The 243,655-nt window shown below is 39.5% G+C and overlaps 29 protein-coding genes, 1 long non-coding RNA gene and 3 other non-coding genes across 47 annotated transcripts; 20 read left to right on the top strand and 13 right to left on the bottom strand.

The window, feature by feature from the left end:
- Positions 1-2,976: 2,976 nt before the first annotated feature.
- Positions 2,977-31,426, bottom strand: LOC119547259. The gene is made up of 13 exons (XM_037854038.1): positions 31,104-31,426; positions 13,068-13,725; positions 12,288-12,914; positions 11,526-11,698; positions 10,971-11,112; positions 9,760-9,933; positions 8,925-9,226; positions 8,709-8,864; positions 8,200-8,361; positions 7,970-8,141; positions 7,433-7,905; positions 6,794-6,957; positions 2,977-5,958 (listed from the first exon to the last, which is right to left on the bottom strand). The coding sequence occupies exons 2-13, from the start codon at positions 13,432-13,434 to the stop codon at positions 5,559-5,561; spliced, it is 3,312 nt and encodes a 1,103-aa protein (XP_037709966.1). The 5' UTR covers positions 13,435-13,725; positions 31,104-31,426; the 3' UTR covers positions 2,977-5,558.
- A 3,920-nt stretch (positions 31,427-35,346) lies between these two features.
- On the bottom strand, positions 35,347-46,946 carry LOC119547235 (potassium voltage-gated channel protein Shaw). 11 transcript variants are annotated; one of them, XR_005219215.1, is made up of 12 exons: positions 46,656-46,946; positions 43,984-44,013; positions 43,779-43,919; positions 43,205-43,415; positions 42,889-43,006; positions 42,633-42,827; positions 42,018-42,236; positions 41,316-41,919; positions 40,625-40,753; positions 39,200-39,517; positions 38,470-38,710; positions 37,564-37,697 (listed from the first exon to the last, which is right to left on the bottom strand). XR_005219215.1 is itself a non-coding variant. In XM_037854009.1 (10 exons), exons 4-10 carry the CDS (start codon positions 43,411-43,413, stop codon positions 37,366-37,368), a joined length of 1,824 nt encoding a protein of 607 aa, XP_037709937.1. In that variant the 5' UTR covers positions 43,414-43,415; positions 43,779-43,919; positions 43,984-44,013; positions 46,656-46,946; the 3' UTR covers positions 35,348-37,365. The 11 variants fall into 11 exon arrangements, 6 of the variants coding, with proteins under 6 accessions (XP_037709936.1, XP_037709937.1, XP_037709939.1 ...); XR_005219214.1 differs by having other exon boundaries at positions 37,578-37,715; XR_005219217.1 differs by lacking the exon at positions 38,470-38,710 and having other exon boundaries at positions 37,569-37,697.
- Positions 46,947-47,619: 673 nt separating this feature from the next.
- Positions 47,620-48,753, top strand: LOC119547561. The gene has a single exon (XM_037854462.1). It carries the CDS (start codon positions 47,620-47,622, stop codon positions 48,751-48,753), a length of 1,134 nt encoding a protein of 377 aa, XP_037710390.1.
- A 281-nt stretch (positions 48,754-49,034) lies between these two features.
- LOC119547234 (glycerophosphocholine phosphodiesterase GPCPD1) lies at positions 49,035-52,873 on the bottom strand. Of its 3 annotated transcripts, XM_037854006.1 has the most exons (6): positions 52,740-52,873; positions 52,470-52,602; positions 51,507-51,906; positions 49,899-51,356; positions 49,700-49,846; positions 49,035-49,444 (listed from the first exon to the last, which is right to left on the bottom strand). In XM_037854006.1, the coding sequence occupies exons 3-6, from the start codon at positions 51,903-51,905 to the stop codon at positions 49,325-49,327; spliced, it is 2,124 nt and encodes a 707-aa protein (XP_037709934.1). In that variant the 5' UTR covers position 51,906; positions 52,470-52,602; positions 52,740-52,873; the 3' UTR covers positions 49,035-49,324. The 3 variants fall into 3 exon arrangements, with proteins under 3 accessions (XP_037709934.1, XP_037709933.1, XP_037709935.1); XM_037854005.1 differs by having other exon boundaries at positions 52,470-52,859; XM_037854007.1 differs by lacking the exons at positions 52,470-52,602; positions 52,740-52,873 and having other exon boundaries at positions 51,419-51,553.
- Positions 52,874-53,315: 442 nt separating this feature from the next.
- LOC119547232 (chromosome transmission fidelity protein 18 homolog) lies at positions 53,316-58,054 on the top strand. Its single transcript, XM_037853998.1, has 12 exons — positions 53,316-54,260; positions 54,315-54,897; positions 54,951-55,179; positions 55,240-55,356; positions 55,418-55,520; positions 55,583-55,722; positions 56,070-56,304; positions 56,625-56,800; positions 56,859-56,992; positions 57,056-57,279; positions 57,723-57,786; positions 57,845-58,054. Exons 1-12 carry the CDS (start codon positions 53,400-53,402, stop codon positions 57,943-57,945), a joined length of 2,967 nt encoding a protein of 988 aa, XP_037709926.1. The 5' UTR covers positions 53,316-53,399; the 3' UTR covers positions 57,946-58,054.
- Positions 58,055-58,511: 457 nt separating this feature from the next.
- Positions 58,512-59,276, top strand: LOC119547242. Its single transcript, XM_037854020.1, has 2 exons — positions 58,512-58,656; positions 59,027-59,276. Exons 1-2 carry the CDS (start codon positions 58,533-58,535, stop codon positions 59,236-59,238), a joined length of 336 nt encoding a protein of 111 aa, XP_037709948.1. The 5' UTR covers positions 58,512-58,532; the 3' UTR covers positions 59,239-59,276.
- Positions 59,277-60,156: 880 nt separating this feature from the next.
- LOC119547247 (chymotrypsin inhibitor SCI-III) lies at positions 60,157-62,832 on the bottom strand. The gene is made up of 2 exons (XM_037854026.1): positions 62,641-62,832; positions 60,157-62,587 (listed from the first exon to the last, which is right to left on the bottom strand). The coding sequence occupies exons 1-2, from the start codon at positions 62,720-62,722 to the stop codon at positions 62,415-62,417; spliced, it is 255 nt and encodes an 84-aa protein (XP_037709954.1). The 5' UTR covers positions 62,723-62,832; the 3' UTR covers positions 60,157-62,414.
- On the top strand, positions 60,876-62,354 carry LOC119547243. The gene is made up of 2 exons (XM_037854021.1): positions 60,876-61,007; positions 61,686-62,354. Exons 1-2 carry the CDS (start codon positions 60,914-60,916, stop codon positions 61,895-61,897), a joined length of 306 nt encoding a protein of 101 aa, XP_037709949.1. The 5' UTR covers positions 60,876-60,913; the 3' UTR covers positions 61,898-62,354.
- A 654-nt stretch (positions 62,833-63,486) lies between the features above and the next one.
- Positions 63,487-63,907, bottom strand: LOC119547255. Its single transcript, XM_037854035.1, has 2 exons — positions 63,753-63,907; positions 63,487-63,689 (listed from the first exon to the last, which is right to left on the bottom strand). Exons 1-2 carry the CDS (start codon positions 63,814-63,816, stop codon positions 63,520-63,522), a joined length of 234 nt encoding a protein of 77 aa, XP_037709963.1. The 5' UTR covers positions 63,817-63,907; the 3' UTR covers positions 63,487-63,519.
- Positions 63,908-64,783: 876 nt separating this feature from the next.
- On the bottom strand, positions 64,784-65,118 carry LOC119547258. The gene is made up of 2 exons (XM_037854037.1): positions 65,030-65,118; positions 64,784-64,978 (listed from the first exon to the last, which is right to left on the bottom strand). Exons 1-2 carry the CDS (start codon positions 65,100-65,102, stop codon positions 64,824-64,826), a joined length of 228 nt encoding a protein of 75 aa, XP_037709965.1. The 5' UTR covers positions 65,103-65,118; the 3' UTR covers positions 64,784-64,823.
- Positions 65,119-66,573: 1,455 nt separating this feature from the next.
- Positions 66,574-67,039, bottom strand: LOC119547256 (inter-alpha-trypsin inhibitor). Its single transcript, XM_037854036.1, has 2 exons — positions 66,928-67,039; positions 66,574-66,872 (listed from the first exon to the last, which is right to left on the bottom strand). Exons 1-2 carry the CDS (start codon positions 66,989-66,991, stop codon positions 66,703-66,705), a joined length of 234 nt encoding a protein of 77 aa, XP_037709964.1. The 5' UTR covers positions 66,992-67,039; the 3' UTR covers positions 66,574-66,702.
- A 171-nt stretch (positions 67,040-67,210) lies between these two features.
- Positions 67,211-67,739, bottom strand: LOC119547245 (male accessory gland serine protease inhibitor). The gene is made up of 2 exons (XM_037854024.1): positions 67,637-67,739; positions 67,211-67,569 (listed from the first exon to the last, which is right to left on the bottom strand). The coding sequence occupies exons 1-2, from the start codon at positions 67,701-67,703 to the stop codon at positions 67,370-67,372; spliced, it is 267 nt and encodes an 88-aa protein (XP_037709952.1). The 5' UTR covers positions 67,704-67,739; the 3' UTR covers positions 67,211-67,369.
- A 503-nt stretch (positions 67,740-68,242) lies between these two features.
- On the top strand, positions 68,243-69,015 carry LOC119547241 (kunitz-type protease inhibitor 3). The gene is made up of 2 exons (XM_037854019.1): positions 68,243-68,508; positions 68,734-69,015. The coding sequence occupies exons 1-2, from the start codon at positions 68,304-68,306 to the stop codon at positions 68,907-68,909; spliced, it is 381 nt and encodes a 126-aa protein (XP_037709947.1). The 5' UTR covers positions 68,243-68,303; the 3' UTR covers positions 68,910-69,015.
- A 931-nt stretch (positions 69,016-69,946) lies between these two features.
- LOC119547239 (early lactation protein) lies at positions 69,947-70,502 on the top strand. The gene has a single exon (XM_037854018.1). The coding sequence runs from the start codon at positions 69,985-69,987 to the stop codon at positions 70,372-70,374; it is 390 nt and encodes a 129-aa protein (XP_037709946.1). The 5' UTR covers positions 69,947-69,984; the 3' UTR covers positions 70,375-70,502.
- A 654-nt stretch (positions 70,503-71,156) lies between these two features.
- LOC119547248 (male accessory gland serine protease inhibitor) lies at positions 71,157-71,597 on the top strand. The gene is made up of 2 exons (XM_037854027.1): positions 71,157-71,310; positions 71,369-71,597. The coding sequence occupies exons 1-2, from the start codon at positions 71,244-71,246 to the stop codon at positions 71,548-71,550; spliced, it is 249 nt and encodes an 82-aa protein (XP_037709955.1). The 5' UTR covers positions 71,157-71,243; the 3' UTR covers positions 71,551-71,597.
- An 881-nt stretch (positions 71,598-72,478) lies between these two features.
- Positions 72,479-72,889, top strand: LOC119547249 (male accessory gland serine protease inhibitor). The gene is made up of 2 exons (XM_037854028.1): positions 72,479-72,629; positions 72,683-72,889. Exons 1-2 carry the CDS (start codon positions 72,563-72,565, stop codon positions 72,862-72,864), a joined length of 249 nt encoding a protein of 82 aa, XP_037709956.1. The 5' UTR covers positions 72,479-72,562; the 3' UTR covers positions 72,865-72,889.
- A 346-nt stretch (positions 72,890-73,235) lies between these two features.
- LOC119547246 (male accessory gland serine protease inhibitor-like) lies at positions 73,236-73,680 on the top strand. The gene is made up of 2 exons (XM_037854025.1): positions 73,236-73,396; positions 73,458-73,680. Exons 1-2 carry the CDS (start codon positions 73,330-73,332, stop codon positions 73,643-73,645), a joined length of 255 nt encoding a protein of 84 aa, XP_037709953.1. The 5' UTR covers positions 73,236-73,329; the 3' UTR covers positions 73,646-73,680.
- A 181-nt stretch (positions 73,681-73,861) lies between these two features.
- Positions 73,862-74,265, top strand: LOC119547250 (male accessory gland serine protease inhibitor-like). Its single transcript, XM_037854030.1, has 2 exons — positions 73,862-73,991; positions 74,052-74,265. The coding sequence occupies exons 1-2, from the start codon at positions 73,925-73,927 to the stop codon at positions 74,231-74,233; spliced, it is 249 nt and encodes an 82-aa protein (XP_037709958.1). The 5' UTR covers positions 73,862-73,924; the 3' UTR covers positions 74,234-74,265.
- Positions 74,266-74,480: 215 nt separating this feature from the next.
- Positions 74,481-74,823, top strand: LOC119547260. The gene is made up of 2 exons (XR_005219218.1): positions 74,481-74,562; positions 74,624-74,823. It is a non-coding gene; the product is annotated as an uncharacterized LOC119547260 (long non-coding RNA).
- A 579-nt stretch (positions 74,824-75,402) lies between these two features.
- On the top strand, positions 75,403-75,885 carry LOC119547244 (male accessory gland serine protease inhibitor). The gene is made up of 2 exons (XM_037854023.1): positions 75,403-75,521; positions 75,582-75,885. The coding sequence occupies exons 1-2, from the start codon at positions 75,443-75,445 to the stop codon at positions 75,767-75,769; spliced, it is 267 nt and encodes an 88-aa protein (XP_037709951.1). The 5' UTR covers positions 75,403-75,442; the 3' UTR covers positions 75,770-75,885.
- A 91-nt stretch (positions 75,886-75,976) lies between these two features.
- Positions 75,977-76,869, top strand: LOC119547252 (male accessory gland serine protease inhibitor-like). Its single transcript, XM_037854032.1, has 2 exons — positions 75,977-76,133; positions 76,633-76,869. Exons 1-2 carry the CDS (start codon positions 76,064-76,066, stop codon positions 76,800-76,802), a joined length of 240 nt encoding a protein of 79 aa, XP_037709960.1. The 5' UTR covers positions 75,977-76,063; the 3' UTR covers positions 76,803-76,869.
- A 91-nt stretch (positions 76,870-76,960) lies between these two features.
- LOC119547236 (homeobox protein aristaless) lies at positions 76,961-113,831 on the bottom strand. Its single transcript, XM_037854015.1, has 8 exons — positions 113,279-113,831; positions 103,561-103,684; positions 97,267-97,358; positions 97,112-97,213; positions 90,356-90,457; positions 89,396-89,967; positions 78,681-78,838; positions 76,961-78,153 (listed from the first exon to the last, which is right to left on the bottom strand). Exons 2-8 carry the CDS (start codon positions 103,655-103,657, stop codon positions 77,507-77,509), a joined length of 1,770 nt encoding a protein of 589 aa, XP_037709943.1. The 5' UTR covers positions 103,658-103,684; positions 113,279-113,831; the 3' UTR covers positions 76,961-77,506.
- On the top strand, positions 79,083-79,611 carry LOC119547254 (chymotrypsin inhibitor SCI-III-like). Its single transcript, XM_037854034.1, has 2 exons — positions 79,083-79,223; positions 79,364-79,611. Exons 1-2 carry the CDS (start codon positions 79,154-79,156, stop codon positions 79,531-79,533), a joined length of 240 nt encoding a protein of 79 aa, XP_037709962.1. The 5' UTR covers positions 79,083-79,153; the 3' UTR covers positions 79,534-79,611.
- Positions 80,047-80,544, top strand: LOC119547253 (chymotrypsin inhibitor SCI-II-like). The gene is made up of 2 exons (XM_037854033.1): positions 80,047-80,179; positions 80,262-80,544. The coding sequence occupies exons 1-2, from the start codon at positions 80,110-80,112 to the stop codon at positions 80,429-80,431; spliced, it is 240 nt and encodes a 79-aa protein (XP_037709961.1). The 5' UTR covers positions 80,047-80,109; the 3' UTR covers positions 80,432-80,544.
- LOC119547238 (probable nuclear transport factor 2) lies at positions 91,918-92,858 on the bottom strand. The gene is made up of 2 exons (XM_037854017.1): positions 92,312-92,858; positions 91,918-92,248 (listed from the first exon to the last, which is right to left on the bottom strand). The coding sequence occupies exon 1, from the start codon at positions 92,785-92,787 to the stop codon at positions 92,395-92,397; it is 393 nt and encodes a 130-aa protein (XP_037709945.1). The 5' UTR covers positions 92,788-92,858; the 3' UTR covers positions 91,918-92,248; positions 92,312-92,394.
- On the top strand, positions 106,630-108,509 carry LOC119547560. The gene is made up of 4 exons (XM_037854460.1): positions 106,630-106,761; positions 106,817-107,078; positions 108,258-108,333; positions 108,396-108,509. The coding sequence occupies exons 1-4, from the start codon at positions 106,689-106,691 to the stop codon at positions 108,507-108,509; spliced, it is 525 nt and encodes a 174-aa protein (XP_037710388.1). The 5' UTR covers positions 106,630-106,688.
- A 7,212-nt stretch (positions 113,832-121,043) lies between the features above and the next one.
- On the bottom strand, positions 121,044-121,844 carry LOC119547559 (accessory gland protein Acp29AB-like). Its single transcript, XM_037854459.1, has one exon. It carries the CDS (start codon positions 121,842-121,844, stop codon positions 121,044-121,046), a length of 801 nt encoding a protein of 266 aa, XP_037710387.1.
- A 10,943-nt stretch (positions 121,845-132,787) lies between these two features.
- On the top strand, positions 132,788-132,859 carry Trnap-agg. Its single transcript has one exon. It is a non-coding gene; the product is annotated as a tRNA-Pro (tRNA).
- Positions 132,860-133,440: 581 nt separating this feature from the next.
- Positions 133,441-133,512, bottom strand: Trnap-agg. The gene has a single exon. It is a non-coding gene; the product is annotated as a tRNA-Pro (tRNA).
- A 104-nt stretch (positions 133,513-133,616) lies between these two features.
- On the top strand, positions 133,617-133,688 carry Trnap-agg. The gene has a single exon. It is a non-coding gene; the product is annotated as a tRNA-Pro (tRNA).
- Positions 133,689-133,870: 182 nt separating this feature from the next.
- On the bottom strand, positions 133,871-222,436 carry LOC119548605 (protein outspread). 3 transcript variants are annotated; one of them, XM_037855961.1, is made up of 12 exons: positions 221,603-222,436; positions 176,375-176,401; positions 172,381-172,461; positions 145,932-145,997; positions 144,867-145,443; positions 136,522-139,187; positions 136,281-136,415; positions 136,067-136,206; positions 135,781-135,930; positions 135,610-135,721; positions 135,049-135,403; positions 133,871-134,811 (listed from the first exon to the last, which is right to left on the bottom strand). In XM_037855961.1, exons 1-12 carry the CDS (start codon positions 221,792-221,794, stop codon positions 134,621-134,623), a joined length of 4,692 nt encoding a protein of 1,563 aa, XP_037711889.1. In that variant the 5' UTR covers positions 221,795-222,436; the 3' UTR covers positions 133,871-134,620. The 3 variants fall into 3 exon arrangements, with proteins under 3 accessions (XP_037711889.1, XP_037711890.1, XP_037711891.1); XM_037855962.1 differs by lacking the exon at positions 176,375-176,401; XM_037855963.1 differs by lacking the exon at positions 135,049-135,403 and having other exon boundaries at positions 134,669-134,811.
- On the top strand, positions 150,105-152,000 carry LOC119548607 (alcohol dehydrogenase). The gene is made up of 4 exons (XM_037855965.1): positions 150,105-150,258; positions 150,907-151,039; positions 151,114-151,518; positions 151,578-152,000. The coding sequence occupies exons 2-4, from the start codon at positions 150,941-150,943 to the stop codon at positions 151,842-151,844; spliced, it is 771 nt and encodes a 256-aa protein (XP_037711893.1). The 5' UTR covers positions 150,105-150,258; positions 150,907-150,940; the 3' UTR covers positions 151,845-152,000.
- LOC119548606 (alcohol dehydrogenase-related 31 kDa protein) lies at positions 152,108-153,569 on the top strand. Its single transcript, XM_037855964.1, has 3 exons — positions 152,108-152,245; positions 152,773-153,177; positions 153,240-153,569. The coding sequence occupies exons 1-3, from the start codon at positions 152,150-152,152 to the stop codon at positions 153,555-153,557; spliced, it is 819 nt and encodes a 272-aa protein (XP_037711892.1). The 5' UTR covers positions 152,108-152,149; the 3' UTR covers positions 153,558-153,569.
- Positions 222,437-243,655: the final 21,219 nt, after the last annotated feature.

The raw sequence follows: 243,655 nt of genomic DNA, 5'->3' as shown, positions 1-243,655 counted from the left end.
TAAATTACTCTGAAATTTCCTTTGGCACACTTTTGGGGATGGGAATTAGGGGGCAGAGGTCATAACAAAATTACAACAGCTACGGCAAACCACGAATTTAGGTCTGCTTTATGGCATTAGGACACATATAAAACGTTTGAAGATTCATTTTGCGGAAGGGGAAATGTCCCAGCCGAAATTGTGGTTCTTTAGGGCAGTGATAATCTTTAAGATGTCTTATGAATCTCCCTTACATTAAAGCTTACTTTCGCACTTTATAGTAATTTCCTTTCAATTTGAAATTATCTTTTCCTTTTTGGATTAAATATTTTAAATTTAGATAAATATTAATATATTATATTAATATATTATAAATATATAATAAATATATTCTGTATATTGACATACTTGTATTTGTTTCCAACGAAATAAACGGGTATTTTATTATCATTTGGCATACATGTTAAATATTTATATAATTTCTATTGTCAGCAACTTTCCTGTTTGGAGTTCCAAAAAGATAAGTAATAAAATTTTCACTTGTATTATTTACCTTATCTTACAAAGAATTTTCGAACAGCAAAACCCTTAGCCACATACGTCTCACACCAGGGTTATCTGGTGTCACCCGGACATAGATCTTGGTCTGGATTCCGAATATGATTATAATGTAAATGACTAGACGTCACTGCCACCTATAAAAGCAGACGGGCAGAGCTATATTTTCGCAGTTGTCATTCCAATCCGAATTTATTTCCAAGTAAATAAATATTAATTGTTGAAGCTCGTGTTACAGTATAGCTGCGGATTGTGATGAGTTAAATGAGAATATCGGGAGACTGAGGGCAGCTCTAGAGGAGCTACGCAATTATTTCAGGGAACAGAAAACCTCCGAGACCAAATTGGGAATCTGGAAAATGGCTTCAGCAACATCAAGGCCACCTAAAGCCCTGTGCAGTAGTAATAACAAATAAAATAAATATTTGAAAATTGTGACTGTATGGTATTGGATTTTTTATATCATGTTGACTTATTGCAGGCCTTTTAGGGTAGGAAAGATATACACATCGCAGATTAATAGAATATTTGATAATGATAGATAGTCACAATGACCTACGTAATATTTTTTTTGGCAACATTATATGAATACGAGGCGGTGAAAGGCAATTCCCCCTCATCATTGTTTTCCCTGCTTAAGAGCTGAGTAAATCATAACTCATATGGGGCTGGCTGACTTTGCTTAGTCAACAAGTTGACACGAGAGGTTACACACTGGTCCAATCTCGCCACATCTGTACGAGTATATCCCCATAAGCTAGGCCAAGCTTTAATCAGTTATGTAACCCGAAATGCCCAGACCGAAAAGCCCCAACCATTTCCTCAATATAGACGACGATAGTTTCCGTTCCACGGTGTTTGCTCAGAGTCCACACTTTCGAAAGCAACGAAATCATCCCCAGCTTGAGCCTATATCCCCGAAACCAAAATGCGAGCATGTGTATCAAGGCGTGCATATGTATGAGTTGGCCTACACCGGAAGAAAAACTTTGCAATTATCGAATCAGCAATTTTTTTTAGATTATTTTAAAACATTTTTTAATAAAATAATTTAAAACATTTTCTTATATAACAACGCAAAATGAATTTAATGTCCTAAGAGGTAATAAATCAAAAATAAATCGTTTTGTAAGAAATGTTTTAAATCAACTTAATCTTTTTTTACAATACACCAACGTGCTTACAGATTTTTAAATGTTTTTGGCATGCTGAAAAATATTTATATTTGAAAAGTGTTAGCAGTAGATTAATATTTTCAACACATTGTGACATAGTTTATTTTAATAGATGGTTATCAAAAAGAATGAGATGTTTTGTCTAAGGCAAAAGAACCCAAAATTAACGAATTCACGAATTTTTAAATTTTTTTGCCAAAATTATTCGTATAATTTTCAGGGAGACACCTAAACATAAATAAAAATTCCATTTTAAACATACAATAATATCTTATTACTTAAAAAAATAATACAATAGAGCTAATATTGATCACAGTGATCTACAATTTGTTTGATGATGATTAACAATGCATAATATATTTATCCTGGTTTTTAAAACCTTGTGGCTTTTTTCATTAAGATAAATATTAATAAAAATTATAAATGCACATGAAAATGAAGAAATAAGAACTAAATGAAATATCAGAAGAATCTGAACCTTATGTTAAAGATTTTATTTACCGTAGACAGGAGACATTTTTCTTCTCAGTGCACCTCAGTTAGCTAGCTGCAAATTGTCTGATGGGCCCTGTGAAGATTCTCGTCCTCGCAGCGCTTACCACGCAAATATTCCGGCTTTCCTGCTCGGCGACTTAAATGTGCTTTCGGCCTGATATTGAGGCAAATATCAAGCATACGCACTGTGGCCCCGACGCCACGGCATAATGCATGAAAAATTGAGCATGTCATTGACGCTCAGCTGTGTGCTGTATGCCGAATGCCGCATGCCATGTGCTATATGCTATATGTGCCATCATATATGTGCCGAGTGTGTCTGCGATTCCCCCGGTCGACTGTTTACAGTCTAGGCACGTTCCGTAATGGGGACCCCGGGGCTATGTGCCCACAATATATGCAACATTAAGGGCCGGTCTTGACTTTGGCTAGGGTAAACTTTTTAATCGCCCCGGCTTTAGAGTGCTGCCTCTTTTAAGGGCGGAATGGGATACGGAATGGGATCCGGATCCCAGACCCGATCCCGATGCCGCACAAATTGACGCTTTATGTTAATGCCATTAATTAATAAGTGAAATATGACATTCACACTGTGGCGCTGTTGAACCTGTTTATTAAATTTTAGCACGTAATAAATGAAAAGTTTATTATGGCCACCGCACAAATCCTGTCTGATTTTGGGGTTAAAACGTTCAACTTTTCCGACATTTTCGGTCGCCAGGCTGCAAAGTCAAGACACAAATTGAATAGAATTGGCTGGGTTTCCGTTTATGCTTTCTTTATTAACATTTATCACACTAAACTACTAATGATAAAGAGTTACAAATATGAGTTTCTGCGCTTAGGTTTTTCTCTGAAAAATTTCACGTATCTAAATTCCATCAGATAAAAATTGTTTTAGCTACAAGTTGTACCTTAAGTTGGTTAGTTCCTTTTGTGTTATTTCGGCAAAATTGCAAATAGTTTATGGTTTTATTTTATGATTTCTTTTTTGGCACATAGATATGCTTGAGGGTGTAATATTATTTTATGCTAAGTGTTTCGTTTTCGCTGAACACAATTGGCGAAAAAGAGTTGGAGTCGAAAGTTATATATATATCTAATTTATTTTAATGACCGTAAGGGAGCGAAGAATTTCTCCAAGACTTTTATGGATTCATTTAAGCATATGCAAACGTTTCTTTATTGCGTTTCTTGGCAGTTGGTTTTGACTTAAGTCCTTTTGTTCGTGCATTATAAAGATTTTCAATGGAAATTTATACACAAAGGAGGTGAGATGCGGAAAATTCATTTTACTTCTTTTGTGGTCTTTAGTAAATGTATTTTTATTCGATTCATTCGTAAATTTTTATAAATTGGCTGTCCGTTTGGTTAGCCATTTGTATTGGGTTTTCCTTTAACATATTGTTTAAATTTGTTTGGCATTTTGCCGGTTTTGTTTATTTTTCGATTGCCATTTTACTAATTTATTTTAATATTCACTTTATGAAAGTTTTCCCCCGCTGACAATCACTCCTGCATTATTATGCTGTCCTTTCTTCTTTATTTGCCTTTTTAAGCTTTTCAAATATTTAATTTATTCTGTTTATTTGCAGCTGGCCTTTTCTTTATTTTGTTTGCTGTATCATGGCTTCATCGAACTGTTTTTGTATTATTTTTTTAATTGGTTGTAATGTGACCTGTTACTTAGCTGATTATGCACCTGGCTCTTTTACAAATTCAGATCTTTATTGGAATGAATTACTAATGCTATACAAATTGGCTTTGTGTATTTTCTTTTATTTTTTATAGGCCATATATTTGGAATTTACTGGGGATTACTTTAGATGCCTTGCAATCAAAATGAAAATAAATGTGAGAACTGATAGTCATAAATAAAACATATTTATAACCTTGAACACCCAAAAATCTCAGCCCAATAAAATTCGTTGGGAGTGCATTCTTCCATTACAAAATGTTTGTAATGTCCGAAATGAAGTTCTCAATTAATTCAGGCTATCATAATGGCAATAATTATTTTTTCATATGCCTCATTTCGATTGGAAAATAAGGCCAATGTAATTTTCATTTTCATTTCCATCGACATTTCGCTCGCCTCTTTCTGTTGTCCGCCATTAAACGCCTCTTAATTATGCAATATATAATTGTTATTGAAAAATAAAGTACTCGGCCGACACGAAAAACTCGGCACTCAGGACAGCTCAGCCTTGTCCCCGGGGTAAAGAGTCGTTTAATTGGATCGACTTCATGTCCATATACGCATTCTCCTCTGCCTATATGTACGAGTATATATCGGTAATCGGTTTTCGGTTTTCGGTGGTTAAATTGTATGCACGTTTATAAAATGGACCATTTAAGAAGTTTGTTTGTTTTCAGTTTGCGTCTGTTCTCTGCCCCATTGAATTATCTCATAAATATTTATGCACTGGCCACAAGTTGAATACTTTTTGCTTGAGACAAAGATAAAGCTTTTTCGTCTGTCTGTAATCTCTATAATATGTTAATATGCTAATGAGTAAAATTTTCATCCTAGCTTAGTGCATGCGTGTGTGTAAAAGTTTAATGTGGATTTCCTGTGAAAAATTCATCGAGTTTCGTTTTTCGTTTGGGTGTTGTGGGACTTCAGTTACACTTTCGACTTCATTCGGTTGGTGTTTTTAAGTTTACATTTCTAATAGAGCTACGACAAAAGACTAGAAGAGATCTGGCAAATTGTGCATGCGGTTCACGTAGTCGTGTGTGTGGGTGGGAGCAACATACCAAAATATAAGTTTTATAGGACCCAATTGTTGCGGGGCCTCTTCGATTTTCTGCTCTGTTTTTGTGTTACGTATTACACTCGGAAAAAATGGTAACGAAATTTGGGAACTCACTAGAGTAATACAAATTATAAATTATATATAAACATTATAATTGAATAAAATTAATTATGTATAAATAGAATGAGTTGGGAAAGCAGCTATAAGGTTTGAAATAATTTTAAGAAGGTGTCTTGAAGTATGCTACGATTTATTTTCACTCTCGAACTTCCATATAAAATAATGACCTTCTGAAGCATATAATTTTCAAATCTAGAGATTTTCAGTTAGGGACTGAGTTGGGAAATGAGTTGGGAAATGAATGAGTTGGGAAAGCAGCTATAAGGTTTGAAATAATTTTAAGAAGGTGTCTTGAAGTATGCTACGATTTATTTTGACTCTCGAACTTCCATATAAAATAATGACCTTCTGAAGCATATAATTTTCAAATCTAGAGATTTTCAGTTAGGGACTTGACCCAAAATTCTGTTTAACATGTTTCTGCCTTTCGTTACACTTTTTTCCGAGTGCCCTTGTCACACCCACGACTTTCTTATACGGACGTGGTGATTTGCTCCACAAACTGAACGGCAGTGGGTCGGCAGAGGGACTGGGATCGCTTCAGGCGGCATTGTGGATTGTTTCGCAATGCCGACCCCGAACTCGCACCCCCTCCCGCCCCCTGGCTGTGGCGATGGGGGGTTCTTTGCAGGGAGGCATAGGCGTGCGGCACGTAGATGAACTCCCGCGTGGGGGCCGGAAAAGTGGCAGCAGCCTGACGACAGTTACACTGCTGCGACATCGTGGATAAACCCTCCGGAACACTGCGACTGCGGGTGGAGCTGGGTGGTCCATGGGGTCCAGGTGGGCCGTGTGTTCCATAGGTGACTGGGTTCCTGTTCGGACTGCTGCAGGTGCATATCAATGGCTGCTGGTCCGCCGATCCAGGGTTCCTGCAAAAAGACAAGTCAATTTCCAGGGTTTAGGCGGAGTGTCAACACAGTTTTCGGCATGCGGTAAAATGGCTGGAGTATGGGGGTATCTCAGTATCCCAGCATCGTAAATGCCAATGTGGCAAACTGGCAAAATGGCAAATTTGCGGCCAGCATGAGCAGCGAAGGATGCCGCCAAATTGATTGTCTTCCTAGGGCTTCTAGCCTGATTGCCAATGATTGTTGGGTTCGGCGGGAAATCTCTTAATTGGTTTTCGATTCAATTCAGATGTGGGCTTCCGTTTTGGCTACTTCACTTTTGAAACGATAAGCCGTAGTATTTTTGGGTAAGAATAAAATCCAACCATTTTTAAAAACGAAAATATTCAGTAATTTAAATTCTTAACAATACTTGTAACGCGTGGTATGGTATCCTTTGGTCTTCTCATATAAATTACAAAATGTAAAGCCCTGATAATTCTGATAACGGGTTGTTTAATGGCTTCTCGTTAAACTCGCAAAAATGAGAAAGAGTATAAACTACTGTAACAAATGCTTTTTGAGGTCTTAAAAATGCATCAAATGAAATTGTGTCATCATGATAGCCCATGCGATATTCCTGTGCCAACTGTGTATCGCTACCTTCGATTTAATATTTTCCCTGCGCATTTGTAATCCCTTTGACTTTTACCCATTTATTCAATGTAAGCTGTCGATAGCTACTTAACTTGTAAAATTGTCAGACAATTTCCAACTGAACTTTGATTTGCCATTCAATTGCATATAAAGGGAGCCGGTTCACTGCACACACCGGTGTGATTAGGAGTGGGAGTCCCTTTCCATCTATTTTACTCACTTGTTGCTCTTGTGACAGCCCAGTTCGTAGGTGCTGTGCCAGCTGCAGTACATTTGGCCATCGCAGCAGTTGCTGTGCTGCTGGATGAAGGACAGACTCCGCTGCAGTCGCTTGCCCATCTTGGCCCCGATGCTCCCTTGGCCCAGTTGGTAGGCTCCACGTCCCTAAACGGTGAAAAAATATTAGAAATCAAATATTTGTAGGACCTTAAAAGGGATAGGATATGGCAAGTAAAATAATCATACATATTTAATGAATCGATGACAAGAAAAAACGAAAGTAACTTGTAAAAGTGTGTAAAAGTATGCAATACAATGTTTTTTTAGTACATAAGTCCGTAGGATTCATTTTAAAAGATGGCTTTTATGTTTTATCACATACTTTTAGACTAGTGCTTAGTTAAGTGAATCAATTTTACAATAGAAATAATATTAATTTTAAAACTGTCTAAAAGTATGCAACAAAATATTTTAAATGCACAAGTTCGATTAGGTCAAAATAGACTTTCATTCTTATTGCATACTTTTAGACACCTTTTTAAGTGATTTTAACATCCTAGAGAATTTTCTTTTTAGATATTTGTTAAATATAAATATATTGTAAGTCTTGTTACGATTATTTCTCCCAGTGAGACATTACCTGGTGCTGCTGCTGCAAATCGAGATTGTGACAGGCCAACTGCTGCAGGTGGGAGTGTTGCTGCTGCTGCTGTTGCTGCTGCTGCAACATGTGCCTTTGGCAGAAGTTGGTCTGCAGATAGGGCTCCATTTGATTGAGGCTAATGCAGCTCCGGCTGAGGAGATCGGGCGGGGCGGGGTACTCCCCATATCCGTAGTCCATCGGCAAATGGGGGCGGGGCTGGCGGGCGGAGGAGTGGCGCATCAGCATGGGAGTCGGCAAATGGCCATTTCGCTGCTGATAATGATGTTGCAACTGCTGCTGCTGCTGCTGCTGCGGCTCACTTATGAAAAATATTATAATTCCCGAGATGGCAGCCGCCGCCGAGCATATGTAATAGCCCGCTCGACCGTATTTAAGGGAGTAATCGTTCAGAAACGAGGTGAGTGGAACGCTTATCAGCACAGGAACTGACTCGACTCCCCGAATAAAGCCTGCGGAAGTTCAGGACCCAAAGTTTAATCCACATTTTAAATATTCAAAATGCCCCGGACTCACCCCAAGCCTTTGAGAAGTGTTTCAGCTTAATGCGTTCGAGTGCTAAAATCTTCAGGGAGTACTGAAAACCGCCCAGGCCAATGCCATACAACCAGCTTAGTATACAAAGGCCGGTATAACCCATGACAAAGGAAAGAAATAGGATGGCCAGGGCCACAATTGATAGGAACAGCTGGGGGTAAAATTCAATTAAGTACTGTTCAGGGATTTCTTTTCAATATTTGACCCACCTGTGTGACAATTTTCGTATTGATCACAAAGTGCCTGATCACAAAGCAACGTCTAAGCAAAGCTCCAGCTATGACCACACCCAGGGCCATGGAAATTCCTAGAAATGTTTGCAAAAGAACCAACTCCTGCACATCAGAGCCCTGCTCGGCGGCATTGAGAGCCTGTGAAAAAGAATATTATAAATGGTGTAAATAAAATATGTAAATATTAGCGGATGCACACAGATAACACTAGGGATCTAAATCACAAAAAAAGGTGTCCAAATGTGTGCTATTCTTTAAAACGATGGTTTCATTCCGAATGACAACATTTTTAATAGCATACTGTTAGACACCTTTATAAATTATATCACTGCAAATTACTGACATTTTTAAAATAATATAAAAACCCAGATTATAATATTGAAAAATTAGGTAACAGTTCATAAAATGCTTTTAACCTAATGCAATTAGGTAAGATAAAGCAAATCCCAAAAAGATAAATAAGATAAATGGGGAAAAGCACTTACCATTAGGAACATGGGTGTATAAATGCCAAAGGAGGCCACGCTGGAGGTCATGAGTAAAATTTTAACAGTCACCGACTTCAGTGATGATATGTCCAGGAATAAGTATCTCGGCTTGCTCTCCACCTCCTGGCTGAGAATCGGCTTCTTCTCCCTCATCTGGAAAATGGGGTCGGGTCGGAAATTAAAACCAAAACTTTGCACAACACGGTTTCCCACCTTTTTGCGCTGATTTTTGAGATGCTGGATGGCCCGGCGCTGGGGGTGATACAGGGAGGCGGGTCGGTACATTAGGCCCATGAAAAAGCTGAGTGCCGTCAGGGCAGCGACAATCTGGAGGCCCAGGCGCCAGCCCGCCTTGCCCACGCCCTCCTTCAGGATGACGGAGAACAAAGCGATGCCAACTCCCTCGCCGGACATGGCCACCATTTCGACGAATTGACGGCGCCGCTTAAAGTAATTGCCCAGCATCACGGTGGAGGCCTCCCGCACCATGGCGACCCCCACTCCGAAGACGATGCCTGGGGAAGTGTTTCGAATGGTGTTTTGAGTACATTGCGAGAAAGTTATACGGGTGTATTAAAGTTATTTCATACGATTTTATCACTTAAGGTGTCTAAAAGTAGGCAGTAAAAATGGGAGTGTACACACAATATATTGTTGCATACTTTTATACTTTCGGCAAATTAATTTAGTTTAATTATATTTGAGATCATTTCACTCTTGAAATGAGTTTCTTCAAGCTATATATATTTTTATTACTTAATTTTAAAGTGCCAAATGATTGATTTTCTAGTATCAAAGTAATCAACTCTAAAATTCGAAGCTTGGCTTATACAGTTCTTAAAATGGTATATAAACAGCTTCTAAATACAGATTCATTGTTATATGAAAGGAGACCAAAAATATGTTATTGCCGACTTAAGAATTTCATTTCGAATTAGAGAAGTTAGTTTTCTTCCAGTGTTCGGGTGCAAATGATAAGCAACTTCCGGTGCCGGCCGACTGGCATCTGGCAGGTTATTTATTTATATAAACACCATACTGTACGCACCATAACTGAAAACAACCTGGCCAAATTCCGTGGCAAATGAGGTGAACAGTATGCCCAGGGGCATCACCAGGCCGCCCACGATGGAAAGGAGGCGGATGGAGCGCTTGCGACAGAGGGACACCACAAACGATGTGGCCACCATGGAAACTGACCAGCTCAAAGCACCCAGCAGTTCTGTAAGGAGAAATTAAGCTCTTGAGTGATAATATTATAATATTCCAAAAGCGGCAAAGTCAACTTGACGAAGGTCATAAGGCCTATGCGAGAAGGCTGTTAATATTTCAAAATGTCTTAAAGCAAGAATTTTAGGGCACCTCATTTAAAGGGAATGCTGTCCCAGACTAAAATGTGTATAAATCAATTAAATGCATTAATGGTTTTCCGATCTATGTACATGCATTGCCACAAGTAACTATTAATTGAAATTTTAAACAAATTGTAGTCCTAATAACAGAATGTCGTTTGCTGAATTAATGGCCACAATAAAACACGTGTAAAGAGTTTTAAACATGACAACTGAAGTGAGTACAAATTGTGTAAATTGTCATCTAAATATTTATTGCGTTATCAGATCTACCGGAGAAACCTATACGTAAGCTTAAAGTTTAGCGAATCAATAAATATCCCAAATAAAGCAATATGTAATTTATCTTCCGATGACACCAAAAACCCATTTATATTATATATATCCAAGCAATATCTAACCTTCGCTGCTAGATATACAGATATAAACACAAGGCCAATTAATTGGAAACAGAATATTGTTATAATCTTAAAATATGCAAACATACAAAGGAATCGCAATGAAATACGAACTCCACATGCTGGCACAATATTAACACTTTATTTTTACGATTTACGGTCGGCTCTAAACTGGTAAACACTTTTGGCAATACACAATATTCACACTATTCTTAAATTATGTCCGCACTGTCAAGTGCAAATTAAATTTATGCAAAAGTCCACACCTACAAACATGTATTATTCACAAACATTTGCATTTTCAGCACAAACAGAGTGGCAAACATTTTGATTACTCGATGGGGGGTCTCGAAACAGAAAACTGAAAACACCACAAATGTGCAGGGAAAACAAGAAAATGACCGAGAGATAACAACAGGCTGCGATGACTGTGATTACACATTCCTATTAAGGACCTTGCCTTGCCAAACGACTCTACCTGTCCAGGCCCCCTTTTTTCCATGACTTACCTATGCCACTGGTATTATGCAAATACTGGACGGCATAGAACCACAAAAGACCGTAGCTCAGCTGCAGCCCGGTGGTCAGGATGTGGACCAGAAAGGACACGCCACAGATGATCCAGCCCCAGCCGCCGTCGGGGTAAAAGTACTGCAAGTGAACAGGAAAAAGTATAAGTGGAGGGTATTTATGATGATTAATTTATATTAAAATAAAATAAATAAACATAAAAAAGGTTTTAATTAAAATTAATTAATAAATTAAAAAAATAAAAAATTAATTAAAATAACATAACATATAAAAATATCACCAGGATTTTTAAATCACTTATAAGGAGGCTCAGAAGTATACATCAATAAAATACTAAGATTTTTAAAGATTTGTATAAGGGATATCAAAACACAAGTTATTTCGTCACCGCACAGGATTGTGTATACGTGTTTATATATATCTTGTAATATTTATTAATATTTTTTTTCAGTGTATAAGTATCAGGACAAAGGCTGGCAATTACTGCCTGACAGGTCCTGTGAGATAGGCATTCTTTCTGATATACTCCTCACCTGTCTAATGCGTGTGGTATCCACTCCGGTTCGTCGCAGTGCCGGAATATTCCGGTGCAGCAGGTGGAACTCTCGATCGGCCAATCCGGGAAACGCCGAGTCCTCCTCGTCAGTAATATGGCTGGGATGGGGTGGCGTGGCATGCAGATTGGGATGATGACTCGCCTCGTAGCCTGGACATTGAAAAAAAATTGACAGGTGATTTAATGATGGACAAATTGGCTGGTTTACCGCGGTAATCGAAAACAAAATTGTCCAAAGAATTGGTTTCTATGACAAATCAGTGACCTTAAAACATATATATATTGTGAGAGACACACAAATCACTGGATTTTTAGAATCACTTTAAAAGGTTATTTTTGATGTCTAAAAGTATGCAACATTATATTTTGAGCTCAGAATGGCATAGAAGTTATTCATAAAGGCGACTATCCTTTATATGCTGCATACTTTTAGACACCTGACATTTAAAAGTGATTTTAAGACCCTAGTAATATCTTAGTGATATGCTTATACCCTAGATTGATTTTATACAAAAAAAAAGTTATATTTAGATTATTTCCCTAAGATTCTTTTAAAATTGTTGTCCCTTTCCCAAAAATTAAAAATCTTTAAGCCCATGCAGAACCTTTAAGAGTTCCTAAGAACTGGCTTTTGGTCCCCCCTTACCAAATAAATTTCCACCGAAGAGAGTGTTCTTCCTTTTTCAATTAGAACCTAATTTATGGCTTCTTGCTTTACATTTTCCATGAGAGTACTTACCAAAATAGCAGCCGCCGTTGGCCATCGGATTCTTGGTCCTTTGTTGGTGGTGCTGTTGCTGCGGCGGCGCTGGCTGATGGTACCAATTATCGCAGAGGCAATATTGCGGGGCGTACTGGTGGGGGTGGTGCTGGTTCTGGTGGTGGTGCTGGTGCTGATGGTGGGGCAGCTGGGGGTGGTGCTGGCCATGCTGGCCATGCTGACCATGCTGGCCGTGCTGAAGGTGATGGCTCTGATGGGCGGCGGGCATGGGGTTGTACATGTAGCAGCAGCCATTCAAATTGGGATTCGCATAGCGGGGCGGTGGTGGGGCGGGCATTACACCGGGACCCGCCCCCCCAGCACCACCCACTACCGCAGCAGCACCACCACCGTGTCGACTGCAGTGGGGCATCATGGGCATGGTCAACTGCTGCTCAATGGTGGGCAATGTGGCATAGCTGCCGAAATTGTCACAATGCCGTTTGCTGGGAAATCGGGGCAGAGTGGGTGGTGTGCCGGTGGTTTGGGGGGCACCACCTACTCCCACTCCCCCACCGTGGCAGTGGCGGGTGGGCGTGGCAGTGGACTGCATTTTCGTTTGCTCAGCGGGTAAATAAGAGAGCCGTGGACATGAGACCCACCAGGCCAGCGGCTGATTATTGAAACGACACTCGTGGCACAAGTAACGCTGGTTCGACGACGACTCTTTGTCCGGTTTTTGTTGGGCGGTGTTGCCCGGTTTCCCGGTGGCTTCCTTGGGATGCTCACAGCTCAGATTGTATCTTCGTCACAGGGCACATTTGTTGCACAGCACGGGACTGCGTTGCTTGGGCCTCACCAGACTCGAGTACTGCCGTGGGTTCTCTTGGGGATTCTCCGAGGGATTCTCCTGGGTATTCTCCTGGGGATTCTTGGGGATCCTCAGCCAGGAATGATGGTTGGTGGTGCTACTGCTACTGGGCAACAACTGGGGACAGCTGCCATAGAGCGCCGATGAGGTATTCGATAGGCGGCGGTAGTACGGTATCCTCTGCTCCATATCATCGCCACCGAACGAGGCTCCGAACTTGTACGGCTGACTGCGACCCGGGAGCAGGCAGGATATTATGCTCCGGTTATCTCTACTATCACTGCAGTTGCAATCACATGTGCACTGGATGACCATTGTTCTCCTCCGGCTGCCCCAAGAGAGATTGCTTTTAACCCTGTGCTTTCAGCCCGGTCTGCCGAAGTGTTGTCAACTTCAATAATGCCCACTCCTGCAGCACATTATTTTCCGAGTTTGGGGTCTCGGTTTCGGTTTCGGTTTTGGTTTTAGGTTGGGGGTTTCAGTTTCGGTGTCGATGGAGTAGGGCACTCCAGGATTTCTAGGCAGCTGCCGCCGCCTGTGTCCCGCTGAATCCATTTGGGTCCATCTCGAACATTTGCTAGCCAAGCGCAAAATTGTGTTCCGCCACTGAGAAAAATGAAAGCATACAAATATAGAAATATTAAAATTTGTATGCTATATTTTGGGAGAAATATGAAAGCATACAAATATAGAAATATTAAAATTTGTATGCTATATTTTGGGAGAACATTAACAACAATATAATATGGAATTTTAAATTACTTGAGAAGGTGTTTAAAAGTATGCAAGAAAATTTTTAGGAATAGGGAATAAAAATATTTTGTAGCATACTTTTAGACATCCTTTAAGCTTTGTTTCAAAAGTTGTATTTTCAATTATTAGTTATTATTATTATTGTTATACCCGTTACTCGTAGAGTAAAAGGGTATACTAGATTCGTCGGAAAGTATGTAACAGGCAGAAGGAAGCGTTTCCGACCCCATAAAGTATATATATTCTTGATCAGGATCACTAGCCGAGTCGATCTAGCCATGTCCGTCTGTCCGTCTGTCCGTCTGTCCGTCTGTCCGTCTGTCCGTCTGTCCGTCTGTCCGTCTGTCCGGATGAACGCTGAGATCTCGGAAACTATGAGAGCTAGGCTATTGAGATTTGGCGAGCAGATTCCTGAGCTTCTTACGCAGCGCAAGTTTGTTTCAGTAGAGTGCCACGCCCATTCTAACGCCCACAAACCGCCCAAAACTGTGGCTCCTACAGTTTTGATGTTAGATAGAAAATTTTAACTGAAATGTATTAGTCTTGTCCATACCTATCGATTGACCCAAAAAAAATTTTTCTACGCCCACTCTAACGCCCACAAACCTCCCAAGAAAAAAAGCTATGACGTCAGAGCCAGACAGTGCGAAATGTTTTTACGCGTGTATGTGTGTGTGTATGTAAATAGTTGCCGGCCGAACTTAGCGGCAAAGAGAAAAGCACTGCCGGCGCTCAGAGAGAGCAAAGTGCGCGGCTAACTTATTCTATTGAACAATGAATTTGTCACGCCTACCCTAACGCACACAACGCTTAAATCTGTCTTCCGCCGGTAGGTGGCGCATTTAAATCTCGCTTTGCTGCTTGCATATCTCCATTTCCCTTTGGTCGCTTAAGCTGAGTAACGGGTATCTGATAGTCGAGGTACTCGACTATAGCGTTCTCCCTTGTTTTATTATGAATAGCAACTTATGCTACAGTGAGAAATACTATATGCTTAAACTCAAAACACTTGGGATTTCTCAGATACCATTTATTGATTAAGTAAAATAATGTAATTTCAAAACCCCCGGAATTTACCATATATTTTTTTCAGTTTTTCTAAAACCCAAAAACAAGCACATGGCGATACCGAGATAGAAGTAGAGTATGTGGGAGCGAATAAAAAAAGAGAACCAACGGGAGTAGATAAATAAATCAAATCAAAATCAATTTGTTTACTCTACACCAGCACACAAAACAAGAAGCATATGCAATGCATAATTCAATTTGTTGTTCAATTGCGTGTATTTCAATTGCCTGCCAGCCATGTTAGTCGAGTGGGCGGCGGTGGGCCAAAAGGGGGCGTGGCACACAGAAACTTTGATGGGCGAAAACTTTGCGGTCACTGTGGCAGAAGAATTAGGGCAAATTGCGACTGGCACTTCGTATAACACATTTATCCCATCATATTTTATTAGCATTTTCTAAATTATTTAATATCCTCGATGGAAATGAACTGTAAATTGCTCGAAGAATGTGTCCCTTTTTGCGAGGAATTTTAGCTTGATGTGTTCAAATTTGGCCTGGAAAAATGTTCTACATTTTAATGTTCGTTTACTGAACTTGGAATGTGTGTGTGTGCAAAGCGAATTTTTCTGTAAAATATTTGAAATAAATATATTTAGTAGCTCGTGGCTGAAGTGCTATATTACTCTTTGTAAGGGAAACGATATTAGTATTTGGTCAGCTTTGCTCATCGAGGACCCTTATCAATGTCAGCCAATATGGAATATGAATGTCGAAATATGTAGTAAATTTATTATTAATGTTTTTATTGCCTTACTTAAAAAGTGATTATTAAGTGGTGGGGAAATAGGCGATGAGCTTTGGAAAATTAGATAGAGATTAATGTAATTCGCAGATTTAAATTATAACGTTCTTAACTTTTTGACAAGATAATTTCCTGTGACAATTTCCGACCTGATTAGGTCGAAAAAGTAACTTTAAAAGGACCTTCATCAAGAATGTCAAATATGATATTTGAATGTACAAAGCTTAAAGTACGGAGGCTCTTTGGGAAAAATAAACTTCAGTTTATACCTTTTAAAGCTAGAGCTATGTTTCACCTTAGAAGTAATGATTTTTTGCCAAATTACAAAATGACTTTGACTTATTTTTGTAGCCTGGCCAAAAGCTGCAGTGGAACATCAAGTCCGCACGTCTCTCGATTTTCCCAAGAACTTGATTGATTTATGTCTTTATCGTTTGACTATTTCTCCATTAAGGAGCGATGGTATCATTTAGATTAGTCCAATGTCCCATTGAGGGGCTATAAAAATGATAAATGATCTGGTGGAAAACAAGGAAACGTGGGGGTGCTTGGGAAAACAAAAGCACAGAAAGCGAAACTTGCATCATTTTGCATCGGGAAAAGTTTGTGCAGCAGCATATGGCCCAGTTATCCAGTTTTATGGCTGCATCGCACACAGCGATTTTGCCAACGAGTATTTTCGCATTTCGCATTTAGCCTCACAATGCACAGAGGCGCATTTAAATTGATTGTGGGGAAAGCGGAAGCATTTCCGAGGAAAGGAAGTCTAGGAAAAGGAGCAACATCAATCAAAAACCCGCTGCAAGGAGCTCAGCAGGTGGGCTGTGGGTTGTGGGTGGTGAATGGAGTTTCCCTGGAAAGACTGCACGACTATTACCTGTGGAAACATAAAATTTAACAACATTGTTGCAAAGAGCAAACAGGCTATACATAACGATATCCTATGTTATCCGCCGTAACACTTCTTGGGTGCACAGGAAAAAAAGAGTGGGTGAATTTTAGGAGCAATAATATTAGTTTTAGTTGTTATTAAACGTTTCAGGTACTTTATAAATCCCATTTTGTCCCACATTATAAGTGTAATAATAATTTGTACCGTTCTCCTAATGATATAATATTTACTATTTAAAAATTAAGCCCTTTTTTTCAGTATATGAAACTACAAAAAATAAATTTTTTTCCCCACTTTTCTTTTCTTTGTGCGGTGTCGGACTTTTCACAGCTTTTTGGGCTTTCCTTTGTTGCTGCACTGGTGCGTTGCAATAAAATCCTTAAATATGCTTCTGCCACATGGACGCAAATATGACTCGGTCGTGTCAGCAGTTTTATGTTCTTTAAAATGCAATATTAAAATGTGAGAGCCCGGCGATGATGGCCGGCTTTTCAATATAGACCATCTCATCTCCCCAGAATTTTTACCCCGGCAGGCAGGCAAAGTGTTGACTTAACTGGTCATTGACTTTACCAACTTTATGCTGCAGTCAAAATTATGCAGTCCGTTTCGGAATTGTATGACATCGACATCCGACAGCCGGCAGTGAGGATTAACTTTTAATAAGGCCAAAGTGGACTGATTAATTTAATGTAATAGTTTATTGCCTAAGTTGATTGATTAACACATAATTGGGCTTGCCTCAAAAGGATTAGCAAATTAACTGTGTTTATATAGGTAAATTGAAGTGATACTAAATTTCATATTTATGTATTTCATATAAAGAAAGATACAGCAAATGAGTGCAATCAACTGAAAATTGAAGCCTACTAGTTTGAATTAAAATGGGAAATGATTTTATACGATCCAATTAGCATATATGAGCAAAGCCTTTGTAAGTTCTGCAATGGATATCGAAATTCATTTGTATATTATTTTGGTAATTATATTTATTAATGAATGTATTTCGGTTAGAGATGATACGAGCCTTGTAATATTCGATATTAATTTGTAGATTTTTATTTACTTACAAATAATAATAATGTAACAGAAAATATCTCCTGAGAATGGTGCCCAAAAGTATGCAGTAAAAATAAGAACATTAAATATTTTAACATTTTGTGGCATACTTTTGAACACCATAACAGGTGATTTCAATAAACTCCCGATTAAGTTCGCACGATTATCCTTAAAGTAGTATTACACCATTTAAACGCACTGTAACCCCCGCATGAGACCAAAAACTGCCGCTGTGTGTCTGTGCGGTTGTGTCAAAAAAGGCCAACTTTTATTTGCTGGGGGCGTGGCGCAGTGGGCGGCGAGAAGGTGAGATTTAACTGGATGCCGGGTCATTCTGGGGTCGGTTTACTTTGCTGATTAAACATATGCGCCAGCATCAGCGAGCCGCAACAAAAAGGCGAAAATAAAAAAGGGAGAGGAGCGATGGCCCAGCCACATAAAATTTATTTAAACTTTTCCCGCTAACGTTTTTCACCGCGGTTCGAGTTTGTCGCCCCCAACTGGCAGATAATGGGTATCATATTGCCTTGGGGTTTCACATTTTAGTTTGCTTTTTTTCTGCACTTTGCATTGTAATAAACACACGACAATATGCGAACAGCGGCGGCAACATCCAGTGGCAACAACATAAACACCATCAGCACCCTTGCATAAAAGTAAAAATAAAAGTAAATAAAATGCGCGGACCGAGAAGCGAAGATAATAAAACGGAGGCAGCTTTGTGGTGGCCATGTTCCAATTACAGTTTTCTTCTTGTGGCCAAAACAGCAGGAGTTCCGTCAAGAGCTTTTGCGGTGGCTAAAGTTTGGTATTTAAAATGAAATGCTTTTCAACTGGGATTAAAAGTTATTTATCGGTGCAGGTGAAGTTCAATGGTTTTCCTCATAATCCACAATCCTTTTCAATTAACAGGTTTTATCAGGGAAGAGTATTTTTATTATTTTACCATTTAGTAGACTTGTCTTGAAAATATAACCGAGAAAACAATAGTTGTTTATTTTTAGAAATGTTACCCTAACTGCTTGAATTTTCAAAATACCTTACAATGATGGATAACTTTTCTTGACCTCTCGTTTTTCCGATTGAACAATTCAAACTTTTGCAAACAACAAAGGAGATCGAGTTGTTTACCAGGAGATAAGTTCAATTTTCAGTTCGAACAAGTTTGTGAACTGTATCGAAACTGTTTGCCAGAACACGCCGACTTCTTTCTATTTCCTTTGCCATATGCATTTACAACTTTTATTTGGCCGCCTTTCCCGAAAAGGGTACGAATTTTGATGTCTTTTTGTTGGCTCCTTTCGGAATTACAAGCTGTATACACACGTAAATATGTAAGTGGCTGTGGGTATGCGAAATGCTAAGAAATTTGGGAAACCCCCAGGGCAAAATCATTTGCCATGCATCCAGCGGCAAAGGGATATATTAATACTTTTTCATTTAGTTTGCAGACTGCCCAAAAAAAGGAGGGAAAAGTTTTCAACTTGACCATTTCTTGCTCTGTCTGCAAGTTTTCGCATATTTTATACCCAAGTGCTCTGCAGTGTCGGCTAATGGATTTATGTTTTCAGCCAAATTAGGAATTGAACCGTACACGGCATTAAAATGTGTCCCCAATAAGCCAATTTTAAAGGGTGGCCGTAAATAATCTGGTTAGGAAGGGTTCATCCTTATCGGAGGAGCAAGTGCCCAACGAGCTGTGAACCCAACTCAAAAATCCTATCACGGGCATAATTAGGTTCGCCGTTAGCGGCAGCCAGACATTAAAATTAATATTATTCCCGATATACATTTTTAATGCCAGCCGCGCTGAGACCTCAGAAATTAACCACACCAAAAATCGGAAATTGTGGCTCGGTGGCTTGTGATATTCTGTCCGTTTTTTTTTTGGTTGGCAGGCGTGAGCCGCATCATAAAGGGAAAAGTTAAGCCCTTCTTAGCTGAAAAACGACACTTCCTTCCAGCTCACATGCAAAGGAAAAGGGATGACCTCAAGGCGGAAGTCAAGCATCGTCTCATCTCAAAACAATGAAAATTACAAGGCATTCCGGCGAGCGGAGAGAAATTCGCTACAAATTTCCTGTGTCGTGCGCCTTGCTTTATCAACATCAGCGCTTAGGCTAAGATTGCACTGAAAAAAAACTTGGATCCTTGTGTCGATTCCTAAAATATTATAAAATTTTTTTATCAAATTGGATAGCTTAAAGTCTGGAAACTAAAGAAACGTCAATGACTAGTTTTCAAATTATTTATGGAGGTGTCTAAAAGTATGCAATAAAATCCGGAGGTCCTGCTTATCCAATCTTAGAAGTGGTTTCAAGACCCTAGTGGTTTATATAAAATTAAAGGAGGTTTAGAGAGTAGCATTAAAATGTAACTAACAAAAAGTCGACTTGAATAGAGTCAATATATGTTTAACATCTCTTAAATTGAAAAAAGTAAGTAAATAGTCTTTTTTCTTTAAACCTTTAAATTCTTAGCTAAAGTTTGTTCCTAATACAACACCAATTGATATTCCCTCTGTATATAAAGGCGACACCGCCCGAGCCCAGAGACCCACATAAACATTTTTATTATTGGCTTCTGGGCTTCCCAAAAATAAAAGGGAAGAGAAAATAAAATATAAAAAAATGGGGTCTTAGCCCAAATGTGTGTTTGTGTTAGTCCGGGGAATCGAATTAGCATGCGAAATCTTTTGTTTGACTAACAATGTGTCAACGTGTGTGACGAGCGAGCGTTAGTCTCTGTCAGCTCATCGATGGTATGGAGTATGGGGTCTGGATCCGAGCCAGACATCTCGCCATTAGGGCCTTGATAGAGCTGCCAGCGAGTTTCAGATTCGGTTTCTCCCCGGGGCACAATGGCAGCCACAAAAATGGGAACACCACCACCCTCCCCAAAACCCACAGAAACCTCATCAATCTTGTCGAGAGAATTTTTGCAAAAATTTTGCAAATTGATTTCGCTTCGACTAAAAATACTAAGCGACAAAAGCTTAAAAATAACTACACCGATAAAAAATGATATGAACTTATAACTGATGTTCGATGACGATTTACAAAGAAAAATTACATTTTTCACTATCAAGTTAACATTTATATAAATGTTACGTTTATTTAAATATCAATTAAATTTGAAGTTTTTATATTGAACCTAATATTTTTTTACCTGTGTAGATGCAACACATAAAAGTGGAAAATCCATTAAGCACAAGAGCTTTGGAATTATGAATGGATTTTTTTTTTGTTATTATTCGGCTGGACGGCATTGTGCCATGTGTGACATCCTTTTAGCCGTTTGCCATCCATCGCTGGCCTGCTTAATTAATGTTCGTCTGCAATGGATGAGGATGAGGATGAGGATGTGGATCTGGATGTGTGTCCGAGATGTGTCCCCTCCAATCTTTGTTGACCTTTTGGCAAATGCAAGTTGAACCAGTGTGGCTAGGCCAAGTAGACTCAAACAGTTTGTGCTAAATTAGCAAATGACATAGTCAACATGGCCAACTTAGAGCGATGGCAGAAAGCGGAGCAGCCAGGATGAAAGGCCTGCTAACCCACAAAAGTACGTGCCGTCCCCGGAACAACCCCTTCCGCCCCCTTTTACCCACTTTCACCCCCTTTTCCCGCCGCCCCCGTCTTTTAGTGCTGACACAAAACATAATGCCGGCGGGCAATGCTCTTTTAAGCACGCAGCTTGAATGGCGCCCACTGGGTAACGAAATGCGGCTGACAAGGCACAGTGGCTCCAATTTATTGGAAATTTAAGATGGGCAACAATAGGCTTTATTCCAGCAAAGCTGAAGAAGTTAATAGAGTAAGGCTCAGATAGTTTTAAGTTAAGATTTTATAAGACTAAGTAAGATCTTGTTTGTATCCTATATTATATAACCTTGGAACAGAGCTTACATTTTTTCTATTTTCCCTTTCACTTTAATTTGAAAACATTTGAAAACCTTTTAAAGCTAAATGTTTCGATTTATTTCCTAATTGTTTTTCTCAATTTAAGTTTTGTGATTTAAAGAGATAGACAAAAGTGATGCCCCACATAACGATTTGAAGAGCAAATCTGTGTCCCCCGAATTTCTAATCCAATGGCCCAACTTTCTTAATTTGAGACTCTGCACTTTCGTATTTTATTAATATTGCAAATCAAATCACCCAACTTTCTTGGCTCTCCGTTGATTTCATTTCGGGAATTTTCGCAGACCCAAATCCAAGCGCCCAGATCGTTTCCACTGTCCGCCAAAAGTTGTTAGTTGTTAGTGTCTAGCGAAAGTGCCTGAAATGCGCATAACAATGATGATTATATACAAACGTACGCATATATATATATAACTCTTCAAGCTTTTATACGCAGAGGAGACCACCCAGTTTTGTGTAGGTGATGGGCTTATCAAAATTGTGACAAAAAAACAAACAGACACCCAGGCAAACGGGCTAACAAAAAGTTAAACAAAGTGACTGACAGTCGTTCGGCTAATGAAAGGCATCGGGGAAAACTCACTCTCTGACTGACAGGCGGCTTAGAAGGGGGTGAGGAGGGGTAAATCCACCCCCCGGGGAAACTCCGTCACCCCCCTCGAAGCTAAAACCATAAACGCCATGCTGATAACTTCTTTATGTCTGGGGCAAAGTGAAGACATTGCCTCCCAAGAATGAAGAAAATTATGCCGAGCCAGCAGAACCACCGGAGAAATTGCCAGGGAAAATATATAAAATTATTTTAAATTGAAATTCTGTTTATCTGTCGTTGTCCTGCGGACAGGGCCAAAAACCAACGGAAAATCCAGCACACATCCTGCCCCCATATTTACCGCTTTTTGGGGGTAATTCAATAAAGTGGAAAATGATGCTCGTCGTCAACGTAATTTGCTTTCGTGGTTTCCACAAATCTGCCAGCAGCAGTTAGCAGTTAGCCAAGGGCGGAGGAGTCGGTAGAGTCGGAGTAGTCGGCTAAAGGACTTCGTTCTGAGGCCCTTGAATGCCGTTAATCGGTCCTTCAGATCACATCAAACAGAGGCAAGTACCGCCATGCCTCCACACCAAAACCAAACCATCCATCCATCCATCCAGCCAACCAACCGAGCAGACTTGACTCCGAGTTGGCATCATCATCAAGTGATAAGTGCGGACAGTTCGCGGGGGAAAAGGAAGGGAGCCGTAAGTCTTGCGCCACCTAGTCCTAAAGTCCACTGGGCGGAAATGGGGGAAATTGTCTTGACTATAAAAATTTAGGAGCATTTATAAGAGTGCGGTGCCACAAAAATCAGAACGGTTTGAAATTTCTTAAAAGGGAGCCTAAAAGTGTTTATCAATAAATGTTGCAACCGTATGAAAATGAGTTCTTTCCGAAAGACAACGTTCTTTTTCTCACTGCATACACCTTTTTGAGTGATTTTAAAATAATAGTGATTTTTGCTGCACCCCATGTTCTAAACTTTTGTAAGATACATCTACGGTGCATTTTTTATTACTGTTTTGATGAAAAATACATTAGTATTTCAGCTTTATGAAAACTTCTTACCTATCACAACGTGATGAGTAATTTAATTTTCTGAAGCCAACTTTTATGAAGCACTAAGAATACACTCATAAAAAAATAAAAAAAACTTTAAGAGGCACTAGCATATCAGAACTTTTAAGAAATCGGACTATAAAACAAAAAAAAAATATATATATATATATTAATATTTTATTACCCTGTTTTATTAATAAATGACAAAAGTAAAAACAAAATTTGCTTTGTATAAGTGATCACATTTTTGCCTCAATTAAACATCAACATTCTTTTTGCCACACACAAATATGGTTTATCCAAATAAAAAACTATTATCTTTGCGGATTTATTATTGCTTTAGGTCTTAACATTTAAGGATATTATCTCTCTGTTTTCGTTGGTTTCCTGTTTTTTTAAGTGTTTTTCCAGCCCATGCATATCAGTTAGTTTGGGGAGCTGGGCTCGTGGCTCAGCCCCTGCTAAACTCAACTCAACTTGGCGCTCATCTCATCATCGTCATATGGCACACAAGTGGCAAGCGATGAGTTTTTGGAGGAGTCCCAAAGAAAACCAGGCGGCATGCAAACAACAACAACGACAACAACGGGCGCCACACAAAAGGCGATTGTGGGTAAAAGGGGGGCGTGGCATGCCGACAGGGGGGGCGGCCGAAGGACGGGCTTGTGGAACGACCCCATTACGTGCCAAAGCACTAAAAACAAGCCACACGAGGAAGCGTCACCAAAGTTGTCGGCGGGAAGTGGAGCGGGTGTTAGGCGATACACAGATGAGGTCAAAAAAGTAGAAAGCAGTTTTTGAAAATACCGTATTGGAGTTGCAATCGCTTACATCATAAATTTCTATCGAAAACCACTCAGGGTGTCTAAAAGTATGCAGTGAAAAATGAAGGTTGTCACTTGGATGGAATCCCCCGGATCGGAGACTACAGAATATACTGTTGCATACTTTCAGGCACCATTAAATATGCCTCATATTTATAATATCCACAGAAATGTAGTTTGAGGATCAAAAAATGTACTCCAAATAAAATATTATAAAAATAAAATATATATAAATGCATTTAAATAAAAACAACTTAAGGTTTTCACTCCCTTTTTCTAAACTTATGCTAATATTTTGGCAGATATTGTTTCGGATCTCGAGGGAGTGGGGGTGCCTATACAAGGCTTATAGCGAGAGTCTGGTATGTACAAATATGAGGAACGATGCTCGTAAATTTTGTCATATTTTTTCGCTTTTCTTCTCATCTGTTATTTTCTTTCTTTTTTGTTTTCTGCACTTAAATTTTTTTTTTGCTTTTCATTTGGGTTTTCCTGCTCGTGGTTGTTGTTGCTGCTGCTGTTTCATCGCACATTTTCATGTTAATGCGCCCGAGCTTATTTTTCATCCTTGTTGTTGTATTTTATTATTTCCTCCGCCCTGGTGTTTTGTTGTTTTTAGCAGCCCATTAAAAAAATGCGAGCACACGCACAGTTTGACATGCACTTTTAATCGATTACAAAAAAAAATGCTGCAACAACTTTGGCACGAACAACGAAAAATCAGAGAGGAAAACTAAAAAGCAGCATGAAAAAGCAACGAAAAGCTGGCTGCAATTTTCTTGGCACACGATTTTCCATATTTATTTTTATTATTTTGTTCTTTTGTCTGTGTGGGTTCCTGTACGTAAGTGTCTTTTGGGGTCTTTTTGCTGATGACTGCTCTGCGATTAAAGTTTACTTTTTGCAGCTTTAATTGAATAATAAATTAGGCGAATGGCACCGAGGCTCAAGGAAAAATAATCACGGAAATTTGTTGAAAAGTGAAAAAGTTTAAAATATCGCAACGAAGTTGGTTTTACTCTGCAGCTGAATATGGCACTTGGGAAAAAGGCGTGACATTTTCCTAGAGAAATTTTTGTAGAGAATAAATAATATTTATGTTGCAAGAAATTTGCAGACTCACAATAAAATGTTGTATTTTCTGAAAACATTAATAATTTTTTTGTTTCTTTACAAAAAGAAATGTTTGCTATAAGATTCCAAAACACCATATATTTATTTCTCAATTTTCATTCAAAGACAAATTAAGTTATTCAAATACCTACCTCGAAATAAGTTTCACTGAGGTAAGATCACTTGCCAGCGCTTTCCTGTTTCCACCCATTCAATTTAATAATTTTCAATTAGAAGATAAGCCCTTTGTCTCTACACAAGTACTAGTATATTCGAGCAAAAACATTCCAAGGGCTGTTATCCACACTGAAGTTCCATCTAAGACCCAACATTAGCAAACTTCTTTGAATTCCTTACAGCTGTTCCACTTTCTTCTCTGTTTCTCACGGCTTTTGTTCCCTTTTCAAACTGTACAATAAATGTGTAATACCCATTATTTTATTATTCTACTTTAAAATTATTCTGCTCCTTGAACAGCAAGAACGGCAAAGAAGACGAGTTGAATTGACTTGCTTCAAAGAGCACTGAGAAATAATAAACAAATCGCTGGGAAAAGTTGTGCATGTTTATTTGCGGTCCTGCGAGGCGGAAGAGTAAAATTCTACAAAAATACCAAGCAAAGGAAGCCATCAAGGCAGGGATAATTGCAAAAATATTAAGCAAGAGAATCTGAAACGAGTGTCAATCGAAACGATCGAAAACTTAGCAACCAATTTGCTTACATTTATAGAGGAAAATATTGGGTTTCCATGACATAGAGATGGCAAATATTGCAATACTCAAGGACAGCATTAAAAAATGAAAATTTAAATCTATACACATTTAAAAATTAATGTTTTTTGGGAAAGCTCGGAGTATTTAGGACTTACGTCCGAGAATGATGCAACAGTTCCAGGGCTTTTGTTCTGGATAGCTTTAAATGGGTACACTTTATACCGATAGTGCTCATATTTTGCCAGCTCTAATTTGCAGTTTATGGTCAACGATGTGTGTTTATACGTATGATTTTGGGGGATCCGAGAGGAGCTGTCGGCGGAGCCTGCTTAGAGCTGCACATTTGCCAGATACGAGATAGCTGACAGATACAAAATGCATAAGCTGCTCAAAGTTTAATCGGTTTATGTGACAGCTGAGAGGGATTTCCAGGGGGTGACACTCTACTAAATCACAAAGGATTTGCAAGCCATAAACTGCCATGACCAAAAACGGAGAAACGGAAAATAACGCAGCATCAAGTGGCTGTCAATGCGTTTTGGCCAGTGCTTAAGATAGGATGCACTTCCCAGTAGTCCCAGGGCCCCAAAAGTCTCCTCGGGATTAAGCCCCATCCAATTCTGGAGGGGTGTATCAAAAAAGAGAGAGGCAGAGCGAAGAAAACGCACCCAGGGACAATTAAGCAATGCTATGGAAAACCATGGGAAATGAAAATAAAGTCGGGGGAAACCAAGGAAAACCAGGGGAAACCCTTGTGTGGTTTGTGCGGCTTGATTAAGAAGTTTTCGGGTTATAAATGATACAAGCGCCAGCAAATTATTCAAACTAATTGGTTTAAACACTGCAGGGAATCCGCTCCTTCGAGCACTTTAAGGAAAGTTGAGAATTAATACTTGAGGAAAGCCAAAGAATTTTTCGGAACTTGTTATAAAAAGAGCAAATAGGAAAGTTTTAAGAGGTTTAGGCTAAAAGGCAAGCCAAGAAAGTGTCAATTTGTCTTCTTGTAATGAATGAGCTGGCTTGAAAAGCCCAACCGAAAATTGAAAAAGCCATATTGTTTTTACTTTAAAATTTCAAAAGTCATTTTAATTATAAATAACTTTAACTCCCCATCCCAAGTCACTGAATCGGTATTTATTTATCAATTTTATGCCAAAATATGCAAAGCACACTCCATTATTCTAAACCCTTCTCGTTTAATTAGCCCAACGATTTGCGTTTAATGAATCAGTCAATAATAAAGCTCTCCATTATGCAGTGTGAAATTGAACACCAAAACGATTTTTACAATCTTTAAAATTAATCATAATCAAGCCGAAGATGGAAAATCAAAAGTTAATCCTCTGAAAGCAGGGAAATTCTGCTGAATTGAGCAAAAAACTTGAGCCAGTGTCTTCATTAGCATACACTGAACAATTTAAAACTTTTAAAGTCACTAAATTAGCCGAGAGTTGTTCAATGTTTCGTGAATTTTCCCGAAATATGCAAATTATCCACACTTTATGCCGATTACTTCTCATCTAATTAAAAACTTTTCCCAGGCAAGGCGACTTGCAAATTGCTTCCGATTCGAAATTGTTGCTGAAAGGTCAGGGCCCTCAACTTGATGGCTTTCGGAGGGTCTAAAAACAATGTTTCAATGCTCGGGCATCAGGTCAGTCCTTGGATATTGATATGCTTTTGTCCCCTCTGTTTTTTTTGGCAGCCCTTTTGAAAGATAAATCTTAATGTCTATCTAATCAATAAATAATTGCCATGTCCTGTTGATGCAGCCTCGCAAAATATCCATTTCACTGTAATCGAAATCCATAGACAAATCTGAGATAAGCCAATTGTAAACAAACGGGAAAAGGTTTCCCACACAAAACCCAAAATTGTTTGAAACAATTTTTGAGGAGAATCAGCAGGACAAAAATGAAACGAAATACTTTGGATTGACATATACGAATTTTGTTGTGATGGAATCCATTGTTTACAGGACTCGAAATGAACTTGTTATTCGAGTGGAGGAAAAACAAAGGGAAAAACAAAAATAATGCATTTGTCTGCGGGCGGGGTGGTGTGGAAAATTTTGTGCGGAGTTCAGCAGGAAAAGGGTCGAGACAGGACGAGTCCTTTCCTGTCACGACTTCTTCGACACAAATGTAATATTGTAAATGGAAATGAAATGCTCACTCCGCAAAAAAAACGAATGGTTTGACGGTTCAAAAAGCTTAGAAAAACTTTAAAAGAGAGTTATACTAGAAAATATATATTTACTTTATTATTCTTAGTTAAAAATTCTCCATTCATAATGTATAAAACATACAAGTTCCTAAAAAGAAATCCCTACGGTTTGTAAGATCCCCTCAGAAGCTCTCTAAAAGTATGCCGTAAAATAAATATTCTTTTGGAACGAATCCATAAGTCTTTCCAAACACATATTTATTGTTGCCTACTTTTAAAAAGCCTTAGAGGAGTTTTCCAAGTTTGAAAATGTTATCCTAATGGCCCTTTTAGGAGAAATACATTTAATTTGTAAAAATTTTTCAAAGAACAGCCTTATAATTTTAATGTAAGGATGCTTTTTAAAAAATATTTGCTTTGAAGTGTAGAGCACGGGCGAGTGGAAACTTTCGCGTGAAGTGTCCTGGCACTTAAGCGTTCAATTGATTTTCGACAAACACCTCACCTTTCGCTTGTTTTCGCAGCTGACGTCCAGTGTCAACACTCAACGCCGGAATGCCGAATGCCAATCGCGGAATCAAACTATGCAAATGAAGGCTGGCTGGGTGGATGGCTCGTGACCCGCGAACCGCTTTAATCAAAACCGAAAAGGTGGCCTGTCACTAAATGAAATAAATGTAAATTTCATAAATGAAGTGAACACACATCCATCCATTTGGCAACTCGCGGCATCAATATATCATCAATATTAAAATGCAATTACAGGCTGCCGCCTGCCAGCTGCCTGCTGGGTAATCACATAAAAAATTAACCAAAGAATTGCGCTAAACGCTGGGCTCGACCCGCTGGATACCTTGATTTCCCGTCATTCATGGCCGCAATTTTACCAGCACTTTTCGCCGCAGTTTTTCCCCTGGGCCAGCCCAGAAAAGCTAGCCTGAAAGTATGCCACGGAAAACTCAAGAAACTCCGTCGGGCTTTTCACCGCCACTTTGGCTGGGCCAAAGTTTTCCTCACCATTTATTCGGTATCAGCGGTTCTAGTTGGGTTTTTCGCGTAATTGTCATGTTGTCACTCTTCGTGCCGGGTAAACTTTGATGTTAATTCTCTTTGGGTATTCCGTGGAAAAGCTGGCAAATCTCTGGCTTTTCAACAATTTTCGGTTTTTATTGTTGACCGAAATTGGAAAACTGTGGGGCCGAGACCATCTAGCGCTGTTTGATCGAAACATAACAAAAACAATCGTTATTGTTCGCTAAATATTTTTGCAGCCACTAACAATCGAACGAACACCCTTTGAAAAAATACAATGAATTTCTGTTGTAAGCCTTTTATATTAAATTAAAAAATATTTTTGAGCCATTTCTTTAAAAGAAGAAATATAATTGTAGCAACCTCTAACTAAAAAAGACTTCATAATATCCAACTTTAAAAAAACTGTACCATTTTGTACGTTTATTAAATATTACAGGAATATACGCTTCTTTGAATTTCCTTTTACCACATTAATGAATAAATAAAAATGCACAAAATTTTTCGTGCTGAAAGTGTGCAACATTGTGTATGCATTTGACTGTTAAAGTTTGGTTTGGATTAGTTGCCAAAGAAAGTTAAATTTAAACACCTGCCAACTAACTTTTCATTCTCGAGTGCCTCCGACATAATTCAAGCGTACTGCTGAATTTCAAATCAATTTCAGGAGCATAACAAGAGCTCCAGAATTTCTCATCTATTCTGGGATTATTCTAAAAATATCTTGTTCTCATAGAATATGCGAATAAATTAAGCGAAGATAGAATTTTTCCTCCATCTGCACACTATCTCAATCAATTCAGGCTAATCCGAATACGACCTGTTTCACATTTCCGCTTGATCAACATCAACCGGTAAACCAAAGCCCACCGCAATTATTCAGATACCCCTTAACTAACCGCATCGAGTTACAATTACCATTGCCAGAAACCATTACAATCGATTCAATATTTGTCAGGGAAAATGTCATTAATATATAACGAGTGCGTGTGCTGCAGAAGTGTCCAATTTCCAGGGAGGCGAGACTCGGGCTCTGATTGCCCGGCTAATAATAAAGACTCAAAAAATAAAAGCTCGGCTCACAGTTAATCTAGTTGGAGACCAGCAGCCACTAGCACTTTACTCTTTTCTCGCTTGGTTTCGCCACTCTAACCATTTCTTCGCCCCTTCAACCACCTTTCTCATATTTCTCCCCACACGTTAAAAAAAAAAACCTGAAAACTGCAAATACACTTTATAGTTGTTAACACACTACACTTAGTTATCAAAAATATTTTAGATATTTTTAGTAATCCCCTTTTGTCCATTTAGAAGGCAAGCTAAAAGTAAAAAGATTTGGATTCTTTAGGAAAAGGCTGCTTATATAGGGTAAGGTTATAAATAATATGAAGTGAATTATCAGATCTTGGAATTTACTTACGGCAGAAGAGAAAAGAAAAACTTTTTTAGGATATGACAAGAGAATATGATTTTTAAAGGGTCCCAACAAAAAATACTACGACTTCTTATTTATTACAATATCTTTGACAGTCTCCAGCTCTAATTTAAATGGTTACGTTACGGATACTTATTAGACGTTTATTTCCACATAAATATTAAGATAGGGCTTCTTAATATATTTTCTATTCTTTGCAAACCAGGAAGAGTATGTGCCAAGGTTGTAATAACCCATACCGTTTTTATGACACACACCATTAAGCCATTAAATTACTGAACAGCCCAAATACTACTGCTCGAATGCTTGATTTGACACTTTTGACGACCAAACTACCATGCTTGCCAGCTTTTGTGGCTCGAAAACCCGCCAATGAGATGCCACACATTTTTGGTGATATTTTTCCCGGTGCAAACCTCTCACCAGAGCTTATGTATAATGCATGGCATCTCCCGACTCTTGGCTTGTAAACGTAGCCAGGCAACGGCCAGCAACTTTGCCTGGTCTTAATCGCTGGCAAAGGAAAAGCCGAGGAAAAGCGGCGGGTCCGGGGTCGGGAAAACTGTCAGCGTCATTGCTATTGATGTCCGTCCTCGCACTTGGCTTTTAATATTCAAAATAGCAAACTGGCAATGCCAAGAGGCACCCAAAAAAAGAAGGAAAACGAACCTAAAATCGCCGAATGCCCAGGAACAACATTGTGCTGGAAAATGCCACTGTCGCTGACAGTTGACGCCAGGAATTTATATTTATATTTTCACGGTTGGCTTTTCTTGGCTTGTTTTTATTTATTACATGTATTGCCTTCTTTTTTCCCGTATTTTGTATTATTTTGACAATTTTTTTTGGACGTCGGCGGAAAACTGTCGGCACTGGAGGCACTGAGACACTGAGATACCGAGATACTGGGAAAATGCGGAGATGCGGAGACGACAAAGAAAAGACCGACGCAAGCGGGCGAGAAAAGCGGGAGAGACTGGCTGGTCGGGCAGTCGAAATTCAACTGAATCCGCTTTTAGGCAGCCAAAGAGACCGGACCGGCAGAGCCACCCGCGCCTCCAGCACCACCTGCACCACCACCACCACCACCCCCAAAGCCGCACCACTCTCTCTTCGGTCTTTCAAGAGATGCAGCTTTCTTCGGCGGAGCAACAGCCATGCAAAATAGCCAAATAGGTGAGCGGCACCAGCGTTACAGCGCTCCAAAGAGCGCAGGTTTCTCTGAGGAGACTCCGAAACAGGGAGAGAGTCCCCCAAAGAGAGAGCTTTTTCCAGGCCCGCTCCCCCCCTTCCAAAGAAAAGGAAAACCCCCAACGAAACTGGAAAACTCTGCAAATTGTCGGCAAAACTATATAGTAACCGAGTTTTTCCCGCACAACAAGAAAGCTCCCAATGATTACAACTTACACCAGAGAGAGAGAGATGGCTAGAGAGGAGAGAAAGAGAGGCGGCGGTGCTATAAAGATAGAGCGAGGGGTATAATTTTTGACTTGTAATTGAAATTTCATGGATTATTAGTTCACCCCAGACAGAATGTGGGTGGATAGTAAAAAATTGTTTGAGCGAAAATCTCTGCTCTTCTTCCGCAAAAGCCACCGACCACCCGATTTTGGCCACCCAAAGAACCAACTGTTGATTGGGGCCAGTCCAAAATAGCTTTGGTTTTGGGATGAGGGGATTCCCCCCGTTTGGGCTTTGGAATTTTTGCTCTTTTCTTCGGGGGTACTGGGGGCTAAGCCCACCCACCTTAACCCGTTCGTAACACTCCCCAGCCCCGAAAAGTCTCTGGTTAATGAAGCGCTTTATTGGACCATCGCCAAGGGCCGGAAAAGAGGTGAACGGAGAAGGGCTCTCGACCCGATTTACACTTGGTTGGCTGAGGCTCTTTCCCGCTTTATACGGGTCTTTTGTGCCAAGTGTTGAAGGTCAGGCCTTCGGGGGCCAAAGCGTTACTTCTCTTTTCGTTTCGCCTTTGTTGGTTCGGGTGTCTGAGCTGTTATTGCAATAGCAAATTTCGGTAATGAAATCGAAACAAATGCCGAAAGTGGCAATGAAGTGGTTCCCAAAGCGTCGAAGTGTTGCGAAAGTCTTTGATAAATACAAAGGTGAGGGAAGAGGTATTACACCTTTTAAAATGTTTTCGCTTGATTCTCAAATGAAATAGGGCAATTACTATTCAAGTACCCTAAAATATCAGAAATTAAAATTATTTTGATAGTGTTTAAGGCCCTCTGACAATTGCTCGATTTAGGAAACATGTCTTTGAAAAATAAATCCAATCAGTCGGTAAAATATCAAACATGTGTCATAGGGCCTTGAATATTTAAGTTAAGTGTTTGCCTTTAAGTGGAAGTTCCCTGTAATCAGAAGTTCCAAACATTAAACAAAGCATTAAGGGTCAAAAATACACAAATACGTACAAAAAGTTTCTAGTGACCTAGGGACCGTATGAATCCAAATCTTTTGTCTGACTGATAAGCCCAGAAACTCACGTATAAAAATTAGAAACTAAACGAAAATGTCTTTACTTACTTTTTAATTCCGAACTTGTTCTTTTATGCTGCTCAAAAAATAACATTATACACACATAAAATGCTTCTTTATTATTTGGGAGCACTTTTGTACTACTTTTTGTTCTTTGATCAAAAGATAGAGCCCAATCTGGTGGAATACGATAAAATCGGCTCTAGATTTTTCATTATTGAACACGCTGAAGAGAAAACTTGGAGTCTCGCTGAGGAGTACTGTAAACAAAAAGGCGGACACCTAGCGGCCATAAAAGACAAGCAGGAGCTCAACGCCATCCGTGAAAAAATCAGGAGAAATACCTACTATTGGTTAGGAATCAACGATTGGCAAGAAAAGGGAGATTTTGTATCAGTGGCTTCAGGAAAAAAGGCTCGTTTTTTGAATTGGAAAGCTTATGAACCCAGTTACGATTACGACGCGTCCCACTGTGTTGCTTTAGATAACTGGGGAATGAGAAATTACCTCTGCGATGCAAGTAACAATTTCATTTGCCAGGCAGATGAAGTGATTTGATGTCAATGCTCTCTGAAAAGGCTTACATTCATTAAAAAAAAAATTAACTAAGTCTTTATAATTTTGTCCCCAACAGAAAATCAAATTAAAGCAAAATAAAAAAATATTTTTAAACTTTTTCTTGCGTTTTTTTGGGTTGATATTTCCGTCTAAAAATTGAAGACATCAGGGATAGCACATACAAATGTTTAACCTTAAAGGTTTTATTCTCATGAAAACTACGAAACACATATTAATGTGTTGTATCCATAATTAAAAAAAATTATAGAGGGATGCATCCATAAAGGGTAAGCATATTTAAATAAAATTTATACAATACAATTTATATTTTATATTATTTTGTATTACTGATAAGCATTTGAGCGCACATATAAATGTGATCGGTACGATTGCGAAATGGTAAAATGCAAGACCATAACTGCTATACATTTACAAGTTTCATTTGCCAGGCAGAGAATGATTTATTTAAAAATAAAATAAAAACAATTATATGTAACAACAATAAATTAGTATTATAAAATTAAATTTTATGGTTATGTATACAATTTGTTTCTTTTAATACAAAGATGCTTTTAATGATTTTAATCAAGTTTAAGTTCTAAGCTCAAACTACACAGTCTATTCCAACGAAAAGATCTTTGTGTTTGACCCTATGGGTCCAAATCTATTGGCTGACTGATAAGCGAGAAACTCGCGTATAAAAGTAGGAAACTAGCCAAAAATTGTTCAGTTACTTTGCCAATCGGAACTTCTTCGCTTATAGTGCTCACAAAATAAAATAGCTCAAAGTTAAAATGCTGCTCTATTTCTTGGGAGCACTTTTTTACTACTTTTTGTTCTTTGAACACAAGATCGAGCCCAATCTGGTCGAATACGATCCTATCGGCTCTAGACATTTCATCATCGAACACAATGAAAAGAAAAGTTGGTTTCTTGCTGAGGAATACTGCAAACAGAAAGGCGGACACTTAGCGGCCATTAAAGACGAAAAGGAAGGCATCGCCATTAATTCAATACTCAAAGGAAACACTTTATATTGGTTAGGGATCAACGATTTGGAAGAAAAAGGAGATTTTGTATCAGTGGCATCAGGAAAAAAGGCTCGTTTTTTGAATTGGAAAGCTTATGAACCCAGTTATGATTACCAAGAGTCACACTGTGTTTCTTTAGATATCTGGGGAATGAGAAATGACCTTTGCATAGCCGACCGTAATTTTATTTGCCAAGCAGATGAAGTGATTTGATGTCAATACTCTTCAAAAATTGTTGACGTTCATTTTAATTGGAACAAAATGTATTTTCGTTTGAATATTATAAATAAATGTTCATACTTTTGTTCCCACCTACTAATCTAATAAAACTACAAAAAATTAATATATGTTCGTCGTTATTCTTTTTGGCGAATGTTTTCGATAACAATAATTTACTTTAAGGATTTAAATCTACCGAGATGTCGAAATCACCACATTTCCTTTGTATCCATAATAGCAAGTCACACCCGTTTGGAACACAACCAAATAAAATCCCAGTTGGCAGCCCTGCGAGAAGCCCTGACCACAGCAAAGGACACCCATGAGTCCAGGATAGAGTCCAATGAAGATAGGATCTTCCCGCAAAAGGAGAGCCAGCACAAAAGCCTTGAGGAAAGGTTTGACAGGATAGAGGGGAAGTTGAGTTCCATGGGACATTAGCTATCAGCTTTGCAGGAAACATTATCCCAATTTTTGACATCGCTGGAGCCAAGGACATTGAAAATAATAGTTTTGGGTTGTTAAATTAAATTTGTTAACTATTTCCCCAAATATCCCCAGAAAAATTCATCATGTACCTTTTTGGTGTTCAATAGATTTCTTTATTGCATTTCTTTATTTTTTTAAATTCATATATATGTTTTTGTTCAATTATATATATAAATGTATATATAATTAGTTTAATTTTCTTTGTTCATGAATTATTGAGAGAACAATTTGTTTTGTTTAGTTCAAATAGTATACAATTTGCTTAACTATACAATTAAAAAACAGTTTCGAAATCATAGCGAGAGAACGAAAACGATATAAACAATTGTTTTTATCAATTTCCTATAGCTTGCAATATTTAATTTTAATTTAGTTCTTATTAATGCTTTGTTCATTGTAAAAACTTAACAAATGTTTTGCAAACTTCGTTTATTTGTTGCCCATCTTCGATCTTAATGTTGCTTAAGTTTTGCATCCTTTTATTTCGCTATCTTTGTTGATCCACTGTTTGTTTTCAGTAATTATCATGTTTATTCTTACAAATATGTAGGCAAAATGCTTGCTGAGAGTTATATATGTATATCCAAAATGTACAAGAGAATTAGCTAATGACTTGCGCAAGTAAAATCAAATGAAAATCGGAGAAAACAATTTGCAAACCTGTTTGTTTTTAAAACCACGCCAGTGAGTTTTCTGGGCTAAATCCACCCACTTAACCCCATAGCCATTTGTAAACTTTTTCAACAAACTCAAGTTAACTGAACGGAACTGTAAGGAATTCCCTGCCGCTTCTGGATTCTTTGTTTGTTTTTCATTTGTTGAGGGGAGGTTGGCGGAGTACCTAACAGAATTTAATGGAAATAATTTGCATTTTAACTGGCTGAAATTTGAAATTTTCCTTAAGGTCTCCCTAGCTTGTTGATATGTGAGCCAACTTCTCAGGTTGGAAAAATATAAGAAGCGATTCTTTCCCAGCTTACCGAGTAATCCCAGTATGTAAGTGAGTGATGAGCGAAAAGTGCCAACAGTTGGAAAATTTCGTTTGTTTTTCTTTGGCTTCAACTTTTCCCCTGAAAACTTTTGCGTTTCTCGTTCGAAGAAAATCAACACCTCTCCTATTTTTAGTTCGGAAAAAAAGTTGAAGTCAACACGTGTCTGGCCTGGATGAATTTTTAAACAGTATGTGTTCTTTTTGATTGGTTTCTGTTTAATTAAGCTTCTCAAACCGCGCTTGAGTTGGAGTCTTCCGTTTATAAATATATCAAATTAAAGCTTTCAAGCCGAACTGCCCCACGAGAACTGGGGCACTCGAGTCTTTACACAACGCATAAGGAACTGGCAAACCGAGTTATAAAGCATCTAGGTTTATATACACTCCTCGTCGATTTAATATCTATGGCTTATGTAGAACATGGATCGTTAGTAAGCTTGCATTCGGTAAAAACACTTTGTATGGTTAAAAACGTATGGTTTTCGCTCTGTCTTGGCTAGCTCTCGATGGTAAAATGTTGTGGCCAAGCAATTGGATTATCTATATTTAGCTAAGGTTATGTTTAGGTTCGATATTGATAGGTATGTCGTGATATGGTCAACACAAATTGCGAGTCTAGGTATTTGCAATCGATCAGAGATGGCTGGATCGTTATGTAATATAAATTAGTTTTATATTTAATAATAAATGTTATTGCTTTAATTTTTTTTATCACCTCTGAAGTGACATAAGTATATATACAATTCGAGATTTCAAAATAATAAACTAGTTTATAACTGTCAAATAAGCGTAAACCCGTTGGTATTTAATTGAGTAAAAGCTTAAAACTCTGCTGAAAATCAAAGAATACTTTATATAATTTATAGCATCACAATTGATATTTGATTTGCTGATTCCCAGTTAATTCTTATCCATGGCCATGGTGAATATATGATATTCATTTCGATATTTCGTGTATTACATTCGGCCAAACAAAGACGGTCTATGATCAGTGATAAGATATGATCCATTTGCCATCTCTGAAACTCTCCTTCTTTGTTCCTAGCAAGTACGTATGCGAAGGCTATGTATGATATCGAATAGATATTGCTTATATGGGGGGATATGGGAAACGCGGATAGATAGATATCAGGTGGCTTGAGTCTCTCGGCTGCCCTTCCTAGAGGAAGGCCTTCTTGCTGGTCTCCTGTGCCTGTGTGGTTGTGGTGGTCGAGATGCCCGAGTCCTTGCCCACAATCGCTGTGGTGGACACCGCGATGGTGGGTGGTGCTGGTTGAAGTGGGGCTGCAGTGGTTCCACTTGCTCCAGTCGTTACAGATGTCGTCAGCCCACCGGAACCGGAACCAGAACCGGAACTGGGCGGGGGAGGGGGCGTGGCTGCCAGGGGGGTGGGTATACGGGGCTGAAACGACGGCTTGCCCATCGCCAGGGCAGGATTCAGGTCCAACATTGTCCTGGGACTCATGGCCACAATACTTGCGCCCAGCGGACCTGCGAAAAGTTGAGCAACTTTTTGTTTTAACCCCGCCACAGAAAGGATTATCAGTTTCGGTTTCGGATAGGAAGTAGGTGGAGTAGGTGGAGTTATATAGCCGGAAACAATAGATAGATATAGTAGTGGGAGGTCCAGGAAGAGTAAGAGAAAAACAGAGAAAGAAAAAGAGAGAGAGAAGTAAATATATTATTTTCATTAAGTCGGTTAGTCAAGCTGGAGATTCCGAATTCGGTAAACTTTGAATTTTATTATGACAGGTGGGAGGCAACTTTTTCAAAATTGCTGATGGTAATTACTGGGTGCACTTGGTTACTACGATATACGAGGGGTGGTGGGGTGGTTTTCTGGGGGTGGGTAGTGTAACACGAACACGATTACAAACATCACACACAACTATGGAAACACTAATCACACTCCAAGACTCGGGTCAAAATTCGGGTCACATGCAGCATGCTCGGCAAATAAACACACACATATAAGGCTAGATACAGTATCTGCAAACTACATTTGGCAAAGATTTTCGCTCGGGTGGATATTTTGGACTCAGGCAACAGAGGGGGGCGGGGGGAAACTTTGTAGAATCAAATGCTGGGAAATCGGATTCGTGAAGGTGGCTCTAAACTCTAGAGTTTCTGCTTGCTACGAACTAGTTTCAAAGTTTTTCAACTATTTGACACTTTTAGTTGGGAATTTTTTCGGGTTGGAAGAGAGCGAGAAAGTTGGAGGTTGTTAGGGGTAGATAATAAAGGTTTCTTAACCAACACACACCCGCCCAGCAGAGTCCGAGTTTTGGTTAGCTGATAAGTAGTTAGATGATAGATGAACGAACCGGGGACTTATTAGTTCTTTACGGTTTGTATATAACTGAGGTTTCGTTTTGATTTCGTTTCGATTTCGATTTTGTTGCTGAGTTTTTTCTTGTTTTGTGTCTTGAGCGGGCTTAACAAATTACAAAATATCTTTCTGGTTCTGTTCTGTTATCTGTCTTAGTCGAAACTGAAGGCCATATCTGAAATACAAGAGTTCGAGATAATACAAACGTTTTTTTCCATGTTTTTCGATCAATTTTACATAGCTAAGGGATTTCTGATTCGGGGGCATTGGGACTAAAAACAAAATATCACAAAGTTACACACGCACACACAGAGAGAGAGAGAAGATACGGTTACAGATCTGAATATAGGTATAGTATCTTATATCTTATACACTGGTAACGAAGTAACGAACGAGCCAGAACTGAAGAACAACACGTACACGATATATAATATATGTAATATTATTTATGTAAAGATAGGTGGAGAAATATAGAGAGAGAGGAAAACACGTAGAAAATTACATATTGTATAGTATATAGTATATATACGATTATATAGCAGGTTGGAGTGGTAGTAGTAACATTAGCAGACGTCGCCGACACGAGTAAACGATAAACCATATACGACTATATGCATATCTATGGCTATGTGGCGTCCAGAACTTTTCTTTCGATCCAACGTACCACGATCTTTATCCGTTATTTGATCTTAATCCAGTCCTCGGGGTTGCATTTTTGGTTTTCTCTCTAGTTTTCCTTCGTTTACTCATAGATCAGTTTGCCAAATTCTTATATAGAAAAGATCTTCATCATCATCATCTCTCATTGCAAGTCTTAGCTTGGAAGTAATGGTATGGGGGATTATTGGTTCTTCAGCTGGTTCTGTTGTGGTTGTTGTTGTTTCGTGGTTCATGTTGATGTTGCTGTTGTTGTGTTCTTTGGCTTAGAGCAGCCTGCTCTTTTTGCCATCGCGCGGTTTGCCAATCATTGTTGTATATTCATCTATTTACACAAGATTTTTGGGGTTTGGATTGGATCGTTTATCAATAAAAGTAAATTATATCAAAGTAAACAAAAGTAATTGGAGCAAAGATGTCAAAAAATCGAATTATGGAAATAGATAAATATAATATAGAGTCATGTATCTGGGTATCATAATCATTGAAGAAAGGGTATAAATATGTTCATATATTGGTACCATACATATTCTTGTATTTTGCTGACTCAATGGAAAAAATTACATCCTTAACTGGTTGGAGGACGATGACTTTGAATATACAAGTATGCCTTCGATGGATGGAGCGAAATTAAGGGTCTGCATATGTGTTATATGGTGTGGACATGACTTGAAAATTGGGCTTTATATTTGGAGTTTGGAGTTTACTCAATAGTTAAAATATTATTTCGAGTGTTTCAAAAATATTTATATTATTTTGAATTTGTAGTTTTATTCCCTTTACATTCCCATCAATTTCCCATTTCAACTCCATAATTCGCCATTTTAAATCCCTTTCAATGATTAGCGTGAAATGAAAGCTAAGCTCGAATAAATGAATAAATTGGAATATGAATAAAGAAGCCTTTAATGCATGGTAATTACATAGAGTACATATATACACGTACACGACGAATGGTATGTTATATAATGGATACAGTATAGCCGAAAAGGGAAAGCGCACCCCAGATATGGAGTCGTTGTGGGTCAAAGAATCGTATATCTTGGCAGCATTTACTAGGCACTTAATATGTTATCAATAACTATTTGTATTCATTTGCCAGGAGAAACTGCGAAACGGCACAAAGGATAACGAGTATTTATTACTGGGTTGTGTTTTGCAAGTTAATCCATTGAACTCGATTACTTTCGAACTGAGGGTGCAGCTGTGCGAGCTTTTAGGTACGGGTTAAGAACTTGGTTGGCTTGGTTTAGCTGGTTTACTCGTTTCTTGTACTTTTGTGTTATATTTTTGGTTTTGGCGGTGCCTGTTTTGAAGCGCAGCTCGATTTAAATTGTTTTTCTTTTTTTGTGGCTTTAGCTTGAGGCTTGCATTTTGCTGGTTTGTGGGAATCGGTGTGGTGTTACTCGTTTAAGGACACGCAAGGACTCACCTGACTTGGGGCTGACCAGGTCCTTCGTTTTATTGTTCATGCGACGTGGTCCAGTTCCACCGGATCCCATGGGACCGGAATGGGGACCCGAGCCCGGGGTGCCACAGCCACTGACACCACCAGGGGCACCTAAAAAAAATGTAATAAAAAGATTGAGTTTTTATTGAGAAAAATCTTAAAAATGTAGCGTTCTAGGTCGATGCTCTTAAAAATAATGGATAATATCTATAAGCATTTGGTTCTACAACTTGTTGAGTTTAAGTAATTGACTAGTCTTTCTGATTTTCACTTTATATTCCCCATCATTTAAATACCTTGCATTCTTTTATCATCATTTTCATATATCCACACAATTTACAACTGCTCATTAATTGTAAATATAATTATATATGATTCCATTGGTTTTGTATACATAGCAAACGTAATTTGCGATACATTTAGACGTTTCTGGGAAGCAATGTAAATTTTAATCATCCTATAAATTCGAAATGCCTTTGAAATTGACTGAAATTACTCTGAAACCATGATCAATAAAAACAAAATAGTTATTATCTGAAATACATGTAATTCATTGGGATATTCCTTTTAAGGACCATTTGAAATGATTTTAAAACCCAAATACATTTTACTGGCAAGGGTAGTTTGGTGGTTAACCCGCATTTTCCTACTACGGTGTGATGGATGGACTCACCTGGTATTCTGGGCTGTCTCGGCTGTTCGACGGGAAGCACTCGTCTCCGCTTCTTTGGCAGTTTGGCCCTGGCCTGCGTGTGCGAGTAGTACATGGCGAAGTTGCTGACGATGACGGGCACTGGCAGTGCGATGGTTAGTACGCCGGCTAAGGCGCACAGGGCGCCCACGAACATACCGATGTAGGTTTTGGGGGCCATGTCCCCGTAGCCCACGGTGGTCATGGTGACCAGGGCCCACCACAGACCCAACGGGATGCTGTTGAAGTCGTTGTGCGGATTCGGCTGGATGCGCTCCGCGTAGTAGACGAGGCTGGCGAAGATCACGATGCCCAGGACGAGGAAGAACACCAGCAGGGTCAGCTCCTTGGCCGAGGCCCGGAACGTCTGGATGAGGATCTTCAGGCCGGACGAGTGGCGCGTCAGCTTGAACAACCGCATGATGCGGATGATCGAGAAGAACTCGAGGATGTCAGCGTTCTCCAGGTGCGATGCGAACCGCTGAAGCACTAGATCGATATAAAAACTAAGCGTCGCTATGTAATCTATGATGTTAACAGATGACTTGATGAACTCCCACTTGTTCGGCGATGATATAAAGCGCACCTGGAAAAGTTTATGGAGTTATTTTGAAGACCTTTAGTAGACTTAAGGCTTTTTAACCAGTCGGCGACTGGTCACAACCTTATTATTTAGTCTCTTACCAATATTTCAAAGGTGAACCAAGCATTGCAAACGCATTCGATATAGAAGAAGGCTATGTGCGCATTGGTCTGGGTTTTGTCCAAGTACCAGCCGTTACTTCCATTCGCTGTTTTCACTGTAATATTCCGGACGATGGGCACTCGCATGTCGGGATGGGTCTTCAGGCAAAACGACAGGATCGAAATGCAGATGAAGAACACCGAAACCACGCCAATAGTCTGGAATTTAAAAATAATATTTAAAAAATCGTCCAATTTAAAATTCAAGGCCTCTATAAAAACGTCAACAATACATGAAATGATTAATGTCTTAATATGCTTTGATATGCATTCACTTAAAATAAAAATACATGCCTCTAGATATATGTATTCTCAAAGCACTTTTGTAATTACATAGTACATAGCTTTTAAAATGGAATTTGTGAGTGGGTGCTCTCTACTCATTCGTGATATTGTTGAAATTATTTATAGCTTAATTGAAAAGTGTTTTTAAATGATGCAAATGCAAATGTACTTTTAATTGAAATTGTTTAAAGAATTATGAAAACGTATGTATTATTGCTTAATTGTTACTTTCATTATCAAGCCTAAGATATATTCGAAAAGATGACTCACCTTGGCGGCATTGGAACTGTACGGCTCATCGAACAAGGACCAAATGCGCGGCTTCATCTCCTGCCACCAGGATATGGTGCCTTTGTAGTAGTCCTCTTCGAAGCCGAATTTGCGAGCCAATTCCTCTTCGGACGGTTTTTCCGTATCCAGATCGAGTCGATCCAATACGGCAAGGGTTTCCTGGGTGTCGCGATGCTACAAACAGTGCACCATAAGTTAGGTTTATTCAAAAGTGGTATTTAATAGTGTGACTTACCTGTGTATATGTCATCCAACAGCAGGGCTCCACTTGGTTCGAGTCTAGGCCCCAGAACTCCAATTCCTCCTCGAACAGCGGTCCGCACACATCTGTGGGATAATGCAGCTTACCGGTTCTGGAATATCAATCATTTATAATAAAATTAAATAATCGAGGAGAAATCCCTAGTGTTTCCAAATCACTTTTAAAGGTCTCCGGAGCTATGCAACATTATATTTTAACATTGTAACATTCAAGTACTTTTAAAAACCTTTATTAGAGATTTTTGAATCCTACTGATTTGTTTTATATATCTTATATACTACACACCCACCTGTAATAGTTGAGCACTTGTGCGAAGACTCCCGGATGCCGATCAAAGAAGTACTCATTCAGTATCGGATCATAATTGGCCAGGGCCTCTGTCAGTCGCGATAGTCGCGTTGCCGGAATCTTTTTCAGCGTGGCCTTGTAGGTTTCGTGCCTAATGCCACCCACATTGAGCACCACCCGGTTCTCCGAATCCATATTGATCAGATTCATGGCTGCATGCGCATAGTGTTGCATTTTTTTAGGTATATAAGTCATTGTCTCAATCAAGAACTCAAAAGTCAATCATTTACAAACAAAGTGGATAATCAATTGAACTGAATATCAATGGTTTTGGTTGGAGATATTAAGGTATTTCAGTGTTATAGAAATTTAAGTAAACTAAATAAAGTATTTAATGGCTAAACTCAAAGCTTATGTTTGGGTTTATTTTTCTTCTTGGGTTTTTCACTGAGGTGCTTCCCCAACTCAAGTACTTCTTTACTTTTGGTTTTTTGTGGGTTTTTTGTGTGGGTTTAATAAATATTTTCGTGTGTTTTTTCTTGGGACTTCATTGTTTTCTGTTTTTATTCTCCAACCTGAATGCCTTTCGTTGTCCTTGCCCACGATTTTTGCAGTTAGTCGTGCCCCTCGTCCCAGGCACCACTCTTTCCTGTCAGTTCCTGCGATCCACTCTTCGGCACCCACAAAGGATCAGGTCTCAAGACCTCGGACCACCACTTGAAAATATTGAACCAGATGTTAGGAACACCCCCTACTGATTCTTGGTAATGAGCTACTCACTAGGTTGGGGCTGGATTGGACAACATGGCGCTGAAAAAAAACGATGTTTATATAAGAAAAGAATATTACACTTTAGTTACTACAAAATTGTTTATATTTGAGTTGCGAAACGTTGGCCACAATATATTAAAAAAACAAGACCCATAAACAGCAACCAAAATAGAAGCTAGTTTTTTGTTATTCTTGAAATAAATACGTATTTAAATCACAGAGACTAAAGAATGTTAGAACCACTTATGTGATTCCTTTATTTTAATGGTTCATAATTATGAGTTTATGACCTAGACACATGTGCTGAGTAAAAGTAACAGAGTCAATTCATACGCACGCACAACTATTTTAAGAACAAAGCAATTACAGGGTGTACATGAAAAATGTAATATATTTTTAGGGAATTTTTTGTTTCTTACTAAATAATTTACCAATATAAACAAAATTGATTACAACAAATATGACCATGCAGGATTTCCGCAAGTCACCCCATAAACAAAGTAATCTGACCTCGCCTCCGAATGTTAAGCATACAGATCATCGATTCTAAATCAATATTGGCTGTACACAAATCATTGAGTAGTTCATATTCTTTATCTCATTTCACGAGAGTGGCAAACTTTCGCACGTCAGCTTATGGCAGAAAATCGAAAAATTTGTTTACTTCTAAGATAAAGAATATGGATCCGCGATGCCAAATCCAAATGATTCAGTTATGTGTTGAAGTGTGCCGGATGAAATCGGTTAAAGTAAGTTTTTACCCGTTCTTTTAATTGATGTATGCATCCGATGATTCAATGCCTGGATTCACTTTATTTAGCGGGTACTTCTACGCCGCATAAATATTTAAAATCAACAAACTCAACGCCCGAACTAAGGTCATTTATTTGGAAAATGGGCAATAATATTTGCTTCGATTGAATTGACCCATTAGCAGCTCGTGAAGCGCATCCCACTTGGGATTATTTTCCTTTTCTCCCAGATCTAACTAAATATAGTCCAACCATATCATCGATAGCGTCATCAATTTTTGGAGAGCGGCACGGAAAAAGACTATATTGTAGTAAATGGAAAAAAATACTAAAAAGGAGCTGAACGGAATAATGAAATTGCCGTTCGTGATTTGCACCAAAGGCAAATATTTGTTCTTAAACAATATTTAGTTTTGGCGCTGCATTGTTTACACTCTCGCACGCACAGATACAAATGTATCTGAATACTAGCAGACACAGCTGCGGTCATAAAAGTAGTAAGGAAAAAATTATTTGTATGGTCTTAAGAAGACCTAGTCGATGAGATTGACAATCGTACACTGCATGTAATTGGTTAAAATAGCCAAATACTATATCCAATCTTGTAGGTTTTTAATGAGACTGGACATCCTAATAAAAATTCGTTAAAGGAAACCAATTGGGGTGATACAAAAATCTCATTGGTTTCAATATCCAATATTTTGTAGCTGCATACTTTTAGACACCTTTATGAATTTGTGGGTATTTCGGATATTTTGTTGCATACTTTTTGACACCATTTAAACTGATTTAAAAAGAAGCGTTTTCTTTAAGTAATGTTAACTAATATTTTTTATTTTCTTCTTACTAATTTTCAGGCTAATCCTTTTGATGAGTTAACTCTGTCTTGAAATATCTGTAACTCCAATGAGACCTACTGATGCAAGCAGCTCTACAATTTTGACCACTAATGTCTGTACATCATGTACACAAAGTGAGCAACAGCGTCTTGTCCGCCTGCCTTTTTGGACCAACTGCCTGCCTGTCCCTGTGCGTCCGGGCTGTTCTTTTTCTGTTGTCGATTCTCATCGTTGTCCATTGGTTGTTTACTCGCAGCCGGCTGCCCCTCAATTTCGATTCTAGATTTTCGAATCAGCGCCATAAAAATACAAAACAACTCACACACAATTTTCATGAGGCTTTATAAACAAAACAAACAAGCCAAACACACGCTGAGGGCAGTTTTCCCGTCCGGAAAAGTGGTGGAATTCAGTTGCAATTAATGCTAATGATTATGTTATACACACAGTGTTGCCGTTTCGGGATTGCCGAAACTCTAGCTTCATATTCACGGGTTTAAAGTGTACATAGGTACGTGTATGCACATTTAACCGCATTATTTATTCACTTCTAATAAGCGGGGGAGAGCTGGAAAGGCCTAGCCCTACAAAACACACACTTCTTGGCCGCAACCAGAAGTATTTAAAATGAGTTTCGGCTCCTTTCTTCCCCTCCGCATATTTTTTTACACCGAACTTCCTTCCCTCCGAGAGAACATTACACGCAAGTAGAGTAGTTAGAAGGTGGCAGTTACTTTTGGGGCGGGGAAAATGGAAAATGGGGGTGCACACACAGTAGGTCAGGAGTGTTTTGTAAGTAGCGTGTTTTTGTTGTGGTATGAAGTTGCCTGCCTCGGTTAACTTGGCGTATACTTGATATACACACACATAGCAGCAGGACCTACACGTGTGTGTTGTCGTCGCGCACGCATCGATTTTTCCGTTTTCGGTGTATCACAAACTTCCTTATTGTCCGCCGAAGGATATGGATTGACTTTAAAAAGGTAGAGCTAAGTAAAACTCCTGCCCAGATGTATACCATATCCGTACCCCATTTCCTATCCGTATCATACCTATCCCTATTACAATCCCGCCTTCTCCGACTTCTCACCTATTCTCTCATCCTGCGGCCTCGTTGCGCTCTGCCCGTAAACATAGTTCCGATTTGCTGGGATCTTTGGGACTCTGCTCGCAGGAAAACTCGGGGAAACGCAGGCAACCAATGTTTAGGGCCTGTTGAAAATTGTGGAACCAAGGGGAGAACTAAACTGTGGACTAATGCACTACTAAACTACACTCGTTTTCTGTTGGGGGGTGTGCGCCTCCTTCCTCTGTTTTTCTTCCTTTCCGGGGAGTTGGCCGTCCGTTCTCTTCGCGCGCGCTTTCGATCCGAACCGTTCGAGGCGATTTTACAAACTGAAAGGGAATCCGAACAAACCGATGGCATTTCACGCTCCTCTCCCTCTGGAGGGATGTTGATATTGTTCTTCGGCTCGTCGCATTTCGCTCTATATGAGGTGCATGCGCAGTGCCTTTCCCCGCTTTTGATTTGCTTTTGCCCTGACATTCGCTTGATTGTTGCGCCAAAATGCAACACTGCGTATGCGTGATGGAGAAAGTATTTTTAAAATTTTAATATCCGTTTTATAGCGATTTTATTAGTTTTAAAAACTGAGAAATGTGCTATTTCATAATAAAATCAATACAAATTAATATGGATTGTTGGAATACCCTATTTTTTCTCGTTTCCCCAAATGACTGTACTTTGACCGCCTGCTACTCGTGTTTAGCATAAATCTTAAATAATAATCTTAATAATACCGTAAATATATTTAAGAATGAATTATTTATACTAATTAAAAATACCTAATTAATATTTTCTTGGAATTATTTACTTATTGGTTATCTGGTTTTAAAAATATATAATATAACAAGAGTCAGAACGCGTAAACAAAGCTATTAAGTAATTGATAAGCTCCTGCGAGCACGTATAACTTTATGGAAATGAGTCGATTTCTCTTTGTAGCCTACCAATGGTGATCTTAATCGCGTGTGCTCCCTCAAAAATAATAAAAATGTACAGATTGGCTTCAGTTCTTTTCTACTTCCTTATTGTTGGTAATTATAATGGATCTTTGGCAGTACCCACTAATAGTGCGAGTCCTGGAATTAAAGCGGAGGACTTGGAGACCCGCTGTACCGAGCATTGCTTCTCTAAGATGAGTTCAGTGATGGATTACGTTGCTGCCAACCAGGAGAGATGGAATACCTGTCAGGAAGTCACAGAGAATGCCACCCGTGCGGATCAGAACCTGATTCTTATCCAGATGGCATCCCTGCAAGAGGCTGTAACCAACGTAAAGACTTCCCAGGAGTCCCAGGACGAAAAGTTGGACAGGATGGATAGGCAGCAAATCGCCATGCAGGAATCTTTACCGAAGGTAGTCTCCCAAGACCTTGAGGGAAAACTAGGCAGTATGGAGACCCAACTTACAGACCTACAAAATGAACTGGCATCTATGCAAATCAATATAAACACCCATCACTTAGTAAGTAAGGAAACACAGACATCCCAAGCATCAATTCAAGAAGTTTTAAGCAGCCTAAAGGATTCTTTGGAGTCCAAGTATATAAAGCTGGAGAGGCAGCAGATCGCCATGCAGGAATCTTTAAAGCTGATAGTCGCTCAGGACTTTGAAAAAAAACTTTCCAGGTCGGAGGCTCATCTGACAAGTCTTGAAAATAATCTGCAGTCTATGCAGTCCAAGATGGACAACCATCTCGCAGCAATAAGCGAAACCCTTTCTAAACTCAATACAAAATATATACCACCTGGATTCAAGCTGATTGGATCAAGGTACTTTCACATCCAAGAAGATATTAAGCTGAATTGGGCTGATGCTCAGGACAGCTGCCGTCGAATGGGAGGACACTTGGGCTCAATTCAAAATAGTGAGGAATTCGATGCCATCGTTGCGGAGCTCAAGGATACGGAGAAATACTTTCTAGGCATCAACGATCGGGCCAGTAAGGGAGACTTTGTGTCGGTGGCCTCGGGAAGACCAGCTTCCTTTTTCAAGTGGTTTCCTGATGAACCCGAATACAATAACGACCGAGAGCGCTGTATTGCCATCAAAGGCGGGTACATGTTTGTGAACAATTGTACATATAAAAAAAGATTTATTTGCCAGACCGATGACAAAATCTAATAAGAATAAATGACAACAAAAATTGCAAGCAATAAATTGGATTCCATTTTGTTACTTTTAAAATCTAACTGCTGAGATCATACAAATTTTTGAAAAACAACCATATATTATATTATTATTTGATAATATAAAAAGCAGTATTTCAAATTTAAAATATTTAAAAAATGTAATATCCCATATCGGCTTTATTTTTTCAATTTTTTAAGTTTATTAAATTATTCTACCAAATGCATTCCAACTTATAGCATTAGACATCCTTGTGCCCACAAAAAAACAGAATATATTTGTTGTTTAAATTTATAATTTTAAGAGCTTTGGGAACGTAAAAACTGAAGTACAGAGCAGTTGTATTTAGTTAGGAAGCGAAGAAGAGGTTCCTTATTTGGTTGGACAGATTTTAAGTACATTTTTAATTAACTATTTATAAAAATCAAATGCAATTTGCTAAGTGACGAAATGGAGGCATGGAGATGAAAGATGTAGAAATCAGATGAGTTTTGGTCCTAGTAGAGCGGTATTTGCGTACATAAAGATGAGTATAAAATAGTCTTGCAGATATAATATCCAGTGCCTATGCCTGCTGCTCCTCGTTTCCATCCGCGGAGGTGTGCCAAACATGTCCCATTTCCAGGGCCTGCAATTTCAGCAGCTCCTTCTGGCTGTCCTTGGCCTGAAGGTGGAAGACACTTTGCTGCGGAGAGATGGTAATGGATTCATTAAAAAATCAGTATTAAAATTCTAAATTCGCTTAATGGAGGGGGTATCTACAAGGTCAAATATTTAGTTATTGAAATTTTTTTAAAAATTTAACTAATGAATTTATGAAAATATAATATTTCATTTTATTTTCATATTCATATTCAAAAAGTTTAAAAATAACTATTATTTCGAACGCAGCTGTACATATTCCCTTTCTTCAGCGAACTATGGCCTGACATGGACTCACCTTGACCTCCTTGGTGGTCAGGACATCCATTTTATCGTAGATGATGGCGTGCAGGCCCAGCTCCTTGAGCAGCTTGATGGTGTCCTTGGAGTTGTTGTCGTCGCCCCAGCAGAACAGCACCAAACCGCGCTCCTTGGCCAGATTCACCTAAAAGCGTCCGTAGCTGAGTGATTCACGACTCGAGAGTGGATCATGTTACCTGACTGGGATCTCGCAGCAGGTCCTCCGTGTGCGCCACAACGCCCAGGAACTCCATGGCCACCGCGTGCCAGACGGCCAGCTCCATGGAGTTGCCCCTGGGGTCCAAATACTTCTGGTATTTCGTGGTCCTGCCGAGGGTGAGAAACATGACGGGATATCGATTTTGCTTGAATCTCAATATGGTACAGATGTCAGGGTCGAAACAACTCAGGACTATCCGGCGGTTACCCGCCTTTCGTAGGATCACATCCAATATGCAGTCGATGTACAGATTTCTATCCACCACGTGTTCGAACTCCTCCTCCATTTTGCCATCCTCCAGCCTCTGTGACCACTTGATTTCGATATTGAATCCCACATGGACATCCAGGGCATCGAGGACGTCGGACAGCTGGGGAAAGGGCTGGTGCTCCAGCAGGTCGTCGTTGTGAAAGGAGCGCGTCTCCCTGGACAGCCCCTCGGCTATGTGATAGACCTTCAGCTTCCTCAGCTGCTCCAGGGACAGCTCCCTCATCGGCAGGGCCAGGAAGTCGTGCTCCTGCATACTGCACTTGGACTTCAGCGAGACGTAGATCATGAAATCGTGATAGACCACCGGCACCAGATCCTTGCTGAGCTGGACATCAAACTCCACCATGTCGGCACCGTGATCGGCGGCATTCTTCAGGGAGGTGATGGTGTTCTCCCGGATCACCGCATCCTTGGCCTTGAAACTGGTGCCCGAACCACGATGGCCCACGTCCAGGCCCGTCCACTTGTTGTTCCAATACCGGGCATAGCTGACACTCATATCCATGAGGGCGCACTGCGATGAGGGCTTCACGATAAGATAGCCCAGACGCATCATTCCCAGGGGTCGATGGCCCTTGGCGCAGGTGATTGGTAGCTCTAGATTGCCTTCGGATCGCTTGAAGAGATTCGGGAGCACATAGTGATAGCCCAGGTGGTTCGGAGGACCGTCCTCCCTGGCCACCCGCGAGCTGTAGCTATACAAGTCGATCAGGTAGGCCGTGTTCTCAAAGTCCCCGACGGTCAGGTGGAATATGACCAGGTCACTGGGTCCGCATCCAGTGCCGAATTGCTCTTGACGCCGGATTTCACACTCATCCGCACTCAGGGTGACCACCTCGCTGAAAGCGAAGGCTGTGGAGGATTCTCCACCATTTTCCTTCGTATCATGGGTGTCGTTCGACAGGGAGTCCTCCAGGGGTGAAACGGGCGCCATGGACTCACAACTGGCACTCGGAATACTCAGGTTCATGGGCGTTACTTTCACCTGGATGTGCCTCCTCTTCATGCGCTGCTTGAAGGTAAAGGGGGCGTAGAAAAACTTTAACTGAACCAGGGTCTCCTTGGTCAGCCATCCGCGATCCACCTTCTCCTGCCCATTTATCGAGCCGAATATATCCATGTGACTCTTGGCAGGCTGCTCATCCAGTTCCTTGATAACTCTAGGCTGTGGAAAAAGATTCTTTTTAGCTTTACCCTTCTTAAAACTCTGCTCTTTGAGTCCCATACGAGTGCATAAAAATCAAATCCGATCCCAAGGCCAGCTGGATTTACGGACTCCACTCGTATAGGGTCATTACATAATGAATTTGTAAACCTGTAATTGGGTCTCCCAACGGCGAACCATCAGCTGCTCAGCACTGGGGTCGAGGGCGCAGACCATATAGCGGTACTCCGTGTCACAGTGACGCGGAATGTAGACCTCCCCGGTCCACAGATTGCTATCCTCATCATCTTCATCATCCTTGGACAAAAGAGCCGCTCCCGAGTGCTTCCAGTTACCCAGGGCCTCGCAATTTCCCACAATGGCCAACTGCTCGTTGGCGGCCAGTTCCTGGTTCATCAGCACCCTAAAGGTCCAAAGTCTGTTCGTGGTTATGTCGCCAAAGATCCTACGGGATCCCAGGCGACCTCCGTTCTCGGAGGACGAGGGACAGCACGAAGGAGCAGCCATCGCATCCTCTTCGCCATCGTGGGAGGCCAACCAGTTCTGCATTCTAAAGGGGACGAGATTTTATATTAGTAAATTTATTATTATGGGCTGTATACAGAAAAAAGTATAGCCTCGAGTTTAAGCTTTTCTAGCTTCGACTGATGAATACTATTTTATATATTTTGATTTTCCAATATTCAATAAAACATTTCGCGAAATAATGTAGTTCATTGCATGATATTTTAAAATTTTTTAAATATGCCTTGCCTGAAAGATTTTCGAGTATATATTTTATTATTCCTTCAAAATTATTGATTTTTTGGTATACAAAAGTGAACAATATTAAGTTTAATCGTAAAATATTTATATGATTTTAAATTTTATTCCTGAAGTGGCAACGGTAATGCTCAAGCTCAAGTTTTGTTTTTACCCCAACCCACTTTTTAGGAATACACCGTAACGTGAACTCACTGTACTTGTTCATTTTCAATGAGGGTCACAAGTTGATGGTTTTATCGAGTGCATGTAATTTCATGGATAATAAGACAGACGATTATTTTTTATTCCCAGTGCGTTTGTTGTTATTGACCTTATCAGTGGGTGACGTAAATAAATTTTATCACTTACTTTGTGTGGGTGTGTGTTATAATCAGGGAAAACGAAAGCTAAATCGCTTTGTTTTGTTTTGCTCTTCTGTTGTACTCTTCTTCCTCTTGCTAGTTTTTCTCGCTTTTCCTTGGTTTTCTTAGGGGTGTGGAAACTATAACAAGAGAAAAATGCAATCTGAAGAACCGAGCGATATTTTGGTCATAGCAGCTGTTTTCGTTCGTGGATATTCGCTAGCAACACATGGTTTTTCACTTTTTCTCCGGCGGGGGATGAACTTTGTAATAATACCAATTTTAGTGGATAATACTATATATATTATCTGCCCGATTTTAGCGCCGCGGGGGCGTCCGATCTGACTATAACTGTGAGTTGCATTATTTTTACAAGGGAAATCGGGTCGCCGGTGGGAATGGAAAAACGAGTGACCGTTATGCGGAAACCGGAAATTACGGAACCTCAGAAAAATAAATCCTACATGTGAAGATATCACGGTTTTTATTATTTTGCTTATAATTCTATTGATATTTTTAAATAAATAAATAGATAATAATGCTTTATTGCCGTTTGTTTTATTTGCTTAAAAGTAAAACGGATCCTTGATACAACAAAAATATTTTATATATATAAACATTTAACAATAAACAAACTTAGTAGAAAGATGTTCTTTTTAGCGCCATTAGTAGCTATTTTGCTGCTATCTCTTTATCTTTCTTGTGAACAGATCAAATTTAGTGTAAAATTAAAACGTGAATTTGAAATGTAACGGACCTTAGTGTGACCAGAGCTGCGTATTTCCTTTTACCGTCGTGCCTCTGTCATCAGCTGTTTAAAATAACGTGGCAACTCTGCCTTAGAACAGCTGTTTCCGTTTGCAATTTTGGCGGGAAAATAACTTCCAAATTTGTTTACAATTTAAAGAATTTAGCGATTAATTCGCGAATATCCAGGATGGATCAGTATCCCGATGAGAACGAGGAGTTCGAGCTGCAATACCAAGATGAACTGGAGCTGCTGGAAGATTTGCCGGATGAGTTCAACGAGGCTCCCGCTCCCAGCACCTCGAAACAAAAGGAAAACCGGGCTCCTCCCTTAAAGGATGTCTCCCGCCTGGGTAACTCCACTCTGGGATCGCTTCAGCTCTCACAGATCACCTTTGGAGCGAGTCAGTTGGGGACAGAAGATCTAGAAGCAGGAACTTCCACTGGAGGCCTTGTAAATCGCCGGCTCTTTGGGACACCCAAGGGACCACCGGTGGGCAGGGGCTGCTCCACGCCCTTCCAGCGAATGCCCGCCATCCAGGAGCTGGAGAGCACCCAACTAACTAGTCGGGGATTCGACCAGGAGCCCGAGAATCCCGCTGCCAATCAACTCCAGGAAGTGGGTCTCAAAAACCTTAACAAGCGCCGCCTGGAACGTGATCTGTTCGGGGATATAGATGACCTTTTCCACGAGTCCTACGAGGATCCCATGGTCAAAAAGGCCCGCACCGAGGAGCAGCGAGATCACGAGGCCATCGATAAGATCCTCGAACTCCGCCGCAAAATGCGCGAGTCCAGCAAAACGCTGCGAAAAGATGATGTTAGTCGGTTGAAGGCGCTTCATGACTTCAAGATGCGGAATCTCTCCTACGACATACCCAACTGGCCCTTCCTAGCCATTCAACGCAGCGATCTCGAGCGGATCTATGTGCGTTTCCACTCCGAGGACTACGAGCAAAGACAGCTGGACATGATCAGCGCCCGGGGCGAAGTGGTGGGCAGTCTCTTGGGCGAGGCCAAGGAGAAGATCTGGCAGGAGGCCAGCGAAATAGTGGGTATCATGTCAACCCAGTAAAACCATTTAATAATTCCCTTTGTTCCACAGGTCTTAAGTCGTTTGGAAGTCGAAAAAGATCCAGATGTAACCCTAGTACCCACCGATTCCCACACCCAACCCGATCGCCTCTGGGTGGACAAGTACAAGCCAAGGAAATACATTGACCTGCTGTCCGATGAGATGACCAACAGGAGTCTGCTCTACTGGCTGAAAATGTGGGACAAGGTGGTCTTCGGCAAGGCCTTTCACAGCAAAAAGGAACAGGAGGCGCTAGCGGGAGAAGGAGGAGCCGCTGGTGGAGGAGCTAGTAACCAGCTGAACAGCTTTAATAAGCGCACTGGCAAATTCGAATCCAACGGCGGTTGGCGGCAGCGCAAATCTCGCCAGGCACTCAACACAAATGTGGATGCTTTGGGCAGACCCATGCAGAAGGTGGCCTTGCTATGTGGCCCTCCGGGTCTGGGCAAGACCACTCTAGCCCACACGATCGCCAGGCATGCTGGCTACAATGTGCGGGAGATCAACGCCTCCGATGATCGCAGTCCAGAGGCCTTTAAACTGGCCCTGGAGAATGGCACACAAATGTCATCGGTGCTGAATGCAGACAAGCGACCCAATTGCATAGTTCTAGGTGGGCAAACAGCTTTTCATTAATAAATATGTTTTATATTTATTTTACCTCAGATGAAATCGATGGCGCTCCCCGGCAGTCCATAGATTACCTGGTCAAATTCATCAGCGATGGTATCTACAACAAAGTAAAAGCCAAGGGCGCCAAGGCGGAGCACAACGTCCTAAAGCGACCCATCATCTGCATATGCAACGATGTCTACGATCCCGCCCTGCGTCCCCTGAGACAAGTGGCCTTTGTGGTCACCTTTCCGCCCATCGATGCTGCGCGTCTGGCGGAAAGGTATATTTTATATGTAAAAAAATAATTTAAATCCTAAAGCTCTTTTTATATTTCTTTCAGATTGGTTAAGATTGCCCACAGAGAGCAGCTAAAGACAGATTTTGGTTCACTGATTGCCTTAGCTGAGAAATCTGGAAATGATGTCAGAAGCTGCATATCCTCCATGCAGTTTTTCAAGTTAGTAATTGAAAAACATATACATTATTTGCTAAACTAAGACCTTTTCCTCCTTCTCTAGTGCCCAAAAGCATAGTTTAACCCTGCAAGATGTACTCAATAATAATCTGGGACAAAAAGACAGACATCAGGGACTTTTCGCTGTGTGGGATGCTATTTTCCGAGTGGGCTTATCTTTAGTTTGTTACTTGAATGACTCCTAATTACTTTTATTTTATTTTTAAAGATACAACGTCCACGAAAGACCTTGCAGACCGACGCCAATAAGATGGATGAACCCGGCCAGGTCACAATGACCAATATGTCGGTGACCACACGAGTTCGCAATGTCCTGGACGTTGTCCACTCCAGTGGGGACTACGAAAGGTAAGCATACTTTTTATAAGGAAACCCGGAATAAACCATTGGAATAGAAAAACATTTTCAAGTACTAGAACTTAAAGCTAAAATTACTTTTTAATGATTAAATATGTTCTTAAAATATTGTATTTATAAATTTTTATTTTGGATAGCTTTAATTTTTTGTGTTATAAAAAAACAAAAACAATAACTTTACTTTGACCGGTTCAATTTGATTTAAAACTATCATTTATTTCGGTATTTATAATTTTATTTTTTCATTCATAGTAATTTTAATTGAGTCAGTGTTTTTTTTTTTAAATTTCAAAATTTTAATTATAATTTTTAATTTATCATTTCCCTCGACTCTGCAGACTAACCCAGGGCGTTTACGAGAACTACCTGCAGCAGAAGATGCCCGATCCGAACTTTACGGGTGTGTGCGAGGCCCTCAAATGGTTCTGCTTCACGGATACGGTGCAGCATCAGATTAGCAGACAGCAGAACTACAGTGTGTACCCGTACCTGCAGTACGGCTTTGTCGTCTGGCATCTGCTGTTCGCCACACTGGCCTGGCCGAAAATTGCATTTCCCACGCGTGGCTTTGAGGTGAGGTCCTGGAAAAGAAACCATGGCGATGGCGATGAGGATGCCGATGACGATGAGTTGATGGCCCCGGGCCACATTATTTCTTTTCATCGCAGCGAGGCTGCTTCTTTGAGGCAGGCTCATGATTTATGCAGGCGTCATTAGCCGGGGCAAACATCCCCGGCCAAAGGCCTGTGGAAAGTGCATAATCAACACAATCAAGCCATGTAATTTCTTGTCCATTATGTGCCTCAAATGCAATCACAAGATTAATGAGACTCCTGCATAGATTTGCGCAGTGTTTGCCCACGGACCAACCCCCTTTGTTTCTGTGCTTGCAGCTCCAGCAGAAGAGCACCAACCAGAGGAACATCTTCCAGGCCCTGTGCAAGGGTGTCACCACCTCGGCTTTGGGCGTGGGTCAGGGCAAGACGCTGCTCCTGGACACGGTGCCGCTGCTGAAGAGGATTCTATCGCCCCAGTTGCGCTCCGTGGCGGTGCAGCTGCTGTCTCTGAAGTAAGTAGACCTGGATACCCTACTGCATCTATATAACTCCCTTCTTAATTCATTTCAGGGAGCAGCAGGACCTACGGCACACCATCGAGGTGATGGTTGATCTCGGCCTGACTTTCGTGCAGGTCAAGTCCCAGGAAGGCCACTATATCTTCCAAACAGAACCCGATCTGGATGCACTCAGTGCTTTTCCAGGTGGGTCTATGGTATAGGTTCTAAACGCCATTGAAAGCTAATATATATTACATGTATCCTTAGGTTTTACTGGCCTGTCGCTTCCCTACTTCAGTCGCCAGCTAATAGCCCGCGAGGTGGACCTGGAGAGGATCCGGCGAGCTGCCCCCAAGGGTGGAGCACCTTCAGCCCCCTCAGCAGCCAAGAAGAAAGCCTCGGCTGCTGCAGCTCAGCTGCCCAATCATTTGCAAACATTGAAGCCAAAGCCAATTTCGGGGCCCAATGTGCACAGTGCACCCAAACAGCAGGTGATTTTACGAGGATTTGCATGCCTTGCATTTACTTAGCAGCAATTTACTTGCAAATTTTCAACACACAACGAAAACGAGTATATGCTACAGATGCACTCACCTCAGTTTATTTTCCTCATCTCCAAAATGGTTTACCTTTGCCAAAGCTCTTTTTCTCCCGGCAAATCCCCGAAAAGCTAATAACCCATAAGGGGATTCCAGTGGTATTGTCATTGGAGTCGTAACGTGGGATCAGCGCAAACGAACATTTATTGCCCATCTTAAGCGAAAGCGACTGAAACAGCTTTCTTATTCCTACCTTAATGGGGGTATTTACTTCGTTTTCCTTTTCTTCTTTGCCCAGACACATTTTTTATAAGTATTTTAAGACACTAACAAATATTTACTTACTGTTTTGTATTTTAAATGTTAATTTGCATATGTACTTATTTTATTTTCAGCTCACCAAGGACTTCTTTGGTCGCATCACTCACAAATCAAATTCGAAAAATTCAGCAGAGGATGGTAAGTGCTTTAAATATTTTATTTATGATCCTTTTTATCCTTGAGTAATTTTTACTAGCAAAAACCGATGCCATCGTGAAGAGCCCCATTTGGTATCGCTACAAGGAGGGCTTCAACAATGCCGTCCGCAAGGATGTTCACATACACGAACTGCTTTAGCCAACTTAAGTCTGTCACTTTATTAATTTAAAAATATACAACTAAAAATTTTAATTTTATAAGCAAAATGCTGTTGTAATAATAAATGTACTGTAAGTAAACTTGTAACGATGCCTCTTATCACATTTAAATAATGATAAGATAATGAAATAATTTATTTGGACCTATTGTGTACATATGTTTTAAATTTCGCTTCCGTTCTTTGAAATGCGGTATGTATATTCTAAAAAGGGCTTGCAGCAGCTATCTCTTTGATTCATCCCTAAAATATATATACATACACGTATATAATATATTTTTTAATATTTATGAAATAACTCATGGGGGAACTTTGACTCACGTTAAATAAAAAAATTTGAGTTATGACGCGAAACATCCTAATAAAACGGGATTTGAAAACCCAAATAGATCAAGTGTCGTTCCGAAAACAAAGAGAACCATTACCCCACTCGTGCAGGCCTTTTAATTGTTTTACACGAGATTGTAGTTTGCTGTGCTTTCCTTATCGCGGGTTCCGATGAGCATGGGTTGAGCTCGGAAAGTGTTCCCGAGTGCCTCGCTTACTCAGTTGCCCGCCGCCCGTCCAGATGTCTCGACTTAAACCCGCGTCGGTGGTGCTATCGCTACTCCCGGTGGTGCTCTTGATGCTGATCCACCACCACCACCGCACAGATGCTCGATTCGTGGCCTCCGGTGTGCCTTCGATACCCAGTGAGTAGCCACTTTGACTGGGGTGTCACAGAAATGTGGAGGGATGGCGAATCTACCCATAAATCTCAGATTTTTGCGATGAAACTAGTGCTTATTTATAGATGTGGGATAATTAGTGAAATAATTATGAACTATGAAAAATGTTGTAGCCAAACGCGTGTTTCAGAAATGATTTTACATACAACCCGACGTCTAATTAATTAATCAATTTAATAAAAGCTGATTTGGTATTGAAAGTGTTGCTAAGCAAGAAGATTTTCCTTTGTTAAGTAAAATGCAAATAAAATTCTGTACCTATTTCTGAGATCCATATTCATTTTCCTCAAGCAGAAATAGATGTATTACCGCTGTGTTCTATTTCTATTCCCAGGTATTTGCAAAAAACCCCCGCCACGTTCCGAGGGAGTTTGCGCCATCGATATCGAGGGATACTACTACGATCCGAGTGAACTGGACTGCAAGATATATAAGATCGGGGCGTGTCATTTGATCCGAGGCCAGAGTTTTGGGAGCCTGCAGGACTGCATCTCCACCTGTATCCATGGGCTCAGTCGGAATCATGACTATTATGTGAACGCGTAACATAAATAAATGCTTAAACAAATGTACCCATGAATGAATGAATGAGTTTGATTCGGTAAGAGTTGATCAGATCAAACAGCAAATAAATTGCGTCGAAATGTATAATCTCAGCTGGATGTCAATCATCCGCCCCGTTGACCCGTGACGTAATTGTTATTTCTTTGTCGCACTATCGAAACGTGTGAGAAGTCCATGATTATGGCCTGTTGGCTGTTGAAGCTACTTAGTTGAACACTGAGACGTCGCTTACGCTAGCATAATCTCCTGTTGCCCTACAAAGAACGAAGCCTATGGGTTAGTCACAGAGCTCGGATGGCCTTACACTTTCATTAGAAATTTCAAAAATGATGTATATAACCGGCAAAAATATTTTTAGATTTGTTATTGGTAAATAAAATAATGTTTAATATATAAATGTTAGTCAAATTATCAAGCGTACACAAATAATAAGCCCGGCAAACAACACTGTTCGTTAGTTTCACCTCAATATTTCACTCCAATTAAATGTCATTGAAGTAGATGACGCGAATGATTACGTTTTGAACTATTTTCTCAGGGCATCCGCAGTTCGTTGCGTATACGTCACGATGGCCGTACCAGGCGTTATCTCATTCCTCCGCTCGTCCTAGCCTTCTGCAACAGGCACTCGCCGGATTTAGCCGGAATCGGGGGAGAGACAACCCCCAGAATGATCACCATCCCCCATCATCATCGATCTCTCATGCAAAATCGCAGCGAGACGATTGAAGTCTTATCAAACGATACACACAGCGAATATTTAATTCAGCTTAGCATTAGATTAATCTTGAGGAAAATCAAGGCATAAAAAATTGTTATTACGTCAAAATGAAATAATTCTGGATTTTGATGCGTTTTAGGAAAAATATTATTGATATATAGTGTAAGAAATTGTATACATTTTTTTTAAGCAACAAAGGTTTATATATTTATTACAAATTAAATATTATTTATACAACAAGTATTATTTATTAAACCCTTTTCCTAAATAAGAAAAGATTACCTATCTTAAACATATTTAGACATCATTTTTGCCAGTGTACATTTTTTTTCTCTCATCACAATCCAAATCAGCGGCAGAGCTGTTGGCAGAGGCAGTCCGATTACAAATATGTGCCCTGGATGCCTTTTGTTCGAGGTTTCAAGTCGAGTTCGCGACTCGCCGTTTAGTCAGTGACCAAGTGTGTGGTGAACCAAATCCGTTTCTTTCTGCCATTAAACATTATTTTGAAAATTGCGCTGACAAAGTCCAAGGAAAGGAGCATTAGAGCCCTGAATACTGAAGTATTCCCTATCTACATCGCGAATTGGCAACAGCTGCAACAAAGAATCGATCGCTTTTTTCGGCTGGGCTCTTGCACCCTAGATTAAAAACCCATAAAATATAGCAGAATAAAGAAGCAAGTAAAAAAGTAGAGAAGCAGACGGATCGGCCGATCATCTATATACTAGAGGCTTTCAATCACTGTGGAATCGGACACATTCCGTACTGCCTCTTATATATGGCGACGAGCGGCTGCTGCGCATTTGTTTTTGTCCTGAACCAGATTGACATCATCGGTGCCAGGGAGCAAAGTAGAGCTGCAATACGGAGCTGACCAACTTGGGGAGATATCGAGGATACTCCAGCGGAACCATCATCTTAAATACTATAAAAATGGCCTCCCACAGTCAGTTGAGAATAACCGTTTGGCTCTGTGTGGTTTTAACCATAATCCTGGATCAACAATTTACCGCAGAGGCTCGCGTGCGTAAGTATTAAAAAAAAGATTAGTAGATTTTATATATCTTTGAGAATAATTCATTTTGAAAATTTCTTATCAAATCTTGTTGTTCAACCTTTCAATGCCAAAATCCGTAGGGCATTGACCCCAGTAAGGGTATCGATTACTTAAGAAAGTAAACATGCTTAATCCTTAGACCTTACAACTTTTCTGATATTCTTACACATAACATCATTTGGATATGTAATATTTTACAAAGTACTCACTTAATTATGGAAATATTTGGTATCTTTATATAATAAACATTTATTTTTCTGCTGTTCACATTATTGGAAAATTAAGTTATCTGATATTCTCGGGAATTTTATATACTAGCAAAGAATTCAAACTCTTAAAAAGCTTAAAATTAAAATGTATTCAATAACAGGACTTAGAAACAAATGACTCATAATGTACATTAATAAAAATTATTAAATATATATATATTTTTTTTGACAGAGCTGATAATTTTTATATAATTCCAAAGAATATAAATATGAAAACACTTAAACTCAAAATGACACACAATGCACAATAATAAAAATGAGCAATCAAATGTATTTTCTGACAAAACTATAACTACAAGCATACTTAAAGCGGTACTTAAGGGTCGATAGATAGATTTGTTAGTAAATACTTATACCTATTTCCCCTTTCGCTTTCCAGGAGACCTGTGCCAGATGGTGCCGAGCACTAATGGAGTCTGTGGACCCACTACCGTGGGAATCTATTACGATCCTGAGTTGCAACGTTGTCAGTACAAGGGCTGCAGCAACAGAAGACTCTTTGGAAGTCTGGAAGATTGCGACAAGATTTGCAACAATCCGCGACACGTGAAGCGCCGCAACCAAGCAAAGGCCAACGAAACTTCGCATTGAACACACAATATAGATACATAGGGAAACTCTGTTGCTCATTTTAAATATGCTTGCAAAATATTCAGACTGAGTTTAAAATGAACCAAGCTTGCAAATTTGAGTGTAGAACTGGAGTGTTATATACCTTAAGGATTAGAACTACCTTGTTTACCCTTTGCGAAGCAGCAAGCATTTGTTCCCTCTGTTTATATTTATGAATATCTACATTACTTCTTCTACATTTAAACAAAATTTCAAATTTTAGAATATATTTTTTAGTTTTTAATTAACTTTAGCTTGAAATTCAAACTTGTAAATTTAACTTTTGCAGCATAACTTGATTTTAAGTGTTAGAATACATAAGATTAATTCAAACCAACGAACTACTTATCTAAGACGTTATCTAAATAATACAACATTGAATGTATATTATATAATATAACCATCAGTTCGTAGATATACATTTATTTCACTTTAACATATTTGTTCGTAACTTTTGTTGATTTGTGTAAAGAAATTGACATTTCGGTTGACATTTCTAAATATCACGGCAGTTGAACTCGCACTCGGCTTTGGTACTGAATCGGTTGTCATTACCGCCACATCCGCCGTAGATGAAGGGTTCGCAATGGCGCTTTATGGGGTTGTAGGCAAAGCTCTCCACATACCCAAAGCACCGGCCACTGATCATCGGCTGGAGGCATAGTTTCACTTGAAAGATATCACTGATTAGTGGGGCGAAGGCTTTCAATGGGTGGAATTACCTCTCTTGGAGGCCGCACCCGAATGATGTGGTATCAGCAGGAGGAGGCCCAAAAGAAGCCACTGCCAAAGAGCCGGCATCATGTCATCTAGAGTTAGCGATCAGCGATCACAGATCCACTCGTCTTCCGCCTATACAAATCAACCGTCACGTTCTTGGGCCAACAACTCACTGAACCGGGCTCTCAGCATTGATTTCTGTGTTTACAAATGCCTTCAAATGCTCATACCCGTTTTTTGTTTTGGTTTTGCCAATATTCAACATTGACCAAGTTAACAGGTGGGAATTGGTTGGGCCATAACAGAAGAGGAGTTACCTACCTCTTACCGTTGAGATTTTAATTGTATTTAAAACATTTAATATTCCTTTGTATCTATAGACTTAAAACACTCGTAGGCATACAAAATGTAAGCCTGCTATTAAATAATTCCTTAAATATAACAGATTCACACCGATATCTTCTATATATTTAAAAATAAATCACATAAGTGGAAACACTTTTTGTAACATTTAAAATTAATATTCTTTTCCAAACTCAACCTGATACCTAAAAAACTCAAGATGGGTGCAAAAATCGAACCTCCCGTAGGACACCCTACACCCGCTCTCGTATAAAAATACACTCGCGGAGATGACGTAAAAAACACTTGGCAGAAGGCAACAAAAACATGTTCCGCATATCAATACCGCAACAAAAACAACGAAGCGGCTCTGGCAATACTTAAAAATCAACTACCAGTGTGTGAAGTGTATAGATTGACAACCAGAAACGCGATTTCAATTTCAACTAAAGTTTCGCTTTCAACCTATCACTAGAATACCCATAAGTATTAAAATGTAAGTAACATACTATTGAAAACAAATAGACATAATTTATTTATTAAAATGTCAGGCATTCTTCGCAGTCGCTCTTGGTGTCAAAGAATTTTCCCTGAGTTGCACAGCCTCTAAGAACCATGGAAAAGCAACTCTTCTTCGGCGCACTATACATATACCCCTTAATCACCTTGTTACAGGTTCCTGACACTCCACCTGTTTGGCCACAGCGAACTAACGAAAAATATTTAAAACCGATTAGAAGTATTGTAATACTTTTAATATTCAAGTACTTACCATTTGCTCCCATGACACAGCCAAGTAGGGCTACACATAAACAGGTCACATACAAAATCTGCATAGTAGGTCTTATTTTGAAGCTTCAGCCCTTGAAAATAACCAACGGACTATGTTTTGTTAACCAACAACTTTTATTTATAAAACCAAATATTAATAGCTGAGCCTAATGCAATTTTGTATGGCTTTATCTCAGATTAATGCCATTAAATTTACAATTTCATGCCTTAGAGAATATTTTTTACAATTTAGAGACTGTGCTACTGCATCCGAGTACTGAATTTATTTTCCATAATTAATAGCGACTTTCGAGTAACATCAAACTCCACAGCTATGTCACTAATTTAGTAATTAAACGCAGCTGAGAACGAGGGACAATTAACGTCTGGTGCTCAATTATTTCAAGCAAATTAAACAGTTAACTGAATTGTCACCCCGCACACCTGGCATTTTGGCCACTCAATCGGGCCCGAAATGTTCGACCCTCTCACGTGTGTGCGATTGGGCTAATGAATAAATAGCACGGCAGTTTGACAGGCCCCAAACTCCTCGAGGTCCTCGAGCATGGGAATTATCGTTACATCATCATCGCCGAGCGATAATTCAATTTGCACTGCGAATTAACACCTGGGATCGGTTCTGCCTGGGTTTCTCCTGCTGACCATCTTGTCTTGTCCAGCATTCCGGCCCTAATGTGGCTCTAATTATCGTCCTTGCCCAGGACTTTAGTCCTTTCCCATCCTGTCAGCACACAATGCAACTTTAATGAGCTCCTCAAAGTGCCATTCGCATTCGCACATAATCATAATAATAATATCTGCCTCTGGAAAATGGCCCCGACATTCACATTTATTATGCAAATTGTTTGCAGTTTATAGCTCAGTTTGGATTGCCACATGGGCAGCTGGAATTTGGGCAGCGGAAGTGTGAAATATATTTAACTTTCCTGTATTTATATGATTTAAGGAGCTAGACCAATGGTGTAGGTTCTTACAAGACATTATATCCCATCAACATCAATTAAGTAGCTGTCATTTCTGTCTTTATTCATTACTTTTGTGAATATTTCCATTATATCACGCATCTCGCTGAGCAGGATCTTGCATGTTTAAAAAAATTCCCCTTTCCTGAGCAGTTTCCAGATACACTAACACATCTATTCTTTTGCGGTATGTAAGCAAAGCCCTTACATTTTCCCACAAAAGATGCTTTTATGCCACAGATTGCTAAATTAAATAATAATGTAATAAAAAACAGTCTTTATTCTTAAAACTTACGGCTTTTCAGGGATTTTTTTGCAATCGCCCCGCAGATATAACTTAATAAAAGTACAATATAAATCGTTCTCATCTTCAAATAAATAAATAAATACTGTTCCTTTATTTTGACTTTACGCTACTTATATTTTAAAAAAGATTTAAGCTACATCTGTCTCTAATTCAATTAGTTCTAGCACAAAACTTCTTGGGTCCACTGTTGACACAAAGCTGATTTAAAAGCGAAATTCAACGGAGAGTTGAGTAAATGTTTGGTAAGACCTATGCGCCATAGGTCCAGATGAAGTGGGAAACGGTTTTTATAGAGTATATTAACCATGCGTTACTAATATTATTGGCTTTAGTCATTAATATCCAGAAATTTTAAAATTTAAATATATAATTTATAAAAACACGATGCAATGGACTAAGCTTTCGTACCGCAATCGGCTGAAATACAAAATAAATTAATAACAAAGTAAAAGCGCTTATACTTAAACACCGACGATCTTTTGGGCCCTTGGCAAAACCAAATAAGGTTATCAATAGAGCAATAAACATCGCTTTCATTTAAAAAAACTACAAAATTCACAGTTTATTTTAAGTTACTATGAATCCAGGTGAAATGGGAAAACAGTTTCTATAGAGCATATTTAACATGCGTTACTAGCACTTATTTCTCCAGAAAATTAAAAACTTAATTATTCTATCTTCATCCAAAAAATAGAGAAAAAATATTAACTCAGACATCCCGATTTCCTTGTGAAATAAATGGAACACATTAAGGACAAATTCACCAATTTTATTATAATTAATTTATTACACTTTGCATTTAGATTCACATGCATCTAATGTATAAAAAAAATTGCGAACTCCTGAGCAGTTGATGGAATATTCAGTACACTTATTTGAACTAGATTCATAAGTATATCCTTTACTGGTCCCTAGACAATATCCATAGGATACAGGAATCATACCGCAGACGGCTAAAATAAAAAAATATTTTAGTAACAGATTTAAAGCGTTTATATTTAAACACTCACGATGTTTAAGACCCATGGCAAAACCAAATAGAGTGATCAATAGAGCAATGAATATCGGTTTCATTTTTTAAAATAACCAATTCAATGTTGATTTTAAGCAACTAAGAGTGCAGATGAAGTGGGAAACGGTTTTTATAGATCATATTTAACATGCGTTACTAATGCAATTAGCTTTAGTCATTAATATCCAGAAACTTAAAAACTTAAATATATAATTTATAAAAACTGATTTATAAAAACGAATTATAGTAAAAATCAATATATGTATTTTATTTTGATTCAAAAAATATGGAATGATTTTTTTCCTATGAATATATTATTTTAGATATCTATGACATTTGTCTTTCACATTCCTTTATATTTTGGTTCGCAATTTTCTTGATTTTTATAAGAGCCAAACAAAGTTTGAACTTAGTCCAAACAATTTTACTTATTTTATTATAATCCTTAGAATTTACTTGTAGTAAAAACTTAATTTTTGCACTTTGATTCACAGGTATCAAAGCAATAAAAATGTAAAAGTGTAATTGCATTGTTTTATTATGTGTAAATAAAATATATAATGACAGCCAATTAAAAATGTTGTTTATAGCTCTATTTTAACACTTGAACAGAGAACATTTTTTCCTAGCTTCGTAGATTATATTATCTTTAAAACGAAGTCTTACATTTGGCTTCGCATTCAGTTTTGTTGGTGAAATGATTACCATTTAGCAGGCAGCCCTGCCAGAATACGCATTCATTTCTTGCGCTAAAATAGGAATATAGGGTCATTACTTCCAAACATGGTCCTTGCACAAACGGATCAAGATTGCAGATTCCTGTGAATAGAGGAATATAAGTATAATCGGATTGACCGTTCCCTACAGCGCTCACTGTCTTTAAAGCCCCGGGATGAACCCAACATTGCAATTATTACGCAAATGAATATCGCTTTCATCCTGGATGGAAGTGTTGCCCAATAAACTGAGGTAAATTAAGCCATGTAGAACAATAAATTCACCTATAAACGTTCCCCGTATTATCCAAATCCAACTAAATTAGTTATGCCAAATGCCAAACTGATTCATTATTATATTTGTTATTTAAAAAAATGTGAAGTTGTGCTTTTATATATTTCTATATCAGATATATTTCTAAGATGCTATAATATTTGCCAACAAATATAAAGGGGCCATCAAAAAGTAGGCAATGATTTTGACGAAATGAGGGTATTCCATTGCTTTCGCAATAGTATTTTGGTATGAATAAATTTATTTTATGGAAAATTTATGATAATCTGGAATGTTTCAAGGTATGTAAATATTTTAGTCCAAATTTAATTATTTACTAATTTGTTCTTGCACTCATCTTCACAAAGCTTTTTAGTTGTGAACCTATTATCGTTGCCACCACAACCGCCATAGGAGAACTCCAAACATTCCTTTTTGTCAGGGTGATAAGAAAACCGATTCTTATAATGTGCACAAGACATAATTTTTCCAAAGCCATCAGCAGCAGGCTTTTGTTGGCACACGTCTAAGAAACCGAAACAATACTTATATTTAGGATAATATCGGTATTTCATAATATTATACTTTCTTACCATCTGCTAATCCCTTAGCAAAACAAGCAAGTGAAATAAGCAAACTAAAAGAGCTAACGAACATCATATCTCTGTTATGAACTTTATCTTTTACTTGACTAGAATATAGTGAAGATTTAAGCTTTATGAAATAAACTTAGGAACCCTAATAAATCTTAATGAACTGCTTTAAAACCTGTGTCTAATTTCAAAGAACCCTGCAGTTATATTTCTTATAAAATAAGAGAACATTTCTAGTTTAGTGTTTTTTTTCTGTAGGGAGAACTACCATGCTAAAAATACTTTTATATGTAATTTATGTCTAAAAATCTAAATGTTCTAAGTGCCGCATAATTCTCAGAAGTAAATAAATATATATTTTTTATTTATTTAAATTCTATGACTTACTAGTATCTTTACTAGCATCTTTGAGTATGTCTGTACGTTAATATTTATGTGTGATCTGTTTGCTTTGTGTAAATCAGATAATTAATCTTGCCTACGCTCAACGCGTCGTATGCGCATTTCGAGCTAAAAACTCACACATGGATGGACAGAGAGCAGCAAGTGATTTAATTTGAACTCAACTCGTCGGCTCAAACACAGCATTTAGAACTGGAATATAGAACATTCGGTTCAGTTCACAGTCGCTGCTTTTACCGTCCAGTTATCAGGTTTCACACTTAAAATGCAGCTACGGATGACCCAGTTTCTTTGCCTTGGAGCAATTTTATTGCTAAGTCTTATGCAACTTACGCAGGCAGTGGCAACACCCAATAATAATAACAATAATATCAAATCGAAGCCCGTGGTTCAGGTGCAGCCAGGAAATCCGACAGGAAATAAGCCAGCAATTGCCACAACCACAGTTAAACCACAGAGATTAGTACCAGGTTAGTTTTTATAAAGTAATAAAATTTCACTTTTATAAAAACCGAAATGCTTGAAATGATATACTAATTTACTTTAATAACAAAGAGTTTTTAGATTATGTTGTGTCGTCAATATTTCAATGAACTCTTTTAAACACCATGTAACCTATTTTAAGCATATCGGCTTTGTGTTAATTGTGGATTTATTTTCAATCTTTATCTTAAATCGGAACCCTCATTTTGTAGATCCCAAATGTCTGCAGCCCTTGGAAGTGGGTCCTTGCCGGATGAATCTAGAGCGTTACTACTACAACAAGGATAAAAAAGCGTGTGAGACCTTTAAGTATGGCGGATGTCGGGGAAACGATAATCGTTGGGGATTCCGGCAAACATGCGAGGAGGCCTGTCTACCAAAAAAGTGATCAAATAATGGCGAACATGGCTGTACAGATTGCTTAGAAATATTATGAACTTAAATGAAATTATTTCTTGTTATGTCTGAAATAAAGGTTTAGTAACATGTTCAGAGGAATTTCTTTTAATAAACTTGTAAGCTCCTTTTAATTTATTCGGTTTACATAAAGGTTATTTAAATAACCACAAATTGAAGTACATTCAATGAATTTTCCAACGTACATCTCTCTTAAAAAAGTTAGTCATCTCTATAGATTTATTAAAATATTAAATCTATCTAGTACTATGGATCAGTAAATCTATTATGAAATTCGGATATCTATCGGATATTGTAGGTCAAGATTTGAAATATTTGATTTCACGCTTGATAAATGTTAAAGCTTATATTTCTGCTAACTATATAACATTATCAGGTACCGCTAATGGGTTCCAGTAATAAGCATAATGGTGAAAATAGCTTAATTGTTTGATGCACAAATAAGCACAACAACTTGATTTAAAATATTTATAAATTAGGTGAAAGCTGTTTAACATTACATTTTATTTCTATACACAATAGATTAAGGTTAATTGCTTTTTATTTTGAGCCATTCTAAAGTCAGGCACATACTCAATTTTATTAGCTAGTTAGTTATCCAGTTAATAGGTAATTAAGTAAGGTTCCCAATCTGTCATATAAACGTGATGTGGTTTGCTAAAACTATGCCACCGATCCGGAAACAAGTTGGAATATGATTTTATGGCCAGCATTATGATTGAGTCAGCTGGTGCGTTGAACTGCAACCGAAGGTTGGACCTGCGATAGCTTCTGAGAGCTGACGGTGCCAGGTGACATGGATATAGACATATAGATACAGATATAGACGTCAGAGGCACCGCCGTGATTTACATGCGACGTCGAATCAGTTGGACAAACACTCCAACGCTCCCGCTCCGATAAATAAAGTAGACAGAAAGAGGAAAAAACGGTGGGTAAAAACCCGAACGATTCGCCTACGTGAGTGGATCAGTTCGTACGGATAGTATTTAAGCCTCACTACCCGAACGATCTGAAATCATTTGCAGCCACTCAACGGAATCGAAATGTGCTTCAGATATAGCTTCAGTTTCATCATAATCGCTGCGGTTCTGCTGCTGGCAGCCGGAATTCGGGCAGCTCCCTCGGATGTGGTGGTCGAGAAGGCGGAGGATCCCGCGGTTCCGAAGCCCCTGCCAAAGGCCGACTTCGAGGTTCCGGAGGACTGTCACCAGCCCAAGGAAACCGGCCGCTGTTTCGCCCTGTTCTACCGCTACGCCTACAATGTGGATACCCAATCCTGCGAGGAGTTCGTCTACGGCGGATGTGCCGGCAACAAGAACAATTTCGAGTCCAAGGAGCAGTGCGAACAGGCCTGCTTGGGAAAGTCCACCTCGGAGTCCTCCACCACCGAGCAAATCAGCGACGTGACCACCGAAACTAGCACTTCCGCTTGATTTCATCTAGTCTTTAGTTCGTAATTTATTTGTCACCCGACTTCATCTCCAATAGAATCGCAACCCATTTAAATATTGTTTAATGTTTAACTAAAATGATTTTCTGTTTTTAATAAAAATAAAATATACTATCAAGTTGTATTGTTTTTACACACAGTAATAACAGAACAGGGTTATAATGAATTCGAGGAAATTAGGAATGTGGAAGAAAAAGCTTTCCTGCTCTTTTTTATGTAGATACGTATAAGTCTCAGGCCCCATTCATCTTAAATATTTAGGGAACTGAGATTTATAGAAACCATATTTGTCTGTATAGATGTACTTATAGGTAGGCTTTAGAGAAAATACACTACTTTCTCTTTGGAATCAAACAATTTATAGTTACAAAAGATCGGCGTGAAAGATATCTACCAAAGACGGTTGGATATAGTTTGGCTTATCGATTTCTATGAAACATCCATATAATTCTTTTGTGTTTTTTTTTAAACTTACTTTTTTCTTTTAAATAAAATCCGGTCTGAGTAATAGAGAAAATACATTATATACTTTTAAGAGATAACAGAAATTCAATTCAAAAATTCCGGGAATTAATTTACTTTATTTAGAACGTAGCATTAGGCTTAATTGCGACCCCGGCTTTATTTCCAACACAAATACAAAGTACTCAAAGTCCCGTCTGTTTGGCCACCAATTTCACGAGCACTTGCTAACGAACCGAAAGTTCATGAGCACGTCGATAAGATCCCGAGTCGATTTGTAGTTCCCGCTCCCATTGGCACATCGTATATAACCTAGTGCTAGACCTCCGATTGGCATTAGTCTTTCCACGAAAGCTGCTGCGAGAGATAGTACTCAACATCGAAATCAAAATGAAGTTCATTGCTGCTGTCTGTTTGATTTTCGCCCTGATGGGACTTGCCTTGGGCCTCAAGGACCGTGAGTAGAGAATCATAAACGAGTCGAAGCCATTCTAATTTAATTATCCGTGTATTAGCCATCTGTGGACAACCTGCTGCAGCTGAAGGCAATGGTATCATCAAGTGCGCCGCCTTTGTGCCCAGTTTCAGCTACCATTCCGAGTCCAATTCCTGCGAGTCCTTCGTCTACGGCGGCTGCGGTGGTAATGATAACAGATTCCCGACCCAGGAGCAGTGCGAAAACAAGTGCAAGGAATAATTATGTTGTTACAAATAATATCCGATAAAAAAACATTTTCCAGTGAACTACTTTTGTACGTCTCTCTCTTCAAGCTTCCAACCCCTTAGAACAGCAAAATAAAACTGCAACAACTCTGAAAATAATTGTTTCTTACAGATTTCACTAAAAAAAATAGTACCGTACAAAAAAATATTAAAAGTTTTTTTTTTAAATATTAAGCTTCTGGCAGACTTTAGATAGATACTTTGATTTTTTATAATTTAATTTAAAATAAGAAATAAAAACCGAAAACCTGTTTTACATTTCAGATATGTAAATCACTATAGCAGCAGTTACAATTTAGCCTTGGATGTAACCCTAATTGTCTAGAAAAATGATTAATTGAATCATTGTTTCAGCAAGCTGTTATTATGGATGCAATAAGTAATTAAACCATTTACGTGGAATAATTAAATATTTATAGGAAGAAGAAATTCATATAAGGCAGACAATTTTTGTTTCTTTATGATATACATATATCACATGTAATCCAATGACTCACGCAGCATGTGAAATATTTTACAAAGAGTTTTCGTCATTGTCACTAATGTGTGTTAATTCCCTTTCCCTATCGATAAGGGAACCACTCCATAATTACAGCACCATTTCGACACTGGTTGACACGCTTTGTTTGTCGCGCTCATTGTTTATTTCGAATATAATGCAATTAAAATGTGTAGTGTAGTACCTACTAATGGGGGGCTTTCCCTTTCTGGCGGCTGGTAAACAAAGTGGGTTCTGGGAAGCCGAGAAAAGTAAACAATCCGGCACAAATATTTACATAAATCGGTGCGAATTTTTGTGGAGATTTCCCAGCCATATTTCAGCTTGATTTGTTTGTCGTATAATGACAATGTTTAAGGTGCTTTGCGATTAGCCGAAGCTTCAATACAATGAAAGGCGCAGTACAATATAAATTACGCGACTCTGGTCGCTCAGCTTGAGTTTGCTTTTATATCAGCCAACAGAAGGTTCTAAAATATTCCCCATTATGAAGCTGCTGATCTTAGTTTCTGTGTTTATCGCCTTTGTGGCCAGTGCATCGGCTCTGAAAAATGGTTTGTGATAATCAAACTTTAAATGTTCTCAGTGTATCACTGCCTAATTCCAGCTATCTGTGGTCTGCCCCATTCCCGCAATGGTGACGGTAGAATTTCCTGTGAGGCCTACATCCCAAGTTGGTCCTACGATAGTAATCACAACGAGTGCATCAAATTTATCTACGGAGGCTGTGGTGGCAACGACAACCGATTCAACTCAAAGGAAAATTGTGAAGACAAGTGCTTGGAATAAAATTTAGTGATCGAGAGGCCAAAAACACGTATTTTTAATTAGAGAAAAATATTTATTGTGTTTGCTATCTCCTATTTTTGGATCAGTTCCACTGTTATGTTTGAAAGTGTGGGAGGTATGTTTTCGATGTCAAAATTAAGGTTTGTTTACGTATAACAGCATTAAAGCAGGAAAATAATTTTAGTGAGTTCCTTGTGTTATTTAAAATGTTTCCATTAACACGTATAATAGATATTTTAATTATGATTAGCCAGAACTGCACAAATCGTAAGGTCATGTGAATATTTACATCAATCGATGCGAGGTTTGTTATTTTCAATTGACCAATAATATAAATATTTCATGTGCTTTTGCGATAAGCAGTTAGCTCATTGTAATGAAAAGTGTATAAAAATCACGACGCTAGTTTTTTAGATTCAGTTTATTTCTGTCAAAGTGTGCTGAAAGTTCTAAACATTTTCCACCATGAAGCTGCTGATCCTCGTTTTTATGTTCATCGCCTTTGTGGCCAGTGCTGTGGCTCTGAAAAACGGTACACACTATATATTTCCTTGGATATACTGAACTAATTTAGATTTATTAAAAATACTCAGAAATATGTGGTCTGCCTCATTCCATTGATGGTGATATCGAACGCAAAATCTCCTGCGAGGCATATTTCCCGAGTTGGTCTTACGATGCTGTTAATAATAAGTGTGTGGAATTCATCTACGGAGGCTGTGGTGGCAATGATAATAGATTTGGTTCCCAGAAAAGTTGTGAAGAAAAATGTTTGCAATAAGCTTGTATGAAAAATAAAATTTAATGTATTAGAAATGGGAGATTGTATTGGGAAATACACAAATAAGTACGGGAGGAAAATATATTTGTGTTACAGAAAAGACCGGAAGAAACGTGTTTGCAAATAAATTTGTATAAAATTAAAACAAATTTAAGTTTATTATTGCTTTCTATTAAAATTTTTAATAAGCTGATCTGAGTATAAAGTACTCGACACGGGCTGTTTCAGCTAAAGATTCCAATTGTCAAAGTCAACTGGAAGTTGTAAATATTTTGCACCATGAAGATAATTTTCGTGATTGCCGTGTTTGTCACCTTTGTGGTCGATTCTATGGCTCTGAAAAATGGTAAATTATATATATCCTTTTGATCGTTCCTAATTGTAGTACTTACCTACTTTTTAATAGCAATCTGTGGTTTACCCTACTCACAGGATGGTGATGGTATAACTGGGTGTCTCGCATTAAATCGCAACTGGTCCTATATCTCCAGAAAAAATATATGCGTTGATTTTGACTATGGTGGTTGTGGTGGTAATGATAATAACTTCACTACAAAAGAAGAATGCGAAAACAAGTGTTTGGAATAAAATTAAAGGGAATAAAAATCAAATGAATTTTATTATTAATTTTTTTTACTTACCTAACTTTGTTTAAGTTTATTTATTAAAACAAATTGTAAAATGCATACACAGATTTGGTTCAAGTAAAAGAAAGCCTAAGACGTGTTTGCAAATAATTTTGTATACAATAATAGTTAATGTTTTTATTGTTTGCAATAAATGTTTTTATATGAGTTGTTGTAATGAGTAGGGTGTAAACTACTTTCAACTTCAGTTTCTTTTAGTCTTCAGTATGAATCTGATGTTTTTGGCGGTGTTTGTCGCCTTTGTGGCCAATTCTCTGGCTCAGAAAAATGGTAAACGGTTCTGAAATTGGAATTTTTATCGTTCTCAACTGTGCAAATGTTATTTATTTAGAAATATGCTACGATTTTCCCTTTGAGGATGGCAGTGGTTCATTTACCTGTTACGCCGTTCTTCCCCGTTGGTCTTACGTTTCCGTTTTTAAAAGGGTGCGCCGACTTTACCTACGGAGGTTGCGGTGGAAATAAAAATAATTTCGATTCTAAAAAGGAATGCGAAGACACTTGTGTTGAATAAAAAAAAATTAACTTGTAGTATATCCTGATTATGGGCGCATTTAAGCTGTATAGAGTCTACCCACTATATACCAACTGAATATGTAAGCATTTCCATTAGGTAAATACACTTTGGATCACATTTGGTATGATGACATTACACAGATGTTTTATAAAGTTTAGTTTAAAAAACCTCTGTAAAACCTTGATTTTTTCATAATTAATGTCCTTTAAGTTGTAATGATATGGGTATAAAATACAAAGCACGAGCTGTTTCAGTAATAGTGATATTCAAAGGATGGTAATGGAAGGCAAAATCCTTCGAGTGATCTTATACATATAAATAAATATAAATAATATAATAAATAAGTAAAGAGAAAGCCATTTAAACGTAAAGATGACGCAATCTAAGCTTGATAGTAAGAGATTTCATAACCCAGCCTGACATATATTAAAATGTACTTATTTATTTTTTATGAGCAACCGATGGAATGTGCTAGTTCCCTGCTATCTCCAGACTTTCTATATAGAGTCGGGCTCCGCTGACCTGCTAGATAAGCGAAAGCTATTCCTCTCCTGATTTCTATATGTAAGTCACTATAAAAATGAGAAGTTGGCAAGACTGGAGAGCCAGAGATCAAGTGGAGTTGGATTAAAAATGAAGTATCTTGGAGTGGTTGCCATTGCCATCCTGCTGAGCCTGTCCAGCAATCGTTTTTGGGTCCAGGCCAAGCCGGGTAAGTGGGGATCTAATAGATCCGGATCAGAAATCCACGGGTTATTCCCAATCTCTGCAGAGATGTGCCAGCAGGCGCCTTCGATGGTGGGCATGGCCCAGGATGGAGCTGCCTGCATGGCTTTTATGCCGGCCTGGACCTATGATGCCGCCAAAAACGCCTGTTCGGAGTTCGTTTTCGGTGGCTGCGGCGGGAACTCCAATCAGTTCTCCTCCCGAGATGAATGCGAAAAGGCCTGCAAGGACTGAAAAAATTCACACACCTTCGGGCAAAACCCACTGTTTTAAGCAAAACAAATAACCGGCAATCTTGTTTTGCAAAAATTCAACCAAAACAAACAATAAAAAAGAACTTAACTATAATATCAAGGTTTGTTGTTTTTGTCAGTGCTCGAAAAACTCAAACAGAAATCGCGGTTGACCCTCGTCGATTGATAAGCGATCCGGTTTGGGCCTATATAACACAGCCAGCATCTCGGATCGTTAAACAGTTTAGTTCCGTCAGTCGCGATTGAGATCTCAGTAGTGCCAACCGAAATCAAGATGAAATACTTTGCCGTTTTCGCACTGCTCTGCTGCCTTTTGGGAACCGCCTTGGCGGCGCTTAAAAATCGTAAGTATTTTATAGAAATTGTGAAAAAAGAGCTGCTGGAATATCACAAGATCCACTTTATAGCTTTGTATTTTTATGTATATATATATAAAGTTTTTATAATTTTTAATGCTCAGACCTGTATTAAAAAATTTGTTACCCATATTCATTTTCAATATACTTATCCAATTGCTTTTGAATTATGTAAATCGTGTCTTCTGGTTGTAAGATATATTAGTTTTGGTGTAAACTTTCTTAACTTGATATTCCGCGTGGTAATATTGTCGAAATAGGTACAAGTCACTGGTGCAACAATTTTAATAATAATACAAAATCTAGGGCCTAAAATAATTAAATACTGGATTATTAAAACTTTTTAAAATTGAAAACACATACCATTAAGTTCAACAAAATATCTTTACAAAATTCTGAATGCTGTATGGATGTAGGCTTGTTGTGAGGCACATATTTTCCTTAATTAAACTTAAAAATTAAAATATTATTTCAATTTACTTTCCAGCAATCTGTGGCGAGGAGTTCGGAAAAATCGGAGACTGCAGGTCGCTGCAGGACAAATGGACTTATCGCCGGGACACGAACGAGTGCATCAAGTTCAACTACTCCGGCTGCCATGGAAACAACAATCTATTCGAGAACAAGGGGCAGTGCGAAAAGACCTGCAAAAATTAAGTCCTAATTAAATTAAAAACCCACCCATAAATAAAGTTAAAACTCTGTTTTTGTTATCCTAATGTGATCATCTTTATTGTTTTCTTTATTAACTCGTTTAATATTAATTAATATTGGTTTGGCGCTTACTGTAGTTAGTGTCCGATTCAGTGTGATTAGGCTAGGCTATATATGTCCGATTTGTTAGCTATCTCTATATACTGTATTAGTTTATAATTATGTATATATGTTGTATTTTTGTTGTAAATATTGTTCATATGCATTTGCGTGTTAATTGATATTGTTAATCATTGGAATTGTCTTCGGCTGTTGCTGATTATGTTGGGTTCAATCAGGGGTTATCTTTTCTCGTCTTATCTGCCAAATCCAGCAACAGCTAACTATATTTCTAATATATATATATTTTTTTATTAAAGAGTGCTGCGGTTTTTTTTTTTTTTCTTGAGTGTATTTTTGCTTGCTTGGTTAAATTAAAGTTAAGCTAGGGCTTAGTCTACCATTTAACTTTTTAAATGTTTATTGTTACAAACGGGCTGGTTTGGGTATTTTATTATACAGATTTTATTTCGAGTCCTAAAGAAATGGGGAATATGGGTGTATGCTTGCCCTAAATTTGTACAAATTTAAAAATCTGAGAAACAAAATACCCTGCCAGGCCCTTTTTATGAAGCTTTCATTGCACAATCTGATTTGATTTTCATTCCTTATTCCATTTTGGTTAGCACCACATTGCCATTCAATGAACCCGATCCTGAGATGGCCCCTGACCCTGGAGAGCCTTCGGCTGCGGCCACGCCCCCCGAGGACTGCTGAGTGGGCGTGGTTGGGGGCGACAATGTGGCATGTTGCTGCTGTTGCTGTTGATATGCCACAGCCGATTCGGCGAGGTCCAAAAGGGCAGCCGATGAGCTGCCTCCCGGCATCGAAACACCCGATCCCGATCCCGATCCTGATCCCGGTCCCAAGCCATTCATGGTCATGTCCTGCGCCTCGTGCTTCATCCGCATCGTGTTGTTGTTGTGGTTGACCACATGCTGTCCCAGGGCCGGATGATGGGCGAAGGAGAGGGGCGGCAGGTGGAGTCCCGGAAAAGCCAATCCTGCAGCAGCTGCCGCATGAAGGGATTGCAAAAGTGCCGCCGAGTGTTCCTGCGCCTTCCGCCGCAGTTCGGCCACCGAGTTGGACCTGGGATCGTGTCCAGATCCCTGGCCGGAGGACTTGGGCGACTCCGGCGAACTGGCCGCCGAGCTGCTGCTCACCGGGATGCTTAAAGGAGCCACCACCGAGGAGCCCGGTGGTGGCGGGGGTTTCAGGGAGCAGCAGGAGCACAGGCTCTGGAATGGAGACACGCCTGAAATGCAGTAAGCAAAAAATGTGTGATTAAAAACAGGTCGATTAAAAGCATTTTCCTTTCTTTAATTCAATTTAAATAAGTTAAATGCTAAAGTCAATTAAAACCATTTCCTTTACAATCCCAAGCATTTATTTTCTTTAATTCAATTTAAATAGGCTAAAGGCAGCTTGTAACGTTGCATATTAAAACTTCATAACCATTTTAATCAAAAGAAGTGATTAAATAATCTGCAAGTAATTTACAAATATTTTTGGTAAGTATAAATCAAAGAATGTATTTAAATTCAATCTCTGGCAATGCCTTAATTAATTATTAATATCGCGCCTGCAAATAGAACCCAGCCAAATATATTACCTAATTTGATTATCAATTTTAAATTTCGTCAGAACCAAGATTTGATTTTGATTTATCTTTAACGAGAAGCATCTGTTGCCTTCGGCCCACTCCAGATAATTTGATTAGACCGAAGTGATTTGGATTGATTTTGTCACTGAGCGATTGGCCGGCGGTGTGTTGCGACTCACCTTTTAGTCCAGGGAAAAGCGGCTGATGGGTGAACTGGGCGGCCAGGTGGGGTGGTAGGAAGAGCGGTGGGTGGTTGGCGCTCCGCTGGGCCGCCGCTGCCGCCGCCGCTGCTGCCACGGCGCTCTGCTCACTAAGAACCGGGCGAAAGCCGCAGTTGCTGCAAGTAGAAAATTGAAAAATATTTACTAACAATATTACCAAACGTATACCTAAATAAGTATATTTAAATACATATATGAAAACATCAGAGATTCTCTTTATTTAGGTTATTGGATGTGCAATCAAGTCGAGCTTAGCCTTAACTGTTCATTCTCATCGATTTATTAGCGAAGCCTTAACCCTCAACTCTCGTCGATTGATAGGCGAGACGATTTGGGCCTATAAAACGAACGCAGCATCTCGGATTGTTCAGCAGTTTAGTCTCATCAGTCGCGGTTGACATTTTATTGATCAAAACAATATTAAAATCAACATGAAGTATTTTGCTGTTTTCGCGCTGCTCTGTTGCCTTTTTGGAGTTGTCATGGCCCAGGTTAAAAATCGTAAGTATTTTAATTTAAAAATTAATAATTATTTTTATAAGGTAACGGTAAAGTTTCAAAGAAAAAATGTTGTTTAAATATTTAACCTCTTTAGGTTTAGGTTGAATAAAAATAATATTTTTTATGCTACTTATTTTTAGCAATTTGCGCCGAAGAGCTCGGTGTAGTTGGAGTTTGTCGTGGGCGAATTTTGAACTGGACCTATCGCCAGGATACTAATGAGTGCATCGAATTTTATTACTCTGGTTGCAGGGGAAACCAAAACAGATTCGATGCCAAGGAGCAATGCGAGCAGTCCTGCAAAAATTAGGTGCTCTCGGAATATTCCCCATTTATCAAATTATTTTATATTTTTGTGGCCAAAATAAAACCTCGATTACATAACAAACTCGTTAAACTACACCTTGTTTTTTTTGTCACTGCACCTGCATTTTCACATTAAAATGCTGAAAGAGTAATTCAACAGAAGAACAAGAAAGAAATATTAATCTTTGAAAATGTGGGCGCTATAGTTTTGGTAGGTTTGTCGGCCTGGCAACCTGCTAAAATACTACATGATCGGTCTCAACTTTCTAGCTTTTATATTTTTCCAGATATCAGCGTTCATACGGTTTGTAGGCATTAGAGTGGGCGTGGCATATTTGGATATCAAACTTGCGTTGAACTCGATGTTAAGGAATATAAAGCTAAATATATATTATAATAAGACCTCAGGGATTCTCTTTCTTATTTCAGAGGCGAAAATAAGAGTTTTGTTATAGAGTGCAATGATAAGGGATCTGGTTTGTGCCTATATAACGCAGGCAGCATCTCGGATCGTTCAACAGTATAGTCTCGTCAGTCGCGGTGAATATTTCTCTGATCCAAAAGCAATATCAAATCCAATATGAAATATTTTGCAGCTTTCGCACTGCTCTTTTGTCTTTTGGGAGCTGCTACGGCCCAAGTTAAAAATCGTAAGTATTTATACTTGTATTAACAAAGAAATGGTTAAGTGTCAAAAGAAACATTAATTAAATAAATTATATTTAAATCCAGCTATTTGCGCCGAGGAGTTCGCTTTATTGGGACCCTGTCGTGGGCTGCTTCCGAGGTGGTCCTATCACCAGGATACCAATGAGTGCAGCAGATTTTCGTACAGTGGCTGCCAGGGAAGCAAAAACAATTTCGACACCAAGGAGCAATGCGAGCAGTCCTGCAAAAATTAGGATCTCTCTCTAAACCGTGCAGTCTTTACAATAATTGTGTTCATTGTTAACTTTTTAAATTTTTGTTTTAAAATGTTTGTGGCGAAAATAAAACTCTGACTTACAAACTCTTAGGACTACCCTCGCTTTTCTGTCACTGCACCCATTTACACATTGAACTGCTTTGCATTTCGCCTGCACGCGCACATTAAACAATTCAAAAGCAAAAAAACAATATTAAACACCACATCACACAGGGCAAACAAAAACAACAAACAGAGTTTTAATTAACGCTTAATTGAAATAAATTAAAACATTTTTATGCGTAATTGCATTATTATTAATAAACCTAAATATTTTGTATGTGCGAGTGGGGGCGAGGGAATAATCAACACCCAGTTGTCATTTTTGTGACCGTTTTAATTGAATGAAATATTACGCTTAGTCGCATGTCAAGGCAAATGGAAATATGTACAACAACAAAAAACAGCAACACACACACCCCAACGGAACAATAAAAAACATTTAATGCAATTTGAAATTTTAATTGATAAGTGAGACAACGTTTCGTGGAACTGGGAAATTCCTATGGCTCCATAATCTCCATTAATAAAATTATAGATCATAACATATACAGTGGTCGGCATAAGTATTTTGACAAAATAAAAGTTAAGTATACTCATAACTTGAATATACTTCTTGTAAACTATAGGCATCAATGGAAAGGTAATTTCAATGCCGTTTGAATGATACAATACATTTCTTTACCCATTCAGTACTTATTGAAAAGGACGAATTTGTGTAAATCAACTTTGAAATTTAAAAAAAAAACTTTTTTCCTCGTCTTGAAAACTTAAATTTTTTGATGCAAAAAGTTTCTTCAAACAAAAATAATAGTAACTGCAAAAAGAATTTTTCAAATATCATTTTGCTTATATTTTTTATGATTTTTTGAAGGTGACAATGTCGGAAAAAATTTGTATGAAAAAGACAAAAATATGGCTCAAATGCCTGTTTTTAAGCATTTTCAAAAATTAATAAAAAATATAAGAAAAATGATTTTTGAAAAATTCTTTTTGCAGTTACTATTGTTTTTGTTTGAAGAAACTTTTTGCATCAAAAAATTTAAGTTTTCAAGACGAAGAAAAAAGTTTTTTTTAAAAATTTCAAAGTTGATTTACACAAATTCGTCCTTTTCAATAAGTACTGAATGGGTAAAGAAATGTATTGTATCATTCAAACGGCATTGAAATTACCTTTCCATTGATGCCTATAGTTTACAAGAAGTATATTCAAGTTATGAGTATACTTAACTTTTATTTTGTCAAAATACATATGCCGACCAGTGTACATACTTTTTTATTAGAAATAATTGCCTTTAATCAACAAGTGCTAGACTTTAGCTGGAGTTTATTTGATGGCCGCGGAATAAGTGGAAAAAATTCCATTTCCATTTCTTCAAATTTACATTAAGCCTCGGGCCACCGAGCAAAATGTGTCTAAAATTTAATAATTTCGGCAAAGGTGGGGCTGCTCTGTGGTCATAACAAAAATCTCTGGATATGCTAATCGAGTTGGGGGGGCTTAGGTGGATTTTTGACAGGCAGACCTCGCGAACAGCGACCACAACCACCGGGAAAAGAGGACCACAAACGTCGCGGCCACTGTCGCTTTTAATTCTCCTCGCTTTTCAGTTTTCACTTTTTATTTTCCCTCCCCCAGAAAATGTTTCCCACACCATTTTCCTAAGCTTGTCATGTTTTCGGCTTTCCCTTAGCCGCCCACAATATGCCGTGATTTTTCCGAGGTTTTCCCGCTTTCCCTGGTCCTGCTTTATTTCCTTTTTCGGTAGTTGCAAAACGCTTGGCCGCTTGAAACAGAATTTTTAACTAGGTAATTGTATTTTTTGCTTGGTTCCAAAACGATGGTTTTGTCAATTTTTTCTTTAAAAATTGAGTTAGGAGTGGATAAGAAAATATTCTATTATATAATAAATGATAACTGGGGAAGTCTAAGAAGGTTGTTCTTCTTTGTATTGAAGATCAAATAATAGGTTTGGGAAGTACACGTTTTCGAATTAAGTAAATACATACGCATTCAAAAGAATATTACACTGAAGTTTTTGATTACTTGTATATATCCCATTTAGAAAATTTTTTTAAGAAGCTAAAATATTCTCCAACATTCAGTTCGCTTTAGAAACCCACCCAGTATATGGAAAAGCCAACTATATCTTCCATTTCTCCCACACACATATATAGAATACTCACCCCATGGCCCCTAATTAAGCTCCGAGCCAAAAAAGCAAAAGTCCAAGCGGCAAAAACGAGATGAGAAAGCTCAAATAGAAGCCATGGCAAAAACAACGAAGGCAAACACTCGGGCGTAGACAGCCCCCCTTTTTGCCCCCCCTGCTCTCTAGTTGCGAAAAAAGCAGTAAACTTAAATGTTTGCGTATAATTAAGCACTCATCCTTTGGTCGTAATTAAATTTTGCATGTGCACATCCAACAGCTGCCTCGGATGCCCGAGAGTCTGGAGCTCGGGGCTTCGTTCTAGAATACCTCCCTCGTTTTTCGCCCCGCCTTCCCGCCCCTTTTTACCAACCTATCCCCGTCTCAGATCCCCCGATAGGACCCTCTCTTTCACTCATGTTTTGGGGACTGGCAAAAATATGCTAATTGCTATAGGCGACTCTACAGCACTGCGAGAAATATTTGCAGATAATTTAGAATTTGTTTGAATAATTTCAAGACCAATTTCGTAATAATTCTAGCTATCTATAGATTCGATATGATATTTTATTTTATATACTTAATCCGTGAAGAATCATAAAAATACAATACATGATTAAAAATTCCAATAAACAATATATAATAATTCAATAAATAATCCAAGTTCCAGAACCATTTATTCCTTATCCACATTTTTTACCAGTGCACAGGACTGAGTGTGGGGGCGTGGCCATGTCCCACGCCCACTCGACTGCCGCCGCCTTAATTGCTATACTCATAGACCCGTTCCGTCCGACTTTTCCCTCTCCCTCTAATTAAGACATTCACAAGCTCGAGTGTTGTCGTTGAGCTCGTTAGTTAGTACATAACTTTTCCTCCAGGCGATGCAGAGATATAAGGAAAATGGCGGGGGAAAACGGGGCTCTGTCAATGTCAATCTTGGGAGCTCCATCTCAGTTTCCACCTTGAGTTGCCGCAGAAGTTTTTCTTAAAATTTTCGCACTTTTCACAGATTGCATTTAACGAAGGATGAAGTTTTCACGACCCGACATGCACATGGAAAATTCAACCCCTTTTCTCGTCTGTTTGTGTGTGTGTGTAATTAGTCGGGCAAACATTTTAATGCTTTACGCAATTCTAACAAATTAAACTCGAGCAATCAACACCTACACAGGCTTAGCTTTCCGCTTCTGCCCCCCCAAAGTCAAACTTAATTTCCGCAAAATGTACTTTTTTCCACGAAACTTTTTGGATCCCCAGCCCCCTCTGGAAGCCCCACATAATGCTTATTATATTAGGCTACCCGAAAAGTTTGGAAGCACGGAGGCAGCTTATTTTAATTGCATGATGAATATTAAAATATTTGCTTAATTTATTATTCAAGCATTCGCATTCGTGCGCGCAGCATAAGCGGTCGGAATATCCGCACACACCTGAATTACAGGTGGAATGTGGGTAGATATACAGGTGTATATACTGTAGGTAGGTACACATCATTTGGGCCCCCTCTATGCGGATTTTCGGGGTATGTTTGGTTATTTGTGCATAGAGTGGAGTGGAGCTGAGAGATTTTGGGCTGCTGGCGGGTATTCAATTAACATATTTAACTCGAAACTTATTCCAGCGAATTATTATGGGTTTAGTTTGAGGACTAGCGTTCGGGGAAAATTATGTTCTGATGGATTTCTTGAATATTTAATACGTTATTGTACATATCTGTGAACAGAAGATACAAATTACATTTGAGTTTTTTCATTTTTATTTGGTTTATATTTTGCCCTGCGCATTTCAAGTATCGGCTTGCAATAAAAACTGCATTTAAGTGTTTTTGGGTCGTTGCATAACCCGTACAATATGGCCTTTTCTCTTGGTTCCCTTGAGTGGCCATGTATAAACCGGTTTTCGGCACAGATATATGGATGTATCTCCTCTTACGTCACCATCGACGACCTTGCCAACTGAGACAAGTGCGGATTAGTGCTCGGTAATTATTTATTTAGTTTTTGCCAGTGTTCGATTTGCATAAAATATGCGAAGCGAAAAGAAAACGCCATTGAGTGCCTGACTAATATGATGATAAATGCTTGCGATGAAACGCTTGATTTCAGATCGAATATACATTACTGATGGATGGCAAGGACATCCGGTTCTGGGACATTTGAATAACAATATCACAGGCGAGATATCACAAGTTCCGAGTGCTCGGGACTGGGAATTGATTTGGTCAACCGTTACGGCAGCAAAAACAGCGGGAGTTCCAGGGGGCAGTGGGGTGAAATGATTCGACAATCGGAATAGAAACGCGTGCCCCTTCCCAGTGGGTTGTCCTTGGTCTTCGGTACTCGTATTGTGTCTCTGCCGGATCCTGTTCTTTTTTATTGTGGTGTAATGTTTGTTGTTCCAGCGCGTTGACATGTGAGCCAATCTTTTCTACTCCCTTTTATTTTTTTCATGCCCACCCATGGCCTCTTTGCCGTCTGATGAGACCGCCCACCGATATAGGGAAGTAATTCAGGGGGAGTTCACAACCCAACCCCCCGCCTTTTGTGCGTTTTCAGGCTGCTCGGCATATGGTTAGACTCTCCGCAGAAAAATTCAAACGGCAAACAAAACACCCTCGTTTACGCCCAATTTAGTTTTCAAGTAGCTTTTTATGGCCTTGTGGCCGGGCATTTTTGAATTTCTGATCTGAGTAGCTAAAAGCAAATGGACTAACGGAGTTAATAATCTTTATGAATCGGTAATGAAGGGAAGTGCTGAAAACTAGATGGAAGATAAGATCTAGTTTGCGATCTGTTTTTTAAGAATAAGGGTAATTCCAAGAGTTCCTAAATGATTAATTCTTTCTATAAACATTTTAAAACTAAAATAGAATCTTATCTTCATTCACTGGAATTATGCCTCCATCAGTACTTATAATTTAAACGAATAGCAATATTTTTTTAAGGAACTATTATTTCAGTTATAGTTCTAAAGTTTATTAAATAATCTTGTACGTGAGGCAAACATTTTCAACGATTAATTATAAAAATAACAATATCAAGGTTCACAGATTCTGAAGAAGTATATACAGACACTGACTAAGTAATTGATAAGCGTTGACCGGACAAGTATAAAAGCAGACATCGAAGATTATACGTGTCAGTAGCCTCCTCAAGCTGATCCAAATATTGTTTAATCCATAAAAAAATTCTAAAATAAAAATTCTGATGTTGGCAGCCATTTTTTTGTACGTTTTAGTTACTGGGAGCCATTATGGATCTCTGGCAGTCTCCCAGAATATTCCAGGTCCTGGAAGTGAATCGGTGGACCTTGAAACCCGCTGCAACGGACACTGCTTCTCTAGGATGAAGACAGTAATGGACTTCGTTGCTGTCAACCAGGATAGGTGGAACACCTGCCAGGAGATCACAACTAACGTCACCCGAGCGGATCAGAACCAGGTTCAAGTCCAATTGGCATCCCTGCAAGATGCTGTCACCAACGTTAGAACTTCTCAGGAGTTCCAAGACAGAAAGCTGGACAGGATGGGCAGTCAGCAGATCGCCATGCAGGAATCTTTGAGGAATATAATCCCCCAGAACTTTGTAGAAATGCTGAGCAGGACAGAAGCTCATCTAATAGCAATAGAAAGTAAACTGCAGGCCATGCAAATCAGAATGGACAACCAACTAAGGGCCCTTGAAGGAAAAGTATCTTCATTCATTAGGAAAGTCGTTCCTCCGGGATTTCAGCTGATCGGCAACAGGTATTTTTATATAGAAGAAATACATTTGAAATATTGGGATGAAGCCAATTCCACCTGCCGTGAGATGGGTGGATATCTGGCATCCATTAAAAACGAAGAAGAGTGGAACTTACTAGTTGGCAAGCTTAAGGTTAAAGCTTTCTACTGGCTGGGCATCCATGAGCAGCTGACGAGGCGGAACTTTGTTTCTGTAACCTCCGATAAGGAGGTTCCATTTTTAAAGTGGTATCCCGGGGATCCCAAATATGAAGACGAATCCCTGCACTGCGTTCTTATATACTCTCGCTTAATGATTGTGTCTAAATGTAATGTGCAACGATTTCATTTCATCTGTGAGGCAGATGACGAAGCTAAGATTGTATAAGAAATACTAATATAAATAAAATATATATATGATGTGAACCAATTTGAGTCAAAGTAGAAGCAAAATAAAAGCACGAAAAAAACTTTAAAGCAGCGTTCTTGCTCTTTGTGTACTTTATCAACAGCCATATCTCCACGTCAACACAAATACATAATGTACTCTTACGTTTCAATTATAATCACTGTGGACGGCAGTACAAGTAGTGATGAAGAGCACCGGGGTGTTGCGAAATATATACGAAAAAAAAGAACGAGATGTAGTGTAAGTCACTAGCTTTTTCCTCGTTAAGAGGTTTACTTCTTCTGATAAGAAAAACAGCATCTTTTTCGCTCAGGCGGGTATAAAATGGAGCGGTCCAGACCTAACACTTCAGTGGCAATCTGAACTAAATAACATTTAAAAAATATAACAAAAATGGTTAGGTTCGCTGCGGTTTTAGATTTCTTGTTAATTGTGCGGAGTCCTAAAGGATCCCTGGCTGGACTCAGTCAGGTACACATAAAGTTGAGAACTCTGCAAGAATCTGTAAGCGACCTCAAGGCTTCTCTGGAATCGAGGGATGAAAGACTAGAGAGGACGGAGAGCCAGCATATTATAGATCAAAAATCTTTAAAAAAGACAATCCTAGAGGAGTTTGAAAAGAAATTGGGAGAGACGAAGAATTATATTGTAACCCTAGAAAATAAACTGGAATCTATACAGATCAAGATGGACAACCAGCTTACAGCCATACAGGAATCACTGTCCCGACTTTTACATTCAAGAACTTGTTAAGCTAACTAACGGCCTTTCTTATTCATATTATCGATGTAATAAAATATTAAGAAAAATGTAGTTTGAACTTGAGACACTTGATGAACAAGCAAGTATGTGAAAATATCCACGCCCGTTACTACTGTATATCCAACAATCCCAACCCCTCGGCAATATCCTTTTCAGCACCCTCACTCGATCCCTCCCCTTTCGGGCAGTCTAAACGATTATAAGCCAAATGATCTGCTAATTGCCTGCGTGTCATTAAGCCTCCACTTACAAAGGAATTAGACAAACAAACAATAAAATTTATGGCAAGTGTCGCATTTTGTCATCAAGCAGCGACAAAAACAACTGGCAGGAAAATAAAGGAGGAGTGGAAACAAACTGTTGTTCAACCCCTGGCAAATATTTACAAAAATCCAACAAAACGAGGAAATTGCGACAAAATATCACCCCTAAGTGGGCAGTGCCAATGTAGCCGTCTCTCTTTCTCTTTGTCTTTCCTCTCTGTTTAATACTGTCTTATTTTTTTTGGCGACGATGACTAAATTAGCAATTGATTAAGGGGCGGGGGATAAATGAGTGGGTGGATTTGGGGGAAGCAGCCAGAAAATGACCGCAATGAGAGCAGTAATGACATTAGAAGCTTGGCCGGGTGGACAATGCGATTCTTGGCTCCAGATCCCCTGTTTTTCGCATCTTTAGTCGTCTTCCACTGGGAAAAATGGGTTACAAAGTTGCAGTATAATTTGTCGAATTCATTTTTAAGTACATGAGATGTTACCAAAGAATATAAAGATTTAAATTTGTTGGTTTTTCAAAATATATTGCATTTGAAGTTTTTAAAAGTAATTTAGAATTTAATTTTTTAGCCATTGTGAAATTGGACATGAAAAATATTTGTGAACACTTTTGATCTTTAATCTATATAGATTAGATTGGATTTTACTCTCCAGTTCAAAGCCCTGGTAATCTCTAAGAACAGTTTTCTTGATGCTCTGTTTGTATATAATAAAGAAAACAATACTTATTTTCGTTTTACAAGGATTTTTCCCCCAGTGTCCTTGTGCCATCGACTCCTGCGGTGTTTATCTCTTGATTCTCGACTCTCTGTCTTTTTCCCGTTGGATTTTCCCGGCTCACGGGTTATTGAACAGGCGTGCGCAGCGGAAGGCGTTCTACTTAATGTTTTGGATGGAAAACGTTTAAATTCCATTGGCGCACTTCCGGTCAGCGGAAGTCGTGTGCGCCAGCGGAAACATTAAGAGAGCAGTCTCCTCCCCCAATGGCCACCGTCGAGGAGTCCCGTCCCATGGAATCTCAGTCCTGACCCCCCGCTAATGATGCCGGTCATCATCGATATGGCCGACACGTGCGATCCCGAGGGCGCCCAGTGTCTAATCATCGGCAGAACTCCCGCCATTGTCTCAGCCATATGTGGGATATGCCGGATGGTTATCCTGGGTATCCTTCAGCAGCCACGCGGACCAGAAGATAAATGACTTGGATGATAGTGCTCTGCGAGTTGATTATCGCCGGAAGTCTTGATTCGTTTTTATTGGGATTGTATAGACAATTTGGTGTTTCAGTGTCTGTGATTGAATTATAAAGCGGTACCGCGAGATTAAAAAATATGTATAAGCTTTTTTTAATGACGCATGGTAAAATCGCAAAAATTGATTAATACGTTTTAAAGATGTATATTATTTAAATATTTTTTGAGACGATTAATATTATATAGTGTGGACTTAGATCTTTTTGATTATGATTATAAGACGATTTTAAGTCTATATCATTATTTAAGTCAATCCTTTAAGATAATTGCTTTCCTTAAGTAATTCCAATATTATTCTTTAAAGGTACATATTCTGTAACTCGACTTACCTATCGCTGGCACTACCGCCTCCTCCGAAGCTCCCGAAGATGTGGCTCCCGAAAGCGGCCGCCGCAGCCGCCGAGGAGTGTGGCATCTGGGGGGCGTGTGGGGTGGTGGGCGTGGGCGTGGACGAGGCCGAGTTGTTGGAGGAGGCCGGCATCCTTGAGCTGGTGGTCAAGGACATGGGTCCGCCCACCTCGATGGGGGAGTCGGTGTTCCGCGAGTTGGAGGGGCTGCTCGGCCCCTGACCCCCGCTGCCCGCCAGGGGCGTATGCTCCCGCTCCCTGTGCATTCCCGAGGGGGATGGCGATCCGGCACTGATGGAGCCCAGCGACTGGGAGGCGGAGTGCGGGGTGGCGGTCAGCTGGTTGGAGGACAACGGGCGCTCGTTGTCGCTGGAGTCCAGGTGCATCCCGCCCCCCGGACTGCGGGAATGCGAGTGCGAATGCGAGTGGGAGTGCTGCTGCTCCATCTGCCCGTTGGCCAGCGGACTGTGCGACCGCTGACGAGGCGGCAACTCATCCATGTCGTCGTCTATTTCACCCGTAATGTCTGGCGAGGATTCACGAGAGTCGTGGAGCTTAAGAAGCAGTAAGGAGCAGGATTAAAAATGTGTTAAAATTTGATTTAAAATATATAAATAGCTTTCAAAATTAACTGGCTTAAAACACTTGAATTTGTTTCAAGATAATTGATAAACTCAATACAAATATATAAACAAAAACAAAATGTATTAAACAATTTATCTTAATCCTGTAATCAAAGATTAATAACTACCTGGACTAATTATTTTCTTAACTTCTAATTTAATATACAAATGGTGTTATTATTGAATTTTAAATATAAACTTCTCTTACATTTTGAAACACCTTCTCGAGGGATATTAAATCTCCAGAGCTAGGCCCTTTTTAAGGTGTTAACTATGGGTAGTACCCTCCCAAAACCCCTTTATAATTCAATTTATTTACCTTATCCAGCGAGCTGCTGCTCTCTCCATTTTCCCGCTTACGTTGCTCATCCTTGAGTCGCTCCGCCTTGCGCCACTTGGCCCTGCGATTCTGGAACCAGACCTGCGTAATGGAAAAATGGGATGGGAAACTCGAATGAAATTGAGAAAGTTTCGAAGCAAATTGCCATGATATGGCCACATGTCTATTATTATTTATGCCACGGGGCAAGTCGCCCGCTGTCAGCCAATGGAAAATTGAAAAACTTTCCCCACACACAAACGAAATTTTCCACCTCAGAAACTTTAACAATTTGTGTGTGTGGTTCGAGTGCCGGTGCCACCCCCAAAAAATGTTTCTGTTTTTCCCTTTTGTCTTGCCAGCCAATCTAAGACATAAACAAACAAAATCTGATTTTCAATTTTCCTAAGGAAGCCAAAACAAATTTGGCTTGTAATCAGCGCCTAAATTGGGGTGGGGGTGGAGTGTTTTTCCAAAAAGGGCGGAGAACCTCCCACACACATGACGGTCCTGCTCTAATGAGACTCAATCAAGACAATGCCCTGGCATCCCTAGAAATATCCTTTGGATGGCTTGCTTATGCGCGCGTGTTTCCTTTTTCGTACCCCCACTTTCTCCCGTTTTCCACTCCCAATTTTCCTTACTTCCCGTTCGTTTCGTTTGCTTTTAGTTCCGGTTTGCGTTGATTCCCCAGCTTAGAGCGCCCTCTAATGGGATTTCCCAGCTCGGGCGCCATCTTGAAGGAAAATCACTCTCTATGTGCTCTGTGCGCTCTGTGTGTGCGTGTGTAAGCAAGTTTCCTAATCAAAATTCAAATTAGACATTGTGCAAAAGTTGGCATTTTGGCTCCATTGTTGTAATCATAACGCAGCGTAAAACAATTTCAGCATACTTTGGCCTCCAGGCGAGATCCCCAACCACTGGGCCATAGCTTTTCTCTCTTCTGGCCGCCATGTTGCTCCTGGATTTTTCCCCGGCTCCTTTTTGCCTGGGCAAACAATAAATTGCGCACAATCCAACCCCCAAAAAGGAAATGCCCCACAAACCACCCACTGCAGGGTCTGAACTTTTCCAGTTTTCCTCCGTTTTTTGGTGGTGACGCCCACCAGTTACTTAATACAATATTTATGCCATAAGCACATTACCAATAAAATATGGCTGGGTAAACTTTTTTTCTCTCTCTGTGTGTGTACGTGTGCACCCTGGGGGTAGATGGAGATGGAGAGAGAAAGCTATACGAAGAACGAAAGAGAGGCAAGATAACGATAAAAGCAGCTTCTCCTTCTGACTGCTCCTGTTATTATGACAAAAATTGAATAATGAAAAACAATTGTGTGCGTCTGTCTCCCTCCCTCCGGCCATTGCCGTCTCACTCCCTCACAATCATAATTTCATGCACAATTTTGCCTTGTTTTATTACACACTGAATTTAACGTGTTCTTATTTATTCAATTCGCTTGGTTTAGTTCCTTGATTGCTTGCTTGGAATTATGGGGAAGGGAATGGGGTACTCTACCTCTTCAAATATTTCAGGATATTGTTTTAGGTCTGCTTTTGGAAGTTACAATTTAGGTTCTTTGCAGCTTTGCGACCAAATAAAATATTACATTTGAAGCTATGACAACGCAAAGTATACTTTTAGGTGGGGACAATATACATACAAATGTATACCATGTAGATTTAAGTAACTACATAAATACATTTTTTTAGTTTTTTAAGATTTATTCACAAGAGCCAACTAATATCCACTATCATTAATTCCTATCTGTATTTAGTATTGTTTTTCGATTGGATCCTTATCGAGGCACTCGGCTACATTTTTTTTTTACTTCCAAAACAGAAGCAATTTGTAAAATATGTAATTGTATTGTTTTGTAAACAGTGATTGGTGTCCTAAAAAATATAGAATAGGGTCTTAACAAATTTTAAACGCTTTTAACAAGGAAAACGCCTTACGTTGAAAACCTTTTTTGTGTTGCCGAGTGGTGTTGATACATAAAAATATATGTTTATTGGATATATATCCAGCTAAACGGCTCCTAGGCAGCGTTGTGGATGTTCAGGCGGAAGATGTCGTGGGCCACGAAGAAAGAGCCGGCATTGGGCTTCAGGAGAAAGACCTGCGCGAAGGAGTGCGGGGGATCCTCATCGCACTTTAGTCTTCCAAGGACATTGACTATTACTCCGCCGTCGAAAGTGGGCTGCGAATCTACTGCGGTTATCACGCGGGCAATGTTCTGGAAGCTCAGAGCCTGAATTTTTTCTATGATCTTGGTTGCTCCCTGGATTTGTTGGCCCTCGAAGGTCATGAAGGAGTTCGTAGCGTCGTAGAAATTAATCACGTTCGCCCGATTTGGTGGGTCGTCGAAAATGGCATAGTACTGCTGCACGAATGCCTTGCCAATGTTCTCGTATTGCGGATTCAGCGACATTTTACTTGAGGGTCTAAGGATCCAGATCCAGTGGATTACAACCCAGTCGGCAGTCTTACAACTTATTTTTTGAAAACTTAAAAAGGTGTATGAAGCTAGCTACGCGCAGCACTCTTTGTTAGAGTCTGATCACTTTTAAATAAAAAATATATTTTAACTTTACTTTGGCTAAAAAATAGATCAATATACCGCGTGGTTCACGTTTAAGTATGACCAAAACGCAAAAAATAAGATTTTGTGGTATTTTTAGAATATGGGAGTTTAAACATAGGGGATATTCTATTACATACATATATTAAATAAGTAGCTGTTAAGATAACATGCACATTTTTAAATTTTAAAAAAATATAAATCATGTTTTTAAATTTTTTTGTAACCTATATAATTATATGCCCACCCAAATATAATGCCCCATTGCATATGTCTCTTCGAATCAACACATCCGAAAGGAGCCTCTCCAGAACCCCTCGACCCACTTCAAGTAATTTATTTACCCAAGCAAACGCCCAGAGCGACAAAATTTCGCATAATTCTCGAAGAACAATAAACAAAACAATTATTCTTATACTTGGTAAACACAATTTTTGCGGTTACAAGTTACGAAAACCGATTTGCCATGAAAACGAAAACAAATAAGCAAACAAGCGGGGTAGCGTAAACAATACAAAGTTGTAACACAGCGAATTACACACAAAAAATATAATACAACACAAGAGGAAACAATGGAAACACCACCCAAAAGCCAGGGAAAATCAGGGGAAAAGGGTCGAAGATGCAGGAGGTCGTCTATGGGGTAATTACGGACAAGTGCGCACCATTAGCTTCCGCAAACAGTTTGTCCCGATCCCGGAACACTCAATGCAAACAACACCCAGGGAACAAGGACCAGAAACCAAAAACCAAGGACCTCGATGACGCAGCTCAAGTGGAATGAATGAACAGATGTGTTAATATCAAACGCATTTCGCTCGGGGCTAAACAGAACCCTTTGCAACAATAATTGGGCTACCGCAGCAGCCAACACCAACCCACCGCACACCACCCCTTTCCCCTTTCCCCGCACCCTGGAATCCTGAATCCTGGTTTCCTGGAGTCCTTCCCCTAAAACCGCCCATATCCTGAGGCCAACATAAGGCAGACTCGATTCGATTCGACGGCCATCAACTTGGATCAGCATTAAAGGATTACTCGAGCAAATGCAATTATTTGACAGGCAGCCCGGTCAACCAGCCACCCCAGTGCACTGCGAGAAAATTAATTGAAATTCTGGATGTGCCAAATTCTAATCTTTACTAGCTCATTGGATCTTGAACTTGGGATGGCGCTGCATATGCAATGCCAGAATACCTTAATATCATCTTGGATCCTTTATTATGATGTTATGATTCTTATTCCAGATATTTCTTTTATTATTATTTCAATATCTATAGATAAGAAAAAAAATATCTTGTCCATTTTGTTATGGTAATTAGGCAGTTTACTACTTTTTGGAATACGTTCTAGCTTTTATAGACTTAGCCTTTCCTGTAAAAATTTTTTTTCCAGTGCATTTTCCCCACCACTCCTTTCATTCCTCACCATCTTCTGCGGTTTTTTTACTTGAACAGTTTCTCACATCGCCACTTGGGACCTCCGTGATTATAATAAATTATCAATTATTGGCATTATATGCGGTGGCAGCCCTTTGGCGGCGGTTTGAGTGGGTGGTTCCTTACTTTTCCGATTGGGTGGCTTTATAGTGGGTGTATCCCTTTCGAATTGTCATGCTGCAGCACATTAATTCTAATCGAATTAGTTATGTATGAGGTGCGTAGTCGGAAATGTGGGAACCGGTAATCGCAGTGGGTTAACGACTTCATTATTTATCGCCTTAGACGGGGAAATTGATAACTATTGTGCCTGGGAGAGGGCTTATTGAGGATATTATTATTAATGTATGTCAGTGATTCAAGGCATTTGATTGGAAGTTATCTAGGTAAATAGATGGTCAATAGGGATTTAAAAATGTAACTCAAAACTATACATTTCTTCTGCATTTTTAGTAAGCCACTTACAACTCATCGTTTAATGGTATGCAAATCATTCCACAACATTTTCCGATGAGTAAGTTCCATTCCACCCCAGTGTTATTTTCTCCCCCTACTATCCCGTTCAAAAATCAAATTTCCCACTCATTTATCAACCAATATCAGTTATTAGAAAGCTCTACTGCATTAGCTCGACTTCAAAGTGCTTTGTCCTTGTCAGGTAGATGTGCTTTCTGCCCCGCGAATATATAACCAGGGATATATCCCGTGATCCAGCTGGGTCCCGGGGCCTTAACCATAAGCTCGTTGGGATATACATTAAGTAAATGATTTTTGCAATGAACTCAAATGCGTTGCGACAGGAGGGGAATAAAAACTGGGAAACCCAGGGCTTTGGCCGGGGCATCAAAAATTGACAGACGAAAAAATCCCGTGGAAAATGTATCAGGTTACAGGCAAGTGAGCGGCTAAACCGAAGTCGGGGATGTTGGGGCATCAAGCGAAGTACACATAATAAATTTTATTATAAAATTTATTTCCGCCTCGCCGTTGGCCGGGGCACAAAAAACAAAAAAAATGTGTCAAAATGCGGTTGGAAAATGCTGTGTGCGCACACCCTCATCAAAACATTTGGCATTCATTCCATTATCGAAATCCCAGACTAAGCTGTCCAGTCGAAATGTTTTTCGGTTTTTTCCACAATTTTCGCCGCAATTTTCTGGACGCTGCAAACTCGGACCACAGAAGTTGGTAGCAATAGACAGGTTCTCCATAAAGAGGGTGGGTTCTTTTTTATTAACTTGTAATTTTGTTAGGCTGACAAGTACACGTGTTTGCGACAAGTGTCCCATTGTCGTACGTTTTCGTGTATTTATTTACAAATGTCAAATTGCCAGAACTTTTATATGGCAAATTGAATTGAAAGTATCTGGTTACGCCTGGGAAAAAAGCTCGGGCTAATTGTGCCGGAAATAGAAAAATGGAGAGGATGTCGTAACGCCACCAAAGTGTTTTAATAGCCACCAAAGTGTGCGTGGGTTTCGCGACAAACGTGTCTAGTTAGTGTGGCATCCTCATTAAGTTTCAGGTCTGTTCCAGCCTCCATTTTCATGTGCATAATTTGCTTTCGGCCTCAGCGAGACGACGTGCTCGAGTGGCCGGAGATTCGTTATTTCCACCCACCCAAGATCTGCGGACTTGCATTTCCATTTCCCCCAAAGTAGATCCGCTAATTGTCATTTTAATCTGACAAATGCAGCTCGCCATATCATGCAAATTGCCCTCGCACTTACCTATTTCGTTTCGGTCTTTTGCGAACAAACAATCTTTCCCTGACTTAATTTACATTTAGATCAGCGCTCTGATAAATCCGTATGCCTTTGCTTAAGTGTCGGAAAAGTGATTCTAATTTTGGCTGCAATTGCCAGAAATTAATCATGAATAATGTGAAAAGGTTACAGTCAAACAGTTCAAGGATACTGTCAATAATATTATTATACATTATATATTTTAAATGTCGGTAGTTAATCGTTTAAAGACTAATGACCAATATTTTTAAGAAGGTTTCCTTAAGCCTTATTTATTTTTATTATTGCATTTCTGAAAATAATAAAGTCAATACAATTCTATTACATTTTATAAAGAACTTATTTTTCTTGACTACTTATCCTCATCTGAAGCAAATTTCTATCATAATTTTGAGGGGTTTTGCACTTCTGCTCCAAGCCAAACGAAACTCTCCTCCAACTTTTATATTGAAATATAAATTTGATTTATCGGCAGGTCGGAAAAAGTGGGCTTTATAACCAGCAATTTGCTTCCACTCTTCTTTACTTTCTTTTTGTATTTCATTTTCATATTTTCCCTGTTATCGCTTAAGAACTTTGCATATTTTGCTGCTCCGCCTGTTTTAGGCTTTCTGTATATAGAAAATATATTTTTTAAGGCAGTTATTGCATTAGGCTGGCTACATGCTTCATGCTACACCCCAAGAACCCGAACCCAAACCCGTTGGTAATCCCCGAGTCCGTGGGCCTGTTCTGCATGCATATGCATTATTAATCGAGTCGGGGGAAGATGAAGTTCCAGATGAAGAGAGGATATAGAAAAACCGAGGCTTTGATCAGAATGCGTGACCGTTCTAGGGTAGTACTACACTTATATACTTATGAAATTTGATATGATTTCGCCAAGTTCTTGAATTCCGAATTTAATATTCTTCAACTCTTCATATTTTGCATAATTTTCCACGAAAGAGGTCAGCAAATCAGGATTGAAAGGGGGAATATTTTTCTTACCTGAACCCGAGCTTCGGTCAGGTTGATTTTCATGGCCAGATCCTCGCGAGTAAACACATCCGGATAATGGGTCTGGGCAAAGGCCGTCTCCAGTTCCTCCAGCTGCTCGAAATTAAAAATTAAAAGAGGTTTTCCTTTTTTTCCCTTCGACTTACCTGTTGCAGTGTGAAGGTGGTGCGATTCCGTCGCTGCTTCCGCCGGACAAAAGTCTCATCGTGGATGGCAGGATGATACGAGTAGCTGGTATCTGAGGAATAGCAGATTGCAGGAAGCGGGGTATTAGCCGTGTGAGGTGTTGCATTAGCCCTCTTAATTCAACTAGTTGAACTAAGGTGCAAGGGCATAAGTGCCACTAAGCTGGGATGTGACTTCTCTAGAGTCGCCATGAATAAAATAGTTTAAGAAGGATTTTCAATTCATGTGTGTGGAAAAATAAAGATGGAGTCATAATCCAAAGAAGAAAAATAAAAAAAATGTATTAAGGATAAAGAACAATTTTTGAGGGTATTTAATCCCTAAGAGCTTGTGCAATAAATTGTCAGTTCGGATTGAAAAATGTTCAATTGCTTCATTTTAATTTGCGACATTGCATAAATAGTTCATATAACTAATTAAGTACAACTAGTATTAACAATAAGGGAAGGAAATGTATGTTTTCATCGCCTACCGCATACTTTTTATTATCTTTTTTCTCAGCCCAAATTGATATCTATATTATTTATGGATTGTAAAATACGATTTTCTTGATTTAAATATGTTTCTTTGAACTTTTTTGAACCCTTAACTTATTTATAGCTATTAGATAGAATTCCATTATTTTTTCCAATATCTCCAGTGAAGCCGAAGTTTTCTCTAAATTTTAAATGACCCAACTATAACTGCCTTGGAATTCGTTCATGCCAAAAGTTTTCCCCGCCGCTGTGCCCTTGCAGGGAAAGCCCACCTCCCTCCTGAATTTTCCTTGTCCACTTGGCTTTTGCTGAAAGCCAGCTGTTGCCAAAAATTGCAGGCTAATTGAATTTTCTAGCAGCAGCGCCATTTTGTATGCTACGAAATATTTTATAACTGCCTTTTGAGCCAGAAAGAGAGACACAGAGGAAAAGGAAAGGCGTTGACAGCCCCACTTGACCTCCGCCCGGGCTTTCCACCCCCACCCCATTCCCCGGAAAATGGAAAACCAAAGTCGAAAGGCGGAAACTTTGTCGGACCTTTTTTGCTACGGACTCTCGGTTCGTTCGTGTTGTAAAATTAATTTTCAATTTGATTTTAAATAAATAATTAGCTGGCAAATTGCAAAATTTAATTTTAATTTTCTTCTTGCCAAAGCCGAGTAAAGCTGCTGTCTCTTTTTGCCCGACCTTTTTTGTCTCTTTCTCTGTCTCTCTGTCTGTGTGTGTGTTAACTTTTTTGGGGGCTCTAATCCGATTAGCTGAAATGTTGTTACTTGGCATTCATTTTCGCCAGGCCGAAGGTCGTCAAGTTCCACCCTCTTTGTCTCAATTCCCTGGAGACTCTCTGTAATGCGCACTAATGTTGTTTGCCATGTTTTCCTCGGTCTCTATCTCTATTTTCCGAGCAAGTGTCGCTATGCCTGCCATCGATTAATATTTAATTATGAAAATAATTACAAAATGTTTTCGGCTTCTTTCGCCATCAGGCTCTCAGGTAAGCCCAAAGGATATTCTCGATATATCCTGCTAATGAAGCACGCATTTCGGGCCCAAATCAAGCAATCAAAGAGGTAGGCAGAAGCTAATCGAATAGTCGATGAGTTGAGCTCCGGGCACTCAGCATTATTTTTCGAGGAGGCTTGGGAAAGTTAGGTTCCCATGAGAGGTGGCAGCGTGTAGCGGGATCTTAAGCACGAAGATTAATTCCGATTTAAATTTTTAAAGATTATTACAAATAATGAAAATTATAGAACTTAAAAAAAAAAATATAAGTAAGGGATTATTATATTTTTTATAAATTACTTAAAAAAATTATATATTATATATATTATTCAGACGCGTAGTTTTACAACATTTCTCATCAATCTAAAGTTACTAATTTAATTTGTTATTAATTCCCTTTTTCCAACCCTATTCCAGATAATCACGAACACGACTTTTCCCATCTGCTCATCACCGGTTCATCCGGCTGCAGTGCAATTTTCTTGCTAATCAAATTCTTTGCAGCCAATAATTGCCTAAAATGCAAATGGAAAATGCCCCAGGTTGGCCGGAAAATGCCTCGGGCCGAAAAAGAAGACCAGAACAGGTTCCACTGACGTTCAAGCGGCTGGCAATTAGCACAATTAGGTTTCGAGTGCAAATCCCAGAGCGCAGAGCAAAAGCTGCCCAAAAACCGGGCAATAAGAATTTCATGCTGAAAGCTTTGGCCAAAAACCCGAGCCAATGGAGGACTTCCACCACCCCCATATTTTCACAGTTTCCCTGTCCCATTTCCCAGCTGGCACATCAAACGTCATGCAGCAGCACCGGCAGCAACAACAAGTCAACTAACCGCACTTGTCAGGAAGACAGGATTAACAAATCCTTGTTGCCAAATTGATTCAAAAAGTACGCAAAGGGGCGCAGACAAGCCAGTCAGTCAGCCAGCCAGCCATCTATGTATATCTCTATAACCCTCCCTGGCACCCAAGCAATCCATCTCATTGTGCACAGAGAAAATATCTTGCAAAGTCTCATAAAGCTTAAAAAAATAATGGCTTTGAAATGCAATCGTAAAAATTACGGAAAAATTGTTAAAAATCTTTTTTTGTGATTGTATACAATAATATAGTAATATTTTATTTAATGTCAAAGAAGTTTTTGGAATTCTAGATATCGTAGGAAGGTCAAGACTACATTTGATACCAAAGAAAAAATTATTTAACTATTTCTAACATTCTAAACATCCGGGTAATATTATTTTTGGTAATTAGTGTTATAGACTTGGAATTTTAGACATTGGTTTGATTTTTTCATTATCATCTTTAATTTTATCTAATATTTCAATATGTTTTACCTTTTTTATATCATTTATATCCAAATAAACTTAATAGTACCGTTGCATCCATTTTTAAACTTTTTCTTAGTTTTAATTTCTTTTTCTTTTATGTTCATAATTTGACTTGTGGCTAAAAACCGAGTATAGCTTTTTCCAGTGCACCGAAGCTGCTCTGCGTCTGCTCGTTAGCTGCGCCGGTAATGGGAGATAATTCAATTTTTAAACATTTGGCATAACAAGCGAAACCATCATTAAGGGATTTTCGGTCTGGGAGCAGTCAGGAGTCAAGAGTCCTTGCAATCAACCCGTCAGAACGGCCCCGCCCACCCAACTAGTCGCCCGGGCTCCGCCCACTCAGCCATCGCATCCGCATATCCGTATCCGTATCCGTAAGATACTTGTCTGCAACTTTGTCTGCCGATTCTGTTTCTGTATCTACACGAGGCCAAAATCAATTCTCATTCGATTTCAGTTTCGCTTACTTAATCTGAGAGCCAGGAATTAGCATTCATTATGTGTAGTTTTCCTTGGCTGGCCTAGTTTCTTTTCGGAAAACTCAAGGATTCCCTCGGCATAAGGTCGAATTCCCTTGGAAAGTGTCACCGTCTCAATTTCAGTGCTTGAAAGTCCGGGCACGCGTTGGCAAAAATTTTAAATTAGTTTAGCAATTGAGAAGCATTCTCGGTGTCAGCTCTGCTCGGGGTTGCTTTTTCTTGGGGGATGTGGAGTTTCACGTCAAGGAATCACGAATTGGAATCTCGAAAAAACAGCGAGTAAATTGAATTAGCTATGCAAATGTTCTGGGGAATTTTTTATTTTGATTTGTGAGCCATACTTATTGGTTATGTCATGAAGAAAGGGGAAGAGGCTGAGAACAGACACGCCCTAAGTGGATTCGTTATGGGAATTTTCACCATATTATGAGATTTTTTTGAACTTTGGTACTAAGTGCTCGTGTCATTTGGTGGTGATTTGCAAATAATTTGGAATTTCGATATTGAAATATTGTTTATACCTTTCAATATATTGATTTTTTATCAACTTGGGGAACGTTAAAAAAAAGTTTAGGTTTTTATTTAATTTCTTGCGATACATCAAGTGTAAATATTATTGCTATCCTTAAAAAATCTAGACCTTTTATAATTTTTGAATCGTTTACTTATTAGCCAAGTATAATAAAGGCCCATTCTGCGTAGAATCGAAGCCCAGACTCAAATTATCTCCCAGTAAATTGCATTAGGCTGTCGCAAATCAAAAGCGACAGTCCCTCCGAGGATCTTCGACCCTTGCAGGACCCTTCCCTAAAGGGAACATAAGTTATTGCCTGGCCGTCTGTCCGTCCGTCTGTCATATTGAATCAGTCAGCAGTAAATGGAATTTGCACCTGATTAGGATTACAGGGCGGGCAGACGTGCCAAGATGTTACGTAATGCGTTCGTAAGTCTCCATCTAATCCCATTAGATAGCGCACATTCCCTCGGCTCGGAGATGATAGAAACCCCCCGCAGAAGCAGCCCACAAAATGCACTGCAATTTGTGGCAAGCTTTACTTTTTTGGGATACCACTTTTATTTACGGCGGCGCCTTTTATGGTTAGTGGGTGGGAAAAAATCAATAAACTATTCCGTCGGCGGGCTGGCGCTTTGATTTATGATTTTCGATAAATGCCTCAGCACTCAGCCTCAATCTGTCGAAATCTGTCGCCGCATTCCGATTCCGAATCCGAGTGCGAAGGAAAATTTGCATGCCAAAGCATTAACGCTTTGCCATTCGATAATTGCATGAAATGAAATCTGAAATCCAAAATTCCCCACACCCGGTACCCCGAGCCCTTTTCGCTACCCAATTACGATTCGAATGGATCGCTTCACTTTTCGACACGTTCACGTTTGCTTGACTTTGCCTTTGGTTCGGCCACTCCTTTGCTCCAAAAATCCCCTTCTGCATGCGAATATCGATTGAGTTGCCCATGCTCTCGCCTCCTGCTTTTTTTTTATTCAATTATAGTTATATGGCAGCGGGGCCTCTGTCCCCGGTCCTCCGATTCTGGGTTCTGGAGTGCCAGGCAAAGTCTATTTGGGCTCGGATTGGTCGGTGAGTGCGAGTGGAAAGTGGGGAGTAGGGACTGGGTCTGGAAATGCGGAATGGTTCTGCTCTGGGAGGCCAGCAGTGGGCAATAGCAAATCAAATTGCTCCGCTGTGGCTTTTCCTTACACCCAATTCATCGAAATGGCGTTTAATGGTGTGTTTTCTGCGGCTCTGTTGGGGTAAGAGATTGTCTAGCTCTCAGCGATTTTTAGGAATAGCATTTATAAAGTGGAAGTTTTTTTTGGTTTTTATTGAAACCAAAGATATAACTTTTACATACTTTAAAAAAGTATATGAACGTTGTCACTTTTAACACTCGTAATCAATATAAGAAGGTACTTAATATTTGATCCCATTCTTTTTAAATGTATTACAGTAGACTTAATTTGTTCTAAAGTTGGCTCACCAAAATAGGTAACGTATCCTATCTTTCTGCCTATTTCATTTGTGTTTTCTACTATATCCTTCAGTTTCTGAATCTCAATCTATTCTCATCCCCACTTCGCATAGCACTTACCCTCTGACCGAGTGCCAAACTTTTCGAGGCAAACAGCAAACTCTCGACATGTGCGACCATGAAATCTGATATGCCACATAGGAAATGGAAATGGGAATGGGAAGAGTACTACCCTGCCTGCAACGTGCTGCTAATAGAATAATTCGTTAATGTAACTACAAGATTCAGAGATGCGCCGATAGACAATAATCCATTGACGACAGCCAAAGTAACAACAGAAGCCCGGCGATTATCATTGCCTTTTTATCTAAATTTAATTCGATGCGAACGAGAAGATTGCTCTTTTGGCAGTTCGAAATCCATCTGTTCGAACAGATTATCGGGAGATACTTAAATTACTTAATGCAATTAGGGTGTAAGTGCAAAAATAAAAAAAGCATAAATCAAAAGTTCAAAAAAACTGAAAGATGATTTACCATATGTTTTGTATAGCTCTGTGTTATAGACAGAAAGGGATTAATTTTAAATAAATATAAGTCAAATGTTCTGTTTTTATTAATTTTAAAACGCACTATTTTTATTTCTTTATATTACTTTAGCTATTTGGAATTGTTTAGTTTTGAAATGTATCCACAATTCCTCCTTAGAAATAAATATAAAAGTGTAACTGATATTCTATTCTACAATAAATCTTAAGCTTATATCTATATTTTCACTGTTTTAACTTAAATTCGATCCTAGAAAATAAATTGTATATTTCCACAATCAATTTATAACTTACAACTTTAGTTGTAGAACCTCTATATTTCTACCGTTTGAACTTATATTTTGACCATGAATATATTTTATTATCTTTGTTTGTACCGTTCAAATTTATATTTTATCCTTGAATATATTTTTCAGATCTACTCACATGGATGGGTGGCGGCGAAGGGGTAGTCGAGGGTCGGCAGGCGCGGAGGGTGGGGGCCGCAGGGGTGCAGGGCTGGAGGACACTGGTAGCAAAACATTCCTCTGCCCGCGGCTGCAGGACCGAGCTGAAATCGAAATAAAAATGAGAAATCAGTGTCGATATCGGAATCAAGGGTTACTCATCGATCGAAATTGAGAAAAAGAATCTTTAAATTGCATGTAATTTTGATAAATTCACTTGCCAATCACGACAATGATAATAACGATGATCATCATCGTGAGTGAACGAGAAACTTGTAATTTAAGTGCACAATTCAATTGGAGACATGCGGGCATTTTTGTGGGGCGACTTTGCGTCGCCTTTAATGTTGTCATATGCACCTCAAACTCAATTCGATTCAATTAAAGGCAATTACAGACTTCTGACAAATCATCCACAATCGATTTCATCTGCTTTTGCATCTCCGTTTTTATGTTTCTGTTTCTGTTTCAATTTTCCTGCTGCATTGTGTGTCGTCTGCATACAATTAAATTGTCCTCAAACGAATCAATTGATTTAAATTAATTGCATTTGCCGCAAAAGACTCGGCATATAACTATGGCCGTAACTGTAACTGGTCTTGATGAACTCACTTCAGTTATGAGCCGATGTTTTGCGTTTTGCTGGCGCCTTTCCCAATGCAGTTTGCAGCTTAATTAGTCGAGGAATTTCCCTGCAGGCATAACCAACGGGGAGGGAAAGTTGAATTGGAAAATTCTATATCTTCGAGATACGAAAAGGGCAGGGAAAGAAGTCACAGTGTCAAGCTAGAGATTGTCAGATAGCCAAGATCAGAGAAAGGCGCTGGGAAAGTGCATTTTCCCTTTGAAAAATTAAAATTGAAATTGATATTGGTGGGAAAAGTGTTTTTGCCGAAGATGTAGTTCTTGAACTCGTTTGGGAGACTTAAATAATATTTTAGGTTTGAGAATAACCCGATAATTTTTTCTAACTTAAAATTATTGAATTCAGTCAATTCACCCAATAAAAATAATGATTCCCTTATCAATAAGTTATAATTTCATCCCATTTCCTAAACCCAATCGACAAAATATTTCTTTATTTACAGATGGACACAGTCCAATTTCCTGTGTTGGTTCAACAACTATGGTTCCCCTTTTTGGGCTATCACATTTTCCGTTACATTTCAATTGCAATTAAAATTAATTGTAACTTCTATATGACACATTACCCAGTCAACCAGACAACCGAAACAGTTGCACCATCCGGATTGCAGGTGGGGCCTTCGCCTTGCCTGTGCCGACATTTTAATTTATTTGAGTAAATTTGTTAAAAAAATTTTATGAATTTTATTTATGGTGCTCGCCACACGACTGTTGGCAGTGGCACCCACAATATGTATAGCACCACCCAACGGCCACCACCCACCGCCCCATGCACCACAAGTGTTAGCATATCATGTTACAGACTATTTCCGCCAAATTTACACACGCAAAATAATTTAACGTGCTCAGCGGCAGCGCGTGTCCTGCCTACGGGTGTGTCCTTATTGCACTGAGAAAAAAAGGAAATTATTTAAAATTGTACTACAAAAAATGTGTTTGTTGGTAGCAACAAACAGCTTAGAGAAACCTTTAAAACGTGTTCCATAATATATAACAGGGGTAGTCTCACAGTTTTTTCCTTTTCTTATTTTATAATTTGATGCATATCATTAGACTAAAGCTTTTCTATGAAATATACATTTATGATATTATCTCTTAAGCGGCAGAGAAGGGAATTTATTCAAAACATTTAAAGCAACAGTGTCGGAAACCTTTTTTATTTACTAGTATACCATTTTCGTTATTATTACCTATAAGTTATATTTTCCTTTTTTATTATTTTTTTTCTTTTAAAAATTTCAAAAATGTTTTTTTTAGTGTCCCGGTAAAGCCTGCTATTTCCTGGTCGCAGATGTGGCCGCGATCCCAAAAGTCGAGCCCCGACAAGTGGCGCCAATAAATTTCCATTTAGTGCGGGAATGAGTCCTCACCCTCACCTGTCCCTTTCGCACCGCCCCCTTTTCTGGCCACGCCCCTCCCTCCAGGGGCGCCGGCATTCCATTAGAATTGTGAGAATTTGTAATTTTGCATAATTGTTATATTTGGAGTCCGTCGGCCGCAAAACTCATTTGCCAAATGGAAAATTGCCATTTCGTGTCTAATGTTGCACATGCGGCCTGTTGGCTGTTGGCTGTTGGCAACTGAATGCTGGATGTTTTGGCCCTGGGTCCAGAGGACCTGGCTCTAAAGTTTTAGTGCCATCGCCAACCGAGGGATTTCCACGGGCGGGGGGTGGGGCTTTTGGGGCTGGCAGGCCGTTACTGGTGTTGTTAGTGAATTAATTTCCAGTGAATAATTTATGCTGAATTATTTTGGCCGTATTAAATAGGCACAGCAGAGGGGCTTTTGCGGCGCCGAGTTGTAGAGTAGTGGAGCAGAGCAGAGTACCCGGATAATACTACTCCCATGTGCGTTTCGGAATCGCACGAAAGCTCTCACTTGTGTTTGGACCTTGGGGCGTTACATTTAAATCAAATCAAAATGCTATTTCTGAAATTGATTTTTGAAATTTTAATGTCCCGGACATGGAGCAGCGGAGATTATGAGGACCACTGTAATGGAATGGTGATATGGGCCAAATTAGTTGGCACAACTATGAGACACAAATTGGACAGGGCTTTTACTTTGGCCATGAGTTTGCATTAGACGAATATCGGTTGTGAAAGGATATTTTGCAGGTGAAATAACCAAGGAATTATAACTATAGAGAAGCAAAATGGACTGAGGTCCCTTTATTCCACCTCAATGTAATGCCAGAAACTAATATTATGTAATTGTGCTTTTTTTTCAAAGATCTAGTTTGGTTGCTATAGAAACACCTTCTGTATAACACGCATGTCAAGTAGTTAATGTGCAAATGGGATTTTTTACGACAAACCATAAATTAAGTTGAACTGAACCTATGTAAATTTTTGCAAATAAGTACAGAAGACTAGCCCAGTTATACTTTCAAGTTTCCGACAAATCGACTTTAGTCTCATCAAGCCATCTAAAGAAGGCAGTTCAAAAATCAACAACAAGAAAATGAAGTTCTTCAGAGCTGTATCCTCGTTGCTTATCATAACGAGTCTTGCTCAAGGAAAGACGTATGAGGATCGTGAGTATTGCTTTAAAACTTCAGTGGCCATATTTTATTTAAATTCTCCATTAAGTCGTCTGTTCCTTGGAACCCCGGCCAGTGGGGCTTTGTGTCAACCGAATTGTGGGATATACCTATTCGGAGTTAAGGAACCGGTGCGTAATCTATGAGGCCAGGGGATGTGATGTGAGGGGAAACTACTTTACTAACAGGGACGACTGTGAGGTCAAATGCAAGCCGGCGTCCACCCTTACAACTAGTCTCTTCAGTTATTATGTGGAAAGATATTTTTTCAAAATTCGCAACCTTTTAAGAAGAATGTTTAATTCAAATTTGTAAAGTATTTGTCAAATAAATTGAATTTCTCGCTGATGTACAGAATTTTATGTTGTCTTATTCTTTCTATTAATTATTATTATTTTTTATTAATACGTCAATAGTTTACCTTAGCCGTTTTTCCATGATCAATTCAATAAATATAATTTCTTTTTTTTTAAAGTTTAAGCTCCAATCTAAAAATGTAGACATAAGTACAATTTTCACCCGAAACTAATGACGTCTATAACGTAACGCAAAGTGCTAGGAGTTTATGAATTCTGGATAAAGTGGAATCCTTCAGTTCAAGAATCAAGCGATGTCGCAGCTTCTAGACCAGTTTTTAAGCTTAATTAATTTACTGGATCCTGGCATAGATTGATAAACCAATACATAGTATTTATCATATTTGATCGCGATTTGTTCATTGAGACTGTGAAGTATAAGATACCTAGAAAATATATATACATAAAATATATCTACAGGTTACATTACCTATAAAATGAAAACTGTTCTTTAAAATTTTCCCCTGACCACTTTCCCACTCCACTTAAAGTGCCTACTTTTGGGCTGACCCTGCTAATTGTCATCACCTGCGAACTTCGCCACCTGAAAGGGAGTTGTTGTTGCTGCTCCTGGTGTTGCTGTTGCTGCTGCAATGGCAATTGGTGTTGCAACTGTCGCTGGCAACCGGCAACTGGCGACGCCAAGCCAAATGCAATTATCCAATTGCACGAAATGCACTTGGCAATGTTTGTGGCCTAGACAATGCAACACAACACGCTGTGTGTGAGTGTGTATCTGTGTGAGGGCGTCTGCGAGAGTGTGTGAGTAAGTATCTGTGTGTGGATGGTGGAGCAGCACACGCGAAATTCAATTAGTGCGCACTAAACAGCGCAACGATTTCGATTTGACTGCACTCCCCAAAACGCCAAGCGAAATCGTAGGGAAAACGCGGGATGCAGAGGAAAAAAAATTGTAACATTTAGATACCAGTAAATTATGTCTTCTTAAAAGAACAAAAATTTAGAAATTTACAAACTTGTCGTTTTTTTGCCATCTGTTTAAGTTAACATTGGTCCTTCGAGCCGGATATTTCGCATATTTTTTATAATTCAAAGGTGTGTTCTATAAAATGCGACGAAAAATTCAGGAAAATAAAATGTTAGTTCCCGGACCGTTAGTTTTTTTCAGTGCAGGGAAAATGGATGGAAAATGCAGAACAGGGAAGAGCGGGGTGGTGAAAGGGCTGGCAGATTGGTGGAAATCTGTGTGGTAAGCCTTTGTTGTCCAGTCGGTCCTCGGACATGGGGTTTAGTAATGGAAGCTTGCGCTAGTTTCTGCCACGAGCCGTCGCCAAAAACGGGGAAATTCAATCAGAGCGGGAGGATTACGATTTGGAGGGGACTTTGGAAGCGGATGTGGATGCAGTGTTCGCAAAATTGCATTAGGTGGCGGAGAGAAGTTGGAGGAGACAGCTTGAAAGGTCTGAAATTGCAGGAAATAGGACTGTTGAACCACTCAATTTAACGATAATTAAACCGTTTTACAATTGGAAAAGTTTATCTAAGCAGATATTCAAACTGATTATGATTATTCTAATCATTTATAGTAGAAAGTATGATAATATTGTTCCAGTGTTTTGTGAATAAATATTTTATTTGATTGAATTCCAAATTATTTAAACAAATTTTCATGCAATCACAGCTGATATCGAACTTATTTCCATATAGCGCTCCCCCATCTATTTAATTGTGCCTTCTGAGTGCCTGAAGTCCACAAAATAAAATACGAAATTAACTCAAAATTAATTAAAACGCATCAGAACATAATGCAATTTGCTGCAGCGGCAGAAGCGACAACTGCTGAGGGCATTATGCAACAGCTGCAGCTATAAAAAGTAATATAAATATAAATTAATAATGTCACGAATGACAACAGCAACAACAACAACAGCGGAGAGACAAAACGAGCAATTGCATTAATTGAGCAAACAACAAAGTGGGAAATGCAATGCGTCTGGACAACGGAAAACCCAACAACATTGGATGCACATGAATATGGATGAGTCTGCTCCGGACTCCAATGCCAATGCACTCCATATGCAACAAATGCATTTCGCTGCGCCGGCGAAATAAAAAAAATAATAAAACGAGGAGCAGGAATTATCAACTGTCGCTTGATTAATTTGAATTAACCAAATTAAAAATGGAAACACAAGTCAATCAGCGAGTGCAACACCCAGAAGCGATGAGTTTGGTGGAGACGAAAGGGGTCAGCTGAAGTACAATATGGATATTTGGATTCAACTGGAAAATACGATTTTTAAAGGGTGTATATAGAACTAGAAACATAGGTTTCATCCTAAAGGCTTAAAAAAGGACAAGCCATTTCAAAAAGCATAATTTATATGGTAGATTGATTATATATTTACTGATTATATATTTATATTATATATTATAGGCGATCCTTCATTCGCTATTGTTCTGGGAATTTCTCCCCTTTAGTTTCACTATTTTAGCAGCTCTTGAAGATCAGACATACATTTTTCCTAAATCACTTCTGATTCTAAGCCTTCTGAAGGTCATACAAACAGCTGACCACCGACGACCTCCTTTCGTTCAGGGGCAGCTGGCCTAATGGATTTATCGGCCGCCTGAATCTCGGTTCGCCAAATCACTACTAAACGAGACGAGCTGAGATCCGGATTCGCCAGAGTGTAGTGCAAACTGGAAAGTGGCATAATTCGCAGCCAGACCAGACAGCACTGTTCTACGGCATGGTATCGTATGGGTATCGTATCCATGGGCATATCCACGTGCGCATCCCTGCTCCAAAACCCCGTCCCGCTGGCATTAGAGCCACTTAAACGCATTTGCGAAATTGCCTACCGCCCACCCACACACTCGTTTAGCTCTCTAGTTTTCCTAGTTTGCAGTTTTTTGTTTGCCCCAAACCGAAAGCGCGATAATTTCCCACTGAGGTGAGATGATATGGAAATTGGGGGGCCGACCAGGAGGAGGTGGCAGGAAAACGCTCGGCCAGCGATGAGGTTATCACTTTTGCCACCGAAGTAAAGTGCATCCGTTTTTAGAACTGTCCGTCCGTCCGTTTGTCTGTCCGTTCGGCATAATCAAACTAAACTGGCGCAGTCTGCCACTGATGATCCAACTTGGAGTGGGCTTTCATATGACGCGCGTAACAGTGAACACTCTGTGTGGCATAAGGATTTCCAAATAAAGTAAAAAAGGAATCATCAAAATGTATCTGAGTAGGAGGGGGGTGTGACCTCTCCAATTCCCCTAAAGGACCTGCCGAAAAACATTTGTAAGCAGTTCATCTAAGCTTTTAGATCTTTGTAGATTGACATAATGTTTTTAGGAATTTGTATTCATTAGTATATCAATTTTTCATTATAATCAATTTTTTATAACATTAACAACATTAACATTATAATCTTTTATGCTTTAGTAGGTATATCTAAAAATTTGGAAGTCCCTTAACAACTATCTCTACTGTCCATTCAAACTATTTGCATATGCCCCCATCTAAGTATCCCTCTTGATTGCAGTTTTGGTTGGGCTATTTTCTTTTTTTGTTTTTGCTGGTTTTGTTTTTGTCTCGCGGCGCATTAAGCGAATTTGTGAGGTTCGAATTTGATTGTGTCAATTGGCTCGCGCCTAGAATCAGAGAATCAGAGCCTCAGAAATGATGCCGTGCATTTGTGTGCAGAGCCACCCACCAACAAATCAGCGCCTGAGAATTGCACTGCAAGAAATTTAAGTAAATTAAATTAGCAAGCCACGATGCACCCCCGCCAGTTTTTCGTGTCCAAGTGTCGCCAATTTACCCAAAACTCGAAAGCCAAACAGAGCCGATTTCGAAAGCAAACCCTTCAATTTGCCTGGCATATATATATGATATATACCAGTCTTCGGGGCGCCCGCATGGGGAGGAAAAGCCGTTGATCACCCCTAAACACTTGGTTTTGTTGTTTTATAAATATTTTGATTGAATTTTCTGTTTAATTAAAGCAAATTGTTTTGTGCATTTCATTTGGGTAAGGGGACGGGAGGTGTTGGTCCCATATATAAAGCTTGGCGGGGGGTCCTCGAGTGATTGAGAAACATAAGGGAGAAGATTTAGTGGAATAGGGCATGTTTAAAAGAACGTTGACCAACCTTCATGATAATTAAATAATCATAAAAAAACATTGAATATTAATTTGCATTTGATCACTGATTTCTGAACATTAACTGATCATAATTTTATTACCCTTGTTGGGGCGGTGCGGCTTGATCGATGGAAATAGTTGAAGCCCCAAGACTGAATGGTACCCAAAAAAACACGGGAGTACTTTTGGGGTTTTTTCGCGACGAGCGTATGTGTTTATTAGTACACTTTGAAACATGAACTGCCTAAGCCTAACTTAACTTAAGCGCTCCAGAGCAGAGCGGAGACTTAGGGGAGAGATGGAGAGGGAGAGCGGACGGCAGTGCGAGCGCGCGAGATGTAGACATCTGGATAAAACTGCCGCTCGACACTGCCTCCTGAAATTAAACGCCCTTTTGACGTGAACAACCCTTAACCAATAAAAATATTGGTATTATCGCTTTTCACATTGGTGAGTTTATAAATATAATCAAAAAAGTATTTGATGGTATAATAATAAAACCTTTATAGTAACCAATCTTGTCGAAATTCCTAATCCTGCGACATGTCTAATTTGCATATTGAATGCCCCTATCTGAGTGAGTGGGTCCCAGTCTATCCATCAATTTGGCCCATTTACCAATTCGATGTTCAATTCAATCAAGCAATCAATAAACATGGCCGAACTAACCTCCTTCGGACTAACGTTCTCTACGATAATTCCATTTGCTAATTTAAATATACGAAATTGTATTTTATTTGTATGCGGTCCAATGACACAGACCGCTTTTTAGCCCCCTTCAATCCCCATTTCACCGCATTTTTACCCCCCACGTTCCCACTTTTCCCTCCACCCATGTTTCCCTAATTGAGTTGAACGAATCGAACAAAACTTGGCGACGAATGGAAAAATCGTTCGTCAACTCCAATTGACTCCTCTGCGGATCCAGTACTCCCCTCGAAACCCCGCCCCTGTCTGCCACCCACAGCCCCATTTTTGGGGGCGTGGCATCCAGTGGAGCGTTGAACGTTTGCATGGCTGCCAATTAATTTGCGGTTGATCAATTTAATTTGAAACTTCGTTTTCCCCCGCATTTTTTTCAGTCCGCTCTTTGGCGAATTATTTGCCATTGATTTTGTACCCTTGTTCCCTCTCTTTTCGGCACACGGAACCCATGAGCTGTCTCCTCTTTTTTCCTCTCTTAATTACCATCAATTATTCAAACTGCATTTGCGGAGTGATCAACTTTTGGTCTGTCTTCAATTAAGCGGCGAGTTTTAAACCGAAATCCCCTTTCCCTTGCGAGTGGAGGTAATCTCCTCTTGGATCCCTGCTGCCGAATCCTTTATGCATACACCAATTTTGGTTTTAATTCCCTTTTCGCCCCCGAAGCCTCGGTTTTTTCTCATTTGCTCTTCAAGTGTTCACGAGTTTTGTGCGATTTCTCACAGGAAAGGCATCGGGACAAACACTTTTGCCAGACACTTCAACACTCACACAAAAACCCACATGAGCCAGGAAACTTCGGGATTCGGGTCTCTTGAAAACCGAGATTTTTATCACATTGGAACTCATTAGGAAATTCCTTAATGCAAATTAAAAGCGTCTAAATAAATTATCAGCACAATGTGCTGTGCATTAAGTGGGAAGATTGTCTTATGAAATCAGTATGGGTTTCGGGGAAGACAAAGGATTCAAATACTTCATTGCTTATCCTCAATCATAATTCAATTTATTTGTTTAATTGTAAATTGATAATAGTTTTATAAATATAATTTATCATTCTTCAAGTTATCCGCACTGGATTTTTAATTCCACAAAAAGCTCCTTACCAGGTTTTCAAGGATATTTAAATTTGTAAAATATTTAATTTAATTTTTTGTATTATATCCATCATTAATACGGTTTAAAACTGTTTATGAGTTGTACTTAGAATACGTATATCAAATATAAGATCTTTTGTATTATATCCATCATTAATAAGGAGCAAAAGATTTTCCAAAACTTAATACCTTGAAAAACATCCTAAAAATTTCCATATTTCTTATATCCCTAAACTCAACTTACCTTATTACCGTCCGTGAAAATTTTGGCAACAATACTTCAAGCGTGTCACAGAAGAAAGTCCCTTGTCGCTGCTGTTTCTTAGCTTTTTAGCTCTGAGCTCTTTTTGAGTTTAACTTTTTCGCAATTTTCACAGCACGAACTCACGTAAGACAAAGGTGCGAAAGTTTTCTCGAGCGTCTAAACACTTGGCAGGAAGTTTGGCCAAAAAGTTCTTAGCGAGGATGTGTGCAGGATTCACAAAGGATGTCGACGAAAGTTTAAGATTCTACTGCGAATTACACACTCAATCTGAGAGGTAATAGGCCGCAAAATTAGTTAGTTTTGGGTTTAGAGCACACACATGTGGGGTTAGCACTGGAGGAATGTTACAGTTTTTTGAGGGATCTTTTTAAGGATCTTGACTTTATAATAGTTTTCAACAGAACCGTTGTGCCGACGGAAAAGCTTCCTTTTCAGATATCAAAGTGTCATTTAATCCAGTTGGGTATTACGTATTTTGGGGGTTTTTTAACTATGGCCCATATGGAATATGGTATCAGATGGTATCGAACCGACCGCGTGGAACGTCAGAATGCGAATGATCTAACGGTGCCTGTGCCACTCGCAACGTCGACAGCGCAGTCGGCGGCAAATTAGATCTGCGTCGGCAGAAAGATGGCTGCGGGTGGGAAAGAGAGGGAGGGCGAGCGAGCGAGAGGGTGGGAGGGGAGGATTTGTTTTTGCCCCTAAGCGCCGCCTTTGCCATTTCCCGTTATTTTTGCTCGCGCAGGCGCAGCGCAGTCAGCAAACCAAAGCACAGTTATTTCGAGACATATACCCATCTCGCTCGCCCACCACTCCCCCTCTCTCTTGCTCTTTCTCCCGGTATGTAAGACAATTTTCTCGCGCATTTTCATTGTGGAAATTGAATTTTCGGCATGGAGAGCTGCAAAAACAACAACACAAAACGTTGAAGGGGCTCTCGTGTTCCTAATATCCCTATCTACTCTTATCCCTATCTACTTTATTTTATTACACTTTATTTAGGTGTGTGTGTGTGAGAGCGAGAGAGACGGGACTAGCCCCCAGGGGGGAAAAAGAGCGCAAACAACTGAGGCAGCCTTAAATTGGATTTTCATCGTTAAGTGTGGTGAATGTGTGTGGGGCGGGGGGTGGAAAGGGGCGGGAAGAAACGGGGAGAAGACGAAGCTTTTGTGCTTTGGGTGTTCTTCTGGGAAGAGGAAGAGGGTACTACAGCAGTAACAATAAGAAAACGATTACTCACCGTTGGTATTTATTTGGCATATCATTTTTTACCCACCCCTCACTCTATGTTTTCTCTCTTTTTGCCCCACTTGACAACTCAATTTATTTAGATTAATTTCTCATCTTGTCGAGAAAAAAATAAATAACTAAGTGAATTTCAGTTAATTTATTATGGGGCATTATTGTTATGGCCAACCCCCCGTTCTTCCGTTTCCTCCCCCAAAAATACACCCCGTACAATCGCAATTCCCAATCCCAGTGACGCCATCTTGGATCCCATTTATTATTGTTTGCCTGAATGAGCTCCTCCAACTGTCCTTCGGCCCCTGAACCCCAGGACTCGCTCCACCCACCCCCTTTCACCCCTCGACTCGTTGGCCACAATTACGAAATGAATTTGTTGCCTCCTGCAGTCCCTATTCTGCCTTTTCTGCACTGCGGAAAAATAGAGCTAACACTTTTTTACTAGAACTAGAAACCATTAATATCTTACAATAATGAAATCTATAGCATATATCAAAATGGATAGGTGTTGTTTTAAGCGCAATTAGCCCATATGCACTTCAAAAACATTCATATAGTGTTTTTATATACAACCCCAACTAGGAAACTTTTTTAGAAATCCCGTATAAGAATATTATGATATATAATATATATTATAGTGCTGAATAAATTGTTTTTTCTTATAGCTCATAAAACTTGTTAAAATAATTTGATTATTTACTATTATATATTTATTTAATATTTGATTTTGTTTAAGTGCATCTCTTTCGTCCCCCTAGATTTGGCGTTTCGGGCGTGCTGGATAACTATTCAGTTTCTTCTGGCCCTCCCTACATCCTTCTCCCGGGTTCCCCCTCCTTTCTTTTGGGGGAAGCCTGTCCTGTCAGGCCTGCAAATTGGCGCCCTGATTTATGACTTTGTCTATTGTTAGCTTACTTCCTCGCCCACCCACAAACCTTCGCTTTACCGCCCACACTTGGTTCCCCCATCATTAGTTTGTGTTTTAGTTTCATTTCCAATCCGAATTTCATTTCATTTTGTGCTTAAATTTTGTTTTGTCCTCTTTGATTGTATTTATTTTCCACTCCCTCTTCATTTTTCGGGGCTTTTCTTGGTTGGTTCGTTTTAGTGGAATTACTTGCTCCATAATAGATGAGTCTGGGATTCGTTTTGGACGCCAGAGAGAAGGCGTGGCACTTTGCTCCTAACGCCCCTTTCTTTGGCAGGTGAGTGCCTGCGATTCGGCGAGGAAAAAGATTTTTCCTGCAACTGCAACAACATTCAATTCCTAGGTTGCATTTTCCATTATGGCTGTTGGTTTTTTCCCAAATTGCAGTGCCACCAAGCTGTCAGTAATCGGTTGGCTATCAGTTATGCGATAAAGTGCATTAATTAAGTGATTTGGTGGGCTCAATTAGGTAGAGATAAACGTTTATTCGTCACTGTTACATTTTATTGATATAATAGACTTCAAACCTCATTCTTCAATTACTTTAAACCTCATTATTCAATTACTTTTTCAAATTAACGATTAGTTCTAGTTTATACTCCACTATTTTGTAAGTATGACTTAGAACAGGATTTTTCTAAAATTACTTAGTATAAAAGCGTTTATTAAAAACGTAAGCCACTGGCCAACCGAAGCGTTCTTCCTCTTCTAAGAATTTTCTACATCTTGTGCTAAAGTACTTATTTATTATCCTTTTCCACCATTTTCTTGGTGCCCGGCAGTTCCTGGGTGAAATTTATGTAATTTATATGGGCACTTGACTGTCTAAATTGCCTGCAGAGCTGAGCCCCACCCCCGGGAAAAACCGCCTCGATAACACTGCCACCTCCACTTTCCCGACCATTTTCCACCCATTTTCCCCTCCCCTTCCGCTCGTTTTCCCACCGCCACACCCCCTTTTCCCCTGTTGGAGCACGCTTTGCTGCCACTTTTTATATCATCTACTTAGCCTTAATGGCAAATAATTAATTTCCAGCTTCCGCGAAGCCAGTTCTAGCCTGCCACGCCCCCTGCCAACCGCCCACCGCCCACGTAGTAAATGGCCGCATGTAACTGCAATTTCACCCCATCCCCCAAAGAACCCCCTCTTTTCTGGCTCCTGGAACGACCATTTTCAATTTACAAATTGCTTATTTTTCGAAAACCAAATTGCGAGTGCCTCGGACTTTTGCCAGGAGTGAAAACCCGTAGCTGTAACCGGATCCGGATCCGGATCCTGATCCGGGACCAGGACGAGGCCAGAAGCAGCAGTTAATGCATTTTACGTGCGGCCAGTTGGGTGGCGGAAAATGGGAGTGGGGAAATGGGGGAGCAGGGGAAACGTTCTGCAGCGGCGAAGGCTTCTCAATTACGTTTATAAATTTTCCAAGCCAAAATGGCGCAGCCTCCGAAAATGAATAGCCGCCTGAAAGGGACAACGCGAAATTGGGGAGCGAGATGGGAGGCAGCAGGGGCGTATAAAGGGGGTTTTAAGATCTACAAAATACCCTTCCTATCCATAGATCCTAAAGAACGCATCTTAAAACAGTTAACCTGTTAGGTAAAGATATTATAGGTCTTCTAATAGCTCTGACAAAAATGTATTTAAATATATGTATAGAAATTATGGAATTCTTAATTATATTCAAACATTTCAATAATATGAAGCTTAAGAAATATATATACTCAATTTTCTGTAACCCCTTTTTTGTTTTAAGTAGGCCCTCGGCCTTATAAGTACACCAATCTCCCGGGAACCACATGAAAAATCAACCGAACTTCCCTTTCCCTCCACCGAAATTTTATTAACTTCTTTTAGGCCAAATTGCATTGCGGTTTATTTGAAGGCCACCTTCTCCCTCCATAAAACCATCCCTTGGCACTTATTCCTCAACCTCCCAACCCCTTCATCACCTTACTCCTGAAAGCGATTCCCGTTTATTTATGATGCGACATTTCAACTCGCATTCGTAGGCATGAAAAGAGCCTCGACAATTTATTGGCGCCATCAAAAATTGTTTCATGCACCAAAAAAATTCCACATAATATTTCACATGATAAATAATAATAAGATAAATAATTTTACTCTTCCCCAAACATACTAGTCCTCAAATGTAAACATTCTTTTTACAAAGATATATATCTACTTTTTTGAAATAAAAGTAAAATCACAATATTTGACATAAAATGACTTATTTTTCACAAGTGTATATTTATTATTTTAGTCGGTTGAGTGGGTAAGGGGCAGTGGCCACGCCCATCGCCTAAGCAAATGGCCAAGACTCCATCGTTGCCCTTTCGTTTTTATGGCCTACGCATCATTTGGCTAAAAGAGGGTAAAAAAAGCTCCCGAAGAATCCATTTGGAGCAATGTCTTCAGCTACAATTTGGGAATAAAATTGGGGATGTACGGTGTGGCATGGTAATCGTTCTATGAAATGCCTAAATAAAATAAATGGCTAAACAGAATTAGAGTGAAAGGAGCTGCGGCCCAAAAGGATGTGGTTCAAAGTTATTTATTCGGAAATGTGGAGAGACGAGTGAATGGTATCGCATTTATGGTGTTTTATTTACTGTACGGCTCTACATAAGTGGCGAATTTTTTATTTACGACGGTTATTATTTGTTTTCGCCGTCTCAGGTGAACAATATAAAAAACCCAGTTAAATATATTATTCCTAAGATCATGTAACCAGATCAAAATAAATTAGCATTATTTATTTTTAATTATTTAGTTTTTATTTGTTTTAAAATATTAAAATATTTTTAAAGAAATTAATACCTTCACGTATAAGATCACCATATTTTCAATAATTTCGTATAATTTTCTTCCTTCTCTCAAAACCAACAAAATCAATTAAAAGCGCAATTAATATGTTTGACAGCTGAAGAAAACAGACGCCAAGCTTTTGTTTTAATGTAGAGTGGGTGGAAAAGGGGTCGCAGGGAGGTGGGAAGTGGGTGAAATGGGGGAGGGGGAGAAATGGGAGGCTGACTTTTTCTCCTTTCGTTCGTCTGATTCTGTCGGAATAATAAAAGTAATTTAATTTTAATGAAATTGTTAATACGAAAACAATTTCATTTTGCAAAAAGTTTTGCCCGGGCCAAAAGAGGAAAAGAGAGGGGAGGAGGGGGAGTGAGGGAGTCAAATTGCTCGTGACAATGAGAGAAAGAGCAAACAACAAACAAACAAACAAGAGTGTGAGAAAATGAGAGGGCCAAACCAACAAACACAACGGTAAGGAAAAAGAACAAAAATGCCGTCGCAAAGCAAAAAGAAAGGCACTCCACAAGAGAAAGAGACAGCAGCAGAGAAAGAGAGCGAGAGGGAATGCGAGAAATGAAATGCTGATGCGAAGATTTAATAAATGAAATTGGTGTGTGATTAAAAACACAAAAACCAAACGAAATCCATCTAATCAACTTTTGCTGCCGCCTCACTTTTCCTCTGCTTTCTCCTCCCCTTTTCTCCACCCCCTATCCTCCTTTTGTCCTTTCCCCCAGTTGCCATCTCTCTCTTTCTCCCAGCTACGTCGACTGCGACGGCGGCGGAGGGGTGAGAATTGGGTGGCAAAATCAGAGAGGGTGGCAAAATACTGGGGGTGGGGTGCTCTCAAGTTTGAAACGCCTTCTTGAGGGAAATTTGAGACCAAGGATCCTTGGTATTTTCTATCCTTACCAGTTTTGAGTAAATGCTGAATGTGAATTCGAACCAATTTTGGTTTCCTAATCGTTTACCCCTACTTAAAAACATATAATTTTTCGTGTTTGTTCTTATATTTTTACAAAGCTTATTGAAAATGATTTAAAGAGATCCTTATATCTGTCTTACGTATATTAAAAATATTATATGAAAAGAAAGTGACACTTTCATATATTTGTAAAAAAATCATAAGTCAATAAAATTGTGAGTTTTAATATTTTAATTCATTTTATATAAGATAATATTTTTTTAAACATTAAGCGGAGGAAAAATTTCCCAGTATTAAATTCCCCTTTAGGGTAATTTTCTCTCTTTGGACTCCACCCCTATTTTTGAGCAGAAAATGGCATATAAAATCTTAGACACGCCCACTTTTTATGGAAAACATTGTGGCGCCCTCTAGCAAAGCATACAAGAGATAAATGAGCAATGTAAGAATTGTAGTTCCAAAAACAAACAATGTGGCTAACAGCGCTTAATAAGAAACAAAATGGCCACAATGACAAATGGCGCTACAACATTAACGTCACGTCCTACGTAAGCGTCATGTAATTTTCTTAAATAGTTCCAAAAACAAACACACTAAAAGGCGCTAAGGTGCATGAAAAAGTATGCAATATTTTGACCATGTTTGCTTCTACTTTTAAAATGTGGTTTTAATGAGATTTAAATAGTTACCCATTTCTATGTTAGATTTTACCAGACTTACATTGGCTTTTAGAATAAGCAATTAAACCTGCTTTTCTATAATCCATAACTTGAGTTATTTGACCCTGATTTTGAAGTTGGATACCTCTATTAACCCATTTCTATGTTAGATTTTACCAGATTTACAATGGCTTTTAGAATAAGTAATCAAAACTGCTTTTTTATAATCCATAACTTGAGTTATTGGACCCTGATTTTGAAGTGGGATACCTCTATGAGTTTGTTGTTGAATTCTCTAATGTTCTACATCAAACTTTATCTTCTCAACGAAGGTCAAAAATGTAACCCATTTTCATTTTCGGTTTTTCCGTAATTCCAATGGCTCTCAGAATGGGAACCCAAAACTGCACTTCTAGATTCCATAACTTGAGTTATTGTATCCCGATTTAGAAGTTGGATACCTCTATGAGTTTGTGGTTGAATTCTCTAATATTCTGCATTCAAATTATTCTTTTTGAAGATGGTAATATTTTTAACCCATTTTCATGTTCGATTTTTCCGAAATTGCAATGGCTTTCAGGTTGGGAACCCAAACTGCACTTCTAGATTCCATAACTTGAGCTATTGTATCCCGATTTTGAAGTGGGATACCTCTATGTATTTGGGGTTGAATTCTCTTATATTCTACATTAAAATTTATCCGTTTAATGATGGTCAAAAATTTAACCCATTTCCATGTTCCCGACCCAGATTTTGAAGTGGTATACCTCTATGATTTTGTGGTTGGTTTCCTTATTATTCTACATTAAAATGTTGATTTCTAAAGAGGGTTAAGTTTTAGCCTACTTTCATGTTATATTTTTCCGTGTTCATCATGGCTATCAGAATGGGAACCCAAAACTGCATTTCTCGATTACATAACTTGAGTTATTGGATCCCGATTTTGAAGTGTTATACCGATATGACCTTGTGATTGAATTGCATAATATTCTACATTGACATTTTCTTTTTTTTTAAAGAGGATCAAAGTTTTAGGTCTTTTGTAAACCCATGTTCTAAAGTGTGTAATAAAAAATTGTCCAAAAAACAGATCAATTTAATCATGAACCCATCGCTGACTTCTTTATATCAAATATTTTTATTAACTTATAATATAAATAGGATAAACTGTGTTTTTACTAAATAACATCATCTGCCTGGCAAATGAAGAAAGCTTTATTATTACAAGGATCCACCCACATATGGGCTTTATAGACGGCCACGCAATGATTGGAATTATCTGTGTATTTGGGTTCACCCGGTTGCCATTTCAAGAAAGGGGCTCGTTGGTCGGAATCTAAGGACATAAATTCACTTCTGTTGTTCGGCTCGTTGAAGCCCAGCCAGTAGATATAATTCCTATTGAGGTTGGCATTGATGGCCGCGAATTCCTCATCGCTTTGAATGATGGCGAGATGTCCACCCACATGGCGACAGGAGTTTTCAGCACTTCTCCAATCCAGCTTTACGTTGCTTTCGATGTCAAAGAATCTTGAGCCCATCCGCTTAAAGTTCGGCGGTATGCTTTTCTTATTGACTTTGGAAAGGGATTCCAGTAAAGCTGTTTGTTGGACATCCATCTTAGTCTGCACAGCTTGTAGTTGACTTCCTAAGGCTGTTTGGTGATCTTCGATATGGCCAAGTCTTTCTCTAAAGTCCGCAGCGATTATATCCTTCAATGTTTCTTGTACGGCTTTCAGTTGATCCTTTATCTTGGCTAGATTTTCCAGTGTTGCATTCAAAATGACCGCATCACGGGAATTCCACAGCTCCTGGTGATTGGCAATGTGATCGATCAGAGGCTTTAAAGCGGTAAGGCAGAATTCTCCGCATTGATTTGGAGGATCTTGTAATAAGCACATAGAAGGAACATGATCTGCTAGAGATCTATAACGATTACCAGTGACTATCACGTATAACAAAATTGCTAGCTTGTACATGTCTGTAATACCTCTTGAAAATTCTATCCGTTCGAGTATGCAACTGATGTGTTCTGCGTTTTGTAGGATTCTTTTATACAGGTTATTTACTTATATTGTCTTATCAATTAAAATTGTTTACTGAGGCTCCACAAAATGATTATTTTGAATTAAATTACTGTATTTGTACCTAGATAACCTTTTCAAGCCAAATTTACTTGTACACGACGTTATCTATTCAGGAAGAAGAAGTGTGTTCCCGGCGTTAATTTTAAAGACGTCTAAAGACGTCAGAAATTCAGAGTCAAGGTCAATATTTCTGTATATTCATTAAAATTTATTTTATTCAGTAAATTTACATTATTTAAAACCCAATTTTAAAGACTATTAATTTTTTTAAATTTAAAAATATTTAAGGGAACAAAATATTTTGTTAAATAAACAAACCGATAGCTTTGCAATCTTTCCTTTAGCTTTTCTGTTTTCAGATTTTCTGTCCTTCATATTTGGAACAATATTTAAAAATAAAATATTAAACAAGAATCATTTAAATTTTTACAAAATAACGTAACTAAGTACAAGAAGTGTAGGAAGTACATATTTTCCTTCCTTCGATAAAACAGCTTTCTGTTTTGATAAGCCGACCATAAGCCGACACTTAACAACTAAACTAGAGTCCCAAAAGGACTCACCAGGAAATGTAAAGTGACTCAATAGCAACTGCTACCTGTCACCTGCCACTCGGCCATTGAAGTCGTCTGCTAAAAGCCGGCCAATTAATAACGCTCACTCGTCTCCCACCCAAAGGCAGTCACTTAAGCAGATTCGCCGGAGGCGCGGTGGCTAATTAAAACAGCAGTTAAATTAGCAAAGTAAAGCTGGGCGAGCAATTGACAAATTGTCAGCCAGATCGCCATACAAGTCCAAGCCGAATCGAAACTCGCCGCATCGATCAGCGGCGACAGAAACACTTTGCCTGTCGTCTGTCGCTCGGTTGGTTGGTTGTTTGTTTGGTTTTGGCCATCTGGCGGGCACTCGGAGTCTGGGATGTGGAGTTGGCCAATTCCTGCGCCATAAGATGCCGTTAAATGGACACGCAGCGCGAGCCACATCTGCAGAAAGAGCTAATGCCAGATCCAGAGCCATAGAAAGAGCCGGAGCCCCATACCGCTGCGAGTTCTCGCTCTGCGTAGCCAGAGATGCTTCCTGTTTGATAAATTTGAAAATCAATTGAAAATGCCCGAAAGGCCGACGCATCTTGGTGGGAGACAGACACACACACAACCCGAGAGAGATTCGCGGAAAAGCAGCTGGAAGCTGTTCCGACTTGAATCGGAGATGCTGCCCCCTGGGAACTTGGGACTGGAAACGCCAGTCACCGCTTGACCAAGTCAACTGTGTCTGTGGGACAGAAATGAAGTTGGCTGAATTTTGTGATCTAAAAATATAAGCTGGTAAATTGACTGAATATTTCAATCAGTACATTCGGTAGTATGAAAATGCGGTACATCGTATTCCTTAAAACCATAAGACCAGTTTAATGTTAATACTGAAATTGGGCAAAAGAAATAATTCTTATCAAATAAGAGTTATGTAAATAAGTTTGACACATTAAAATAAATTTGAATTGATAAAAAGTACAACTTATTATTTAATTTAACATTGATGAGTTATAATTATAATTTGAAATTCCGTATCAAATCAATGTAATGCCATTTCTCAATATCAAATTTATTTTTATCTATGGTAAAAATCATATAATCATATATCGATTTGATATTTTAATTTTTTTTTAAGCAGGCAAATAATTCTCTTCTTTTACCATGATCGTTTTCACCTGTCACTATCTTCAGTCACTTCACTGGCACGCACTTGCTGCCGCATCCCTGGCACTGGCCATAACCTAGAATATTTTAGTTTTTTATTGATATTTTCTAGCCATCTATTTACCGGGGCTGGATCATCTGCCCGATGCCCGAGCCCCGCGCCAATCGATGCAAATAAATCACTATGGAAAATGCAGTCGATGAAAAAAAGCGACGCGTAAGTGCCGCCAAATAAATTTCGCAATTTATTTATTGCAGAGACCGCGCGGGCTGCCGTTCAATTTGGATGGGGATTCCCCTCTCGCACTCCCTGATTTTGGGGTCCATCGTGGTCAGGTTTTTGGCTATCGGCAACAAACAGGCGCGTCGCGGAAGAAAAGTATTTTATTTCATTGCCAGCAAATTGGCAATAAGTGAAATTTGTTGGCCGCGCTCGGCAGGTGTGTGTTGAGTGTTTGTGCCAATGGCGATTGAAGGAAAAGGAAATTTGAATCGCACGCAGATTCCCTTACCGGGGAAATTGGGTTAGCAATGGCATCTTTTCGGGGGGCGTGTCGGGGGATTTTAGCAGGTCGGTCCTAAAGAGCCACTTAATATATCATCGGGAGGCTTAATTTGGCGATTATCCGATAACGGGCACCTGCAACAGTAACCGATCGACTCTGACCCATTTAGCCATTCTTAAACATTCACTTTTGTGTCCGTAATTTATTGTTATGCCAGCGCCTTCAACGGCATCATTTTTGCATAAATAAATCAGCCAATCTGGCGGGGCAGAGTGCAAATGAATTAGCATTTGTATTCACCCGATTCCCATACGCATCATTAGCCTAAGAGGCGGCATCAAGTGTAATTTAACCGTTAACAAAAGCCCATTGTGGGTTAACAACCCATTGTGAAGAAAGCCTTTTACCCGCCATCACATCGCGTCCCATCCAGAGAGAAAAGAATCCGCGCAGACGCAAATTGATTGAACGCCGCGAAGGAGTCGAAGACGCAGTTTTCCATCGGAGTTGGCCAACGGAGCTGGGGAACCTGGCTAATGACCGCAAATTAACACTGGCCAAGGAGCCGCGAGACGAGTCATTAACAGAAGTGTTTGCCAGGCGGTCGAGTGGCAGCCACTCACTTTGGCCCGGCTTGGCGCGGGCTTTTAGCATATCTTCTAATAGATCGCCAACTTGGCATACTTAACTTACGTCCCGAGTTAGTGTTTTCCTTAACTCTTTCTGGCCGGTTGACCGTGCTAAGTTGGGCCATAAATCGGCAGTTAACGCTGGAAGATCTCCGGCTACCGTCGACGCCGCGGGAATTCATAATTTAAAGATTCTTAGGTTCGGTTCGGGGGCCTTAGAAAGTCAGGGCGAAAGAAAATTCACATATGAAAAGTAACAAAATTTACACACATTACAAAAATATTGAAAGCCATTTTAGTGATTAAAGGAAATCTATTCTCCAAACTCCCTATAATGTATATTTTATGGATGTTGCTTTGAATATCTACCTTTGTCGAATGTATTATGGGAATTTTTTAAAATACTTCAGATTGTCTTATCCGAAAACCAAGACACAATCTCCATAGATATATTTAAGCTTGCCATAATGTATTTTTAACGGATTTTATAAATATTAAATGTTGGACACATGATAGAGTACTCATACTCAAAATAGTAAAAACATTTTTCTAGATCATAATTCTGGAACCAATCTTATGTGGGAAGTATCTCAGAGCTAGCAACAATCTACTCCAAATTATAAAATCATTATTTTAGATCAATACTCTAGATACAATTTTATGTATGAAGTATCCCAGAAGGAAAATCTATTTCCAATCCCTATTTTAAATGGATATGATTACAAATATCTTACCTAAACACCTTACCTTGGAACTTTGTAAAATCCCCCAAAATAGATATCATTTATCCCAAGTAGATCAAAATTCAAGACACAATCTTATGTGGGAAGTATCAGTAAGCTAACCCAAATCTCGCCCAATTATCTATCGCTATATAGAGCTATCCGGCCCACCCCGCTCTTCAATTTGCAATTTCGGGGCGAAAACCCAGCGAAAATACAGCGTTTCGCTTGCAAATTGCTTGTGTGTAGGTTTTGGACAACTTTTTCTGTTAGCATCTTTCTATTCCTATAATTACCACAGAAATCGCATAACAAGCTGCTGCAACGGCGATAAAAAAAATATACGAAATGGGGGGAGTAACTGGGGAAACTGGGTCAGCACTGTGGCATTATTGGTTTAGTGGATCAAACCGACAACGACTACGCAAAAGGCAATTTGAGTTGCGGAGGAAAACGAAATAAAACAAAAAGCATGGACCTCCACCGGCCACATTTATTAGATCAATGTCTCGGCAACAGCTAGGCAACAACGAGAGCAGCAGCGAAAAAACATCGGGGAATCGAGGTATGGAGGTATCTAAGTATCGCGGTATAAGGCTACCCACAAGACCGAGACTGCTGAATAAATTGCAGAGGCTGCGGCCTACTCGAGCAGCAAGGAAAACAAAAAGCTGGGGAAAACACAAAATCAAACGAATGACTAGCATGAGGCCAATATATAATAATGGTTAAACGCCCAGGCAGCAGTCTCTGCACCGCAGCAACATCTAATAACAGCAGCAACATCACATCGGCAACAAGAACAACCAACAACCAACAACCAACAACCAAACAACCAACAACCAACTGCCCATTAAACGGAGCTCCAGAGAATCCACCTCGATTGGCATTGGCGAAACAATTTAAATAGAATTCGACAGCCTCAATGGGAAATTCGAATTGAATTTGTTGCTGATGCATGTCCATGTTGCTCCTGTTCATGTTCAATTTTGCAGCACCACCCAACCGAAAAATTCGGGGAGTGAAGATAGTCATTAAAATAAATAAATGGTTAAGTATGTGAGAGATTTATATACTCTTGATGGGAATTAACGAATGTATTGTAAACCAAATGAAGAGGATGGTACTTTCTTTTTAACTTAAAATATTAATAAGAATTTAGTATCTGACTTAACTGATAAATTTAATAGTTCTGTAAGGTTAAATGATTTTTATTCTGTTTGTCTTTTGTTCAGTCATTTTTTTTAATATACTGACAAGCGTAATAAAAGGTATAGTTAATCTTCCAGGAAATTGCTTTCATATTTCACCAGCTGGAATCTATTCAAATTGGATAACCATCCAAGGAAACCTTTTTTGCTAGGGTAGAAACGCACAGGCACACTTGCCGCAAGATTTATATGCATGTATGATCGGTATTAGAAAATTGTCTGAGCAAATGTTTTTGGCAAGCATGTTGCACATGTTGCACAGTTGCCGCCACATAGTTGCAGTTTCTCCAGCGAGATCAATAAAACCTGGCCGGCTTCTGACTACCGACTACTGGCCTTGCCTTGGTCGTCGGTTCCGCCTATTGCCTGCCTGCATATTAATTTATGTTTCGACATTTGCCTTGGCCCGGAGAATTTCCAAACCGAAACCGAGCCAAACCACACCCAACTACAATTTGTTGTTTTGCCCCCTCTGCCGGAGCTCTGCCGCCATTTTGGCCAGTCGCCTGACAGGCACTGCCTAAAATTCAATTAAAAATATTAAGGCTCAGCCTGGGCTACTGCTTATTAGACTTTTGGGCCGAACATTTCTTTATGGCATTTGATTTGGGGTTCTCCCGCCCTGCCCTCGCCTTTGGCTTGGAGAACATTTTCGATCAGCGATCTTAGATTCGAGATCGACCCCTTCGGCCCCTTTAACCAATGGTTTACTCGATTGCTTTGGCTACCGACCAATGACCGATCTCCGAAAGTGTGTTTAACCAGGCCGAACCGTAAATTATCACTGCTCGTAAAGAAGAACAGCTACGTTTTATGACTGGATGGTTGAATTTGCGGTGACGATTTTCTACAGGTTTCAAGAGCAAAAAAACAAAGCTAAGGAACCACAAGTTAAGGCTCTACCACTTTTTCATCTCATCTCAGAAAAGAATTCTATCAAATCATCAAAGTTTAACAGATACTTTGTTAGGTATTTAAACGAAATTGTCTTAATGATCAACACTAAGAAACCTCTACTTAGCACATTTGTTAAAGCTGTAGATTAAATAATAACCCATGTGTAAGTGCTTAAGCAGGTCTTTGTACTGCTTTAGGCTTTCGGTTCCAAAGCATTACTTGCCAGCATTTCCGGACCCCCTGCCTTCCCACCTGGCAACGATCCCGAGATGATCTTGACCATGTTAATTCCCTTGGGGGTGTGTGCTCTGTTACGTTAACTTTAACTGCAGGCCGAAAAAGACACGCACTGTGCACGCTCCGTTAACCGACAGAAACGGGGAACGGTCGACAAATTTATGACTTCACAGTTAGCCGGGGATGGAGATGGGGATGCAGATCCCAGAAGGGGGATCTTTTGACTGTGTGCCCAACTACCGCACAATTTACGATCGGTTCATTTAGGTGGTCCATTGTCCACCGCAGCACCGATGTACCGATGTTTATGCAATGTTTTTGTGATTTCATATCGGCCAGCTGGGAATTTGTAGCAGCAACGCCTTGTGGGCGTTGGGATCTGGGATCTGGGATCGGGCCATCTCTCCTTTCCTTTTCCCCCAAAAACTTTGGCCATTGCGGTGCCATCTTTCCCCACTTTTTTTTCGTATACCTCTTTTCTTCTCGGGGGCAAAAGAAGCGCATCCTAGCCAAATATGTGCGAGCCAAAAACGTGAGCCGAACAAATTGTTACTGCCTTAAATAGTAAACAGATTTTTTCGTTCATTCCCGTCCTGCCGAGGCCAAAAACGGGGTCTGCGTATTACGGCAGCGACAGCCGAGAGGCTGAATTCGATTCTTCCCAGCCGATTCCCAGAGGGTTGAGCTGGGTCAATCCTCGGCAGAGGAGAGGTCCCGGTCCCCAGGAGCATTTAAAAATCAATTTGGGCGCATTTATGTTTCACACGATGGCCCAGAGAAACAGAAACGTAGAGGAGTCGGAGTCGAAGTCGGAGGCGAAGTCGAAGTCTCGTTTGATGATTATCTCGGTTTGTGTGACTTTCGGTTTCCAAGCTCGTGTACGATCCATGTAGTGTATATGGTGTGTGCCTGGAAAATGGATGGAAATGTGTGTCACCGGGTCTCTGTGCCTCCTCCTCCTCCTCATGGCTGGCAATCCCAATCCACTGCCATTTCCATTTCCATTCCCAATTCGAAACAATTACCAATTGTTTATTTGTTCTTACAACTTGTTGTCGACTTCCCCAGTGGCCCCATGGTGCTGGTGGTTCCTCCAATCCTCCAATTCTCCTAGCCACCTCTTCGCCTCCACGAATTCATCAATTGCCACACTATCTTGATCTCGAGTCGGCGCACAGAAGTTCACTCTGTCGAAACGGTCCCAAACCGAAACTTTCCTTGGCCACTTTGACAGTCGGCACTTTATCTTCGCCGGCTTTTAATTTCACTAATGACAATTGATGACCGTACACGTTTATGAAAATGGAAAATCTAATGAAACTGAATTTCCCAATGAGAGTCGAGTCGAGGAAGCCCAGCCGCGCGAAGTCCGATGTCAATGTGTTTAATCAATCAGGGGAAATGTGCAAGAAGTTGTCAGTTTTCCGAGAAGGCGGCTTTAAAATCTAAAAAAAAGTATCTTTATGGCAAAAGTTGAAATCTAAAGAGATGTCTATATATAAATAATATTTTTAGTGATTTACGAAAGAAATAATGGTATAAGGATGTCAAAAGAAGGTATACCATCTAAACAAAGTTTTTAAAAATTTATAGCCTTTATCAAATTTTACTGATTATGAAAATCATTCTTTTCAGAAGGAATCATATATTTTAAAAAATTTTATAAAAATGTATACTTCTAATTCTTCTAAAACTAAAATATTACTGAAATTAAATATCATCGGATCACATGATCCATTTTTTACTTAATATACGGTTGATTGTAGGTTTTTCCTATAATAACATCTTAAAATGTTAGAACTAGACTTTTCCAATGTTATTTTTGACGCACACCTTCCAATTAGCTCAGTTATCGAACAAAATGTGGTACTGCCACACACATTTGGTGAATGCTTTCAGGGGCATTTCAAGATCGCGGCACTCGTAAATCGCGTCCAGCCCACAAACACAAAGCGATCCCAAAGACAATCCGCGAACAGGGATGACTAGAAAAGTATGCCAGCAGCGTTTTCGAGTCGGTATTGTTGCTGTTCTGCTGCACAGAAGTTGTCATCGTCAATTAGTTTAAAGGCAGTATAAATTTATGTTAACAGCTACCAAACATAATATCCCCCGAGAGTCGCAGTTGCAGTTGCAAGCAGAGCGAAATCGAAACGGAACGAAACGAAACAATTTTCCCTTTTCACCAACATCAACGCCAGCTACCGTTTGTGCCACTGCTGCAAGTTGCAAGTTGCCTTGGCTTTTGGGTTTTGGGAAGCGCGATTTCGTGGCCGTTATAACAGGCCCAAGGAATCCGAGGCGGACGTTATGCCTCAATGAAGTCGGGTCTGAGCTGAGCTGGAGATCTGGGATCCCGAGCCCCTTCGGTCCCTGAGAGAAGAAGGCCAATTGGGTCGTGGCTGGGCCTTTGATGTTGTCGCAGTTTGTTAGAATCTGCGGCGGCAAGGGGCCAGGCCACAATAAGAAACAAAAAATTGCACTTCGGCCCAGGCGTAGCATTATTTAATGTAATCGATCGTGATGGGTTTGTTCTAATTTGCGGTGATTTTGTTTTTGGCGCTTGTTAAGCGCTGCCGGAGTGAAAGAGCCAAGCGAAATCCTTTGAAGTTGCTCAACGATTTAGTGTCGTATCTTTTATGGCGTATCATAAAAGTTTACGACCCGTGTTTAATTAGTTGGGGGACGTGAGTGGCAGAGGTGCCATAAATTGCTTTGGCCTGTCGAATTTTTCACCGTCTAAAATTATAGTTTAATTGGATTAATAATAAAGATAATCGGCTGGGAAAAGCTTTTCGATGTGATATCCTAAATAAAAACTTTGATATTCATTTCACACATTCTAATTTAGTTCGATTACTCCTATTTTTACAAATCCATATGAAGAGCTGATTTTGAACATTAAAGTCAAACATTTTTTTAGAATTAAAGTTTCTTTCTCTGTATGTTACTGGTTCCAGGCTTTGTTCTTATTCCCAGTTGCGTATCACAGACTAATCAGAGCTCGTGGCTGCATTATATACATATGCGAAGACTTTTCTCAATTTCAGGCTGGAAATTGCATGGACAACTAGATGGTAATTGCAGGTGTGCAACATGGTAATGACGACTTTGGTTGGAGGCCTGCTTTGGGTGGAAGTGGAGGCCCCAATTGGGGGATGATTGGATGGGACGGGGCGAGATCGGGAATTGCGTTGGGAAGGGGCGGACGACTTCCACCCGATCATGCTCATTACTATAGCTGGGCACTTGTTAGCGATGACCAGATCGGAGCAGCCTGAATCATAGGTGACCCAAATTCTAAGTGAGATATGAACCGTCATATTAAAAATAAATGTATACATATATCATATCATATTGGTGAGATGTCTCTATGAACAAAGAGGGGATATGTAAAGGTTTTGTGCATTTTCTGATTGAACTCCATTCCCTGAATTGTTTCCGATAGAAACCTTAATCAATATCAGTTCAGTGACCCCCGATCGAATCACCTGCCTGCGCTTAGCCCCGTTTGATCCCATGCCACTGAAGTCGGCCTGCCAATCGCCGGAATTAAGTAATTTCGATTCCGTCACGTCAGTCGGCAACCCACGCGACGGCAGCTGAGTAGATAATCAAATAAAATGGATTGTTAGCCGGGTTTAAAAAGCAGAGAGAAAAGCGCCACTCGGGATATTTGCTTTCCTGAGTGTCCCCACAAGGGTCAGGGACAGACAGCGAGGAAAACCAAACAAATTGTATCGATGGCTTGCCAATGAAGTGAAAATCGTGATTCCCCAGCCAAACAGCGGCCTGTAATTTTCACTAATTTCTACACGTTTTGCTTTCCTTCGCTTTGAATTAGCTTGCTTTTTTTATGGTTTTGGCCTCGTCAACATTTTGTCGAATTGCTTCCCAAGTAGCTAAAACAATTATGCGAATTAACGGCGAATGGGAAATGAATCGCGCAATTTCAATAGTCCATTTCCAATTGGCAAGAGTTCAAATCGATTGCGACTCATTTAAAGTGACGTCACAATCGCTCTGCTGCCCAAGAAGGCAATCGATCCAGAAGGAAAACACAGCCGAAGTGTCCAAAAGCAGATATCCCAGAGTTCTCGGGAAAAACTCCATAACTGCAAATGCATTCTGCATTTTAAACTCGCCAAAGGGTTTTTAGTCCAGCTCAGTCGCACGTCCCAAGGGAACGTTAGTTGACATTTATGGAATGGGACTCCTTACTTCTTCGAAGGTCCATTCCATGGGCGTAGTCGGAAATGGGAAAAGTGCTCAACCGACTAAAAAGTTTTATTTTTAACACATTTCTTGGTTTTTGATTGATTTTTAAAAACCCTATTATTAAACAAGCTTTATATTTGTATTTGGTTTTCTAATCTAACATATTTGTATCTAACATATTTGTATCTGTATAGTTGACTCCCCCTCTTGAAAATCCTGACTACACCCTTCACCTTGTTGATGATGCGGCAGACTGCTTGGAACCATCGAGGTCTGAACAACCTCATTTATTCAGCTGTTTTTGTTTTTTGCTGGCTTGGCAGAAATTACTTGAAATGGCATGTAATGAGTGGACTGCTCTTGGTTGCGCTTCTGTTTTTTTACCCGTTACTCTTATAGGAAGTGGGTATATTGTATTCCATGAGAAGTATGTAGGAGGTAGAAAGAATCGTTTACATATAAAGTGCATACATTCTTGATCAAGAGCCGAGTTGAACTAAGTCTATCTGTCGAAAAATATAAAAGCTGGAAGGTCTAGATGTAAGATACAGATTCTAATGATGCGCATGCGCAGGGCAAGTTTGGTTAGAGCAGTATGACAAGGGGGAGGGTATCTAAGAGTCGAGTCTATATTGGAACCCTTCCAAAAGCTTTATTTGTACTTGCCTATGGAGAGGCCGCCATAACAAAATGAATTTTTGGCGCGCTCCGTTCAACTGGCTCGTTGGTCTAGGGGTATGATTTCCGCTTAGGGTGCGGGAGGTCCCGGGTTCAAATCCCGGACGAGCCCAAGAGAGGTTAATTTTTTTTTTTCAGTATTTGATATTTTTTCACCGTTTCCAAGTAATTGTCAACTATTTTATGGTGTACAGAAAAACGAATCCTTTACTGGCAGTATTAATATTACGAGGAGCTAACACACTCAAAATGCTTTTTGCATAAATTTGAAGCACCATTTGACCTCAAAGCCCTTAGCAGATTTTAATACCAATTATGTATCTGTAAAAATGAGACTGCCAATAATATATCGGTTGACGGTTTGCCTAATAGTACAGAGATTTTCGGTATTAAATAAGTTCTAACAGCTGTAATACCGATTCCATGATATATAGAAAATATTTTTAACAACGCCTTTATAATTTTGTTATTTATTTAGCTTCTTCTGAAATCATGGATTTCCGAATTGCTTAAAGCAATCCCCCTAAAAAAGAGACAGCATGTTATTTGTTTTAGTATTCAACAACAACAGTTTACAAAAGTGCGATTGTGAACATTTTATTGTCAAAGCGCTTAAACTAAGTAAGTAACATTGTTCTCTGTAAGTACTAAAAAATAATTTTAAGATCAATGCTGGAAAAAAAGAAGCATCTTGGGCTCGTCCGGGATTTGAACCCGGGACCTCCCGCACCCTAAGCGGAAATCATACCCCTAGACCAACGAGCCAGGTGATCGACGCGGCTCACAAAATCAAACGAGTTTTTACGGTTTTGTTTGTGCTTTGTACGCGCGGTAAGCTAAGTAAGCGTTTGGACACGCGAGTGGCAACTGGCTCGTTGGTCTAGGGGTATGATTTCCGCTTAGGGTGCGGGAGGTCCCGGGTTCAAATCCCGGACGAGCCCAAGTGAAAATACATTTTTGTTTTTTTTTTCTCAAATTATAAACATTGCTTATTGTTTTTATTTTTGTTGCACAAATAACGACTTATGGGTAAATAATATTAACATTTGTTGTTTTGCCCCTCTTATTTAGTACGATTAAAATTGCATTAATTTAGGTAAAATATATTGATTAATACCAATGGTTAACAAAACAAAAGTAAAATTAGATGATTTATTGTTTGTATTTTCTTTATGTATAATGCATTTACATGTATGTAAGCTGAAAAAAATTTCGATATATTTAATACAAACGAAACAAAGGGAGGCGAGTGAGCTTGAAGGCTCTGCTCCAAAGGTGACCTATGAACTACATAAACATAAATAAATGACACATTTTGTGGACATAGAGAATTGGATAAACGTACAGTAGAATAACATACAGATACAGATACAATGATAGAATAGATGATAAATACATAAATTTGGCCCAAAATTGTTGTTGTTTCTTGTAGCTGTTGATGACGCAGTGGCTGCTGCTGCTGTTATTTTGATGGGGGTTAGTTTTCCATTGCTCGACGTCCCCTCCACTTTTTGCGTTGGAGGGGGGTGAACAGTCGTTGTTAGCTCAACTCCACGTGAAATCTGAAGCTCCTCATGTATGTATTTCACTCGTCTGCTACATCACCAACATCATCATCATCATCTTTAGGATCTTTACGATCTTCAACCAGTTTTGCGCTCTGTTAGAGAAATGTTATTCGTTTTATGTACATACATCTTGGGATGTTGTGCCGTTCGATTTTGTCTTGCATTTGGTTGCTTGGTTTAATTAATATATTTTAAATAATTATAATTATTTAGTTATTATTAGCACTAATTATTCTTTGGTTGTTCCACTGGTTCTGTTTGTTGTTTGCTTGCTCTTGGTTATTGCATTTCTTTTTTCGATTTGTTCATTGTGCTTTTTCTTCCTGGAGTTCCTGTTGCTGAATGTTAATGACGGCAGCCGTTTTGAACATTTGCTTGTGACTGGGCTTATTTGGATCGGTTGTTGGTGCTGTTGTTGTTAGTTCTGATGATGCTGGTGATGTCTGAGCAGCGGATTTTCTCAAACTCTTGCCAAACGTGGAGCTGCCCTTCAGACCTGCAATGGAAACCAAAAAAACAAAGGTAATACACCCAAAATTAGACAGTTTCTTAAGGAATATTAAGATATACATATAAATGTTTCTATCTAGAGGAGTGCTGAAAAGGGCCAGGAGAGATTTGCAGAAAGACGGAAGACAGAAGAAGCAGAGACAGCCGTGGTGATGACGTGTGTAGAATGTAGAAAGAGAGTGCGCTGCCCCAGGAGATAATAGATCGAGATTGTCGTTTTTACCTTGGAAGCTCAAACGATTCTGATAGATGGCGAATATATCGAAGGGCCTGTAGCATGGCTCGTAACCATCCTCGGGCCCATCGAGATCTCGATAGAGTAGGGATCTCTCACTCTTATCAGAAGCGTTTGCGGCAGACACGGGGGAACAGTTTAGCATATGGGAGGGTATCACGAAGAGACTTTGCTCCATTTTCTCGGCTGGCGCTCGCGATGAATCTGTATCGGCGGTTTCTCTATCGGATTCGGATTCGGGATTGGACTCAGTGTCGCTCGAGGCCGCTGAAGTGGTTGCTGTGGCAGTGGTTCTTGTGGCAGTGGTTCTTGTTGCTGTGGCACCCATAATTTGTGGTGCAGGCTTGGGTGGTTTGTAGTTGTGGTGTGTTGTTTGTGTCGTGTGTTTTTTTGTTTTTCATTTTTTTGTTTTTGGGATAGTGGAAGATGGTAACAAAGTGGATTAGTTGTAGTCTGCTGTTGTAGTGATTAAGTGTTAGTCACAACTTAAACTTATTTGCCTAGTGTTAATTGAGAGGTACTTAGGGGGCTCCAATGCTAATGCCTTACCTCGCTATCTTCACAATCAGCACCCTCTCGAGCGTCGGTGGTCAGGCCCTGCACGAAGTGAACATCATTTGATGGATCATCGGAGGCCAAGTGGGCGCGAAATTGCTTGTTTCTTTAAGATATCATAGAAGGGATATAGGATCATTAGGTATAACATATTTATAGCCCTACCTCAGCTCCAGTTGCTGCATCTGCTGGAAGTGCCTGAGCTTGCTGTTGGCCATATGCAGTTTCTCCTCCAAAGCTGCGTTTTCCACGCACTTGATGGAGTACTTCTCGGAAAAGGACAGAATTTCCATACGAAGCTCTCCGAGATCCTCCCTGAGTTTTGAATTTTTGATTATTTAACTAATTTATTAACCATTTATAATTACAAAAACCATTATATTTCTGAGTTATTATTAGTTACCAACACAAAGTCTATAAATCCTTTGTTATGTCCTAGTTCTGTACTTACTCCTTCAGTTTGGCTCCATCACCCCGCATTTGCTCGCCTCTTTGGACCTGTCGCAAGAACTCCTGCTTAAATCGCGCCACCTCCCGCTGAACCTCACTCTGGTGTGCCTTTCTCATCGCATCCAAAGCTGCCAGAGTAGCCTATTAAGTAAATACAGTAAACCAAAAGAGTTGAGTAAAGGTTGAAAGGTATAAAACTAATTGTGACTCTCCACCTGAGTTTCCTCGGCCAGGGCGGTTTCCTTCTCGGCCAGCAGGCGCTCGATCTCCATCTTGTGCTTCTGCTCCAGGTCGCAAGTTAGCCGCCTATGCGAAGTCTCCATGGCACTCAATCCCTTCTCGCAGAGGGTCTATAAATGAAAATATTTTGTTAGACATTGGAATTCAATAACTAATAAGGAAATATCAAGGTGTGCAGGAAACTAAACCAGTTTTTGGGAAATAAGTTGTACCCACCCTCAGCTGTTCAATCTCGGTTTGGTAGCGCTTCCGGAAGCTCTGCTCGTCGGCTGCGTTGGCGTGCTCGGTGTGGTAGACCTCCCTCAGGCACTCCAGCTGCTTGCCATGTTCCCGCTCCAGGAGCTCCAGTCGCTTCTCCAGCCGCCGGCAGCGCTCCTGCTGCCTGCCCAGCTCCTCACTCAGCTCCTGGCGCTGCTGCAGGAGCAGCTCCTGCTCCTGCTCCTGGCTGGCGCACTTCTCCAGGGCCTGGGCGAGATCGGATTCCCGCTGCTCCAGCAACTGCTCGCTCCTCTGCAGATCCGTCTCCGTTTGCTGTTGCAGGGCGGAAAGCTTCTCCACCCGCTGGCGGAGATCGCAGCACTTGTGGCAGGCATCCTGCAGGCAGGTGAGCTCCATCTGCTCGCTGACCATCACACAGGTCTCGGCCAAAGCCCGTTCCAGTTGCCTCAGGCCATCCTTCCTGTCGTTCATGGGCGAAACAGAGCGCCGTGTCCTTTGGCCTGCTCTAATCTGCTGCAGCTGGGTGAGACTCTGCTCCAAACGCTCCTTGCTGCCCAGGAGCACGTGCTCCAGGCTGTGGAGACGCTGCAGCAGGTGGGCATTCAGCGGGGACTGACTACTGGACTCGCTGCTGGAGGATTCCGTAGGAGGAGTGCCCTCCTTCCTCTGCTCCACCGTCTCCCTTTGTAACTCGCTTAGTTTCAGTTCCAGTTGCTCTTTTCCTTTCAAGGACAACGATCTTCGCCTCTCGGATTTGGCCAACTTCTGCTTGAGAGCCCGCACCTGACGCTCAGAACTGCTGTACTTCAGCGTCAGATCCTGAATCCTGGCTGCCATAAGCTGAAGCTGAGCTCCATCCTCGTGCTGCCGCCTCTCCAGCTTTTGCTGGAGTGCAGCCTGGGCCAGTTCCAAGGCATCATATTGGTTCTGCGACTGTTTGAGTTCCCGCTTCATGGCCCGGATTTCATTGACGGCCTTCTCGAAGCGCGATCTCAGCTCATTGTACTCCTCGGCCAGGGAATCCCTTTGCAGGCAGTAGGGATCTATATCACTGATGGTGGTCAGATCGCTCAGGGAGTCCATTCGCTTGATTTTGTGACGCTGCAGGTTGCTCAGTGCTCCTCCTCCACCACCGCCGCCTCCATGATCCTGGGCCTGCAGCTCCCGCAAACGCTTGTAGAGACCCTCGTTCTCCTCGATGCCCTGGGCCAGCCGATCCTCCAGCTGCTTGATCTGGCACTGACTGTCGGTCAGCTGCAATCCCAGGTTGTGCATCAGCTCGGAGGCACTCTGCTTGGCCTGGCTGAGTTCGGTGTTCAGTTGCTGCTGCTGTTCCTGTAGCCTGGCAGTCAATTGCTGCTCGGTTCTTTGCAGGGTGGCCAGTAGCTCCGACATGCGAGCTTCCCTCAGCGAAGCCTCTGCCCTTAAAGTCTCACATTGCTGCTTGAGCTCCCTGCTCTCCGTGGGCTGCAGTTCCTCAGGAACTACCAGTAATGGTAGCTCATCACTGGCCACACTGTCCACTGTGCTGCGCCTGGAACTTGGTGGCGAACTGCGACTCCTTTTGTGCAAACTGGCCAGGCTGCGATTGCGCAGGCAACTCCTGAGGACAGGTGGTGAAGGTGACAGGGGAGATCCCCAGTCCAAACTATCCCTTCTCCCACCCTCAGAAGCAGTTCTGTACTCCTCATCTGAGGAGAAGTGCGGACCCGCCGGAGTTCCTGGAGTGGCAGGACTCGAGGCAGGCTGTTGCATCTGTGCCTTGATGAAGTCCTGTTCGATATCCGTCTGTTTAGGAGGCGTATCCACCTGAGGCAATCCTGCTGCACTTCTCAGGACTGCCAGCCAGCTGTTCCTCGAACTTGGCGACAAGCTGGCCAAAACCAAACGCTGTTTGTCCCAAGTGGTCAGCTGGAAGGCATGCTGTTTACTGGCCGCCGGTTCAGCCAAAACGCTGGTTAAACTATTGACATCCAGGACTCCATCGAGAACTCCCCTCTCCTCGCACAAGGGATCTCTGTAGTAAAACAAGGCCGCCCCACTGAGAGTAAACCAATGTTTGGACCATTCGCCCGTTCGATTATCCTGTTTCATCAACCAACCCTTCTTGGCATTCAGCGATTCCTCTGCCGTGGCCTTAACCGGGGGTTTGCCCTGACCAGAAGTTGACTTACTGTTTGCCTTGCCCACCGATCGCAGCTCATCCGTTTTGGCCATGTAGTTAACGCACAGCTCGTCCAGATTGCATCCGCCATCAGGATCGCCTCGCTCGTGTTGGTAATGTTTGGGGGACTTTAGATGTAACTGGAGTCTGGCAGTGGGCTTAGTCTTGTCACCCTGCTCCATAACCGTGGGTATCTTCTTGACTATGGCTGAGACAATCGCAGGCGTGGAGTTGGAGGCCAGGGGCAGGGATTTGGGACGCTCGCTGGCTGGATTTTGGGATTTGCTGGAAGTCTGGAAGTCCGTCTCATCCCTGGATGTCACTTGGTACTGGCTGTGATGGCTGAAGTGGTGCTGGTTGTTCAGGGCATTGTTCACCGCCGTGGACCAGCGTTTGTTCTGCTGCTGACTCAGATTCGTAATGGTGTTCGCGATGTCCTTGATCGTCTTCTCATCGCGCCGAATGTCCTCTATCAGCAGGCAGGTATTGGGCTGGGAAACTGAAAATAATAATAAAGTTTTAATATAATAGCGTATTAAATTTTTTTTAAAATTATCCTAAGGATGGCTTGAGCTTAGATTAAGTTTAAATGAACCCTAAAATAACAAAAAGTTAGATTAACTTAAACCGTAAGATATATATACGTTAGGTTACCTTCAAATTAACCCGAAGACAATTTAAAGTTCGATTTCCTTTAAATTACCCTTAATATAACTAAAAGTTAGATTAACTTATAACCAAACCGACTTCTAACAAGAAGATAAAGCCAAGCTCTCCAAAGATTATGGATCATAACAAGTAACCGCCATTAAACTACAAAGAAAAGATCGTTTAAGCAGATAATCGGGCAATTATAAGCATACAAGCTCGTCGGTGATCAAGGATCATAAATTGTCCATCAGCCTTAGCCCAAAACAAACCTCGGCCAGCCATCTACGCATTCTTCTCTTATAATTGGCTCAACGTCTTCATTAAATAGTTTGAAATATGAGCATGTCGGGATCTCTCTTGGCTAAGCAAACCATATCAATGCCATTGACTGAAATTAACTTAGACAGAGGATCGTGTGGATGGTGGATTGGGGATTGAGAACTGAGGACTACTCCACCCCTAACAATATTTATGCCCAACATAGGGCCGTAAAACGCGGCAAGAGAGCCAAGTTATGTGCGCGCAAATATAATAAAATTATTAAAACGGGCACACGGTGTGTGTATTGTAAGGGGATACGAGGGATCGCGATAAGGCTGGCTGGCCAACACAGATCCCGAGAGCTCGGCAGAGTGCCATAATTTTATTAACACCCAAACTCGAACCCATGTCCATCGAGGAGACGAACCAGACGAACGAGAGAGGCCAGCTCCGAGTTGTCCCATAAAATATGTGATTACAAAATATATATTTAGACCTGTTCCAGCCAGCCGCCACATTTAGGTTTATTATGATTATGATACAAATTTCCGACTGCCCATAAAGTCGGGCGTCTGAGAGGACTGGTACTGAACCTGAACCTGAATCTGAACCTAAACCTGAGAGTTTCCGAGACTGAAGTCTCCTTTGAGTGCGCATCAATTCGGTCAGTCGAACAGGTTGGTCTTTCGGCGTTTATCTTGATTATTGAGCTGTTGCGAAAAGCGAAAGGAGGTGGACCAGCAGCCTCTGAACTCCAGCTGCAGATACGGATGCTAAAGCTAAGGATCGGGATGGGATGGTATGGTATTGGGGATCCAGCTCAAACTCAAACTAAAACTCTGACAGAAACAGAGCTGGCCAGTGACTGACTGACTCACCGAGCAGGTTCAAGGTTACTGTGCTAACTGCGCCAAGGGGAGTTTACGGGTTACGGGCTGATGGCGATGGCGATGGGCAGGGGGTATGCCTTTAATTGGTCGACTTGTCGGCCCATCGCACAAAGCTAAAGGCTGACCAGAAGACTGACCAAAGTGGCCCTGGCGACGCTACATCGATTAGGGTTCGGGTTCGGGGCCGGGACTATGTCAGCAATGGAATTTATAATGCTTATGATATTACACATAGCCGAGAGGACAGCAGGACAATGGTACTTTACTCCCTGAATGGGGTTCATTATGTTTACGAGGCCGCGATCAGGGATCCGCTGAAATATGGATTCGGTTCGAGTTCAAGAAGTTAAGGAGTTAGGATGCTGTAAAAAATACTAATGATCAGTTGATCACGAAAGCTACATACCATAATATTATGTGTTAGATTAAAAACAAATATTACCTAAAGTTTTGAATTGTTGGTCAGCTTACTGAAGTATTTTAAATCATCCTATAAAAGGTTGAAACATATAACCCTTGTAACAAAACTAAAGTTAAATATTTAAAGAATTCTACCATCGACAAATGAGTTATCAATAAATCAAATGTTTTACGCCTTAACAACCTCAAGAACAAACTTAAGCTGTAAAGTTTATTATGGAATCCCCGCGGCGTGTGTAATAAAAAAGGGTTTACATGGCAGCCAGGACCTCTCTCCAAGTTTACAGGTCATCACTCATTCGATTCCTGATGCCCTTAAAAAGCTGACCATAAAACCATCCCCACTCGCTGCTTTATTATCTGTGGCTCTTTGTTTCGCTTTTGTGGCCTGCCCTTGATGTGTTTTGCACCATTTAATATTTATTGTGGCTTTTACTACGCGCTTTCAAGTTCAAGATCAAATCAGAACACAGAGTCCAGTGGGGCAAGAAAAAAAGGAGAAAAAACGCGTAAGGTGCTAAGTGTAATTAAGTTGATAAAAACAGTGTTCGCAGATACATGGGCTGGCAAGTGGCTTGATGCCGCTGTTGATGCAGAGAGCCCTATAATTATGGATCCTTTCCTCCCAGTTGAGGAACTCTCAAGATGAGACAATGCACTATACAAAGCGAGGGGATCTGGAGGGGCATTGAGATTTTTGGAATTGTCTCTGGTGGCGACTTTTTTCATTTCTTTAATTAACAGCGTTTGATTAATTATGGCCACAATTAAGCGCACTCAGAACAACCCACTCAATCATGGCCGGGGCTTCCTGCAAATAACTCTCGAAGTCCCCCGATCTCCCCCCCCCCCCCCCACTTTGCCGAACCCAAAGCCCCGCCTCAGACGTAATAAATAATCAAATTGCAAGTTGATTTACCTGCCCGTCTCTGCCTTTTGGGCGAACGAAAGCGAAAATTGCCTTTGGATTGGATCGCTCCCGCCCGTCGAAGACCCTGCCCTCCAGCCCGAGGCTCCCCTCACACGATGACTATGAAAAATTTCTAACTGGCCGTACACCCCGCACTCCGTGTGGGGAAAATATAAAACCCTGCCAGACCGGACCCAGCTTGTTGCATAAATTTTGCTTGCGAGTCGTTACACTTATGAATATTGATTGGTTATAGGTGATGGTGCTGGCTTCTACTTCTTCGAGCTCCAAAGCTCTGGGTTCGGCAGTTCTCGAGTTCTCGAGTTCTCGAGTCTCGTAAATCGCACAACCTGCATCGTTAGCTGCCGAGACGCCTCCTGGGCCATCCAGTGCTGTCATTTTGCATTTGCACAGAAGTTGTCCGGCCTCAATGGATCTGGGATCTGGACCCGGGTCCTAACCACGTTTGTTAACATGCTTTTTCTGTGTGGCTCATAATGGGGCTGCTCAATAGAAAGATAATGAATTCACCGCCGAACTAATGGAACTCTTTCTCTGTGGCAACCTTTAGTATTCTACAAAGTTGCAAAGGGCTGTAATTAGCGATTGATATAGTATGAAGGTTAGGCACCGATAACAACGCCTGGCAGATAGTTCAAATGCAAGTTCTATGTTGAAGGTACACTGAGAAAAGTCACTGCATTGAGTTGGAAAAAATTATATGGTATGAAAAATAAGGATGAATAATCTTAAGTGTTTTAACAGAGACCCTTTTATAGTTTTAATCAATTTAAAATAATTATTATTGTTATTTTATTAATCATACAATCTTTCAAATCAAATCCTTTTTACCAGTGCATCTGATTAATGAAATGTGCAGCTACTTTGTTGCAATCATAAGTAGTTACTTCTGCTCGTCTGCGGGCCCTTTATAATTTGTCATTGTATTACAATCTTGCACTTAATTCTTGCGAAAACCCCAACTTCTTTGGAAACTTGTTCGGTTGTAATGGGCCCTGGGTTGATGCTTTGATTGTTGGCCTGGGATTCGTCTGGGGATTTATTTTTTCGAAGCGTTTAATCGTTGGTTAGCTAAGGAAGTTGTGGAGCCGCATTTCGTCACCTCTGCCCAGGGAGGCTGTTGAAATTTCTAAACTAATCCAGTGGAGAGCAGGGCCATTCCACACCAGTCGCCGAGATTTATTTGCACTGTAATTATTCACTTTGCCGTGAAACTTTGCCCATTACAAGTCCCTAGTGGATGGTCCACATGGACGGCGGACCCATGTCCAGAGGGGCTATCATGTAGCGCTGACTTGGAAAATATTTCAACTGGCCCCGGCCTGACATTGGCCTGCCGACGGCTATTAGGTGTAGACAGTTTATAATCTTTGTCGTTGTGCATTTTAAGAGCTTTTCCTACCTCCGGCCGCACCATCCTAACACCCATTCAGAAAGTACTGGCCGGCCGACCAATGAATTGCCTCATTTGCCGCACAATTTTGCTTATTGATGGAATGTAATTAGTCTGTGTCAGCACCAGCGAGCGAAATGCCCTACAGTCCTACCTGGTAACTGATCTCGGCCTCTCCAGACTCTCAGACTTCCAGACATCCAGACCTCCAGAGCCATTACTAGCCAACGGTGCATCGCTAATCGAAAAAGGTGGCAAATGTGAGTGTGAAAACTGGCCATTAGAGTGGCTCCAGAAGCGGTACTTTCCGCAGGTAAATGCAATAATGAAATGCATTCTTCAGAACTATTATTATTACGATTTGTCGGAGTGAAAAAATGGATGCTATTGCTATTAGGAATATGGAAACAGGGTTAGTGCATCTTTCAAGCTGTTTTATGGATAGGAAAATAATTCTCTTTATAAATTATCGGATCAGTCAAGTTGCATAGTTAATTTTCGCTTTCCATTTCGTGGGCCCAACCATTCAAACTGGTTCACGTATTTAACTGGCGATTTATCAACGGAATAATGCCATTTGATGTGGATGCTGAGCCTTGAATTTGCAACTATGGCTATAAGGAGGGCGGCCAAGGGATCCAGCCGTGATGGCACAACAACGGATCCGAGGGCAGACACACTATAATTTAAGCGTGAATATCATTTTTCCATGAACAAGTATCCTGCAGCAATGTATGTGAGAACATTCACAGTAACTGCAATTACCGACCCACCAACCAACCGACCAACCAACCGATCCTCCGCTCGAGAGTCTGCTGGGATCTAAAGAAAATTTATGAAGCCTACCATTATACGATCTTAAGTAGTGGCGGGGCTTCCTCCCCGGCCAGCTTGTCCCTGTCTTTGTGTGTGAATTCAAGGTTAATTTCGTGGCTGCGGCTTTAACTAGCTGCACGCACTGCCCTCCATCTCCATCTCCATCAGACGCCCCTACCCTTTTCCATTCCCTGCCCCCCGAATTGGAGTATTCCTGCCATCCCTCAGCCGAGAGTCCCTCGGTCCGAGGTTGATAATTTTGATTGCTGCGAGCCATAAATGATCATAAAAATTATAGCAGCCGATACGGGCTGAACCGAACCCAACTCTACTTTATTGGAGGGCAGGGGCAGGCGGAAGACAATTCGCGAAAAAGGGCTGAGAATTCAGAGCAAAAGATAACGAAACTTAAAAGCCATTTCCTTCAAAAAGTAAAAGTCGGTTTCATCAACTTCATTGCATAAAAAGATTAATGAGTTTCGGCCTTACAACTTATTACTCGGGTGACTGGAAAATCACTTGAATTATTATATGGTTTATTCATAGAACCATAAATTCTTAGAGATTGTTATAACAATTATTATATTTCTAAAATGATTATTCGGAAAGCTTTCTGTCACTATCTTATGGTTTGAGTTTTTGCTAAGTTCTATTTTACTTGATCAACTTTTGGGATCATTAAAATATTTCTCAAATAAAAATATATTTAGAAAAATATTTTTAAATGCTAAAAAAATATTTCCCTTATGATTGTATAAGGATTAAATCCTTTATGATTTGATATTCGATATGATATATATATTTTCATACACTCACCCCGATTTGTGATCTCGTTGCCGGCATTCCGATTGTTCTCGTCCTGGCCGCCAATGCTGACAGTCTTCGACTTCCTGGGCACCGCCTCATCCAACTCGTCATCCTCGTCCACATCCTCGCCAGTCTCCACCCCGTCGTCCTCCTCGTCATCGGCGAGGGCAGTTTGGGTGGTGGTCAGTGGTGATCCTCCCGTCTTCGTGGAGCTGGGTCCCAAATCCAGGGTGCTCAGAAGATTTCCCGCTGACTGCGAGGACGTGAGGGTGTCCTTGTGGTAGGAGCTGTGCCGATTGCCCAACTTGGTGGAGAGTGTTAGGTCGCCATTATTAGACTGACGTAGACTGCCAACCACTTGACCACCGGGCAGGGTGGCGCTCCTCTTGTGGCGACCCTTCGACTTGGGGAAGGCGGCCAGGATGTTGAGCCACCACTGGGACTCCTCCGAACTGGTTCCCTTCACAAAGGTCACTCGCTCGGGGGCGGTTATGGCGATGGAGTTGGGGTGACCTGTCACCTCCACGGCGCCGGTCACCTCCAGCACTTTGGTCATGTCGACGCATGCCTGCGGTATGGTCTCGGGCTAAACGGATCGGGATTAATATATTAATTATTTTCATAATGATAAAGCTTCCAATTTGGAAATGTTCCCCATAACATATTGTTTTATTATCTGAACTCAAAGATTATAAATATATGACAAGATTAATATTTATTTAGAAACCGTGTACAAATAAATAAATCTAATGGCAAATAAGAATCCCCTGAAACTCGCCCACTTCATAAATATTTTACTGATTATACACCGGAAATTTGTTGGTGTTGCCCACTTCTTGAGTCCGCCGATAAGGTATAGTCAATAAGCATTTATTCAAGAGCAAGGCCATAATTACAAACTTTCCCCTTCATTCATAAAACCTTTATCGAGCTTTAATATCTGTTATTTCCTGACCTCACCATCAATAAATTTATTTTATTTTTCTGCTTTTGTTTGTTGCCAGGAATTACAAATCTTTAGAAATGTAGATGGTTCATAGATTCCTAGTTGTTAATAAATTAATAAATACTTACATAATCATCAACCGAATACGTCAGCTCGCCATCGTCATAGAGAACAAACCACCTTCTCTGCCAGCGCTAGAAATGGAAAATAAACAAAGTATTTATTAGAAATTGATAATCAATATTATAAATACTAAGAAATATATTCTTAACTTAACTATTATACAGATTTCTCTAATTATAGTGTAATATTTTCTATTTTCACTTTTAGTTGACTTTAAATGCTTACAACTTTTTGTTATTTGCTCTCCACTTAGTCGCAAGTCTAAGTTTATCGCGATCGCTTGATCTCATCACTCTAGAACAAATTTGCATTGTCGCTTGCAATTTGCAAGTATGAAAGGTGGGGTAAATAATGTTCAACGCCCCCGACAGAAATCATAATTCCTTTATAATTCGTTTATTCATATATTTTCTGGCGTTGTCATTCCCATGAAAGGTAACCAAGCCCCAACGCCTTTGCACTGATTCGGTGTGGATCTGGATCTGAATCTGGATCTGATTCTGATTGTTATTGTTGGTTGCCAGAATCATAACAAACGTGCCACAGCCACAAGGGTATAGGACTCAACGTGTGTCTGATATTTATGCAAATTGCTAAAAGTCAAAGCAAATTAAGCTCAACCTTCAGCGAAGATGACGTTGAATTCTGTTGCCCCATTGCGTGGCAAGTTGTGTGTTGCAAGTTGCATATTGCAACTCCCTAAAGTTGATTTCTCCCCATCCAACAATGGGCAGGTGAGAGGGAGTAAGTGTGAGTGGAGTGGAGTGAAGTGCTGAGGTGTGTCGAGCGTTTTATTTATAAGGCCTAGAAGAAGGGAACTCGCACACGAATAATCAAGCCACAGCACCATTTTTCACTTTACGCTCTAGTTCTTTATATTTTTCGTATTTCTTTTTTGCGATTGAATTCATAAATATTGAATCCTACCTATTGGATGTTTGAGGCCACAAGAATGTGGGGATTGATGAAGTGAGAGCTAACGATTTCTTTTGGATCTGATGAGCTTTCTTTCGGGTGATTAGGATTTGTGGGGGTAATAAAAACTTATTGGCAATGTTGGAAAAATATCACTATTTTGGTGTTAAAATATTGAACTTTTGGTATAGCCACTCTTTAACCTTAAAGGGTAAATAAGTCAACCTGAATACATTGTGTTGCCCCTGTATTTAATATTTAAATTTGTAATTGCTATGGAAAATTATACTATAGAACCGTTGTGCGGTTTTCCCGCAGAATATGCCCCAAAGTAAAGTCAAGCGTGGAGGGAAACCTGATCGGATCGCGGGAAAGATTCTCTGCTCTCAATTACGTCAAACCAGGTTGATTTCCTCCTTTTCACCGGCTAGAGATTGGCAAGAGTCAAATGGGTCAGGCAGTGGAATAGTAAATTAGATTATGTTTACATCGAGATGCAATGGAAACCGCGCCCCAAATATTCATGTAGAACGCACGGAACCCCGGGAACCCTTATACCACCTCCCTGCGACTTTACATTTCCCATATAATAGAATGGTATAGTAGTATACTTGTGGTAAGCAGCTTAGACCCCGCCGCTTAGAAGCCCCAGTTTCGTTTCAATAGGCAGAAAAATACTCAGACACTCACAGCGGGAAGACAATGCCAGTGGCTTAATTAGCCCGGCGAACGACATCTCAATGCTCAAAGGCGAGCGTGTACTTATGGGCATCAGTGTGTGCGAGTGCGAGTGCGAGGCGGGTGTGAGACCCAGTGTAAATCGGTTTTGACAGGTACGCCGTTGGCGTCATTACCCCCGCAGAGGTTGAATGTCACCGGCAGCATGACTTGGGGGCCAAGCCGATAAGGCGCCCACTGCCCACTGTGAAGTGTACAGTGCACACGGAGAAAAAATTCAAGATACACCAAAAGAATTAGAAATCTAAAAATATTTAAAAAATATTTTAAAAGCCAATACTCCTTAAATATATATGTTAATTGACTACGCAAAAGTGTACAATTTAATATTCATTTTTATTTCCTTTCAGTACATTTTAAATGATTTTTCACGCAAAACTAATTGAACACGTTTCAAGCATTAACAAAAAACTGCAATAAATTATTACCAAAACAGAATATTATTTCGAGAAATGTTAGCATCAAAAGCTAGCACAAACTAGCAGCAGAACATATCAAATAAATTTAAAAATAAGTTCTCTTGACGTAGGTAAAAAAACAAAATAAACATATCTCAGATTTCTGTTTATTTATAATATTTGCATATAAATGCCACTTTTTCACTCAGTGTACCCAATAAAAGTAAAAAATCGACGGGTAACAGTGCGAAGATGTTAGGCACGTCTGCTGATAAGGAAAACTGTTGCTCAGACTAGGCCAGACCATATTAAATTAACGTCTAGGGGTTCGAGTAGTCATACGATGCGGTTTATACCTACTTCCCAGTTACCGGTTGCCAAAGCACTAGAGCAACTCGTTCTATTAGTGGGTCAATTCGGAAAATGAGTTATTGATTGTGGGAAAATTTCGAGCTGAAAATCTTCATCAGTGACCGAATTTTTCTTAACATGCCTTCTCGAAGTGTCTATGCATGATTTGGTGATAACGCTGGGTGCGACCCCCAAAAGATTATCAAAAATAGCTAATATGAATAAATTAATAAGAATAAGCAAAGTAAAATTAGACTCAACTTATATTAACAAGTAAACGTCCGCAAAAAGCTTCCAGTGATCCCAGCCTTATAAGTCTCGACTTCTATAAAGATTCTACCCCACATCTTTGCAGAATGGATATCTGTTTTTCACAGCAATAAACGGGTTCAAGTTTTTTTATGCAAATTGAAAGCTTATTTCTTCCGCATGCTTATCTCTTTCCCTCTCATCACACGTGCCATTGCAATTTCAGTAGCCTCCTCCCTCATCCAATTTAACCCCTGTATTCTCTGAATTGGAAAATATGTGGCACTAACTCGATAAGATTTTATTATCTTTATATTAAGAAATATAAAGATATTTAATATATTATTATTCATTGAGGAGTGACATATCTCAAGATATAGAATTTTTAGATGAACGCATCTGTTAAGTGCTTAGGTTGGATTGATGACATTTTTATACAACATAGATTGTCATCTGTCTGTCACATCTGATTTCTTCTTTTTTCATTCTTCTAGGAAATTAACGATATGATTTTAATGGGTTATAATATATGTACCTTTAAAAGCCGACTGACGATATAAAGTATATAAAAACATTATAATATACCTTTATAAGCCGACTGAAGATATAGTGTTTAAAAACATTATCTCCATTTAAAGAATAAAGTATAAGCATTCGAAGAGCATAAATTCTAAAATAAATTATATTTGTAATTTGTATTCAAGCAAGATCCAGCAATTAATAAATATTTTTGAAATATAGATATTTAGTGTTACGCTTTTCGCTTTTGCTATCTAAACATGGGTTAAACTTTAAGAGCTGCACTCGAAACCGCTATTCTCGGCTACAAAGTGGACTTGGTCACAGTTGCGGACAACTGAGGTTGCTAATGAGTTGCTTTTAGGGGGCGTGTTGCTTGCTTTCCTACTTTTCTAGACTGATTCTGCGCTATACCCTATACCACCAACCCCTTCGTATCCCTCGGGCTCACTATCTGAGCTACACGTATGCAAATTAAGCCGAAGTTCAATTGCAACCGCAGCAACAACTCAAGCTCGGGATCTTTCTACACTTCTGATAGCTATGCTTGACATTCACAAGGTTAAAGCTCTTACTGTTCGGGCTCGGGGACTCTACACTGAAGAAAATTATGTTATATTTGTAAGTAAAAGGCATCGAAAATAATCATAATAATAATAGTAGTCTTTTGCAAATAAAAATCAAAGAAAACCAATTATTTTCAGTCCCTGAAGATGTTGTCTTTATTAATTTATAAGTTAAATTAAAATATATTTGAGGTTTACCAATTAAATTACCTAGTTTTTAAACCAAAATATTTTGCATTATTTATTATTTGTCAAAAGTGAATTTATAAAATAAAGAGTTTTGGATCTGTACAGGTTGTTAATATTTAATTTTAGTGCACTTTCCGCTGCTCTATTTTCTATTGGGTTCTTGCCCGGCATTTATTTGCAGATCATTTGTTTGCGTATTTTTATTGCATTTTACATATTACAAATTATTTGAGCGTCGCTGTCGCGGTGACGTCGACTTCGACTGCCAGCGCCCCCACGACAGAACAGTATTTAAGGAGCTGCAAAGGCCGAAGTCGTCGATTATTGTCTCAGTGCAGTTGTCAGTTGCAGTTCAGCAGACCGGCTAACGAGTACTTGCATTTCTTCAAATTTACTAAATTGATCAAGTAAGTAAGAATAAAGGCGCCCACTTAATCTTATTTATTAAAATTTGAATAATACAATTTATACAAATTTAAATAAATAATAATCGTTTTAGACATTTTACAAAGGAGCTATAAATTTAGATTCGGTGCCTTTTCTCTAATTCATATCAAAACATTTTTCTGCAAAGTCGAACTGTCACAGTGACGGGCCCTTTTGTAAACTCAAGAGAATGATAATCAAACTTCTGGAGGCCGGCTTCTTGTCCTAGTACCTGTTAGTTCACTTTTAAAATTAGATTATTTTAACATAGCCCGCCCCTGTTAATCGGCGTCTTGTTTCGTCAGCTATCTCTAAAAAACGGGGCGCGTGCAGACCGGCAGTAATTTTCCAAACATATTAAACATACAGACGAGAATACTAATCAAGACGAAGAGCTTTGCCGGTTCGAGATCCCAAACAAAAACAAACCCGAAGTGCGCCAAAAAGAAATAATAAAAATAAACCATAAACTAGGCAGCGCAGCTAACGTAGTTCAGATCACGTAATGCTAGAGATAGTGAGAAAGCTCCACGTAAGCGTAAGCTCAGGCAGGAAAGATCTCCCTATAAATACGGGGCCCAAACGAACTGGAAACAAACAACTAACAGATCCCCTTCCCATCGATACAGATCGAAAGAGCCAGCGTAAAAAACAGAAGTCACCATGTCGTTCACATTGACCAACAAGAACGTGATTTTCGTGGCCGGTCTGGGAGGCATTGGCCTGGACACCAGCAAGGAGCTGGTCAAGCGGGACCTGAAGGTGGGTCATCCTCAGAATCCTTAGAGGGTAAAAATATATTATAATAATCCCCCCCCCCCCCCCCCCCCAATCAGAACCTGGTGATCCTCGACCGCATTGACAACCCGGCTGCCATTGCCGAGCTGAAGACAATCAATCCCAAGGTGACCGTCACCTTCTACCCCTACGATGTGACCGTGCCCATCGCCGAGACCACCAAGCTGCTGAAGACCATCTTCGCCAAGCTGAAGACCGTCGATGTCCTGATTAACGGAGCTGGCATCCTGGACGATCACCAGATCGAGCGCACCATTGCCGTGAACTACACTGGCCTGGTCAACACCACCACCGCCATCTTGGACTTCTGGGACAAGCGCAAGGGAGGTCCTGGAGGAATCATCTGCAACATTGGATCCGTGACTGGATTCAATGCCATCTACCAGGTGCCCGTCTACTCTGGCACCAAGGCCGCCGTGGTCAACTTCACCAGCTCCCTGGCGGTAAGTAATGCTCAAGAGAAATCCTTAGAAAATACTAAGTTCCCTCATCCGATCCCCAGAAACTGGCCCCCATCACCGGCGTGACCGCCTACACCGTCAACCCCGGCATCACCCGCACCACCCTGGTGCACAAGTTCAACTCCTGGCTGGATGTGGAGCCCGAGGTCGCCGAGAAGCTCCTGGCCCACCCCACCCAGCCCTCGCTGGCCTGCGCCGAGAACTTCGTCAAGGCCATCGAGCTGAACCAGAACGGCGCCATCTGGAAACTAGACTTGGGCACCCTGGAGGCCATCCAGTGGACCAAGCACTGGGACTCGGGCATCTAAGCAACGTGATACTCCCCGAAGAGCACACCTAACATTAGTTCATAGGGTTCTGCGAACCACTAGATATTCACGCATGGCAATAAGGCTGATTCTATGCACACTCACATTCTTCCCCCAATACGATAATAATAAAACTCACCATGAATAATGAAAATATATGAAAGTGTATGTACGAAAATTGAGAAATCCAAGAGATAAGCCCTCTATTTAATTAAAATAGATAAATGGGAGTGGCTGGAATGGGATTGGGAATGGCGAAGTAGGGTCAGTCGTAAAACAGAAGTCGTGGAAAGCGGAAAGAAAGAATGTTCGATTTGACGGGCAAGCATGTCTGCTATGTGGCGGATTGCGGAGGAATTGCACTGGAGACCAGCAAGGTTCTCATGACCAAGAACATAGCGGTGAGTTGGGATCGGTATGGGTTCTGCCCAGATCGAACTCGAAACTAGTCCAGCCAGTCTCCGTCGAAACTAATTAAGTTAATGAGTTTTTCATGTTCGTTTCGCGCGCGGCAACAATCGAGTTTATGTTTCGGATTGGCTTAGATTTTACTAAAGGATTTAGCACTTTCGCTTGCCTCAATGATATGATATAAAATAATACATATTTGAAAAGAGGGCATCACAAGTTTAAAATAAATAAAATAATTTGATTTGATATAATTCCCACGAAGTATATTTTCATCGACACGATAAGCTTCATTGTTAGAACGTTTTATTTCTTATCCAAAGCTATTATGAAGGTGACGGTATTAAACCTCCAATGAATTCTATTTTCTATAAGATAAACGTTTTATTGTTTAAATATTTGTGTTCTTTATCTTCGAATTCTGTTTAAAAAGATAAAGGTGGTTGCTTAAAAACAAACAAAAGGTATTTAATATTGACCAATTCATTCAATTGTAAATAACAATTTATTTTTCTTTCAGAAACTTGCTATTTTGCAGAGTGTGGAGAACCCCCAGGCCATCGCTCAGCTGCAGTCGATAAAGCCGAGTACCCAGATATTTTTCTGGACCTACGATGTGACCATGGCCAGGGAGGAAATGAAGAAGTACTTCGATGAGGTGATAGTCCAAATGGACTATATTGATGTTCTGATCAATGGAGCGACCTTGTGCGATGAGAACAACATCGATGCCACCATCAATACAAATCTAACTGGAATGATGAACACTGTGGCCACGGTGTTGCCCCATATGGACAAAAAAATGGGAGGATCTGGTGGTCTCATTGTGAATGTTACCTCGGTCATAGGATTGGATCCTTCGCCAGTCTTTTGCGCCTACAGTGCTTCGAAATTTGGTGTTATTGGGTTTACCAGGAGTCTATCGGTGAGCTTTATTGAATTTTATAACTTTTCGTTCTTAAATATCTTCTATAATGTCTTCCGAAGGACCCTCTTTATTATACCCAAAACGGAGTCGCTGTCATAGCCGTTTGTTGTGGTCCTACTAGGGTCTTTGTGGATCGGGAACTAAAAGCCTTTTTGGAGTACGGACAATCCTTTGCCGATCGCCTGCGTCGAGCTCCCTGCCAATCCACCTCGGTTTGTGGACAGAATATTGTCAGTGCCATCGAGAGATCGGAGAATGGTCAGATATGGATTGCCGATAAGGGTGGACTGGAGTTGGTCAAGTTGCACTGGTACTGGCATATGGCCGATCAGTTCTTGCACTATATGCAGAGCAACGATGAGGAGGATCAAGATTAATTTCGAATCAAATAAATCAACGAATTACGAAAAAAGTAGGCAACTCATTTTGTTATACTCATAATAATAGATATGGGTCGTCATCTATGGGGGTGTGAATGAATGATGACAAATATGGGGGTGCCCAAAAGTATGCAGCGATTTTTTATGGGAACTATAATTAGATACGCTTATTAATGTGGTTGGGTAAACCTAAGTAGCTAATTAAAGATTTTGAAAAGTACACAATTGCGGGGGCACCACACAAAAACCAATGACAGTTATATTGATCTGTTGATTATAGAGAATTTGAGCTTTGGACTATAGTAAACATTTTTCTCTTCAATTTTTTTGACGAAGTGCTTTCATATACATTTTCGCCTGTCAACCTTTGATCCAAATAGCAAATGTTAAGTCAAGACCAACTACTCAAGGCTTTTCCCCATCAATATCCGTAGCATTTTCGTGCACATTTCTAGACCGTCTCTAGTGCATCTCAACTATGCGAATGCAAGTCGAAATTTTGCTAGAGCAATGCCGTGCATTGAACTTTGGCACATTTCCAAACGCACAGCCAGCCAGCCAACCGAAGGAAATCCAATCGGGCGACCGAGAATTGAATGCGAAAACAAACAAATCTGCCGACACATTGCCCAGGAAAATGGGAGTGAGGGGCTATAGGTGCACTCGGAGAAAAGACGTTGTGAATGTTTATATTTACACCTTGCTTTTAATATTTTCGGTACTCATTACTCATTAAGCTCCAAGAAACGATGAATAAAATAATCTATATATATAAAATGGTGACCTATGAACCAAAAATCAACACTTAGCTTAGCTGTCTTTTCTTATTGTGGTAAATTGATTTGTCAAGATTGGTTCTGTTTATTTTAATCTTTTGAAATGTTACTATTTGGATAGTTCGCTTATAAATATGCTGTGTGTATATTTCGCGAGTAAATATCTCTGGGTGTATGAAAACTATATAGTAGGGTGAACTGTGGGCACGCCGCCTTGGCATACTTCCAATTCGAGTGCGTTGTCTTCCTAGTCTTCAGCTCGGGGCCACTCGGATCGTAAAAAAATCAATAGCCAGCAGACCAAAAAGAGCCACAATGCCATCGGACATTGAGGACCCAACGCAGCGGAATGGAACCAACGGATTCGCATGGAGTGGAATCTGGCCAGGCCATATCAAACCATTTTTCCAGAGTGTTTCTCCTCTGTACCCCCCTGAAACCCCTGCAAGTTTGCTTTCCTTTCCACGGCGCAACTTAATTCCAAAAATCGATTAGTCACTGTAAGCGAACCATGCAATTGTCCAGCATTTTTCATTTATAACTCCTTTTTTTCGTTTAATTTTTGCTGGTTTCTTCCCATTTTCTTGATTTTTATTTTTTGGCACTCGCTTGATTAATTTGGTCGGCTGCCGGGAGTCAAAGGGGGGAGGACATTTAAAAATGCAGGAAGTAATCGATTGGCTAGGGCACAATAGCCAAAATGGGAGAGGCCGTGAGTTGGAGGCAAAAACATTGGGGTAGGTTGGCTATAAGAAAAATCTACTAACTTGCGGTGAAAGAAAATAGCTGCAAATAATAAATATTCTTGGTGGGTAATAGACCAATCAAACCATTATCTTTGACACGGATTTCCATAGCTTACAATTAATCTTTATTTGTTTATCTCACAGAATGGGTTCTGGTATAGTTATTATATCTATAGATATTTACAAAATTACTCTCATATTTTTTAAGCCCAACTATTTATTTTAAGAGTATCTGAGGCTCGACTAGTTCTAGTGTTTTTTATAGCCACCATAGATCGAACAAAAACATGCGACCGACCGGTTGCCGGCAGTAGGTGGAGATTAATCAACAAAAAAATGTACGGAAAAATGGGGGAAAAAAATAACTGATGCTTTTTAAATGGCAATACGTGCCTGGTCACCAGGTATTTTACTAATTAACCTGACGGATGCACGCCACAGCCGAAGAAGATTGTGATTATGCAACTGCATGGATGGGATCGGCCAGCTGTCTGTGTATAGGCGTTGTGAGATAATAAAGCTCCGATTTGATGGGAGTTTATACACAGCACTGATAATGTACTCATTACGGAACGTAATAACCATTCATTACTTTGTGGGGTAGGGGGCAAAGGTATTGCAGTAATTAACCAAAGGTTATCCAACCAATATGTGGGTCACATTTGAAATAAACAGGATGTATCATTGTTCCGTCAAATATTTTGATCTGATAAATTAACCCATCAAATCTGGAGTAAACATATTTTTTTGTGATAAAAATATAAGCTTCAAGCCATATTATTATTTGACCTTAATTTCTTGAAATACTACAGGAAGCAGTAAAATTTTATTGGTTCTAAATCTCTGCAATGCTGATTCTCTGATCTAGTTCCCCCCGGGCGAGTTCCCCAATCTCGTTCCATAAGACACAAAAAAGAAACACATGAACACATGTTAGATATGAGAGCAAATGCCCCTGTACCCGCACAATCCGCTCTAAGACTCCAAAAGCCGAGTCCCATTTGTATGGCCGGCTCGTAGACTCTATAACTATGGGCCTTCGACTGAGATTTAGACTGAGACCGAGTCGAGTTCAGAGCGGCGCATAAAGATTATCTACGGCCGCACATGGCACCAGGCGGTCAGACAAGATTATATGCGAAATGCGAAGCCAAATAACAAGTGTTACTCAAGGCAGCAAATTAATAGCCAACATTTTTCTAAACTAATCACGACAAGTGCTCCGGGTTTGGGGCTGACACAGAAACTCAAACAGCCGGCTGAGAAGGCAAAACGCCAACTTGGCCAACTGGCGGCCAAAAAAAAAAATGTACAAAAAGACAGATAGATCAGAGCGGGGCTTAAATGCCAGAAAATGCAGTAAGCGAAAAATAAACATGAAGAAAAATGACAGGCAAAAACGTTACTTGCCCTCCGGGGGTCGTCGCTTCCACCTCATCCGCCCCACTCTAAATTCGGCACCATGGACTCAGGGAACCATAGACCATAAACCATGGACGACCATTCCCGATTCGGGAGTGGAGCAGAACTTGATCCCCCGATCTGAGATGCCGACACGTGCCGTGGCGACAATGGGTCCATAACAATGGCTCTGGAGTACAAACAGCAAACATTTTGTAAATTTGCGTCCATTGACACTTTGAATGATACGGATCTCGCTGCTCTCGATCTGGGTTCTGATGGAGGGTCACCCTGTTTAACCGGGAGGGCCACCTAGCCGGCGGACTGGCCCACGCAGAGTTCCTGCCCTCCTCAGTTTAGCCCCCCTCCCAAGACCCCACTCACGGTACCCATTTCAGCCTTGAGGCAGCAACCACTTTGTATGTACAAGAGACGAATGTGAAATGATGTCGGTGCACTGCGAGAAACAGGTCCTCGAAAAGGGCTGGGAATTTACTTAAAAATTTAAATGGATTTAGACTTTTAAGTAACTAAGTTCCTACAAATTGTTTACATAAACTTTTTAAGGTATACATTTATTTAAAAAATTTTAAAATGTTTTATTAGTCTTGAGAAAAATGTAACTTCTACGAAATAGCTTCCTTTATAAAAATGAAAAAAAACATTATAAAAATAATATATCTTCTTACAAAGAGAAAATATTTTTAAAGTCTACATTTCATTTTATTAAGAATATGTTTTCAAAATCCAAAGATTATTCATGGGGATTTTCAACGAATTAAATTCATTAGAATGGTTTCCATATGATAATTTCCAGAAATAAAGAACTTTTTGCCATTTTATCACTCAACGATTTTTTTAGAACGGGCATCTTAAAAAATGTCTTTGTATTTTAGAACTTCTGGCTTCTTGCAGTGTAAAAATAAGCAATATTCTCAGAGAGGTGGTCGAAAGGGGGGCAACCGGGGAACGGGACCGGTCCTGGGTGCATGTAACACAATCAGGAAGTAATTTTTATGCTATGTACCCATAGCATGTGTCGCCGTCATCGTCGACGTAGCTGATGTTGCTGCTGTCGCTGTTGATTTTGCCCAGTTTGTTGGTGTTGCCTCAGAAGATGTGGATGTGGATGTAGATGGGGATGTGGTTGGGGATGTGGATGTGGATGCGAGTGATCTGGCCAGTCAGTGGAGACAGTCGCTCAGGCAGCCGAGAAGTTGGCAAGTTGAGCTGGGTTCTGAACTCTACGCCGAGATGTCGGGGGAATTGCATTCGAGCTCAAGATCGAGCTCCCTTCTCCCTTTGGGAGTCGAAGTCGAAGTCGGGGAACTGGGAACTGGGAACTGGGGGCACGGCATTGATTGCCGAGATGATGATGACGACGAGATGATGTGAGGCAATCGCTGAATCAATCTTGGCCAGTAGTTCAACGTTTACTGTTATTAGTTGCTGGAACATTGCATTTTGATCGTTCCCAATATGGTTTGCTCTTCGTTTTTCAATAGAAAAAGGCCTGGGGCAGTGAAATGGGTGTGCACTGGCCACAGAATACTTGAGTTTTTATATAATAGAATAACATTTAACATTTTATTTAATATTAAATGGTTCCATAAAAAAAAGAAAAATTATTTTTGGACAGTTAGGGGATAAAAACTTTCTTTTGGGTGATATGTACAACTAAATTTTTTGGATGAGTTCAAATTTAGGAAATAATATATCTTAAGAAACCATTACAAAAGGCTTTCATAAGACATAGAAATTATTCACCAAGTATTTCCAGAGCCACGGTTAATTATGACACTTTAATCAGCTGAAAATGAAATCGAAACCACTCGGGCTGAACCGTCCAATCAACAACTCTATCTAAATAACAAGTATCTCGAGTGCAATTCAAGTTGCCCCACGAAAGACCTGCGAAATGGGAAACTAACGGAAAAACAACGAATTGTGAAATAATTTGGCAATTTCAAAATTGATGGCAAGCCGAAATTGCGGCAATAGAAATCGATTAGCGCCACGCTTCAGCTGACCAGCAAATATTTTAGAAAACAAAGGCAGAGCCGAAAATAAAATTAAGTTATCGACAATGGGGTAAAATGTTTCGGTAGTAAATGGACTCGTGCGGAATGCGTTGCTGCAGTTTCCCTCTCCGGAAAACTCATTCAGCCATTAAATGCCGTTATCTGCTGATTACACAATAAAAGCACAACCACAAAAAGCAGCAAAGAGGCAGCAAATGCTACTGCAACAGCGCCCCGAGCCAAGAGACCCAATTCGAGGCGCATCTGTAGAGGAGTTACGGCAACTGCGGCAGCAACTGCAGCAGCAAATGCAGCAACTGCAACTGCAACAACAGCATCATGCTATAATATAACGTAACATTTAGAACGTCTTTGTTGCTGCGGCTGCAACTTGTGCTGCTCTTACCCACAGAAAAACTGACCAAGAGAAAAAGCTGCCGCAAAAATTTCTCGCAACATTTTACTGCCTTGCATCATTTAGAGCTGCACTTAGAAAAACAGAGACCTCTTTGTAATTGGTATAAATATTTTGGAAACTATTACAAATTGTTATATGCCTTTAATAGTACCTAATAGAAAATTTAGCTTTACGCAATATATGTATTAAATATACCTATTTATTGATCAAAGATTATTTTCTGTGTAAGAACTGCGTTTGCTTGATGGATAAGAAGGGAAGTGGTATAAAAAAGTATGTGCAGCTCACTAAGAACTAAACGATTTGATTGCTTTCATCTTTCTTTTTGCTGGCAAGGATATGTCAGAACAGCATCCCCAAAGAAAAGACTAAGAAGATGCTTGCTAAAAATTAGAGAGCCTTTCACCGAGCACATTCTAATCTTTACTAATGTAATATTCTGAAAGGCTAATACTAATTTATTGTATAAATATATTTTCGATTCATTTTTTTATATAATAGAAGACATTAAGTTTTACCAGTTATCTTTTGTTATTAAACTAGAAATATTCTTGCGTAATATTTTGATTCTTGTTTGAAGTATCTTAATATGATATATGAGTCTAACCAAATTTTCTTTTATGTCTGTCTCTTGGGGGATATATTTAGTACACATGGGATTCCCAGGAATATCACCATCAACAGAGACAGAGACTTAAAGGTCGTTTCGTAACTGAAGATACAATATTTAAGAGAGTCATATAAATTATTATTCACCTACGGAGTCTGATATTAAGCGTCTTAGTTAAATATAAAAAAAACTGCCTTTTGCTTTGTCCATACCTTATTATTTTTATCTACATAGACATCTATATGCGTTTAGCTTATTTTCTTTTAAATTGTATCTATAAGATTGCCATTTAGGAAAGGTTAGGGTATCAATGGACTCTGTTCCTTCGCAGCCAGCTTTCCTTTCTTGTTTCGGAGCTGAGAAAATGCGGTTGGCGATTGGCGATTGCCGAGCTGTTTGCCTTTGCCTTCCTCCAGGCAGGCTGCCTTGTATCTAGGTGCAAGAAATCGAGTCTCAAATTGCGCCAAAGCCGCAAACTGGCCCGCTCCTCCGCTCTTGGCCATTAGTTATTAGAGCTTGGTCAGCAGCGTGTGTGTTTGGCGCGCAGCCTTTGTATTGGTGTCTTGGAATTTTCAACAAGTTTTGCTAAAATATGATATTACCCAAGCAGGTTGCAGCCGAAAAAAAACGAAGAGAAAAACACGGCAAAAATATTTGTATGGATATTTGGAAATGGCGCCCCGTTCCCAGTGCGCGTGGATGGGTGAACAAACTCCGAAAGTGACTTTGGTTGCAAGAGCCCCCAAAAATGCATATGAAGTTGCATTCGAGGGGTTCCGGAACTTCGGACATCGTAAGTCAGCTGACCATTGATTGACGTTGATTGTGTCGCGCGTTCACTGAACTCATTTGCAGATTCGGTTTCGGTTTCTGTTTTTTTTTTCGCAGTGACACGGCATTAAATGTCAGCCGGAGTACCTCCAATTTTTTGTCAGCCAATCTGACAGCTCTGTGTGAGTTGTGACCATGGCGGAGAAACACTTGTGCAGGAAGATGGGTTGAATTAAGATAGAGCCATAGAGATATCCATGCACGTGGTCATTCAGCCAGGCATTTCGCACGATAATGAAGCTTATGCAAAGTGCCGAAGGTTGAAGGTCTCTGCTCAGCTTCATTCGTTGTCGAGGTTTTCACGTTTGATTTATGAAAATTGCAAATGTTTTTCTTTTGTGCAAACAAAGTGGGCAGCACAGTGCCGGAGTTTGGAATTTTAAGCAGTTCCAGTTTTGAAACTAGTTGTAAATTGGCAGAGTCGTAAAGTTTTCTGGCCAGATTAAAAGCCACATGCAAATTTTTCTGGTGAACTAGTTGAACTAGAACAAAATTATGCTAGCTGACAGCCGTGTCTTAAAGTAAATGTGTAGCCATAAACTGTGTCAATTGTTTTTTATAGGAAAAGTGCTTGCTTATTATGAAGTTTAGATTATAATCTTTACTATTTATATGTAGTCTTGGGTTATCTACGGTTCACAAAGCGATTGATTGCAAATTTATTTACATATATTTTTTAGTTTGCTCCTTGTGTAATAGCAAGAACGAATTTCCTCAGTCAGTAACATTTTTATTCTCAAGCTAGCAGGAAGAAAATTTCAATGGAGCGCATAACGTGTGGAATCTTGAAATGGTTCTTAATTTGCATTTGGATCTTTTTTGGGCTTATACATTTTTCAATCGCAGATAATGAAATTGCACTTGGACCCCGCTGTCGGAAATATATGTTTGGTTATTGCATTGGTTAAGATTTTTGTGAACTTTTAAATAAGAAAATTAAAATTAAACTTATCAAGCGTGTTTAAAATTTATTACTGCGTGATTTAATTTATATCAGTGTATTCCATGCTGGTTACCTATTAAATTTATATGGCTAAACCTTCATTTATTCATCTCTTATTGTTAGTTAACCCCCTTCTGATGGCTTTATCTAAGTCAACTAAAACAGCTTGGCTTTTATTCCAATGTTTGCGCAAATAACTCCCACAGTTCATAGTGTAGTATGCCATAATAAATTGATGCAAATGAACTTTTGACTAACGAAGGTCAATTGTCTTTTGTCAGTGTTTCTGTGTTGTTTATTGCGGTGTGTTGTCATAGCCCCAACAGAAATGGATGGATGGATGGATTGGATGAGGTTCCCCGAACTACAGATAAGCTCGGGCTAATTATGAGCCTCTCGGACCCCTGCGAAACCCCCCACCAGACTAATTGAATCGGCCAGAGTAACGAAAAATATATAACCAAAACAGAAACAGAAAAAATCGAAGAAAAATGCCATAATGGGTTCACTAATTGCTTCAATTAGACATCGACTGGGGCTTTGAAGGCAGCATACACACGGCAACAGGTGTGCAAAACGACCGACAGAGTTGTGCAATATTGTCTATGAGCCTCAATTGCAGGCGCTGGGTCTCTCGGTTGGGGCCAAGTACTCGGATCTCGGATCTCTCTATTGTTTTCGAAAGTTCACGATATCTCTGTTGTTTTGCTTTTTTGCGGTCACACCTTTGTGGATTTTTCAATTAAACGATCAGCTGACCTTGATACTTTGCTTCGCAATTGAGTTTCTGCTTACACGGTTCAATCTGTGTATCGCGTTTTATTCTGTCTATTTGATCTTCACTCACCTGAAAGAAAAGAAAACATTTGAAGAGATTCATTAGTGAGTTATTAGATGCAAGAACACGAACTTAAGGAGAACAAACACACTTCCTTATTGCCTACGGGGAGATGCCTAATCTGGCCGGCCATTAAAAGCCCAAGAAACCCTCTTGTACACTGGGGGAAAGGTATTGATATTATAAATTTGGAATTATTTGTATTTTCACTATGTGTTAGGTGGTGGTCGAAAACTTAAGCAGTACAGCCCATGGAATACTGCTCTTCAAACACACACAGCATAACAAATTCCATCATGTCAATGTACACTCTTCCTCTGCTGGTAACCACTGATTTAGATCAACGTTTAATTTAATTTTTTTGAATATTTATATGATAAACTTTTTTAGACCTACCTATTCCTGAAACACACATATTTTTTCCAGTGCTATTAACTCCTTGATGCTTAAGAGATCCCAGCAAAGAGCTGGCTGGCATAATGAATTGTCAATCATTATGCAATCTTCGAGTGAAAAATGATGCAGCAGGTTTCCCTGCCCTGGTATTCTCTGGGATATCTCTTAGCCGGAGAATGCGTGGGCCGCCAACATTTAGACAGACTCCGAGACAGAGAGACAGTCGGACAGACAATCTTCTGATGTGCAACATGGTCTTAGATCTTTTGCCGTGGCATGTGGCGCTAGAGTAAAAGGCTTCAGAGAGAAAGAGGCTTGAACTCGAGCTCGAATCTCGACTCGCAGTTGGGCCCCATCATTTATAACACGGACAGCTCGGAACGGCGTTCCTAACCCTTTTTTTCGGTTCGCTTTTTGGCGTTTATTATGTGGCGTTCTCGTTTGCATTCAGAAAGATATAGGTATACGCATATGCACATATAGCTTCCAAAGACTGGGCCCTTTTAGGAGACAAGACAAGTTGCGCGATGATGGATGCCACAAGCTGGGCTCATAAATTGAGCTTGTTTTCAGATGGACGGATCTGCGGGGGCGTCTATTGGTTAGCCTTGTCAACACACCCAGTCTGAATGGCCATTGGGAAATGCCTTTCTGATCAGTGTTCGATTGCAAAGCTTACGAAAGGGAATTTTTTGATGATTAAAAAATGGTATGAAACTGATTTGGGAATACCATTTGCAGGTATCAGAAAACACATCGATAGTAAGGGGAATGGTATTATATAACACAAATTAGTTAGCCCGCAGAAATGTTATGACATTCACTTTAGACAGTAAATACAATTTTATGTCTCTGAACATTTTTTAAGCTTGTACCTCTTACAATAAAATTAGTTTCATACCATTATAATTCTACAATTCTTAAATTGCATGTAATAAAAAACCCATATTGGGCAAACAATTTATCTGTTTCTCTAATGTCGGAAGCAGTTACTTATTTTTATTGCAGTCTTGACTTATGACTTCCCATCGACTTGGCCATTTGAACATTTTGGTAAATGTTTTATTGACTTTTTTGGCTTGGTAATTAGTATTGGGTATTGGGTTAGCAAACAGTCTCATTCTACCGCTTTAATTGACAATTAAAAGCTGTCCTAATAACCAATCAGACTCAATAGTCACCACAAATTACACAACACAACAAACTAAAAACTAATCAATGCCATAATGATCAAATGCGATTGCCAAAGCACCGCAGGAAGTCAATTATTGATTTAGTCATTACCAAACAGCTCGCAGCTCTCATTTTCAATATTGGTAAATTGATTATTTCAGCGCTGTTGTTCTCGGGTGAAGGCAACTTCCTTTGGGGCGACAAAAGAGCACTTGTTGCGGTCATAAAAAGTTAATAGAGCCGACTATTAACTTGTCAGTGGGCCCCACAGCAGCCTATTTTGCAAGAGGCAAAGTCTTATATCCAGGGGTATTACATAGTCACAGGGGAATACAGAGTTGGCAAGTCGTCAAGTAACCCAGTCGTCAATCATTTTCATTTCGTTAAACGTGTCAAATGACGGTCGCGAGCGGAAATCGTTCACTGGTAGCTATTTTCTTTTATGGGGGAATGGGGAATGGGGAATGGGAATGGGCTTATTAAAAGCGCCTTAATGCGATACGTGTTAAACGGCGAGTGAGCTGGAAAAATAGCATAAAAAAAGAGGGAAAAAAACAATTGCAACATCGCCGACACGCCCACAAATCTGCAGCTGCAGGAGGCGTTTTTTCGTAATTAGTGCGAACGAGACACTCTCCAAACAAAGTTGGAAAAACAATACCCAGACAACAGGGGCAACACAAAAAAGGTAATTACGCGGAAATCAAACATCTAACGTCTCCCTGGTGATTTTGCAAAAGTCGTTACCGTTATGATGAAAACTTTAGTGCGACCATTTCCACCGCCCCCCTTTCATTTCTGTTTTCTGTTTTTCCGCCCCATAATATCCCCCTCTCTTTTTGTTTGGCTGCACAATATTGCACATGGGGCCAGATGACAAAAACAAACTGCTGCAGCGCATGAAAAATGAAATGAAAAACAAATGCCGACAGAAACGATATACGAACTTGCATAAAGCATCGGACAGAAAATGAAAAAAGTTGAATAATACCTTCCAGGGGGTGTGAAGGGGCCTCAGAAAGATGAGTAGAGATCGCATAAGCACTCAAGTGTGTGTCTTTCGAATGGGGAATATGCTGTAACCCAAAGATAAGTTCTAGAACATGTCGGTAACATAGGTGATGGAAGCTTGGCCAAACATATTATAAGTACTTATTTACTAAAATTGTAGAATGTATTCAGGTCTTAACTTCTAGAAGATCTTGGTCTTTCTTAACAAGTGTACATAGTTTCCGACCTTATAAAATCTGTTAGGAATGGGTCCTAAAACCAAATTGGAAAATTATTTAAACCGAATATTATAAACGCTCTAAGCTTCAAAAGAATTTATATTATTTTAATCCAAACTAAGTCTTACTTTATATCCATAAAGATATTTCTATCGCAGTTTGCATATGTGTCTAAATATTGATTATTATTAAATTTTTGCAGGAAGGAATATTTCTAATTGCTTATGATTTTTTTTAATACCATTCTTTTATAATCCAGGGTATCCCAGGTAGGCAGAGGCAAAAACATTTTATTAAGGCTGGCCCGCTAGGCTTGATGAGCACAATAAAACCACACCACAGTTAGAAATATAGCCTCTCTTTCCGCCGTCAGACAGTTCGTCAATGCAACCACACATGGGCTGCCACCACGCCCCCCTCCCAGCACCACTGCACCACTGCACCACCGCCACCCGCCCATCGCACATGGCTCATAGCGGCTCCATTCAACGACAATGACGGCGTGGAAATCCAATACGCGATCTCTCCAAGTCAACGTCATCTCCGTTAGACGCTCGGTCTACGTCTACGTAAGTCTCGCCTTGTCTCAGCCCGCTGTTTTATGTAATGGCCAGAAGCAAAAAGCGAGGAAAAAGCACAGAAGGCGAAGGAGACTACAGCTGACCATATTCCATTGACAACGCGGTACCGCATATAGCACTCAAAATAATACCGATAGCAAGTCCATCGAAGTTCTGAGACTCTTTCTATGTTTAGACAATCGAAATCAGATGGAAAACGTGAATTCTTGAGAACTTTATAATTAGTATGCTCTTATGAAATTGTAAACTGGATTCTTATTAAAACTATAACATCAAATTGTTCTTGTTTAATATTAGATATGACATAGTTTAAGATATATATGAAAGCCAGTCCAATAATTCATTGCATTTTTAAACTTCTTCCTCAATAGAGTATCGTAATGCCATACGTTTTTAAATGATTGTCACTTTGAAATATGACTTTAAACAATGTGCACAAGTAATTCTCTTGTCGTCTGGTTTTTGCTCACTGACAGAATGGAATGGACCCCGGAGATGAGTTTTGTTTTCCGACTTATTTTCTCCGTTTCTGCCTTTTTTGCCATTGAATTCTTGTGGATTTGGTGGCCGTAGCCTGCAGCATATACCGTTAGCAATTGTGGGCCCTGAGAGACCCGAGCAATCAATTAACACACCTTTGGGTGGGTGAAAAAAAGGGAGGAGGTGAAGGGGGCGGAGGTGGTGGGCACCCACGTCGAGAACTCCATCCTCCATCCTCCGACCACCATCAACCATCCACTCCATCGTTGACAGTTGCAAATGCATCAGGCGCTCGCGAGTCGTGGGCTAATTTGCGGTTTCAGCTTGCAGCCCAACTAATTAACATATAAATTTAGAGGTGTTGCACTTTTGTATTTATTTATGAATGAAACTGACAGAGACAAAGAGGCGAGTGGTCGTGGAGGTGGAAGAGGAGGCTGGCAAGTGGGAGAGTTTCTAGGGCACTGGGAGAAATGGGTAATTAAATTGGAAAAATATATTTTACATATCCCAACTTAAATGTGTAAATTTTACAAGGACCGATTTATTAGTGTCATGTTAACTTATGTCATTAAGTTAAGTTTTAGCTTTGGATAAGTGTAGTTTCTGAATATCATGTTTGATGGTTGGCAGAAGAAAGCTGACAAATCAGATTTATATTCTCTGAGAGTTTATAATGATATTGGAAATCGAGTCTAACTAGTTTAAATATACAACTTTCAAGTCCATAAATTCGAATTATATATATAATTGTAATTTAAGAAAATTACAGCATGTTATGCTACCTTTCTTCTCCTTACCTATTAAACCTGTGTTGTTGATTTTATTTTCTTACAGTGTGCAAATCTGCAATATGCATCTCGTACTCATATGCAAGCCAAGGTCGGATTCAGTTCCGTTCAACTGCAGTTGCTGCAAAATCAGCAGCAGCAAAAGCAGCATCGACAACAGCCGATTGCAGTTTATGGAAAAAGAGTTTAGCCAGCCAAGATTTATTGGCATGTTATTCTAATTGCTATTTATTGGCGGTGGGAGACGGCAGAGCAGCTGCCTCGCTGTCTGACAGTCAGTCATTCAGTTAGTCATTCCATTCAATCGTTCATGCAGCCATTCTCAAGTTGGCAGGCCGTCAAGTGTGCAAATTAGTTTGTTTGGTTTGGTTTTTATGCATGTGCTTAACCCACTTGTACGCCGTGTGCCCAGAATGATCGCCACAAAAATAACTGCAGAATTGCTAAATATTTGGCAGGTGTCAAATAAAAATATTATTTATGTTAGGAAAGAGTTGGGTTATTTAAAAATATTTTATTTTATAGTAAAATTTTTATTGCCAAACATATTTTTAGTGCTTTACTATTACTAATAAGTCAAATAAATAAATATATTAATTATTATTTTATTCCGAAAAATATTGTTTTGATTTTGTTGTATTTCTTTTTAATTTAAGTAACCTTGCCTATCGTTACTATACAATTAGCAACTCTAAAATAGTATTTGTTATGTAAGTTTTCGTGATTCCCTCCTGTTCAATGTCCATTATTAACACCCAATTAACAGGCTCATAAATTTGAAACAGCTTCTTTGGGCTTACAGCATCGTGATCGATTTGTTTAGGGGTGATCGATCGTTGCTTCTCCCCAGCCCAGACTGCATACTCATTAGTTCTGGATTACAGATCTCCCGCCTATTCATCCGCATCACCCACAGTCTCACCGGCAATTCATTTCCACTTCCATCCCATTTCGATACGAACGCCCACAACCGAACGGCTGCAATCCGAGGCGAACTTAATCGATAGTCTCCATTCCTATCATCCGTTAATTGCGACTAATGAATTTGCTTACGTGTAGACAATTTTCAGTTAATATTCTAATTTGTTTTCCCCACCACAGAACCCCCCTCCATCTGCCATTTGTAATTAGTTTCGAGAGGAAATTACAAACGACTACGCACGCAGTGGGCGTAGAGCTAAAAAATCGAAAAATTGTTTCGAGCCTCCATCGAGCTCTACAAAGATGTGGTATGGAAAGAGAACGGGCACGGATCGTAAAATCTTGGATGCCTATTTTTATAGCGGATTCTCTCGGCTATCAAAATGCCATAAACCGAGTCTGGGTCTCTCTAAGCCTGACCGCAAATCGCGGCTATTACCGCTAGAGAAACTAAATTAATATGCAGCATTTCGTGTAATTCGCCCACCAAGCCAAAACACTTCCTTAATAAAGCCCAGGGAGACCGACCGCCGGGCCAGCTAATGCGTGCATAATTTTTAATAAATATTTTCAAGATCCCCAGCTGCAGCAGCTGTACGGCTCTATAGAGTGGGACTGCCCGCGGAGGCAGGCCGAAAATGCTTCCTGGTTTAATTAATAAAGCCCCCGAGAGAGGAGAGTCTCCTGGCCGACTTGTCAATCAACAACATTTCAGAGCCCCATGACCATGATGATTGTGATTATCAATTTCATTATCAGACCCTGGCCCGAGATCAACCCGAGGCAAACACTTCCGTTTTAGAAGGGGTTTCTACATCTTCTCCAGGAGCAGGTCCATTGAACTCTCCCGTCCCCTCGAAAGACCCCAGCTGAATGCCTCCTCACGCAAAAGTCGTCATTATGAAAATATTTCCCCAGCAAAAGCTTATCGGCTGCTGCTCAGCCAGCGCTTATGTTGCCCACGTGTCCGTCTGTCTTTCCGTCTCACGTCTCTGGAGCAGGTTTTCCTTTCTGGAAATTATGCACTTTGTATGCAGAAAAGTTGGCGAGGCGATAAAAATCTGCATAATTCCAAGCCGTAAGTTTATTGCCGTTTCCTAGGGAGAAAGATGCTCGGCGAGTCTTGGCCCAAGATAGCTAGTAAGAGAGAAAAAAGAGCCAGGCGTTTTCCCCCCTTTTTCGCCTGCCCTTTCATAATCGCAATCAATATTAAGTTATATGATAAATTATCGGATACCAAATTGCAGCATTTAACTTGTCAAAGGAAATTATCGGAAATTATGCTAAAAAGGGTTTCAGCGGCAGGCGCGGTGAAATTACTTTCGGAAATCCAGACGCTTAACTTAACTGTCGATTTGTCTTAAGGGTTATGAGACCGATCGAGGGTATTGGGCCGATCTGGGACCAGTTTTAGTTGGTACAAGATGGGGGATAATATATCTTAATTGATTTGTTAAATATTTAAATGGGATTTATAAAGAGTGATTTAAGTTCAGTCTTTACAATGATGAAGATGTAGTCTTATCTCAATTATTCAACTATAGAATCAGCTTTCTCCAGTAGCTTAAGGACTTTGTCTTAAAATGTAGACCTTATCACGTTACCACCCACCAAGACCCTGAAAACTAATCAAAAAAGCTAGACACCTTGAGGCCTCCCAATCAAGTTCAGGTGCATGGCCAGCTATCCTAATAATGTTCAAACAAAAAGTGCCAATGCAAAAAGTCGAGACAATAAGAAATTGGCTGCACCTGCAATCGTTGTGGGGTCGGAAATCTGGGGAGGTATGGTATACTCCTGGGCTCCAGAGCACGTAATTGCCCCACTGGTGGTGGTGGTACATTATGGCTACATTATGACGGTAGGAAAGGGAGCAGGCAGCCGTTCTTTGTGGGTAACCCAGAGCCCATGGCTGTGGATTTGCTGAAGGCCAGGAAAGGGGCACCACTTGATGACTGCTCCGCTGAGATAAAGAACTGATGGCCGAGGGAGATATTTCCCGAGAAGCCGGGAAAGTTAGGCAACCTGATACATAGGACTTTAGTGAAATGGAAATTGAGTGGGGAATTAGCATAGAGAGAGCAATTTAGTCTGAGATATTTAGTTACTTCCTATAAAGAAAGGTGTTGGTTTGAATAAAAGGAGGAATAAATTAGGTAGAATATTCATTCATAACTTGGACATTAAATCTTGAGTATTTTATCATTATCTTAGATACTTTGAGTCTCACCTTCCCTTTATTAATTATTAAAAAAGTTCCATAAATTTCTTTTCAACAATACAAGCATTTTTTTAGTAACAAAAAAAAGTCAGTCCAATTTTCTTCATTAATTCAATTACTTTTGCATATTCGCCAAAAGAAAGTCAACGCCGAGCACTGGCTAGTTTGCTTAAATTTATTTCCTTCCCATTCCCGCTCGAGCACCACAATTAGCCCCGCCCTCGATTCAAGACACTTGATGACTGCCTTCCCCGCTCGATGGATCTGAGTGCTTTTCCAGAGCTAGCACAACAGCTCTCGGCAGAAAACAACATCCGGTTTGTGAGCGACTGCGACGAGGCAGCGACTTTGACTGCGACTGCTTCTGCACAAATGTTAATTAAATACCTGTCCATCTATTAAAAAACATACGTAAATTTATGTTGTTAACAAGGAAGTGCGCTCTGCGCATGCGCACACTTTTATTATTATCATCAGCATCGCTGTCTTTGGCCAAAGAGTTTGTCGGGGCTCGGACGTCGCTCAGCACAAATCAGAGGAGGCTGGGCAGAGTGGCCACCATTCCTACCTGTCCGACCCACCTGCCGCCCCCTGGAAGGCCCACAAGCCACCTGTAACTGTTTGCAGCCATTTGCATATGTCGGTTTGCGTTGCGGTTTTAACGATGCGCTGCTGTCGCCACGTCGCTACGTCATTCGCTAATTGGTCGAGATACAAATCGCCACGAGAGAGTGAAGTGACGACGTCGAAGGCCCAGTCTAAAACCAAGCCGAGGCCCCAAGTCTTAGGCCCGAGTTCCCAGTCCCAGGAAGAGGATGAGGATGTGGAAGAGGCGTTGCCGGCATTGGCCATCAGCTGTTGCCCCTGCGGGTGCTGTTAGCTGTATTGTAATGCACTGCAAGAAAAATCCTACACACAATGTATCCCAAGTTAGGTCTCCTAGCGTATGATACATTTTGATATCCATTGATCCGATGGAGTACAACGCTTGTATGAACATTTTAAAATCCTATTCTTACAATGCTATTTTATGAGCATTGAGGTCTTAAAAAGGAATACCAGAAGAAATATTTTGGAAAAATCACCCTGTCTCCGCATTTCCTCCAAAGTTTATATCACAAATACGTACTGTTGCCTGTAATCACACATTTATTTAGAACTAGGTGGCATAGACTATAAATCCTTTTCTATTTCTCTCCCTTTTTTTAAACAATTAGTTAACCGAAATAAATAAGTTGACAAGGCTAGAAATGAAAATACGATTTTTATGACAAAATTCTAACTGACATACGTGTCGTATGAGTAACTTTTAACATATACTTAAATATAACTTTTGGATTCGGAATACATATTTTTGTAGAGTATACCTATTCTTACTTTGACCCAAAAATTCTTCAACTTTTTTAAAATATTATTTATAAAAATAAATATAAGACATCAACGCATTTATTAATGCACAAATTGCGATTTTCAGTTACAGTACTTATAAAACAATTGGAATTAACTTGACTCCAATTAATATTTATTTATGACAAATTTTAAAAATAGCCATTGATGAACTAATAGAAAATTGTTTTTTTTCAGTGCACCAAGTGTCAAACTGTCATCATTACCTGGCTGTGTCCCCTCCCCCGTGTCACCTTTCCCCTGGCCAACAGCCAGCGGCACTTTCTTTGCCAACCGTCCAAAAACAAATCGGTGGCTGTGGTGCGTCGCCAGATGCTGTCAAATATTTGCTCAAGTGTTTCTGCTTTTCACACCACCCCGTCAACGCCGCCGCGTCGCCACCCATGGCAACCCCACTCCCCCTAGCTAACCCCTTCCAGCCCCGCTCCCCCCTCAGTGGACAAGGCTGGCAATTTGCTTTATGGGATTTACTTGTAGTGGGGATAGGCGGTTTGGCATTTTTGGGAAAGTGGACATCGGAAATTTGGTTAGCCTTAATGCATTCAAGGTGTGATTTTTTCTTTTCGTGTGCCCCCAAACGAACTGGTTCGCCGAGTGTGGAACTCTTGGGATGAGGATCTCTCTAAACAGTCAGTTTATTGGAGAGCTGTGAAGATGGGGTGCTACACTTGCGGCGGTCATTAAGTTCACCGTGTATTAGATATGGATCTTGTCTGTTATTCTTGAACTAGTTTTAAATGGGTTTCTTATTCTGATGAGTAAAAAAATAATGGCAGATTCAAGTTGCATTTAAGATTTTCTCTTAAAATAACACCTGTGGTCATATAAAAACTTAAACATATACTTAAGTATATTTTTAGAGAACTAGTTTACTAGTAAATAAAACATTTTTCGATTCTTTTCACACAAATAATAAATTAATTGTAGCCCATTGTTTGGCTCAATATGACCACTTTATTAAAAAACGTTTTAAAGAACCTTGTTAAAATTAAAGATGTCATAAATATGTCAAAATCAATATTTTCGTTAGAACTCACCTTTGTTCTGTACAATGGATTGCTGAAGTCCCAATCTGGCGCCACAAATAGATATCCGCATTTGGAGACCTTTCGCGAAGCCTAAAGAGATGTCGAAAGAAAAATATGTTAATATTTATGATAAACAAAAGTGTCGCATAAGACTAATAAACACATTTCAATGCTGATTTGTTATGGAATATAAATTATATAATTATGGCTTGAAAGTCTAGTGAGTTATGAAAATATTTTCTAGCTATTCGATAACAAATGTTCATTAAATTACCAGGAATGTGTAATCTTAATTAGCAAAACAAATTTATTCGGAAATATCATTGGCGAAAAATAAACGAAAAGAAAATGAACAGAGCTATCATATCTCGCTTATCTCGGGAACGGAAAAAAAACAAATTTAAATGTATTTTTAATTAAAAAATGCCAAATTTTCTTAACCTCCTTTTGTGTTGGGCTTCTTATCGCGCACGTGTTACGTTAACTACACCATAACCCGACATATACACACATTTATATAGGTATTACCCAAACTATTCGTCTAAGCCATGACTAATGTTAATGACGTGCGCCAATTTAACTGTCTGCGTGGTATTTTTGGCTTTTATTTTCTATTTTTTAGGGGGTTAAAGCAAATAAAATAAATTACAAGTAGAAACAACTACAAAAACCAGACCACTTGGCTGCCACACATTGGTGGGGTTTCAGGGGGTCGCGGCCTTTGCACACCTCTATAGAGCCTACAGTCCAGAGCAGGCGAACAATAAGCGACAATTGGGCCGCATTTAAAGTGGATTTCAGTCGTTAGTCGCGCCCGCCATTGGGCTGCCGCCGTTTTTTTTTTGGTTTCGGATTGTTTTGGTCTGGATTCGGTGGGTGTATACTTGTACATATATTTCTTTCGATTTGACAAAGCCGCAAACGAGGGTGCCAAGTGGGGATAGGGATAGCACAATGCCCCCTCCAATTGAACCCAACTGAACCGGCATTTAATTTAAGACAACTCCAACGGTGGCCTAAGGTCGTCAATCAGCAGCTAATTAAAGAAAGTGAGGCGATCTTAAAATGGCATCAGCAATTTTTAAATCGATACATTAGAATAAGCTGTACTTTTTACATAAAATATAAGAAACACAGAATTGCAATCTTTAAAGGCGACACATATTGGTATATAATAATAAGATGTATTTAAAAATAAAGTTAAGATCGTAATATTCGTGTCTTAATATGAATAGCAAAAGATAAAATAAGAAACACATAAGAAATTTTATAATACAATGACAATATTTGGTATAATGTTTAAGCAAGAATTCATGCAGAATTTCTCAATATATGGTAATATACCTAAACAATAATTTGTGATATGTATTTTGAATAACAAATTTTAACAAATTTCATACTACCTTTTTACTCTATCTACACTTCAAACGAACCACCAATTAAGTCACCTTTTGCAAATGACCAATGCAACCCCAAATATTGCCTGGGATCCCGATTTTTGACTCGATCCCGTGCGACCCCGATCATGTCTTGTAAGCTGACACCATAAAATGTTAACAAAACAATAAAATGGGAAAAACGAAAACCAAAAGCCGAAAACCAAAGCCCAAAAACGAAATGTGTAATTCGGTAGTTCCCGGCCACTCACTCGCCTCCAAAACTAGCCTATCCAACAACTTAACAAAGTTGGTCGGATGGAAAAAATATACCTCCCACTCCTCTGCCACGGAGGTCTAATCGAGCTACTCTATATACATATATTTTTCCTTTTTTTGGGGTCTCCGGCTGCCAGGTTTGCAATTACGCTGGCTAATTTTATTTATCTGGTTTGTGTTTTTCTTATATCTTTTTTTCTTTTTTTGCATTTTATGATATTCTCTGGGCTGGCTGCTGGATGTTGACGGTGGTGGGTCGCTTAAATGCGCCATTAACATTGATTTATGTGAAAAGTCGCACGTTTGTATTCAAATAACTAGGGGAGAGAGAATGAGTGAGAGACTTGCAAGTTGCAAGTTGCAAGCTGCAACAGTTGCTGCAACAGTAGCCGCAATTGCAGTTGCAGTTGCGACTTGCAGCTGCTGTCAGCCTTTCATCAGGTTAAGTCAGTCGACACGTTTTCCACATAAATTTCAATGGGTCCGAGAAGTTAAGTGACAGAAATAGGTTCAGGTTTAGTGGGTAGGTAGCACCTTCTAACGACCCGTTTTGCGATCGGTGCCCCGGCTCACACGATCACCAAATTGCGATCTACTTTTTTGTCACAACATTACGGCCACCGCTAAACTGTGCGACGTGTGGGGACTGCGATGGTTCCGATGGTAAAGGGGTTCCGAAAAATACCGTTGGCTACTCGTAATACCCGACCACGTAGACCGACTCCACAGACATTCAGACACTCAAACATAAATTATCAATGCCAGTCGGTCGCTGTTTCGGTTGTTCGCAAAAATAGAAAAAACTTATACGAAAACTACAGGCAAAAAATAGGAAAAATTCGTGACTAAATGAGTCACAATTGTCTTCCAAATTGTGCGAACTGTTTTTCATTTACGTTGCCCCCCAGAAGAATTGATCAAATACAACGAAAAAGAGCCTCCGCTTATGTGGATGATAATATACCCTCCGTAACTAATTTTTAATAATTGTTTAGCAAATGGAAGGTGTGGGAAAAATGTATGTTTCTCATAAGGTCAATCATGCACTAAGGTTAAGATTACCAATTAACTCAAGAAGACAAGGAGATAATATAAGATGGATGGCTTGTAAAATTCAAATATATTTTTTATAAATCTAATTGGTTTCTTAATTTTGAAATCTTGACTTCCTGATCTCTATTGAATTCTTACTCTTCAAAAGCTTCATTATTTTGGAGGCAGTGTTGATATTATGATGGGTGTTTCAGTCTGTACAATCTTATAATTTAATATCTCAGCTACCTCTTCATATGTGCCTTCTAGTTTTTAAAGAGTTTCATTGTTCAGGAGCCAGCTTCGAGGCCTAAACCCAACCCAACTTCTGTTTTTAGGGTATTTCAAATCAAAATCAAGCCACATGCTGAATATTTATGCATCGCGCATGTCGCGGCTGACACACAAATGGGAGATTTTCAAACGAAATGGGGCGTAGTAAGGGGGTACTAAGGGGGGTCTTTGGGGCTGCGCGTGCAGAATTTTGAGTGAGCCGCTGGATAATGGGCGTGGCAACGCCCCCAGGCGCTGGCTAATGACGCAAAGTGCGCCGTGCAAATGTGGACCGACTCAGTGGAATAAAAAGCCCAACTGATTGATCGCGCCGAGTGAGTAACTCAGCCACAAATTCGAATGCTAATGACAAATCAAAGGCTGTGACTGTTGAGAACTCAGTATTTAGTGGGCTATAATGCAAGGTTTTGGGTAACTTGTTTTTAAATTACTTTTAATTGAAAACCATTACCGATTACAAGGTTTTGTAAAGTTAAAATGGATTAGTCTTTAACAAGTTGAGGTAAAAATGTTGTTAGTTCATTTAATTTGCAATCGTTATATCTTACTTCGTTAAAAAAAGTTGATGTTCTTTATTGAATCAATGCAAAAACATTTATTAATTAAATTTTTAAATTCAATAAGAAGTTATGTTCCATAACAATGTATATATGTATATATTTATATTTAGAACATTTAAATTTAAAAAATGTAATATGAGTGTATTTTAATATACAAAAACGAAAAACCACAACAAGATTTTCAGTGAGAATAATATATATTTTACAGCATATGTAATACGATAAAAATACTTCAAATTGGTATATTACAAAAATGTATGAAAAAGTAAACGCAAAACCACAACAAGAATTCCTGGTGGGAATAAACCCCCGTGCTATTTACGAAAATAATCACATACAGAAAACACTCTATATGAAGTCATGCAAACACTATTATGTATGACAGACATGGGCAACGAGACCAGAGGCGATCGGGGGATCTTAGCTCATACTTATCCGCAATATATGCAGTTTTATACTTACTGGTTCTGCCAGATTCGACGAGGTTCGCTATTGCGCAAGCGTGCAAGATACGAATAGAGAATGCAATCGGTTAGTTGGGGAATTAAATAGTTATAGAGAGAGAGGTGGGGAAGAACCAAATGACTCAATTAGCAGCGGGGAAGATGTCTCGGATGGGGCTGATGCATTTTGACATTTAGCCACATTCGAGATGACATTCAAGACGCTCGCGATGAGGCCGGGCCCCAACTTACCCCCAGCTGCAGCAAATGAATTTAAATTGCATGAGACCGACTTGTTTTCGATTTAATTTGATAAGAAACCCGGGGCATAGTCGCATACTTATGACTGTGAAATGTCAAATCAAAAGTCACGTTTTTCACTCACTGCCAAGCGGGCTGATTTATTGGCAGCAGTCGGGGCTATTAACTGAATCGTACCGCTGGCCATAAATCGGCTTCGAGCTCGAGAGTTGTGGAAAATTTCACTTTTGCTGCCGCAGCGGCTAATAAGCCAAAAACCGATTGACAAATAAACAATTTGTGGCATCCCCTCCACATATCACATATATCTATCTATCTGTATCTATCTGTATATACTCAGTATATCGTGTTTAGTTAGTGAGCCGCACGCACACGTGGATCATGTCCAAGTCCGAGTCAAAGTCAAGTCAAGTCCCAAACAACTTCGAGCTGGAGTGGAAAGTTGTTTGCAGCTTCAATCTCTTGAATCTCGTCGAATCTCTTGGGCTTTTAACTCAATTTCAGCCTGCTTTGGCTTTGGCTTTGGCTGCTAGCTCTGTTTGTTTATTTATTTTGTTTATTTATACATGTGTATTTTCAATCTTGCCATTGCAGTTGTTGTTTCGCTTCGAGTTTCTAAGTTGCGGCTTAATAGGCAACATCCATCGGACCAACATCCTCAACCACAACAAAAACAGAGAAACAACAACAGCCGACTAAATCATCATTAGCCACCACATCCATCCAGTTGGCAAAGAGATGGCAACAGGTTTCTTCCAACCAACCGCGCTTGCTATAAACAATTTTTGGTTTTCTGGTTACTAATTTCTGCCAAAGTTATCAAATAGCTTTTTAAATTTAATTTTCCATTCAATGAAGCCATAAAAGTCAAATAGTATAATTAAAACACGTGCAAGATACAAATTATTCATCAATTGAAGTCGCATGATTGATGTTCTTTAATCATAAGCAATCAAACAGGCTTTCTTGTAAAGTTTATTATTTATTTCTCAACCTTTTAATGAACTTCGTGGAATTTCAATCACTTCCGCAAAACTCTAGCCAATATGCTAATATAATTAAAATTCCCCGAAATCTTGTGACAACAAATAAATGCAAAAACCACAAAATAATTCCCGAGGCCCAAAATTCTTCAGAAAACGAAACGGAATTTCCTCTCCAAAATGCTTTTGTATGGGACATGAAAATTACAGGCCATCAATTCTTATAATTGAACCATCAAATTGTAAAGTGGATGAAGTCTGGCGAAGTCTGGGTCTTTGTCATACAGTCGTACCTTCAGGAAAGTAAAGTGGGCCAGCGATCGAGAAAAACAAGATTGAGTGAGACAATTGGAATTACTTGACCGGCCATCAATGAATGAAAACGATTTTTACCAGAAACAGTGTTTTTTTCCGGTTATAAATCGTATCAATCAATCGATGGGGAGGTTTCGGAGGAGCATAATTAATGTGTGAGAACAACTTTCTTCGCTGACCATGAATCGCAGCGCCTCAGTGGTTCGGAATCCAACTGAAATAAAAATGAAAGTGGCCCCCGACTTGCTGGCCCAAAGGGCCGTCGCCGATCTTAGGCCCGATTAAGCCAATGACGGCTAATCTCTGCTCATTCATAACTATAAGTACACTCAGAAAAAAAATCAAGTATTTCGTGCTTGAACCTAGTATTTTCGGTGTCAAAACTTCGCCAAGCATGGAAAACACAGAACGCGAGAACAAAATACTACTTTTGAGCACGAATTTTCAAGACCGAAAATACTAGACTTAAGAACCTTTCGGTATTCAATCAAGTATAAATAATTCTTAAATCAAGTCATATTTGGACTAAAAACAAGAACGATTTAATAATAAAGTAAGAAATTTGCAGGCATGATTTAAGGACGAATAGTTCTTAAATCAATATATAAATATTATGAAACTAAAATGAGTTTTTTTTTTATGCTAGTAAGAGAAATAAGTATTGGAAACTGAAACGAAATAAACGAGATATATATAAATAATATTATTATTTTAAGTTTACTTACGACTTGCCGCTCACGGGCATTAACACTACCTAATTTATGCGCCTTATATACTGAGTACTTTCAGAATAAACAGTTGGGAATTATTAGAGTTGGCAGACATAAAAACTCCAAAATGTGCTCAAAATGAGAATTTTTTGAGCACGAACGTTCTTAAATGTTAAGCATGCAATTTTTCTTAAATCAAGGCTGTTTGTACTTGTTTTTAGCACGGTGTTTTTCCCTGAGTGTATATACGTATATGCCCTTACCCACCACGCATGGCAGCCCCTCCGACATGAAATATGATTAATAAGTTTCGCACGATTATTAAGTCCCCCAGACCCCGATCAAAAGAAAAGAAGAAAGTGGTTTGCGATCAGCCGAGACACAGGTTGATTGACTTCAAGAGGGTAGGGACAAGGGTTAATGCCATGGGCATATTTATATGCATATTTGTGGGTAAGCTTTACTAGTACCGGGCGCCGTTTAAAGGCAAACAAAAGTGGAGGTAAAAATACCATATCTTACTATACCATGCCATATTCCAAAAGTTTGTTGAACTAAAGCGTATACGAGGAATCCAAAATGGATTTTTATGCAATGTGCATTGTTAAACAGTGATATAAATATATATTTATAAATATATAAGTATAATATTTAATTTTAATATCAAGGGTTTTCATTTTAAAAGGTTATATAAGGGCTTATATTAAGAGATCTATTAAGAGTTACGGTACCAAACACCCAAACACCTTTGACAACTTATTCAAGGGTATGGAAAATCGAAAGTACAAAAGAAATCGAAAGCGAAACTGCGCAACACAGACGAAACTTGAACAGAAACAGAGAGACCGAACATCAAGTGCAACAAACCGATGAACCGTCGAGCTGAAAAGGGGGGCCGCTCTGCGGGGGGAATGGGGGGAAGGGGTCGCAGTGGCGTGGAGTGCCGAGGGTGCAGGGGGGCCAAGTGGCAAGTGCATGGCACGGCATGGCATGAAAATATGGTGTGCTATGGCACTGGGTAGCAAGTGTGACTGACCAGCAGCCGAGAGGGACTGCAGTTGGAAATGAAAGCGAATGTCGTCGTTTTAGCGGTTGTGTGGCGATGCTTTGGTGCACTGAAGAAAATATCTATGATAGAACGAAAAACTAAAAAATATTTTCAAGCCTATAAAAGAGATGGGAAGAGATTTACAAATAATCTGATGGATATATCCCTACAAATTTCTTTTCTTTAAAAGCAGAAATGGATCGGAGTCTACTAATTGAAAGCTGGATTTTCAAATCTATATCAATCTATAAAAATCTGTTTCAAATATTTCTTAACGAAATGGATCAAATATTTTATAGAAGTAGAGTTAGGCTAAGTAAAACCATTGAGCAGAACGGAACGATAGATCCATAAAATTAAATTTGGTGGTTAAAAGAAAGGACTTCCTTTTTCCAGTCCTAAGTTTCCTGCAATTCTTCTATATCAGTATCACTGGTGCCTTAAAATTTTGAAGTTATATAGATTTTAAAGATTTTCCTCAGTGTACTCGCTTGATCATCGCCTGCGGTGCGCGGTCGCGCTTCAAGCTCCATTTACGAAAAAAGCGGATCGAAGCGAGGGCCAAAGAGATACTCGTACGTCCGTCGGATCGGGGGGATTCCGAGGGGGTTCCGACATACTGTCTGTTTGTTTGTCCGCTTGTCTGGCGGTCCGATCCGATCCGATCCGGAACCGCTGGCAGCGATCGAATCCGATTCGAGGCGAGTCAACGTATCCCCACGTCCAACATCCAACATCCGACCAGTTCTGCATCGCATGCCAAGAATTTCGCCTGCATTGCCCAGCTAGAGTGGGAAAGTTTCGGGGTCCCATCGGCGGCCTCAGAGTTATTAACATAACATAATATTGACTTGGATGGGCGTTCGACTCCAGACCATTGTGTAATATTTAAGAAAAACAAAACCGAAAAAGAAATATTGGAAACTTCGGTTTCTTCCGCCGCTCCTCTTTCTTTTCCCAGTTTCACTTTCGTTGGCCGATCTCTGTGGGAAGTGCATGTGCATCATGCTGAGTGGGAATGGAGTCGAATCGGATGAGATCACCTGCATGGGTGACATCGTTTAGGCCCGGTAATTAGTCACCATTATGGAGTGGAGAAAGGGAGAGCTCAAGAAGAAGAAAAGGTATTGGGTAGGGCCTATACCAACCAAGAAAGTTCATTAAGGAAAATATACGGGCATAGGGGCTTATGGTATTAGTCCAAACACATCTATAGCTAATTTAACAAATACTAACAAATAGGAAAACTAATTATAATATAGGTATATCATTTTAGTTCTCAAGTTAACCCCCCTTTATAGATCCCAAAAAATATTTGTATGCCTTCAGATCATTTTACAGTCAAACTAATTGTCGTTTCCGTCGATTTTCACATTACTGCAACCTCAATAAAAGTCCAACCGCAAAATCAAATTACAAAGCCATAAGGCAACAATTAAAGCCCAGATTGCAATTGCCCAGAAAAAGGAAACGTCGGCCAGACCAAACTAATTAAAACTCCACGGGTAACTCGTAAAAGCCTAGCCAAACAAGGCATAAAGCAATGAATTAAATAAATGATATAAAAATCTAGTCACCCAGGCGATGGTGACCACACACAGAGGCGGAAAACGCAATCCTTGATGTTATGTTTTCTCCGATGCGCTGTTGTCTAAGAAATTACAATAGAAAAACTGTCAGAAATTGATTTCCAAAAAAGGGGAAAACAACGCACGGGCGGCCACGAAGAGCAAAAAATTACAAAACAATAGTTTAGAGGCAACATTTCACTTTCAATGGAATTAAGGTGAAGAGGTGAAGAAGGGCGATGAGGAGGAGGCCTTTTTATTGGTAGCTTCATCATCTTTCGCATCTGGATTTGGAGAGACTTCTGCGTGGATGGATGTGGATGTGGATGTGGATGCTGTTGCTCGGTGGTTGCCTCTTCATTTGAAAGCTCGGCATTTGAAATCGACGTCCGATGGTGGAAAATCGTGCACATGAATTTCAGTAAGTAAAAGTAAAAATCACCTTCAACGTTTTTGGCTTCTTGTGTGCCGCAGCAGCATATGTTTGCATTTGATTGTGTTTCTTTTTCTCTTTTTGTTGTACCGATACGAGTATGTAGTTTTTATTTTTATTTTTATTGCCGCACATGAGTTTGCAAGTTGCCGGGGACTCAAACTCAAACTCAACTCCATTCCGACTTTTGGGCGATAGACATCGCACATACATATATACTGGCTCGCACAGGTCGTGTCTGGCAATCCGACTTCGCGATGGGGCAGACGGTATTACAATTCATTTAGAAATGCATTTAAAAATACATAAAACACTGAAGGCTTCGGCGGGGGTAGTGGGGAAATGGGCAGTGGCAAATGAAAATGAAAGCTATAAGAATGCGAAAATGAAATGGAAAGTTTCGCCATACTATAATGCATCTTATGTGAAGGCTTCGGCGGGGGTAGTGGGGAAATGGGCAGTGGCAAATGAAAATGAAAGCTATAAGAATGCGAAAATGAAATGGAAAGTTTCGCCATACTATAATGCATCTTATGTGCACGAAAACTGGAAAGACTTGGTCCTGAAAAATGTTTTTCTTTTACATAATATTCTTCGAAACATATTTAGATTAAAATTCGTAAATGTTTCATTTCAATAACAACTTTTTAATAATATTTCGTTTAATATCATGTCGACAATTTAAGTAATAATAGTGTCCGATAAATGTTAGGAAATACTAAAAAGAACCCCTACTGGCTGTGTGTTTTGAAATCTCCAATAGCAAATCGAATTTAAAGACCCACAGCAATTTGATCTCACACCAAAGCGCCGCTAACAGATTTCCCAATTTTTCAAAATGCATGCAATTATATGCAATTGCAGTGTGGCCAGCTTATTTAGTTATGCACAGGACAATCAAGATTTCCCCCATCACTTGCCGCTGGTTACATTACCAATCAACAGCAATCATCGTTATTTATGAGAGTTGCACAACGATGATCTGTAAGAAAACATGGAAAAGAGCCAAGACCCAAAATAAAAGGGGGACCAAAGGACCACCTGGATTGATTGTCTTTAGGTATCCCAAAATTAATCATCTGTCCGATTTCAAGGAAAGGACGCGATGAAGGGCGTATATAAGGGGAGGGGGGCTGACAGATGACCAACAGCAAATGATTCGATGTCGTGCCCTTGTGTGTCAAATTCATCATTAAATGTCAACGCTTCGGGGGACCTCATGCGAAACTCTCGCCAGACCAAAAAACTAAAAACCAAACTGAACCAATCGAAGATCGAACTGTGTAGGGGGAAAATCGGAGAAGGTGCAGCCAAAAAGGTTAACAACTCGTTGCCAATTGAGTAACTTAACAAGGAGAGCCACAGGGCGCTTAAACGGAGCAAAACAAAGGCGGAAAACTTGACAGGGCTAGGAAAAATGGTAGGAGTTTGATCCGGTGTTACCCTGCATCAAAAAAAAAATCATTGAGTTTTGAAGCAAATAAAAAATGTAGAACCAACACTAATCATGTAAAACAAAACCATTATAATATAAACAATATTAATCAACTACATTGCAAAAGTTGTGTTATTTTAATTTGAATCTAATTATAATAAGACAATATTTTTTGTTTAAGCTAAAGTGCAATTCTCTCTTCATATATTTTGTGTATTACATCAGATTAAGTTCACCTGCCATCCATTAAACCCTTGGCTGTTCCCATAACCTTGACAACAATGTTTCGCTTCCTTACATGCAGCTTCCCTAAACTGTGGACATACTCCTATAAAATATATATACATAATACAGGCCCATAACAAGGCGTCTTGCAACGCGAGAAAACTTGCAGGAGGAGAAAAAAGCGAAATAATTGCGCGACTGCATAAATTTTCGCAGACCGACTCACAGCTACTTTCGTTTTTAATTTACAAAAAAATAAAAAAAATCCAAAAAAAAAGTACGGTACTGAAGGAGGAAAAGCGCTCTGCGGTTGTGTGTATATATGTGCAGAGATCGTTGATCGTCGATCGCCGTCAAATGGCAACGAACCTTCGACAGACCGCAGTCAAGTTTTGCCTTTGCACATAAATTTTGTTTGGCCAATGGAAGTGGGGGATAAAACCGAGGAAAGCCGAGGAAAACTGTGGAAAACTGAGGGAAAAGGGGCTGCCCAGGGTACTACCGCCGATGAAGATCGATGATTGTCATCGGCAGCGGCTGCTTTGCTGCTGTTGACACTAAGTGAAAGTGAACTTGATGGGGCCACGTCATGATCGCCGTCATTCATGATCGAGTCCGTTTGATCTCTGGTTTTCCTTTTGACCAGCCACCACACCATCCGTCCAATTAGAAATGTTTGACATCTAACATTGTTCCGGGATACGCAATCCACAACTGGGCGGCTTAGATGAAAACCCAAGCTTTACCGCAATTTAAATGGAATTTCGCCTGCATTTTCCATACGAGTGTGTGTCCATTGCCAGCAATTTGCGTTCGATTTTGGCCAAGAAAAAAGGTGAAAAGTGAAATATGACAAGGAGTCTTATCTGCAGCTGCAATTCAATTTCTGGTTATTTCCAAAACCTCCTTTTCCGCCAAATCGATGTTGTATTTTACAATTTGGCTGCTTTTTCAGTTTTCGGCCAGTTTTGATTGCACTTGGGCCGATTAGATAAGCAAATGCTAAGTTATGCGATCGTAAACTCAAGCTGCGGGTTTTCCGATTTTCCCGTCTTATATGGGTTGTGAATAGTAAGCCATAAAAAAAGGCCGTAAAATATTGGAATGGGGAGGGAACAATTCACAGGGAAAGCGGCTCTCTGAGAAAATCGAACGGCCTAAATAAGCCATTAGTGAAATATATTTTAGGCTAAGCTTCGGCAGGAGTCCCAAGGAGAGGGAACACTATTTTCTAAACATTTTTACTGGCATTTCGTACAAAATGGGTAGTAAAAATTGTAATTTTTTACTGCAGGTCGAATTCATGTTCGGGAAAATTTTTTAACGATTGCAAACAGTTAGGAAAGTAGCGAGTAATTAACCGTTTTACTAACTACTAAGTTCTTTAATCCTGCCATTAAAAAAGCATTATGAAAATTTCTTCTAACTCTTGAAATTTTTGAGAGCCACCCATCAAACGACCTCCAAATTGTATTTAGTGACTGTCACAACATTTTTTAAACCCTTCCCAAACAAGAATTTTATCTTGAATTTTTAATTATCTACAAGCTTACGTATGTTTTAACTTTTTTTGACCGACATAGATTAGCACTGGGACTGGCTTTATCGCTCGGGTGCTCTAGTTGTGTGTGCTTACCTGCAATGAGATAAAGAAAACGGTAGAAAAGTTAGTTCGGCTATGATAAATACTACTATATTCTGTGCGGAACCACAGTCAATAATCATTGAGTGGTGCATTGAGGGAAAAACTGGCACAAATGACTCTATTCGAGGCCGTAATTCAACAAAACAATGCACACACACACACTAGAAACCAAAAAGGTTGGGTTCGGTACAACTTATATGGTTTTGGGGCCGATCCGGAGACTCCGGTCGGTTGTTGTAATTACAAAATTGGTTCGGCAGGCGGTAGAGAGAGTTTCCCGATTGCCCCCCGCCCATTCTGATGATTTTTATGAATGAAAACAGAGGCCAGAAACGGTTCAGCGTTTGTCTATTTATGGATAGGCAATGCCTATAGACGCATATAGTCTTTGGCCGGTTTCACATTTCATTCAGTGGAAAATCAGTTGCTCAATTAGCGAGAATCGGAAAAGTGGGACACAACCGCGTCGGCGTTGCAACTTCCTTTTTACCTCGTTTAGCCCCTTTTCACTCCTCAACCCTATTGTCGCATTATTGTTTAAGGCAGAGAAACCGGAGAAACAAACAAACAAGCCAGCCAGCGAGCCAAATTCAACAGAAGAAGTCACTTAAGTGCCAGCGTAAAAACGTTTAAATGCCATTGCGCATACGCCACGTTGAGCGGCGGAGGAAGTTGGAAGAGGTCGTCTGTCGCTTTGCTATTTAACATAATTTGGCCATGCCATTGCAAGCGTTATTACTTTTATGGCTAGCGCTGTATAACTTGGCACTTTTTTGAAAAAGATTTAAAAGGTTTGGATTGCTTGGTGCATTACTCAGAGGTTAAAGTTACTATATATGAAACTCGAGTCCAGAAAAACAAAAAAAAGTCAACACAATCAATTGATATAAATTTTAATTTAATTTTTGTGATATTTTATAACATCTTCAATACATTTTTTAAGTTTAAATAATAGTCCTATAATGATAAAAACTAATCATCTTCTTTATTATGCAGTTACCTTATACAAGTATCTTATACCCCTAACAAACGACCATTCACTTTTAATGATTATATTTATATTCAGGTAGGGCATTCTTTATTCTATCTTAAATTATCCTCAAACCGAATAGATAATTTGATTAAATCTTTAGAAAAACGTAAACGTTAATATAATTAGAATACACATTAATATACTAAGAATTATTTATAATATTTAATGTGCATATTTTATTAATACTTATTTAGTAACTATTTATCTTTTTTATGAGTTTACTATAAATGTAAGGTATGTTATATCCCTTTTTAACGATCATTTACCTCTGGCTCCCCCACCATTATTTTCAGGGCATTCCCCATTCTAACTTGGAATTTCCTACCGTTTTCGCCGCATTTCGAGAGTCGTATTTTCCTTTATGGCTCTTCAGGCCCCAATTCATTTCTGTACGAACATAGATGGGTTAGGAGTGTGCCTCATTGTTGCCTGGGCAGTTATGTTTATGTTTTTTTCGGAATGCTAGTATGTCAGTGGGACAAAGTGTAATGAAACGAAACTGCAGCAGTTTTCGTTACTTTTATGGACTTTTCGTTTTCGGTTTGAGTCGATGCAATAAACCCCACGTCGACGTCCAGTTACATAAAGGCCGGGCTTATTTCGCTTTGGGTTTTCGGCTTTGGGTGTCAAATGCATCTGGCCGAGGAGAAATAAAATCTCGGGACGTGGGCCGAGTTGGACTTGTACTTTCGCTGTTATTTACGACCACATACTAATTTTCGAATCTTCAGAGCCATAAAGATTAGAGGGAGATGGAGCCGAAGACGAGGCCGAAGAGTTGGGAGCTGGTCAAGTACCGCTAGAATGAAGTTTGCGCGCGCCAAAACAATTCTACAGGCCGACAAGAAGAATCGCAAAAAGGAGCCAAGACTGGCAACAAATTCGCATGACTTCCGTCATTGACATACAACATGACAGTTGATTTCTGTATTTGATATCCCAGCGAATTTACCACTGTCTGTGCAAAAAGACTCAAAAAAAATCCGAAGAAATGCGAGGAACGAAGAATCTCTGGAGGAGAATGTGTGATGAGTGCCAGCCAGTCCGCAAGACAGGAGACCCGAAGACCCGAAGAGTCATCTTCTGGTTAAAAGAACATTTCGCTGAGCCAGCGTCTTCAGAAACTGGGAGACTCCTCTCGGCATCTTCGGGAACCGTTAAATGGTACAATATTGAAATTTATTTTTATGCTGATGCTGATGATAATGACGATGATCATTTGGCAATGGGGGAACCGGTTGCTATGGCCCTGCTCCTGGCCATGCCAATGCCATTGCGGAGTTGCCTGGTTTTTCGGCCGGGAACGCTGTGTGTTTGCCGTGTCCCAATGCCAATTGGCCAAATGTCAAAGCAACGCAAATTCATCATCAAGCCACTGACAGCACAGCCGGAATGGCAGGAAAATACTGGATGAACTTTAAATATGATGGGAACGCTGAAAATGAGCTATGATGGGAATTTGGGAACGTCTAGCCATTGACTTGAATAAATTGGAAAATTTAAATTTAGAAGTAAAATAAATGGTAGGCATGGCAAATATAGTAAAAGACAATTAAAATAGATTGGGAAATATCATTTAAATACTACAATTTGTTCATTACTTCATATATAAAAATGGAAAATGCAATCAAATAAATAAGCATAGAGATTTGTTACGTTCTCATTCTAGTTAAAAATGTTCTTTGACATAAAAATATATGTTTTGAGTTAAAAAGTGCTTGAATCAAGACAAAATGGTTCTTGAAAATTGGTTTTATCAAAAGTGTTCTTAAAATTAGAACAATAAACCTCTCTTAAAAGGAAAGTTGGAATAAATAAGAACCTTTTTTTAAATGAAGCAATTTCTAAAATGTTAGGTGAACTGTATTATAATGTTTTAATATAATATAATACAATAAATATAACTTTTTCATTCAATAGTATTTTATTTTCCAAAATTCTTTGCTGCCTGGTGTCGACTCCCAGTTCAGTTGAAATATGCACATTAACCCATTCCTGGGTGCCATGTGTCCCATAACCCGCACAGTGGCTAAAAACATTACCAATCGAGGAGAATTGCTGCTGGCTAGCTGGCTGGCTGACTGGCTGACTGACTGGCTGACTGACTGGCCAACACTGCGTGCTACTTATCGCCGTCACTTGGCCAAGAAGTCGAGGTGGAGGAAGAAAATTCAAGTATAAATTACCAAACCAAGCAAAGAACCTGCTACCAAGACTTATGACCGTATTTGATATTGCCTAATGGTCTGCTGGCTGTTTGGCCGTTTGGCTGCCCGGTTGGTTTTTCTATTAAATGTTTTTCTCTTTCTGCAGCGGCTGAGGGAGAGAAGCGGCAGCAACTTGGCTACTTTTCAACTAGAAGTAGGAGTTGTTGACTGGAATTGCTCAATTTGTGTGTGCAGCAGCAGCAGAAAAGCAGCAGAATCAGCAGCAAAAGCAGCAGTCGCACAAACAAAGCCAAACAAGCCAACTTGGATGATGCTGACGTACTTTCGGAGCTCGTCCGCCTCACAGACCGGCGTCTTACCAATATCGAAGTCTCTTGGCTCGTTGGTTTGGTGACGGCATTTCCAACCAACATTGTTGTCCCAAACAGCAACAACGGCAACACCAACGTGGCGCGTAAGCCAACAACAGAAACAACCACGGCCACAACTTGGCAATTGCAAGTTGTATAATTTATTTATTTTTTCCTATTTTTCTTCCATTGTATATACTTGTTAGAAAATCGGGCATAGCAATCCAACAATAAAGTTTGCACCACCTCAAATTTCTTAAAATAAAAAATTTTAAATTTGAAGAAGAATAAGTTAATAAATACGACGAAAAACGAAATTTGGATTATTTTATTTAATTGATTTTTTGATGAATTTAAATGTCAAAATTGTAAATCTTAGTAGTGAAGACAATCATTTTTACAGAATCCAAAATTGTACTTGTTAAACATAATAAAGAACTTTAATCTTTTTTTTTAATCACTTCTCAAAAAGCTTTTTTTTAAATCACCCAATATTATTTAATTTTACATGGTTGATCAGAAAAATTAATTTCCAAATTTCCCATCCATTTTTTTTTGCTATGAGTGTAATCGATTTCCGTCGAACTCGTGTAATTAAGTCTGCCGCCTATCCATTCCTACTCTATTCTGCTATTTTTTTTGTTCGACTCATTTTCAATTTTAAAATGTACAAAAACACTGGGGGCTGCCTGAGCCAAGTGTTGTTGTGGCTGCTGTAGATCGATTCAATGAATTTAAAATGCATTTAACTTGAAATTTAGGTCAAAAGTGGTTGCTGCTGTTGTTGCAATTGCAACTGCAGTTGCTGCCGCAGTTGCAAGTAGATGTTGCAGTTGCAACCGGTGTAGAGCTGCTGCAGTATCCACTGCACGTTCATCAAGTCTAAAATATTCTTTGGCATTTGGACAACAACTTCTGAGTTAGAATTGTTTTTGCTTTTGCAGCTAGCCGACTGGTTTTTGAGTTGGCATGGGATTGCGTAGTCCCGGAAAGTCGGCAAAGTGCGGGAATGCCCTATGCCATATATTCCCCACTCCCCGAATCCCCGATTCTAATTACACTTTTAGCACAGTCGAGCTTTTACCCCCTTTCTATCGACCACTAAACTCTGGTGGAATTACTTAAAACAAGTTTACACTTGGCCACTTGTCGCGTTTGCGATTTGCGGTTCGTAAATATTTATGAGTTTTCAACTGGCCAGTGAATTCGAGTTTCCAACTCGCCGGCATCGTGCAAAAAACCATGAAAATCTAAATCAACTAATAATTCGCTGATTTTCCAGGTGAAAACCATCTAATTAGATGAATTTCAAGTTCTATTTGTCTTGGCCAGACTCGAATATAATATATCAAAGCTAATTAGTCGACATCTCGGGCTTCTGTTGATGCTGTGCTGCATTTACCCCGGCTTCTGGCAACTTTCACACTTTCCATTTTCACACTCGGAAATTAATCAAAAGAAAAATTAAGCACAGACGACTCTTATTTATTTATATTTCTCTTTTATGTGTTTGTTTTGGTTTTAATTCGTTGGAATGCTTTGAATGCATTTGGAAACTATAACAAATATTTTTATTGTAAATTGTTTTGGGCCTTAAATGGGGTGAGCGGCCAAAAACAACAACAATAATAGCACAATGGGCATTGTGGCCAAGTGGAAAATAAAACAAAAGCCATTGAAACTAAATAATAATAAAAAACAAAAGTAATGGGAAAGGGTTTTTCTAGAAATAGAGATGAGCGGTGTGGAAAAAACTTTATCTCGTTACTGGCAAATATTCAACATTGCTTTGATTTTTTATAAAAGCAATGCAACTGTTTTTTCGGAAGTCCTTTCTATATAGGGTTTATTTACCTTTAAAGAATACTAAGATATACCAAAGCATTGATAATTTCTGATAAAAAAAATTGGGAACCCTTCTTTTGGATGTTTACAAATTGCAAAACACAAATACTTTCCTTATTTCCCCCGAAGTTGAAGTACGAAGTTGGGGTTATTGCATAGATCACTGCACACATGCATCGGTGGGACTGTGGGATCTACCCCCTCCACCTTATATAGCCCACTCTCACCGCCACACATCGGACATCAGCTAACTGCGGTTTTCACCAGAACTCTTTGTTCAATGGAAACAATGCTTTGAACTGTTACCGAGTCCCACAAAAAAACAGCTCGTAAATGGGTTGAGATTCGGGGGCGTTGTCGTGTGGACAAATGTGTTTTGTGTCGAATCCCAAAAGACCAACTGGGTCAGTCACACTATCCCAAAAAAAAAAAACGAAAAAAATCCGAAATGAGGTTTATATAAATGAAAAGTATTCCAGAAAAAATGCAGAGGGAAAACTTTCTCGAACTCGAATCTAATGGCTTTCTGGATGCCTGGAGAGTCGAGGAATTCTTCGCCCTCGGAGCAGGAAGTAAAGATGCAGGAATCAAACGGAGACAAGATCACTTTTCTGGACTTGCATTATCAAAAAAGAAAACAAAAAGAACGGGGGACTGGCAATGGACTTAGACTGCACCGACTTGTCAATCAAGCGATTGACTTTTGCACAAAATCCGCAGACAATCTGGATGCCAATGGAGTGGAGAGGACCGCGAAGACGACTACTACGATGATGATGATATCTAAGCTGGGCTCAGCTCTCCACAGACCATCGATGGATCGCAGTATCCCGTCTGCAGTCTACAGGCTGCAGTCTATCCCAACTAACAGTCGAAGAACCCAGCGTAGTTGTGGCATTTCAGCTTGGCCTTAAGCGAAAAAATTATTCCTTTGCCTAATTTGGTTTAAATGGAAATTCCGCACACCATATTGTACCAAGGACTTTAAATGACTGGACGACTACGACGACGACCGAGAAGATCCCAATGGCAGGGCAATGCCAAAGACTTTGGATTCGTGTCTTGTTCTAAGTGAACTATTTTTGGTATTTCTCCTCTTAGCGGAACGTTTGCGATTTGGTTTGGGTTTGTGTTTGGCTCCCCGGCCGAAGGGCCAAATTGATCTGGGGATGCGTCCAATCACTGCGAAATGATTTACGATCACGATAAAGAGATTAGTGCTGCCAGACTTCCCTCAATCGAAACTCCTTTCCAGTGGAGAAGGAAAAATAAATGAGTTCGCCCATCGAGAATGAAAGGTTTTTAGCTGCGCGAATTCTATAGTAATTGTATGTACCAAATGAATTAATTGGTTGAATAACATGTAAGCTATTAATACGAGCTGTTTTATAACATTTATTGATTTGGATATTAAAATAGAATACAAATGGTGTTTAACTAATTGTAAGAACTTTATTTTAGTTTTATTCAGGTGTAATAAGGAAACTTGTTATACCAAAATAAAGTATGACCAATACGAACGTTTTGATAAATGGTAAACTAGTTTGATATGCAGATTTGATCTTGATTTAATTAAACTGATAGGTATATAAACCATTTACCAGTGCTATTAGCTAGGTATTGCATATAAAGTAGTAAATTAACTTAAAGAGAGATTAAAAAGAGACAAGACTTGTTGAGTTGTTAAGTTTTCAAATACCGTATTAAAACGAATTATTACGGAAGATCGTATAAGATCGTATATTTCGCACTTATATAACTCAACTGCATTCAGTTTTAATCCTTTCTCCTGCAACTCATCCTCCGACTTACGATAAATTCGCCGCAATAAGTCGGATTAAATATTGCAGGTCGAGTCAAAGACCAATAAAAATGCATTTAATCCCCCAACCATATAATTTATAACATTCGCCGAGCCAAAGGCAAAAGGCAAACAAAAGTAAAAGTACAGAGGTCCCCGCCGCAGAGCCTATAAATACCGCATACACATGGTATGGTATGGTATGGTATGGTATGGTATGGGTCTGGAAACCCCAAAGAGATTGAGATACCTTCGCGCATATATACTCGTATATGTATTTAGGGACACAGCACAGATTGCAACGACGCATGTGGCATGGTGGCATGGGGCACAGGCACATTTGAACTTTAACACACGACCGAGGCACAATAAAAATTTCAAGTTTGTCCAAGAGACAACATATGGGCAAAGCAAAGATCCCCTGATCCGCGGGGTCAACGTTATAAAATCGCAAGCGGCAGCAGACCAACGGCCACAAAAAAGGCAGCAACGAGCAAATAATTTATGACCAACTTGATGCATGGTGGCCATTTAAGTTATGGACTTCTCCGAAGGGATCGGGGTGTGAACTGCCCGATCAGCAATTGCATTTGCAATTGCAATTGCAGCATGTATATAAAAAGTATATATAAAAACCGATGACGCATCGTCTGCGTCTGCAATGAATGCACTTTTTCTGCAATTCGACTTTCGTCTAGAGGCACAGGCCGAAGTCAAAGCAGACGAACTGTCTTTGTTGTTTGGGGATCGCAAATCGGGAATCGGGGGGCCTATTGTTGGGCTTTTTGTTTTTGGTTAGTTGTCAAAAGTGGGGATAGAAAGGGGCCCAGACTGACAGACACAGCTGGTCCCCCTCCTTCTTCCCAGAGGAAATACACAAATAAGAAAAAATAGTCAGCCTTCCAAGTGGGCGTGCCAGACTTTACTTAGACGCACTCAAAATTTCATAAGACAACAATGTTGCAAGAAAATATTACGAAAACTTTTCAAGGAGCGGCCAAAAAGAAGATAAGATGCCCTTCAAAGAAAGTTTTCATTTCGAAAATGGATAAAAGAAAGCCAACAGATTATAATGAAAACTGAAGTTCTGAAGCTGAATATATGACCAGAAAAGTTTATTATTTTAGTAAAAATAAAAGAGACCATTATATTAACTATATATGTTTATTTTTTATTTAAAGCTGACGTGGATTCAAGCACATGCGTCTATGGTCTTTGTCTTTCATATAAGCCAGGGTTCGAAATAATTTAGTAAAATATAAAAATGTTTTAATAGAAATGTGGAAATCCGAAAATTGCGATTGTGTAAAAGCCAGGCGATTCAGAAAATTAGCCGTTTCCAAACGGTTTCGAAATAAGTTTCCGCCACGGATCCAGCGAACTTAAATATGATTAATGGCTCGGTGTCCAAGGGACTTAGTAAATGACTCGTCATCCGCCTCTTCAGCCTCATTTTGCTTCTTTAATTTTGGGTTAATTAGCATATACGCATAAATGCATTTCACCGACCAAAGATCTGAAATCCGAAATCTGTGTCACCCGGAATGATGGGGCTGAAAACTTTTGGCACCAGAATCGTGCGCCAGAAATTTACCCGCCAGCAAAATGTCTGCCCAATAAAAATAAACAGCTCGCCACACAAAAAACAAAACAAAAGCCGAAATACGGGGAAAAATGCACATTGATGTTAATTATTTTGGCAGTTGAATATGCAGCAGCCAGCGGCAAGGCAAAATGTTTATTTTTATAATTCTCCTTCTCATTGTGAAATGGGCGCAAAGTGCATATTAAACTGTCAGCTGGGAAGACAAAGATGTAGAGGACAGGCTGCACACAGGTTAAAGAAATGCAAGTAAAAATATAAATGTAAATAAAAAAGAAGCGCAACTTTTCAAAATTACCACTGCCAGCTTTATTTTCGCAAAATTTGCCAAATTTGGCAGAAACAAGGCAAAAGCCAGAAAATTAAACGACACAAAAACCCGAGAACAAATAAATAAACAAATTCAGTGCTGTGTTGAGTGCGCTCGCTCAGAAAACAGTCGGTTCAGCGGAAAAAATATATACACCAAGCGGAGCCAAAAACAGTTTTTGATGCAAGATATCAAGTTGTGTCTCGAGGTAACCTCCTCCTCGGCTGCCGAAGTCAAAAGCTGGCCAAGCCATTGGCCATTGGGTTGGGCCTGGCCAAAGTAGACCCATTGTCGACATTCATCTGTCCGTCTGTCTTTATTGGATTCGACGGCGGCCCCAGAGCGGGCCAATTAACCCTTATGCCGGAAGAGATCCTTAACACTTAATGCCATACCTGACGAACCCTCATAACATGACAAATGAAGTGGAACCTTAAGATAAATCGTTGCAGTTGGGTTACTTTAAAAAATATACATATTTACAAGTATAGTAAAATAATTTAGGATAATACAACAAATATTTTTAGTAAGATCATCTTTCAAAACATTTTATATATTCGACTACAAATCATTTTATAAAATTAAACTACAATTTAATTTTTACGATTTCAGTAGTTAGTTTCTGCACCAAAACCTGCAACCGCGAATTCTTGAGGATCTTAAGCAACAACCAATTAGATAAGAACATATTGTCTTATGACTTAAGTAGCTTATTTCTGTGCCTGCACCTGAAAACGCGAATTCTTGAGCATCTTGCCCATCCGACCTTCTTAAATCCCTTTTAATTAAAAGTAGTTGATAAAAAATCATTTTTCCAAGCCCACTTCTGGGTTAAGGCATTCCTTTTGGCTAGTCAAAAGACAATCCGACAATGTCGTAACTTGGCGCTAAGTTAAGCGGCTATGAAAGCCAGTTACTCCACCTCCCGATCGTGTCGCTTTTGTGGCCACTTGGCCCGGTGGCAGTTCCAGTTTTTAGCTGTTTTGTTTTCCTTTTTTTTTGCTCGTAGAGTTGAGAGCCAGAAGAACTGTAGACTCGGCTCATCAATTGACAGGTAACCGCTACGCTTCGGACATTGATATGATTAGCGACTTTTAATTTAACGCTTCTCTGAAGCGCGTTAGAGCAGCAAGACCTGGGATAGGCTGCTTGGGATGACTCCTCTGGGGCAGATCCGATCAGAGTTTGAGCCTGAGTTTGCATTTCCGCAACCAGATGCAACACAAAGTGTACGAGAGTCGCGTAACCGAAACCCAGACTCAACTCGAGTCGTAATTTGTCAGCTTTTAGTAATAACTTTGGACATTTACCGTAAGCGACAGCGATCGCGATAAGTTTTCAACCTGTTGTCTTGGGGCAGCCGCGGAGCAGAGCTCTCTGCTCTCCTGGAGCAGATAAAAGACCAGATAGCCACGATCCCCAAACCCCAAACCCCAATCCCCGATCCACGAGATACTTTCGGAGTCGGACTGCGCCTAATTGATTTTCGCATGCGACGTGACGGCCTCTTTGGCTGCCTTTCGGTATTTTCGCTTGTGATTTTCTTATTTGGTGGCATAATTATTGTCATTCATAAATTGTGGGCTCGTTATCTATAGCGAAGTGGAGTGGTGTGGCATGAAGTGAAGTAAAGTGGCTCTCGGTGCGGGAGATAAATGTGCAAATGATTTGCCAACTGCGATTTATGCCACAACGGCTCTTTTTTTCCCCAGCCTCTTTCTCTCGCTTTTTATGGACTGCCATAAAATGTTCGACGGACCAAAATCTCCTCTCACCAAAACTAAATGACAAGAGTTCCAATTCGCTGGCGGGGCAACTCCACCCATTGATATATTTGATAATTGAATAAATGGGCTGCGGTATAAAAGCTGGCTTCTATATCTGGAATTCGTGCTGCAGAAATTTGCGGTCCCCAGCAATTTGGCCGCTAGGCGAACTTCCTACTCTTCAGCTAAAGCAAAGAATAATATTAATTTAAATATACCAAAGAAAACTCTGGAAATCTCATAAAAGAGACAATAACTTAGGGAGGAATGAGAATTATATAAACATTACTTTTTTAGAACTTGGGAAGGGTGCTGCAAATTGAAAATCTTAGTTAAATATTTTAATAATGTGCAAATACTTCAAAAAAATTTTTTTTAAATAATAAAAGTCTCACTTTTCTAGCAAAGAACAATATATTTATAAATGTTTTAAAGCAAGGTCCAAAAATCTATAAAAAACATTCGTTTTTGTAGAACCAGACAGGGATATTAACAATTAATATCCTGATAACTTAAATATTTTGATTACGTAAAATATCCTACAACTATAAGTAAGAGAGATCTAACTTTTTTAGAAACCGTAAGTGTTTATTTAACTTACATTCAAATAGCAGTTTCCCTTTCTTCCTTTTTGTCAGCCTATAATTTATTCCCTACCAAATGATTATAGCATTTTCCGTGCGAGAAAAAAGACAACCAGTTTGTTTAAGTCGGTTATCGCTGAAAGCTCATCGCGATTACACAATTCTCTCCCCAGCACAAAAACACCGAAATTGCAATTGCAGCAACACCAGAAAAACTCCAGACTCGAGGGTAAACATTTTGTAAATATTTGCTGCATGTGAGGCTTTCTTATTTATTGAGTTCGGTTTCCATGTCTGCTGCATTTTGTGTTTTGGTTTTGTATCTTGGCCCGACTCTTGTTAATTTCAATGTGAAAAAGAAGTCAAGTGAGGTCGAATCTGGGTATGAACATTTAGTCGCCGGGGCTAATAACAACAACCTCGAAAAGAGTCTGCGACCCATTGAGGTGGGTGAGATGTTGTGGTTTTTGCTGCTCGTTTTTTTTCGTCTTGCCCGAAAACTTTTTAAATTGTTTTCTGCTTGTTTTTGCGGCTTGTAATTGTTGTTATTATACAATTTGCAAAAAGTAGCAGAAATGCCAATAACAATGTAAACTGCTAAGCAACAATAAAATTTTACAAGCACCACCAGAGGCAAAGGTTCGCTTTTTTTCTGATTTTTCCGGGGCACTTCTTATTGCATATTTGACATTTCACTTGTGCAGCTGTAGCTGTAATAGTTGCAAGTTGCAACTGAGGGGTAACTTGGGTTTTATTTATTTACCTTTTTATGTGGATTTCAATGATATTTTGTCGAGATTTTTCATGGCAAAATATTTCAGATTTTTGCGATAGATTAAACGAATAAAAAATACAACAGCAATAGCGACAGACTTGAGGGCCTTTGTTTTGTTGTTGGTGCTGCAGTCCCCTGATTTATTGATTTTTCCAAGCAGATAATGTGTGATTTTTCTCATAGACTCTTGCAATTGCAGTTGTTGTTATTGTTATTGTTTCTTAATGTGAGAAACTTGTGTGTCAAGAGAGCTTTACCCATTGTTGCATAAGCTATCTGGCGCCCCCTGAAGCCCCCAACTGAAAACCCAACTCAACCCAACCGAACTGAACCGAACCCAGGCAACCTACGACTACGTCAGTGCAACTTATATCATTATGTGAACTCCAAAAGGCGGTCTCGGCATGCTCAAAAAAAGGAACGAAAAGATACAGAAACGTTTTAAACAGGCTAATATGACAAAATTTTCAGACAGCTTGTCTGCCAAGTTAAATAGTGGGGGGCCCTACGTTCGAGGGTGGTTCCAAAATTTGGGGACTTTTGATACCAGTTAAATAAAATAAATTAATATCTAGATATACTAAATCGTTCTTATATGTCATGCCATTTTTAAAACCATCTATCATTAGTTGTAATTGTATGTGCGATTATTATTTTTTTATCCATTTCTATCTTATTGTTAAAACGAGTGTTGGTTATAGAGCCGTAGCAGCAGTAGACCTTAGGCTCGCTTATTACATTGTGTGAAATGTTTTTAGTTTTTTAATTAATTTTAATAATTTAATCAATTTTAGACTGAAATATATTCATAATACTATTTTCATCAAAGTGGTAATATTTTTCTGTAAGCGCCTTTTGTATTATCTCAATTTTAGCCTTCATGGGTATGTTATAATGGATTGGACATATTACTTCTGTGGGAACGTTTACTGTTTCTCCTATTTTGTATCATTCCTGTTACCATCCTCCTTAGTAAATTCCAATTTTAAATTTAACCTTGGATAGGCAGCTAAACTCATTAAGCGCCCCTCGGCACCTGCAAGGGGGAGTAACTTAAGCTGCTGGAAACTATCCTATCTTACCCAGCCCGGGGCCAAGTAACGTAAGCGTCGCCAACAGCCACCATAAAAGGTAATTTGCATAATTTCTAATTAAAATATTTTTAAACCTGGCAAGCCAAAGCTGCAGCGACTAAGAGAAGGCAGGCAAAGCGAGGTTCCATTCGGTTTCAGGTTTTCTTTTTTGTTTTTTCGGAAAAACTCTTTTGGGCGTCTAGATAAAAATTTCAATTAATTTAAATTTGATTTTTATAGGCATTCACCTGCAGGAGGAGACAACAAGAGCCGACAAACGGCTGACTAAATAAAAGGTTTAAGTCTATGCATTCGTAATTAATTAAATCGCTTTGAGCTTGATTTTTTCGCTTTTCGATTTCAAATTAGAGGAGTGGCATTTAAGGGGGCGGTGGGGAAAGGCTTTTCTTTTTGTCAATTATTTGAAGTGGGAACGTGCTGCGGCAATGAAGTGAAAGTTGTTTCAATATCGAATCAAACTGTCTTCGCTGGAAGTGAAAAAATTAAGTAATTTTTCAGTTAAAATAGAAAGAAAAATAATAATAAGAAAATACATTACAGAGCTTTCGGGTTTCTCTATACATATAATATAAAAAGTTGTTACAGTTTAGTTGAAGAAAAAATGCGCAGGCTTACAATGAAAAATAATAACAAAAAGCTGCGGCCCGATCATCATCACTTCACCTGTTTTTCGTTTATTTCTCATTTTCATTTTCTTATTTGTTCAATGCTATAATTTCGATTTTTTTTAAGCAGATCCCATTGATAATGATCTTGCGCCAGTCACTCATCCGAACTTGACTCGTCAGCCGGTTTTCGTGGTGTTTTTCATTGTGTGATCGACTTTGTCCGTTTGTCAGTCGCTCAGTCAGTCAGTCAGCCAGTCAGCCAGTCAGTTTGTCAGTCTGTCAGGTGTATTGAAGCATTCGAAAATTGTATCGAATTATAAACCCAAACGTATTGTAATCAACTTGACTGGACTTGAGCGCAGAGATCAGAAAGGAAAATATGATATCGAATGTGAAATGTGCAAAGGTATCAAGAAAAATTGATTAGGTATGCAAATCTGTATAATCAGTTGGGAAATGGATATAAAATAGGGAGTTTGGATTATATAGAGTAATAATATAAAGCTTTAGTTGAAGGGTCAGTAAATATTTCAACAAAGACTAATTACCCAATTACTTAATAAACTGGATTTCGATGTAGCTCAAAGCTTTCATCTCTGACATCTCAATGAACCTGTAAACTGTTTTGTAAAAACTGACCTAATTAGGGTATTTAACCTTCGTCGGTACAGCGTTTCAACCTTTTTTGCTGTTGTTTTCTGACTTGCCATAATAATAAGCGCCCCTTTTTTTGCAATGCAATACAATTTAGTGCTTCTACCTCTCCGTCGGAACCCCAATCTCTGGGTCCGTTTATAAATCATTTCTCCGGTGGATCAGCAATTACAAACACATGGCAGATGTTTAAGACCGGGGAAGCGGACGAGAGAGAGAAAAACCCTGATTTTGATTACAAACGGCGGATAATGGGCAGATACAGACATATAATTTAATAGAATCGCTGTAAAAATGTTTACCCAGTGCGGTTTGAGGTTTTCATTCCGATTGCACGGGCTGCGACTGCGCCTTGAGGTATTCAGTGCTCAGTACCCAGTTTATTCAGACTATTCAGCTTTTATTACGGCTAATGATAATGCCGTGAGTATGAACATGAAATGCCAGCTACGCATTCGAAGGTTGGACCGACTGAGGAAAGTCCTACACGATTTGCATGTCTAACGGTGGTTCCGCCGCTCCGAATATGGCCAAAAGTGTATCTGCCAACAATGGTGAATGTTGTTTTACATCCTACGATTATTTATTATTGCCACTTGAGACAATAAAGTCAATAATTCAATTGCACATTGTATATTGTACATAGTATATTGTAAACTGCACTCATGTGAAAGTGCAGCAGCGGCGAAACATTTTGGCGAAAGGCTCGGCTCGGCCCCAAAAATCTAATTAGTAATGCATTAGTGAGCCCAAACATGGTAAATCGGGAAATGGAAAATGGTAACGGTTTGCCTTATTATTTCCCTATTTTCCTGGCCAACTTACAGCCGCATTGAAACCAAAAGTAAAAGCTCGAGTTCCCAGAAATAACAACTTCAAAAGCTTCAGAGCCGCATTTAAAAGAGATCACTGATCAGTGGGTGTTCCTCCACAAATGGGTCATGGCTATATCTATATCTCTCCCCGCTTCAAAGCTGTATCTAAACAATAATTGGACAGTTGGGGCTCCTCATTACACCCGCCATGACACACTTTCGATCGTGCTAAGAGATCGTGAAATGGGAGCACAGCTTTTGTTTGATAAAACTCGAATTGAAATTGAAATCGAAATGAAATGATTGATTGATTGATTCAATGATAATTGAAAAAGAGAGTAGAAAGATCATTGATAGCGGAAAAGAGGCTGAACGAAGTGGAATAATGAGATCTAATAGGGCATCGATGTGGTGTTCTAAAGAAATAGTCTTGATGGGAAAGTCGAAGCTGAGACGAATGAATGAAATTGGTGCGAAGAAAATGCATTGATTGGTTCATTGTTTGTCTTGAACTTGAGAGTAGGGTTAAGAACAGATGGTTTTCTACTACGACTTTCTTTTGGGAGGATTGAACCGTTTTTCCAATTAAAAGCGATAGGTACAATTTATGGTTATACAAATTTAATGATAACAGAATATAATATTGTATTTCAAATGGTTTTGAATAACAAAAAATCTTAATTAATTGATTACATCATTTAAGACCCAAAGCTAATCTAACGACCATTTGCATATATCACGAATACCATGGGAACCATATAATAGTTCCCATTTCTATTGGATTATTTACGATTATTCTAGATTATGTTTTCCATTTCCCCTCAAGAACATCTCAATCGCGTTGGCAGTGTCTGCATAATGACAGTCACAAAAGTGAAAGAGCAGAAAAAGTAGGAACCAAAATCATTACGAAGACCTGGCCGTTTCGAATCGGGGATGGAGACGCACCGGGGCAAGGCGGTTGCAAACACAATGCATTTGATTGAATAATGAAGCCCAAGTAATGGCAAAGCCAAACAACATCGACGGAGACACACAAACGCAAGCCCACCAAATAAAACCCGATTCGAGCTGAATCCAAGGCGAAACGCATGGCAAAGAGGCAAAAGTCGAATGATAAACAAATGCAGATATAAAGAAAAATAAAGAGACGTAAAGAAAACATTCGAATACAAAATAAAGTAGTTACAATTTCGAGGAAATTACATAACATTAGGCATGGGCATTTTGAAGCAGCCGCGCGATTGTTGGGCAAGGCAAAAGTCATCGCGCGAATTAATGAAGTGGAAAATAAACAAAATCGTACAATCTACAAAAAGGGGACCTAGTTTTGCACCACTACTACTAGTCGACAAGGCTGACGGAAAATGAAATTAGCTTTGAAAAACATACAGAGACAAAAGGCATGACAATTTTCCAAACATTACATAACTTTACTTATGCTTTGGCAGTCATTAGGGTTTCCCCCAGAAATCCCATTGTTTTTGCCCTGGTCACTGCCCCCCTGATGGGCTTTTCAGTGGGTGGATGGAGATGGGGGGCAAGGTTCGCCTGGCTGTTCTGGCAAATTACCTAACAAATTGCCAATGTTACACTTGTTAACTCGTTTCGATTTGCTGAGCAAGAAAAGGAACTCCAGGGCTATAACAAAGACCTTTCGTGTGCTTTTTGCGTGTAACAATAAGACACTTTTTTGGTGAAAAATGGTGTGAAATTAACATTGGAATTTGAATAAGAAATGGTTGAGAATTCCCTTTTAAAGAAAATTATGAAATACATCAACAGAAGCTTGTATTTTAAAAGTATTTTGGAATCACAAATAATGAAGCATTGGTTAACACAATTTTTCTTGATCTTTTTCAACTTTCTGTAGAATTTAATGTAATCTTATGATAACTAAAAAATAACCAACTCATTTTTGAAATCTTGGGACTTAGCTTCGCATTTGACTTGATTATGTTGGGAACATTTATTTTCTGATACGGAGAGTCAAGAGTCGCTTGAAGACCGGCGCCTTTCTGCTGATCATTCAGAACACGCAACGTAAAGAAGCACATGGAAGAGAGTCTTCCTCTTCACTTCTCAGCTTTCTTCAAACGCTTTTATTGCTTAACGCTTTGCCACGGTGAAGAGGTCTAACTGTCGTAGACAAACCCAAAACGGGACGGAAATAGGTAAAGAAATTGGGGGAAGAGTGCTGCGCGAGTTCTCAATGAGTTTTACAGTTAAATGTGTTATTTTTTCCATTATAATTTCTTTAAAATACGAAATGGGAATGGGTCAAGACTCCCACTCCGTTTTGACCACGTGTGCTGGGGAGAAGAGAGTGCCCGAATCACTTGCTATACGGCCCCTCCTTTCGACACGTTTTACCGATCGTGCCAATAAATCACTAAATTCTGTCTCCATCTCTTTCTCATTTCGATAACTGTCTTGCTGTCCCTCTCTGTTTTCGCCTGCTGCCAGACAAAGCCAATAAATCAAATTGCAACCGTCAATTGCTGTTAATTTCTTTGGCGCTGCATGGATATTTTTGAACAATTTTTATCGGTTCCGAATATACTTATATATATTTTTCCATATTTTTTTATATGTGTGTAAAATGCATAAATTATTTATTGCTAAAAAGCAAAATGTCATAAGTGTCTGTCCATGTGGACACTGTGGGAACCTTTCGGTTGATATTTTCTGCATGAATTGGGTTTGGTTTTTTTGGGGGCCCTCTCTTTCTGCGGCTTGTGTCGAAATATTTCGTCGTTTTGTTGTGTCAATTGGCGGTCTGCAGATAGATCGCTCCACCTCTACCGCTCGGACACTGGAGACCCCGAAAAAGAGACCAGCTGGGCGGTTTTGTTAGTCATGAGGTCCAGGTCCCGGAGAGCTTGTTGTAAATTTTGATGTATTGATTAGAGTAGGTTCAAAAAACCCACTTATTCCGAGTGACCGAGGGGTGAGAGGCCAGACTCTGGCAAAGACATAAATTCAATAGTTGGCTAATGCAGTGAATGGAAATAAAAACCATTTATTCTCATGTGATTTTATGGTGAATAAAATGTCACTTTATGTCTGCCAAATCCCAAATGGAACTATTCTTTATTCAATCCACTTTTGTAGAATTGCTTTATCACCTTAGTACTATAACTTTTCCTCCCGAATCAACACTTTCTATTCTCTAAGCAAAAACACATTCCCCAAGGTTCTATTCTTAGAGCGACTCATATAAAAATTAATTGCTTCACATGTACGGGAAAAACCTGTTAGCGCCGCTCTGGCCGGCTTTTTTAGCCCTGAAACGGCAACAAACAAAAAAGGTCAGCATTTTTTATTGACCCAAAAAAAGGCAGCAAACGAAAACCAAAACAAAAACAGAAACAACTTGAACGCCAACGCCAAGTAAAGTCAAGCATTTCTAGTTTTATGGCGGCAACAAACTTTGAGATTCCAAGCGACAGTTGATAATTCTCAGATGTCTGGGGAGAGGTCATTGAATAGACGGCGGGATCAGCTGATAAGAACCCGAAGTCATCGTGAGTTTCCAGAGGTCTCACTGCCTATTTGGATTCAATTGAATTAATTTGGTTTTTATGGTTCATTTGGATGGGCCATTTTGGGGCGCTAATTGAAGAGCCAGATCCGATAAGCTCGACCAGATGTGGTGGGAAAATAAATATAGTACTGGAGTGACTGTGTTTTGAAGAGGGAAACAAGAAATTAGTTTCTTGAAAGTGTCAACACAGATAACGGGGCTTTCGGGGATCAATTACTACCTGTCAATCAAAGATTATATTTGGAATTTTTATATCAAGTGTGTTTGGGGGTTCAAGGTTTTGATAAACGTTAATGACTTGAAAAGCCATTTTCGTAAACTCACCCAAATTCAATTTCGTTAACCTTAAATTGTCGGATCGTAAAAGAACCCTAAATTCATTATTTCGCCTGCACGACAACGAAAAACAATGCAGGGGAATTACGAAAAAATACATGTTTATAAAAACACCATCCAAAGTGCAGAACGCAATCTTGCTTTCGTGTTCTTCGGAGCAATTTAAAAAGAATTTCGCATATTTTGGTATGAAAGCCGAAGTAAGAAGAAACCTTATGAACGAATATCATCACCTGGAGTAATCATAAAAATTTGCATAAGAAAAATAAAGCCTGCGTGTAATAACAGTAAAAATGCCTGAAATAAGAACAACAGAAGACCCAAACAAAACAGGAAAAAAACCGAGTGGAGTACATAATAATAATATAATTTTCTATAATAGAACTCAATGTGCCGAGTGAAAGAGATGGGGAGAGAACAAACGAGCACAGCAGCAACTGATTGAGGGAACACAACAACAACAATAACAATAACAACATCACCAGAATACACAAACACACGAGACACACACGGACCAGTTCAACAACCTTTTCTCTGAAGGAGTCTCGTCTCTGAAGAAAATTAACATCAGAGAGATGGTCCACCGAAAGAAAATGATCAATGCGGATAAAAATAGAGTGTACTATGGCGAAATATGAATTTTTACTAAGAAATATATGTAAGTATCTTGTAAAACTTAGGAAAAGTATATTAAGATCAGATACTGTAGAATTCTAGTTTCAATTCATCTACTTGTAATGATGTACTGACATTCTTCAACACGAGGTGTTTCGAGATATTACACCATTTATATAAGTGTTTTTATTAACTCTCTATAACTTAAATTGAAAAAACAAAATGAATCTATTCCTTTTTCTTTCAGTGTACGAGAAGAGAAAGAGAGATCAGTGGGGGGATGTAGAAAAGTCGAAGGGGAGGGCAGAGAGCCCAATGGGGCGATTACTTCACTCACACCACGCATTCGGGGCATCCACAACCACATCGATGATCATCATCGGGAAGAATCGGAGGAAACTCAAGAAGTGCAAGAAGGTAAAGAAGAAGAACGAGGAGAAGACTGGGCGAAAATTGCCCACAAAAGGGCGCCAACAGAAACCACAAGAACAACAACGAACGGTACCCTCGAAGAGAATCTTGAAAATTTCACAAATCAAATCAATATAATTGTTTTTTTCTTACCCACTTCCCAGATGGATATTGATATATGAAAAGAAAACGAGATAGAAAGAGGGGTATAATGTATGGGGGCTACAATTACCTTGTAAACATGAGAAAAAGATTTTCGAACGGAAGTTGATAGCTCATGGCGTTTGTTCTTTTACCGATTCGGTTGGGAAAAATCACTCCTGCCTTTATTTACTTTTAGTCTTTGGTTTGGTGTGGGTACTTTCTATTTATAAAGTGCGGAAGCCGTGTTTACTACAGATACGAATAAGAGATATTAGCTCTTCGATTACCTTGCCCTAGGTTGTCAGTCATTTGCATTTGACGAAGATTGCGCCATGAACCGTGTCATGAGTACTCATTCACACTCATTCGCACTCACTTCAGTCACATTTCCAATGACTTTTTGTCCGCCGACTGGCGCGTGCATGAAATCGAAAATGACTGACAAAAAAGCATATACGCGTACTATTCATATTCAAATCAGTTGTCCAACTTCTCCATCTCAACTGACAAACGGGGCTGCACCTAGACCTTGTCAACGGGTTCGGCCAAAAGACCAATCGCAAAATCAAATGCCCAACTCCTCCAATGCGCGATTCAAATTGAACGCAAAAAAACAATGAGAATTGATTTTTTTAATTTGGACGAAAAGTAAAAAAAAAAACAAGGGAGAACGCTATAGTCGAGTACCTCGACTATCAGATACCCGTTACTCAGCTTAAGCGACCAAAGGGAAATGGAGATATGCAAGCAGCAAAGCGAGATTTAAATGCGCCACCTACCGGCGGAAGACAGATTTAAGCGTTGTGTGAGTTAGGGTAGGCGTGACAAATTCATTGTTCAATAGAATAAGTTAGCCGCGCACTTTGCTCTCTCTGAGCGCCGGCAGTGCTTTTCTCTTTGCCGCTAAGTTCGGCCGGCAACTATTTACATACACACACATACACGCATACAGACGGACAGACGGACAGACGGACAGACGGACATGGCTAGATCGACTCGGCTAGTGATCCTGATCAAGAATATATATACTTTATGGGGTCGGAAACGCTTCCTTCTGCCTGTTACATACTTTCCGACGAATCTAGTATACCCTTTTACTCTACGAGTAACGGGTATAAATACAGTTCAAGTTACCAATGCACATAACAAAACTTATTCAACGTGCTTTAAATGAGTTGGGTATTTTTTGAACGAGAAAAGGTGAATATTAAAAGAGCTACGATATGGAGGGTATAAGATTTAAAAAATTACACTATCAACTTTTATAAAATATGAGAAAATTCAATTAAAAAAAAAAAAAATTACTTTAAACATATGGTGGAAGATTTTAAAGAACTGTGAGATAGGCCTTTAGAAAAATACAATGTTCAATACCAAGAAAGAACTCATCCGCAGCCTTAAAGTTCTTCATTTCTATACTTTATAAGCCCTTTTCAGTGTATTAACAGTTTCCATTTAATGGAAGTGCAACTTTTTCATCTTGTTAGTGGATTTTTACTTTATTGTTGCTTTTTGCTACTTCTCTATTGCCCGAACAAGCCACTCAGGCCATAATCTAAACGAATTGAATGGAAATAAAGTGGGCCACACACACACAGCCCACAAAACACAGTACTGCCACATTTGTCAACTCAAATGAAAATGAATGAAACGCAATGAAATGTATCGAGTGTGTGAGTATACTCGTTGTATGTACAACCGTATCGAGTCAAAGGCCAAGCCCACCTAACGCCTCAAAAGTGAGTTGGATTCGGAATTTCTGTGTCGGACTCAACCTCAATTAGGTCTGTCATTCTCGGGCCATGGAATAATCATGTTAAATGCAAAATAATTTGATTAATTAAATTAAAATTACTTAATTTGTGTGAAGGAAAACGAGAAGCTGAAGTGTATACGACCCACCGACTTTCACACGAAATTCAGCTCAGCTGATGAAGCGACGACATTAGCCCAATTCGCTTTGATGATTTATTAGATTTTTTCTAGGCTCTGTAAATTATGTTTCTGCTGATGTTTCTTCATTTTGCCCGTTTTGGCTTCGGCAGCACTAAAAAATTAATTTCTCTTCTTTTCTTCTGGCGGAAGTAGGTTAATAACTGATAACGCGCGGAAATGTAAACATGACCAAGAATGAACGTGCAATTTTCGGGCTAAAAAGTAAAGCAGTTAATAAAAAAAAACTAAAATCTATTATAAAGAACCTTATATTATTTGAAAATTTATTCTGAGAAGAAAAAACTCTTAAAACGCTATATTTTAAGGCCTTACTTAGATGGTATTTAAGCTTCACTTAATTGAATTAATGTTTTACGGCTTTACAAACGAAGCATTGCCTTAAAACGATGGCAAATTTTTGCCCAATTTTGAACCCATTTCGGCACATCAAATAAATCAAACAAACAAAAGGAACGAAATTTAAGTTCGCTTCTTTCTTAATTAATTAATTTCAGCTGTTTGTCACTTTTATTTATGTTGACTTTTTTGACTCGCCAATAAAAACGTTATTCATTCCATTTATATGTTTTGTTTATAGCTTTGGTCGTTGCTAAAAAGCTTTTTATAATTTTTGACTGATTTTAAGGCTGATGGGAGAAATAAAAAATGCTTGTAAATATAAATGCATAAACATTTATTGACCGGGGTAACTAAATAAACTATAGGATTCAATTTGAATGGTATTTTCTGGATCTCTAAGGTGATAAAAAAACTTCAGAGTATCGTTGACGTTAATAAAGTTTTAGAGCGTAAGCCCTTTTAATATGTTTTTCGTTAACCAATATTTCACTTATTATTGGCAAGAGACGCAACCTTAAGCTAAAAATACCATCAGAACCTACCAATTTGTTAATTGACAAATAATCTCGCATAAACGCAGAACATTTATGACTTTTCTTTTTCGTACATACCTGAAACGAGAACGAGAAGAGAAACGTATACAAATTAGTAAATAGATGTGAAAACTTTGTGTACGTGTTCGAAAGCCCTGGGGCAAAATCTAAATCTGCGGGAGGGAAAGAGCTGGCTAATCACCATATAACCAGAAACACATCATCAGTAGCATCATCATCAGCTCAACCCGCAGAGACAAAAGACAAGCCAAAGTTCTTATCTTAAATGATTCATAATTGTGCAGAAAGAAAACGTGTTGTTTCCTTTTCTTTCGCATTGTATATTTTTTGTTTTGGGGTCAAATATTTGCTTTCGAAAAATATTGTTATTTAAAATTTCAACAACAACTAATTATGCCCCGAAAATGCCTATTAATGGCCACATGATAAATGGTTTCGGATAAGGGGTAAAAAGACAAATTAGGGCCGCAATTTGCAAGTCAACGTTTAGGCAGCTATGTGGTGGTTATTCTTTTTTCCTTTTTTTGCTGCCTCGGTTGCTCGATTGCGGCATGCCCCAAAACCCCACACACAACAAAACAATCGCACTCGCAATCGCTGTCCAAATATGGCCAAACAAGAAATATATCTAAAATATCTTTAATTAAAAGTACAAACGTACAAATTATGCAAGACGTGCTCAAATATGGCAAACACCTAAATATTTCATGAGTTGATAAATTACACGCATATCGCCGAGCCAAAAAATGCCACAAGCCCAGAGACACCCGCAAACAAAATATTTCCGTACATTTCTCTGGGGTCTCTGAGTTCTGTACATGATATCGCCCCTTGAAGCTCGCCCATTTAGAGCCCAAAAGATACAGATAGTGGGGCTAAAGCCGAATCGACAAATCCACAAATCCACAACGACCCACGTACTGTGGGAGGCAAAAAACAAATCGAAGACAAAACATAAACATCGCAAATTGTGGGTGACTCGGTGGCTTGGTGGAGCGGGGATTTTCGGGTGGTTGGGTGGCTCAATGGATTGGAAGTTTGGAGGTTTGCAAGTTTGGTAGTTCCCGTGCAAGTACACCCACCCGTTGCCATCGTCATCACAGCATGCGGAATCGAATGGCTTATTAAAAATGCATTTTTCCTGGGCTCACTTGGCCTGCAGCAGTGTTAAATGCCCGGGCTGCGAAAATTTGACAAGAGTTTTGACAATTTCTTAAAGCGCAAAACAATCATCTATATATCACAGTCAGCCTTGCATATTTATTATTGGTGTGCATAATAGGAAGTTAACATATTTGTTGATATATGAGGTCTAATTGGAAAACATGAGATGGTGGCTTACATTTAATAAGGGATTTTTATATATTTAATTGAATTGAACAACTACATTTGTTAAATATATTTGAAATATTTAATTATTTATTAAATTGTTATATATATAAACTATTTTAATTATTTATTTGGTCTAATAGAAAGACATAATATGTGGAAATTTTTAGCGTATAAGCTTTAAGTAGAGCGTAGAACGTTCGAAAACAGTTCGTTACATCATAATTTAAAAATAATAACAAGAAAAGACTGCTTTGATTTTGATTTAATATAAACTGCTTTAATTAATTCTGGGGAAACCCATGGAGGTCCCACGTCAAAATTTGTAGGGTTCAACAAGGATTATGTTTAGAACATTATACTAATTTTATATAAAAATTAAAAATGCCGATTTGCAGAAAACCGCGATTGAATTTTTTTTTTTAAGTTTGGCCTATAAGTTGCTTGAGAACTGTTATGGGAGTTTTTTTTATCTGAAAGGTTGGCAAAAATAATAATAAAGGAGATTTTTTTTTTATTTTTTACGCCATGTAATTTAAAGTTATACACAATCTTAACAAAAAAAAGGTATCGCCATATCTTTGCTTCTGTCAAATGGATAAATTTTTTTATTATTTTTAAAATCCTGTATAAATGGTATAATATCGTGATAAAAATATGAAACCGTTTTGAGACCATAAAGAAAATCTCGATACGTTTCACAAAGAATCACTCATATATAGTTATATAAAATTATTTTTAATGAAGAGAAACCGTTTTTAATTTGGCTTTCATTTTACATACTCAATTCAATTGAACAAAAAATAATTTGAATTTTTTGACCACCTCTCTTCATTTAATTTTAATTAAAGGTACATTGAATGAATTGCACCTTCCCTTTCGCTTTTCTATGTAAACTCATTACTTCAATCTCTTTTATTTTTGCACCCAGTTGGCAGCTCTAATTAAACGCCTCCCATTCCGAGTTTTAAAGCCCCCTTCTCCCGATTCGCGATCACTCATCATTTGCATTGTAACCGCCACAAATTTGCAGTAATTGCAGACCGAGTTCGCTCTTTTTTTGGGCAGCAAGGCAGCAAATGTATTTTATTTAAATGAAATTCCCCCGAGGGCAATGGCGGTGTTTGCTATATTTTTTATTTCAGGGCGCGGCTTGAATGTTGGATTTTTTTCTCATATTCAGGGTGTCTGCAGCGGAGCGAAATTATCATGTCCACCTACGTAATTTAGCATGTGTTGTTGCCGTTGTTGCAATTGCCTAAATTATTGGTTATAAATAAATGCTTTTGCCATTGTCGTCGGCAGCGCAGCCTGGGACTTGTTCATTTTGTCTATTTTTGGCTCTGTAATTGCCAATTTCTTGGGCTTATTGTTTTTTGCTCAGGTTCCCCTATATATAGTATAGGAACTCTGTTTGTGTATCAATCTTTTTTTGTTATTTTGGGACTGTCGTTGCTGGGCACGTCTGCGATCAGCCCAAAAGATCTTCAAACTTCCATTGTTTCTGAAATCGTCGCTTCCAAGAAACCGACCAAAAACCCCATGCCAACATTTTACGCACAGCAAAAACAAAAATCACCGGAGAACAGCCGAATTCTAAACTGCCAAATAAATGGAATGTATTTTAGATGATTTATCTAGACGCGATGGAACAGCCAACAAGCAGAGGAGAGCATAAAATTGAAACTTCTACCTGGAAGTGTTAAAGCTCCTCAGCTTTATAGGCCGCACCCGGTTCGTTTCCCCACCTGCCCGTGGATTCCTATTGAGTTTCGACTTGACTCGACTGGGCTCGATCACCTTGACCGCACACCAAACACGAAAAAACACAGATACCGAGATACTGAGATACTGAGAGAGAAAAAATTTACATATCGTCATTTGCCACGGCCCCAAAACCCGAAGAATCTCAAAGAACGAGCTACAAAACAGCAATAACAACAAATTGGCCAGGCGAATTTTCGCTTGGAAAGGCTAAGGAAAATCTTTGAAAGCATCGAAGATGATCATAATCATTAAAGTTGCAAAGGTGAAATGGAAGATGCTAACAATACATTTTACTGATATGCATAAGCCTCTTAGAATTAATCTGGAAATCAATTATTATTGAACTTTCATTGGGGAACCGTTTTGACAGACTTAAAATAAGATTGTTACTATAGTGTTTACTGAATATTTTATTATTCCTTATTAACATTTATTTAAAACATTTACATCATCCATTCATGATAATTTTACTCGATTGTTTTACAACTAAAATATTGTTCTCTATACGATTTCCCATTATATCATTCCACAATAACAAGTCATTAATCAAAACTTTAGTCGCAATAAAAATCTTCTAGCTCAGGGCTGCTTGCTATTTGTACACGTTTTGACAGGTGATTTTTTGATTTATAAGATCTGTCTTATGTTTATTCATAAAGAACAGGCATTCTTCGCATTCAGTAACCCTCAAAAAACCTGACTAATGCATGCATAAATATTTATTTATTTCGTTTTAATACGTTTTCTATTTTTGTTGTGTTAGTTATACAGGAAATTAGCATTTGATAGTTAATTGCAAATGCCCGAGAGGCGGGTATTTGTTTCCCCCCAAATCGTTGTGCTTTTTTGGCCCGTTTTTGTGCTAAAATATGCGCACCAATAAATATTTGGCCAGGCAATTCACAATTCACAATAATTGCGGCGACGAGGAGGTGTGGAAATGTGGAATTATGGCATGCAGTTTGGACCGCGACGGGTCTAAACTAACGATTTCTACCGAGACTCGTCGCTGCAGAGCTTCCGATATCGTGCAAATTACTTTCCAATTAAACAGCAATTTCAATGGTCGAGGAAGAGAAAGAGTGGAATGGCAAAATACAGGTTGCAGTCGTGGCAAAATCATAATTATAAACTAATTTGAAATCAAGATGCCCTTCTCAACACGTCATTATTTCAGGAAAATGCCAAGATCCCCTTCTGGATCTTCCTTTCCTCCACTTCCACGGCCTCTCCGCCTTTATCGCTGGCCATCTAATGGTGTTTGCCCGGTGTTACCCAGGTCTTATTATTCCGACTCTATCTCTTTCAAAGCGAAGAACCGTGCCCAGGGGCAGGTGTAAAGATGCCATAACTCAGAAGATTTCGCAGCGCGGCATTTGAACTGGAACTTGGGCTCCAGGCCGCAGAATGGAGTTGGTAGGCAGTATATTGTTGTGTCTTGATTGAGTGAGCCGGGCGGAGAGAATAAGAATTCAATTATGCAGCAAAATGTCACATGGGACGGCTGGGCTGGCGAAGGGAACAATGGATGGAGGCAGTGCCCCTTTCCTCTTCTTCTGGCTCGAAGATGATGATGCTGGCTGATGTATGAAGTGGCAAAATCGTTGCAGCCAGGCAACAAGTGAATGTGCAACTTGGGGATCTTCTCGGCTGCTAAGACTTCGGGGATGGGTAGATGGATGACTAGATGGCACGGCTTGGAACTTGGAGCTGCCGCGGCTACTGAACAGAATTAGCTTTCAATTTGAACGGCAGAAGGAAGCTGGGCCTTGGCGATAGACTGTGCGTTTGGGTCTTGGAACAGTGGTTTGACTTTAAATTAGCCCAAATAAACCTAGTTAATATGGTAATTTAGTAAGTTAACAACTAGGAAATTGTCTTTTATATGTTAAAAGCGCCTAATATGAAGCTGTTATTTCTATTTTGCATTTGCTGGGCTCAACTGATGTTATTCTTCAAATGGAATAGGAAAAACATTTTACCAATTGGTAATATAAAAAATATCTGTATTTCTTTCGCTACGTGCCTCTTCTGGAAAATTGAAATATATTGTATATAGGGCTTTTACCTAGAAATTTTTATTATAGTGCTCACTAATTTCTAAAGAAATATATTTAATAATCAAAGATAAGATTTGCATATCAAGAGATAGCACATTTATCTGATAAGTTCCCCAATCGATTAAATAATAACTGCATAACTTTCGAGTTCGCTGTAAAGAATGATATCAGGGCTTTTCCCCCTTATCTTAACCCACTGTTCGCGGGGCCTGAAAAGCCGACTTAATTAAGGCATAGCGCAGAGATAGAATAGGTAGACAAAAATAAAAAAGAAATATATAAATAAAATGCCGCCGTAGCGGAAGATGTCGCCGGGAGTTTATAAACTAAACTCTTGAGCTCGAATCAGAAGGGGGACCCTGCCCTCAACTAAATCCGCGGATGGGGCTCTCTTTTCCAGATCTTAGTTTCAGACTTTTGCCGACTTCAGCTGGTTTTTATGAGGAAATCTAATAGCCAGGGCCTAGAGATGATGTTGAATCTGAAGCAGCTGCGGAGATGAAGCTGTTGGCGTTAAGAAGTCGATTTGGTTTTGCCGCTGCTGTAGATGATGTTGCTGGTGGAATGGAATGGAATGATTGATGATTTGTTGGCTGTGTATCGCGATAAGGTTGGTGGGCCCCATTTGTTGGCCCCCATCGCTGAACAAAGCAAAAAGAGCGCCGGAGATTGTGGATGAGGCAGCCAACTTTCTGGGCATTGTCTTCGGGTTACCTTTGCTCATGTTTTTGAGCGACAGAGAAGTTCGTGCTGATAATTGTGACACGGCCCCATGCAAAAAAGAAAGACTGCGCAGAATGGCGATCCGAAGTGCAGAGTGGCTGGAGAATATTCAGACGATGCCTCCTGCTAATTGCAGCCACAGACAGGCAACTGCAGACAGACAACCCAGTACAAATAGCAGCAACAAAGTTAGATAGATAAGCCCAACCGCCAAGACGGAAGGGTTCTTAACTAAAAAGACGATCCTCAGATACTCTTCTGTAATGTATATAGAAAACTTCTTATACTATAACTAGAAAACATCTTCAATAACTATGCCATCACTATGCATTATATTCTATTGATAATGTTACCATAGGATTCAAATCTTTGGAACTATGCGTTTTAATTATTAAATAATGCTCATTAAAAATAAAACTCAAATTACATTATTAGTTCCGGGGTAAAAGTACCGAAAATTAAAATATATTCACTTATTTGTAAGTGTTCCCATCATTTTCTTCACAATCATCTAGTGCATTTTCTCCGCATCAAGCAGACAAGACGGAAAATGGCGATAACCATTATCTTAGAGTTCCGAAATACATTTCGCTAGAAAAATCTTTTGCAATATCTAAAAACAAGCTGTCGCAACAAAACGGAACATGCTAGATAACCCATCCAAGAGATTCGACCAATATACCACCTGGACCTCCGAAGCAGAAGAGTTGACTTCTCTTATCTGCTTGATGGTGCTTAGAATGCGCAACTGCCAACTACATAGCATCTTGCAGACTGTCTACTGCAGCCGAGTGTATCTCGAAGATACACTCTTTGTTTTCCTTTATTTATCTAGTCTTTAGCTAGTTCTTTTGTTTTCACACTTGCACAATTGTTTGCCTTGGCCTTATCGCTCTGAAGTGTTACCTTGATGTTTAACAATGCAACTAACCAACTATAGATTTAGATAGCAACCAGATGACCCCAATAGCGATCGTGGATGATACAGGTGACGGGTGAGTGGACGGGTTCAATGCACTTGACTCCGCTGGATGGCTTATACACAGCTAATTAACCTAGAAAAATGCAAATTTCTGCAACACACCCACTTCACATACACACATGCTTACGAAGGGGGGCCCCAAGAACTGAGAATAATTTCTAAGCCAAACAATCAATCAACGTTGGTTGTTGGTTGTTGGCCACTTGAGCACGTTAAGACTGGAAAGGAGGATACACGAAGGTATGCCATAGGACGGGGCATACAGGATGGGTGTGCAAAAGTAATATTTATTATGTGTATACTTCTCTGACAAACAACACAAGAACTTGGCTCTGAGGCCCGGGCACACTGGCAGAAACTGGGAACCAACTATCCTATCCTATCCTCAAAGGGCCAAAGGGGAGCCACGAGAGGCCGAGAGACGAGTCACCGAGAGAATGAGGTCTATAGCGACGACTCCACTGGAGACCTGGAGACGGAATGGTGTATAGGATGGCATGGGACTGGGATGGCATGCTGCCAATAGCTCAATAACACCCCGGGGACCAATTGAGATCTTTTTGGTGGGATAGGCAGGCACCTAGGACACCGATGGCCAGCCGACTTGGCCAAACAGTGAGGCAGAGAGGGTAATACAGGGAAGAAGGGAGACCCATAGACAAATACTCAACGGGGGCATACAGTTCGAAATGACACCCGATTTCGGACAGTGAAACAACTTGGGTTCCTAAATGGATTTTGAACACTTTTTGTCATAAAATATTTTTAACAATAAGGTGTGAAATATTTGTAGAGATAATAGGTACTTTGCCATTTTGAAAGAGGTTTCTTTTAGATAGAAAATAATGGTTGTTTGTTTTAAGTATTCTTTGTTCCTAAAATTTCTTTGGCAATCTTTAGTAAATAGTATTTATTTTTCTTAAAAGTAACTTTTTATAGAATTCAAAGTTTTTTAGTTGTCCGGACCCACGGTGTCCCATGCCAATTGTTTTGCCAGACAAATAGACGGCCGCCAGAAACAGCAAAAAGTCCACAATTACTGCCCATGGGTTAGATCTCTTGGTGGGCCTAGGTCTTAGTCTTAGTTTTAGTTTTAGCCTAAGTCAAAGTCTTAGTGGGGTGCCCAGTCACGCGCCTGGAAAGAACAAAACAAAAACAGAGTGGCAAGATGAGATTTTCCCGGGGTTATGGGGCCTCAGAACCTGAAAGCCTTTGACCCGACCTGTCAACATGGCACTGCCCCCAAAAAACACGAGCTCCATCTCCTCGAATATAATGGGTTCTGAAGTGGATGTTCGCTGTGATAACTGAAATGTTCCGCTTCATTGACTTGACAATGCATTCTGACATCCGTTTTGCACCTCGTCGCGTTTTTCTTGGCCTTTGTTTTTGCGCATTTTCCTGTACCGCCAACTACAAAGGGAACCCCTAACGATAGGTGGTCCTATGGCTACAGCCAAACCATCTCATACCATCCGATCCCAGGGACAGGTAATCCGAGAGCCGTGTTAGGGACGCTTTTGCCGGCTTCATTAGCCTTCGGATCGGCGACAGACAATGCAACAATTATGGCCCAGCATTTATGCACTAGTCAAAACCCAGGCAGAAGACAGGCCAACATGGACATATGGACACATGGACACATGGACACTCTTCTGGAGCAGAGAGCGGGAAACAAAAGCAAAAGTGTTGCTAAATTTAGAACGACTGGGGAGTAGGAAAATCGGGGCCTAGTCGGGGGGACTAAGCCTGTGAGGTCTGTCGGTTGAGTAACCGCAAAAGGGGACCGCTGGAGGGGGTCTCGAGGGGTCTTGAGGGGTCTTGAGAGGGGGAGAGCTGGCTGACTGCTGCCGACGCCTTCTAATTGCCGCTCGACGAGCGGAAGCCAAGAGTTGAGTTCTATTTTTACATACATATACATATTAGCCGTAGAGCAACTGCATCGCCAAGAAGAAGGGGAGCCAAATGTGGAACAAACCGAGCCGAAGGAGTGCGGAGAACACGGTTCCCAGTGCCCAGATTTGACTTTAAAATGTCTACAACCAGAGGGGTTCTTTAATGACAACCGTGGCGAGGTCCCAACGATTTAAAAATAGTTTCTAAGTTAGCCCATTGCATTGCCCATTTCGAACTATAAACTAAAGAAATAAACCAAATATCAAAATATCTTATATGACATTATAATATAAGAATTTCATATGTTTCACAAATGAATTTCCCAATAAACCCACTCTTTCCCGCTCTGTAGGAAACACTTGCTTAGTTTCTTAGCTAGGGTGTTTAACCTTAGATCTGCCTACTTATGAAAAAACCTACCCCCGTCCTGCCCCACTTCCTCTTCCACTTCCCATTCCCCATATCCCCGCCATCACCATCGACTTGTTGACACAGTTGTTCTACCCACTGGCTATTGACTCAAATGACTTTCACACTCAAATAGTAAAGTTTATTTATTTTCTTTTTTGTGAACACTTGACTCCAACGCTTCGCTCAGCCCGGGTAATTCAATATTGTAACTCGAGTTATTTATAAATTAGGAAATGCTGCCAGGAACAGCTAAGCCAACAAATCGATCAACTAGTTCTCCAGTTTATGGATCATTTACATGCACACATATCCGTACCCCCTGCACTCCGCAATCTCATTTCTCGATTCCCCAGAGGGCGACATTTTTCACGGCTGTCAAGTGCTGTTGGCCTCGGGTCTCTCAGAGGGTAATTCTCTATGAGTTCTCGTTGTTTTTCGGCTCTGTGACTTCCTCAATAAATGGTTAACAATACAATACACTATGTGAGTGTGTGAGCGTTTTGTGCTAATTTCATGGGGGTCATTCTGGCTCTGTTTTTTAAGATCAGTCACGCAGTTGAAGTATGCTCTCCCCTGCTCACGGACACATTTGAAGCTTTTGGAAAACAAAATTTTGATTTCTACGCGCACTTAGCCCACAAAAAGCAATTTCCGCCTCGGGCCAAGCTGCGCTAGAAATCTCTCGCCTATCCGCATAATTTTTGGGTGATCAATTAAAGAAAGACCTGGTCCAATTTGGCAAACAGACAAGAGGCGAGCCAGAAATTGCTTTTGACAATCGCATAATTAATTTTCGCAGGCTTTTAGAGAAACCCGGCACTTGTGGGCCGTCAGTGTAAGCTATCAGAAAAAAACTAAACAATATAATAAAACATTTGTCGACCCATAAAACACAGACAAAAACTGCACAAAATTCCCTGTCTACAGAATTGAGAACGAGAACAGCAATAAAAGAAACAACAGATCAGAATTTATTAGGGTCAGTTGTTTAAAAATACATCTTCATAAACTAGAAACGAAATGAGCACAAAATTATAAATTATTAATTAATGAGCTGACAGGGCAGATGAAAAACAAAAGGGAGCAGGGTAGAAAAAGCATAATGAAATCGTACAAAGAATTATAAAAAATATAAGACCAGTTCCTTTGACTAAGCACCTTTATAAGTAACCTTTTCCCAAAATCTGGGTTCCATTTTTGTCTGTATCTTAACTCATTCACCCTTACATTATCTTAATATCCAAAAGATATAAGATTAGATACTGCCTACCCAAATGATGCCTAATCTGGAATCTTTATCTTTCGACAAGTGTTTAGAAGCAGTTGACATATCTCTCCCGCTGTTATTCTACCACCTTCATTTGCATAGTCTAACGAAAACCGAAACTTTCCCAATGGTAAACTACTCTTCTGGTTTTGTTTTTCAAATAGGCGGGACCGCGCTTAGTTTTCTTCGATGTTTTACGACGACGATTTTATGTTTATTAAATACAAATTCCAAAACTTATCAAGGCATATAAAAAAGCCGGTTGGCCTTTCAGCTCTGACTTCGGAACTCTGGCACGGTGTTTTAGTTCGGGGCGTTGTATTGTCGTAAATTTTTTGTAACCCAGCCCCGAACCCGGGTAAACATAATAAACGATTTTCACTTTTTTCTCCATCTCTTTTTCAATCTAGGTGGGTTTTTATGTTTTCTATGCTTTGATTAGTTTTTGTTATTTTAATTAGTTTTCAGTGGCATTTTTCGTATCGTTATTTTCTTTTTCGAATTCTAAGCCCAGATTCCAGTGAAACGAGAAAGCGAGAGTTTTCCTTTGTCACGCCGCAATTTTGTTTGCTTCTTAAATGTTGGTCGTCTTCTGGTGTTTTTTAGTAACTTGATTGAACGAAAGTTTCAAGATTAGAAGATGTTTTTGCCCAAGGGCGATCAATGCTTTGGGTCAAGTTGATGAATTAATCTTGGTCAAAACCTTAGTTTTTTTTTTAAAAAGTTTCTTAATTCAAAGGAATTGTGTCAGCCCTGACAGCTTTTACTGGTTAGATTAAGCTGTTTTATTTAAAAATGTTTTAATTAAAATTGATGATAGTTCTGATGAAATGAGTAATAGATCATAAATAAATTTATGCAGCCATTTAGGTACACAAATTTACGAATAATCTTAATTTCCATTCTTTCTTGTTAACGTACTACTGCATTCCTTGGGTGAAAATCAATTCGTGTTCACAACTAAATTAATCCCTGCAATAGAAATTCCTAATAAATTTTATAGGACTACCAAATGCCCCCGTACTCCAACGCGAAGCACAAAAACTAAAACCATAAGAAAATCAAACTTTCAGAACTTGAGAATAACAAAGAAACGCCCGCACAGAGTTGGAAACTAAATAAAGATTTATATGGAAAGCCCGAAAATAAATTTATGCGCTAGCTTTTTTCGAGGGAAACTTCTTCTGAACTTCAAAGTACAGTGTATATTCGTTAAACTGAACACATAGCAAGGTCTTACAAAATTTAATATTTTTAGTTGAATTTATTTGAGAAACATATATGTACTTATCTCTGTGTTTTAGATAAAGTTTTGTAAAATTACAATTTTAGTCACTTTGAATGAAATTAAGTTTCTTATTATTTTACTTGTTATTGTGCCGGAGTACTCAACTGCTGGGATATGGCAAATTTGGCCTGTATTATAACACTTAAATTTAAGGAATATGTCTAAAAACCTGAATTGAAACTAACCTAACTAAAATGGGTCTGTTGTCATGAAAATTACTATCGTGTTTCTGCACTTCAAGAGGTTTTTATCGAGAACCTTGTTGTATTATTATTTATCATACATAAATTAACCCTAATTATGATTTATACCACACAATTTTCATGATTACTATAATTTTTATTATAAGGGTATACCAGAAAGCAGTTCCCTTCAGCACTTCTATTACCAAAACTTTTATGAACATATATTGTTGTCACAAAGGGTAGAATTTTAGTACTTGCATTCCAAAACGATGTATTAACCTATCCAGTGATTCCAAATACCATTGTCAATTAAAAAAATGTTTAATTTTTGGCCTTGAGATCCAAGGAACTTTCCTATCAGCACCTCTCATATCAGAAATTTCGTTTCTCTCCAAAGAGTTTGATATAAAATTTTACCAACCAAAAAAAAAAGTCTTAAGACTTTTGATTTTTGATACAAATTTGGTTTCCTATCAGCACCTCCTATACCAAAAATACTTTTATCTCCGTAGTGTTTGATATTAACTATTGGACCTGAGATTCAAAGAACTTTCCTATCAGCACCTCTGATATTAGAAATCTCAACAAATCTAGCCACCCAAAAAAAAGTTTTGGTTTTATAACCAAATTAGTTGCACCTAAAACCAAAATTCATGTTACGGGGATTCTTCTTAAATTTGGTAGCTCTTTGGTATAGCCTTTAAGACTCACCCAAAACTATGTTCTAACCATTCTGATACCTATCTGTGAAACCAAGTGCTACTTATCTCTGTAGTGCTTGATATTAAATTTTGTCAATCAAAACTTAAAATTTCATTTTTGGGCTTGAGATCCAAAGAACTTTCCTATCAGCACCTCTTATATCATAAATCTTGTTTCTCTGCAATGAGTTTAATCTTAAATTCTACCAACCAAAAAACAGTTGAAGAGTTTTGATTATCGATTCAAATTTAGTTTCCTATCAGCACCTCCTACACCAAAAATCCTAATATATCCGTAGTGTTTGATCTTAAATTTCGGTAGCCCCATATAAGGTATTACTTTCAAAACTCACCCTATTGCATTCCAAAACTATGTACTAACCTTTATGATACCTATCTGTGAAATTAAGTGCTACTTATCTCCGTAGTGCTTGATATTAAATTTTGTCAATCAAAACTTAAAATTTCATTTTTGGGCTTGAGATCCACAGAACTTTCCCACCAGCACCTCTTATATCATAAATCTTGTTTCTTTGCAATGAGTTTAATCTTAAATTCTAACAACCAAAAACAAAGTTTAAGACTTTTGATTTTCGATTCAAATTTAGTTTCCTATCAGCACCTCCTATACCAAAAATCCTATTATCTTCGTAGTGTTTGATCTTAAAGTTTGGTATGCCACATAAGGTATTACTTTCAAAACTCACCCTATTGCATTCCAAGGCGGCGGCGGAGTGCTCCTCCCGCTGGCGAAAGCAGTGGCTGCACTTGCTCTTGTTGAAAATGTTCGGCGTGAATTTGCGGCAGTCGGCGGTGCGTGCGTTTGTTGTTGTTGGAGTGGGTGGTGCCGACTTCGAGGGGGCGGCAGGCACCGTTGTTGTTATTGTGGCGGTTGACATTTCGCTACGTTCAATCGGCGAATAAAAAAAAACAGATTGGGGAAATTGCGGAGGAGAAAGAGAGTGCGGAAACGGAGGTGCTTTTAGAATTCTCTCTGAAATTGCATGGCTACTTTCTTGTGTCAGATTCAATTTGCTTTGTTTCTCATTCGATTCGCAGGGATGCGTTGTTACGTAAGCCAAGACATTGGCTTGTTTTTGTTTTGGCCCTCTGAAGCCAGCCCTCTTGTTTACTATCTCACTTTTTGGCCTTTATCAGCTCTGATATTTTTCGGGTATTTTGGTTACACACTCTGCGATAGAGAGAGACAGAGAGAAAGATGGGGAAATTATTCAATTTCGCTTTGCACTTTGATTCTTGGCTTTGGCACACACGCACACAATTACGCACAAAACACACACAGACGCCCGCGAAAGCCACACGGACACCGGACACACTCACACTCGCGCACGCTGAGAACCAGAGCTTTTCTTCTTGGCCTTCTTCGCCGCTTTGTTTTGTTTTTTTTTTTTGTCGTATTTACTCGTTTATTTCGCTATGGAGCTGTTGTTATTTGTTTAGTGGTATTTTCGTCGACCCGGTATTATTATTATTCTCGCGCACAAGCGCGCTCTTTATTTTGAAGCGACCGTATTCGCGCGCTGCTCAAAACTGAATGAGAGCGCCCGCACCGTTAAGGCCCGCAGTACCCATGCCGAGAAACCGAGAAACCGAAAGGTACGAGAGAAACGAGAAACGACCTACTCAAAACCCAAGCCGAGACGACGTCTTTATGCTCTTTCAATTGATTAAAAAATATTTGAAATATCAAGAATTATACGGGTGTTTACTTCCTTAACCAAGGTCTCGGAGAAAAAGGTCCTCAAGATATGAAAATTATAATTCAGGGAATTTTTTTGAGGCGTGCTTATTAAGTGCTTTAATTAAAAAAAACACATACATAAATCTTAAAACATTTTTGATTTTTTTTATAGAGCCTTAAGCAAAGTAATATCATAGCCTGGGTCCTGCGTCTGGGCGCCATAAAGTATGCTACACAAGATAATTTTCAATTCCGCCCCAGTCTTTTTTTTTTCAGGGCACAATAGAAAACACTTCGAAGGATCTCTGGAGCTCCGTGGTTTATGCGAACCAGAGACATCGAACGGGATCTCAATGTGCCCAAACTCGGAGACAAGCTGCAGGAACTTTCGCAAAAATATATGGAAAGGCTAAATGAGCACCCAAACAGCCTAGCCAGAAAACTTGGTACCGCTGCTATAAACAGCGCTTAACCAAGCAACCGAGTCAAAAGAAGACTAAAAAGACACCACCCTCCAGACCTAACGGACCGGATTTTGACCTAGCAACGTCACCACCCTCAACATTAATATCAAAAAATAAAAATAACGAAATTATTTCTTGCCTTAAGCAACGCTTAGACTAAGTATTGTACCATTTTTGTAAAAACTGATTAAATTAAGTTGCCAGTTGGGTAGCAGTGTGCTAATCTTAAGAATAAAAATTTCTACATTAATTAATAAAAAAAAAAAAAAAAAAAAAAGGTCACATATAACTAGCTAAAATTTTCTTTGATAAGTAAATCAATTTTTACCATTGTTTTTATAGTTATAAAAATTACCAAACGCGTTATAAACATCTGTCTAAAATAAAAGTACCCTACATTTATAGGGTATAGTAGTTCGCTCTTCTCACTCTCTCTGCTCACGCTCTCTGCGGCAGTGTTAAATATAAGAATATAAAAATTAAATCAAATATGAAAATGTATTCCTTTTTAAGTGTATTTCCTATAATAATTAAATTTAAAAAAATTTAGTTTTAAATTATTTAAAATACATTTTTGTACCAAAAATAGAGTTTGTTTTCTTCGTAAAGTGTTTCATTTCCATTTCGTTTCCGCAACACTTATAAAAACAATTGCATGCGAGAAACTTGCGCAGCATGTTGCGCTCTCTCTCTCGCTCTCTTTATTGTCATGTGCACTTGTTGCGCCATGTTGCTAGCAATAAATGTTGCTAGCGATTAAGAAATTTATCTCATAAAAAATTATCGAATAGGAACGCCCTAATATACACCTTAAACTAACTTTTTTATGGAAATATATATTTATAGCATTTTAATTTTTTTGTCGGAAATTTAAGTAAGATTAACTGTTTTAAAAAAATAATATAATGGTTTTTATTCATAGCAAAGGACAATTTCAAAAATATTTTGTAATGGTAAATGAGTACAGGTAACTGTAAAAGAAGTTTCTAAAATAAATTACAATATTTCTGTATTATATTTTTTGAAATAATTTGGATTACCGTAAAATTTTGTTTGGCAATGATGTCCAAACATTAAAATTCCATGCGAATACTTCTTACAATTTTAAGCATTCAATGAAAATGAGTGACTTATCGATATCGATTTCGATCTGTGCGAATCAGAAAGACCGCGTATGTTATTGTAAAACTTAATCGAAAATAATACCGCTACATTTTTATACATCATTTATTTATTGATATCCACACGAATAAAAACCTTGTTATATATAAAATATCTCATCTTACTTTTAAATGGCCAACAAATTTCCTGCGCTGTTTTCACAGCCTACAAATGTTGCCACACTACTCTTCCGACATGTAATTGATGAGTTTTTTGACTCGAACTGGAAAAATGAGTTATGCTGGTGGAAAAATCAAAGCCGGCAAAGGCAATAATTTCATTTCAAAAACAATTTGTTTACAGATCCCCAGAAAAGGCCGGAGCCAAACAACCCTGGAGAGCGGTACCAATAACAATAACAATTAACTGCACGCTTCATTAGCAGCCTCGGTCAACAAATTTTCAAGTGCGATGAAGAACCATTAAGGGGGAGTGAGAAATATGGGTATAATCAGGGGGGTACGGGTGATAAAGACGAACCCTTTTCACGCACGAGGGAAGAGGAAAATAATATGAGACCACACTTTAATAAATAAATAATAATAAATTGTTTGTAACAAGTATTACAACTATAGCAATGCCCTCTTGCTTTGTTTTGATTATTATAATCTTTTTGTTTAAAATATATTTATATATCAGATAGTTCCTAAAGTAATTATTAGGAATCTCATGATTTAGATGGGCTCTTTTGAAAGTCTTGTTTTTCTTTGTGTAGAACGAAAATTGATTAATTGCGCTTGTCGAGAGTTCTGGCACTTGAAGCAAAGGCCGCAGGGAAAGGGCGAAAAGGAGTCGGCCCTCGATCAAATATTTTGACTGCCACCTACCTTTTGAGGCTCTATGTAATGAGGGGATAAAGTTGGGGGCTTCGGGACCTCGGAACGGAAAGACTAATGTCTGGCGCTGCCCTCAAAGAACAAAAAAGGAGGAGCCGTTTGGAATAAAGGTGGAATGAAGAAGCCACGTAAATCCCATTTTGATTACAATGTCTTTTAGCTCTACTTCATGATGTTTTGGAGATCGCTGGTAGCAAGTACTGGTGAACTGTTTTTAAAATTAGTTAATGTCTTTCCTAAAATCCATGTTTTGCTTATGTGTTATAACAATGGGCAATATGTTGCATTAAAATTAAAACAAAATACAAAAAAAAACGACTGGTAACCAGTGAGTTCATTGACCACCTCGGCTACTGCTGGTGGCATTTACGGTAATTAGTTGATTTTGAATTTGATTCGGATTCGGATTCGGCTGGCTCTTGTGCAATTGCCGAAAATACTTCGATTGCATTGGCAGCTGCCTTGCCACCAGACGTTGCATGATAATGGCTTCTTTTCGGGTCCATTGTTGTGCCTTTTGTTGTAATACCTGCATAGCTGAAAAATGCATTACCGAATATTGATTTCGTCGTGGAAGGGGGACACACTTTTGTGTGCGAGTGTGTTGCTTTTTTTTTGTTTTTGGTAGCCACCGCCGCTCGTTTTGCACATTTTCCACTCTCATTCAAATGTCAATCGAGTCACGAGTTGAGTTGTCCCCTTTAAACGCCCCCTCGAACCCGTCTTTTTCCCAGCGATGGCACTCAAAATGAATTCAAAGTAATGTGGAAGACAAACAATGAAGAAGAAAACCTATTTCCCTAAATATTTCCAAAGTCCTTAGCGAACGTCTGGTCTTTTTTGGGAGGTCGTTAAAATTCTGCGCCTTTCAAATTGCCCAACAGATGAAATAATCATTAATGGGCAGAAAAATGACTTCATCAGGTTGTGGTTTAATATTGTTAATAATGTTATAAGAACGGAATTGAGTAAAACTAAAAAAACGAAACGATGTTTTTGTACAAAGACTCGACTCTAAAAAGCTAAACTTTTTTGTTTACCCATGTATTCCACTCCCATAAATGGTAAAATATTCCGACGAGACCGAAAAATGTTTCCCAAACATCAAATTTCATGTATCATTAACTGATCCAACGGCAATTAGTCGGTGGACTTACCCATGGAACTGGCAACTGGCAACTGGCAACAGCAACATGCAACATGGGGCAGGAGCAACAACAAGTGCATCCGATCCCGCCTTCGGGGTGTGTGACCAAAAACTCGGATCACGCTTCTTGTCGGAGCACTTGGGTTAATAAGTATCTCGTCTAGCCATGCAAATCGTGAACTGAATTGAAAATCAAAGCGCTGAACTTGAGGCAATCTGAGCTGTCAGCCCCTCCGCCTCCGCCACCCGTTGGTTCCGTAGTTCCTGCGTTTTTCGTAATCTGCGCGTGGGCTGGCACTTTCCATATCGCGGCCGAGGCATTTTCCCAAACAAAATAAGCTTTAAAAAATCGAAAGAAAAAAATTATCCACACTTTGCGCCCTTTTGACAGCCAGCGAGCCCCGATTCATGGGTAATTTAGAGAGAAGAGGGCGAGGTCTAAACGCTGCACATGAAGTCTGGCCGGGTTGTCGGGGCTGCTACATATTAAATTCATTGCAGCTGCAACACTTTCACTTTTTCTATGCTAATTTTCTCAAAATCAAAAAAAAAAGTGTAGCAGAAAATTTAAAGGAAATTTAAGGCAAGAGCCATTTCATATAAACGATTTTAAAAACTGTCCTTATGCTTGAATTGACTCCATGAGGAAAAACTGAAAATATGGTTATCTTTTGGGACCAAGGAAACACTTGAAAAGAGCAAGTTATAAAAATATTTGTAATTTTTACCAACCCCCAATTTTGTAAATAATTTATTTTAAAATTGATGCCAAGGAAAAGGGAAGCACGTCAGAGCTTTTATTCCCTATTTTCAGAAATATCCCCAAGTAAGCATATCAAGCATATTTGGGGTCCCAGCATTAAGAATTCTATAAATATTCCATGAAACAACATGACAATGATTTATAATAAACTTGCCACTAAATTCCTTTGAAGCAATAAGTCTGGACTTAACTCAAAGATAAGTTATGGATAGATTAAATGGAATAGAGTTGGGAATATTTTTAGATATAGGGAATATTTATGGAGGCGTTACTGTAACATTTTATTACAAATTCCAAAAAATGCGTTTGAAATGTGTTTCCATGATTCCTAAACGTATTTTAGATTTCATATAGATTATAATTTAAGATGATAAACCGTATAGGTTTATAACTAATAATTGTACCCCACACTTTTTGAAAAGTGAAAATTTAATTAGCAGGTACATACTCTAAAATCACAGGACAAGCTTTAAGTCCCGTTTTCTCTAGGTTTTAATTTTACTTTTAAAGAGAGTACCACCACTTCCTATATACAACACGTTTGCGTTTTAAAATACGCAAATGTATTTTGCATGCAATGCTTTTTGGGCGTCAAAAAGACTACATAACTGACCGAGGCAGGCCAAAACCTATAACGAAACCGATCCAAGGCCCCGAAACAGGCGAAACATTTTGACTTGACTAACGGAAACCACCTGCGAACAATTTTCAATCGGCGGGCAGGCAGCAAAGCCGAGAAAAGCCAACGAAAATGCCGCAAATCGACGTCTGACAGTCTTTGGCTGGTACTGGTACCAATTTGGCAGCGATTCGCGGACTCACGCCAATTCCAGGGTGTGGACCCGGGGGAGAAAGGGGCCCAGGCGGGCTGAAAGATACGGTTTTGGGAGAGGGGGGCTACGAACGTCCATAGACCTTTTTGTGAAAGTGAAATTTTTCGCAAAGTCCGCTCCAGAGTGTGCGAGTGTCTGTTTGTCTGCCAGTTGGTTTTCCTGCACTTTGATCAAGGTAGTATTACACATCTCAGGCAGTAAAGATCTACCTTTGGCAGAAAAATTATATTAGGCCAGCAATTAATTTACTTAAATAAAAAAATTTGATGGTCTTTAAAGTATTCTTCATATGGTTTCCCTAAGCCTTTTAAAAGCATTGAACACGTATACGTAATATTTTGGAAACAAACTTACAAATTAAAATTGATAGGAATTAAAACTACTAGAAAATCACATAGTTTATACTTTTGATTGACTTTATTATATGGCTAACAATTTTTCCCTGTCAAATTTTTAAATTTAGCGTTTTAAAATATATAAATTGAAAGTAATATTCCATTGTATACACCTATTCCTAATTTACTATATATTTATATTGGAACATATCTAATATCTGGAATGATTAACAACTATTTGAAGAAATACTGATAAAATGTATTAAAAAATGGATCCAGAAATGGAGAAAAATACCCTTTCAGAGCATTCCTGGTTCGATGACTTTCCCGTCAGCGTTTCCCGCCATCCGGGCCTATTTTTTTTGTCGGTTTTGATAATTGACTCTAAGCGCGTGAATAATAACAACCAGCAACGGCAGTAGTTGCAACAACAGACGTCAGCTAGGAAATCGCGTTTCATTAACATGGAAAAAGGAAAATTGAAAACTGGGGAGGGGAGGTGAAAAGCGTCACAGGCTGACATGAGCCGAGGGGCAAGGAAAAGCGTTGCAGGCCGGCCGTCCAACATTGCGTATACTTGTTGCGGTCGCCAAACTTATCTATTTTCCACCGCTTTCCGTTCGTTTTCCTTTTGATATAATACCTTTCGTTTGCTCGTTTTTCGGGAAAGCAGAGGGAAAACGTTATATATATATATATTTTTCATTATTTTGGTTGGTTTTCTTTTGGGTGACTGCGACAACATAATTTACCGTTAACTCTTCATCAACGCAACTCGGCACGCAAAGTAACAAAATCGTGGTGCGAGGAGTTTTCCATTTTCCGAGTTTCCGAGTTTCCCATTTGCTCGCTCAGTTTTGTCGTGTCTTATGATTTATTTGACATGACAGCCAAACGAACAATGATTTATTTGTCAATGCAGCGTTTTTAATGAATTTTATTTTCAATTAATTCTTTTTTATTTTATTTTATTTTTTTTGTGTTCGCGGGGCAACCGATTTGAAAGAGTCCAGATGCAGACCAAGCACGCAATTTCGACGCCCAGTTGAGATCCGAGTGTGAGCAAAGTTTTCCACACTATGGATCCACAAACGTGGGTTTCTGCTAGCACCAATTTTGTGCACCTGCTGGCCAGACATCGAATAAATAAAGCTAAAACACAGCCACAAATAAAAAATAACACACGAAAACAGATAAAAGTAGCAAAACAGAAATCAATTATGAATCACTGAGGCAACATTCATATTTCCAATAAAAAGTGTAGCAGCTGGTAGAACAAAAAATGTATTAAAAAATATTGCAGTCAATTTGATACCCTTTAAGTAGATTATAAATAAACAGCTTACTTAAAATTAGTAGGAACCGTATTCATGTGATTTTTCAACATTTTTTGAATAAGTAAAGAGAACCTTTGTTAAATATTCAAAATAAATATAATACAGTCCATGAATACTTAATAATCGTATAACTTAGATTTAATTTTTAATGAATTTTGTAGGTAATGATTTAGCAAGGTCTTGCTTTCATTTTTATCAACTAAATTAGTTAATTAATAATTATATAAGCAAGATGAAATTTAAAAAGGTATTAAGATACATTTTCATACTAGATTTAATCATACATTGATTTGGATGTGCTTTTTAGCCAACTAATAATTATAAATTGCACTTTCTTTGGCTCTAATTTAATATTTTAGTTCGTTAACTAAACAATTTTAAAATATTATGGGGTTTTTGCATCTAATCCAGCTTAAAGGAGGCATTCCCCAGCTTATCTGCGCCTCAGCAAGGGCGAGCAAATATTAATTTCACTTTTGACTGCACTTGACCCACTCTCTTTTTAACTCAAAGTGAAGTGCATCTTCGCACAGCCGGCAGAAGGCAGCGACAACGACGAGTTCGGGCCCAGAGGAGTATGCAGATAAATCATATAATAAACAGAACACAGCAGGATATCACTTCTCTGGGTAGGATGGACTGGCCCCGGCCTCAGCGACTTCAAGATTTGATTCGATGACGAGTTTCTTCCACTTGCGGGCAAAGAGTTTCGCGATTTTGCTGCTGAGTCACGGATGCTAAGGAAGCAGCTAAAACAAATTGAAAGCCGCCATAAAATTGCACAAGAAATCGATAAACTTGAGGCTGTAAAACAAATTAAATTATGCTCTTGAGGACTGAAAAACCGAAACCGAAAGGCAAAGTAAAAGTCTAGGCCATAAAGACTCATTTGATATGCGTATTTAATTGAAACTTTTTTCTTTTTCCCTCTCGGTTTATGCTGTTGGGAAATCGGCTTTATAATCCCAATGAAATTTGCCCTGTGGGCTGTCGTTTATGCCTCACCACTCGCCCCACCCAAGACTCCTTAACTCCAACTTTTGCCATTTACAACACCCAAATCTCCTGTTGGATATCTCTTTTTCTTACATAAGCCAAATGCAAGTTGCATTTGAATACAATTAGCAGTTTATGATTTTCACTTTTACAACATTTTCGGCATGAGGCAATGAAACCCCACTCCCTCCCATCGCAAATCAGAAATCAGTAATAAGAAACAAGAAATCAGCCATCGGAGTCCATCGATAAAGTGCAATGGCCAGCGGACAACACGTGTGTTGTGCCGCAGTTGTGTTGTTGGCCGTGGTAATTTCGACTCGAACAACTCATTTTCGATTGCGAAACAAGTGGCAAAAGGGCAGGCATGGCCATCCAGAGAGGCAGCCAAAACCCCAACTTAATAGGACAATTGATTGCTTTGGGAGTGTTACAAAAGCGGGGGGAAAAACACCAAATGTAATTGGTTGCAAACGGGAGGGCAGGGAACCAAATGTTTGGGCTGAAAATGGAAAATCCAAAATGATGTATGAGTATGGGGAAACCTTTCTGATCGGACATGGCTCAGGTTGGCAAACTTTTCTGTAATCTTGGGAAACACTAAAATGAATGTTGTGTATTCACTCAACCATTTTATTTCTACGACCTACAATAATTTTACATATTTTATTTAAAATAATAAGTGCCATGTTATAATTGCTAGCATTTGCAACTATATTAAAAAATACATTTATTACTTTGCATTTGCATTATAAATATCATTACCATAATAATAATTGCATAATGTTATTCACAAATGAAACACTAAGAAACGCTGGCATTCTAAACTATATCATTTAAAAAAACCTAAAATTAATACAATTACTTTTCAAAGAAACAAATTCCTATTTATTATCATCAAAACAATGGTATTTACAATATTATGATAATATTGTTTACAATATAATATAATACAATGAAACTATTTCCTTGTTTTCTCAGAGTCAAATCTATAATGTTGCATTTACATGCCCAACAACTTAACCCGCATTGAAATGAAATAAAGGCCCCCTTAAGTGCTGGAAAATGTTTTTATCCATCGGTCCGTCATCAACTTGACCCAAACACCTCATCAAGTCTGGAAGTATCACTTTAAAGCGTTTTACAAATTACGACTTAATCGCGTGCCAACCACAACGAAAAAAAGATACAAGAAAACAACGGGCAGAACAACTCGAACTTGCGACGTCAGCTGAAAAACACCGTCAAGTTCAAAGTAACAAACAGAAAACCACAAATTGAAGGGAAACTCTTTTTGGCCTGGGTTGTGGATAAGGTCATTGAAATCGCCTGGTCTTCAAGTACGTAGAGCTTTTAATTTGAGATCTAATGATTTTTTTAAATTTCCAAAATGTAAATTATCTTAATTCTCATAGGGTAATGACTTTCGTATCAAAAATCCTGGCCTTGGCTGTGAAATATTAATGGACCTGCCAGTTGAATAGTGACTTTGATTACTTGATTTGATTTTAATAATTCTAATTGCCTTTCGGATGCATTTCCTCCTCAGTCAGCCGCTTGGCATTGATTGATGAAACGTAGCTCTGACTTTGAAATTGGTTCTTGACGTTTTCGTCGTTGGCGTGCCAAAAGCATCATGGTCAACTAATACAGATCACAAATAGTAAATGCAAACAGCACAATTTATAGGAAAAGAGAAAATTCAAGCTGGATTGGCGGACCCGACAACCATTTCACTTGTCCAAAAAATGGAGAGAAAAATAAAAGTGTCAGGCGAAATTTCACACGACAGAAAATGGCAAACGGCAATCAAACAAGAACACCACTTGAATATGAATATTCGATTAAATGATGAATGCACTGCCGGCCAAACCACCGTATTCCTCCCCCACCTACAGTCAAGCCCCTCGTCGCGAACAAAGACGTGCCAAATGAATGACGGACTGGTTGACTGAATGAGGTGGCAAAAAATACACAGTGGGTTGGATAGTATTTTCTATTGTTTATGGATTATTAAATTTTAGGTATAACAAAATCACAAAGTACATGCGCCATATAGTACTTGATTTAAGAAAATATTTAAATATTGTAGACCCTTATATTAGAAATAGAAAAATATTTTAATGATATGGTAGGTATTTTATTAAAAGATTTGTGATTTGAATCAGTAAATTTAAAAATACCTCTATATCGACTCTTAGTAGTTCCTTTATTAGTGGTATACTTTATAAAGCAATGGAAATTATTGATATATTTTGAATGGCTTTCTTGAAATAATAATTCATTTATTAATTGGTATTGCAAGTGATTAATATAGTTGGTCTTATAAAAAAATGTATTGTATGTATTGATTGGTAAATATTATATAGCTTTGTAAGAGACAAAATAAATTCTGTTTTTCTTTTAAAAAGGTGTTAAAGGCTTATCCCATACATTAATTGACTACTTTTAAGTTAGGACTCTTACATTTTTTTAACTTTTCCTTCGAAATCAGATATTCTAGTTGATATAATATTCAAGACCCAGAAAAATAGTTCTTAGCCCACGGTATTTCCGCCAGTTGGACGAGTGGGAGTCGAGTGGAAGTGAGGCACTGTAGTCTGAAGAAGTGTAAGTAGCAGTAGCCCCTGTCTTTTTTTGCCCTGGGCTTCTTGGTGGAGCAGCTGTCGCTGCCGTTGAATTTCGCTGTTCGCTGGCTGACATACGCCAAAAAATGCCGGCCTCCTCCTCGAAAAGAAACCGAAAAAACAAAATCAGAAATCGTATTTTGCTATAATTTAATCAAAATTGGAATTGCGGCCTGTCCCCACATGAATATTCCGCTGGGGAGAGTGTTTTTTTCCTCCTGGCCGTCCCACCGCAACATTTGCATTCGTTTTTATTCGGCGATTCGCTTTTGACAGTGTAACGGCCGCAACCTGTCATAACAAAAAAAAATGTTTAAAAAATGGCAAAAAGAGCAAGTTACAATTTATGTTTGATGGACATTCGTCGGATTGGTTGGGTGAAATTTTGATGGTGGCGACAACGTTGATGACGTCCCCAGTGGGACATTGATGGCAGTGAGTGCGCTCTTTAATTAGCTGCACACAAAACACCTGGGCCGAAAGGAAAACTTTTGACTCGGGCTTGTCAACGCCTGAATGGGAAAACGGTGTTCGAAGTGCCTGGAATACGGTTTACAATCCGATCGGGGCTTGTAGATTAGCCACGGCCTCAACACTTTCAGCCAATCCGTCGACACTTGTCAGGGAGTCGTAAAAAGGCCACTCCCAGTCGGGCCTAGGCACTCATAAGTATTCATATTCCAAGCTCTAAACTTCGGCCAAGTTATGTTCATGTTTTACATCAAACACTTTATGGCCCATGTTTTTTGGGGGGGGAAACGCTATTCTAATTTGATGTTTATAGATTTTCAATGCCTGATAATCATGATAAAATTGATATTCGAATGTACCTCTTAAATATTCCAGGTGTGCTTAAGCTTAACAAAAGATGTTTGATGAGATATTTGGATATGCGTTTATCTGAATACACAGATTACTTTATAAAGCTAAGCTAAGCTAAAAGTTGAGAAATGCGTAGCCGCCCTGTTGCCAAACATTGATAAAGATGAATATAATAAAGTTCCATTTCCAATCAGCAGTTTATTTATATTTTTGAAAAAAAAAAATATATTTTTTTGACAAAGCCAACTATTTTTACAAAATATCTTACAAATATAGAAATTCCAAAGCTCTCTAGTTTTTTAAGACCACTTTGTTTGATAAACTTCCTTCAAAATTAAAATTTTCTTAGTACTATTTTATTAAAATTCACACACTTTTGGATTAAAAGTTTATCCCAAACACATCTCTCCCACCATTAAGAACTATAAATATCCACAATATGCCCATAAAAATTATTCACATAAACAAATAGAAATCTTTGGCATGCCTCGAAGCTGCATAGAATTAAAAACCAATGAGGGAAAAATTTGAATGCACGTGTGTTAATCATAAATTTTAGACATGTTTCAAATGCAGTCGGCGGTGGAAGAGTGGACAGATGGACAGAGGGACAGAATGACAGAGGGACAAACTGATGGACTGACGACTGGAAACGTTTCGGCGGTGGCGGCGTCCAAAAAGCGAACGCAGCCATAATAAACGCATGAAAATATGCCTGAGGCGTGCGCCAAGCGATTTCACCTACAGATATACGTTTATATATATACCTCTGAGTACTCCGCAGAGGCGGCGTAAAAGGGGAGACTTTCGGGGAAAAAGGGGGCCCGGTCGCAACCACGTCGACTTGTCACTTTTTTGCATAAACGCACCCAATTTTCGATGCGTATATGAGTGAGAGCGAACGAGACTTTGGATTTTACCTTTGGTTTTGGCTTTGGCCACATGCCAGTGCGTAGTCAACTTTTCGTGGAAGGGGGGCGTTAAGAGCCCGCCGCGCCTCAGTTTCAGTCTATTAAAAGAGCTGCAAGCTGGGCTCGGTGGTTGTCAATTTTATTCCATTATTTTCCCCCAACTACCGCTTTTTGTTTTTGAGCTTAATGCTGTTGTAATGGGCCAACAAATTGCCATTGTGGCCGCTGTTATCCGAGGTCTTTGCGCCTGATCGTGTTGTGAATTGGCAATTCGAAGTGTTTTTAGCCAGCTTCGGTGGCAAATGTCACAGAACTCAGACACAAACGTGATGGATCAACTGGGGGATAGAACAGGAGGGATTTCAATTTGTTTTGCAAATATTTGTAGCCCAAGCGTACCTTATTTTTGGGTATCTGTAGGTTAAAAACCTTTAGCACCTAATTCAAGTTTTTATATTTTTATATTAATTAGGTTCTGGAAACATCAGTAATATTTTTCATAAATGCAGATCGAACATTGTATCCCTCACTCTAATTATAAAGTTTCATATTTTCTGCCTGAAAATCTTCCTGCAATTAGTGGCTTTTCTGCCATACCATCTATAATTATAAAGCAATTATTTTGAGTTCGCAAAAAATCCCTAGTAATGTCATTTATAAAAAATAGATCTCATCGCTCTGCTAGACAATGTGCATTTTCGCGTGCAACGGCTTTGCTCTTTTCCCATTGTGAAAATGAAAGTAATTGTAGGTAAGTTTTTCTTGTGATTGCATTTTTGTTGCCACAGACGGTGGACAAAACGCTTTTCAACAAGTTTTGAGAGATTGCATTGGCCTGCACATTTCCACACTTCCAAAGTGAACGAAAGAAATTGAAATTAATTAAATACATAAGCAACACGAAAGCGGCTCGGCTTTTCCCCCTTTTTTCCTGCCACCTGCGAGTCACTCAATCAACTGTGACGCATCGTGCACAAAAATTGTTTGTCAACAAATTGGAGCGCGACCAAGCCCACAACAAACAACAAACTACAAACAGCAGACAACAACTAAAAATGCAATTAAAAAATCGAAATGGAAAAACAATAAAATCACAAGAGAAATATGTGCTCAAAGCATAAACATGGACCAGCTGAAGGAGGCCAGATGGGGCAAAAAGCGAACAAAATATTTTACAACACTTTCGCTCGTTAGAAGCGGGCGGGTGCAGCCCCAGCCAGCGCGGCTACAGTGCCGCACGAAAGTATAGTGCTGGCTCTTAAGTGCACTGAAACAAAAATTTAATAATAAATAATAAATACTTTAGGCTGGTCTAGGTAAAAAGGCCATAAAAAAGAAAAAGGAAATCAAAGAAGTATTATTTCCCACTTTCAATTTAACATTATTCAATGGTAGAAGGCATACATAATAAATTGGTATTTATTGTTCTGGAAGGATACAGATAGCTTATCTTTAAATAAAATTAATGAAATAGTAAAGTTTTTTTTTACTTGAGGTACCTAATTAAATTAAAAAGGTAATTATATTTGATAAAACATATTTATGAGGCAGTTGCGTAGGTATTTGTATCCTGAATATGTCAAGTTCAATGAGAGCAACAAGATGTAATATCTATATATCTAATCCCCAGAATACTCCTTCTATTTTTCCCAGTGTCGCTACCTGTCTCCTCTCTATGCACTCATTGCCGCTTTAATTGCCCGGTGAAAATGTGCAGCTACTGCAGTCGGTCTACAAAGCACTACAATACTAAGGCGCTTACCTGCGGCTCTACTCTAATTACCCCCAAAGCTCTTGGGAGTCGATGCCTCCCTGATCATCGCTGATCCCTTTCTGTCAGATTTTTGAAAGATGCCGCCGTGCTGGGCGAGCAAGTGAAATTGAAGTGAAATTAATCAAATTTGCTGTGAGTTTGGGCTGAGACGTGGTGCGATTTGCTAGGGCGGGGGGATTACTCGACTGGGGATGTAATTAGATTGAAGTCAGTGAAATCTTTGAGGTTTCACTTGGTTTGTTAAAAACTTAAGTTTTAGCAATAGGAGCTTAGATTAATATTATAACTCTTTTAGTTTAAGAAATTCAAAAAAGTTTAAGCTATTTATTTTAAGGCAAAAGTTAGTTATACCTCTAATAAGCCTCAACACTACGGAAACATATTTTTATGAATTCCAAATTTTAAACATTTTTAAAAATATAGTAAACACCTCATTAGACCAAATAATTTATATTTCAAAAAATTATATTGGTAATTTGGTTGTTATAACTAGAAAATTGCCCTTTTCCAAACATTTTGAATTATTTGACATTGTATATTGCAAAATATTGTTTTCTTTTCAGACAGCTTTGCGTTATAAATAAAACCCACAATTACTGTTAACCAAATAAATTTCAGCAATAACAATTCATCAAATTCCGCCCATTGAATGCCGCAATTCGCGACTGGCGAGGCTTTCTTCTGCCGTTGAAACTCAATTTCAATTGCCGCCGACTCCCTCCGCGGCCAATTGACAGCTTCTTGGGCCAGCAGCCAGCACCTTGGCGAAACTTGGGTCAATTGGTGGCCATAAATCTTCATAGAACATTGTTGACTGCCGGCGACAGTGCGAAATAAAAATACGAATTTCATTACAATTTTTTTCGCCCAACCGCTTGTTCTTTCCCCGGCTATTTCAAATTATAGAAATGTAATAAATCAAAATCTCGTTAACTCGCTGCGACGTTCAAATTTGTTTCAGGTTAGAGTCAGCGAGAAAAGGAATCGGAATGGGAATCTATTCTAATTAAATAGGTTCACTCGAATGGAATCGACTAGTGGATGGCTGGCTGGAGGAGGTCGTTCTGATTAATGCCGTCGAGCGAGATAATGACAAGACTACACCCAGAAAACCCACCCAGCGGAGGGGCCTTGCGAATCTCGATCATCTGCTCAGTCGTGTGTGCAACAACAGGTTGTTGCATGCAACCGCTGATTAAAACGGGGCAAGCTCCAAACTCTTAATTCTTGGCCATTTTCACTGAAATTGTAAAATATAATTTCCAAAGAAATTCTTTCTTTCATCTGCTGGCCCGACTACCATCTGGCAATTACTACGTTTCTCTTGTTAGTTTTGTTTTCTTTTTGCACCCAACTATATACTTTTTGCTTTCATTATGATGTGTCTTTTCTGTGCTGGCGCTTTTCATGCGCGACTTCATTTAACTGTGCTTTGCATGATTATTGCTCCAGTTATCAGCTCAGCGACAACAGAACAGCAAGATCATGAGCATGAACAACAGCTCCTGGCACGGCGGCCAGGTAGAGTTGTGTTCAACAAACTGCAGCATGCCACAAATATGGGCTATGGATTGGCTGGGCTCGGGTGAAAAAAAGTGGAAAAGAAGGTGCAGCTAGGCAGATCGCTTCGGGCTTTGTCGAGCAGAAGATATTTTGCATTCGAGTCTCAGATGCATGTAGGAAAATTCAAACACAAGTACGGGTAGGCAATATATATAGGAAGGGTATAATTCTTATTTGAACACATATTCAATCTTGTAAGGCTCTTCAAGATAAGTTCTTATTATTTACATTGGCCCTAAATCTATAAGATATTTTTCCGATTTACTTACATTGATACAAAAATATAACTTAATATATTAATATTTACTTGTTACTTAAAAGCTCACGTACATAAACTTTTGAATATAAAATAAAACTGCTTTATTATACAAATTTATGTTTCCATCTTACAGTTTCTGATTAATTTATATTGATTTAAAAAAAATTTCTAGTATACCTTTAATACCTTTATTTTACTTGTAGGTTAAACGTTTTCTTTACATTTATAGTGAAGTTGGAAAGATACTAGATACTAGATACTAATTTATAAAATCCCGCTGTTAAGACAAAACTCAAGTTCCCCCCGAAACAAATAAACTAATCTTGTGTTAACTTTCTCGGCTCCCTAGTCATTTATATAAAATATTTCCAAGCCAACTTCCACACCCAGCTGCAATCAAAATCGCAGACGTCCGAGCACTTAATTAAATTTACATCGCTGCAAACGTACTTTGCTCGAGCAATGCAATGCAGTGTGTGGCCAACTTCGAAGGGGGGACCATTTGTGATTTTACATTTTAGATTTTTTCGCCGCACCATTTGAGGGAAACTCGCTCGGGCTCACCTGCTGCTCGTTATCTCCAGTATTTATGTCATCGTTAAATTTGGCTTCCAGCTGCTTTTGCCTGGACTCTACTCGAAACAAGTGCACACGAGGCGTTCTGGCTGCCTTTGCAGCATTTGCTGCTCGTGTCGCTGGCAAAGGTGTGGCACAAAATATTTAAACACGGCATAAAAATTAAAAACTAGTCTAATCACAGGCCCCAGCCAGTTCCCAGTGCTTATGTGGTGTGTTGGGGGCTGAGGCCTCAGCCTAGATCATTTACCGTAGACCAGGTGATCTGATATTTAAAGGAAGAGATAAATTCAAACTTAATGGCGATTCAAAGCCATGAAAGGATCAGAGAAAGGTTGAAAGTCGCATCCAGAGGTGTGTTTTTTATGCAATGATTTATTATCATCCACTTGACGTCGACCATAGATCTTGACACGTCTTTGATCGTTTTGTGTAACGAACGATTTGCATTCACCAATTAAACTTAAAAGATTTTAAGATGCTAGAGAAAATTTCAAATATTTCAGGGAAAGCTGAGCTACGGTAGAAATTTTGATTAAATAAATTGTTTATAATATTTCTATGTATCGTACATTTTTTATACGGAATTTGAGGGCTTACGATGTAGTAAAGAGAATAGTTTTAATATTTTTTAATATACTTCCAATGCTTAAAGGTATTTTCCAATTTTCTTTTACAAGCTTTTAGATTTTTATTATGGGATGCAAATATTTAATTTGTATAATTTTGTCGTATAATTATTTGCAAGACCTCATTTTATGATAACTAATTCCATTTATTTCTAGGACTTCTTTGATCCAAACCCACTTCGCACGACAGTGAAAATCCGACTGGCGAAGGTGAGTGTGTGGAAAATGGACCATGTGCCATTTATGGAGAGCCATGGAAATCTGATTTGCGATTAAGACTTCAAATGAACACTAATCCCTGCGAGTGGATAGGAGACCCCGACCCCAGAGGGGTTTTGCCATCGCCATCGCCATCCCATCCAACTCTCAAACTATCGCAACGGCAGCAGGTGTAAATGATTCCGGGGCTGGAACATGGAACATGACGTCGTATTTCCCCCTCCCCCAGTGACCAGTGCGTTCTGAACAATTTCAAGTGTTTTTCCTCAAGAAACTGGTTGCCCGCCGAGTCTTAGTACGTCGTATTAAGTTTAATTTGCATGGCGAACTGAAACTGAGGAAAAAATGGAAATACTTTTAAAAGACCCCCAGGCGCCAGCGGCTTGACACATTTCTGCGGGCCATGAGAATGAACTTTTTGCGATGCAAAATGCTTTTCCAATAGTTGACCCAATTGCCAGAGAGACAGAAGTAATGGCTTTGAAGGGGGCAAAGGGGCAGGGGAAGGGCGACCCAGCGATTGACATCAATCATTGCACTATGAGACATTATTCTTAACGTCATCCTCCTTCTGCCGTCTTAGCTGGGTCAATTAGAAATGACTTGGCAGCTTTTGGGGTAAAAGTACCAGTGCAAGTGGCTCGGGAGGGGGAGAACCTAGCCCGAACCCTGCACCTCCGCCCATTCGATGGCAAAGAAAATCTGCAGCCAAACGACAATCGATTAAGGTCAGCCTTCGCTGGGCCTGGAAAGTTGCCCCAATGAACGCCCAGCAAGTGGCGCCCATGGTGGAAAAGGCAGCTGGTAGCCAAGCGGGGCTCAAAAGTATCTCACACAGGGAAAAATCAGATCAAAGATCGTGCCGAATGTCTCGCGGCTAATTTGATCTCTTGTAGTTTTAAATATTTTATTGCTGAACCGATTTTATCGATTAACACTTATCAAATATCTCTTTTTGTAGAGATGTCTGTATACAATAATGTTTATGATTTGGGTAATGAAAAGAAAGATATATAATATCAAAGGTCAAGTCATCTTTTCCGCGGCTAATTTCATATTTTAATATTACGATATATGTATTTTTGTAGATAATCCAAATATTGTATCACAGAATATACATTTAAATGTGACTTACACTTTTTGGTGCTGTTTTAAGTGGTTTATTTATTAATTATCCGAATATAATATTTTCTCTGTTTCTATTGTCACCATACAAAACATTTTTTAATCGGAAGCCAATTACGGTTAGATAATTCCAATATTATCTTTAACGTTGTTTTTTATTTTTAAACTTTTCAATATACATACATTCATATATAGTATATTATTTAAAGTTTATATCTATAAGAAATTGCGGGGATCCTAGCAATTTCATATAAAATATTTATAATCTCTTCAAATTGATCTAATAACTTTTTCCGGTTTCTTAAAATAAATACAACTTTTTCCCGGTTTCTTAAAATAATTCAAGTATTTTTCTGTCCATAATGGCGATCATGCTCGAGTTCAGTGGGCCAAGGAGTACCGAAGGCATGGTCAAGTGGCTGCGATTTGCATGACCAGTCGATTGCGATGGGTGTGCGTGAGGCGATCCCCGAATCGAACATGGCTGATCCCGAGAAGAGGAAGACCGAAACTGGAACACTCCAATGTGCCACAGCAATTACGGCCGCAGTGCCAACTCCTCAGTTTCCCAGTCATGCGAGCGATTTTTCCGGTGGGCATGGATATGGGTTTGGGTATCAAGTGCAGCTGAGGATCGGAGGGAAATGGATTTTCTTTCGGTTGGGTTGCGCTGTCTGTGACTCCCATCGCTGGCTATAGAAGCTCGGTAGCTGGCACAGTGAACCATTTGATCATTTGACCATGGAATTTACATATAGCCCATGGCTGTGAGCACATTTTGTGGTTTTTAGAATGATTTGCTTGAAGGAAACTGAATTTCTTAATTGCTTGGGAAACAATGTTAAGATCGGTTTCTTGAATTAAAAAGTTACTTATCTTATTTTATTCTCTGGCAGTTTGATGCGATTTGAGGGCATGGCTCAACGCCCATTTTTTGCCCTTTTTATTTTCTATTGCGTTCACTTCCTTAAAAAAAGATTTCCTAAAGTTAAATCAATAATAGCGCAGCATATCGGAATCCATAAGAACTAACCAGCTTTTGAAGCTTTTAGTTGGCGACATCTCTTGGCTTTTACTGGAAACTTACTCAATCAAATAGCGGACTATTACAAGGTGTTGCCTACTTTAGGGGTTACAAAATAAAAGTAAAGACGCCACCTGCCGGGTTACTTTTCAGCGGACTGTTTCAAGATGTTGCCTACTCTTGGGGATTAAAATTAAAAGTAACGACGCCACCTGTCGGGCTACGTTCGTTGGACTGTTAATAAATGTGGTCTACTTTTGGGGCTTAGGACATAAATTAAGGTAGGAGCGCCACCTATCGGGTGACGTTTTAGCGGTGTGGTCACAAATATTGCCTACTTTTGGGGATTCAAAAATAAATAATATTTAGCGACGTCACCTGGCGCCATCTTTGGTATTTGGTTGGGACTATCTCAAATATTTGTGAAAATAAAGACATTTATTAATTTCAAAGGGTTTTCATAAAATAGTTTTTAAGAACCCTTTTTTTTCGACATTTATTTAATTATTATTTTTATTTAAGCTGTAACCTAATGGGAACATTGATTTTATTTATTGCTGAACGCGTCCTAAAGAGATGGATGGAATAAGTTTCCCTTCGGAGTCATTGGTGTAATATTTTGAACTTATTGCTCACCTGGAATACATACATATAGAAAAATATATGTTTAAATTCACTATCTTAGATTTTTCTATAATTCTTTTTTTGTTTGGTATATTTATAATAATTTGCACCAAGAATTCGGCTTGTGTCGGAAAATATCTGGTATTGAAACAAATTATACTATTGAAAAAAAGGCGTATGTAAGTACTCAGAAGAATATCATTACAAAACAATTTTAGTTATTTGGTTAATTAATTGGAATAACCAAAGAACCACCTACATTGTCTCAAGCAATAGCCACCGTCCCAAGGTAAGTTATTTAAAATATATCCGTTAATTTATAAAGTCCTACCCTAACAAGTGGAAATACTTAAGAATGTTTGCAGGTGCGTACATAGATACTTATCAAACACGCCCCCATTTGCCGGGCCAAGTGAGGCGCATAATTCATGTCAATATCAAAACTCATTTACCTGCGGTTGCCCCAGCCGCTCATCAAAAAGCTTGTGAGGCAAAAACCAACTAAGAAGTAGATCAAACGGGGCGGCCATGGGAGTAGGGACATGGGGTGTGCGGCAGTTCTAAGGCCAATTGAGGGAAGTGCGTTCAACCGGAATGCCGCTTATAAGCCATGGTTGACAACATGGCCTGGCGACCGAGGAACGAATGTTTCAAAATCTCGATTTGAAATATGGAAAAGTTCCGTCTCAACTTGGCCACAGATAGGCAATGCCGACAACGAAGCGATTTTAATTACTTTCCCCTCAGACATTCATTCATTTCCACTTGTTGCCCATCAGTTAAAAGTCAAAAGAGGAAACTCTCCAAATGGTAATTCCATTTCCATTTCGGACATTTCACGCTTGAAAGGATTTCATGCCACACAGACGACCATCGCTGATGTCTATCGTCCTGTGGCCATTACAACTTATTGCCACTACTGTGGCTACTTTTAATACACCAAATTAACTTTTTCGTGGGGTATTCCCCGGGCCACGCCCCCCTCTCCATCCACCGCCCACTCGAAAAGCAAGGACGCGTTTATCCGTCGGTT

Source organism: Drosophila subpulchrella, chromosome 2L (genome assembly GCF_014743375.2).
Source record: "Drosophila subpulchrella strain 33 F10 #4 breed RU33 chromosome 2L, RU_Dsub_v1.1 Primary Assembly, whole genome shotgun sequence".
Classification (NCBI taxonomy): domain Eukaryota; kingdom Metazoa; phylum Arthropoda; class Insecta; order Diptera; family Drosophilidae; genus Drosophila; species Drosophila subpulchrella.
The sequence above is the reverse complement of the archived record's forward strand: the minus strand, read 5'-3'. Positions and strand labels throughout refer to the sequence as shown.

Coding starts and splice junctions, on each gene's coding strand:
- LOC119547234 (XM_037854006.1), bottom strand. CDS start 51,905: ATGCAGAACTGGTTGGCCTCCCACGATGGCGAAGAGGATGCGATGGCT. Junction 51,357..51,506: donor GTTGGGAGACCCAATTACAG/GTTTACAAATTC, acceptor CTTTTTCCACAG/CCTAGAGTTATCAAGGAACT. Junction 49,847..49,898: donor TGCTGCGAGATCCCAGTCAG/GTAACATGATCC, acceptor GGACGCTTTTAG/GTGAATCTGGCCAAGGAGCG.
- LOC119547235 (XM_037854008.1), bottom strand. CDS start 43,458: ATGACTTATATACCTAAAAAAATGCAACACTATGCGCATGCAGCCATG. Junction 43,007..43,204: donor CAAGTGCTCAACTATTACAG/GTGGGTGTGTAG, acceptor TTGATATTCCAG/AACCGGTAAGCTGCATTATC. Junction 42,237..42,632: donor ACAGTTCCAATGCCGCCAAG/GTGAGTCATCTT, acceptor TTTAAATTCCAG/ACTATTGGCGTGGTTTCGGT.
- LOC119547232 (XM_037853998.1), top strand. CDS start 53,400: ATGGATCAGTATCCCGATGAGAACGAGGAGTTCGAGCTGCAATACCAA. Junction 55,180..55,239: donor GCTGCGCGTCTGGCGGAAAG/GTATATTTTATA, acceptor TATTTCTTTCAG/ATTGGTTAAGATTGCCCACA. Junction 56,993..57,055: donor TGCACTCAGTGCTTTTCCAG/GTGGGTCTATGG, acceptor ATGTATCCTTAG/GTTTTACTGGCCTGTCGCTT.
- LOC119547238 (XM_037854017.1), bottom strand. CDS start 92,787: ATGTCGCTGAATCCGCAATACGAGAACATTGGCAAGGCATTCGTGCAG.
- LOC119547236 (XM_037854015.1), bottom strand. CDS start 103,657: ATGTTTTGCTACCAGTGTCCTCCAGCCCTGCACCCCTGCGGCCCCCAC. Junction 90,458..97,111: donor TGACCGAAGCTCGGGTTCAG/GTAAGAAAAATA, acceptor TCCATTACGCAG/GTCTGGTTCCAGAATCGCAG. Junction 78,839..89,395: donor GGCGGTAGTGCCAGCGATAG/GTAAGTCGAGTT, acceptor TTCTACTTGCAG/CAACTGCGGCTTTCGCCCGG.
- LOC119547239 (XM_037854018.1), top strand. CDS start 69,985: ATGTGCTTCAGATATAGCTTCAGTTTCATCATAATCGCTGCGGTTCTG.
- LOC119547250 (XM_037854030.1), top strand. CDS start 73,925: ATGAAGATAATTTTCGTGATTGCCGTGTTTGTCACCTTTGTGGTCGAT. Junction 73,992..74,051: donor TTCTATGGCTCTGAAAAATG/GTAAATTATATA, acceptor ACTTTTTAATAG/CAATCTGTGGTTTACCCTAC.
- LOC119548606 (XM_037855964.1), top strand. CDS start 152,150: ATGTTCGATTTGACGGGCAAGCATGTCTGCTATGTGGCGGATTGCGGA. Junction 152,246..152,772: donor TCATGACCAAGAACATAGCG/GTGAGTTGGGAT, acceptor TTTTTCTTTCAG/AAACTTGCTATTTTGCAGAG. Junction 153,178..153,239: donor GGTTTACCAGGAGTCTATCG/GTGAGCTTTATT, acceptor TGTCTTCCGAAG/GACCCTCTTTATTATACCCA.
- LOC119547241 (XM_037854019.1), top strand. CDS start 68,304: ATGCAGCTACGGATGACCCAGTTTCTTTGCCTTGGAGCAATTTTATTG. Junction 68,509..68,733: donor ACCACAGAGATTAGTACCAG/GTTAGTTTTTAT, acceptor CTCATTTTGTAG/ATCCCAAATGTCTGCAGCCC.
- LOC119547255 (XM_037854035.1), bottom strand. CDS start 63,816: ATGCAGATTTTGTATGTGACCTGTTTATGTGTAGCCCTACTTGGCTGT. Junction 63,690..63,752: donor CTGTGTCATGGGAGCAAATG/GTAAGTACTTGA, acceptor ATTTTTCGTTAG/TTCGCTGTGGCCAAACAGGT.
- LOC119547242 (XM_037854020.1), top strand. CDS start 58,533: ATGTCTCGACTTAAACCCGCGTCGGTGGTGCTATCGCTACTCCCGGTG. Junction 58,657..59,026: donor CGGTGTGCCTTCGATACCCA/GTGAGTAGCCAC, acceptor TTCTATTCCCAG/GTATTTGCAAAAAACCCCCG.
- LOC119547256 (XM_037854036.1), bottom strand. CDS start 66,991: ATGAAAGCGATATTCATTTGCGTAATAATTGCAATGTTGGGTTCATCC. Junction 66,873..66,927: donor ATCCCGGGGCTTTAAAGACA/GTGAGCGCTGTA, acceptor CTCTATTCACAG/GAATCTGCAATCTTGATCCG.
- LOC119547560 (XM_037854460.1), top strand. CDS start 106,689: ATGAAGTTCTTCAGAGCTGTATCCTCGTTGCTTATCATAACGAGTCTT. Junction 107,079..108,257: donor AGAATGTTTAATTCAAATTT/GTAAAGTATTTG, acceptor TTTTCAGTGCAG/GGAAAATGGATGGAAAATGC. Junction 108,334..108,395: donor GATTGGTGGAAATCTGTGTG/GTAAGCCTTTGT, acceptor AGCTTGCGCTAG/TTTCTGCCACGAGCCGTCGC.
- LOC119548607 (XM_037855965.1), top strand. CDS start 150,941: ATGTCGTTCACATTGACCAACAAGAACGTGATTTTCGTGGCCGGTCTG. Junction 151,040..151,113: donor TGGTCAAGCGGGACCTGAAG/GTGGGTCATCCT, acceptor CCCCCCAATCAG/AACCTGGTGATCCTCGACCG. Junction 151,519..151,577: donor ACTTCACCAGCTCCCTGGCG/GTAAGTAATGCT, acceptor TCCGATCCCCAG/AAACTGGCCCCCATCACCGG.
- LOC119547559 (XM_037854459.1), bottom strand. CDS start 121,844: ATGTACAAGCTAGCAATTTTGTTATACGTGATAGTCACTGGTAATCGT.
- LOC119547246 (XM_037854025.1), top strand. CDS start 73,330: ATGAAGCTGCTGATCCTCGTTTTTATGTTCATCGCCTTTGTGGCCAGT. Junction 73,397..73,457: donor TGCTGTGGCTCTGAAAAACG/GTACACACTATA, acceptor AAAAATACTCAG/AAATATGTGGTCTGCCTCAT.
- LOC119548605 (XM_037855961.1), bottom strand. CDS start 221,794: ATGTCAACCGCCACAATAACAACAACGGTGCCTGCCGCCCCCTCGAAG. Junction 172,462..176,374: donor CGTCGAATCTGGCAGAACCA/GTAAGTATAAAA, acceptor ACATCTCTTTAG/GCTTCGCGAAAGGTCTCCAA. Junction 135,931..136,066: donor GATGGAGCCAAACTGAAGGA/GTAAGTACAGAA, acceptor TTCAAAACTCAG/GGAGGATCTCGGAGAGCTTC.
- LOC119547253 (XM_037854033.1), top strand. CDS start 80,110: ATGAAATATTTTGCAGCTTTCGCACTGCTCTTTTGTCTTTTGGGAGCT. Junction 80,180..80,261: donor TACGGCCCAAGTTAAAAATC/GTAAGTATTTAT, acceptor ATTTAAATCCAG/CTATTTGCGCCGAGGAGTTC.
- LOC119547259 (XM_037854038.1), bottom strand. CDS start 13,434: ATGGTCATCCAGTGCACATGTGATTGCAACTGCAGTGATAGTAGAGAT. Junction 8,362..8,708: donor ATACACCCATGTTCCTAATG/GTAAGTGCTTTT, acceptor TCTTTTTCACAG/GCTCTCAATGCCGCCGAGCA. Junction 8,142..8,199: donor ATACGAAAATTGTCACACAG/GTGGGTCAAATA, acceptor TTTTACCCCCAG/CTGTTCCTATCAATTGTGGC.
- LOC119547252 (XM_037854032.1), top strand. CDS start 76,064: ATGAAATACTTTGCCGTTTTCGCACTGCTCTGCTGCCTTTTGGGAACC. Junction 76,134..76,632: donor CTTGGCGGCGCTTAAAAATC/GTAAGTATTTTA, acceptor TTTACTTTCCAG/CAATCTGTGGCGAGGAGTTC.
- LOC119547247 (XM_037854026.1), bottom strand. CDS start 62,722: ATGATGCCGGCTCTTTGGCAGTGGCTTCTTTTGGGCCTCCTCCTGCTG. Junction 62,588..62,640: donor GGGTGCGGCCTCCAAGAGAG/GTAATTCCACCC, acceptor ATATCTTTCAAG/TGAAACTATGCCTCCAGCCG.
- LOC119547243 (XM_037854021.1), top strand. CDS start 60,914: ATGGCCTCCCACAGTCAGTTGAGAATAACCGTTTGGCTCTGTGTGGTT. Junction 61,008..61,685: donor TACCGCAGAGGCTCGCGTGC/GTAAGTATTAAA, acceptor TTCGCTTTCCAG/GAGACCTGTGCCAGATGGTG.
- LOC119547561 (XM_037854462.1), top strand. CDS start 47,620: ATGTACAGATTGGCTTCAGTTCTTTTCTACTTCCTTATTGTTGGTAAT.
- LOC119547249 (XM_037854028.1), top strand. CDS start 72,563: ATGAAGCTGCTGATCTTAGTTTCTGTGTTTATCGCCTTTGTGGCCAGT. Junction 72,630..72,682: donor TGCATCGGCTCTGAAAAATG/GTTTGTGATAAT, acceptor GCCTAATTCCAG/CTATCTGTGGTCTGCCCCAT.
- LOC119547254 (XM_037854034.1), top strand. CDS start 79,154: ATGAAGTATTTTGCTGTTTTCGCGCTGCTCTGTTGCCTTTTTGGAGTT. Junction 79,224..79,363: donor CATGGCCCAGGTTAAAAATC/GTAAGTATTTTA, acceptor ACTTATTTTTAG/CAATTTGCGCCGAAGAGCTC.
- LOC119547248 (XM_037854027.1), top strand. CDS start 71,244: ATGAAGTTCATTGCTGCTGTCTGTTTGATTTTCGCCCTGATGGGACTT. Junction 71,311..71,368: donor TGCCTTGGGCCTCAAGGACC/GTGAGTAGAGAA, acceptor TCCGTGTATTAG/CCATCTGTGGACAACCTGCT.
- LOC119547244 (XM_037854023.1), top strand. CDS start 75,443: ATGAAGTATCTTGGAGTGGTTGCCATTGCCATCCTGCTGAGCCTGTCC. Junction 75,522..75,581: donor TTGGGTCCAGGCCAAGCCGG/GTAAGTGGGGAT, acceptor CAATCTCTGCAG/AGATGTGCCAGCAGGCGCCT.
- LOC119547245 (XM_037854024.1), bottom strand. CDS start 67,703: ATGATGTTCGTTAGCTCTTTTAGTTTGCTTATTTCACTTGCTTGTTTT. Junction 67,570..67,636: donor TGCTAAGGGATTAGCAGATG/GTAAGAAAGTAT, acceptor TCGGTTTCTTAG/ACGTGTGCCAACAAAAGCCT.
- LOC119547258 (XM_037854037.1), bottom strand. CDS start 65,102: ATGAGAACGATTTATATTGTACTTTTATTAAGTTATATCTGCGGGGCG. Junction 64,979..65,029: donor AAAAAAATCCCTGAAAAGCC/GTAAGTTTTAAG, acceptor TATTTAATTTAG/CAATCTGTGGCATAAAAGCA.